Raw genomic sequence first — 258,373 nt, 5'->3', positions numbered from 1 at the left:
TATCAGTCCAAAGAGTTGTATTAAGATTTATCCCAGAAGAAAGCTGGCCCGATCATTCTTATTGCAGTGTTGTTGGAGCCATGTTGGTCCCAGGATATCAGAGAGACAAGCTGGGACAGGTAATATCTTTTATAGGACCAACTTTTCTATTCAGTTTCCAGAGACTTTCACTTGATTGAGGGGTTCCACTTTTCTCGGGGTATGTCTACACTATGAAATTAGGTCGATTTTTAGAAATCAGTTTTATACAGTCGATTGTGTATGTTCCCACTAAGCGCATTAAGTTGGCGGAGTGTGTCCTCAATACCATGGCTAAGACCGACTTACGGAGCGTTGCACTGTGGGTAGCTATCCCACAGTTCCCGCAGTCTCCACTGCCCATTGGAATACTGGGTTAAGCTCCCAATGCCTGATGGGGCAAAAACATTCTTGAGGGTGGTTTTGGATACATGTCGTCAGTCACTCTATTCCCCCCCCTCCCCCCCGTGAAAGCAACGGCAGACAATCATTTCGCACCTTTTTTCCTGGGTTACCCATGCAGATGCCATACCACGGGCAAGCATGGAGCCCACTCAGCTCACTGCTACTGTTGTGAGCATTATAAACACCTTGTGCATTATCCTGGAGTATGTGCAGAACTGGGCTAAGAGACGCCAGCATGAGGACGATTGTGATGAGGACATGGACACAAATGTTCCTGAAAGCACGGGCTATAGCAATTGGGACATCATGGTGGCAGTGGGGCTGGTTGATACAGTGGAACGCCAATTCTGGGCCCGGCAAACAAGCACAGACTGGTGGGGCCACATAGTATTGCAGGTATGGGATGATTCACAGTGGCTGTGAAACTTTTGCATGCGTAAGGCCACTTTCCTTGAACTTTGTGAGTTGCTTTCCCCCTCCCTGAAGCACAGGAATACAAAGATGAGAGCTGCCCTGACAGTTGAGAAGCGAGTGGCGATAGCCCTGTGGAAGCTTGCAATGCCTGACTGCTACCGGTCAGTCAGGAATCAATTTGGAGTGAGCAAGTCTACTGTGGGGACTGCTGTGATCCAAGTAGCTAATGCAATCATTGATGTTCTGTTATCAAGGGTAGTGACTCTGGGAAATGTGCAGGCTTGCTTACTGGATGGCTTACTGGATGGCTTACTGGATGGCTTTGCTGCAATGGGATTCCCTAACTGTGGTGGGGTGATAGACTGAACGCATATCCCTATCTTGGCACCGGACCACCTTGCCAACCAGTATGTAAACCGAAAGGTGTACTTCTCAATGGTGCTGCAAGCACTGGTGGATCACAAGGGACATTTCACCGACGTCAACATGCGATGACCGGGAAAGGCGTATGACACTCACATCTTTAGGAACTCCAGGCTGTTCAAGCAGTTGCAAGAAGGGACTTACTTCCCACACCAGAAAATTACCAATGGGGATGTTGAAATGCCAATAGTTATCCTTGGGGACCCAGCCTTCCCCTTGCTCCCATGTCTTATGAAGCTGTCCTGGACAGTAGTAAAGAGCAGCCTGGACAGTAGTAAAGAGCAGTTCAACTATAGGCTGAGCAAGTGCAGAATGGTGACAGAATGTGCCTTTGGACATTTAAAAGCTTGCTGGCGCTGTTTGCTGACTAGGTTAGACCTCAGCGCAACCAACGTTCCCATTGTTATTGCTACTTGCTGTGTGCTCCATAATATCTGTGAGAGTAAGGGGGAGACATTTTAGGGGGATTGGGAGGTTGAGGCAAATCGCCTGGCAGTAGATTTTGAGCAGCTAGACACCAGGGTGATTAGAAGAGCACAGCTACGTGCACTGCGCATCAGAGAGGCTTTGAAAACCAGTTTCATGACTGGGCAGGCTACAGTGTGACAGCTGTGTGTTTTTAATCCTTGCTGCAAACCTGCCCCCTTTGTTGATTTTAATCCCCTGTAAGCCAACCACCCTCTCCCCTTCTATTACAGCTGGCAAAGGAAATAAAGTAACTGTTGTTTTAAAACCATGCATTCATTCTTTCTTAATTTTTTAAAAAAGTGAGATAACTGACAAGGTACCCTGGGTGGGGTGGGGTGCGGGAGGAGGGAAGGACAAGGCCACATTGCTTATTGTAGTCATACTACAAATCAAAACTGTTTGAATGACAGCCTTCTGTTGCTCGGGCCATCCTCTGGAGTGGAGTGGCTAGGTGCCTGGAGCCTCCCCCACCCCCCTGCGTTCTTGGGCGTCTGGGTGAGGAGGATATGGAACTTGGGGAGGAGGGCAGGCGGTTATACAATGGATGCAGCAGGGGTCTGTGCTCTTGTTGGCTTTCCTGCAGCTCCAACAGACGCTTCATCATGTCCGTTTGCTCCCCCATTAGCCTCAGCATCGCCTCCTGCCTCTGCTCTTCGCGCTCACTTAATGCTTTCCTAGCCTCTACCAGTGAATGCCTTCATGCATTAAGCTGTGCCCTATCAGTGTGGGAGGATTCATGAGCTCGGAAAACATATCATCACGAGTGTGGTTTTTTTCGCCTTCTGATCTGCAATAACCTCAGGGACGGAGATGATAGGGAGAGCATAGCAACATTTGCACCTGGAGGGAGATAAAAAGGGAGAGTAAAATTTAAAATGATACGTTTCTGAGTACAAAAGGGAGACTCTTTCACAGTGAATCAAGCAATTCACAGCAGACAGCACATGTGCTTTAGGTACAAGGTCACATTTTGCCTTTTATATTGAGCACCTGTCAGTATGGTGACACATCACAAACGGCTGGGCAACAGAATTGGCTTTCCAGGCAGCCAGGGTAAGCAGTGGTGAGCTAGAGCCAATTCGCACCAGTTCGCCGGAACCGGTCGCGGGACGACCGGTTCTAAAAGGGCTTCTAAATTTAACCGGCCAAAATTTAACCGGAGCTGGAGCATGCACGGGGAAAATTTGGTGGTTGCAGAGCACCCACCGGCAGCTCCCTGCCCTGCACCCAGCCCCAGCTCACCTCCGTTCCGCCTCCACCTCCTCCCCTGAACGTGCCGCCCAGCTCTGCTTCTCCAGCCCAGCTTCCCACAAATCAGCTGTTCGCGCAGGAAGCCGGGGGGGCAGGGGCTGAGAAGCAGGCGGCGGCTTCACGTTCAGGCCCACGGAGGTGAGCTGGGGTGGGGGGGTGCGAGGAGGGCCGCCCATGCCACAGCAGGTAACCCAGGGGGCAAGCTGGGGAACCGCTCCCTGCGCCAGCTCGCCTCCGCCTCCCTGGGCCTGAGCGCTAAGCCACCGCTCCTTTCTCAGCCCTCCCAGGCTTCCCACGCGAACAGCTGATTCGCGGGAAGCGGGGCAGGGGGGCACAGAGAAGCAGAGTGGGGCGGTGCGTTCAGGGGCGGAGGTGAGCTGCTAGGCGGGGGCGGGGAGCTGCCGGTGGGTGCTCTGCACCCCCCAAATTTTCCCCATGGGTGCTCCAGCCCCGGAGCACTCACAGAGTCAGCGTCTAAGGTGCCACTTTTGATGTGATCAGTGTGGGGAGTGGCCACTCCCCCTGCTCCCCGCCAGCTACACTACCGCGCCCCTAGGAGCCAGAGGGACCTGCCGGATGCTTCCTGGGAGATGCCCCAGGAAAGCACCACTAGGACTCCCCACCTCACCACCCAGCAGGTCCCTCTGGCTCTTAGGGGCGAGGTGGGCCCCACTACGGTGGCCCACAAGACCCTCCTGCCCAGTTCTGGGGGCAGACAGGAGGGGGGTGGATGGGACAGGGGTTCCAGGGGGGTGGGGCATCAAGGAACGCTGGGGGTTGGATGGGGCGAGGAGGGAACCAGTTGTTAAGATTTTGGGAGTTCATCACTGAGGGTAAGCCTTTTGGTACGCGGGTTTGGCTACTTCAGAATGTGGGAATGGTTTCAAACTGCAGCGCCATCCTTTCCCATAGCAAGCAATGCCGGTTGGGTTTTACATTTAAAAGGAGGGGGCTGCGGTTTTCGGGTGGATGTGCAGCACACACCTCTCCCCACCCCACCGCGTGGCTATTCTCTGGGATGATCCCTTCACCCCTTCCCCCGCCACATAGCTATTCTATGGGATGATCCCTTTTAGCCAAGCGCAAACAACCCAGCATGAACAGGGTCCTTTTACTGTTCCCTTACAAAAATTCCCTTATTTCAACCAGGTGACCATGGATGACAGTACTCTCCTGAGCCTAATACAGAAAGATAAAGACCGAATGTTGCTTGAATGCGACCAAAACCCAGGACCATTTGCTGCCATGCTTTGTGCTGCGGTGATTGCAGACTACTTGCTACTGGCTTGGCATGGTAAAGTGGAGTATGAAATAAGGCAGCCCTCCCCAGAAACCTTCTGCAAAGGCTTTCAGAATACCTCCAGGAGAGCTTCATGGAGATGTCCCTGGAGGATTCCTGGTCCATCCCCAGACACGTTAACAGACTTCTCCAGTAGCTATACTGGCTGCGAATGCATCCCAAGTCTTCAGGGCAAATCAAACATTAAACACTATTGCTTTTAAACCCCGTACTGTAGTTACAAATGTGCACTCACCAGAGCTGCCTTCTCCGGCTTCAGGGTTGGATATTGGCTCCAGGGTGATGAAAAGGTCCTGGCTGCCGGGGGAGAAAGGATTCACCACTTGCCTGCTGCGCATTCTCCTCCTCATCCACAAAATCCTCTCCCTGTTGTGTGAGACTCTCCCCTTGTAGCTGTCCACGGACAGTGGTGCGGTAGTGGTAGGGTCCCCCCCTAGAATGCCATGCAGCTGATCATAGAAGCGGTATGTATGGGGCTCTGACCCGGAGTGACCGTTTGCCTCCTTTGTCTTTTGGTAGGCTTGCCTGAGCTCCTTAACGTTCACATGGCACTGCTGTGTGTCCCCGTTGTAGCCTCTCTCCACCATGCCCTGTGCGATTTTGGCATGTATATTAGCATTTCTTCTTTTTGATCGAAGTTCGGACTGCACAGATTCTTCTCCCCATACGGCAATCAGATCCAGTGTCTCCCTTTTGGTCCATGCTGGAGCTTGTTTGAGATTCTGGGGGGACTGCATGGTCACCTGTGCTGCTGAGCTTGCCACACTGACCAAACAGGAAATGAAATTCAAAATTTCCTGGGGCTTTTCCTGTGTACCTGGCTAGTGCATCGGAGTTCAAAGTACTGTCCAGAGCAGCCACATTGGAGCACTCTGGGATAGCTCCCGGAGGCCAATACAGTCGAATTGCATCTGCACTAACCCAAATTCGACCCAGCAAGGTCGATTTTAGCTGGGGAGGAGTACAGAAGTCATTTTAAGAGCCCTCCAGGTCGATGGAATGGGGTTGGTTGTGTAGAGGCATTCATTTTAAAATCAACCTAACGTGGCTAAATTCGACCTAACCCCATAGAGTAGACCAGGGCTCAGATGTCCAGGAGATACATTTACTGAGTCAGAGCTCTTGTACATCTGAGAAAAGTGGAACCCTGCAACCCAAGGAAGTTGAAAGTTTCTGGAAACTGAATAGAGAAGTTGGTCTGATAAAAGATATTCCCTCACCCAGCTTGTCTTTTGGATTATTTTTAGCAATCTTATAATAAAACAACAGAAATTAAAGACAAGTGCATAGACATGAGCTTTTCAAACATTAGTCCACACTGTTCATTTCCAGATTATCTGCAGAGCTGCTTCTTTCACAAGGGTGATGCACGAGTGGTTGAATCAAGAGATCGTTCTGCCATCATAGGAAGTCTCTACTGTGCATGCACAGTGCCCTTCTGTTCCTAGAGCTCACTTCTATACCTGTGCCTCTTTGGGTTGTTGTGCAGAAGCAAAATCTGCTAAGTTTTTCCTTTTTCAGGTTTTACCTGGGTGTAAATTCAACCATGATCCAATGTGCTGCTAAGACCAAAACTGAAGGGTAGTAAACACAAACAGTAGGACAGCACAGAACTAACCAGGAGAGATTGTACCAGTGAGGGCACAGGGGCATTCAGTACCAAGGAATGCAAAGTCCTACATCCTCCAAGAGAAAATAAACCAGCACAGATACAAAATGGCGAGGGGGCTGTAACCTTATAGCCACATTTTAAAGTGAATGTGCTTCTCCCTCTGGTCTCAACGCTCTCCTCATATCTCTTTCATGTAGCTAAGTCTACTGCTCATGAGAGCTGTGGATTTGAGATTGGAAAAGGAGGTTGCTCAAGAGAGGATTTCCCTTAAGAAGACTCTGAACAGAATTTAAGAACAGCTACCATACACAATGGACACACTGTTAAGCAAACCAGTCTATTTTAGAGCAAAAATTATTAGAATTTTTATTATTATTATAATTATTAGAAATAATTAGAAAATTATTAGAATAATTTTTGCTAGGATTTTTAATTGCACATGCCAAGGACTGTAAGGTAAGATGGTATCTATTAGCGTGGGGGTTGTACATCTTTGGAAGGAATGAAAACAGCAACAGAACACTCCAGTGTTTTTCAAGCTGTTCAGTCAAAATAACGTTATACAAACTTTCATGACAGCAAGAAAAGAAACTGATTAACTGTTCATACTCCATTCTGAAATTCCATTTCTCCATTTCCTTCTCCTGAGCAGCATAGCCAATATCAAATGACTTAGTGTTTCATTTTGGTTAAGGCAATGTAAAAGCAATTGAGCAGAGAATCAATGGGCTTTTGATAATCACAAGTCTTGAGTTTGCTGCTTGGCACACTGCTTGTACAGTGTGAGCTAGTCTTGCTTCAAGAGGCAGGGGCCAATCTCTGGCAAAACCGTTAATGGCAGTTTTGCCTGAATAAGGATTAGGTCTGAAGTCAGGGAGCATAATGAGGTGCTCAGATTTTAGCTGGAGCAGTATGAGTGGTAGTAGCACTCTACTACGGTGTATTAGCACATATGCTTGTGTATTATTGCCTTATATTCTATGGATTGTCAGACCTGCTCAAATGTTTATCAGGTCCCTGAACTCGTTTGGCCAGTAAAACTGCTCCTCTAGACAAATGACTAGAAAGAAGCCTGTTACACCACAGCAGATAATGAGTTTTTCTCCTGCCTACTGCATGTATGACGTTAGCCAATTAGTCTGGAGTCTGTGTGGCTCTTTGGAAAGAGATCATTATGCTAGGAGTAAATTCAGGAATGCTCTTAGTGCAGAATTTAGAAAGCACTTATCTTAACAATACCTAACATTTCGTTCATTCTTAGCTCTGCCTTTATACCTTCCTTGGTTGCAACACTTGTTGTCCCGTATTTTTAAATCTATTTTTACTTCCTTTTTAATAAATTCCTACATTCTTCTGAACCCAGGAGAGTCATTAGCTAACCCCTTTTCCTCGTCAGTGGCAGGGCAGCCATGGAAGTACAACTATGATCCAATACCTTCTTTTCACCCCTGAAAGACTGTCCGTATCCCCATGCTCAAGGGGGGCCAGCAAAAGTCTTTGTGATTGTAGTCTGTGTGTCCTAGCACAAATTGACCATAAGACTACCTTTAAAAGCTACAGGATGGGAGCAGCCAGCTAAGTCTGTACTCTCTGTACATAAGGGAAATTTCTAACAAGTTTGTCGCTGACATACAACTGGTATTTTCTTTCCTTTATGCAAGAGCCTCGTAGGTGCCAGACTGAACGTTTATTGTTGAGAAAAATTGAATAGCTTTGTAACTAAAGGAAAAATCAGCATTTACCCATGAGACAGGTAGGCCTTTTTGTTTGTGTTTGTTTTAAAGGTAACACCCTCGATTTATATGTGGGTGTGCGCGCTCTTTGTACAAACCATCAACCAGTTTTTCAGATTTGACGGGAACACTGAAGGAGTGCAGAGCCCAGATGCATTGTTTTCTTTATGAGAGAGCAAGGTAGGGTGACCAGATGTCCCCATTTTATATGGACAATCCCTGCTATTCAGGGCTTTGTCTTACATAAGCACCTATTAGCTCCCAGCCCTTGTGCTGACTTTTCTCACTTGCTATCTAGTTACCTAGAGCAAAGGGTGTGAGGGAGCGGCCTGCAGGAAACTTGAAGCCTGGATCAGGCTTGCTAAATCAGGGAACCTTAAGCAGCTGCATCCTTATAAGATAGCTGAAGCAGTATAAGTTCAGACTCTGGAAAGTTTATAAGGGAGTCAGCTCTGAACAGGGTAGTGGCAAGCTGAACCACAGAGTGGGTCACAGCCTAGAAACTGATGCAAGAACCCGGTGAAGCAACTGTTTTGGTCACCCAGGCTCTGAGGAAAGAGCCATGCCCTCAGATAGACTTTTGAGTTCATTTTGCCTGAATCAACTCTACTCAATAATGATGGTGACTGGAGGAGCAAGCATGTGGAGTCTGTGTAAAAGAACCTGGAAGAGGGAGGATAAAGAAGGCGGCAGAGCAAAGGCACCCTGGCCACAAGGGGCTGGCTGATCTGTAGACAAGGAATGTAAACAAAACTTAAGCTTTAGGTTGGAAATTCATTGAACCACCTGTACAAATTCTGGCAGAATCAACCCAGGCCTTTATCCTTCTGAGAGAAATCTGATTTCCAGGCAGGGTATTGTGTGTGGGTTTTTCTTAAAAGAACAAATTAAAGAACTCTATTTACAGAAAAGCTACAATACAGTCAAGTATCTGTTACCTCATTCACATACTTCTACCTTTCCCTGGAGAGGGTGGCTGATTAGCAATGTCCACCAATCATTGGGGGATTAGTGGTAAATAAAGCAAAGCATTCTCATCTCCCCAAAAATGCAAACTGAGTCCCTGCTGCTTTGAGAAACAAGAGAGTAGGACCATACTGTAGAACTTGAGTCTCTGGCCTGACAGTACCAGAGATAATTCATGACCTTTAGGCTACCTAGCAGGAGTTAAAAGCTGATCTCTGGTCAGTAATTTTATGACATTTGTAACAGAAAAACATTTATTGTATGTGCATGTGATGCATTTCACCAAGTTTTTTACCTGCACAATTTCATTTTACAGATGCATTGTGGGAAAGTTTGAAACTTGCTCTGTTTAGAAGCAATTGTATATTAAAGGGTCAAACCCTGCCTGGGCTGGCATAGGAAAGAGAAGAGATGCTTCCTGATGTGTTCTCAACAATAGCTATGCTATCAGCCAGGGAAGGATTCCTCATGGAGATGCAGGGTCAGGGAATGGTGTAGGGAAGGATTCCTCATGGAGATGCAGGGTCAGGGAATGGTGTAGGGGTCAGTACTTCTGGATAGTGTTAGCAACTGAATGCAACATGTATACCATTGGGTGGGCTAGATACACCCTACAGCTCAAACCAGACTCCTTTGGGGATATGTTGCCCGGGCCAGCATGTTAGCTGCTAACCTTCCTGTCACCATCTTGAGCACGATGGAAAGATCTTGCCCTGTTGCTCTTGGTGGAGAAGAGATTCCTTATGTCCTATAGCCCCCCACCCTCACTTGTACAACAGAATGGCTCAAGGCAGCACTCACATCTCCCCCCAGACACACACACACCTGGCCCTTGTTCCTGGATTTTTATTACCAAAGATCTTTGCACAGAAGTGGGATATATTTTGTTTCCAAACCTCTGGCTGCTTATTCCTCATTTGAAGCTGTGAATTTCTCCTGGGTGAAGTTGCAGAGAGGGGATACTATCTTCAGCTGAGCTCATAAGAAGCAGCAGCAGCAGCCGTAAGACTCAAGCATATTTTTAATGCACCTCCGTAGTAATAATTACAAAGAAGAAAAGGTTCCATAATAACAGTAAACATAAATTAGAAGGTGAATTTATCAGTTAGTTGTGAGACATGAGCAGCTATTTCAGGGTTGCATGAGAATGGCTCTAAGTTTTGCAGAAAGGAAGAACTGTTGAGTGGTTAAGGCTGGGGCTCCAGAGATTCAATTCTCTTGAGTGCCAATGTGACTTTGCGCAAGTTACGCTGGGCCACATTTTCCCAAACCTCAGGACCCAAAGCCCTCTTGAGAACCTGGCCACCTACATTGTCACCTAAATAAGAGCCAAGCACTTCTGAAAACATGATCCAAGTGCCTTAGCTCGCTGTCTGGAAAGGGGGTCACCATACCTCACAGGGGCATAGCCAGGAGAACTGTATGAATGTTCATAGCATGCTACAATATTACACTGATTGGGGTCATATAAGTACCTACCATAGGTTGATTTATAGAAGGCTGCAGAAGCTTCTAGAAACTTCAATTTGGAGAAAACTCTTGGAGCTTTTCTGAGATCCTCTCAGTAATGCACTTATGTTCTGAGATCACTGCATTCTTGCGTTTACATACCCCTTCCTCCTTCTCACCCAAGGCAGGGCTGGAACAACAAGCAGGCAGCAGTGGAGGAAGTTCCCTGTACATGCTATCCTTTCCTTATCACAAAATAATTACCTTATATGAACAAAGAGAAGCATGTTACCTCTGAAACCTGACACTGCCCACATCCAGTTCAATGGAACTACACATAGTAAAAAAAAGTCCAATATCTTCTTATCACTTCCTTTCTCTTTCTCACCTTAAGAATTTCAATTCCTTATCTGCAAAAAAAAAAAAACGCAACAAAAACCAAGGAGTACTTGTGGCACCTTAGAGACTAACAAATTTATTTGGGCATAAGCTTTCGTGGACTAAAACCCACTTCATCGGATGCATGCAATGGAAAATACAGTAGGAAGATATATATACACAGAGAACATGAAAAATGGGTGTTGCCATACCAACTGTAAAGAGACTAATCAATTAAGGTGGGCTATTAACAGCAGCAGAAAAAAAAATTTGTAGTGATAATCAGGATGGACCATTTCCAACAGTTCACAAGAAGGTGTGAGTAACAATGGGGGGAAATTAGCATGGGGAAATAGTTTTTACTTTGTGTAATGACCCATCCATTCCCAATCTTAATTCAAGCCTAATTTAATGGTGTCCAGTTTGCAAATTAATTCCAACTCTGCAGTTTCTCGTTGGAGTCTGTTTTTGAAGGTTTTTTGCTGGAGAATTGCGACTTTTAGGTCTGAAATTGAGTGACCAGAGAGGTTGAAGTGTTCTCCAACTGGTTTTTGACAGTTATAATTCTTGACATCCAATTTGTGTCCATTTATTCTTTTGCGTAGAGATTGTCCGGTTTGGCCAATGTACAGGGCAGAGGGGCATTGCTGGCACATGATGGCATATATCACATTGGTAGATGTGCAGGTGAACGAGCCTCTGATGGTGTGGCTGATGTGATTAGGTCCTATGATAGTGTCACTTGTGGACACTATCATATGTGGACAGAGTTGGCAATGGGCTTTGTTGCAAGGATAGGTTCCTGGGTTAGTGTTTTTTTGGTGTGGTGTGTGGTTGCTGGTGAGTATTTGCTTCAGGTTGAGGGGCTGTCCGTAAGCGAGGACTGGCCTGCCTCCCAAGATCTGTGAGAGTGAGGGATCGTCCTTCAGGTTAGGTTGTGGATCCTTGATGATGCACAGGTTTTAGTTGGCGGATGAAGATGACGGCTAGTGGCGTTCTGTTATTTTCTTTGTTGGGCCTGTCCTGGAATAGGTGACTTCTGGGTATTCTTGTGGCTCTGTCTTCTTCTGTTTCTTCACTTCAGCAGGTGGGTATTGTAGTTTTAAGAATGCTTGATAGAGATCTTGCAGGTGGTTGTCTCTGTCTGAGGGATTGGAGCAAATGCGGTTGTATCATAGTGCTTGGCTGTAGACAATGGATCATGTGAAGTGGTCTGGATGAAAGCTGGAGGCATGTAGGCATGTATAGTGGTCAGTAGGTTTCCGGTATAGGGTGGTGGTCATGTGACCATCGCTTATTAGCACTGTAGTGTCCAGGAAGTGGATCTCTTGTGTGGACTGGTCCAGGCTAAGGTTGATGGTGGGATAGAAATTGTTGAAACCATGGTGGAATTCTACTTACGCTACATTGGGTACTCTACTTATGCTACATTGATGACAACTTCATCATCTGGACCCATGGAAAGAAGCCCTCGAGGAATGCATCCGATGAAGTGGGTTTTAGCCCACGAAAGCTTATGCCCAAATAAATGTGTTAGTCTCTAAGGTGCCACAGGTACGCCTCGGTTTTTTTGCTGATACAGACTGACACAGCTACCACTCTGAATTCTTTATCCATTGATCTTTGTCCCAAGTTATATTTTAGTGTGGGATTAGTTACAACCACTAGGGGTCAGACTTTAACAATTACAATACAAGTCAGAGGGTAGCTCCAACTCCTATGCTTATGCTGTTTAATTACTACTTCTGATTACGGAGAGATAATCTGCTTTTTCCATCAGATGCTGAATTGTTATAGACACAGTTGTTTGACTTTGTCATTTGTGTTAATTTTTTTAGGGAGGTGGGGGTTGTTCTGTGCTTTTTAAGCAACAGAAAATAAGGCACTTTCTGTGACCAGCATGTGTATTTGGCTGTTCTTTTTTTGTTCTGTTTCTAACCATGTACCCACAATGTTTAATTTGGAACTCACTTTTCTCTTTTGTTAACTCCTTAGCACTAGTTTTGATATTACCAGGAATGTCTGTGGAACAAACTCCCTTTTCCCCCCATGAGAAATGCTTAGATAACCAATAACGAATTTCACAGCGCTCTGCTTGGACCAGAGCTTAAATTAAGTTAGAGCTGTCCGGAGCAGAGCTCTGGCAAATATTTTCAAACCTGCAGGGCTGAAGCCCTGAACCAGGGCGCCTCCCATGGGGCTGAAGCCCCGATCCCCAAGAAATAATCTGAGAATTTAAGACCTGGCTTGGATCACAAGCTAGTGCACTGATCTGAGGGCTCTGTGATAGTTTGACTCAACTGGCTTGAGACAGAATATACAAAATTCCTAATTTTTTGCCTTGTACTAGTCAGAGAACCCAAAGAAGTTGATTGATTAATACAAGATAAAGTTGAACAAGTATGTTAAGTGAAATTTATGATGGTTTTTACTGTTAATTGTCTCTCAGATATAATGAATTATATTCACAGCTCTGTTACACCTATGCAACCATATTGACATCCTTAGGGTTGCACGGTAGATCTGAAAGTGGAAATTGGCCTAGGGTGTTAATAGAAAACAAACTTATTCCCTTACACATCACAGGAAATGAAACTAATATTTTTTTAAGGAAGTGCATGTGGTATGGCTAAGAGGGGTGGAGATGGTTATAGTGTTTTATACTGAGGAAGTTTTGCTTGTTTTTGAAAGAAAAAATAATTGTAGTGTTTCTAGTCTTGGTTAATAAGCTGACTATATAGAATGGTTTGGCATTGCTCATGCTAAAAAACAGTTCTATAAACTGTGCAAACTGAGCCTGAGAAGATGGTGCAAGAATCTAATCTATACGTAAAGGTGACCACTGCAAAGCTCTACGTTGTTTTTGTAACTGGGACTCTGGTAGGGACCACTAGAATTTGAGGGAAAGATTTGGACTGTGTGGATAGTTTCTTTAATGATATTCTTCATATTTAAAGTGTTTGGGGGTGAGAAATATCATTACTTTGAACACTTTAAATAAAAGTGTTTATAAACAGAGGTTTTTGAGGAGGGTACCAAAAGGCTTGAGGATTTTATTTGCTTACTTAAGACACTATTTACTTGAGAGGGTTTAGATTCCTTTTAAAAGCCCACTTTCAGCAATTCTTGTATAATCACCTCAAAATTACAATAATGGAGGGACAGTTATATCTTTTAATAGACTACTAAGTGAACTGAATCCTGAGAAATTAACTACCACATCTTCAAGGAGTAGATTTATTAATAGTAGCTGTAACTAGAAATACTGTATAATGTTGATCACTTGCAAAATGGAAGGAAGAAGTGTTCCTTTTGGCATATATTAACATATGACTGATAAAATGTCAGGGAGACATTCTAGGAGAACAAGATAATTACAGCTGTGCTGCTTATTCTGTGATAATTAATGGTCATGTTCGCTTCTTTCTAAAGCCTCCATTTTCTTAAATGGTTCAAATGGTTTAAATAAAGGTCTTAATCTTTGTCATTTCAAATTTCATTGTCCTGAAACTTGGTACACTGTAAAAGGCATCAGACTAGAAGCAAATTATATTTTCAAAATATAGTTTAGGTATGTTAAGCATTTCTTAAATTATGGGGTAGTGAAAAACAGAACCTTCCCATGGTAACAGACATTTTTGAGAGTTGTAGGCCAAAGCTGTTTCAGCATTAAAGTTGAGGCCCCGATCTTCTGATTATGACTCAATGTAGCTTTAGTGTAGCTACATCAATTTAAACCGGGATCTCACTCTTCAATTTTAGAGGGAAATAGTCTTGAATGTAAACAAATCCTTTTAAATGTATTATATTATTTAATTTCCATATCCTCACCCTTAGGGATCTTCCCAGCACCACCTGTGCTTGCATGTCAGGTAGCGACCCACTACTTCTGCTCACACTTTATGCTCAGTTAACCGTGTTGCTGCCCCTGGTCTCTTTCTCCTGCAAATGACTGGGTGCCTTTACTCAAGCCACCCCCTATGTTCTAAACATCTTCTCTGACCCTGTGTACCATGAACTTCGCTCTCCTTGTTCAAATGCACCCTCAGACTCATGTCTTCCAGTTACCCTTCCACTGCTGACATCTGTCCCATCCCTCTTTGTATACTTTCTCCTCAAGTTTTTTAATGGATTAATTTTTTGGACAAGTTTAATGAGGGAAACTTATCTCACTATCTTTCACTGTTGGAATCCTCATCCTTTTGTACCTTTCCCCCCAAGTTCTTTCTCATTATCATCCTTAATTGTGTTATGACAAATTTAGAGTGTGGGTTCCTGAGCAGGGTCTTCTTTAGTAATTGGTCCGTAAAGTATCAAACACATCAGTGGCACTGTATGAATAATAAGGTGAATTTTTCGTCCTAGTGAAAAATGCCAGACTGAGGTATGTCTACACAGTAGCTGACAGGTGTAATTTCCATCTTGGGTAGATGTATGCACACTACCTCTGCTTGATCTAGCATGCTAAAATTAGCAGTGTACACAGACTTGGCTTGGGTTAGCTGCAATCTTGCCCGACCCTCTGGGTATGTACTCTGGAGGTTAGGCCCAGCCACTACTCATGCTGCCATGTCCGCACTATTTTTAGGTACTAGCTCAAACACAGCTAGCATGTGTATTTCTACCTTAGTTGGGAATCCCTCTCCCAGGTGCTGTGTAGATGTATCCTGAAAGAACTGTAGACAAAGTCCTCTATTTACAGAATAAGTACAATATAGGCAGTATCAGTGTCAGCTTCCCCCTCCACCCCTAAAAATGTACGCCACGCTAGCCACTGACCACTTGCAATCAAGGTGTGAAATTAGTTACATCGTTATGGTTCACTTGCTCCGTGGCCACTTCCTGCTCAAATGGCCAACAAGAAGGCCAGCTGGCTTAGTACTTGAAAATCTGAGTATTTGAGTGATGAAAATGTTACATCTTAAACAGAATGTGACTTCAGTGCCCAGAAGTTTTTCCATGGTGTCACCAAAAGTCTCATCTATGCATCTCCTTTACTGGCAGAACTTACTGTGCTCACCACTTCTTGTTCCCTTCTCTGTCAGTATGGCTCATTTCCTTCCATGGCGTGGCTGGGTCACTGCTGCAATGAGCATAGCTTCAGTCTGCTGCATGCAAGAGGATCTTTTCTCAATGTAGCAAATGACCTTTACCTCCTCCTAGCCAAATCCCAAGGTCTTTTAGTTCCCATTACTGCCTCTGATGCTTTCAGCTACTCCTCCCCTGCTTCTACCTACCTACCACACTCTCTACCTCCTGGGCTTCCACTGCTCTGTATTTTCTTAGTAGCTCATTATTATCTTCTTCTTCTATCCTAGTATCTTCTTCTTATTTTCTGTAGTTTCTTATTATCCTCTGTTACAGGACTCTTAGCTTCTTGATCTTTACCCATTTTATGCTCAACCTGCCTTTAGACCATGCCTAGAAAAGGCTTATGGGTGGTCACTGCTGGCTTAATGTCTCCTTAACTGGCAATTGAGCAACTGTTTCCACTTCCTTTGTTACCTTCTTGCAAAATGCAGCACAGTCATAATGCCCTCTGGAAGAGAAGGTTCAAGGTCTGGAGCAACAGGTATTGACCCTGCGTTGCATAAGAGAAACTGAAGATTTCCTGGACGGATGTCAGGCTAGGCTTCTACGGGCACATGGTTCTGAAGATTCAGAGCAGGCTGCACGTTGGGGACAGAAAGATGGTGAAAAATTTGGCATCACGTGACCTCCAGAAGAAGAAAGGGAAGCGTCCATGTACCAGTAACGCAGATACAGGTAAGTAACCGTTTTCATGTTCTCTCCACAGGTACTAATGCGGAGAGTGGACCAGATGATACGTCTGAGGGAAGGGAGCAGAAGGAGACTCCGCCAATTGGAAGGCATGGGATGTACTGTCCTAGGGTTGGGGGTTCCACAACCACCACTCCCAAGAGAAGGAGGCGGGTGGTGGTGGTCGGGGACTCTCTCCTCAGGGGGACTGAGTCATCTATCTGCCACCCCGACTGGGAAAACCGAGAAGTCTGCTGCTTGCCAGGAGCTAAGATTCACGATGTGATGGAGAGACTGCCGAGACTCATCAAGCCCTCAGATCGCTACCCCTTCCTGCTTCTTCATGTGGGCACCAATGATACTGCCAAGAATGACCTTGAGCGGATCACTGCGGACTACGTGGCTCTGGGAAGAAGGATAAAGGAGTTTGAGGTGCAAGTGGTGGTCTCGTCCATCCTCCCCATGGAAGGAAAAGGCCTGGGTAGAGACCGTCGAATTGTGGAAGTCAACGAATGGCTACGCAGGTGGTGTCGGAGAGAAGCCTTTGGATTCTTTGACCATGGGATGGTGTTCCAAGAAGGAGTGCTAGGCAGAGACGGGCTCCACCTAACGAAGAGAGGGAAGAGCATCTTCGCAAGCAGGCTGGCTAACCTAGTGAGGAGGGCTTTTTAAACTAGGTTCACTGGGGGAAGGAGACCAAAGCCCTGAGGTAAGTGGGGAAGTGGGATACCGGGAGGAAGCACGGGCAGAAGCGCGTGAGAGGGGAGGGCTCCTGCCTCATACTGAGAAAGAGGGGCGATCAGCAGGTTACCTCAAGTGTCTATATACAAATGCACGAAGCCTGGGAAACAAGCAGGGAGAACTGGAAGTCCTGGCACAGTCAAGGAATTATGATGTGATTGGAATAACAGAGACTTGGTGGGATAACTCACATGACTGGAGTACTGTCATGGATGGATATAAGCTGTTCAGGAAGGACAGGAAGGGCAGAAAAGGTGAGGGAGTTGCACTGTATGTAAGAGAGCAGTATGACTGCTCAGAGCTCAAGTATGAAACTGCAGAAAAACCTGAGAGTCTCTGGATTAAGTTTAGAAGTGTGAGCAACAAGGGTGATGTCGTGGTGGGAGTCTACTATAGACCACCGGACCAGGAGGATGAGGTGGACGAGGCTTTCTTCCGGCAACTCGCAGAAGTTACTAGATCGCAGGCCCTGGTTCTCATGGGAGACTTCAATCACCCTGATATCTGCTGGGAGAGCAATACAGCGGTGCACAAGCAATCCAGGAAGTTTTTGGAAAATGTAGGGGACAATTTCCTGGTGCAAGTGCTGGAGGAACCAACTAGGGGCAGAGCTCTTCTTGACCTGCTGCTCACAAACCAGGAAGAATTAGTAGGGGAAGCAAAAGTGGATGGGAACCTGGGAGTCAGTGACCATGAAATGGTTGAGTTCAGGATCCTAACACAAGGAAGAAAGGAGAGCAGCAGAATACAGACCCTGGACTTCAGAAAAGCAGACTTTGACTCCCTCAGGGAACTGATGGGCAAGATCCCCTGGGAGAATAACATGAGGGGGAAAGGAGTCCAGGAGAGCTGACTGGATTTTAAAGAATCCTTATTGAGCTTACAGGGACAAACCATCCCGATGTGTGGAAAGAATAGTAAATATGGCAGGTGACCAGCTTGGCTTAACAGTGAAATCCTTGCTGCTCTTAAATACAAAAAAGAAGCTTACAAGAAGTGGAAGATTGGACAAATGACCAGGGATGAGTATAAAAATATTGCTCGGGCTTGCAGGAGTGAAATCAGGAAGGCCAAATCACACCTGGAATTGCAGCTAGCAAGAGATGTTAAGAGTAACAAGAAGGGTTTCTTCAGGTATGTTAACAACAAGAAGAAACCAAGGAAAGTGTGGGCCCCTTATTGAATGAGGGAGGCAACCTAGTGACAGAGGATGTGGAAAAAGCTAATGTACTCAATGCTTTTATTGCCTCTGTCTTCACGAACAAGGTCAGCTCCCAGACTACTGGACTGGGCAGCACAGCATGGGGAGAAGGTGACCAGCCCTCTGTGGAGAAAGAAGTGGTTCGGGACTATTTAGAAAAACTGGACGAGCACAAGTCCATGGGGCCGGATGCGTTGCATCCTAGAGTGCTAAAGGGGTTGGCGGATGTGATTGCAGAGCCATTGGCCATTATCTTTGAAAACTCATGGTGACTGGGGGAAGTCCTAGATGACTGGAAAGAGGTTAATGTAGTGCCCATCTTTAAAAAAGGGAAGAAGGAGGATCCTGGAAACTACAGGCCAGTCAGCCTCACCTCAGTCCCTGGAAAAATCATGGAGCAGGTCCTCAAAGAATCAATCCTGAAGCACTTAGAGGAGAGGAAAGTGATCAGGAACAGTCAGCATGGATTCACCAAGGGCAAGTCATGCCTGACTAATCTAATTGCCTTCTATGATGAGATAACGGGCTCTGTGGATGAAGGGAAAGCAGTGGACTTGTTGTTCCTTGACTTTAGCAAAGCTTTTGACACGGTCTCCCACAGTATTCTTGCCATCAAGTTAAAGAAGTATGGACTGGATGAATGGACTATAAGGTGGATAGAAAGCTGGCTAGATTGTCGGGCTCAACGGGTAGTGATCAATGGCTCCATGTCTAGTTGGCAGCCGGTATCAAGTGGAGTGCCCCAGGGGTCGGTCCTGGGGCCGGTTTTGTTCAATATCTTCATAAATGATCTGGAGGATGGTGTGGATTGCACTCTCAGTAAGTTTGCAGATGACATTAAACTGGGAGGAGTGGTAGATACGCTGGAGGGTAGGGATAGGATACAGAGGGACCTAGACAAATTAGAGGATTGGGCCAAAAGAAATCTGATGAGGTTCAATAAGGACAAGTGCAGAGTCCTGCACTTAGGACGGAAGAATCCAATGCACTGCTACAGACTAGGGACCAAATGGCTCGGCAGCAGTTCTGCAGAAAAGGACTAGGGGTTACAGTGGACGAGAAGTTGGATATGAGTCAACAGTGTGCCCTTGTTGCCAAGAAGGCCAATGGCATTTTGGGATGTATAAGTAGGGGCATAGTGAGCAGATCGAGGGACGTGATCGTTCCCCTCTATTCGACATTGGTGAGGCCTCATCTGGAGTACTGTGTCCAGTTTTGGGCCCCACACTACAAGAAGGATGTGGAAAAATTGGAAAGAGTCCAGCGAAGGGCAACAAAAATGATTAGGGGACTGGAACACATGAGTTATGAGGAGAGGCTGAGGGAACTGGGGATGTTTAGTCTTCAGAAGAGAAGAATGAGGGGGGATTTGATAGCTGCTTTCAACTACCTGAAAGGGGGTTCCAAAGAGGATGGCTCTAGACTGTTCTCAGTGGTAGCAGATGACAGAACAAGGAGTAATGGTCTCAAGTTGCAGTGGGGGAGATTTAGGTTGGATATTAGGAAAAACTTTTTCACTAGGAGGGTGGTGAAACACTGGAATGTGTTACCTATGGAGGTGGTGGAATCTCCTTCCCTAGAAGTTTTTAAGGTCAGGCTTGACAAAGCCCTGGCTGGGATGATTTAGTCAGGGATCAGTCCTGCTTTGAGCAGGGGGTTGGACTAGATGAGCTCCTGAGGTCCCTTCCTACCCTAATATTCTATGATTCTAAGACGGACTCAATTAGTAGTCCACAAAATAGCACCGTATTGCTCAGATTCAAACTTACTATATATAAAAAGTTTTTATTGCAAAGGCAATTTTAGAGTGGAAGACCAAAGAAATGAAAGGCAATTGCTTAAATTCAATGCAGGTTTCCCTGAAAAGAATCTGCCCGCTAGCCCAAACTTAAAGAAATATTAGTTACTCTGAGTTTGAAAAACTCCGATTTTCAGACGTGTGTTTAGTAACATCACTGCCTGCTTCTCTGTCCAGCATACTCTCTAACTGCTCAGAGTATTAGTAATGGCATCAGAAGGGGTAAGATAATTATACGCCAATTCATGCATGATATCTGAATACAAAATTACAGTGGTCGTGATGCTGCCCCTGGTGCAGTCAGAGGAAACTTTCTGGTATAAAATTTAAACTGACATTTATAAAAGTTGTTTCCCCTTGTTAATACTGTTATTGGCTTCAGAGTATCTGTGGAATTAAGTTTATTTCCTTCAGACCAGACAGGGTCCTTACATAATTTTCAGTGGACTCCCTCTTTTTAATTAAACTAGTAAATACCTTTCCAGACATGCTTCCATTAATGTGTAAATAGAGAGTTCACACTGGATTGTTGAGTTTTGGGGAGTCCAAACTCTGCAGCTCTTGAAGCACCTCTCAAATTGAAATGAAGAGACCTTTGACTCAGTATCAAAACTGTTGTCCAGGTTGACAGATCTATTTGTGTTTAATATTTAAATTCAGAAGCATGAGATTTCACAGCCTCATAATAGAAAACATCAGAAAAACAAAGAGCTACTAATTCTGCCTTAAGCAGGAGCAATTTTTTTACATCTAGGGATATAATTGGATACTCTAAGTGCCAGCTGGTTTTGCTCAGTGGTGCACTGAACAGAGTCTTTGATAGTTTGCAACAGATTATGATTCATAGAGTCATATGACCTCCTCCTAGCTTCTGTTTTCCTGGTATTTTCACTGCTCTTTACTTTTGCTGATAAATTACACTAATAGAAATTGTTACTGCACTCTGTATACACTGCTTCCTTTCATTCAAGTGAGAAAGCCATATAGCACAGTGCTCCTTTTTACAGCAGAAATGGGCTGGATATTAGAATGCAAAATATAACCCCATGATCACCTCCCTGAAAAGTAAAGTACAGAGTAACACCCCTCCCGCCCCCAACTCCACTACTTAATGTTAGTCATAGCATCTCCTCCTGTGCAAAAATCCACTAGCGGAGTGTTTTTCCTGCAACATGGATCATAAAGGTAAGGGCAGGGTTTGCCATCCTCCAGGAAATGGCCATAGGATCCACCCCAAATCTGGTGGAGCCACAGGAAGCCAGAGTCATCCGTCTGGAGGTTCTAAGTCTATGCACTGGCTTTGGGATCCATTGTTCCCCTAATCCCAGCTCTCTAGCAGCGTGACTCCATGAGAGCCATTCTGTCAAGGTCTCCTCCTGGCCCAACTTCCTCCAGCTCCTGCAGAAGGGCAAGGGAGTCCCAGGCTATATTCTTATTTCTGACTAATGCCTGTGGGGCAAAGAAGAAAGGATGCCCATCTCCTAGCCTGGACAGTACCAACTCTACACCTCCGCCCCCCCGCCCTCCCCCCAATCCAGCACTCTGAAGAGGGCTTTATGAGCTCAGAAGTGGGGCTGAAATTCTCAGGGACATGATATGGCCCATTGCTTTTACACCTACTGTGATGTGAAATTACTGTACAGCTTTAACAAGGCCACGAGATATAATAGTGGCAAGGGAAAAATCTCAAAATGGAATAAAAGTCAGTTGTATATTTTTTTACAGTTAAAAATAAACATGATTTTGCATGCTGAAAGGAGACTTGCTCTGTTCTACTGGCATCATGTGAGCAGTGTGTTTCTGCACATGGAGACTAGAACATTTGAACTGAGATTTTAATAGTTAAATTGTGCTGCCTGTTATTTTCATATCCATGTGTTCATGCCTGGGTGCGGTAATTAAGTATCTCATTACTTCTTGAATCCCAGTAAAAGCTGGAGTGCAGATAATAGAGAATAACAAGGATTCATGTCACCAAGAGAAGATGGACAAATTCAGTGGATCCTACTTAAGACCCCAAGGTAGCTTCAGTTTTCAGGTATCCAACGTGAGACAGCTAGGGCTTGAGTTTTTGAAGAAGCGGAGTGCTGACAATCCAATTAAAGTTAATGGGACCTGTGTGTACTCAGCACCTTTGAAAATCAAATCCAGAGTCAGTGTCCAAGTCTAACACTCCAAATCAGAGTCTGCTTTTCAAAATTTTGGCCTACGTGACTTTCCCAAGACCATAAATTGAAATTGGGAGTTCCTGGCTCTCAGCTCTGTACTCAGTCTACCAGATCATTTTACTTGTTTGTCTCATTAAGCAATGCATATCCTGCATATATATCTACATACGTATATAAATATGGATATATATATGATGTAACAGAAGCAGGAACATTGCAGCAGCTCCACTAGTTACTAGAACTGACCCTCTTAGCTTCTGCACAGAGAATTTCACTTTTGCTTTCTCTCCCATTCTGCCAGGTGGTTATCTGAGTTTTAATTTTTCTTTGGGGCTGTGTGGGGTGGGGGTGGGGGTGGGGGTGGGGAGGCCTGAGGAAAGGAGTGAGCAAAGGGACTACTACAGTTCCCTCAAAGTAGCAAAAAATATCCTGCAGCAGCACTGAGGGTCCCTTGGTTATTCCCTCCAGTCTGGCCTATACTGGCATATATTTCCCATTACTAAAGAGAAAAGAAGATGGGAATATTTTTAAATTGCAAAATTTCTGTACTCTTATCAGATACCATAAGAGTTACCACTGGTACGAGATATCATTTAACACCACTCCCTGCTCCAAACTATCATTTAAAAGCATATGGCAACTTTGCTCCTTGTTCAAATGTTTTGCTGGTACTTTGTATTATTTTACAAATAAAAAGTAAAAAAGATAATCCTTTGCACGAAAGAAATGTTATGTCAGCGGTTGGTTATTCATTCGCAGGAAGGTGGTTTATTATGGTTATTCTGATTGGTTTTTCTTCTTGTCATGCGTAGAGGGTTATTCCAATTACATCACTTTGGTTCTGTTGGAGCTACTGGAAAAGAGCTCTTGATTTTTGGACAGAATTCTGTTTTAACTGACTCTTCTGTGAGGAAGTTCAGCAGATGGTGTACCCAGTTCTTTTGACAGATTAACAGTATCAGCTGAAGGGCTATCTATATATAGATGTCCTGGCTAACCACAATGGTGGTAATAGGTAGTAACGTGTTTGGCTTCTTACCTTTCCAAATAGTCATTCAATTAACATTGCACCCTCTCTCCTGAGCAGCTATATGATAACTGCTACTATTCACAAAAGTTGGGATACTTATAAAATCATCTCATAATTTGGTACCACTGGGAATTGCTCTTCTTAAGGGAGGCCCATGAGTAACTAGAAGGGATGTTGCAGCTTACAGTTGGGGATGTGTTGGTTTTTGGCTACTGAATTATAAGTGATGAGCAGTGTTACCTGTGGAAAGGGAATGCTATTTTTTAATATTCACATTTATCCATGCCAAATCCTCTCTCTTTCTTTCATGATGGTTATAAGAACAAAAGTAAAGGATGTCCAGTGAACAATTCAAGAAAATATTCCTGCTAGGGATAACCTTGATCTTAATGACAAAGGCAAGGCAAACAATGTAGTCAATAGAACACAGAATGTTTCTTGTCAATACTCCCCCCCACCCACACCAACCAGAAAGTGGGCTTCTGTATTCTGTTGATGAGTACCCTCAGATATCTAAACAGACCCATATGCTTTTTTGTCAAAGTACTCAGGGAGCAATAAAATATCATAGACTTTGTATAATAAACAAGGAAAATGGCACAAGAATTTTAAAGTAACGAGCTTTATTATGAACCCATTTCAAACAAAAGAAACAAAACTGCTTAATTATTGTACGCATACCTCTGCTTAGGACAGCAGTTCTTTCATTGTCTTTCAGCTTTGAGGATGGCAGCTGATTATATTTTAGATAGTGTTTTATAGCTATTGTCAAAGCACTTGTCAGTTCCTGCTCTGTCTCCTACACTAGTTAGAATTCTGTATACTGAAATGTGCTTGGGGGCAAACAAGGTGATTCAGGGAATTGGTTAACCTACTAAATTCACCTTTTCGAATTTGATACAATTTGGCAGTTGGATGGCAGATTGGTGACCTTAGTCTAGTACTTAAAGGGCAGATGCTTAGATCTCCAATATAACTACAGTTGGTATGCCAGTTGAGTGATTCATCAGAATACAATACTTTACAGAGTTGGTCTCTTCAGGTTGGGCTGGAAGGAAAATAGTTTGCGTGTGGGGAAGAAAAGGGGGGCTGGAGGTGGGAAAGCACTACCACTGTACATAAATAAAGGACTGCAATTTCCACAGCCTTCACACTGGCACCTTTCAAATGTGCTGTGTTCCTGGATAGTCACTATTTTGTTAGGAATGCCAGTAAGTGAATCTAGTAATCTAATGTTTGCTTTAGTAAATCATTTCTAACTTTTTTTTGGATCGGAAGTGAAAATGCTTGTAGAATAAGGAGAAATCAACCACATGATTTAATAGGTGGATAGAAGATTAGAAATAGGAAGTATTAACCACAACCATGATTTTCATAAATTCCATCTATCCCCATAGATGCCTTTCCCGTGGATGTGTCAAACTTCTTGCACTGTAAATAGCTATGTTTCTTTCTGTCAAACTGTAAGGCATATGACTTGCTTAATCATTCCATGCCAAAGATATTTCGTTCGTTCTTTTTCAGTGAGCAGCTGCAACTTGTCATCTTTGTCTCCTTGCATGTTAATGTGGTCTCAAGGCCCTTCAATCTTAGTACTTATTGTATTCACAGTACATTCACACTAGCAGTCACCACATTAGAGAAAGTTAAGGATGTGAGACAGGGAACATAAAAAGCAAGGAACACCACAATTTAAGATAAAGCATGAATTCTCCTTATGTACCCCATATTTAAAACACTGCTAGGTCTTATGTTTTTTCAGTTTGGTGTTGTAGTAGATTACAACTAAACTGTCGTTCTTCAGCTTTAATGCTGATCTCTGTAATTGTTGAGACGTAAATGGCTTCCTAGTCTTACACTTCTGGCAAAATCTGTGTGTGGAACAGGGTGTTATTTTTAAACTGCTTAAAAAAGGGAAAGCTTTTTTAGTTTTAAATGTTTTATGTTACAATAGAAAGATGGCTAATAGTCTCATTCATTTTAATTCTTGAATTCTATATTTGATACTGTACTTTGCATTGAAACTCACGTAAAAGATGTCTGTAAACAAAATGGTCAGGTAACACCCAAATCTGCCTATACAAGGATGGATACTACTGCATGAATTTCTTTGTTTATATCACTTTGTTATAATCTATTTCCTTAGTGTAACTTGGTTTGTGATCTTATTTCAATGTGTTTTTATTTTGAAAGTATCTCATCACTTAGGCCTGAATCCTGCAGTGAGCTGCATGTACGTGGACTCCCACATCTAGACACAACCTCATTGACTACAATGGTGCTGAATGTGGATACCGAGATCTGTCTCCACAAAGCTCATTGCAAGATCAGGGGCTTTTTATGGTCTGCAGACTAAAGATAAATCAATTATAAAGTTTAAGTTGAATATAGCATACTGGCATCTGGGTGACATAGGTTTGATTTCCAGTCTCTGGCTTCTCTGACTAAAAGAGCTGGGAGCACAACTGAGGTGGTGAATTTAGCCCCAGAGGGAATAAACATTAGGGCAGTTTGGAAATATTATTGGTGGAATTTGCAAGTCTCAAAATCTATTGGAGCTTTTCACAGAGTTTTTATTTTATGGAAAGAATGGTGAAATTTTACAGTTTCTGGAACAACTTTAGTTTCAAATTTTTATTCATACAAAAATTCACTTTCACATCCAAATATGACAAGAAGTGGATTTGATACAAAAATCAACTGATGTGACATTTCATAAAAAGGCTAAACTTTGGAGAGGCAAAATCGCATGAAAATGCAAAAGCTATTGTGATTGCCCTACACCTACAGTTCAGACATTCCCACGAAAAAGTAAACAATTCATCCAATGCATGAATGTATGTTAAAACTGTATTTAAAGCACCTCCTCCCTTTGGGTCTCCCAAAACAGTTTGTCTGTTATTTAGGTCAGGTCTACACTACACACTTACTTTGGTATAACTATGTTGCTCGGGGTCTGAAAAATCCACACTCCTGAGCGACAGTTATATTGACCTTAACATCCTGTGTAGACAGTGCTACGTTGGCAGAAGAGCTTCTCCCGCCGACATAGCTACTGCCTCTTGCAGAGCTGGAGTTATTAAGCCAACAGAAGAGCTTTCTCAGATCAGCTTATCTTCACCAGAAGCACTACAGTGGTGCAACTGTGCAAGTTTGTAGTGCAGACCTGCCCTTTGATTGTAAATTGTTGGGGGCAGAGAACATGTAGATACTTGGATTTTGAAGAGTGTTGAGCACACTGTTCATGCTTAACCAAAAATGATCACTTGAATTAACCTCTCAAGGGAATTTTCAAAGTTAAACCATCACAAAAACAATGTTCTCAGCTTACCGAGCCATAATATACTTGTGCATTTGGGAAACCGAGGAACCAGATTGCCAGGCTGCAGTAAAAATTTCCAGGCAACAAGAAATGTACACAAATGTACGGAATTGATTGCAATTTGTATGCAACTGATATATATACAGAAAAGGGTATGTTCTGTTAGTTATTCAGTTTCCACGGACCATATATATTTATTTCTAGTTGGGAGGAACCTGTCTTCCACACTGAAAGAATTTGCAGTATGTGCATGGTGTTGAAAGGCATGAGATTAGAGACTGGCTTTGCAAGAGTCTGTGGAAACTGAACAACTGAAAGAACATATCCTTTTCTGTCAAAAGCTGTTTTAGCAGGACAAGGGGGAACAGGAGGCATCTCTTCATGCATTGACTTATCTTTGTAGACTCAGAGGTTAAAGACTGAAAATCTTACCTTAGAGCAGAACCCATTCAAGAAAAACACCCGTGATGGTGATTTCAGGATAAAAAGATGACATATTATGCTTTGTTTTATTTCTTTTGGGATGAATGCAAATTCTAATGATATGCAGTAAACACTTATGCTTTAAAATGAAGTTTCCCTTCTTCATTATTAATAAACTTGCTAATTGACTACATACTTTAAAACCAGCCCCAGCATTACTCATATGAAAGCTTCTTCCACCTTCTTAGCTTTTACTGTGTAGAGACATGTACCTTATACCAGTAGCTAGATGAGATCATGCCACTCACTTCTCCTGTGCTGAAAATTCTCAAGATTTTTTGTAAAGTGAATTTGATGGCTAAAATAGCCACTGAGATAACTGCAGCAGTTGTAACCTGTGTTGTAACCAAAATCAGGTATTTTGTGAGTTAGAAAAATCTTGTTTAACAGGTGAGGTGAGATATACAAATTAAAATACAGGCTTTCATTCCTACTATTATCTACTAATCCTAGTTACTCTAGGTTGGCTCTTCTGGTTTTAATAAAATACAATATCATAAGACTGCTTGAAAGGGCAAGGAGCACTTATTCTACTCATTTTAATTCCTATGTTGATTATATGTTCCTGGGATATTTTGATTACTACTAAGTCACACAGCTAGAATGGAGTAACAATAACCAGGATTTTAATTTCAAATACAAGATGCAAATGAAAGATTTTATGGGTACAGGGCTCAATTCCACTTTATTCTAACACTTACACATTTCTAGTCACCAGTAAGGAAGGAAAGAGAAGATTAGAAAACAGGGGCTAAACATGGTTTATATGGCTGCAATGCTGTGTCCTCAAATGTAGTAAATTGGGCCTGGTCAGTATGTGGACAGGAGTCCTCCAAGCACCACCTGATGTATGAAACTATTAGTGAGTTGAGAGAGCCTGCTTTTTTCCTTCTTGGTGGTAGGAGCAACAAGGACAAATGCAAAGTACTCCACTTAGGAAGGAACAATCAGCTGGGAAATGCCTGCCTAGGAAGGAGTACTACAGAAAGGAATCTGTGGGTCATAGTGGACCACAAGCTAAATATGAGTCAACAGTGTATATAACTGCAAAAAACCCGATCATCATTCTGGGATGTATTAGGAGTGTTGTAAACAAGCTATGACAAGTAATTCTTCTGCGCTACTCTGTGCTGATTAGGCCTCAACTGGAGTAACTTGTATTCAGTTCTGGGTGTGACATTTCAGGAAAGATGTAGACAAAATGGGGAAAGTTCAGAGAAAAGTGGTGGGGCTCTGGCCGGCTCGGGGCTCATCAGCTGCAGGGTGGTGGTGTTTCCGGGCTATGGTCGCAGGGGGAAAGGGAGGTGGGCAGAGTCAGGGCAGTCTCCATCTTCCGCTCATGGAGGGAAGATTGAAAAAATTAGGTTTGTTTAGTCCGGAAAAGAGATGACTGAGAGGGGACATAATTTTTAAGTACATAAATGGTTGTTACAAGGAGGAGAAAGAAAAATTATTAACCTCTAAGGATAGGACAAGAAGCAATGGGCTAAAACTGCAGCAAGGGCAGTTTAGGTTGGACATTAGGAAAAATTTCCTATCAGGGTGGTTAAGCACTGGAATAAATTGCCTTGGGAGGTTGTGAAATCTCTGTCAGTGGGAATTTTTAAGAGCAGGACAGACAAACACCTGACAGGGATGGCCTAGATAATACTTAGTCCTGCCACGAGTGCAGGGGGCTGGGCTAGATGAACCTGTGAGGTCCCTTCCAGCCCTATGATTCTAGGATGCGCTAAGAGAGCTATGAAACCTTGTGAAAAATCCTCTAGCACTTTTGAGCGATGGGGGTGCTTTAGTCTGAGGCCGCCGCCCGCATTCCCCAGCGAGTAGCGGTGTTCTCGGTTTTCCCTTGCAGCATCCCCTAAACCCAATATTCTCCACCGCCCATCCTCACCTATTCTCACGCCCCCGTTACTCCCTAGCGGCAGCTGCCATTCAAGGGCGGGCTGAACAGATTCCGGTGTGGTTAGTCCGGGATCCCTGATTTGGGGGGGGCGGCGAGGTCTGTAATGTAGCAGTCGGTCACTGACAAACGAGGCGGAGCGGCAGCGGGCAACACCCTCAGGGCTGCGGCCGCCGCCGACAATCCAGGGGTTCTCATGGAGTCTCGCTGGGTGGGGTGCTTTTCTCACCGCCCGGAGCCAGGGGACTCAGAAACCCGCCCCCGCTCCCACCGGTGCAGCCTTGAGGGGGCCCCCCCAGCAGCCTCAGGGGCCTCTTCGGCTACAACGAAAAACCACGGCCCTTCGCCCCTTCCGCGCAGACGCTTAGCCGTTCCAACTGCGCATGCGCGCGCATATCCCCCCCCCCCTCCTTGAGCATAAACCCTCGCGATGCTTCCAGTGGGGGGGGGGGGAACCTCTGTGGGAGGAGCTGAGAGTCAATCTCCGGGATAGGGGCGGAACCTGGTGCCACCACGCCCAATCACCACCCCTGCCCCACCCAAGGGTCCACCCCCTTCCCACCACCCTTCTCGCTAATACATCGTGTTAGGCGCCCGCTTTCGCTAGGTTTTATCGGGGCCAAATTTCCAATCGAGGTAGACGGCAGGGGAAACCGGGTCCGGGTCGCCTTCGGCTGAATCCTCGGTGGGCCGCTTGTATACGCCGGAGAATGGTCTGGGTTCTTCCCCGCGCGCGCCACTAGTCGCCCGCCCGCTCACCTTCTTCCTTGGAGCGAAGGAGATTCACAGATAGTCAGCCAGGGCGCCGGCGGGCTGAGGGAGACCAACTCCGGCCGGTAACTTCCATCCAGCCCCGGCCGCGTCCCGAGACTTCACCTCACGTTCGCCGGCGCCGGAGGGGCTGGGACGCTGCTAGGGGTCCCCCGGCGATGGGGAGCCGGGTCGCCTGTGGGGAGCATGTGGCGGTTGCCTCCGTCCCCCCCATGTGCTGCTGCCGTTGAGCTGGGAGCCCGGAGCCCCGAGGAGGAGCCAGCCGCCTGGTGAGCAGCGAGGGGGAGCGGGAACCCCCTGCAACTCCCTCACACGGGCTCCCCCCCCCCACGATCCCGCTTCCCTGAGCCCCCCCGCGACTGGCAGCTCCCCGGCGCCTCCGCATGGCCCTCCCCGAGCGACCCTGGCCCCTCGTCGCTGACACCCTCCTGGCCCCTCGTCAGTGACCCTCAGGCCCCCACGCACGGACGTCTCCGGCCTTTAATCACGGGCGGCCGCCGCCACCCGTGTCTGGCCCATAATCACTGGCACCTCACTTCTCCCGTCTGACCTCAGGTCCCCTGGTCGCTAACCCCCTCCCCACGGCGATTGATCCTTTTCTGAATCTCCCCCCATCCCCGACTCACCTACCCCGATCACTGACCCCCTAATTCCTGGATACTTCCAGTCCACTTCTCTTTAAACCTCCCCCAGGAAGCCCTTTGCCCCCAATTCACCCCACTTCTTCAAACCTTGCCCTTCAAATCCACCCCAGACTGGCCCAGCCACTCCCCCATGCCTTTCCTTTAGCCTGACTCCACTCACCACTTCCTCTAATCCTGACTTCCTTCCCTTTCTCCCCCCCCCCCATACCAAATATTCCTTAAATCCATGTTACCGCCAAATTTGACCTTTTCTCTTCCAAAACCTGGACCCTGTCTCTTACAGCCCCAACCCCAAGAACATATGCACCAAGCCACTCAACTGGTCCTCCTTCCAAAAAATCAATAACTACCACCCAGAATCTTCCTGAAAATCAACCCTGCCCTTCCCCTCCCCCTGTTGAGTTTGATGTAGTGATTAGATTCCCCTATCTTCTGGATTATCTTTCTGGGTGACTGAAGAAACTTTTGCTGCGGGTGCTTCGTCATTTTACTTTTTTTGCACAAAGATTTTTCTGAATGTCATGTGAGATGAAAGGAAGTTTTGGATGTTTGTTTCCGACCTTTGGGAGCTGCATAAGCAAAGGGGAAATGCACCAGAGGAACTGAGCTTCATCTAATTGAGGAAATCTATTATTTGCCAGATACTAATTTCGTTGGACTGCTAAAAAGAACAACACAAGCCTGTCACAAAGTTTACATCCTAATTCAGGGAGAAATGAAGGGGGTTGAAAAAGAAGCTTACAACAAAATCTAAACTTGAAGTTTCCATTGCTTTCCTTTTGACCTGGAAGGGATCACTTCATCCCCCCCGCCTCCCAAGTAATAAGCTATTTTTGTGGAATTCATAATTGGAGAATTAAAGTAGTAGAATGACCTCTCCTGTGGATCCCAAGATTAAACAGGCATTGCGAAAAAAACCATCAGAAAGGAATCAAGAGGTAATGCATTTTGATTTTGCTTTTCACTTGTTTCTTTGCTTGAGTTTTCTTCTTTTACCAGACAGATCAGCAGTTCAGTGGTATATTTTTTTCATTTATGAAAATTGCAATGCTGACACTCATGGAGTGACACTTTTTGTTTTATAAGCAGGAAATATTCCTCCCACTGAGTTTCCCTTTTTGCAAAATAGGGTCTTTCAAACTCAGCAGCATGTAATGCATTTAGGAGACACAAGGCACTTGTGAAATCATGATTTTCAAAATGGATAGCAGAATAATTCACTGGAATAGATAGAGATTAGGACAGATGTGCCTCATTAAAAATGATATTTATTTCAGTCTTGCAAAACTGTCATGAAAAATTACCAGTCCAGACATAATCTACTCACCAACAGCATAATGCAGATTTTAAAAAAAAGATCCTTCCCCAGGGAGTGGAAAAGTAGAAATTTGCAAGACTTTTTTACATTAAAATAGTGAGTTCCAATAAAATGATTAGTTTCTAATCAACCATATTTTGGGGATCAACAGACTGTAGAAGAGCAGCGTTATGGGATGTCAATTTCCACCATGGAATGTATGTTTGACAGTCTTTTTGCTTATTAGTGAGCAGTTTGGTTTGTTTGCTTACATTTGCTTTTTTGCCTTACTGCAATTTCCATGTGATCAAGAGTTGAAGAGCAGCATGAAAAGATTCACTCCAGTCCTATGTTTGAATCCTTCTGAAATGGGGAAACATCTGTTCTCCCTTGATACTTCATGGAAAGTGAAATGTCCTGCCTGATCTCTTTGAGCTAATTATCAAAAGGCTACATGAAGAGTACTGCTACAGAGATCACTTGAGAAATGTGTTGAGGTGGGACAGTGATTAAAAAAAACAGGATTAATGCATTTTAAGCGACTTGTGCATTCTTCCAATTTTAATATTTACCTTCCATTGGGAGATTTATTGTCCTCTTACTGCCTCCTCTTCTCTCCCCCCCCCCCCCCACACTTTCTGGTGCCGGAATTAATGGTGAGGTACTGTCTGTAAGGGATATGATGATGATATGCATGTTTTCTTGGTTAGTTTGATAGGTTGGTGACTTTTTTTCTTTCTTGCTGTAACCCTTTGTTGTTCTTCTGCCTTCTTCCAATCGCCACGGACCAATGCTGGGACCAGTGCTGTTCAACATATTCATAAATGATCTGGAAAATGGGTGAACAATGAGGTGGCAAAGTTTGCAGATGATACAAATTACTCAAAATAGTTAAGTCCAAAGCAGACTGTGAAGAGTTGCAAAGGGATGTCACTAACTGGGTGACTGAGCAACAAAATGGCATATGAAATTCAGTGTTGATAAATGCAAAATAATACATGTTGGAAAACATAAGCTTTTGACGGTTTCCCACAATATTCTTTCCAGCAAGTTAAAGAAGCATGGGCTGGTTGAATGGACTATAAGGTGCATAGAAAGCTGTCTAGATCGTCGGCTCAACGGGTAGTGATCAATGGCTCCATGTCTAGTTGGCAGCCGGTATCAAGTGGAGTGCCCCAAGGGTCGGTCCTGGGGCCGGTTTTGTTCAATATCTTCATAAATGATCTGGAGGATGGTGTGGATTGCACCCTCAGCAAGTTTGCAGATGACACTAAACAGGGAGGAGAGGTAAATACGCTGGAGGGTAGGGATAGGATACAGAGGGACCTAGACAAATTGGAGGATTGGGCCAACAGAAATCCGATGAAGTTCAACAAGGACAAGTGCAGAGTCCTGCACTTAGGACGGAAGAATCCAATGCACTGCTACAGACTAGGGACCAAATGGCTCAGCAGCAGTTCTGGAGAAAAGAACCTAGGAGTTACAGTGGACGAGAAGTTGGATATGAATCAACAGTGTGCCCTTGTTGCCAAGAAGGCCAATGGCATTTTGGGATGTATAAGATGGGGCATTGCCAGCAGATCGAGGGACGTGATTGTTCCCCTCTATTCGACATTGGTGAGGCCTCATCTGGAGTACTGTGTCCAGTTTTGGGCCCCACACTACAAGAAGGATGTGGAAAAATTGGAAAGTGTCCAGCGAAGGGCAACAAAAATGATTAGGGGACTGGAACACATGAGTTATGAGGAGAGGCTGAGGGAACTGGGGATGTTTAGTCTTCAGAAGAGAAGAATGAGGGGGGATTTGATAGCTGCTTTCAACTACCTGAAAGGGGGTTCCAAAGAGGATGGCTCTAGACTGTTCTCAGTGGTAGCAGATGACAGAACAAGGAGTAATGGTCTCAAGTTGCAGTGGGGGAGATTTAGGTTGGATATTAGGAAAAACTTTTTCACTAGGAAGGTGGTGAAACACTGGAATGCGTTACCTAAGGAGGTGGTGGAATGTCCTTCCTTAGAGGTTTTTAAGGTCAGGCTTGACAAAGCCCTGGCTGGGATGATTTAGTTGGGGATTGGTCCTGCTTTGAGCAGGGGGTTGGACTAGATGACCTCCTGAGATCCCCTCCAACCCTGATATTCTATGATTCTATGATAATCCCAACTATATCTACAAAATGATGGGGATAACTCCCCATATGGTCACTCAAGAAAGAGATCTTGGAGACTTTGTAGATAGTTCTCTGAAATCGTGCTCAACATGCAGCGGCAATCAAAAAAGCTAAGAATGTTAGGAACCATTATGAAGTGATAGATAATAAGGCAGTAAATACATGATACACTCACACCTTGAATACTGTGTGCAGTTCTGGTCACCCCATCTCAAAAAAGACATAATTGAAAAAGGTATAGAGAAGGGCAACAAAAATGATTAAGGGTATGGAACAGTTTTCATATGAGGAGAAATTAAAAAGACTGAGATTGTTCAGATTGGAAAAGAGATAACTAAGGGAGGATATGATGGAGGTCTATAAGATTATGAATGGTGTGAAGAAAATGAATAAGGAAGTGTTATTTACTCTTTCATTTAACACAAGAACCAGGGGTCATACAATGAAATTAATAGGCAGCAAGTTTAAAACAAACAAAAGGAAGTACACTATCAAACTATGGAACTCGTTTCAAGGGGATGTTGTGAAGGCCAAAACTATAACTGGGTTCAAAAAAGAATGAGATAAAATCACAGAATATAAGTCCATACATGGTTATTGGCCAGGATGGTCTAGGATGTAACCCCTTTCTCTGGGTGTCTCTGAGACTCTGATTGTCAGATGCTGGGACTAGTCAACAGGGGATGGATCACTTGATAATCGCCATATTCTTTTCATTCCCTTTGAAGCATTTGGCATTGCCCACTGTCAGAAGACCGGGTACTGGGCTAGATTGACCATTGGTCTGACCCATTATGGCCATTCTTATGTTTTAGACCTACTTCTAGTATCCGGGGTAGGCATCTACATTGAATGGTCCTGTTTACAATCAATGAGTTGGTATGCCATGCTGTGTTGCTGCATGGGTTTGTTTTGGGGAGCACTTAATGCTTCAGACTTTTCCTGCAAGGTGTAAATACTATTTTTCTTGCAGTACGAGAGTAAAATATTTGAAATACTCTTTTATATTCAGCCCAAGAGTTTTTTTGGCACCACTGATTATTACAGAACTCTCTGGGGCAGTTTATAAAGCATCTTGAATAACATGTTTCCAAAAACCATAAATTTAAACTAACCCAATAAATATTACATTAATCTTGTCAAATTAAAAATTATATTCTGTAAGTATGCCAAGGCCCTGATCCTGCTTTTGGGCTGGCCTCTGTGGATCCCCAATGACTGCAGTAGAGCTATTTGCAGGTGAAGGGTTTGGTGGTGTGATTCTGATTCCAGAATCGGGGCCTAATTTCTTAGCCTATGTTACTAATAGTTTAAATGTGATTTAAAAAGTAAAAGAAACAAATACCCAACTAGTTAATTTGTCACTGACCTTGATCTTGTAAAGATTTATTCCAGGATCGACAATGTTTGGCACGCGGCCTGCCAGGGTAAGCCCCCTGGTGGGCTGGCCTAGTTTGTTTACCTGCCGCGTCCGCAGGTTCAGCCAATCGTGGATCCCACTGGTCACGGATTGCCACTTCAGGCCAATGGGGGCTGTGGGAAGTGGCGGCCAGCACATCTCTCGGGCCGTGCCAGGGGGCTTACCCTGGCGGGCCGTGAGCCAAACATTGCCGATCCCTGATTTATACGCTTGTTTTATAATGGGACTACTCATTCTTAAAGTGTGCTTAAATCTTTGTAAGACTGGGGTCTATGTTCTTTATATTTTGCATGTCTCTCAGTATGGACGATGAAAATCAATGAAATCTATTACACTTTCTTACTGGGACAGTGCTGGCGTTTTGAACAGTACACATTTTTTAAATAACAGATTTCATAGAATTTTTAAAAATTGTTGAAGCAATTCTGTTAGGCTTGGTTTTATAAGAACTCATTTTTACAAAAAAATGTTACTGTCAAATTTAAACTCGATAGTGTCATTAATCAATTTTTTTTAAAAAAAATCAAAATTACAGTGTAACTTTTTCTCTTAGGCCCTGATTTTGCAATTAAATGCATCGTCTGCCTGCCCACATGGCAAGATCAAAGCCTCATTTGTTAGCACCTAATCTCCTGTGTCAAAAGTGGTATTACTGATACAGAAAAGTCTCTTTGGAAAACTCATATCTAACAGACAACTAATCTGCATGTTAATTTTCATACGTGAGTGGCTCTGCTATCCAAATTAAGATAGTTATTAGCAATTTTGCCAGAAAGTTACTATTCTTATATTTTGTAAATAGAAATAGAAAAACTTTTTTTTTTTTTTTTAGTAAAATGTATACAGTTTACTTCAAGAAGCTATTGTTGTTCTGATGATGTCGCATAGTAGAGACATATTGTGTTCAACTCATGATCAAGGTTTTCATTCCTGATTGCGCAGATTCTTGTGATTGTAAATCTCTGTGCTGGAGCAAGATTTCTTTCTTGTCGTAACATTCCAATTCTTGTCTAATATACGTAACTTGTGTACTAACATGTAGGCACTTGATTTCTGTTTGAGTAGGTACTTTATGCATTAATATTTTTAATTTCCTTGTGAAAAACATTATAACCTGCTTTTGAGATATCAAATTAATAATTATTTTGATAATCTGCTGGAGATACTTTTGTATTGGTGGTTCTGTTATACTAAGGTATTCCTCTCTTGTATTGCCAACCTAAAGATAGTATGGACCACTTATTCCATATTCATGGAAATTTGCATATATGAAGCAAAGCAGGCTGCTGCTTTGTTTGTTGTGTGGAAAATCTTTTAAAATGTCTATTCCTAGATTTACTTTACTAAACATGAGATATTACTTGGAACCTTGTTGTATCCTGTGTTTTGACTAAGATGGGAAGGTCTTGTGATCAAGAGTGATCAGTTGATAGGTTGTCATGGAATGATTAATCACAGAAGCTTATTTGCATCGTGACACACAGTTTATTGTCATGGGGACAGATCCTCCACTAGAGTGATTTGTTATTGAAACTATCTTGTTCCCCTTCCCCCCCCCCCCCATACCTGACAGTTTATTGACAAAGCATTGTCTGTAATAGACAAACATTTACTTTACAGTATTTTAAATGTATATAAAAACTTTAATATTTTGAAATCTGAGTATATAAAAGAACTTGAGGGAAGGATTTGCTGTTCTTCTAATACTCCAGGCATGGTTATCCTAATGATAGCTTGGTATTAAATAGGGGAATGTTTATACTTGCAGAACCCTTAACTTTTACAAACAGAGGTGATGGTATTTGATGGGTTTCATGTAGTGCCTTAGCTCTTCAATGTAATATATCACTGTGTATATTTTACATGTGTTACTAATGTATATATTGAACAGTGTGGTTTGAGGATATTTTAAATGAAGGAATTGTCATTTGCTCAAACAAATTGAGGGTGTGTGAGTGTTTACATCAGTGTATACAGCATCATTAAAGGTCTCTTACTTGTTTGAGTCCCTGAATCACTTGTCTGATCCATACAAGAGCTGTGATAGTGTTCTGTGATGGAGAGTTGCTTAACGGCTAAAGATAATGTCTGAGCTGGCAGGGTAAGATATTAATTTAAATACAGGGTAACTTATGCTAATAGTCTTCTTGCTCTCACTGTCTTCTCGTTTCAATGGACCCTGTTTCCTCTTTTTGCACAGATTTTTGAATGACTTTGTTCTTGTTATGGATTCCCTCCATAATGGCAGATTGGACTTAATTTGCCTTTGGAGACTTAGACTAGTTTGTAATTTAAAAGAACATAATATGACTCCTTTTGTAGTATGTTCTGTTTCAGTATTTTTTGGTGTGTGTGTGTGTGTTAATGTTAATGTTAATACTCCTATTATTTGGAAACAAACCCTGTTTTTCTTCTCCTCCCCCTCCCCCTCCCCTTTTTTTAAAACAATGGAAGGAAAAAAATCACACTATAATCTGCTCAAGAATTGTATTAATAAAACAGTCCGAGGGAAGTGTCAGGATATATTGGCTTTTCAATACATAAGAAATATTTTTGCATTAATCTAAATCGTGTAATTGTACAGCATATCCAGATATTTTAGTGTACCCAGACACTACAGTGATGGGCACTATAAAATGGCTGTAATAAATAAATAAATATAAATTACTGCTGGCAGCATAACAGAGACTCTGTTGTACTGCAGCACAGCTGAGACAAATAGAAGAGAACATCTGCTTCTTGTTTCTAGAAATAACTGGTATTTTAAAGTAGTTTTTTCAAGCCTCTATTAATTTTTGGTAAGCTTAGGAGGTGAAATATGGGAGTAGTATTTGTTAAAATCCATTTTTTTAGTACTTTATTTGAAAGCTATATGGCTCACAGCGCTTAACAGGGTCTATGTTAAAAGGCTATTAACTTAATTTGTCTGAATCTCTGCAAATAGTACTGGACATTCACAAATGTCTTATAAAACTAGAAAGAAACCTTTTGTGCTAACTTAAATTACAGCTTCTGGTTTGTATTTAATAAAAATTCTAATGTTAGTATCTGGGCCTCATGAGGGAAATATGATTCCGGCCATTTTTTTTTTTTTTTTTTTTTACACTACTGTGTCTTGCTTTGCCCTCTTCTTGTTAGAGAGTGTGATGTGCCAATTCTAATCTGTCTTCTTAAAACCTTTTTTATGGAAATGAGAATTTTGGTCTCAAACTGAAAGAAGGGTAGTAATAATTTAGTGCAAAAATATCTCACTTCCGGATGCAACATATTGTAGCTGTGCTGTTTTGGTATTCTTAATCATAGAAGCTGGCATTTAAAGTATATGTTGGGAACCTACTACAAAGGTAAACTCGCCATATCAGGAGGTAGCTAGTCCCCCCACAACAAGTAATATAATATGACCAGTTCTGAATCCTGATCCTGCAAATACTAGGGTACATGCTTATCAGTGGGACTACTCACAGTACCTAAAGTTAAGCAGGTGCCTAAGGGTTTGTCTACATGGGGAAATTGACTAGCCCAGGTATAGTAAGAATAGCTATTCCAGGATAACTCCCCATGTGGTCACTATAACTGGAATCATTACACTGCTTTGAAAGTTTATTCCCTTATAACTACCCTACTCAATTTCCTGGTGTAGACAAGCTGAATCTCTTCACATAGTTGCCCCCTTCATCGAGCCTATTTCTTGAGGCTGAGAGGTAAGTCCAAGATTTGGCCCACTAGACGTTATTGCACAAAATTCTGACACATTTTTTTTTTGAATGCTTCTTTAACATCTTTCAGGCTGGTAATCAATATTAACCCAAATTTAGCACTGAAATTGATAATATGCAAGATGCATCCTTCTTTTCATTACACTCTCTTTTAAAACCTTAAAAATGCCAAACAAAATATATAAACTTCATATTTAATTGTCTTTTAACTTGAAAGCATGTGAGCCTGCAACCGAAAGGTTTTATAACTAATACAAATTAACAGCAGTGACTGCAGCTTTCCAGGGATTAAATCTGTTCAGATGGATATCCATTTAGTAATTTGCAAGGCTGCGTACTTGGACCTTTGAAAACCAAATTTTGTAAACAATGCATAGCTTATCAGTAAGTCAAGGAAGAGATTGCTAACAGGGAGTGATGTTGACAGTTTGCTACTAATAAATACCTGGCAGCAGAGTTTTATACCATGAACACATTATCAGAGCAGAAAATGGCAATAATTGATCTTTGGAGTCACACGGGCGTAAGCACTAGTGCTCATACGTAGTCTTGCAATAATAAATATTTTTTATTTTTCTCTGAGTGATGTTAGTAAAATATTAGGAGTGTAGCCCTGAGAAAAGCCTAGAGGGCAGAGCTTTTAGGGCTGAGTGCTGTCTGAAAGGGGCTTACATCTATGAGAAAAGAAGCTCTTGTTGTTTGGTTCCTGCTGTGTTCAGGGAAACAGAACCATGATGGGGCTTGCCACCATCCCAATCAGGAGAAGGCTAATGAGCATCTTTGGTTCTAAATAGGTGCACCTGCAGAGCCTGCTCTGCTTGGAAGAAGCAAGCTTAAAAGGGAGAACTTGTCACTGGAAGGGGTGGCAACCAGTAGGAATACTGCTATGCCTCAGAGTTAGCTGACTCTTGCAACAGAGTTGCTGAGAGGAAGACAGCTTGTAAACCTCCACCGCCCACAAGGACTCACCAGACCAGATTCAAGCTGATCTCCGCAGGGAAGAATTGAAGATAAACTCTGACCCATTGTTTAGCTGTATTAACCATATGTAACCATCATAAATAAGCCAGACCCCTATCAATGCTCTTAAATGAAAACTCAGAGACTGAACATTCCCTTAATTGGAAAATCCCCATGCCTGTGAATCCAGAAAGACTAGAGCAAGGTTGCCAAAGGGAAAAAGGACTTTGGAAGATAAGCTGAAAACACCCAAGCGGGACCAGGTGAAGTCTCTGCCTGTCACAAGGGCTTTGTACATTTCTCTTAAATAAACAGGATTGCATCAAAGGAACATCTGAGCTTATCACCAATTTCTCCTCATTGGAATAACTTATAAGATCCCAAATCTTTGGTGAAATGCATGAGTCAAAAGGGGTAACAGTATTATCTCCCTTCTATGTCATGGGAGAAATAAAAGTAGAAAATTCAAATGTTTTGCTGAAGGTGACATGGTGAACTAGTAGCTGAATTTTGGAAAACAAATACTTTGGAGTTTCTGTGCTTTGTCCACTATGCAGCTGCTCTGTATTCTGAATGTTAAGTAGAAAAACTAACATTGAATATTAACTCTGAAAAGGAACAAATTCCTTAGCACCCTTGATTCCTGGAATTATTATATCAGATTACCATTGGTACAATGTACAACCATAGCTATCAGGTTTAGGAGCAATCTAGTAAATGAGTTCAGGATGATGGTCTTAGTTTTCTCTTCATACTGTCTTGGCACATCTTGAAGTTAGTGACTGACACAGCTTTTAAAACTTCCCATGGCCAGATCTAGGGAGAATTAGGTGTATAGGGAAAATGTTGTTGCCTACCGAATGGGACAGCTCTGGGAATTTAACGATACACAGTCAGCATCTGGTTTTAACCAGTAAAATCAAAGAGATTCTTCCTTAGCTTCATTTTCTCTTGCTCCCAACTAAATAAGGGAATTTAATGCCCATAAGTAGTGCTACATTGGCAACCCTAGAGGCTGAATTATAGTCTAGTCAATAGGACATTAGACTGGGGCTCAGTAAACCAGATTCTGTTCCTGCCTCTGCCACTAACCTGATATATTACGACTTCACCTGTCTGTGCCTCTGTTTTTCCTCCTATCCTAATCCTAGTTCATTTGTAAGCTCTTTGGGAAGCAATTCTCTCTTGCCATGTGTTTGTACAGTTGCCTAATAAAAAGGGGCCCTGATCTCAGCTTGGGCCTCTAGATGCTATTGTAGTATAAATAATTAAGTGGCTCATCATGGACGGTGCAATTGCCTCACCAATATTCCTCAAGGCAGCTCAGCTTCCATGGCCCATTCATTCCTTGACTTCTCTGAGATGACCAGCAAGGGTGCTTATTATGGTGGATTATGTGACTCTTGTCCATTAGAATTTCTAGGATAAAATATTGAGACCACTGTGTGACTATTGGTTAGTAGTGGCTTTTGTTTAGTGTCCACCTGAATAAAATTCAAAACTGGCTCCATACTGTATTCCCAGTTGCCTGATCCATCCAATCCCCTGATTTCCACTCCTCCCCCACCTTCAACTGACCTCTGGGTTTGAAAATCATCTCTATACTTGACATGCATTAAACTGTTCTTCCTTTTGCAGTTGTACTTTGGAAAGACTGATGAAATAACACTTTCTGAAAGACACATTAGGATAGTATGCAAAGCTGAACATGACTATTCAAGTACTGTATATGCTCAATTGCCTTTTACTCAGTTTATAGTATGAAAATGTCCTACTCCATGTTCCAGTCCAAAACCTCTAAAGAATAATTGTTAAATGAGACCTTTTCCTATTTAACTGTAACAAAATATCTGAAATCATTAATATCACCACTAATTACACTTTGTCAGATATTATTTATAAGTGAAACTATTTTAAAATCAACTGAAGTATAATTGAGTATAGAACATATTATGTTTTATAAAAAGTTTGTCTTCAAATATAAGATTTGTAGTGGCTTGATGATGCAACTTTAACTAGAATAGTGATTGCTATATTTTGCGACATTGACTGTTCACGGAGTACTATTTTTGAATGGATAGATTAGAAGAATTCCTAGCATTCACCGTTGGATTAATTTAGCTTAGAGACGTACGTCAGTATTAGTTTTGTGAGTCTTGGACAAGTACAATATTCATAAATGAAAGTAAAAAAAAAAAAAAGAGTACTTGTGGCACCTTAGAGTCTAACCAATTTATATGAGCATAAGCTTTCATGAGCTACAGCTCACTTCATCGAATGCATCTGATGAAGTGAGCTGTAGCTCACAAAAGCTTATGCTCAAATAAATTCTTTTTGCGAATACAGACTAACATGGCTGCTACTCTGAAACCTGTCATTAGTGGTTTAAGGAACTGTCATGGACAAGCACGTTATTTAATTTTCAGTTGGTCTACCAAAGTTATTGTCTACGTTAGCACCTTGAACAAGTATGAGTAGGCAGTATTGAGAATTTTGAAGCTGCTGCATGTTTGGGGTTGTTTTTAAAATATATGTAGCACCAGTCTCCATATGAACTTCTTCCATTTAGAAGTTGTTTTTAAACAACATTCAGAGATTGGAGGAGGGACAAGGCAACTTAAATAGAAATAGTGTGCCTTTTAAAAACAATTTTTTTAAATAAAAAAAATCTCCTACAGTGGTGTGAACCCAAACTGTAAAATGTGTGTGAAAACCAGAGGAAAAACTTACCACTTCACTTATACTTTCAAACTGGGTGAAATGCCAAAAGTAAACCAGTACCATAAACTCTTAAAGTAAATGACACTTTCAGCAATATTTATTTATCACCTAAATTGGTACTGGTAGGTAACACAGGAACATGGCTTAGAGAGTTCTCTCATGTGATGGTCACTGTTCTGGGAGTTTTCCCATCCCCATGGCAAGAGAGGCCTGAACAAGACTTGCTCATTGGTTAGAGACTTAGCTTTTCTTTCCAGGAAAATTGAATGCCTTCAAAAATAACTTTTCATGATTGTTGTGATTTTTAACATGCAGTCCTCACTGAATCACAAGAACATCTCAAACTTCTCTTCAGTTGCATTTCCATGTTGCCTCCTCACATGGATTTCTGCTTTTTTGCCTGCTCGGATTCAGAGGCAATTCTACAGCTGTCAATCACGGACCTACAGAAGGCACAACTATTTGTGTAAACTAAACAAGTGTGAACACAGGAGCAGAATTGAGGGGTTTTTAATTTTTCTTTTGATGTTGCAGCATAGAATTTTTTTACCTTTTGGCCCACAAACCAGCAGAAAAATAGACATACTACTTCCACCACTGTGATAAATGCTCTTTGATTTTGTGCATAGGATCTGAAAGTGCTATTTTCTCTTCTAGAAGAATAGAGACTTGTCAGACTGTAGATGACCTATAGGAGAAGTTGAATTCCCCTTACATTTCCATCCGACACCAAAGGGTCAGCCAGAATGAGCTGGTGAGCATGCCTCTCAACATCCTACACCCACTGCTCCTCTCACATCACCATTACACTGATTCCTTCATGCATTGGAAAGCCTGCAGCTATCCAGGATTGTGTTTGTGTGAGAAGGCCTCAAATTACTGTGCATTACTAACTCTAGCAACAATAGTATGTGTGTAAGCATTATTTGTAGCATTTTCAGGGTTTGTACTTAGTGAGTTACTAAGCTACAGAAGACAAGGTAAAAAGCAATGTATGCTTCCATGCTTGCTTGTCTGCTGAATGTAATTTCCAAGTCTGATTCATTTAAAATTAGATGGTGAGTAACCGTATGGTTTCATCACAGGAAATCAGTGGACAGATTGCTGCATGCATCGTCTTGTAGCTTTTAACACCTAAAGTTTCTGCCTCCGTGTTCCTTAAGGTATTTATTCTGTTAAGAGTGCCAAAAAATAATGTTTAGATAATTTAAATTTTTAAATAAGCAAGTGTGAGAAGCAGCAATATTAATAAAAATGACTAGTATGAGAAGTGTTGCAAGTTAGCCGCTTTCACAGCTTCCAGCAATTCTAAATCCAATCTGCAATGGAATTCAAGAGTCTGTATTTTAAACTAGAGTGCATTGAGGTTTTTTTATATATGAAAGAAATATCTACTTCATTGCATTGCCTGATCCTATTTCTGCGCAATGAGGAAATTTGCTTAAAGGAAAAGTTATTTTGTTTTTTTACAGATGAAATTCCGTAAATTTTAAGCTCCAATTTCAATAGGCAATCAGTGAGGCACTAAACAATTACTCTGACCACAGGTAATACCACTGCAACTAGGTTTGCATGACTTACTGTTATTTTTTAGATTCTATCTGGAAGGTGCCCAAAATACGTCAGAGATTTGTGGTGGAAATCTCATCTCTTTGTTCTAGATTGAGAATCTCTCTCATGCCATAAGATTGATTAAAAACTATGTATCAATGGCATGCATTTGCTTTTCTTAAAATTTATATTAGTATCGTTGAACTTGGTGGAAAAAGCTTGTGTAGCTGTGCAAAAAACTTGAAAGCATAAATGATTTTCTGCTGAAATTTTGCACCAGTGTGCTTAATTTTTTGAAGGTGCTACAATGTTTTCTATGTAAATAGTCTTACATTTAAGTTGTGACTTGACAACTTAGAAAAGCCTTTTTGGAAATTAAATACTGCATTTCATTTCTGCTGTTAAAAGTATTGGAAGCATATGTGTGCTTAGTATAGAGTTTGAATGCTTGGGGCTGCCAGAAATGGAATGATTTTTTTTTCCATTGTAAATGATGATTTGCCTTGATATTGTTCCCTGAATTTTTTTTTGAAAATCATTTACTTTCTAATGAGCAGTTGTAGTCATGTATTAAAGGCAATTTCCCTTTGTTTCTAAACATAAACAATTTGATAAAATTATTTCTGAATCTGTTCAAGAGTAGTTGCCAAGATTGCTGTGCATAGTGTGAGATAATTAAGATACACTCCGAAGTTCTTGAAATGCACTTTACAGCAGGGGTGGGCAAACTTTTTGGCCCAAAGGCCACATTGAGGTGCGAAACTGTATGGAGGGCTGGGGAGGGATGGCTGTGCCTTCCCAAACAGCCTGGCTCCCGCCCCCCTACCTGACCCCTCCCATTTCCCACCCCATGACAGCTCCCCTCAGAACCCCGACCCATCCAACCCCCCCTGCTCGTTGTCCCCTGACTGCCCCCTCCCGGGACTCCTGTCCTTAACTTCCCGCCTCTAGGACCTCATCCCCTATCCAAACCCCCTCTGCTTCCTGTCCCCTGACTGCCCCGCCCCCTAGCCACACCCCTGCCCCCTAACTGCTCCCTGGGATCCCACCCCTTATCCAACCCCCCGGCCCTGGCATGGCCCCCTTACCATGCCACTCAGAGCAGCATGTCTGGCAGCCACGCAGCCCGGCTGGAGCCAGACATGCTGCTGCACAGCCCTGCTTGAGCGCGTAGCCCTGCCGCCCAGAATGCTGCCCGCGCGGCATTGTGGCTGTGCGGGAGGGGGGACAGCAGAGGAGGGGCCGGGGGCTAGTCTCCCCGGCTGGGAGCTCAGGGGCCGGGCAGAACAGTCCTGTGGGCCGGATGTGGCCCGTGGGCTGTAGTTTTCCCACCTCTGCTTTACGGTTTTTAAATCTGACACTTCTGTGCAGATGAACTTTTCGTTTGACAGAAGTTGTCCCTTCTGCTAGAAAGTAGTGTTTTATTTTTCTTGAACTCTATGTTCATCTTTATTGTATTTGCATGTTAGATTATACCTATTTCTAAGTTAACAGGTATAGTTTCTTTTAGAAACCGGAAAGTTTGATATATTTGTTATATGTAGGTGTCCCATAAAACAAATATTAAACTAAATACATTGGCTTAATGAAAATCCTCACAACCTCACTTGGATTCTTAATCATTTTGTCATAAACTACTCATGAATGTCAGAGTTCCAAATAATTCTATAGTCTTTTTCCCCTTTCAGCTCCTGACCCTCTTCTCCTGAGCTAGCTTCTGAACATACAACTGTGAGATCTTGCATTACAGCCCTGGTTTCTGGCTGAAAGGTTTACTGATGAGGCACTTCCTTTTTGGCTTTCGGAAGGCAGAAGGTGTATGTGAAGAACTTAAACCCTTTCTCCTATATGGCAGCATGTAAAGTCTATTGCTTTAAAAAAACTAGTCCTACCCTGGCTTCTAGTTACTCTTCCTGAAGAGTAAAAATCCAGGATAACTTCTGACTTCTTAAATTGGTTATGATACTTTATTTTATCATCTTCATAGTACTCCATGGCACCATGCACTTACAGAAATTATCAGGTCACAAATGCAGCAACCAAAGAGGCCTGCATTCTTCATGGCATCTCTGATCAGCACTGTGTTGCTAATGCTGACTTTCTTTTGTTTTTCTAAGCCTCATTTAAAGCACTCAGAGATAAATACCTGAATAATTTTGTAGACTCTACAGTCAAGTACACTTGTGCTAAGGGGAAAATCTTTTGATATTGGATCTTCCGGTTTTGTCAGCATTCCTGGTAAGAATACACCTGGAAAGTACTTAACTAGTCCATTAAAGTCTGCTCATTTCAATGAGATGCTAATCCATTACAAATGTGCTACTTTCTTGAAACAAAAGCAATTTTCTTTAACATGTGTAGTTTTGCCATGCTTGATCTTAACAAATTGCTCAAGAACACTGTGTGTGCATGCGCACACACTTCTCTTGACAAAAATGGTGGATCCTTGTATTTATTATCATAGTTTCCTGAATAAGAGTAGGAATCCTCCAACTCTTCAGATGCAAGCATCGCCACCGCAGGATCATTATGCTGTGACCTTCATTGGACCATTCTGTTCCATGTTGCCTATCTTGGTTTTCAGCACTGTGTATGTGTCCTTTGTTTTTCGTTTGAATTGATAAGTTGAAAGCCTGTTTGCTAGATGAATTCATTGCCTTGTTTCTAAGAAAAATGTACTTGGGCTTTTATTAAAATTCAATATTAGGCATGTTCACTTTCAGCAAATAACTGTTATATGTCTTCGTTCAAAAGCAGAAATGTTCCTTATAGTTCTGTCTGAGACTACTGAAAAAACACTTGAATATAAGAATTGCCGTAATGGGTAAGATCAAAGGTCAGTCTAGCCCAGTATCCTGTCTTCTGACAGTGGCCAATGCCAGGTGCTTCAGAGGGAATCAACAGAACAGGTAATCATCAAGTGATCCATCCCTAGTCACCCATTCCCAGCTTCTAGAAAACAGGCTAGGGTGGGACACTATTGTTGCCTATCCTGGCTAATAGCCATTGATGGACCTATCCGCCATTAATTTATCTAGTTCTTTTTTGAAACCTTTTATAGTCTTGGCCTTTACAACACCCTCTGGCAGAGTTTCACACGTTGACTGTGAATTGTGAAGAAATACTTCCTTTCGTTTGTTTTTAAACCTGCTGCCTATTAATTTCATTTGGTGACCCCTAGTTCTTGTGTTATGAGAAGGAGAAAATAACACTTCCTTATTTACTTTCTCTATACCAGTCATGATTTTATAGACCTCTTATCATATCCTCTCTTAATCGCCTCTTTTCCAAGGTGAAAAGTCCCAGTTTTATTAATCACTCCTCATAATAAGAAGGTCTGATGTGACCTCTTATAGGATAAAATTAAATATCACTGAAAAAGCTTTGCATTAGTTGTTGGACCAATCTCTGGGGTACCATGCTTCAGATTAATGTTGGTTTTGAGAGAAGTGAGAAGTTGAGCATGTTGCATAAGGTCCATATCTTTTGACTCCCACCTCACGTTTCCCCTGCAGTTTGCATCCTTAACAGCCTCTGAGTTTTTTGGTGTTTGGTGGTGCGCTGTGTGGAAAGTAGAGAGGTGGAGCATAGGTAGCTGCATTATCTGGTGGACAGAGCACAGGATTAGGAGCCAGAAATTCCTGAGTACTGATACAGTCTGTGACCTTGGTCGCATTGGTTGCCGTTTACCTGTTTTCTCCATCTGTGAATTGGTGATGCTTGCTTAACTTCCTTTGGTTAGGATTACTTTTGTGACTCTGCCTATAGAGTAGTCAGTGATGACCATCAAGTATTCTATAAATGTGATTGGCAAGGGAGTGGGTGCAGAGTACCTCCGTTTACTCTGAACTCACCTTTTCAACTGATTAGATTTCAAGCTGAGTGTCTTTTTAATTATTTGGGTATGTGTATATGAAGAATACAGTTCTTAGTTTGCATCCTGAAACTTATGTGTGTAACATCAGGTCATGGTATGTGTGATGCTGGCAAACTAGGTGCCAGCTCATGCCAGGGCCCCTATGCCTCATCTGAACACTGACCAATACATACTTGGAAATCAGTCTGGCTCACCTGTGTGTTATTGTTAAAATAGATGTTAAGTTTATAAGAATGTGTTTAGACTTTATGAAATGCTTGTAGGATGCTGCAGGTATTAATCTCATTTATAACATCTGTACCCCCATATTATTAGGTTATATTAAGTGTTTACAATGTAAACCTCTGTAACTGTGTAACTCACCAAACAGGAGGTAACGTAAACTAATATAAAATGCTGGCTTCCTACAGGACGTGATAGGTTCTGCCCACAAGAAGGCCCGCTGAAACCAAATGAGTCATTGTGAAACAAAGAACAAAGATTTTAATTGGATTCTTCTCCTGCCCCCCCTCCCCCCCCCGAATGAAGAGTATATGTGCACTGAACATACCCCATCAGCTTGAAATCTAGGAGGAAATGAATAAAAATTCCTTACAAGAAGAAACGAGATTCTTATGCTGCTTGGACTCTGAGGGACAAGTATTACCAAGCATAAGCAAAAGATCCCCAGTGTTTGGTTTGCGTTAGCCCTAAAGGACATATAGAGTTTGCTTATTACAGCAGCTTCTATCACCTTTTGGACCCTAAGACTGTAACTCATTTGTGTGTGTATGTTTACCTGCTTTAACCTTGTAAATAACTCTATTTCTTTTCCTTAAATTAACTAAAGATTTATTAACTATTATACAATTGGATACAAGCACTGTCTTTGGTGCAAGGTTTAAGGCGCAGTTGACCTGGAGTAAGTGACTGACTTTTTGGGGGCCTCTGAGTAACCTGAATATTGTTTTGACTTTTGCTGTAAGGGACCGTCTGTTACAAAGGCAAGCTTGCCTAGGTGGCAGGAGGGACTGCAGTACCCAAGGGACTGTCTTCGACTGCATGTTTAGGCTGCTATAGTTCTGTGGGGCTTACACTTGATACTTGGTTGGTGAAATCTAAGTGTAGATTTCACAACCAGTTTGGGGTTTATGCTCTGCTTCTTAACAGTTTGCCCTGAGGTTGGTACTCATGCTCTTGAGCCAATCCAGACAGCTTGGCAGTATGGAAGAGTTGAGAACCACTGAAGTGGAGCATGCCATACTTAAGAACAGCAAAATTCTAATTTTCAAACTTCTGGTAATATGGATTGTATTTATCTGTTTATAATGGTAGGGTAGATATTGTTCGGTGGTTTTTTGGTGCTGGTGAAGCTAGTGACTCTTCCTGTTAATGAATTTTATCCTATTTTTGACTGTGTGTGAGAAGAGATTTTAGCTGGAGTGGCTTCAGTAGAATTATGATTATACAAAATCTGGACTGTGTTTCTGTTGCACCTATTGGGAGAGAGAGGGGCTGACTAACATGGCTTTAAGCCACTTTTCTGCTCAGCTGCTACTGCATGAGCTAGAGAGGCTCCCAGCATAACTTAAGACAGCCCTGAAGGCCTAAGTTGTGATAGCTTCATGGGACTGCCCTCTATGCTGCAATGCTATGTGCTGTGTCTATGCCTCCCTATGCCAGGGGAGGGGGATCCTTGGAAGTCAGCTTTACATCTGTCTTCTGCAGTGCTTGCAGAATCCTTCCTAGCTGAGTATGGACTCTTTAAGGCCCTTTGAGCTGACATAAAGGGTCTGGAATGCAGGTGAGGAAGATCTTGCCTCTGGTGTTTCTGTTGTTTTTATGCTGTTAATGAAAAAGCTGGTCGGATGTTTCCATTTTTACAAAATGCTTCCTTCTTCCATTGCAATCTTGGCACTAGAACTGTGTGAAATAACCGTAAGATCTGAAAAAAAAAAATGTTTCAGGTTGAACCAAAATGGATTTTTTTTTGCAATTTTTAACAATTAAAAAAGTTGGAAAAGCTTAATTTGGGTCCAGCTGAACCTGAAATGAAATGTTTTTATTTTGGGCACTTAAAAGAAAAGGAAATGGAGGGCTAGACCACAAAGCCTCAAGAGGAGGTAGTGGTTCTGCTCCTCCTTTATACCCAATAGTTAGGGCACTCAGCTGGGATGTGGGAGACCCAGGTTTGAATCCTTGCTCTGGAGCAAGAACTGGAACCCGTGTGTGCCCCTCTGAGAAGAGTGCCCTAAGTATCAGGCTGTTGGCTTGTCTCGGGTGGACTCTGTCTTTCTTCTTGAAGCTGTTCCACTTCAGCCCAACGACTATTCAAGAATTTTATACAGAAAGTGAGAGAATAACTCTCTAGCCCAATAGTTAGGGCACTCACCTGGGAGGGGGAACACCTAGGAATCCAACCCTGGGTCTCCCACATTCCAGGTAAGTGCCCTAATTACTGGGTTATTGGGCATAAAGATGTGAGGGACCACCACAACCACCTCTTCTGGTGGTTTTCTGAATGTCTTCTGAATCTAGCCCCCCAAAATCAAAATGTTTGATAACATAAAAAGAAAAGGAGGACTTGTGGCACCTTAGAGACTAACCAATTTATTAGAGCATAAGCTTTCGTGAGCTACAGCTCACTTCCTCAGATGTGAGGCGCATCTGAGGAAGTGAGCTGTAGCTCACGAAAGCTTATGCTCTAATAAATTGGTTAGTCTCTAAGGTGCCACAAGTCCTCCTTTTCTTTTTGCGAATACAGACTAACACGGCTGTTACTCTGAAACCTTTGATAACATAGAAATAGTTTGTGTTGACACTTCTGACTTTTTTTGGTTTTGTTTTGTTATGAAAAACAGTGATCCAAAAATCTACATGAATTCACAAAACATTTTGGTTGACCCAAATCTCTCCTCTCCCCCCCCCCCCCCTTTTTTTTTTTTTTTTTTTTTTATAAATGTAGTTTGTCCTGAGGTATGATCAAGGTTGAGACTGGACTTCAGATACTCAAAACTTGTATAAGCTGCCCACTTTAAATCTCATTTCTCTGATTCTGAATGTTAGCTTTCCAACTGCAGGGCCTCAGTTCTTGCTACTTGCTAGTTCTATTACTACTTTACTGCATTGAGAGAGACCTCATCCTTTTGAGGACAGCCTGGCAGCAGAGCTATAAAATAACCAAACATTTTGAAACCATATTACCAGTTCCTATACCATCCTCTTAGCAGCTCCTGTTGCATCCTTCCAGAATGAGTTTATTTTATATCCTGACTATGGTGTGGGATGCTAGGAGAGAATTGTGAAGTAAACCCAGAAGTGACACGTTATGTGGGACTTGAGAGAATACCATTTTATTTTTCCAGTTTTAGTTCTGCTGCTGCCTAATTTTTGGTTCTCTTTTCTTATGGTATGAAGTTCAACTGCAAGAACACCTGAGGTTTGGCTCCAAAGAACCACCAGTGAGACTTCACATCATGACCATGGGCAACATTTTGCCCTTTGGTGAGCAGGGCACATGGAATGATTAAAAAACAAGTATTGTGGAGTGGAGAAGATAGAAAAAGACCAAGGGGAGACCAAAAAAAAAAAAAAATGAAAAGGTGATGGCAACTGTTACCAGGACATGCTCTGAGAGATGGGGATAGGAACTTTATTTTTTATATAAATATTGTGTCAGTGCCCAAAGCCATTAGCTCTGTTGTGCTAGACACTGTTATATTGTGCAACAAAGAAACTCCCTGACCTGAAAAGCTTACTATATAAGTACATCATGTATGTGCGTGCATGCAGAGAGGTGGCTGGGAGAGTCAATTATATATTAATAAAAAAAGGAATAATAGAAGGGATGAGTTAATTTTGTGTTAGAATAATGGGGGAAAACGTTCACAGTGGGCAGTGTCTTAGTATATTAGACTGTTATAGCTCTAATTTGTGATTCTATAATATTATATTGGCAAGTTCTACTGTTCCTTTTGTTTAAAAGTAACAGAGTATTTATTTTATTTAGTTTGGAATATTTTTTGGCTACTTTTTACTCTGATCTTCCAACCTTCTGTTCTGTTCTGGTATTGGTCTCTACCCTTCAAATGTTGTCCATCAGTCTGGTCCTCCTCTTCTCTCCTACACCCCTGAGCATCCTCTCATGCTGGTAGAACCAGACCCATGGATGATCAGAGAGCCTGGAAATCTCTAGAAATAACTGGAAACAGGGAGAGAGCCAGCACCATGTGACAAGCCAGCTTCCCTTGGTTCAACAACTATTGTATGGACCACAGTTTGGGATCCATTTGTACCACTTTGGAGTATGGTGCTTGATTTGCACCACTGGGGAGCGTGGTGCTTTACAGGTATATCAGGCTTTACCCTGAAGTTAGGCAATTCATGTTAGACAAATTTAGGTTGGTAGAAGAGTGGGAAGGAGTAGTAAAAATGGAAAGGGAATACTGTCTTTGGGAGTGTAATGTTCAAGGAAAGCAGATCAAATATACATTTTGTGTATAGGTTTTCTTCTTCAATTATCATCCTCTGTTAGAGAGGTTAATGCCAGGATATTATCTGAAGAACAGAATACTAGCTCTGAAGTGGTTGAACCAGTTTATTTCATACAAACACTTCAGGGTGGAGTCTGCTCAGGCAGTGACCTCTAGCAGAAAATATCTGCAGAGTTCTTGTCTCACTTTTATAAGATGTACCTCAAGTCATTTTGAGCCTACTCATGCATGTGTTACCTACTGTACCTCTATCGTAAGACCTGATGTCATTGCACCCCTTGCTATTACTACTTTGGCTATTTCATTCTGCAGACCACTCTGTAAGACATCTTTGTATGGTCCACCTATTCTGCAAATTCCAGTCCCTCACTGATTGAGTGTTGGTGTTTAATTCTGTACACTTTCAAGTACACTTTCAAGCATTTTTGGGTCACCACTGTGTCATTTTGTGAGTTGCTGCTTGTGTTTGGGGTTTGAAAAACTGTTCACCAATGTTGAGCGAGTGGGCTTGAATTGTTGGTATTTTTGTGTGTGTGTTATAAGCTTTCATTAAATTAAAAAGTTGACAGCCTTGACTATGGAAGGGTGTGGGCAGTGCAGCAAGGAAGTATTGATTTAGTACATCTTATGCTATCCCTCCTGGCCAGGGGGAATCCTGTGGAGCCCCAGCATAGTGCTTAACTTTGAACATTAGTTCTTTCCTGGTGTAAACTTGAAATGAGGCATTGCCTGCCTTCCATCTGGCAGAAATCTAGTAAATTCCAATTCCTGCACCAGCCTCAGTGAACATGTCCCCGAGTAGTTAAACTTGTGGAGATATAAAAGCACCTAAAAAGTGTCCTAAAGAATTTAAATTTATTATTTTCTTGTCTTTAGCGCTTACACTAAAAGAATTTGGGAGTAACTATTTTTATAATTGGTCTTAACAGAGAATAAAGGAAATCAGGCAGATTTCAGTCTTCAATGAATTAAGAGAAGGCAAAGCAAGGAAAAACATGAACCATGCTGAGTAGTAACATTTCCTCTTTCCTGCTACACCCTGGAATGGATGACAGTAAAGTCTTCATTGAGAGTGACGGGATTCCTAAATACAAGATGCATTCCATCTGTACAGAGGCATATGCTGAGACATCATAAGGCAGGCAATAAGGAAGGAAGCCTGCCATTTGTTTGTTATGTAACCTTCTGACTGTTCCAAGAAATGCTTTTTTTGCTTTTCTGAAAGCTGTGTATCTAAATTTGAGGAATCTACGACATGAGCCAGAGGAATTCAGCTTTTGCCTTACATCAAGTTAAAACCCCTGCAATTCTGTTCCATTTTATGTTTTTAGCCATTTCTTGCTATATCCCCTCCTGGTTCTCTTCTCCCACTTTTTGGGCAGTGCTATCCCATTGTGATCTACAGCAGAGGAAGATTGTGGCAGCTTTCAACTGTGCTACGTCCTCCCTGACAGAGTTTCTTCCTTGAGATGTATACAGGCAAGGTCTGCATAAGCATTTGAGTGACAGATATTTGGTAAGACTATTACTACCATATTTGCTCAATTGCTGTCTTAAAAGCAGAAGTCCCTTTCAAATGTAGTATAATAAAGTGGCTTCATTTTTGTTAAAGATAAACTGAAAAGGATTTTTAAAAACACTGTTGTTTTTCTAAAATGGCATATAAAGAGAGCATCAAAGGTGTCTCTCTTTAAATGTTTCTTGTTTTTATCCTAAATATCATGAATGCCAAACCTGGTCTTTCATTCTCCTGGAGAATCCTTTGAGGGATTTGTTCAATGTCGTGAATTCTGACACTCTAATCAAAGGGGATATTAAATCTTAAATACATATTCATTCTTCAGTACATTCATACTTTCAGGTAAAACAGGTGCACTACTAACAAAAATGAAGTTTGCCTAAAAAATGTCTCTTTGCTAAGCTTTCACAGTCCTGATTCTTGTGACGTTAGCATTTCAGTTACTGCACAGACTTCAGTCATAGACCAGATCTGAATTTCTAACATTAAAAAAGGCAGGGAGCAGATTTTTGTGTGTGTGTGAGAGCAGTCTGTCTGGAATGTACAGACACAGCTGTTTCTTGCATGGTGATTAGAAGTGCTATTACTGCTGTGTAAATTTTTGCTGTTTTCTCAAATGTTGTTTAAAGTATAAATAGAAATAATTTAAAAAAGGAGACTTTCCTAGGACCACTCATTTCTCTCATTGAAGATATCAATTAATAAAGTCCAATCCCTTCTTGAATGCTCAGAATTCAAAACTATATAAAGTCTTTTCAGAATAACTTGTGTTTTAGCAGAAGGTAAGATATTAAGAGCAGAAAATCTCATCTGTACTGGACTTGAGTAAAACAGCTCTGTGTTTCAAAATATAGCATTCCCAAGATTACTTACCTCATTGGAGAGCATCATTTAGAGCAGACAGAATCCATGTTGGACTGACCTGATACATAGATAATAAATTTACAACCCCAGTGTCTGTATCCGTATTCTGAAGTTTCATGCCCCCTCGCCTTTTCTGTCCTAAATCATCCATCTGATTTCTACTGAGCTGTGGAAATGATGCAGGGTAGCATTGTTCAGATTTTTTCATCTGGAAGTTTGTTCAGAATTTACCATTATCATATTATCTCTTACCAGCAAATTCTGACTCCCTACCCCTGGAAGGTTGCTCACTAAAATGAGAGGTGGAGGAAGTTAGGGATGGGGGAGATAGTAGGATGCCATGGTGCAAAACTTTTGAAAGTTGATTAGTCTTATCTGTTTGAATGAAGTCTAGGCAGGGATAAACGCTGCCTCTTTAAGGGGCAATCTGGAAGTCTCACTACTGAGGTAAGAAATTTAACCTATTAAAAGCTAACTTGAATAAACTTCAAAGAAGGCTGTCTAAATCACTTCTAGCCCTAGGACAGTAATAATTTGTGCTTCAACAAGTTTCCTGGATTAATAAACAAACTCTGACTGTGCTGCATTGTTTGGCACATTACTGAAGAGAAATAATACAGAACAGTAATCCTTTCTTGGTAATAGCTCTTGGTACATCGGTTACAGCACTACATTCCACACAGTACTACATTCCACACACTTATCCTGATGATAAAATTTTTAAGGAGATGTTAATGACAAACCCAGAGATGCCTCTAAAACTGTCACTTCTACAATTACTGTTTTTTTTCCTTACTAGTAATTTGGAGGTTCTCTTGGCTGTTTAAATAAAAATAGCGTGGGGTAACAGCTTCTCATTTACTATAATGAAAATGAGAAAACACCAATCAGTAAAGTCAACATTAAAGACCATGAAAATAAACTAAGCTAAGCAGCTTTTATATAGGACTTCACTGTCAGGTGTCCTGCTCACCTTTCAGATGTTTCTGGATCCTAGCAAACTTAACCCCATGATAGTTCACAACTCCACCCACTTTCCTCTCTTCACTACCCAGTGAAAATAGATTCTAGCCACCAACATCCCTTTCTTCAGTCATTGAAGACTCCATCCACTCTGCTCCACCTCTAGATTTTTTTTTTTCTCCACAGATCTATCTGTAACTTCTGTTTCCTGATGAGCCTAACTGATGTAATAAAAGCCCTCAAGTTCCAGTAACATCTCCATTAATTTTTTAGTCTAGTTTTCATAGACTGAAGCGTGTACATAGATGTAACATTTGAAATAAGATGATAGAAACAGCAGGTTTTTAATTTTAGAGTGAGGAAAGTTCAGGACATAGGGAAGGATTAAAAGAAATCTGATAAAACCAAGATAGATGTGTGTGGCTGTCTTTCCTTTCCCCCTCCCCCAGCCCGAGGTGGATTTTAGTTGTTTTGGCAAGGGAGGAGTATCCAAAGAGGGTGTTGTAAATGAATGGAGTAGAGTTGGGAGGATAGGCTAATAGGGTGGGGTTGTAGGGAAATTGCTTAAAACTGACTAGCTATTTAGTGTTTCCAATAATGATGTTGCGTTTTGATATACTCCCTTTTGTAGTGATAGAGTTTTACTTTCTTTTATGCTAGTTTTTCCTCCATTTTGGTGTTCTTGGTACCCTTTCTACTATGATTAGGGCTGTAGGTTTGTCATAGGAGGTGTGGGGGAAGTTAGTTACTGTAATTCTTTTTCTGTTTCCCTGACTTTTTTTCCCTGTGGTTCCCCTCCCCTTCCCCCCCCCCCCAAATGGTGGCTGATGAGTTGCCAGCCTTGTGTGGAGGGGGGGCCTGGTGAGTGAAAAGGCTCAGGACAACAAGCCTTCCCTGTCCCAGTATGCAGCACTCACCCTGGGCAATGGTGTTTTGTTCATGTGCGTGAAAGAGAGAGAGAGAAACCTGAGTATTACTGTGACCCTGTGGGCTAGGTTGTAATGCCTGTAGTGGGGTGCCATGCCGAGCCTCGCAGCCAACAGCAGCTGCTGCTGCCCAGAGTGAGTGCAGCACACCAAGATGGGCTCATCTACCAACTCCTAACCCTAGTCTACCCTTCTCACCGGGCAGGATTAGGGTTGCAGTGCTGAGATGAAGGGTGCTGCTGTTGCAGGTGGGTAGTATCCCCTGGGTGCATCAAGGAGGGTGCCATTTTTTAATTGGAAATCAGTAAGCAGTCATGGTAAATTGAGTAAATTTATTGTGGTTCCTCTGTTTTTTTGTTTTTTTTTTTAAATGAAAAAAATGCAATGACAAATCTGCAGACCTAACTAGGACTCCTAAGATTATCAGTCCAGTATGTTTAACAAGTATTATTTTTTGAAATTGAATTGTACATATTATAAAAATTCCCACTCTTGTTTTCAGAGGTATAAAAAAACTGTATAAATGAAACTGATGTCCATTAATGTGAATAAAGATTTTCTGTAGAACAGATTGTTAATATGAAACTACATTGAATTTCCAAAAACATACTATCTATTTCCACTAGGTGGCCACCTAACCTGTGATTAATCTATAGATGGATCAATTGAGTAGAAATGTGATTAAATCCATTCTCCCATGGTTTCTCAGCTTTCTAGAAAAGTTATTTTATACAGAAAGCTAACTTTTATAGAAGTGATGGTGTCTGCACAATTAAGAATAAAAGAAATTATAAGCAATTCACATCAATCTTTTTGCAGACAACTTTCCTAACCAAAAAATAAGTCTATATATGACATGTTGGGAAAAGAATCTGGATAGACAAATTACACTAGACGGAAGGGGGTTTGATCTAGAAAAGTGGAGCAGCCATCTGTCTGTAGTATGATGAAAGAAATTTTCTTTAGGATACTGTTTCAATGATACCTCACACTTGTCAGGTTAAAAATTATACATAGATTGAATAGGGATAAATGTTGGAGAAGGTGTGGCGAAAGAGGAGACTTTATGCAAATATGATGGACATGTCCTGTTGTTGGAGAGTATTGGGATGGAATTCATAAACAAATGTTGCAAATTTGTTGAATATTTGTTACCAAGTGATGCTTTGGTTAACGTCCTGGGGCTTCCAGCAGAAATAGTCACACCACAAAAGGAAATGAAGAACTAATCTCTCATTTGCCAGTAGTGGCTGCCAGGCTACTGAGGGCATCTAATTGGAAAAAGGAAAATAGTCCAACTATAGAGGAATAGTTTAAAAAAACCTGGGAGGTTGTTACGGAAGAATTAACATACCAATTACGTACCCAGAAAAATAGATGGAGGACAAATACATACTTAAATATTTGGTTACTGTTTATTTTATATTCAGAAAAAGTACATTTATCTGGAAAAGAAAAAAAGCCACACCTGTCCAGTTTTAATATTAACATTTGCTACTCATGCCTCTTTGTGTTAGCTATGTGTTCTTAGAGATTTCACTCCACTTAATAAACTCACTCAAAATAACATGCCATAGGTGGTGTAATGATGCTTACTTTATAATATGGTAACACCTGATAAATAAATTGATGACTATTTCTATATAATGTCTCTTAAACAAAAGCTCGCTGTTGTAACAGTTGTTTTATTTCTAATACTTACAAGGCAATGATTTGTAAACCTGTTAATAATTCCTAAATATATAGTCAAAAAACCAAGAACACCTGTATTAGTAACTTGTATTAACATGTAATCTCCTAACAAATGTATTGTTTGAGTGCTGCTATAAGAGACTATTTTAAAAATAGTGTTATAGGTGACATTATTGGTGGAAACACATCAAAATAACATACATAAAATTTAATTTCATCAGCAGAAATGATTCAACATTGATAGCAATGTTTGCATACTCCCAATGCATTGAGGTGTGTACACATGTGGTGTGTGGGGAATGTTTAACTGACCATAAACGATTGCCTTTTATGAACTTATTGCTTTAATTAAGGCAGAAGTTGGAGTCTAGAGAGCCAATATATTCAACATACTGTAGCAAAAGCAAGAAAATAAATTCATAATTCCAATAGACACATTCTATAGATCAACCTTCTGTGCCAAATATGCCAATAATTTCTCATGTTACCCACTGTAGCGAGGCAGTGTGGTGCCCCACTGCCCTGCAGAGGGAAGAACCTCCCCAGACACCAAAGTGGGCAGAGCCAGTGGATCCTGTGCCTGCCCCCCAATGGTCAAGGTGCAGAACAGGAAGTATAAAAAGCCCAACCCCAGAGCTCAGTTGAGCCACCAGAGAAGCCAGATGCCTGTGGCCTGGCTCCGGCTTGGGAGACCCCGGCAATCCGCGGCGGGTGGCAGTCTTCCCCTCTCCCTGGTCGCTCAAAGCCAGGAGCCTGGGGTTTGCTGTTGAACTATTTGCTCAGTCCCTGCCTGAGGGCCTGAGCTTCTGACTGTTTGTTTGCTGCCCCGCCCTGACCCAGGGCCCGGGCTTACATTGAACTATTTGCTCAGTCCCTGCCTGAAGGTCTGGGCCATAGACTGGGTATTCCCCAACCCAGCAGAGAGGGTGTAGCGAGGCGGTGTGGTGCCCCACCACCCCACAGAGGGCCAAATCCCATTATACTCACATTAAATAAACAATTGATTCTTTAAAATGGAAGAATTTTTAGGGAAAGAGTAGTGACTGATCTCTGTAAACGCTTTTAGCTTGTAGTAGCCTATGAGTAAGTAGGCTATAAATACAACTAAGTGGAAGGCCTATGGAATGTGCGTTGAACAGCATTGACTTTTAACTAGTAGCCCAGTCAACATAGGTCAGACTCATTACACTACTGATGTGTAATGATACTGAGGCCTGGGTTACATGGGGGGTGTTCAAACTACAATACGCAACTTCCACTACGCTATTCGCGTAGCTGAAGTCGAAGTATCTTAGTTTGAGTTACCTGGCCGTCCTCACGGCGGTGAGTCGACTGCGGCAGCTCTCCCGTCGACTCCGCTTACTCCTCCTGCCGAGGTGGAGTACAGGCATCCATTCAGGGATCGATTTATCGTGTCTAGATGAGATGTGATAAATCTATCCCCGATAGATCGATCACTACCTGCTGAGCCGGTGGGTAGTGAAGATGTACCCTGAGAAGTTATGGAGGGCTAACTTAGCTTTCTCTCATCTTCCTGCTGTACCCTAATATAGGTGGTGTTCTCATCTCTGCAGGCACACTTCTCTCAACAGTCTAAAGATGAAATGTGTGAGATGTCTCTGAAATGAGGTATACTGTCCTACAGTTGAACCACCTTGAAAAAAAAGTTTTGCCTCATTCATTCACCTTTTATTTGTTATGTACCTAAATAAGGTAGTGGTAGGATTCCAGGCAGCTCTTGGTCCTGTTTCCTAGCTGCAGCCATTTCTGAACTTGTGCTGGGATGTGTGAGCTTCAGCAGATTGTTTTGGCTTGGCCCTCAGTGGCAGGGTAGGAGGGTGGGATGAAAGGAGATGGCTCAGCTTCACAGTTGCATGTGGAGCATGGCAAGTAAGCGCAGCAGTAAGAGAGACAACCAGTGGGGTGAAGTTTCCCATGTGGGTTCAGTCACCCCTCCACGGAGCAGGGAGGTGCTGAACTAGCCCTGTAAGTGGTTGGCTTATTACTTGTACATATGGCTATCTGGTTTTTGCAGCTGTAGACCTGTACAGACAGCAGGGCAAGAAAAATTTGTGATGTTTTGGGGGCATGATGTGACACCACCTCAAACCTGCAGAAATAAGTTGCAGTGCAAAGCATGGCTCTTGAAAGAGATTTTGTGAGAAGATAGGGTGCTTGGATCTCTTTATTCAAACAATGAGGAAAAATGCTAGAATGAATCTGGTAGCCTTATCTGAAGTTGCCTGTGAGAAGTGATATCTTGCAGGAACTTGAATACTGGAGTGAGCTATCTTTTCTACTGTTACTCTAAGACCACCTTTACCAATCAAACCATCCCCTATGGAGTTGTAATGAAGGGACAATTTGTAGTTTTGCAGGGTCATTCCTGATTGTTAAAACTGCTTTTGTCAAATAAATGATGTAATGTTCCTGTTGCAGTGGTATTTAAGCATTGCTGTCATTAGCTTTACCTCCCACTCTTCCCCCATGCCCCCAACCCCCTATTTTGACCTGGCACTACTCTTTCTCCTCGTACAGGAGGATTGGGAGAATGGGAAGAATTTAGTTACCCTCTAAGGCAGAGGTCTGAAACTTAGATGACCACGAGGGCCACATGAGGACTACTGCATTGGCCCAAGGGCCACATCACTGACCTGCCCCCCCCCGGCCTGCTGCCCCCAGCCTTGCCCTCACTCCACCTCTTCCATGAGGCCCCGCCTCTTTCCACCCTTCCCTTCCCCGAAGTCCCCACCCCAACTCCGCCCCCTACCTGCCCCCAGGGGGTGCAGGAGGGGTGTGGGGTATAGCAGGGAGTTAAGGTGCAGGGGGCTCAGGGCACGGAGTTGGGGTGTGGGGTGCAGGGGGATGAGGGGTGCGGCAGGGGGTCAGGGTGCAGGGTGCATCAGGGGGCTCAGGGCAGGGAGTGCAGGAGGTGTGCAGGTTGTGGCAGGGGGTCAAGGCAGGTAGTTGGGGTGCAGGAGGTGTGACAGGTGCGGGGGCCGGCCTGGTGCCACTTACCTAGAGTGGCTCCGGGGTGGCAGTGGTGCACTCCAGGGCAGGCTCCCTGCCTGCCCTGGCCCCGCTCCAGGAAGCGGTTGGAACCAAGTCCCTAGCAGGGGGTGGAGGGCTCCGTGTGCTGTTCTTGCCGCTCTTCCAGGTACCCCCCCCAAGATCCATTGGCTGCGGTTCCTGGCCAATGGGAGCTGCGGGGGGCAGTGCCTGGAAACGAGAGCAACGGATAGAGCCCTCTGTGCTACCCCCCAGTCCATAGGGACCTGGTTCCGGACTCTTCAGGGAGCAGCGCGAGGCTCATGGTGCCACGGGGGGCAATCCCATGGGCCGGATCTGGCCAGCAGACTGTAGTTTGCCCACCCCTGGCCTGGAGGTAGGATGCGGGGAGCTTGGTGGGCTGCAAGAACCCCGCGGGCCATGTGTTTGAGACCCCTGCTCTAAGGCAAACATTTTTTTGTCTAACAGTGAGCTGGATCGGAGGTCTGTGGAAGCAGGTCTACTTTGCCTTCCTATACTCATTTTGTGTGTGTGTGTGTGTGTGTGTGTGTGTGTGTTGTAAATGGAAACAATTAAGACAGATGCCTGGTTCATAATCAAGCCCATCAGCAGGAGATCCCTCAGGCAAAAGCCTATTAATTCCTAAAGTATACAGGTTAAAAGCCTTTTTAAACACAAAACTTACATTTAAAAATGAGCTTATCAGGTTATGTTTTTCCATAACCTATGCCAAATTAACTGTTTAATGAAAAACATTTTATTTTAAAAGGTATTCCTTTATAACCTTAATTATAAGTAAAACTATTAGAAGATTTATGTCAGATTGAAGGCAAATTACTACCTTTGTGTTTATAAAGAGTAAAAACACAATTTTAAACTTCTTGGGGGTTTTTTGTTTGTTTTGATTTATATTTTGCCAGGTGGGATATTTATTCAGTGGCGGAGGAGGATGTTTGAAGCTTAACTTAAGTACAAACTGGAAAAGAGTGTTTTACAATCAGGTGCAGACTTTGGCTGGCTTTAGTCTTAACATATTAACTTAAGGAACTTAAAAAAAATTGAACTATACAGAATTATATATAGGTAGCCAAAAGCTTCAGAACATAGTTAAAGATGCACAATACAAAGCCAGAGTACTCAGGAATTGCACAAAACTCTTATGTCTTCAGGTTAGTCTGTTATAGCTCAGCTTTGTCACATGATGATTTAATGTTTTCAGTGTATATATAACCTGTATGACTTTCTCAGGAAGTCATATGTACGACTTATTTCCCAGTGCAGCTTGTCAGCTGGGCACCAAGAAAATTACTCTGTTCAAAAAATACAAGATGAGAATTTTGGGTCTGATTAGTGGATTTTTGTTTTGTTTTTTACTAGATGAAATACACAAGTCTGTCACTTCTGGGGACCCTTGTTTCAGACTTAAGACCTAAGTAAATGCATTAGAATGCTATCCTTTAGGTGCTTCATAGCATACGTTTAAACACAGCAAGCCTTTTTGCACAGTTGGTGTATTATGCTCTGCTGAGAAATTGCCAAAACATAATGTGGAGTTGGGAATTTATAGTATTTTCCATTCCATTCCAAACTAGGATTAAAGGCATTGGCAAATGCAGTGGAAGTTCACACAATAGTAATCCTTGTTAATAACCAGTGTTTATAGAAGATGTATATTATGAATGCCCTATATCAAAGTAATGTCAAATGATACTATTTGACAGTAAACTTAGAATCCCTTTCCTGTAAGCTGTCTTTCTGTCTGTATGTGTAATACTTTACTTTTCCATTAATTTTGTGTGTCTAGGGAGGCCTAGCGGTAGAATAGGAAAACCCTCTCATGAGCATCCTAGATTGGTGTTTGAAGTTATATATACTTGCCTGAGACGATGCAGGTGCAGGATGGCCCACAGAAGCATTCCAGATCTGGGTTTTTCTGTGAGGACAAACTATGGAAGGATATTTTTGACCTAAAGCGTACATCCCCTGTGGGGGTCAGGGAAAAGAAGAGCCAATTATACCAGGATCAAAGCTATGCATTACTCTTCCCTGGCCTGGAATCTGTGTGGTGATCCTGTCCATTTTGCAATGCTGCACTTTTTTGCTTAGTCCCCTAGAAACACTGTTCTTTCGCCTGTGTCTCCTCTGCAGCCCCTCATACAGAACACTTTCCTGAGTTAGGTTGTTAAATTTTCCATACTCCTATGTCTTCTAGTGACCCACTTTTATCATGATGCTTACAAGAACCTAATTGGCTGGCTATGGCAGAATTTGTGGAGTACTTACCAGGAAAAATAATAAAAACATTGTATTATTGGAAGTTTGTCATCAGATACCTGTTTCCTCTATCATCTCTCTGCTTTGCCTTTTTAGACCACAGTTACTGGGGCAGGGACTATGCTACATTTTGTTTTAAGGCAAATGTTGTAGGTCATTGTAGAAAGAGAAATAATAAAACTCCATAATAAGCATTACATTTCCCAAAATGCTGTGGTGTGTGGAGCTGTTGTCTAGAGGTTGACTTGGAAGACCGGGAAACGATCCTAAAGTTCTGTCAGATTTTTTTGTAGGAGGATTGGGGTGGACTGGATGAAGGGAGAAATCTATTGGGGATTTTTTGGGTGTGGGAGAGGCTGTTTTAGTTTAAAGAAAGGCGAGTGGTTGTGGGATTAGGCTGTAGTACAAATAAGAATACATAAATGCAGGAGGCACTTAATGTTCTAATAGCAATATGATTAGACAACAGATTAAATAACTCATTCCCTTTCACAAACCAAGTTGAACAGCTGCTCTTCTCACATCCTCTTTCTTAGGGAGGATGAAAGATGGTGAGTGTGGCTTCCAGAGCAGTGTATGAGTATGCTACTGTTGTCATGCTGATGCACATGAACAGCAAATATTTAGGATGTCATCAATTTCCATAGCTGAAAAGGAATAAGTATCAGAAAATGAGTTGTCAAAAGAAAATAGTCCAGAACTAGAGGATTGGTTCCATAAATAAGGGAGGCTTTTGTTACAGAAAAAAAGGCACCAATTTCGTACCCAGCAAAAAGATAGAGGATAAATAGATACTTAAAAATGTTGGTACCACTTATTCAGTACTCTTACAACCTACATTTGTGTGCATAAAAATTCCCATCTCTCCAGGGTTGTTTTTTTTTTTTTTGAGTATTAACATTTGATAGACGTACTGGGTTTGATTAATATGAGTAGAATCAGTAGTTTCACTCACTTAATAAAATCACCAGAATAAACATTCTGGATGGTGTAAGCAGGATCATTTTGTAATAGAACACTCTGTTAAATTGAGATTTCATGATTAGTGAATGTTTCTGTAAACAAAAAATAGCTTACTTCTGATTATTAGCATTTTGTTTCTGGTATTTACGTGGCAATGATTTGTAAAACTGTTAAAACTTCCTAAATAGTTTACAATTTTTTTTGGTTAAATCTGATCTGAAAAACATGCTGTGACGCTAAAGGGCTTTAGTCTCAAAGCATAACAACTAAAAATACTGTTTTAAAAATGAGTTGGTAGTATTCCATTAAAACGTTCAATTCACTTGACATACTATACACTTTTTATCTCTAGTCCACTTGAAACACTAATTCATGATGCTGATGTTAGTGAATACATACAGAAACAGAGGATACATTTCTAGACATGCTCAAAAGTCATCTTGGCAAATTCAACCCTGTTATAACCAGATACAGGTATGATCACACCAGTGTGAACCAAGGCTGAATTTGGCACAGGCTTTTTCTATTTCTTAAGTGGGGGAGATGTAGAAAGCTGATCGGTTTATTTCATATTGTACAAGGCCAGAAGAGAGAATGAATTTGATTTAAATCACTAGTCAGAAAGACTCTATTTAATCATGGATTTTTACATAAAAGTGCATTCTTGCTGGTTGTTATAACCTTAATACATATTCTTCACAACTCAGAGATAGATATAGGTTTCATTTTTAGAAGTTACACACACTACATTTTTAAAGTGATTTATTTTGAAAACTTTTCAAATTTTTTTTACAGCTATATCAGAAAATGGTTGTTTGGTTATTTCATTTACCAAAGGTAATTGAAGCAGATATTTATGAAGTCATTAGGAGGTGAACTATCTCCAGTTCAACAGGTTAATCATTAATATTTGGAGGATTTTCTTGCCATGCTGTATTAAGAGGAGAACATCACCAGACAGACATTTAAATTGTTTTATTTAACTAAAACAACAACGTTATGTATCCTGGATTTTTTTCTTCAACAGCAAACATATTTTAACAAAACAAGCATGTGAATTTTTGAATTTAGTTAAACATTCAAGTTTTTTAAAATCAGGTTTGTTTTTGTTAAAATTGTTTAAAATAGTTAAGTGGTTTTTTTTTTTTTAAATTAATAGACTGTCAGCCAGGTCAGTGTGAGAAACTTAAAATATTGGCTTTCTGCAGCTAACTCAGTTGTCTTCACCTTCATTTTCCTGTTTGTTCATAATCTGGAAAAGAAAAAAAACAAGCTTTCCTGCTTTTTCAGGTCCCAAACGATTTCTCAATTTGGAATGAATTAGTCCAAAGGAAGAAAATACTCTTTCATTACTGGCAGAAGAAGCTACTGCTGTTAAAAGTGAGATTATCACTTCAGCAGTCTCTGAATCCAAGTGCTTAAGTGACTTCCACCAGTTCACTGTGTGACTTTCTTCAAAACATCATCAGCAAACGTATTTCTTGAATTGGTTCACCCTTAGCTCTGACTTCATATTATAGTTGGCATTATGGAGGGATGATTGCAGGATTGTCCATGTCATAGCCAACTCCTCTTCAGCCGTTAAGGTTTGACCCTGGTACCAAGTATTGAGAATATTTGCAAGAAAATGAGCTAGAGATAGTGCTTGTCCCATTCGTTTTTTTAATGCTTGTAATCTAACTCTGTCATTGCATATTTCTCTTTTTAAGATCTCACTCAGTTCCTTCCAAATTTCAACAGCGTCAGCAATAAAACAGCTATTTCCCTGCATTTTGTTCAAGGTTACAGAAATAGGCTTCAGGGTACTCAGCATGTGTTCAACATTTCTCTTAAGCCCAATATTGAGAACTTTTTGGCTGTGACAGGGTTGGGACTCACCACTGCAGCGCTTCTTGCTGGCACTTCTGGGAATTAGCTGTCTAGTGCGGAGCGCCCTCTGCTGGTGGTGTCCCATCCATCTCTCGCCCTGATGGCGTCTGGACCTGCATTCCTCCTTGCTCAGGGGCATCGTCTTCAGGACGCTGCCCACTGCTCCAGTCTCACCCCCTTCCGGGGGTTTAGTGTTATCAGCAGTCCACCATCCAGCCACAGCCTGGATCAGGCCATGCTCTCTTCAGCCAGGTGTAGCACAAGGGGGAAGATGGGGACCCAAGCCCACCCACTACTCTGAGTCCTGACCCAGGGATCCCCTAGTGGCAGCCTCTCTGTCCTCCTTCTCTCCCCTTGCCCTGCTATTGTCCCTGGGTTGCTTCCCCTTTGGCCCTATGCATCTGACCAGCCCTTGGTAGCTAGGCCGGCAGCCTGGGGTTTTCCTTGGCCTGAGCTCCCCAGCTCCTTCTGTCCAAGGTGCTACCTTTCAGCCCAGGAGCCAGTTCTCCTCCCTTGACCACCAGGGAGAGACTGCCCTGCTCTTTGCTAGGCAGCCTTTATATAGGGCCTAGGCCGGCCCTGATTGGCTACCTCTCCCCCTGCCCTGATTGACTTTCCCCAGGCCTTCTCTGATTGGCTGCTGCAGATCTGTGCAGCCTCTCTGGCCTGGTTCAGCCCTTCTTCTCAATGCCATCTGTTTCTTCAAGAGTTTGTTCACAAACTGTCATCAGATTAGGCCAGTTCTTGATATAGTGCTCAAAACAGTCCACTACTGAGTTCCATCACACGTCTTGTGGGAGAGTTAGCTTGGTTCCTCCCACTTTTCTCAGAGCAGCTACTGCAAAGTGATTGTTACGGGAGTATTTTGCAATTTCAACAACATTTAGCTTTATTTCTGGAACACTGAAGGGAGTGTTTGGCTAGGAGATGCATAAAATGAGCACTGCAACTGTATGTTATTAGCTTGGGACTCTCTTCTAAATTTCTTCTCATCTTGGATACATTTGAAGCATTGTCTGTGACCAAGCTGCGTGCTAGACATTTGAATTTTTTTTCACAGTTTGTTATAGCTTTTACTGCTACTTCTTGTAAGTAGTCTGCTGTGTGTGCATTTCCTGATGTATCAATTGTTTCTGTAAGGAAGACATTCCCTTCTTCCGTTGTGTCACAAGCACATACAACAGGATCATTGTGGACATTGGTCCACCCATTAAGACTCAGGTTAACAATTTCACCCTCTAGACCTTTTGCACACTGCTCAATTTCTCTTTCATACACTTTATCCAGCAGTTCGCCTGTGACATCTGCTCTGTTGGGTGGACTGTATCCTGGTCTTCATGACCTAACCATGTTAATGAAGAGTGGGTTCTCAGTCATATGGAAAGGAGAATTTGTTGCATAAACAAACCGGGCAATTTTTCATCAATGACTTCTTTTTGTAATCTGCTTATTCTCATCACAAATTTATCCATGGTTGTTTCTGGATGATGGAGATTTTTTTTTCTTTTTGCGACAGGTGATATACTGTGGCTTTGTGACATACATGTGACTGAAACACTATCATTGGCAGATAACTCTGAAACTATAGAAAATGATGGTGATCTTGAAGGTGGATAGTCTTCAGAATCCTGTATATTGAGGGTGGATTGTCCTAAACAAAATAAGTCAATGCAGTTATTTAATTATTATCATCATACTGCTCATTTAGTATTACTCATTGCATTCACTGACACTCAGTACTACTTTAAAGGTGAAATTGTAAAAGGAAGATCTCCCAATTTCATATATTTATTTTTTATCACAACATCTAAAATGATAGTATCACAGAGTAACAACTATATTTTTGCTCAAACATGCAAATTCAAGAATAGTCCAGAAGGAAGACAGGCAGTCCTTAAGAAAGAAGTATGAAATAAAAAAGTTTACCAACCTAAAGATCCTGCATGTTCAGACATGTTCTTTTCATCATTTTCAACTTCTTCCTGAGAAGGAACACTTCTCATGATGTTCTTTCATTCGAGCAACCAGGCCTTGCATTTCTTTGTGGCACTATTTGAATTTTGCACGCATGCCTGTCTTACCCACAGATAGAGGACCTTCATTAAAATATTCCCAAACTGGGTCTTTTTTACAGCCTGCTACCATTATAGGTTTTCCCTTCTAGTGAGAGAATGGTATGGTAGATCTCAAATCAATGAAGTCTACACTCAGAAAGACCTCAAGACTTCTGCAATATGCTGCTCAAACAGTTTCACTTTTGTTTCTACTGCCTGTCCCTCCCTTCTCACATTTATCTCCAGACTTCTTCTCCTTGTCCAGATCTGTTCTGCCCCCAGCAATCTTCTGTTCCTTGAACTTTTTGAAACTTTGCACTTTTAGAGAGAGGTAAGGGATTGACTCTGTCCCTCTGCAAATTTGTGTACACATTAGGGTTGAGGTCTGTTATTTCTCACCTATTTCTTTCTTTCTTTATTTATTTTAAAACATTTTTGCTGTTAACAAGCAAGTTATCTCTGGAGACACAAATCCACAGTTTGAGAATTGCAAAACTAAGTATCTCTGATGGTATCTTGTAGACTGAGCACTGAGTCCCATTGGGTAGATAGAAAGATTAACCTAAACAATCTAAATAGAAGCCCTTGGAGCCCCATAAGATTGGGTCCCTAATCCATGAACTATTGAAACTCATTTACAAAACTTTTCTTAAACATTACATGAATATATTGTCTCATACTATAGAATTAGAATTTATAATCCCTATTCCATGATGAGATATCTTTGAGCTAAAATGTATCTTTATCTTTAGAAAGGTTTTTTCCTCAAAAAGCTTTTTATCAAAAATATCCGATTTTTTGATTTTTTTTTTAATCACTGATTTTTATCCACCCTGAGAAGAGATCATTATGATAATCTAGTCTGACCTCCTGTGTAGTTTGAGCGTAGTTGCTGTGCAAGAATTAAATCAGGTTTAGCGAGGAAGGTGTAATAAAATCCCTGACTGACTTCTTGAACAGAAGGACTGTAAAATATTGTTATTAAGTAACTTTGCCATCTTAAGTTTTAAAATACAGCCGTTTTTCTCTGGGCATTGTATAATTGCTTTCCTGTCGGACAATCTTTCACTAGGACTTTCCTGAAAACCCGCCTCTCTCATGCGTTTTTACCTACGCAAGTTGTAAACTGCAGAAAGCCTAGACCTTTTAAAATACTGGTATAAACCATATTCTCGCTATTTTAAAAATGGCCAACAGAGAAATAAGTAGCCTTTTTAACATCCATATATCTTGATCTAAGTGGCAGGTTTTTAATTAAACTGGAGGTTTCTTTTTAGAAGTTATCTAATGTTGGTTAATACTTTGTTTTCCCAGTGCTTGTGTTACTCTGAAAATGAAGGAGCACAACAAATTTTATTCCTTCAAGCATATAAAAAAATGACCATTTAAAGGTCTGGCTGGACTGGACCAGATCAGTAGAAGTGTCCATGCCTATGAGCAGTCTGAGTGGTCATTTGTATGTGCTGTCACTGTGACTTTGCACTTTTAATATAAATAGTATAAAAATAACTAGCCTCCTAGCTCCTACCTACCCAATCTGACTTTTTAAGCATCTGTTTTCAACAGCTATCTACAGATTATAGACAGAGCTGGTAGCAGTAAGGTTGCCAGACGCCTCGTAAGACCCTGTTTTTAGCTTCTTATAACTTTTTGTGTAACTTTAACCATTTAGTCTGAAATCTTCCATGCCAGGTATCTGCCTCAGGCTGCCTCTTTTTTCCGCCAGAAAACTTCACCCAAAATGGCCTACTTGTTTCTGAGAACAAGGCTAGGGGAGGAGACATTGTTTTGCCCATGTTAAAAGTAATACTGGCAACCTTGTCTTTGAACAGTTTTAGCTTTGGAGCAGGGATTTAAAATTTGGTAAGTAAATACGGTGTCTTTATGTCAGAGTTGTACCTTTTGCCATCCTCAATACAATCTGCTGAAACTTGATGAGTTTATAAGCTCCAAAAAGTTGTACTTCGCACATGCTCAGCAGAGACTTTCAGTTTTAATCTCTAAAATCTCCAAACATTGCATCCTCACTGAGCATGCCCAAGCCCATCACAGCTCCTAGTAAATTGACCAGACTGCATATGCACTATCCCCCCAGAGCTGCTGAGAGTGTTTTCTTGCCTTCCTTGCAGCATCATGGAGGCACAGTTATGTTATAATATTAAGACTTAAAAAGATATAGTATTAGGAAAATAAGATTGAGAGATTGTCCACATGGACAGTTAGCACATGGTGTGTGGAGGTGTGTCCAGGGTGTGAATCTACAGCTCACTAGCTTGCTGCACAGTAACTGGTAGCCCTGTACCCTGCTACCGAGCACTAAAAGTTCTGTGCACTTTGTGCACTTTGACATACTCCTATTCAACATTTAACTATGGAACTTTTAGTGCACAGTAGCAGGGTCCACATGGCTAGTTAGTACATGATAGTTAGTGCACTATAGATTCACACCATGGCTTGCCATGCACTAACTAGGGTTGCCAACTTGGTAATATTTAAAAACTGGACACTCCAGCAGGAGTGCTGGAACCTCCCCTGCCCCCCCCAAGGTTCCCTTTTCAACTGGACTTTCCAGTCGCAAACCGAGTACCTGGCCACGCTAGCACTAACTTTCCATGTAAACAAGTCCTGTGTCAGCTTGTTGCAACTTGTGGCTCGTATCCAGTGCATCTAAGGATAAAAGGGACCAGCTCCCAGAAGTAAATGAGACCTGGGATTGTGCTGGTGGTCTTTTTGTTTATGGGAAGAGGTGAGAAATGAAGTCTTTGTGCAGTGAAGTCCTCAACTGGGAAACTCTACCTCTTGTCTCCATGCAGGGAAAGTGGAAAGGATTTAGAAGCAAGTGGACTCCTGGGGGTGGGCCCAAGCAGGTCTACAAAACTATTAGTTGTATGGTGGGCGTCCTGAGGACTGCACTAGATCTAGTTAAATGTCTGGTATGGTACAGTGACAGGTGGGGCATGTAATGTGTCTCCCAGCTTTCAATAAATAAAGTTGCAGCCTGCATCTTAAAATCCATCCTGTGTGTGTGATCGTCATTTGTGTGCATGTCCTGATCAAAGCTATTTTGTCAGTCGTGAATGTGTTTTTACAAATTGTTAAAAAGCAGTGGAAGCTCTGAGTTTCAAAGATTACTTACAACACTTTTGTCATAAAAATAAAGGGAAGGCTAACCACCTGTCTGTATACAGTGCTATAAAATCCCTCCTGGCCAGAGGCAAAACCCTTTCACCTGTAAAGGGTTAAGAAGCTAAGATAACCTCGCTGGCACCTGACCAAAATGAACAATGAGGAGACAAGATACTTTCAAATCTGGAGCGGGGAGGGGGACAGAGGGTCGGTCTGTCTGTCTGTGTGATGCTTTTGCCGGGAACAGATCAGGAATGCAGTTTCAGAAACTCTGTTAAGTTAGTAAGTAATCTAGTTAGAAATGCGTTAGATTTCCTTTTGTTAAATGGCTGGTAAAATAAGCTGTGCTGAATGGAATGTATATTCCTGTTTTTGTCTCTTTTTGTAACTTAAGGTTTTGCCTAGAGGGATTCTCTATGTTTTGAATCTGATTACCATGTAAGGTATTTACCATCCTGATTTTACAGAGGTGATTCTTTTACCTTTTCTTTAATTAAAGTTCTTCTTTGAAGAACCTGATTGCTTTTTTATTGTTCTTAAGATCCAAGGGTTTGGGTCTGTGTTCACCTGTACAAATTGGTGAGGATTTTTATCAAGCCTTCCCCAGGAAAGGGGGTATAGGGCTTGGGGGGATATTTTGGGGGAAGATGTCTCCAGGTGGACTCTTTCCCTGTTCTTTGTTTAACATGCTTGGTGGTGGCAGCATAGGGTTCAAGGACAAGGCAAAGTTTGTACCTTGGGGAAGTTTTTAACCTAAGCTGGTAAGACTAAGCTTAGGGGGTCTTTCATGCGGTCCCCACATCTGTACCCTAGAGTTCAGAGTGGGGAAGGAATCTTGACAACTTTATTTTGGGATTTAAAAAACACATATTAAGTAGTGGAATATGAGGAGAAAAATTCAGTTATAAGGGAATATTGTTTGTGACCCATTCTTGTTCAAAAACTGTGACTATAGTATTTCAAGTAATGATGCTAAAATAAACTGTGACCCTACAGTATATTGTGAAGATTTTTTAAATTTTGGTTGAAGGTATTTTTTTTTTTCAGGTAGTTACACTTGATTTTCTTCAAAGATTACTTTCTATAACTAGTACACGACGTAATGTTTTATCATACACTGAACTGAAAAATACATGCATTACTTATTGCGATCACAAAAATGTCTATCACTGCAATATTTCTGTGTGAAAAGATCATATTTACAACAGAACCTGTAATAAAAGGGCTTTGCTTAAGATTTAGATATGCAGCAGTTCACCATTGGAACTTTAAAGCATGCTAATAAGCCCTTTGATTGATAGATGCTTTAGTTTTAGATAGCTTATTAAGCAATCAGTAACTTTTACAACTTTCATAGCATTAGGAATCTGAAGCTGTAATAAAGCTCACATACAAACCATCCATGACCTTTCTTTTTTATGGAACAGAATCCATATCCATCATGTTTCTGAAGCTGAGTACTAAGCCAAGAAATTTCTCAAAAAAAGCTACTGTAAATTCCAAAGCCTACGCTCATACTTTATTTGCATATGTTGCAGAAATAGCATCCCCTGTCACTGGAAACTTCGGAACACATGTTTTCAAATGTTCAAGCTGGTGAGAGTTTTACACTTGTGTGTGTATTGTATGATGCATGGGTTCAATGCTAACTAACAGCACACCTGTTCTGGATGGTAAAATAAATGCTGAATAGTTCTAGTGTTTTTTTGCCTTAGCATGTGGTCTACTCTATCAGCACAAAAATATTTTTTGGACTAAAGAGAGTTTTTGCAGTGAGAGGTTTAAACAACTGTATCTCATGATGAGTATTTTCATGTAAGGTCCAATCTTTAAAGTAAAAATTTGAATTTTTAATGTTTTTGGGGTAGCATGTTTTAATTTGGTGGCTGAAAAATATATTAGCTGCTGCAAACTGCACATTGTACTTCTAGCTTTACAGATGTATACATATGTATGTTTAATGAAGATAATTGAAGAAAGGCTTGCTGAATGCTTATTACCTCGAGTTACTACTAGAAACAGAGTTTAATTCTTTAGTAAAAATAACTCACGATGACAATCTGCTGCCTTTCTGGTGGTGGTATGTGCTGACAACCATTTGAGGCTCAGTCCCAGTCATCAGGTCTCTTGCTTTCAGCTGGCAAGGATTTGGAGTGTCTTGGAGCCAGTGTTGTAGAAATGGGAGGAAAGGGCCGTGCCTCAAAATGCAACACGTCCAGTTTGACTAAGAAGAATCATTCAGGTGTTTCAAAGGGAGTATGTTATTTGGATTCTGTCCTGACTCTTTGTTACTAACATGCTATGTGATTTGTGAGCATCTTCCTCAATTTCTCTGTGCCTCTTCTGTAAAATAAGTATACCCAACTTTAAAATGGTGATGTAAGGCCTTGGATGCAAGGCACTGTTATTTGATGTCTTCTACTTATTGTACAGAGCTATAAGTGTTTATGCTTCTATATAAATGCTGTACATGCAGAGGTTATGACTAACAAACCACATCAGGATCTTGCCCACAGAAGTACTTAAGTGTTAGTTGCAAACCAGTTTTATTGTGTCCACTGCTTAGAGTAGGTTGGCTCTGCAGGTCTGTTTTTTCCCTGAACTGTTTCCTTTTCTATTTTTTGTTCAAAAATATGTTAATTTGGGAAATATTGGGAAAATTAGATACTCCTAAAATCTGAATTGCATATAAGTGATATTTTCTTTTTGTTTGCAGGACTTAAATACTATATATTCTTATCTTCATGGAATGGACATATTGTCACATCTCAGGGAACATCAGCTAAGGTAAAGGATCGGGGGGAAGCACAGTCCAGTTCAAATTATATTCTATATAATTTTCTGTTGCAAATGCTCTAATAATATATGTATTCCATTTATCTTAGCACATATGAAATAAGAGGCAAACAAAACAAAGCACAAAATATGCAACAGAAGTATCTCTGTTCTTATACTGTTGCTATGGTTAATTCTAGTGTGTAGGAGTGATTTAAACAGAGAATATGTTGTGTTTTATCTATTTGGATAATGAAAATTTCATTTAAGTTTGAAGTTATGGTTCAAGAAGCAAAGCCAAATTTGTAGTCTTTCATATGACTTCCCCTGATACTTAAATAAAGTGATATTGCTGAAAGATTAATAGATTTAAAACATTTTTAGAGTTCAAAATCTAAATTAAAGTTTCATTTTTCTCAGAATAATGTCTTCAAGTGCTCGCTATGAAAGATACAAGGGCAACCAAGTTCTTTTTTGGTAAGTACATTTAAGCCACAATCATCACTCTCATAGTGGAGAAATCTAGTGCTTGCTTGCTTGTCAAATTATATGTGTCATCACAGATCCTAACGAGTGCCCCCTCCTAATCACTGACTAGGATTGTTGAGGGGAATCCAAGCCTCTGTGCTCTGGATTTCCAGGGTGTTACAAGTTCCTGGAGCTTGAACAGAGTCTAGCCCAGGGGTCTCAAACATGCGACCCATGTTATTTGCTGCAGCCCGCCAAGCTCCCTGTGGCCGCTCCAAGTTATTTCCTGTGGCCGCCAAGCTCTCCTCACCCTCAGTGCGCTGCGTCCCCACTCTTCTGCCTACCTCTAGGCTCTTCCTGCCTCCAAACAGCTGTTTGGCAGCACTTAGGGCTTTCCAGGAGGGAGGGGGGAGGAGCGGGGAGCTGCGCACTGAGGGGAGGAGGCAGAGAAGAGGCAGGGCAAGGGTGGGGATTTGGGGAAGGGGTTGGAATAGGGTCAGGGAGGGGGCGGAGTTAGGGTGGGGACTTTGGGGAAAGGGTTGGAATGGGGGTGGGGAAGGGGTGTGAGGAGGTGGGGAAGGGGCGGGGCCTCATGGAAGGGGTGGAGTGGGGGTGAGGCTGAGGGCGGAGGGCGGAGGGGGGGGTGTCAGTGATGTGGCCCTCGGGCCAATGTCCTCATGTGGCCCTCCTGGTGATTTGAGTTTGAGATCCCTGGTCTAGCCACTGCCCAATCTCAGGGTCCCTAGGCACACACTCTCAGGATGCAGACTTTCTATCTGCACCCTGAGTGTTAGAACCCCTCTGGGTGCAGCACTGCCCTTCAGACTCCCTGTTAATTAAATACACCCCTCTCCCAGAACTTCACACCAAAATGTGCGAAGTTTTTTTAGATTTACAGTGTAACTCACTCAGGGGTATGCAGTAGTTGTGAAGCAGTCAACACAATACATGCACACATTGCCAATTCTAACATCTTTATGCTCTTTTATTCTTAATCACGTAAAGCACAGGAGAATACAGATCATATAAAACAATACATGTCTGAAACCGTAATGTCCCTCGCTTTCTAGCTTGTCCTTCTCTTGTGAGACCTTGGAGGTTCAGGAAGGACGGTAGGCAGGCAGAGTCCTCTATCCCCTTGCCTACCCTGCCCTGCCACAACCAATCTCATTTTACTGTGGTGCAAAATGGCTCACTTTATAGACTCCAGCTGGGGTCACCTGCTGCTTTTGTTCTGCCTCCTGGAACTTTCCTTTACTTCCAATGGACTTTACTTTACTTTCCTTTACTTTACCTTCCTTAGATAAGAGAAGGAAGTGTCTTCTACCAAGTAGAGCTATCCCATAGACTCAAGGTGTGCTTCACTTTGAAAAGATGATTGTTGAGTGCTTATCATTCACCATTGTCTCTAGCCTGGCAGAGACATGACACAGCCCTGCTAACTCATGGGTGATCAATCTACATGTAGGCTTTCCATTATAGTAACTTCATGTTACAATTGCATAAAATCATAATGCAGAAGTGGTACAGAAAGAACCAACAAATTGTCATATATGTCTTCTTGTAATTGTGAATACAAAATATTGCAACATTTAAGGTTGACAAAAGTAATTTAAAAGTCTATTTGAGAGAGAAGATGGGTGAGGTAATATCTTTTATTGGACCAACTTCTTTTGGTAGAGACAAGCTTTCGAGCTTACACAGAGCTCTTCTTCAGGTGACCTTGGGAAAAAAGTTCAAAAACTGCAAACTCGTAAAAGAGAAGGGGTTTGAAGTGAAGGACATTGGGGAACTTAGGGACAACATCTAAGTGAAGTGCTGTCTGCAGAAGATTGGATCCTCTCTCTAGGACAGGGCATGCTAGGAAACTGTTCAGAGACAATATTAGAAAAGAGAAACTTAACTAATATAGAAGTGTAAAGCCTGAGATTGCATCTTTATTTATTTTCTATATAACTTGTATGTATTTCTTTTCCTTACTATTTCATCTTTGAATCGATGGTATGTCTACACTAAGAAATAAGCTCGATTTTAGAGAAGTTGATTTTTAGAAATCGATTTAATACGGTCGATTGTGTATGTCTCCACTAAGCGCATTAAGTCGGCAGTGTGTGTCCTCAATACCGTGGCTAGCATCGACTTATGGAGCAGTGCACTGTGGGTAGCTATCCCACAGTTGCAGCAGCCTCCGCTGCCCATTGGAATTCTGGGTTAAGCTCCCAGTGCCTGATGGGGCAAAAACATTGTCGAGGGTGGTTTTGGTTACATGTCGTCAGTCGCCCTTCCCGCCTTCCCTCCCTCTGTGAAAGCAACGGCAGACAATCGTTTCGCACCTTTTTGCCTGGGTTACCCATGTAGATGCCATACCACGGCAAGCATGGAGCCCACTCAGCTCACCGCTGCTGTTGTGAGCATTGTAAACACCTTGTGCATTATCCTGGAGTATGTGCGGAACCGGGCTATGATTTTTCTATTAAATAAACTTTGTGTATATTTTTACCACAAGCAGGCCTCTGGTGTGCAAACTTTGTGGAATGTGTCCCTCTAAAGTGAACTAATAATAGGGGGTCAGGTTTCATTCCTTTAGGGGAGATGAAAGGGAAAAGTCTGGGAGTCTGGTGGTTAAGAACTCAGGGAAATTGATTTGGAGGGTTCTTGGGACTGGAGGGGGTTTTTGAGGTCACTTTGGAAGTATTAACTAAGCTGGTGGAAGGTTGAGACCTTTATGTTTGTAGGCTGGCTACTGGTGGCAGGGCTCTGAGCCACCATAGTAATACAGCATTAAGACACCCAAAGTTACAAGCAAGGTGGTGATAGAACCCCTTACTAGTTTCAGTGATTCCCAAAGCATCATAGTTTGGAAGCTTGTCTTATTGGTCCAATTCCTGCTGGTGAATTCCTGCTACCTCACTCACCTTGTCTCTCTAATATCCTGGGATCAACACAGCTACAACAACACTGCAAATAAGTATATTAGTAACTTTGAAAATTAATGGTTGTACAAATATATTGGTTGAGATTTTCAGAAGTGCCTACAGAATTGGACCACATAACTCGCATTAAAAGTGTGTGCGTGCACATGCGTGTCCAAAATATATTTTTCAAATGTATGTGTATGACGCATGAAGAAAAACTGATATGCTTGTGGACATGGTATTGGTGTTGCAGTAGATGGCACTCTTTCCTTGGAGTTGGTACTGACCAGTTCCTCTTCATGTTGTGAGGGGCCTTGATCTTAGGGGAAGCGCTCTAGCACTGGGAACTTAAACATTAGATCTGACTGCTATTGGTATTTAAAAATCCTGTGGCACTTAGAAATAGCTAGGTATGTTAGTTCTAGTGTATTTGCTAAACTCCTGTTTGGACAATTAAATAGTTTATCTAATTTTGTCCCATAGTTTGTTGTGGGATATATATATATATTTTTTTTTCTTGCATCCTTTGCTAAACTTATTGTGCATTATTAAAATGCTAAAGAATTTTAGTACAGGATGAAATAATTCTTGTATATGTAGTTGATAACATGCTTTGGAATGAAAATGTTTTAAATACAAGTGAACATAATTTTATTTTTGAATATTCATTTTTAAATTGACTCAAAATATTGTAAGATTTAGGGTAAAAGTAAATTTCAGCTTAAAATTCTGCACAGGCCATTCTATTTCAATATAAATGAATACTCCTAAAATGTTAATTTGTGGGAGTGTATCAGCAACGTTCTTGGACTTCAATCTACAGTCTAAATCTTCAGTATGGTAAAATGTGGAGCTTCAGTACCAGGGTGATAACTTAAATAACATATTTTATATTGCTGTCAAATAGATGATATCAGTTATTTTGATTTTCTTTCCTACAGTTCAGAAACTATTGCAAGATGTTGGTATATTCTTCTTTCTGGGTCTGTCCTTATGAAGGATTCCATGTTTTTACCCCCATGCAGGTATGTACAAGTTAATTTAACTGCTTAAAGGGACACTATCAACATACACTTCATTGCATATGTTAAAAAGATTACCTTAATTTTTTCACTTTTAATAACTTAAAAATAGAATTTTTTTCTTTATTTTTGCATTTCTCTCTGATTGAACATTGAAGATCAATTGTAGCTTTCAAAATTACCAGGCTCCCTTTTTAGTTCTCTGTGTGTTAGAGTTCACATAACAAACACTGCATCAGTGGTACTCTTATTTAAAAATGTCTCCTGTTGATTATAGTTTAAATTTAGGGAAAAGTTTATTTTTGTTTTGGGCTCTTTAATAAAATCTTATTTTTACAAAAATCTAAATTTTGGGCCATATGAGTTGACATTGTTCGTTTTCTCTTCACAAATGTGACTGTGTAACAGTCTATTCCAGGGGTCTCAAACACATGGCCAGTGGGGTTATTTTCTGCAGCCCACCAGCTCCCCACAGCACCCTCCCACCCAGCATTTACCTAGAGCGGCTCCGGCCTGGCGTGCACTGGGGGCAGGGCAGGCTGCCTGCCTGCCTGCCCTGCCACCACGCCGCTCCGGGAAGCGGCCGGGACCTGGGGGAGGGGGAAGGGGCACAGGGGTGTGTGTGTTGCACTGGCCGCTCCTCCAGGTACCTCCTCCGAAGCTCCCATTGGCCGCAGTTCCCCGTTCCTGGCCAAAGGGAGCTTTGGGGGAGGTACCTGGAGGAGCGGCCAGGGCAAAATGAGGGCATGATCCTTCATTGAGGCCTCTAGGCATCACAACAATATAAAAATAAATAGCTAATTATGACATAAACGTGCATCTCCATAATATTATTTTTAGGGCTGTCAAACGATTAAAAAAAGTAATCACAATTAACGACATGATTAAATGATAATAGAATACCATTTATGTAAATATTTTTGGATGTTTTCTACATTTTTCAAATATATTGATTTCAATTATAACAATACGAAGTGTACAGTGCTCACTTTATATTTATTTTTATTACAAATATTTGGACTGTAAAAAAAACAAAAAGAAATAGTTTTTTTCAATTCATCTACTACAATTACTGTAGTGCAATCTCTTTATCACGAAAGTTAAACTTACAAATGTAGAATTGTGTATGAAAATATAAAAAAATGTAAAACTTGAGAGCCTACAAGTCCACTCATTCCTATTTCTTGTTCAGATAAACATGTTTGTTTACATTTGATATGCTGAGATAATGCTGCTTCTTGTTCACAATGTCACCTGAAAGTGACAACAGGTGTTCGCATGGCACTATAGTAGCCGGCGTCGCAAGATATTTATGTGCCAGATGTGCTAAAAATTCATATGTCCCTTCATGCTTCAACCACCATTCCAGAGGACATGCGTCCATGCTGATGACTGGTTCTGCTTGATAACAATCCAAAGCAGTGCAGACTGATGTATGTTCATTTTCATCATCTGAGTCAGATGCCACCAGCAGAAAGAAGGTTGATTTTCTTTTTTGGTGGTTCAGGTTCTGTAGTTTCCGCATCAGGGTGTTGCTCTTTTGAGACTTCTGAAAGCATTCTCCTCACTTCATCCCTCTCAGATTTTGGAAGGTACTTCAGATTCTTAAACCTTGGGTCAAGTGCTATAGCTATCTTTAGAAATCTCACATTGGTACCTTCTTCGTGTTTTGTCAAATCTGCAGTGAAAGTGTTCTTAAAATGAACATGTGTTGGGTCATCATCCGAGACTACTATAACATAAAATATATGGCAGAATGTGGGTAAAATAGAGCCGAAGACGTACAATTCTCCCCCAAGGAGTTCAGTAACAAATTTTATTAATACGTTATAATTTTAACAAGCATCATCAGTGTGGAAGCATGTCCTCTGGCATGGTGACTGAAGGGGCATACGAATGTTTAGCATATCAGGCATGTAAATACCTTGCAATGCCAGCTACAAAAGTTCCATACGAACACCTCTTCTCACTTTCTGGTGACATTGTGAATAAGAAGTGGGCAACATTATCTCCCTTAAATGAAAACATACTTGTTTGTCTTAGTGAATGGCTGAAAGAGAAGTAGGACTGAATTGACTTGTAGGCTCTAAAGTTTTGCATTGTTTTGTTTTTGAGTTCAGTTATGTAACAAAAAAAAATCTACATTTGTAAGTTGCACTTTCATGACCGAGATTGCACTACAGTATTTGTATAAGGTGAATTGAAAAATACTGTTTCTTTTGTTTATCATTTTACAGAGCACATATTTGTAATAAAAAATAATATAAAGTGAGCAGTGAACGTTTTATATTCTTGGTTGTAATTCAAATGAATTTATTTGAAAATGTAGAAAAACATCCAAAAATATTTTATAAATGTCAACTGGTATTCTATTATTTAACAATGTGATTAAAACTGTGATTAATCATGATTAATTTTTTTGTTAATCGCATTAGTTCACTGTGATTAATCGACAGCCCTAATTATTTTTCTTATTCTATTACTTAGACGTTTTGTTTTTCTTTATGCAGATTCTCTGTCAAAATAGTGTTTTACTATCTAGTTTATCAGTAATGCAAATTAGTGTTGTGATGGGACTCACAATTTCAGTTTGAAATTGATTGAATACTTCATCAGTCATTGAAGGATAAATTTAACACACACTGTATTTACATCTATGCACTCAAATTTTATGGTAAACTTACAGGACTGAAATGCTTTTGAGCTTAGTATCTAACCAGAGGCAGGAAATCAAACTCTCAACCATTCTGGAGTGAAGTTCAGCAATGCCTGAATTTTGTCACAAGTGGGTATGTGCATAAAGCCTAGATAAAGACTGCATTGAAATGGTGTGCTTACTTGAATTTAAGGAGTGCATAATTTAAGTGACTTATGTAAAAAAATAAATTGTAAGTCTGCCATAAATTATTAATGAGATTACAACTGCTTATATAGTGGAGAATGAGGGAAAGCGGCTGCCAGGCTATTATAAGGGTAAGAATGTTCTGTTGTATGACACTGTTTACAGTCTATATTATGTGGTTCTTGGTGGTGTTTTTTGGGGCTACTTAGTTAGTGAGATCATCTGGGAAGGAAATGAACATTCTTTCCTTTTGGGTAATGAGACAATGTGTATGATGTACAAAAGGCGTGAAGGAAAAAATATATTTGGAGCTCAACCACCTCAATTAAGTAAATAACAGTTGTTGTTTTTGTTATTTAACTATGAGAATGAAAAGCTTCAGAGATATTGGACTCTTCTATAATCACGTAAGACGTTACAATTATGTCTTGCTCTTCTAAGCAGAATGTTAAACTTTTCTATGAAAAGAAAAAAATGGTGGCAAAAGAATTGAAGTAGTTCTACCCACAGTCATATGGCACTAAAAGAAATGAAATTGTCTGTTAGAAACACTGCATGTTTTGCCTGGCATGCAAAAGATATTTGATAAGAAAGGAAAACTTTAATGTGCAAACTTTAGTCAGGCTCTGCACAGCACTCTGATCTTAATTTAGCATTTCAGAGCAAATTTTCTCATTAACTATGTACTCTAGATCAGTGATTCTCAACAAGGGACGCACACATCCATAGGAGGGTACTCAGAGGTCTTCCAGGGGATGCATTAACTCATCTAGATATTTGCCTAGTTTTACAACAGGCTACATGAAAAGCACTAGCAAAGTCAGTACAGACTAAAATGTCAGACAGTGACTTCTTTATACTGCTCTATATACTATACACTGCAATATAAGTACAGTGTTTATATTCCAATTGATTTATTTTATAATTATATGGTAAAAATGGGAAAGTAAACAATTTTTCAGTAATAGTGTACTGTGACATGTTTGTATTTATATGTCTGATTTTGTAAGCAAGTTGTTTTTAAGTAAGGTGAAACTTGGGGGCACGCAAGTCAAATCAGACTTCTGAAAGGGGTACAGTAGTCTGGAAAGGTTGAGAGACACTGCTCTAGATACATTTTAAGAGTCACATTGCGCTCATATTTGTGATCATGTGTGATTATGATGGAATACTTAGGCACCGAGATGTCCAAATCCTCTTTCCAAACACACACTTAGTCAGTAATATACAGAATGTAAGTATATTAATATATTGCTGTGTACTGTTTACACTGCCATAGCTGTTAGATAATAAAAAATGCATTGTTTTACACACTAGATTTTGAGACTTGTACAAGTCTAGAGAAAACTGTGTTGTGACAGAAGGTAAAGAATTCATGCTAACCTACATATTTTAGTATGGTTATTTATTTAACCAATAAGCTCTGATTCTTTGTACTTTTTTAGTGTTCTAAATCTTGATTGTTTATAAACACTTCACCTCTTCACTTCAGTTGATGATGTTGTATCTTTTTTTTAAAAATGTGGTGTGCTCAAGCTTAAGCTTGGCTAAGATAGAATGCCAATAATATTTGAACAAAGAAAGAATGAAGGATATAAACCATCAGAAGTGACAAGAAGACTACAAAAGTATGAGTAACAATGGACCATGTCTAAAGCCAAAAAATTTCATATTTTGTAATGAAATAGACAACTTGGTGCTCCCTTTCCTTTGACAAATACAAGCGCTTATCCCCAACCCCAGACCAAACAGACTAAAATCGTTGTGCTCAGGTTGCACACTGTGAGAGCTTCAATGTGAATGAAAGATTAACCATTTATGAATACTGTGCCCAATAGTAGTGTGGTACATTTCAGGTTACTTTTTCGCATCTGAAGACATGTTTTCTCTCTGTATGCCATATAGTGGAGTTGCACATTTTAGAACTGTCACTATTTTAACTTTTCTTGTGAAGCAGTTCCTTAGATAGTTTTGTTTTCTTGATCTTTATAAAATCTAGACCGTCTTCTCAGGTCTCTGCCATCCCTTACTTTGCCATGCAGGTTAATACTTGGTGTACCCCAGCACTGTGCCAACGTTTGCCAATTTTAAAAAGTAATACGAGGACAGAAAAGCACTTGGGATGCTGCCTGTTGACCCCGGCTCATTTGATGAATGATCTGTTTAAAATAAAATATTCAGAACACACAGGAGGAGGTTGAGCCCACACAATATAACTCCCCCCTCCCTCTGACCCTGTGAAAACACACCTGTGCAAGGGTCACATGTTTGGGGCTCTGTAGTTCCTACGTGATAGGCAAGGAGCAAGTGGACCTTGAGAAGAACTATTTTTTCATTTCATTGGGCCTCAGCAAAGATTTCTGGTAGAACAGAAGACTGTCTTTTTTCTTATGCACACTCCCACAAAATACTCCCAACCCATACATGAGAGGATTTGGCCTGAGAATGGCCAGGGATCGCATGGTAGCACAAGTTTTCAGGGAGCCATGCTGTCATGGATGTTGAGGGCCTGAGCAATAGTTTGGAGCCACTTAAGCCTCTGTGTGAATGACCCGAAGGCCATGGGCTTTCTCTATAGATTTTGAGAAATGATTAAGTTCAGGTACCTTGGCCTCTGCATGGGAAAGCAAACCTTCCTTCCTCCCTTTATTCCCCTCTTCTTCATTCAGTGGCAACTACAAAATGTATTATTGCATATTGCTAGGGTATGGAGCTTTGTTTAATTTGCCTCTCTGCCCCAGCTTTCGATATCCTCTGGATATCCCCCTCCTGGGGGGTGCGTATCACTATCTTATTGTCCAGCCATTTCATAGAATCATAGATGATCAGGGTGGGAAGGGACCTCCGTAGGTCATCATCTAGTCCAACCCCCAGGGGACAGTGTGGGGACCCAGGCCGGCTTACTACTCCAGGACCCAGCCCAGGGATCCTGTAAATAGAAGCTTCCTGCTGCTCCTCTGTAATGACCATCAATGGTGTATTATTTCCCTGGGCCACTTCCCCTTCACTCCACCACCTTCTTCGCCCTCACCTCAGGGTACTCAGCTGGTCAGTTTCAGGAGCCAGCCACTGCTCTGTGCAGGGTACTTGCAGTTCTCTCAGTCCTTCACAGACTCAGTCCTTACTTCCTGGGCTCCCAGCAGCAACTGACTCTACTCTGCCAGTGCCCTGCAGCTCTCGTTTATGTGAGCCTACTGGAACTGGATTGGTTGTTCCCTGCAACTCCTCCCTGATTGGCTGTGCTTCCCGCAGCCTCTCTGGGCTGCTTGGGGGATTCTCCTCCATAGATCCTTTTGGGGGAAGGCATGGTTAACTCCTTTTATGCCTCTGGGGGGAGCCATATCTAAATAATATTTGTTTTTATTTGCAGCTACTATGGAAGGATATCTAACTTGCTTCTGGAAATCTGAATCTATTTATTTTCTCTAATGAATTATGTGGAAAAGAGGGTTTGGAGCACATAATGGAAAATATGGTCATTATGAATCTGACATCTCTTGAAAAATAAAATGTTTTATACATGTAAGAATCTTTGAAATGGAAGTTGTCGATCCTCCCTAGTTTAAAAAAAAAATCCAAATGTTCCTATTCTTTAAAAAAAGGCATGACTTGTACATTTGTTTATAAGATGCCACTTACCTATTAAACATTCACTGCTATTCTAAGTTTTTGGGGATATCGGGGAGATTCTCTTAATTCATAGTTAAGAAAAGTGATTGTGTCTTTGCAAATTAAGTCTGAAAGGGCAAATGCATTGCTGTAGATATGCTGAACGTTTGCTGGAATGAGTTATACATTAGAGACAGTCTTGATGATCTCTCAAGGTATGCACAATGTGCCCAGCCTTTTGATGGTGTCGTCATCAGCCACGTGGGGAGCCAGTAGACCACTGTCGAAATATGTCAGTGGGCACGCGTTAAGGATATGCGATTTGAACACAGCTATATGATGGGGTCATTAGAAAAACCCCATATAAAGAGATTGGCCACACAATTGCCCAGTCTTGTTCGAAACTGGTTCAGAGATGACGACAGGTGCCTTGGCATATCAAAACCTGGGGGACAGACAGTGGGTCAGTGATGAGAGAGTAATTAACTACTGTTGTCACTGACCACTTGTTGCACCAATTAGATTCCACTGTCATGTCCTATGGTAGCATAAATGACCATAAAGGGCTTCAAGAAGATAGGTGAGCTGGAGGGTGGTTGAAGGGGTCTGCGTACAAAGGTAGGTCACTGTTTTCATGGATCTTGGCAAGTTTTTTCACTGATACTGTTCAACGTGTACATCAACGACCTGCCAGCTACACTCTTGTTCAGGTTTATCTCTGTGCTAATGACATCTGCTGCAGCTACCAAGCTCAGTCCTTCTCAGAAATTGACGAGGTCTTGAATGGTGAAATGTAGCTGCTGGCAGACTAACGTAGATGATAGTCAAGCTTTTCCAAGACAGTTTTTAGTGTATTTCATCTGTATAATTCAAGCATTATTCACAAATTTCTATGTTCTTTAAAATGGGGTTTAACTATGTTCAGAGCTTATATCGAGAAAGCGTTTTGAAGGCTGCTATTTATGAGATAGTTCTATAGTAAAGAGTCTCAATATCTTTATAAAAGCTGTAAGCCACTTTAAAAAATGGGTGGGTTATATTAGGATCCCATACCACTTGAGCGTGCTTTTTGGGCCTTGCGGTTGAAAACCAAGTACTTTAAAATGTCTAAGGTCCTGTTCCTGCAAACACTTAAGTACATGCTTAACTTTACTGCCACGAGTTGTACTATTGAAATCAACGGGGCTACTCATACTAGTAAAATTAATCATGTGCTTAAGTGTTTGTAGGATTGGGGCGTAAGTGTTGTGGCTCTATGAAATTTATATTAAAACTTACATGAAATGTGATGCTATTTTTGAGGAAAATATGGCTGACAAATTCAGGCCACATGCTGGATACCTGCAGGATTTTATCATTCCAGTTACTTTTTTAGCCATCTCAGAGTGTAACTATGTGCAATCCGTAAATTTACAAGGCAGTATTTAGTGTTCTGTAGACTTCAAATGAATCTTCTAGTGATTCTTTGTAAAGTTAGGGAACATTGGCATATCCACATTATTTTACATCTTCAGGATACATGGAATGTAGGCCTAATTTATAAAGACTAGGGTATCCATATACTAATGTACCTTTATGCTGTTAAAGAACAACACAAGAATTCCCGGAGTAAAGCATAATGTGTTTTACTATTTCACTTCTGAATTAAGTAAAGCTGAAATAAGCATTTTAAAATCCTATTTTTGTGTGGACAGATGGAGTGGAAAACTTACATTGCTGCTCCTTACATTTGGATCCTCACTAATGTTTTAATCAGAAACCAGTTTCAGGTTCTTGGACCAAAAGACACATCAAATTTTATTCTTGATGTTTTTATTTCAGTTGTGGTGAGGTAAATGAATTGATGTTTTGTTTGTTTTTAAAAGGTGTTTCTGGACCTTGTATAATTATATAACTGATAACTCACGTTTTCTCTTCATGGTGTATGTTAGCTTACAAACTGTTAATTAAGAACAGCAGTGAATCAAAGAAAACAAGGTCTACTGCAAATGAGGTGGTTTACAAACAAAAGCCAATGAAAAGAAAAAACTTGTTTTAATATGTGGAAGGCATTTATCTTGCAGCAGTGTTGCAGACCAGTGACTTGATCTCACAGTTACTAATATAGATGTTATATCTGGATATCAAGCAACAGGTGCACATACTACTATAGTTATTTAAAAGCTGCGCTCAAGGCTTAGAGAACTGACTTTTCTGGGCTTCAGCCAGCAAGAAACTAGTAGATTCCTAATATCTAGTTTAAGACTTTGTACTCCAATGAATAAGCTTTTTTGGTTATCTAAATATTTAATCAATGCTTACTGTGTTTTTAAAGAAAACTGTTCAAAGCCTCCTTTGGGCAAACATTAGCCGTACAGTCTCGATAAACCAATACATTATAGTCTCTAAGGTGCCACAAGTACTGCTGTTCTTTTTGCGGATACAGACTTAACACGGCTGCTACTCTGAAACCAATACATTATTATGGTTGAATCGTCTGACCACTTCTTTTAATGCTAACCAATAATTGGATAATAATGTTGTAATTCTAACCTAAGCCTTTCGTAGTTCTGTAAGTTAAAATAAAGAATGCAAACAAATGAAATTTCCAATAGATATGAAATCTGTTTCTCATACATTTTTTAACATTTAGCTTGACATTTCTTTTTAGAGAGGTTAAAATTGGCAATTGGATTATTTTCATTCTGCAAGCCTTAAAGAAGATATAACATACTGTACCAAAATTAGGATTTCCTGTTTAAATTATCAGCTGATGCTTTCTTTGCTTTCATTAGATTGTCTAGCCTTTAGTTTTGTTTCCCTGGAGGTGTTGCTTTATTAGCCTTGCGCTTTGTCTGAATAATATATTTTTCCAGTTCTTCCGTATTTCTATCCCTGTGTAATACTAAGAAGACTTAAGGAAACATGCTTTAATTTCATAAGGAAGTGTTTAGTGTGTAAGATGGCTATAATACATTGTAAACCTAATTTCTGTAGCTAAAAGATACACTGATCATCTGACATCTACATGAGAGTTCAAGGCTTTGTACTGATCTAGCTACTGGGCATCTCCTCAATGCCTGTGACTTCATATGAGCACTGTATTACACTGAAACAATGGACTTGTCAACCAACAGCAGGATACTAATGAGTGCAGGAGATACAGTTTACAGGAGCTTGAACTATGGGACTGACTCCTAAAAGAGAGAAGAATCGCTATTCTCTTACCACCTTCAGAATTAAATGCACAACTTTGTTTTTCAGTTTAGTGCTCCCTCAGTTTCTTCATAGACTCATAGATATTTAGGTCAGAAGGGACCATTATGATAATCTAGTCTGACCTCCTGCACAACACAGGCCACAGAATTTCACCCACCACTCCTGTGAAGAACCTCTCACCTATGTCTGAGCTTTTGAAGTCCTCAAATTGTGGTTTAAAGACTTCAAGGAGCAGAGAATCCTCCAGCAAGTGACCCGTGCCCCATGCTACAGAGGAAGGTGAAAAACCTCCTAGGGCCTCTTCCAATCTGCACTGGAGGAAAATTCCTTCCCGACCCCAAATATGGCAATCATCTAAACTCTGAGCATATGGGCAAGATTCACCGAAAATTCTTTCCTGGGTAACTCAAATCCCACCCCATCTAATATCCCATCACAGGCCATTGGGCCTATTTACCATGAATATTTAATTACCAAAACCATGTTATCCCATCATACCATCTCCTCCATAAACTTATCGAGTTTAATCTTAAAGCCAGATAAATCTTTTGCCCCCACTGCTTCCCTTGGAAGGCTATTCCAAAACTTCTTCTCTGATGATTAGAAACCTTCGTCTAATTTCAAGTCTAAATATCCTGGTGGCCAGTTTATATCCATTTGTTCTTGTGTCCACATTGGTACTGAGCTTAAATAATTCCCTCTCCGGTATTTATCCCTCTGATGTATTTATAGAGAGCAGTCATATCTCCCCTCAACCTTCTTTTAGTTAGGCTAAACAAGCCAAGCTCCTTGAGTCTCCTTTCATAAGACAAGTTTTCCATTCCTCGGATCATCCTAGTAGTCCTTCTCTGTACCTGTTCCAGTTTGAATTCATCCTTCTTAAATATGGGAGACCAGAACTGCACACAGTATTCCAGGTGAGGTCTCACCAGTGCCTTGTATAACAGTACTAAAACCTCCTTATCCCTACTGGAAATACCTCTCCTGATGCATCCCAAGACCAAGATGCATTAGCTTTTTTCATGGCCATATCACATAGTCATCCTAAGATCAACCAATACTCCAAGGTCCTTCTCCTCTTCTGTTACTTCTAATTGATGCGTCCCCAACTTATAACTAAAATTCTCGTTATTAATCCCTAAATGCATGACCTTACACTTCTCACTATTAAATTTCATCCTATTACTATTGCTCCAGTTTACAAGGTCATCCAGATCCTCCTGTAGGATATCCCTGTCCTTCTCTAAATTGGCAATACCTCCCAGCTTTGTATCATCCACAAACTTTATTAGCACACTCCCACTTTTTGTGCCGAGGTCCCAAAACCGATTTGTTAAAATAAGATTAAATAAGATTGGTCCCAAAACCGATCCTTGAGGAACTCCACTGGTAACCTCCCTCCAGCCTGACAGTTCATCTTTCAGTAGGACCCGTTGTAGTCTCCCCGTTAACCAATTCCTTATCCACCTTTCAATTTTCCTATTGATCCCCATCTTATCCAATTTAACTAATAATTCCTCATGTGGCACGGTATCAAATGCCTTACTAAAATCTAGGTAAATTAGATCCACTGCATTTCCTTTGTCTAAAAAATCTGTTACTTTCTCAAAGAAGGAGATCAGGTTGGTTTGGCATGATCTACCTTTTGTAAAACCATGTTGTATTTTGTCCCATTTACCATTGACTTCAGTGTCCTTAACTACGTTCTCCTTCAAAATTTTTTCCAAGACCATATGCATGGACACAATGCATACCCAGAACACAAGTAAGCAAAAAATCCTCAGGCGTAATTTCTAGGTATTTCAGTGGGAGAAGTTCTTGCTAGGGAGAGATTATCTCCATTTCCTGAGCAGCACTTGGATACCAAGATAAATTTGGGCCGTATAAGTATTTACATTGTAGTGATCTGTTTTTAATAAAAAAAAACATGTTTCAAGTTTGGGGTAAGATTTTACTATTGGTCTTCTTTGTACAGGCTCAGCGTGAAAAGGGTTTTTATCTGGTTGCAAAAATTGTCTTGCTCATTTGGAGTTTTTTTTATTTAGTAGCTTAAATTTTTATTTTTTTGTTTGCTCTTTGCACTGCCACTAAGTTTTGTCTCTTTTCCATTCTCTAAACATTTTCATTTGCCCTTTCTCATGCCCAACTCTCTCTTAATTTGACTGAAGCTGAACTTATTTTATCCTTGTTTTAAACATTATATACAAAACTGTTACTATCTTATTTAGTTTGCAGAGTCAAGTATTTGTAAATTAGGAGATGCCAGATTAAGGTTTCTCGTGCAATTTTAATTTTGCTCTGAACATATGTAGTATCATTTTTAATTATATGATCACGTACTGCGCTTTTCCCTTCAATTCCTGCCTCATTCAGTGCACAGGATGGGTGGTGCTCAGAACTAACAGCTGTTCATTTTAATTTTCCTCATTCACTTTATGGCCGCTGTCTTATTTACTGCACGCTTATCCAGAACCTGCTGTGAATGCACAAATATTCATAACCTTGTCATCTTTTGTAGGGTGCTCATTGTTGTAATTTTTGTGTACGTCATAAACATTAGTGAAATTATTTTTGCAAAGAGATAAGTGTCTCAGTTCCATTTTACAGTTGGGGAAGACAGACTTGTTAAAGGGTCATACAGTAAGACTAGATCTTGAATCCTCCTGACTCCCAACCCTGTGCTTATTCCTTCAGCCATGCAGTCTTACTACCAGAGGTGCTGAGCATTCATAGTTCCCATTGATTGACTGCAAATGCAGTTGTCAGTGCTCAGCACGTCTGCATATCAGGCTCCAGGATTCTTGAGCTGAGCACCCAGAAAACAAGGAACACCTAATTAGTGGCCACCTGCCAAAATTTTGCTTTGTGACTGCTCAGATTACATCAGAAGACTGTGACAGGGATAGAATGGAGTTCTGTGACATTCAGCAGCTTTACGCACATGAATCCTTTTGATTCCTACAATACTGAACTATATTAGCTGACCACAGGAGAAAGTTGTTAGGTGTGGGTGTGTGTGTGGGGGGAAATGTGTAGCTTTGGCCACATGCTGAGTTGAGGAGGTGATTGAGGGAACCTACCATAATAGTGCCCTCAAACTAGAGGGCCATGTACTGGATCTAGTAGAGGGGGATTGCAAGGTGGAGCCTCTCTTTGGGTTTTCCCATTCCACAGAGGTTGCCTGCTTCTGGGATTCTTGGTGGAGCGTGTGCTGCTGCTGCTTTGGTGCCAGTTTGGACCTGGCCCTTTAAAATGTCTGTGTCCAGTTGTTTTAGCAGGCTCCCAGAATTTAGTAGATAACACAAGTGACAGAAGGAAAATGGTGATTTTTCAGAAGGCTATATACTCAGCCAAATGTGAACAGAGTATCACTGGACAAAGAAAAGGCACTTCTTTCAACCTAGGACTTTTTCCCTACTGAGTTTTAAAGGCCTGATACAAACCATGGCGATGTTCTATCTTCTCAAGAAAAGATCACAAAAATCTTTTGTAGTAGAAGTGTTAGGCAACCTAAATATAAGGTTTTGCTACCAGCTGTTCCTATAAACAACAACAATAATCATAAACCTTTACAATGTGCTATCAAATAAACAATGTTTCGTATTCCTTACAAAAATACAGGCCTAAAAACCTTAACTGTGTCATAAGTTGTCAAGGTTCCTTCCTCACTCTGAACTCTAGGGTACAGATGTGGGGACCTGCATGAAAACCTCCTAAGCTTAGTTTCACCAGCTTATGTAAAAACTTCCCCAAGGTACAAATTAATTTTATCCTTTGCCCCTGGATCCACTGCCACCACCAAACTTTAACTGGGTTTACTGGGAAACGTAGGTTGGACACGTTTTCCCCCCCAAAATCCTCCCAACCCTTGCACCCCACTTCCTGGGGAAGGTTTGGTAAAAATCCTCACCAATTTACATAGGTGACCACAGACCCAAACCCTTGGATCTTAGAACAATGAAAAAACATTGTTTTCTTACAAGAAGACTTTTAATAGAAGTAAAGGAATCACCTCTGTAAAATCAGGATGGTAGACACCTTACAGGGTAATTAGATTCAAAACATAGAGAATCCCTCTAGACAAAACCTTAAGTTACAAAAAAGATACACAGTCAGAAATAGTTATTCTATTCATCACAGTTCTTTTCTCAGCCATTTAAAGAAATCATAATATAACAAATACCTAGCTAGATTACTTACTAAAAGTTCTAAGACTCCATTCCTGTTCTATACCCGGCAAAAGCAGCATACAGACAGACACAGACCCTTTGTTTCTCTCCCTCCTCCCAGCTTTTGAAAGTATCTTGTCTCCTCATTGGTCATTTTGGTCAGGTGCCAGCGAGGTTACCTTTAGCTTCTTAACCCTTTACAGGTGAGAGGATTTTTCCTCTGGCCAGGAGGGATTTTAAAGGGGTTTACCCTTCCCTTTATATTTATGACATAAGTCTTACAAGCTAGAGTTAAGATTTGTTTGCTTTCCTTACAGTAGAGTAGAGTTAGTTTATTTCATTTTAATAGAAGTCTAATTTATACATCAGTGACGGTCTGATTTTATGCACAACAGCAAGGTATATGAAAGTTGATGCTCAACATCTAGTCTCTTTTCACTGAGTACAACAATCAGCATATCAATTTAGGATAGACCTGGCATGTAGCCCATACTGTGTGCTGGATTTTTTTCCTCTGTCTGACAATCTCCTAACATGATCTCTGTGACTTAAATTCCAATATGTTTATGCAACTTAAATTGAACAGAAAATATCTCTTTTGTAATTATGAAATTATAATAGGTGTGCTATTAACTACTTGGCAAGTACTGTATTTTACTATGTTTACATTATGACAGCACTCACAATGTACTGTGTATTTATCAAATAATAATGACACTATTTTACATGAGTAGAGCGCCTTTAGGATAGATATGCACTATAGTCCGAGCTTTACAGTTACAAAAAACCCCCAAGAGTCTTGTGAGAACGGGTCCCAGCAGGGTAAGGAGACACAGAACAAAACATTAAGCTGTAGCAAAATGCAAATTCTGAGGCTGTGTCTGTCTGTATGTGAGAGAGCATGTGCCAAATTCCACAATTATGAAATCATGGAATCCATAGGGCTTTAACTCAGATGCATGGGGTAGTTCATACCTCTCAGAAATATAGTTTGTTTCTTTTTGAACTGTGGAAGGCAACATTCCATGAGAGCTTAAACTTTTTTGTTAATTGTATACTGAGATTTTGGAGCACAGTTGTGCAGCAAAGGATGAATTCTGAAGCAAATTACACAGACAGAGAATTACAGAATATATGGGGCCCAGAGAATAGTATTTCTTTTACTCCCACAGCTAGCGTGCATGCTCGTTCATTTGTTCTCACTCTTGCTCTCAAAATCAATAAAATAAAGATAGGACTGAGGAAAGTATGGAGAATTTCCTGCCTTTTTTAATTCAAGTAACTGATGAACAACTTGTTAATTTATGAAATGCAAATAAATACATTTTAGGAAACTTTTTATATGAATTTTTTTATAAACAATAAAAATGTTGAAAACATCATTTAATATTCTTCAGGTATAATCTAATTATAGTGCACTTGTTATTGTCTTGAAGACAATAACTAGCCAAGTGAATATTAGGACTCAGATTCTTAGATTAGTTAGCAATTAATCTTCAGGTGAAAGTTCTGCAAACAGATGATTAATTGGTTGAAGTTGTGCTGTGCAAATATATTTACATATATTCTTCCACCTGTGCCAATAAGACTTACATGAGTTACTCTACCAGCACTAATGCATGGTACTGTTTGTAAATCTTCTCACTGGGTTGGGATGGAAAACAAGATGTCTTTCTGAGTAATTTCATAGCGTAGTCTATGCCTACTCTAACCATTGTTTCCTCATGTTAATGCTGTACTATAAGCCAAAGAAGAATTATTATAGCTCTTAAGCATTTGTTGAAATTTGCAGGAGGTTCACTACGTGTGCTCAAGTCAGCAGAAAGCTAATTGATATAGCACTGAAGCTAGCCATTTGTATTTCATTGAAATGTGTGCAGTAACTTATTAAAAGGAATGTTAAAATGATTATTTAAAAATGTGATCTGGCAAAAAAGAAGTATCTGTGAAAGCTGTGCTTACGTAGTTCAGTCAATAAAACAGTACATGGCATGGTCAGTCAACTAAACTTGACTTTATTGACTTGCAAAGGTGAGTCATTTGTTCTTCAGGGTTAGCAATGAGTTTTGTTGTCACTGGAGCATAACCCATTCAGATTGAATGGTCAATAATTGTACAATATTTTGATAATGTAAAACCGACTGTGTAAGGAGCTTGACGTTTCTTACAGTCAGAATACACTTTGCATTCATTCATGTTTATTCTCACTTACGCAATTACCAAATGTTGTGACATCAGTAAAGGGATGAATTTGTGAATGGTTGAATCTTGTGTATATTTATATAAACAAAGTAGTATTTTGACATTGAAATTATATTGATCCCCCTTAAACGATATTCTGGGTAAAATATAATTTACTCATAACTTAAATATACGTGTGTGTGTGTGTGTGTGTAAGAAAAGTATTTACAGTTTCTCTAGTTTTAAAAGAAAAGTGAAAAATGCTAAAACTGTTTGTTCAAAAATGCAGTGTACTGTATTATTTTAAAAATATTGTCAACTTTTAATTTCAAGTTGCATGGGATTGAAACTAATTGGCTGAACTGTTTAAAGAAATGTTGAACCTAAAGGAGTTTTGTTTTAAATATTTTTGATAGGTAATCGTTTTGAATGGTAACATTTTAAACTTTCTTCTTAACACTTCTTTGTATTCAGATTTCATCAGAAAGTTAAAAAAGATATTAAACTATTGTGTATATGTGGTAAATAGGTACAGTGTCAATAAGGAAAAAGTAGTCCCATACAGTGCAGCACCACTAAACCTCACTGTATACTGAAGTGAAATAGGAAATCACTCTTGAAGGTGAATTAATTTATTACCCTATAGCTAATGAAAGAACTTCCCCAATGTTTTAATTCTAGAAGAATTCTATTGCAGGATCACAGGACACTTTGGATAGATTCGTTACTGTGGTGCAGAAATAATAAAATGGAATTCCAACCAGTCCTGACCTGCAGATGAACTGCTTGAATTTCCTTATATTTTATAATAGCATGAATCGTGCAAAGAGGGGGCAAACCAGTTATAAACATAAGAATCAATGGAATCATAAGAACGGACATACTGGGTCAGACCAAAGGTCCACCTAACCCAATATCCTGTCTTCTGACAGTGGCCAATGCTAGGTTCCCCAGAGGGAATGAACAGAACAGGTAGTCATCATGTGATCCATTCCCTGTCGCTTGTTCCCAGCTTCTGGCAAACAGAGGCTAGGGACAAACATGGGAGATTGTTTGGGACTGTGATGTCTGGGTCATGCACTGTATGGAAGAAGCGTGACAGAAGACACAAAATTTATCCAGCAGCTGCTAGTGTGGATGTCCCACTCTGAAACTGACACATTTCAATATGGAAATCATGCTGTAACAGCCACAAGTACTCCTTTTCTTTTTGCGGATACAGACTAACACGGCTGCTACTCTGAAACCTGTCATTATGCAAAGCTTCTTTACTATTACAGTACAAGCAGGGAACATTTTAGTCATTATCATTACAACTCTGCGGCAGTTGTTCTAATTAAAGGCTATAGTTTCCATGATACATTATCAAAATCCAGAATTTGACCGTTCAAATTGCAGTGTTCCCACTGGTCATAATGCTTTATCATAATGACTATTAGGATTGTTAACTTTGTTGCTTGGAAAGATCTGAGGTTTCGCTAAAATAGCTGCATGAAGCTGTCTTTTATAGTTATCTGTGTTTCTGGGACATAAAATTTTAAAACATCCACTGAAGTTAGTTCATCCTTTTTCAATGCATGGATAGCTGTTTTAACCCTTTCACTATACGTGTTCCAGTATAAGCTTTCTGTAATTTGCCCATGCATAAAAATGTAGTGTCTGTCGCATCTAAAGTTACAGATGCACCTGATGGGTTGATAATTTGTTCTCCCTTCCCTCTGTGCTGCAAAGCAATTGGTGCTTATCCTGTTTGTTCTTTCTTTTCACACTGTTGCTTTTTACTCTTATCCTTTTATTCCTCCTTTTTAGTTTACAATCTTATTAGCTCCTTCCCCTTTTGTATTCAGTCACTCACCAGAAGATTACATGATTCTTCATGTCTTATAAGTGCCAGAGACAGCTATTGGGAATGAGCTGGTGGTTCAGTGAAGCTGAGCTGCATGTACTCTCATGGCCAGAGTTGAGTTTTTCATAACCAAAGAATTGGCTGCAGAATCAGTCCTTTGCTACAAATTCTAAACTTTCATTTAAAAACCCTCCACAAACCTAGCACTTGTTTGTAAAGGTAACCTTTCAAATGTGATCTGAGTATAAACTAATGCAAATGAGTGTACATTGGTTTCCTGAGTTTTTAGGCAGCCTGTGAAACAATATTTTTGAGAAATATGAACCACCCTCATTCATCTCAGCAGGTTAATTCTGAATCCTAGTAATAATTTCAGTCATTTAGCATTTTAATCCTGGTAGTTTTAGTAGCGAGAACTAGCTAATGTACTCTTCAGCTCAACTTTAACATAAGAATTTGTGTGTTCTAATATGTGAAGCGTGTTGTATTCTGTGTTGACTGCAAGAGATGGTACAAGTGTAGATCCAATTGTCTGACTATCTTACGACTGGGATTTATCTCTAAATACTGTTCTCTCCAACCACTGTGGATTGATCTTCTCCTATACACTAAAATGACTTCAAAACAAATGCTGTTTTATGGTTTTAGAAAATAGCAGATATTGGTAAATACCTGTAAAAATCATTGTGACATGTCCCCATGTGCAGGGGACAAAGAGTGGGGATTTCTGATAAAATTGAGACCACTGACAATCCTAAAATAATAGACCTTCAGAATGACTCAAGGAATGTACTACAGTGAGGAGGAGCAGTAATGAAAAACCCTCATTTGTCCTTGGCCTAGCCCCTCTAATTTGAGATTATATGTTTATAATATTAATTTCTCCCTTTTTTGCTAAATACACAAAAATGGCTTAGGCTATTGCACAAAATGTACAGTGCTGAACTCTGTAAATCATACACGTCTAAGCTCTCTTTCTTGGAGGCATATCTGACTTTAATGTTGCTGATCTCTTCTCTGATATCTCATCCCCATAGCATCCAAGGATACATATAAGTCAAGAGTCTGCATCAAGTTATTACATGTGCTAAAATCAACAGCTTGTTCAGTGTTTTTTTAAAAGCAGTTTTGGTTAACCCCCACCACAACTGCCACTGTCTCCTGATAAGAAAATAACTACATGTCAAAGTGGGGGGAAACAGACATAGGAGAAAACTCATTATAGTCTCATTGTAAATCTGTAGTCTCAGCTGAGACTTCAACTCTGACAGAGAGAGCACGAAGAGCAACACGCTAAACCAGAAAGCATTAATACACTGAGTTATTGTGTTGATCCTCTTTCTAACCTGTTCTCTCTCTTAAATATTTGGCCAACTTTTTTTTAAATAATCACATGCTAGCTCCTGTAATTTTGTCTCTTTCCTAATATAGGAAGTTTTGAAAGTTTTGATAACACTTTCTGGAGAAACTCATCCTTATTAGAATTCTTAGAAAACAGCACTTTCCATTTATCGCTAATGGTTATCAGCACTATTTTTATGAAATGGCCAGATTTTCACTGCTCTGAGGCTGTTTTTGTATTACTTTGCCACTGTTGCATTGTGTGACCATATGCATGTCACTTAACCGGTCTAGACCTCAGTTTATGCACTTGTAAAATAGTGTGACAAAGTTCCTGCTCTGCCTTGGTGGGTCTGGCGCTTATTGGTGGATTTGCTCGCCTTGGAGCTTCACGGCAGCCCTCAGCTTGGCTGTTTTTCTCAACCCACAGTCCAGGTCGACGACTCCTGTGTCTGACCAGGAGTTGGGAGGATTTGAGGGGAACCCGGGCCCGCCCTCTACTCCGGGTTCCAGCCCAGGGCCCTGTGGAATGCAGCTGTCTAGAGTGACTCCTGGACAGCTATAAGTCCTTGGGCTACTTCCCCATAGCCTCCTCCCAACACCTTCTTTATCCTCACCATAGGACCTTCCTCCTGGTGTCTGATAATGCTTGTACACCTCAGTCCTCCAACAGTCCGCATTCTCACTCTCAGTTCCTAGTGCCTCTTGCTCCCAGCTCCTCACACGCACACCACAAACTGAAGTGAGCTCCTTTTTAAAACCCAGGTGCCCTGATTAGCCTGCCTTAATTGATTCTAGCAGCTTCTTGATTGGCTTCAGGTGTTCTAATCAGCCTGTCTTAATTGTCTCCAGAAGGTTCCTGATTGTTCTGGAACCTTCCCTGTTATCTTACCCAGGGAAAAGGGACCTACTTAGCCTGGGGCTAATATATCTGCCTTCTATATACTCTGGTTTCTCTTCAGATCGTATAAATGTTTCGCCTTTTATTAAAGATTCCCGTGGAGAGGAACATTTATGAGTTTCTATCCAATTTTTTGAGGCTTCATTTCGGTGAAAAATTACTCTCCTATAGTCATTTGGCCCGACCGTGTCACAATAGATACACTGTTTTACCTAGTAAAACGCCAAATGGTAACAGTTAGGCAGGTGGCCTATATTTGTTGTTCTCTTATTGAAAAACAAGATGTGAAGCCTCTAATTTGTACTTTTACTTAATAAAAATTATGAATATATGTAACCTTTGTATTCCTGTAAATGTCACACATCTTTCCCCTCTGTCTTGTTCTACACCCACATCTTATACTTTCTTCCTATTTATATTGTCAGCTTTTTAGGACAAAGCTGTTCTTTTCTTTTGTCCTTTGTCCTTTCTTTTCCTTTTTTCCTTTTCCTAAGCAGCACCAATCCAATAGAGTTCTGTTCATGACTGGATTCTCTTGACACTAGTATAATATAAATAATAATTTCACAAAGGTATCCTGCTTATATAAAGTACTTGGAGATGCTGTGATGAGAAGTGCTGTATAAATTCAAAGAATTATTAATGACAATGTGAGAAAATTAAATTTTAGTCTCAAGTATAGTAGTTTCCACTAACTTTCTTTCTCACCCTTCACTCCCTTAGGTTATTGAATTATTCAACTTCTGTTAACAATTTTTACCCCCAAAATGGGTAAAATATAACATTTTTCCACTTTTTTTTTTCCAGTTTTGGCAAGCAGTCTGGAGGAAAAAGAGGATGCGAGTGTATTATATTGGAACCTTCTGAAATGATCGTGGTAAGAATAGACTTTTAAAAACGTGCTTAATGCTTCTGTATATTTTAGCAATTGTTTTGTACCTGGTAACAGAAGGCTTTTTGTAAAGCTTCTTATAAAATTACATTAGAATTGGTCTGATTTCAATTCTACTCAGTGCCACCTTTTCATGACAGCAATAGCTATGTAAATTTAACTAGATGGGTAATGATGATGATTAGGATTGTAATGTCAGCCTTTCTAAAATGACTCATTTTTTCTGTTTCACAGACCCACAAGGACTAATTGATTGGGTACTCCTCAGTCAGCATTAGTCAGTCCTACTATATATGTTTATATATTTTATCTCCCATTTTATTCCTTTTTCACTAGCTCTCCCAGACATGCTATCTCTGTTAGCTAAGGTACTCTTGGCCTTTGCAGCTCCACTTAATATGAAGACCTGTGGTGAAGCAGGGAGGAATGTAGGGAGCAGTGGTGGAGCCAATTTTTGCAACTGGAGGAGGGACAATGGGTCATCGGTTGACTGCGGAGCGAGCCCAACCTGCATTCACACGGCAGCAACAGCTCCTATCCTGTGAAGTGAGGCCTGGCTCCCCTCTCCAACTGTTGTGACATGACAGAGTGACTGGTGGGCCAAATTTGAGTGAATGGTATTGCGACATGGCGCAAAGGATTGCAGCACCACATAACTCTGTGCGCTGTGTTGCAATGTCCAGAGTGGGTAGCTGGGCCCAGCCCTGTAACACAGGAGCTGCTACAGCCAGGTGAGTGGGGGGAGTTCTCTCTCTCCACCCCGTGTGAAAATGCATGCAGTACATCTCCTTTATTCAAAGGAATAATATGCTTGAAAAGGCACACACATACCCTTAAAGGCCAATTGGGGGGGCAGTTTCACCCTTTGCCCCCCCCCCCCAATTAGCTCCACCACTGGTACGGAAGGTTAGCCAGTGCATGAAATCTGACTCTTGGATCTCAGATTTATTCTGCCTTTGCTGTTCCCGGCATACCTGCATGCTTTGGAAAAGCTATGGAAAAAGCTTTGGGTTTTTTAGGATTATTAATACTGCCAAATTCAGTTTGTGGATTGTGATTTTGGGTTTTACCCACACTGACACACAAATCCTATCAACAGCTTGAACACTGGAGCTGCTTTCCCAGAGTACATTCCCAATATTATTATCCTCTACACAGGGCTCTTCCAGAATATACTTGCATTGCACTGGGACCAGGCAGACCTTCTTAGGTTTGTCTTTTTGTTGTGCCGCTGTCAGGTGCGATACAAAACTATTGTGGGACTATAATGTCTCTGCGGTGGCTGAAAGGCTCCTAATTGGTTACCTCAGTCTAGCTTTCCAATCCAGCTTCCCTTGTTTGTAAACATGTTTAAGTTAAACTGATAGTGACAGTTTAGAAACCCTGTTTGAAATGACTATACTGACAACGGTCAGGATCTGAGCAATAAAGAACAATGTGTCAGATGCCCAGTAATATTTGGCTTCTGTCTGTGGCTTATCTGATTTTAACACTCTCTATTCAATGTTCTGTACCAGCACAGACACTTGGGGTATAGTTTCTCCCTAAGAGCAGATGGAGGCAGTTCATGAAGTCTTTTGGTGACATTACACCTCAAATTTGAGGTCTAGCTAGTCTGTCTTCAGTTGTTACATCCTTCACTGGCTGGAGAGAGAATCCTCACGGTAGCTGGGCTGAAGCAAGCTTTAAAGGCCTAAGAAGCGTGGTGGCATGCTATTGAATGAAGTAGCATTGATAGCCCATGTGAGGTACGAACAGCGTACATGCCTACACTCCCCTAGCTGGCATCCATCATGACTGACTGTGGCAAGGGTTCCAGGCCCCCCATCAGGGGCTCAGGAGGTGTCTGACTTTTTTGAGGATTCAGGTACCCTTCTGCTTCAGTGTCGGGACTGAACTCTGACACTGAAAAACAGGCCAGCAGGGAGGGAGTCTAACGCCAGTTTGTCAAAGAGGAAGGCCCTTGGGAAAGCACAGATTGGACCCAGCCCTTCTCCATGCACAGAAGTCCTCAACCCAAGAACATTTCTTCTCCCTGTTTCCCCCCCGCCCCAGCCTCCTAAAAAAATAGCCCCTTCCTCTAAATAGAACACAGCGAGTGAGTGAGCAGGAGACAGAGTGGAAGGTGTTGACTCTCAGATCTCCTGTGAGTTTGCTTTAATGACAGTTAGGAAAATCATCATTTTACTTGTGAACTGAGAAAATTTGATCTGGAATCCTTGAGACACAAACATAGAGCCTGATGTGTCATTTGGAGCAGAAACTCACTTCAAGGCTAGTTTCAGAGTAGCAGCCGTGTTAGTCTGTATTCGCAAAAAGAAAAGGAGTACTTAGAGACTAACCAATTTATTTGAGCATAAACTTTCGTGAGCTACAGCTCACTTCATCGGATGCATGTGTCTAGTGTCACCCTTGTCCCCAGCTCCCACTCCTGCTGCTGGGTGTGTGTGACATTATTAGAAGGCTAAGATCCTATCTCCGTATGATGAGGGAGATGAACTATAATCCAAACACTGAAGAAAGGAAATTACTAAAGAGGGAACATTGCCTCTTAATACCTTTAGAGGCAGAGTTTAAAGTTTTGGAATATATCTTGTAGTGGTGGTTGCTTATTTTACAGTAGCTGTGTACTACATGCCTCAGAGTACAAGTAAGATTTCACGGTTATTGCCCCAAAGAGCTCACAGTTTAATTGCAGTGAAGGGGTTAGTAGTAGTAGGGAGGAAATGGGTGTGTTCATTTTTTAACATCAGATGAATTTAAGTCAGAACAATGACGAAAGTCACAATTAAGTTTTTTAAAGCAGTCTTTAGTATCAGGCACTAGATAAAATTAGTCTTTCTCTTTCATTTGTAGTGAATATTAGATGTTAAAAGTAAAAATAATAGGTAGAAAGTTTTCGGACAGAAGCATGACTTTTAAGATTAATGTCATTTTAAAGCAGCAATATAACAAGCATTTAACGGATGGCTGGCATTAGTAGTATAACAAGAAAAAAGGAAGCCGGGGCTGAGGAGTAGATTAGTTTGGGCCACTTCCACAACATTTCTGAGGTAAGAAAATGCCATGTAAATTCGTGATTGTCCTGTATGTTCTCAAGAACAAGTGTTAGCTGTGGTGGTGATGTTCATGATTTCTTGGACCCTTTCGGGCTGTTTTGATGATGATATGTACAGAAATACTATGTGAAATGCCTCAGGCATTATTTTGCTTATTACCACTTCAAATTTTTGCCTGTTAACTACTGCTGCCCAGTACATGGCTGGTGGGCTGAGCCAGATTTTTATACTGTTCTAAAGTAAAACTGATCTGAAGTTCTCTGGAACCTCTATATCCCACAGTCAGAGACTGTCCTAGTTCCAAATTTCATTTCTCTGATAATTTTTAGGTTTTATGTATTTACAATAACTGTGATCCTTTAAATGTAGAAAACAGACATTTTGAGGAGAGTTCTTGGGCCAAATTCTGCTTTGTGTAAATGTCCATATAGGTCAGTGGATTTAGACTCCTTTAACTGAGAAACGAATTTGGCTCATTCTTTATAAGTAATTTAGGAACAATTTTTTTGTTACAAAGTATTAATGCATAGTTTCATTAGTAGACCCGGTACATTATTGTCTGGACAAATTGCATGCATTTTGCGTTGAAACTCCTGTCTGATGTAAGAACTCTCTGAAGTGGGAAATGACTCATTGCTGTGTCATGAAAAAAAATTCTATATTATTTGATTTTTTCCCTAAAATGCTAATTGATGACTCACTAGCTACCAATGTGATTTGCAAAATGACACAGAGCATAATCTCTGGTCAAAATACTTGTAAGCGTACAAGCCCTAGGAAATACTGATGCCCTTATCAGTAAATTTCCCTTTAAAACTATATAGATATGTGTAAAAGAACACTTAATCGTTAAGTCTTAATGGATAGGATAAGCTGTTAAAGGGAAAATAGCTACTACTAAAACATCACATGCAGAAGTTGTCTGGCTGGTGACTTTAGGTAGTAGTCATTTGCAAAACTCAGCTGAAACTGATTGAGATTTTTCCTGTAGGGATCTGTCTTCAGCATAATTGTAAAACCCAGTATTGCGAACTCAAGTACTAAAAAACCATGCCTCAGTCGTCCTCCTCCTCCCAATCATGATTTCTGATTAAAATCATGAGCTTTTTAAAAACAAACAAAACAAAACATAAAAGTTGGGTTGTTTTTATTTTTCTTGGTTTCTGTGCCATTAATGTACACTTGCTTCATATTTTCTAGCTTTTCTCTTCAACCATGAGGGCTAGAATCTTAACATTTTTAAAAATGAAAGCTGAGATTTTCATGCAATCTCTTGATTCCAACAAATGGAGCTTTAATAAAGTCACAAAATGATGTATTTCACAATAAAATAAACAGCAACACTGAAAACAAAACTTTTTTTCAAGAAGAAACCAAAATGCAACCTATTTTTGCAAAGAAATATGTAGAAAAGTCTGAAATATATCCAGAAAGGCCATGTGAGTTTTGATCCCAGCTGGCCCAATCCAATTCCCATTGAAGCCAACTGAAAATATTTTACATCAATTTGAGTGGCAGTTGGAAGAGGTCCAATGTATACAGTCACTCTTCCAATTTAATGACAGGTTTCAGAGTAGCAGCCGTGTTTGCCTGTATTCGCAAACAGAAAAGGAGTACTTGTGGCACCTTAGAGACTAACCAATTTATTTGAGCATAAGGTTTCGTGAGCTACAGCTCACTTCATCGGATGCATTCAGTGGAAAATACAGTGGAGAGATTTATATACATAGAGAACATGAAACAATGGGTGTTACCATACACACTGTAACAAGAGAGTGATCACTTAAGGTGAGCTGTTACCAGCGGGGGGGGGGGGGGGGGGGGCTTTTTGTAGTGATAATCAAGGTGGGCCATTTCCAGCAGTTGACAAGAATGTCTGAGGAACAGTGGGGGGTGGGGGGGGGAATAAACATGGGGAAATAGTTTTACTTTGTAATGACCCATCCACTCCCAGTCTCTATTCAAGCCTAAGTTAATTGTATCCAGTTTGCAAATTAATTCCAATTCAGCAGTCTCTCGTTGGAGTCTGTTTTTGAAGTTTTTTTGTTGAAGAATTGCAACTTTTAGGTCTGTAATCGAATGACCAAAGAGATTGAAGTGTTCTCCAACTGGTTTTTGAATGTTATAATTCTTGACGTCTGATTGGAATTAATTTGCAAACTGGATACAATTAACTTAGGCTTGAATAGAGACTGGGAGTGGATAGGTCATTACACAAAGTAAAACTATTTCCCCATGTTTATTCCCCCCCTCCACTGTTCCTCAGACATTCTTGTCAACTGCTGGAAATGGCCCACCTTGATTATCACTATAAAAGATGTCCCGCTTCCCCCCCCCCCCCCCCCCCCCCGCTGGTAATAGCTCACCTTAAGTGATCACTCTCTTGTTACAGTGTGTATGGTAACACCCATTGTTTCATGTTCTCTATATATATAAATCTCCCCACTGTATTTTCCACTGAATGCATCCGATGAAGTGAGCTGTAGCTCACGAAAGCTTATGCTCAAATAAATTGGTTAGTCTCTAAGGTGCGACAAGTACTCCTTTTCTTCTTCCAATTTAGGTCAGCTCCACAGTTTTATTTATTTGTTATGTTTTCAGAAGTGGTGCTTTAGGTGTTACCTGAATCTGACAGATCACTTGGTATCTTGATTCAGATCATTCCAAACTTAACTTCACGTGAGCCACAAGAAAGTTACATGTTCCTTTGGTTTTGATATTTCACTTGATAGTATCATACCAGCTTGGGATAGGTAGGGTTCATATTTTGTTAAAGTTTCAAACATCCTATTTTAGAAATCAAAACATGCCCTCTAAAATTTGCAGAAAATCCCTTCACCTCTGGATAATGTTTGTAATTGAACCAAAAATACCATAAATATATTTTTATGAATTATATTTCATTTAATATCTAGAAATATAATTTCTCAGTCTAGCTATTTGGTAACCATCAAGCACATTGTAGACATTACTGGAAAGAAATACATAACTTTTATACTCCTGTACTGTATTTTAAACTCTTTGTGTTTAATAGTATGTATACAATTAAAAGTATTCTTAAATTCCAGGTAGGCAGTGCAGAGAAATATCTGGGTCTTTTAAATTCCTTTCTGGAACTTCAGTGTATTTTCCACCTAGGACGAGCAAATTACTAAAACACATTGTTTCTTCTCCATGATGTTAGCTTTCACCTTTTATAGCGAAACATAACAGACTAAATCAACAAAGCCCGTCACATTTCTACATGGAACTTAAAGTGGAAAAAAAAGGGACAGGCTGGTGGTGTACACATTGGTAATTATCTTCACAGCCTCATAGGAGCCTTGAGTTCAGTTCCCTGATTTTCTCTCATAATTAATTTTTGGTTTTCAGTTGTTTCTTTGTTTTTGCTTAGAAATTTAGCAGGATTTTATATGAGGACCAGATAAAAACAACAAGTATTTGCCACTTAACCACATACAAATGCAGCATAGTTTACTAATAGGTTTGCTGACAGATTTTCACATCTCTTGTTATCTCCTCCTTCTTCCTAGAATATAAATCAATTTGTTAAGGGGATTCCTCGGAGAACTGACCCGTTTTAAAGGCCATAAATGTGGTCAGCCAAAGCTAAGTTAATGAGGATAACAGATAGTACATGGATGGCCATGGCAAATCATATTTAGGAAACTAGGTGACTTACTGGATTAACAAATAGACCTGTTTATTGTTAAACTGATGGTTTTAATCATATCCTAATTGACGTAGCCAAAAGTTGCAGCAGATCTAACTGTATTGCGGTCTCTTTCCCCACTTTCATTCTTGGTGCTTCCTTTTTTCTTCTTTAGGTTCAAGCAGATGATTTCACAAGAGCAGCATGGTGTTTGTGAACAGAAGGATGTTACCCGCTAACACTGGTTGTTGAGTAAAATTGAGTCAGATCATGTGATCCTATTCAATTTCACTTTGCATCATGCTTTATGGGGAAAGCTGCTCCATACAGAAATGCTCTTGTAGTACTAACTCTGCAGTGGTCAATGCTAAGTCAATAAAATTACATCTTTGACTAGAGACTACTCTGTTAAATCAGTCATTCTAGTCTTTTCTGTTACACACTGAAAATAAAGACTAATACTGTAACTGTGTACTTTAGAAGCATCTAAAAACTGCTTTTTGCTTCTCAGGCTAATGGACTGCTGCAGAGGCAGACATGTATCCTGGTAGTGAGAGAGATGCCTAATGTTGTTTTAACAGTGGCTTATCCGGTCAAATAAATTAAGATTATGAAATAAAATCCACCATGTCCCCCTGTGTGATCATGATAAAGGACCTCAAAAAGGGAGTGGTGAAAAATTAGGAGCACCTTCCAGGGATGGAAAACAATAGCAGATTATTTTTTTTCAAGATGACAATTTTTTATTCTCAAAATCTAGATTGCCTGGTTAATTTCTGGTATCTGTAAATATCCACGCACCCTTGTTAGTGTTTGTAAACTAAAGAAATTAGCAAGGTTTATCTGTGGCTTTCTTTACTGTGACTTAGAAAAAGACATGTAAAGGTTCTGCTCTGATATCAGATACTCAGATGATACTCCCCGTCTTATCTGCCAAATTCTCTTGCTGTGCTTAGAGATGCAAACCCATCTGTCTGAATTGAGCCCTAAATATAGAATGAAGCTAGAGATACACTTGTTTAACAGTTGCAACTGATGTTTCATATTTACCTGCAATATAAGCATCTGTCAAAATGAGTCCCAATCCTGGGAGGTAAGAGGGTGTGGGGGTGAAGAGACCCTGGAGCTGCTGGGATAAAACGGGTAGATGTGGGACCAGAGGTTGAAGAATTGATGTGGGTATGAGGGTATAAAATTAATTGATGTGCAGATACCGGGGCACATAATTAATTAGTGTGAAGCACAGGATAACTTCATTAGCATTTTGGAAGAAGCTAGTAAGCCCTTTGTAGCCTCAGGCAGCGCTTTATACAAATTTGCATAATTTGATTTCAGTTGTATCAGGGTGAACTCCTTCAGTCAGGCCAAAATTGGTGCCAATTTGGGAGTGGGGAGGAAGAGATCAAAAATCAGATGATAGACCAAAAAACTTAATCTTTTCTTAAAGCCTCATGAATGTGGGGGTGGGGGGGCCTGACTCATGATTTTTGAATTTTGAGGGCAGGCAATATTGAAATAGACCACCCCCACTGTAAAGAGGTGGATTGAACTCGGAACTCAATTTAGTTGTCAAGTTAGGCACGGCTGCACTATCTCAGCTTGCAGTATGTTTGGTTTCAACGGTAAAATTATTGTTCCATTTTCTAAAAACAACAGCATCATTTGAAAATTATTGAGGAAATAACCTCTTTTCAGAAAAGTATTGTCTAAGACTTACATGGTCAAATTGTTGTAGGTTTTCTCTTCCTAGTTCAAAATTTTTTCCCCAGTTCAGATGAACGTCTCTTTTAAATTCTCTTGCAATTTAAGGGAGCAGGTACATGCATGGGTGTGTGTGTAAAGATAATAAATTTATTTTTTCTTGTCAGATTTGTATATTGACAAGTTTTCTCAATTTCCAGCTGATTACTGAAGGTTTTTGAGAAATAAGCATATGAACATTGTTTTATATTGTGCCTAAGAACCAATGTAACTGATGCCACTGCATAATACAAAATTACATTACCAGTCCTCTTAAAATTTAGCATTTCAGTATAGCTATTCCTTTAATAGCTCTTTTAATATATTTGTAAGTGTTTAAATTAGGTATATATTCCCTTTCTTTTAAATGCTGAAAGATTTCCTGGTACTATTTAATTGCTTTAATTCTGTGTGATTATGGTGGAATAAAAAGTTAGGTTAATTGTACAAAGAGGCATTGATATTCTACAATAGAAAGATACCTATACTGTACAGAAGATTCCGTGTTCTTCATACTGATAGCAATATTGTTCTTTGTGCAGGAAAATGTCTGACCAGTGATATAATTAGTTTTCTAGGATACTATTTCTGTATTTTCAACTGGTAGTTATGAAATGTAATTTTCAACTCTAACGCATCTAGTAGCAGTGTACTTATAAAAGCATTATTCTTGCATCATCTAGTTCATGCTACTGCTTTCTTATTCCACATAAGGCATGGATGTTGATATGTATTTTGTAGAGAAGTAGGCATGATTCATTAAAAGAACGATATGTCTACAAGCATAGTGTAATTTAAAGAACAAAAAATGCGTTTTAAAAATATGAGTCTTTCATTTGTATTTTTAATAGTGTGCTGTCACATACATTTCCTGCTTTGATGTATGCCTGTGACCTACTCTTTTTCATCATCTTTTGTGTCCGCTCAGCATGTTTAGGTTAAAGTTGGATCACATGATATCTACTGAGAATAATGGTTATCTAACTCCCTTTGGTTTATCATCATCATCTGTCTTGAAAAACTGGCTCATTGTGTGAGTCGCTCTGCTTTTCAAAAACACATCTAATACATCGCAAGACTCAAAGCTTTTTATAGAAGTTACCACATGCTAACTGCAGACCCATATTATTTCTGTTCTGTCTGACCTATACATCAGTGTGACAATATTCTTTGATTTATATTCCTAACTAATTATGTCAAAAAGGCATTTTCTCCTAAATTTTGATGTCCTAATTCTAGAAATTTATAGCCACCTCTTGGCCAAAAAGTCATCCTCTAAAGTAGGCATGTTAGAGGCTCTCTGCTGTGATCCTCTCTACCTTCAGATGTTTCCAAAATATATTTTACTTAGTGCTGGGTTCCACTTTCCATTTTAGTGAACCTGTATTGTTACCCATGAGCACTGTATCAAGTCTGCAATATCTATATTTTAATCCTTTGACAGTTGGCAATTCATCTCTTGTGGAGCCATGCATTTTGGAAATCAAAAGACAACTGATTCCCTGTTCTTGAGAATAGAGAATGTTCAAGGCTCCCCAACACTTCATTCTTTTCACAGGAACACAGGAATTTCCATATAGGATCACATTAGTGTTCTATGTACCAGGCAAGTACCAGATGCTTCAGAGAAAGGTGCATGAAACCCTGTAATGAATAATTTTGAATAACCAGCCCAAGTGGGAAGTTTTTCCCGAGCATCTCTCAATTAGAGGTTGCTAATGGCATGAAGCATGAGGGCTTATATCTTTCCTCCATTTCCCCCACCCACTTCTCCTCACAATATCCATCATCAGGTTTGACAAGTGAGCGCATTCCAATATCTACAACAGTGGCAGGTTGACACCTCCATGGAGTGATGAAGCTCATCGTTTTTAAGAAACAGTATGCAAAAGGAATGGTTATTTAATGTTTAGAAAAGGTGGAAGCATTGCTACTAATGGCTATCAGAGGGTGGTCCCACCTGGAGTGTCCTCTTATGGCTGGTCATAGCAGGATACGTGTGACTGCCTCAGTTTCCCCCCTCAGGTAACCCAATGATTCCACTTCAGGCTGTCTTGCTTCAATAATATCCTTCCTTTGGGTTGGTTTATTAATAAAATCATAGTGCAACTCAGTCCATAACAAAAAGTCCCAGATATAATCCATTTCCCACACTGAATGGATATAGTTTTTAAGTCCTTACTCTTCCTAACAGGACCTTCTATCAGCCTCTGCTGGGAGTCTCACCATACCATACTCTGGTGTCTTCTTTCATACCTACACTCCTTCTCAGACCTCTTCTGTCCCTCTGTCAGCACAGCCACTTTAGTCCTTCTTGATGGTGTGAAGCCCCACTCTTCTCAGAGGGAACCCCCACAGCCTGTCTTTTTAGAGATCATCCTTGCCAGGGAAGTATCCCTCAAACCCTCACCATTCCCAGCACTCTTACTGTTCTCTTGGGTGCAGCTTTCCTGTCCTGGAGATGTTAGTGGGTAAGCCACTCTGCTGCTCCTCTGCCTTCAAATAAGTCAAGTTGGAGTAAGCTGATGAGGTACTGGCTGTGCTCACCCTGTAGCACTGGCATACATAGTAATTTCCTGGAGCAAAATGGCAAATTTTACAAAACCACTTCAAATGTATTTTAATGGACAATATTTTCCAAACAGTGCTTTATATGGTGTGAAAAGTGTGTCAGCACAAACAAGAAAAATAGAGGAAGAGCTTCCATTCACTTTGTAGAGTTATTTTATTTTATTAGCACCCCTTTGACTAGGGAATTAATATGGGAAAGGGTAGGTGTCCTTTCTACTAAAATACCTGCTTCCCCTTCTGCTCCTATTTATAGTATGATTCCTCTCAGGCCGCTGTAAGAAGGAGCCTGGCCTGAAGAATAGATTGTTGAGAGTATCACAAAGAGGAGGGAAAAAAGAGACAAATTTCTAGTGAGTTAGGCTGGCTTGAATTTCAGTCCCTGCTAAGAATATTCTTGGATTTTGTATAATTTTTTTCCTGCCTTAATCTCTTCCATGATTTTTTTTTTCAGCAATTTAATTTCATTAAAGACATGCATCTCAAATTTTTCAGAGATGTAGATCCGTTTTGGTCACCAGGAGCTAGTGGAGGGTATCAAATGTCTATGTAATGCTTTGTATTAAGGTTTTATTTATAAATAGTTGATGATGATTAATAGATGTTATAAGCATGTTACAGACATGAGGAGTGTGTATTATATAAATGGTGATTATATCCCAAAAAATTACATTAGAAACATTAAAGTTTCAAAGTCAAGCATTCAAAAGTTTGGAAATTTGAGAGTTAAATTTGCCTGTGCACCTTTAATCAGCTTCTTTGTAGGTATTATGTTAGTCTTTAATTACATGATCATTACATCCTATATTTTCCATAGGAGCTTGGCTCCTGCCTGTTCCCTTCCTCCCTATTCTGCTACTGCTTCTTCCGTCCCCCTCCCCAGCTCTTGCCCCGTCTATCCACCCCACTCCTCTGTCTGACTCCTGTCCCTTGGCCCGTTCCTCTGCTTCTGTCCCCCAACCCCTCCTAGCCTCTCCTTCTCAATCCTCCCTACCCACCCCAACACACACTGCCTGGGATCAGCAGGAGAAACACTGAGAGCACATGAGAGACAATCTCTCTGCTTTGAGTTACAGTGCTTAGTGCCACAGTGACCCTAGGCAGGTGGAAGAAGCAGTTGCAAGGGAAAGTCCTGCTAAAGCTCTGCAGCCCCAGGATGGAGCATGCTCAGCCACTCTGTGGGGATGATGCATATGTGGTCTGGTCTGCCCATAGGAGCTATGAGGGGATGGAGCATGTTCAGCATAGTTAGAATTTTTGGAGAATTGAGCTGCAAACTTCTAACAAGTCTTTACTGGGCCTGGGTGAACTGAGATTTTCAGAGGTTTATAACGTGGCCAGGTTTGGGGATATTTTATGGCAAAAGTCATATTATTGACACTACAGTGATCCCACTGCCAGATTTCAAGACCCTGCTAGGGCTACTCTTGGAAGAAATCTTTTACATGGGCAAAACAATGTTTTTTTTGTTTTTGCTAACCTTTTTCTCAGAAATGGCTGAATCGTTTTTGCAGAAACTTTCAAAACAAATTCTGCCTGAGGCAGACATCCAGTATGGAAAACTTCAGCCTGAACAGTTTAAGTTTGGCAAAGTTATAAGCACCCAAAAACACAGTCTTTATATAATAGGAAGTGGCAAGCTACATTAACTATAGGCATCACTACTTGCACTGCCTATTATAAACACATTGGTGGAAGCAATCTGTTGACTTGCTGGATTCTACAGGAATTGATTGATCATTTATTAACTCTAACTACTTATAAAGATCTCTCTAATATAGCCTACTAGTGTAGGTTTTGAGACCTCTGCTGCTTTGGACGGGAATCAGAATTCTGTAGAAAATAGGATGCTTACATGTGCTGTGGTACAAAGGGCTTCCCGGCTTTTTTGGTATTTCTTTTCAGTTGTACAGTAGCCATATTAACTGAAGGAAGCAGGTGCCTTAATTACTTAGTTTCCACTAACAGTTGGTTGATTAATTCTTAACAGAAAGCAAAAACATTTTCATGCCTAATTTGCTTAGTTTTCAGTTAGAATGAGGGAAGAAAAATAGCTTCCTTTCACAGTATAGTACAGTATTATTTTGCCACAGTCCTAAGACTCTCTGAAAAATGAATAGATAGTCATGTTGTGAACTTCAGTGTCAAAACTATATAATGTTGTATCTGCTCCTGCAAGGTGCTGAGCACCCTCAGTTCCCATTGTAGTCTGTGCAATGAAGCTAAGCACCTTGTCCTAAGTACGTGACAGCTCACAGGACTCTAGACAGGGACATCAGAACAGGGAAGGTCAGGGCATCACAGTTGCCCCACTTTTTACTGGTGGTAAGGGTGAGCGATGGGAGGGAGAGGCGTGCGTGAGCAGGGGGCAGGGCCTCAGGGGAAAGAGGCAGTGCTGGGCCTTGGGGGAAAGAGGTGGCATGGGGGTGGGGCCTTGGGAGAAGGTGCGGGGCCTCAGGGGAAGGGGTAGTGTGGGGAGGTGAGGCCACGGTTTTGGGCACCGGCGGCCCCACATACGCACACTTTTAGGAAGCTTCTGCCATTCCTGACTCTAGAAGCATATAATACATTTAGTAAAGCACTGCATGTATTGTGTGTTTGTGTGTACGCACGCGCATGTAAGATGAAATGAAATATATTTAATTATTTTGGCTAGTTTAACAGGACAGTTTTATAAGAAGCTAAACTTCAAGATTTTGGCCATGGCCACTTTCATGGGTCCGACAGTAGTGTTATCAATAAGTAAAAACCCAATTTTTGCTTTAGTCTTTTACCTCTGCCTTTGCAAACCTATAATAAAATCCCTGTGAAATATTGTTAAATGCTAGTGCGACACCTGCTTTGTTGCTTCCTTTTTGGTACTAGTGTGGTGTGAGGTTGAATTTTTTGTTTTGTTCCCAGCTGTGATGTCAGATTTGCGTCCACCTGGTCAGTTCACCAGTCATGAGCATAACTTCTTGTATATTGCCTTGCTAGAAAGGCAATTATACTGTGTCTATTTTCAAGTGATGTTATTTTTTTCTCAGTGTTTAAAAAAAAAAAGTTTAAAGTGTAAAGGGTTGTTTATGTTCTCCTCCTGACATAGAGACCTGCTGCCTCAGTTAATGTAGAATGTGGGTTGTGCTTGCCATATTCATGAATAACTTCTGTGTTCTTAGTTACTTGCTTATTTACTGTCTTCCAACTCTTTCTGTCTCTTTTTTGTTTCCATTCCTCCTTGTACACTTCTGAACTTGAGTAAATTTATGAAGGTATACTGAGATGACTGCTAAGAGTCAATAAAGTTGCCGGTCTCTGTTTCAGTAGGAATTTTTTATAGCTGTGTTTTTGAATGTCCAAATTTAAATATTTTAAATATGTGAAATAAGAAAGTAGAAACTGCTGTGTATTAAAAATATGTTAGAAGAATTCTTTGCTTGGATGTAGCCTTATTTGTATATACATGTCTGTTCTGTTTCCTGCTGTGATATGTTTTTCCAAGACATCAGAAGGAAATGTGGAAGGATGGGCCTGCTTTTTAGAGGGCGGGGGGGGGGTACGGGGGGGAGGGGAAGGAAATGGAGTTAGAACAAGCTAGATACAGGTACAGTACTTAATGTTTACCTGTGTTCATATGTTTAAATACCTTTTAAAAATTTTTATACCCAAATAAAGTTGAGTGTGAAACGCTCACGGATGTTTCTAGTTACTTCTTTTTAAAATTGTTTTATATTTGTTCAGTGAAGTGATAATTAATAAAGGATGAGATCTTATAGTTGTTGGATGGATGGGCTAGGACCTAGGTGTCACGGACAGTCCTAACACATTTTTAAGCCTGATGTGCCCTGTCTACACTGCAAAGGCTTCGTAAAATCATATTATATTATTTAAAACAAAGTAGCTAACATGTTTTAATGAGCAACGTCATAACCATAGGGAGTACAAAATGGTCAAGTGTATTTTTTTGAGTTGATGATGCCCCTTGAACTGAGCAATATGTAATTATTTTAATTGTTATGGTGTAGTATGTGTAAGTGCAATGAGAAGTCTTTACAACTTGTAAACGATTTTGTCTAAAGGATATGTATGCGTCGGGGAGAGGGGACTTTTTTTTTTTTTACTGTTTCCTGGAAGGAAACTGTGGCCTTCAGCTCATTGTAATAACATCATTTCAAGACACGTAGCATTTGCTTAAGAAATTTGTGTAGTCTGTTTCCTAAGAAAGACTTAACTGTTCTTAGCTAATGTTAATGCCTTCCTCATGAGCTTAATAAAACTCCACCGACTTTCAATAATATGGAAGAATTGGATGTTTAACCAGGATCCTGAACATGTATTTCAGGTGGAGAATTCCAAAGACAATGAAGAGAATATCCTGCAAAGAGAAGTTCCCCTCAGGCAGTCTCGACGAAGGTTTAGGAAGATTAACCAGCGGGGAGAACGTCAGACCATCACAGACAATGTGGATGCTAGCAGTTATCTTTCGGTGAGCATGTTTTCTACTAACAAAAACTGATCAGCCTAGCTGGTTTCTCATTGTCTGAGCATTTGGGTCTTTTAGGGTCAAAGACAGAAGGAGATAAAAATGTTAGTTTGTTTTTATTTTATCTGTAAACATTTTTCTCCTTGGAGAACACGGAGAACACTTTGGATTTTATAGCTATAGGTGACAGTTCAGGTTCAGCAGTTCAGAGCAAAAATGCTTTGGTTTATGGATTTGCAGTTGTGTGTAATAGTGAAAATGCTTAGAAGGCCATTGGTCAGTGAAAAGGATTGTCCTCCTCAAAGACCTCCATGGATACTTGGTTGTTGTTTTTGCAATATCTTTAAATCAAGTACTCATCCTAAAATGTTGAGATTGTTTTTTCTATTCAGTTTAGATCATGTTGAAAAGTATTTTATGAAATCCCAGCTACTGTACAATATGAAGGCATATCTTGATGTTTCACCTGTTGTTCAATTCGGTATAAAGATTGGAGAGTTTACTTGAAAATAGCAGAATTTGGTGAGATGAAATTAGCCATCCAGTAGGGTATTTGCCACACTAAATATTGCCACACTAAATATATAAATCTGTTTTGTGCCAAGGTAAATACAGCTGTGATTCTCAGGCCACAATATTTTTTCTGCAGGTTTCTGTTTTCCACTAGTGTTGTGTAATTGCATGCTAAAATCCTGTTAGTGGTGGGTTGTATGTGTGTGGTCCACACAAAAGGTTTCATTTGAAAGTAACTGTTCTAGATGTTTTGTTGATTTGACATTAAATCAGATTACCAATAAATCAAACAAATTATCATGAAAAATGTTCACATTACCAGAAATTATACTTTCTGCTATTTTATAATATTAGGGTTTAGTGGAGCCAAATTTTAATGAGTCTTCAGGCCAGAAAAAGGAAAACAAATTAAGTAACTCTCTCAAACAAAAAAATACAAACCAAAACAAAAAACCCACAACCTTGATGGTCTCTTCTAGTTGGGAGGCTTGCAAAGCATTTGAAACACAATCATTAAACCTGAAATTCAACTACTTTCTGACTATATTTGAGTAAATTAGTTTTTTGGCATGTGATTAATATTAATGTTTTTAGAAGATAATTTTAAAAATTCCAAAACATTGGCACTTCAGGGAGTATAGGTTATGTTGGCATTTGTCTTCTAAGCAGAAAGGCTATTGTTGCTGTAATTGTGTATACTTTAGGTTCAGCTTCCTGTATCTCCTCATTTCAGGATGTGTGATGTATTCTGTTCTGTGTCAAGAATTAGTAAACAAACTGAGCTAGTCACTGAAATGAGAATTTATGTCTCCTAGCTCTGGGAAATGCCTAAGGGTTTGATCATGGATGAAGGTCTAGCCTTTGTGATTGTGACAAAATATACATCTTTCTTCATCCATTGCATTTCTATTTAAGGCTGAATCAGCACAGAAAATAGTAGTTCTCAAAGTTTTCATCCTTTGACCACTTTGTAAGGAAGAGAGAATCTTGTGACCAACAGATCCTGTGATTCTGTCTGTATGATTTTGACGGGTACAAGAATTGACAATGTCAGCTATTTTAGGCACCAAGTTTAATTCCATGGAGTTTGGTTGCACAAACTACATTTCTGGAAGAAAATATGTCAGTTGGTTATCTCAGCTGGTTAACAGCTGACTGAAGTAAAAACCAGTATCATTTATAGATCATGAGATTTTGCTACCTGTATGACAGTTTCAGATAATTTCTGTAGCAAAAAAGCTTTTCAGTGGACAAATCGACTGATGACTAAGAAATCAAAACATAATAGAATACATTTACCTGCTCCACATTCAGCAAGTAACAAAATTATAAAAAGGAAAAAAGTGTGTGCAGATTTCACTAAATTTAGTCAAAGTTTTGTAAAATAATTAGGTAAAATATCTTGTATTAAATAATATGGTTTCTTCTTCATATGCAGATATAACTCCCATTAGCGTTGGTGTGAGTTACTTGTGCACACTGAGTAGCGAATATACTGCTAATATAAGATCATTGGTTCCCTAAGGTTTTGAAAATCTCAGATAAACCATTGACTCTCTCATAATTACCTTTTCACATTTGAGCATATCAATACATACATTTTTACCATCTGACAGTAGTTCATAATTACCGTCCTTATATCTGTCTATAACACTATGCACTGGGGATATCTCTATATATAATTGTGATTGCAGTTGCAACTTGATCAATGTCAGCTTTTCAGGAACAAATGATGAAAAAATAACAAGCAGTAGACAATGTGTGAAAAGATTTTCAGGAATCAAACTCTTAAAAACCTTATATATTTAACTGTTTGTGATTAAATGTGGTGTAGAGAAACTTTGACTGTAGTTCGCAATAGGCAAGACATTGCAATAGCATCCCTCCCAAAGCTGGAAAGTTGTTTACAAACTTTCCAACAAATTTGCCCCATGACAAGATTATAATTAATAATTGCAGTACGTTATTTCACTTTTCTGCCTGCTGCTAACTGCTCTTCGATAGAGGCTGAATGTGGTTTGATAGATCTTGTATCTAAGACCTATTTAATGATCACATTATTCCATATTGTACGCATTGTGTTACATTCATGGTATAAATCAGTTCATTTTAGGTATTTGTATTTAAAGTCCTGTAGTCCATGAGTCTTGGGGGGCAGTCTAGACCAAGCAGGGGTGGTCATGACTTGTCCTGCAACCTGCCTTACAATGCTCACACCGAGCCTACAAGCATGCAGATCACACCTGAAGGGTCTGTGTGCTAGACAGCACTTGTTCAGCAGCTCTGACCCCAGCAAGCAATCTACAGCCCTACTCTGGTCTTGGCTACAACCAGCAAGGTGACCCCAACACACTCCCAGGCCCGAATTTTCCCAAAGCCATGTATTCTGTAACGTCCTATCCGTCTCCTGGACAGTTCAGAGAAATAATATGGTTCATTTGTTCTTGTAAAGAGACAAAAAGCACATCACAGCTTATTAATTGGGGTAAATACACCCTTCCCTTTAAACACAGCACTGAGTTGGTCTAGAGTAAAAATAAAACAAATTCATTAACAATAGAACATAGATAAGTGATGCCAAGTAAAAGGAATAAAGATAGGATTACAAGCAAATAAATGTGAAAACACACATCTAAAAATCTAAAACTTAATCTAGCATGGTACAAGCTTTGTTCAAGATGGTTTCTCTGACCAGTCTGTGTTCTTCCCAGCCATGGCTAGCTTTTCCTCAGTCAGGAACTCCCACAGAGGGTAAAATATCTTTGCCAAAGCATGCTTTTCACCTATGTTCAGTTTCCAGAGACTTAAAACCTCCTGCATGTGGTTGAAGGACCCATCTTTCTCAGGTTGCAAGAGCTCTGTTCCATTGTGTCTGTCTTGTGATGGATGCCAAAGATGACTTCTGTCTTTGCTTATATCTTCCAAAGTTCAGTAGCTTTGTTTCAAGAGGTAGGATGACCTCCTGCTGTTTTTTCTTCCTGTGTCTTCTCATCCCCTTGTTGATTTCTGTGTAAATGAGACTTCCATTGTTTTTGGTCACACCTTGCTTAATTTGCATAGGAAACAGGTAAATGGCTGCCATCTCTCCTGTCTGAGAGGGAACCTGTTTCTCCCTGTTTGGCCACAGACTGTAAAGCATAATATCATTAAGTATTCATATTTCTCATATAGTGTTAATACATACATTTCACAATCATATGGATCACCACTGTGCCATTAGTTTCCAGAAAAAAGCCTCACTTTATACATTTGTATAATAAAGTAATATTGTATACAATCAGTTGATTCAATTGTTTATCACTTGAGATTCAGCCCCCCTGCCTTTATAGAGCAGTAAGCCTTTGAAATGGATTCTTCTGATTTACCCCTCAAAGTAAAGTTTATTCAAGCTGTGAAGAAGGTGACATGGAGTCTGGTAGTAAAGGAAGCTTTACGTTCTTTCTTCCCACACTTGTTGTTAGCTTAATATTTTTGTTTACCTAATCTGTAAAAATGGACCATTGTTGTCTTTGCCTGAAGACTGGGCTGGTCAGAGAATCAAATACATATTCCTTTAGCTAAGGCAGACCTGTTTACCAACTCCCCTGACATGCCTCTCATAATTTCAGCATATATTCATAACTTTTTATGTACACTCTGTGTATCCATTATGCAGGAATATTAATGATCTGTGAGTTAGTAGTTTTCCAATGATATCTTACATGACAACTTTTTAAATACAGATTATAACCATAGTGAGTTGGGGTACACCGAATTGGTCAGGCCAGCTGAAACTCATTACCTGATACCATTGAATTCTTTGCCCCCTGACACTGGGATGCTCTGTAGGTCATAAGTATACAACGTAGCATTATTTATGTGAGTTTGAGGGTATGTCTACACAGGGTATGTCTGACTCTGAGGGTATGTCTACACAGGGATTAAAAAAAACCTGCAGCTGGCCTTGGTCAGCTGACTGAAACTCACGGGGCTTGGGCTGCCGGGCTGAAAAATTGTTGTTGTATAGACTCTTGGTCTGGAACCAAGCTGTGGGACCCTGCGAGGGTGGAAGGTCCCAGAGCTCGGGCTCCAGCCCGAGCCTGAAACTATACAACAATTTTTCAACCCCTCAAGCCCAAGTCAGTGGACGCAGGCCAGCTGCAGTAGTACCGCAGGTTTTTTATCCTTGTGTAGACGTAGCCTGAATGCTGTCTGGCACATGTAACTTTTTAATCTCTAAGGGTATTTCTCCATTGCGCATGGACACACACAGACACAAAAGTGTGTTCTTAACTTGGGCTAAAATTGCAGTGAAGACACAACAGTTCAACTTATAACTCAAGTTGGCAGCTTGAATTCAGCCCCAGGTATTGTATAGCCTATAACTCAAGCTGCTAACCCTAGTTAAATGCCGTTTGCATTGTCTGCACACTGCTAATTTAATCTGAGTTAGCTACCCCAAGTTAATAAAACACCGTTTTTTGTTGTTGTTTTGTTTTTTGCTGTGAAGACCTAACCTAGAACTAAACTTTTATTTGTTCATAGTTCAGAGTTTCAGTAGGTTTACCCCAGTCTAAAACTCCCTTTTGTTATTCCTATGCATGGGGACTCTCCATGTTGCCCCCTTAACCTCTTAAATATGCAAATTTCTGCAATTAAATGTAGTGTGACTCATGATTAAGAATAAGGTTAATCTTTGTTTTTATAAAACATAACTTGTTAAGTGCCACTGTTCAGACACTTGAGTTTGCAGCTGGTGCATGTCTGGAACTCCTATTTATGTCAGAGGAAGTTTTATACACACAGCAGCTGCAGATCTAGTCCCATATTAGTCATTTGTCTCCCAAATAGTTTTAATTTAACTTTATTAAAGTATTTTAAACTCTTAATTTCCCAATGACTGTTACTTGGTATTATGGGGAAAAGCACTTGAAGCTAAGAGGGTTATTTTAGTAAACTACATGAATTTACAATAATTAAAATGCAAATTGCAATAACAGTGCAGAGTTCCTCTTGCATTTTGCTTATATTGCCTTCTCTGTGCATTCATATTTTTCCTCTTAATGTAGGTAATTTAAAAATGGTTAAAGGAAAAAAATGGACCAACGTTGGCTTAGTTAATTTAGTTTTGTGAAAGTGGAAGTTTGCATGTTCATTTGTATAGTTTACAGATTCTTTTCTTAGTATATCCTTGCAGGTTCTCAGAGTTGTGTGTCAACAGCAGTATTTCTACTCTCTGGAAATATCAGTGGATTTTTTCCCCCTAACAGGATGAAAAACTGATTTTATAATGCGAAGGTTTATCCCTCCCTTTCCGTCACTCACGCAGAAGACATTTTACCGTTTACATAGATTTGTACTCTATTTATAACCAGACATGAGTTTATTTTCACATTACTTCTGCTAGGTAGATACATTTATCCCCGTTTGGCAGGTGGGCAGACTGAGACAGAGACCAAGGAGACCTAGCAGATCAGGAGCAGTAGTAGTTCCCAGTCCAATACTCAGTCTGATAGACAATGTTACCAGCCTTTTTAATTTAAAAAAATAATCATCCCAATGGGCATAGATGGAATATGCACTAAATAAATTACGGTTTGTTTTTTATAATCCGTCTCATAAGGGTAGTCATTTATTTAGTAAGCATTTCTGACAGATGTGGAAAAACTAGAACCAGGTCACAACAATTTACACGTTTCAGGGGATCACTGTCAAAAGTACAGCTTTTGTAAAATTTAACTTTAATAATACATAATTTATAATCTAATGGCATATGGTGGTTTAAAAAAATTCTGTCATTATGTGGAAGCAGCTAGGATGTTTTTTAAATGTAACATTTTAGCCAAGTTGGTCCCAGGATATTAGAGAGACAAAGTGGGTGAATTAATGCTGGTGAGAGAGACCAGCTTTTGAGTTTACACAGAGCTCTTCAGCAGGTCTAGGAAATGGAGGCTTGGTCTACACTACAGAGTTACGTCAACCTAAGGCAGGTTATGTTGACCTAATTCTGTAAGCGTCTACACTGCAATGTTGCTCCCACTGATGAAAGTCTCCCACTACACCAAATTAATAACTCCACCTCCATGAGAGGCATAGTACTTGGGTTGATGTAGTTAGGTCACTAACAGTGTAGTTTAGACACTGCATTGCTTACATCAGACTGTTCTAGCTGTCAGTCCCTGGTGCCAGACAGCCAGATCCCAACCACACCAGGGCTTGGGCTGTCAGTGCCCCACAAATGCCCCTACTGACAATTAAATCGGTACAAGCGCTCCTAGTGAGGACATGCACCGCTGACAAAAGGAGCTAGTGCGGACATGCACAAATCAATTTAATTACTGCAGGTGCTGTACATCGATGTAACTTATGTTGACTTAATTTTGTACTGTAGACTTGTCCGTACTCAGAGCATCACAGTGAAATACAAGGTAGAACAGATTGTTTAGCAGAAGTAGTTCACCTTGAATGGTTCCTTGAAATGTGTGTTAAGTGGCCTGTTAACACCTCTCCAGTCATTTGGGGTAGGGGGAAGCTGTGGGGTGGTTTTAGTGGGCTGTAGACTGTTGTAATAAGCCATAAATCCAGTCTCTCTATTCAGTCCATGTTTGTTAGTGTCTAGCAAAGTTATGAATTAATTTCCTAGGCTTGACTTTTAAAGGCGTTGTGAAGGTTTTCTATGAGAATTTCAAAGGAAACCTGTACCACACTTTCAAAAGATTAGCCTGGGAGGTAAATTTTATTTAGCTGTGACACTCAGTACATTTCCCTGAGCTGAAGAAGAGCTCTGTGTAAGCTCGAAAAATTGTCTCTCGCCAACTGAAGTTGGTCCTATAAAAGATATTGCCTCACTCATCTTGTCTCACGTTTTAAATATAAAAATTTAATGGAAATAATACGTACTGCAAATAATATAATAAATTATAAAATACACAAGTATCTACCAAGAAGTGGTGATCACTTACATCTCAACCTCTTCCTTATTAATAGCACAGTACTGTATATTTTAAACTAACATTGCCCTTTCTCTGAAACACAGCAGTTTAACTCTTTTATACTAAGTGGATGAGAAGGTGTAAGAGATATCCCAAAGAAATGCCAAGATTGTGCTATGTTTTCTTAATCCTAGAAATGCAGGACTGGAAGGGATCTCAGTAGGTCATCTAGTCTAGTCCCCTGCACCGAGGCAGAACGGAGTCTGGGAAAGTGGCAATTCCTGTGCTTGGGCAGCATAGGCAGTGCTCCTTCTGTATGCCCCGGGGGTATAAATTGCCCCAAAGTGAGGGGAAACAGGGCACAGAATCTTAGAATTATAGATTTGAGAGGGTTACGTGAGACAAGCATTACGAAAGTCGAGATACTGTAAATGACATCTACTGTTCCTCCCTCCCACCCCCATCCCCCAGGCTTGTTAACCTGTCAAAGAAGGACATTTGGTTGGTTTGACATAATTTGTTCTTGACAAATCCATGTTGACTGTTACTTTGCCTTTATTTACTTCTAGGTGCCTGCAAATTGATTGTTTGATTATTTGCTCCATTATCTTTCTGGGTACCAAAGTTAAGCTGGCTGGTCTCGAATTCCCTGGGTGGTACTTATTCCCCTTTTTATAGATAGGTACTCTTTTTGGCTTTTCCAGTCATCAGGTATCTTTCCAGTCCTCCATGAGTTCTCAAAGATAATTGCTAATGGGTCAAAGATCTCTTCAGCCAGCTCCTTAAGTATTCTAGGATGTATTCCACATGTATTTCGTGTACTTTAATATTCACATCTCTTTTAAATAATAATTTTGGCGGCATATAGAGGTATCCATTTTTACAGCAGTCTGCTAATCAAGAGTACTTGAGTGGCAAATTTCTTGTTCTTTTAAATATATCGTACATTAAGTAATGTAATCCTGTTCAGAGGATCTTGTTGTTAATCTAGAATATCTTGTAATTGGGAGAGAACATATCACTTGTTTGGGTGGTGGGAGGAATAAGAACTAGCATACCGGATCAGAACTAATCCAATACATTCTCTCTACCCATGTAAAATGCTTAATCTACGTGTTTTGTAATCTGTTTTAACTATGATTTTAATTATAGCCAATTTTACCTGGTACTGAAACAAGGCTTACTGATCTGTAGTTTCCAGGATCACCCCAACCACTGTTTTGGGGGGGGGGGGGGGGTTGTTTTTAAAAAGATTTAAAAAGATAACCACCCTCTAGTTATATGGAATAGCAATCTTTTCTAATGAGATTGCATATTTTTGTTAACAGTTCAGCCTTATCCATTATTAAATTCCTTCAGAACTCTCAGGCAAATAACATCCAGTCCTTATAATGTATTGCTCTTCTGTACTTCAGTTTGTTCCAGCGCCTTGTCTTTTGGCACTTCAAACTTTGATAGTGTCTCATCTTTATTACTTGAAGAGTAGGGGTGAAATCCTGACCCCAAGGAATTCAATGAGAGTTTTGCCATTTACTTCAGTAGGGGACAAGATTTTACCCTAAGTATCTTATCAGCATCTTTTGAAGTGAAGACTGATGCAAAGAGGTAATTTAGCTTCTCTGTTTTTGATACTTATTTGTTTTTTTGGTCATAGGAACTTTGAAGGGCCCATCTAACATAGTGAATGCCAGTGAAAAAGAGGAAGGATCAAGGCTAAAATAGGGAAAGAACATGTTAAAAATCACTTAGACAAGTTAGCTGTCTTTAAATCACCCCAGTGCCTGATTAAATACATCCTAGAATGCTCAGGGTGTTGACTGAGGAGATATCTGAGCCATTAGTGATTATCGTCAAAAAGTCATGGAAGATGGGAGAGATTCCAGAGGACTGGAAAATGGCAAATATAGTGCCAATCTATAAAAAGGGAAATAAGGACAACCAGGGAAATTACAGACGAATCAGCTTAACTTCAGTACCTGGAAAGATAATGGAGCAAATAATTAAGCAATCAATTTGCAAACAACTAGAAGATAATAAGGTGATAAGTAATTGCATAGATTTGTCAAGACCAAATTGTGTCATAGCAACCTAATAGCTTTCTTTGACAGGGTAACAAGGGTAACCTTGTGGATGTGGTGGAAGCGGTAGATGTGGTATATCTTGACTTTAGTAAAACTTTTGATAAACAAACTAGGGAAATACAACCTAGATTGAGCTACTACAAGGTGAGTGCATAACTGGTTGGAAAACCGTTCCCAGAGAGTGGGGTGGGGGGAGAGAAAACCTTTTGTAGTGATAAACACCCATTTTTTCATGGTCTGTGTGTATAAAAACATCTTCTGTGTTTTCCACAGTATGCATCCGATGAAGTGAGCTGTAGCTCACGAAAGCTTATGCTCAAACAAATTGGTTAGTCTCTAAGGTGCCACAAGTACTCCTTTTCTTTTTGTGAATACAGACTAACATGGCTGTCACTCTGAAGCCGTTCCCAGAGTGTAATTATTAGTGGTTCACAGTCAAGCTGGAAGAGCATATCAATTGCAGTCCCTCAGGGATCAGTTCTGGGTCTGGTTCTGTTCAGTATCTTCATCATTGATTTAGATAACGGCATAGAGAGCACACATACAAAGTTTGTGGACGATACCACGCTGGGAGGGGTTACAAGTGCTTTGGAGGATAGGATTAAAATTCAAAATGATCTGAACAAACTGAAGAAATGGCATGAAGTAAATAGGATGAAATTCAATAAGGACAAATGCAAAGTACTCCACTTAGGAAAGAACAATCAGTTGCACACATACAAAATGGGAAATGACCTGCCTAGGAAGGAATACTGCGGAAAGGTATCTGGGGGTCATAGTTGATCACAGACTAAATATTAGTCAACAGTGTAACACTATTGCAAAAAAAAAAAAAAAAGCAAACATCATTCTGGGATGTATCAGCAGGAGTGTTGTAAGCAAGACACAAGAAGTAATTCTTCCGCTTTACTCTGCGGTGATTATGCTTCAGCTGGATTATTGGGTCCAGTTCTGGGTGCCATAGTTCAGGAAAGATGTGGACAAATTGTAGAGAGTCCAGAGAAGAGCAACAAAAATGATCTAGAAAACATGACCTATGAGGTCAGACTGAAAAAAGTGGCTTTATTTAGTCTGGAGAAAAGAAGATTGAGAGGGGGCATGATAACGGTTTTCAAGTACATAAAAGGTTGTTACCAGGAAGAGGGAGGTAAATTGTTCTCGTTAACCTCTGAGGATAGGACAAGAAGCAATGGACTTCTAAACCTCCCTTACTGCAATTGGTTGGACATTAGGAAGAACTTCCTGACTGTCAGGGTGATTAAGCACAGGAATAATTGCCTAGGGAGGTTGTGGAATCTCTGTCATTGGAGATTTTTAAGAGCAGGTTAGACAAACACCTGTCAGGGATGGTCTAGATAATACTTAGACCTTCCACGAGTGCAGAGGACTGGACCAGATGACCTCTCGAGATCCTTTCCAGTCCTATAATTCTACAATAGCCACTTATGTCTTCTAACTTAGATGTTAACATTTTGTCGGCTGTAACGGCTCATGTTCTTTTCCATGAGCTGGATTACATGTATTAGTAGACAGGTCTTCAGTGTTTGTAGATTTGTTGAGAACATATATTGGGGAAGAACCCAAGCAAAAACTCATGTCAATTGTTAGGTGTTTGCATTTGTGGCCTTTTCATGTCATTTTAAATTTTTATTTGTGTGAGCAGAAAGAAGCTGCGTCTGTGGTATATTCATTTCCTGAACAGTCTAGAAGGAACAGACTAGTTTATCTTTTGTTTATGCACTAGATCTAAATTAAGTCTGCAGTTTGCATGCCGTGTCAACGTTTAGAGGAAAGAGGAATGTGTGTCTGGCTTGTAGGCCTGGCCACAGTACATTTCACAAAACTGCAGCAAAATTTGTCTGAGAGACTAGACTGCTAACTGCTGAATCTGTGAGCTAGAAACCAGAATTATTGCAGGGCTGACATCCTTGTCTTGGAGAATGGGGAGAGGACTTAGATAGTTGTATCACTTACAGAGTGCTGTTAACTGATGGTGTCAACTGTTAGAGGAAACTGCTTGTCTGACTAAATGCCAATTCATTGACTAAGAGAGGCAGAATATAACAGATTTAAAATGGCATCCAAGATTACTGCACGAGGAAGAAGATAAACTATCTAGTACTCACTGATGATTTTGCCATGATGGCTTCTTTATTGTACCTTTTCTTTCATTTTTAAGGGTGGGAAGGTCCACCAAATGTTTGTATTAATCAAGTTTTCACTTATTTTATTGTCTGTATTTATTAATTTTTCAGTGCTGATTCTGTTAGTTTTATCAGCTGCACCACCATCAAACGCTTGTCTATGGCATAGTATGTCACTGGTTATAGTTATCATTAGCAGGAACTTGAATGCTCAATGGTGCAATGCATTAAATTTTTTTTGATAATTTGTATAAACCACAGGTGCTTTCCAGATGACCAGCCAAATCAATTAATGTGCAGTCTGCAAAAGATTGGCGGTTATGAACTATTACTACATAGAGTAGAAAAAGTATATCTGAAAATCCTATTTTGTATCCTTAAAGGTTTACTGTCAAGTAACAAGACAGAATATGTAGCTTTCAAAATAGCACATTTTGATATTTTGAAAACTATATACTGTTATTAAATGTCCTTCTGGTAATCCCTGTATATATTGTCTTTAAAATTGATCTTCCCAAAAATGAAAATTGTTTTAAAAAGTGACACATAATTAGTGTAACCCTAATACATTCATAACACAATATTTATATTATTAGAATCTTACGTTCCGAAGGATCCCTTAGTGCTTTAGACTTTACAGATTATATATAAAATCTCTCTCTCTCTCATATTATATATATATATAGACAGATTGTATACAAAAGCAAATGTGTCTGCTGCAGAAATCCAACCAGCTCTGGGGTGAAACTTGCACCTATTTAATGGCATACAAGAATATTACATAACAAGTGAAGAAAACTATATCCCATTGAGACTGCGGGGAATTTATTTTAGGCGGGCACCTGTATTTACTCAAATTGGAATTTGGCCAGGTTCCTAGAATTAACAGTCCTCCCATTCTTTCAAAAATATGCCAGGATATATTTTAACGATCATGTATGTCAGCAGCTGTTTATTATATTGCCTCTGAAAGATTGCACAGTTTCCTAAATGTTGGGTAGGACATTTTTATCACAGACTCAGAGGTGAAGCTTGTTATCGACTGAATCTCCAGCATTAGGCCTTTAAAAATGTTGAGTTGCTGTGGGGAAAGGAGTGGTTTGGGGGTTTCTGCTAGGGTGATGATACTGACTTTATGTCAGGTCTTTATATTTCATGTCTCTTTTGATTTATATCTATTGTCACAGGCTAGTTCCTTATTCTTATAGGCATCAACATATTTGAAGTTCTACCCCTCTGATTGCTGTAAGGGAGGAGGAGGTTTCTCTTTTCCCTCCTCTGAGGGTAAGCACAGGTCTCCATTGTTCTGTTTTTTCTGGCCTTGTTTCTAAATAACTTCAGCATTTACCTTTGCTGCTACTTTATGCTTCTTCAAGTGTCAGCCTGCAATTAACATAATTCTGGGGGACAGGGTTCTGAATATGGAACAGTCTTGTTCATTTCACTAAGTTAATATTAGCCATAGTAATGCACAACAGCAGATGCACTGGTACTGTCTGCATGCTAACTCCAGAAAACAATGCTCTGTTAGTTTACATTTATTTCACATGTATTAGAAAGACTGCCATATAGTTTAACAATCATAAAGCATTCAAAATTTATTTTAAAGTGAAATCTTAAATTCTGTGGAAATTGATGACTTAGGACCCCAAACTTTCCAGGAAAACCTTCGTATTTCCCAGTGGTAAGTGGACTAGGGAATTCTCCAACCCTTGACCAAACTTGCAGCAGTTTGTGTCCCTTGTGGGAGGGAAGTACTAGTCCATCCTATAATCTTGTTTAGTTTATATGCTCTGATTTACTTATTCATGCCAATATGTGAACTACCTTTCCAAATTTACCTTTTGCTAAATAAAAATACACAATAAATAAAAATTCATAGCATTCCTAATAAACTGTCCATGCAATAAAAGAATATTTGTTTACCTACAATAATAATAGGAACCTCTGAACAATCTACTTCTCCCCTCCCATACCAGCCATAACTCTTTATTCACTCCCTCTCCAAATACCAGAGGAAAAAAGTGCAGCAAGCCTGGAAGGTTAACAAATTTATCCTCTGAACCACTGAAGAGACCCTTTCAGATTCATATTCCTCATAGAAAATGCCTTGCCAGCAGCTTGCTCTTATGTAAAACAGACTGGGACACTAGTTCAAGCATCTCCACTGATCACAATTATAGTACATCACAAACAGTGTTGGTGGGGAGAGGCAATCCTATATCTCAACGATCCCCCATCCAGATTTCAGTTCAGTGCACTCTAAGTTTCCAGTAGGAGACTTCCCATTCAGGTGCCAGTTAGATCCCAGTTTCTCCATGGAGCCATACAACCTTCTGGAACTGTTAGACTGAATTCCCAGTAACTTCCTTTTGAGAAAAGTGGATGCTTTGGTGGCCATTATTTTGGACTATCTTATGGAGGAGGTAGCAGCCTTGGTGTATGATCCTCTCCATGCAGACTTGACTTTCTAGAAGTCCTATCACAGTTTCTCCCCCTCCCCCCCCCCCGTTAGTTTGTTCATTTAATTTTATGCAGGAGATTCGCCAAACTTTTTATCTGAATCCAAAGAGCCCCAAAGCAACCCTCTGGCATATGCTAGGAGTCTTGAGAGTTTTTTTCCTTTTTCATTCTTAACTGTTTTGGAAATCCCCTTCTTAGTTCATTTTTTTGAAGGTACAGAGACTTCAAATAGGTTGTATCTTTCTGGGTTCATTCTTGAATCCAGAAGATCTATTCTGTAGCCTGTCTCTCCTGCCTGGAATGCTGCTTCTAATTCCACTGGAAGAATTTTGCTTCTTGAGAAGACAGAGAAGTCTCTGTGGGTGAGCTCTGCAACACTGGCATTTGATTCATATTATTCCTAAGTACTACTACCTGGATCTGATCCCCTCAGCCCATGCAGCTTTCAGCTGGTGGGTGCTTTAGAGAAATTTTGCATCATCAGGGATGAGCTCGTGTACCCCTTTGGATTGGGGGGTGCTAGGTCTGGATTTGGGACTTAATCCATGTTGTTCCTTTTATCAGATCCTCACCTACTTTTTCTTTTGCCACTCCAAACAAATCCTGTATTCTTCTAAAGCTTGCCCACCTGAGCCACAGTGTCTGCACTGGTTGAAGCCATATCCTGAAAATAAAAATTTATCTTCTTGTCAGTTGTTTTCTGGGATGTGGCAAACTTCCAGTCATGTCATCGCCTCAGGCGTAGGACACCGGCAAGTGCCTAGAGTATGCTAATGCGTTGCTAATGTGCATTGGTGGCACATGATGGCATATATCACATTGGTAGATATGCTGGTGAACGAGCCTCTGGTAGTGTGGCTGATGTGATTAGGCCCTATGATGGTGTCCCCTGAATAGATATGTGGACAGAGTTGGCAACGGGGTTTGTTACGTATCTATTCAGGGGACACCATCATAGTGTGGCTGATGTGATTAGGTTTTATCAGAGGCTCGCTCACCTGTACATCTGCCAATGTAATATATACCATCATGTGCCAGCAATGCCCCGATGCCCTGTACATTAGCCAAGGCAGTCTCTATGTAAAAGAATAAATGGACACAAATCAGACGTCAAGAATTATAACATTCAAAAACCAGTTGGAGAACACTTCAATCTCCCTGGTCACTTGATTACAGACCTAAAGTCACAATACTACAACAAAAAAACTTCAAAAACAGACTCCAATGAGAAACTGATGAATTGGAATTAATTTGAAAACTGGACACTATTAAATTAGGCGTGAATTAAAGACTGGGAATGGACGGGTCATTACACAAAGTAAAATTATTTCCCCATGCTTATTTTTTCTCCTTACTGTTACTCATACCTTCTTGTCAACTGTTGGAAATGGGCCATTCTGATTATCACTAGAAAATTTTTTTTTTCTCCTGCTGATAGCCACTCACCTTAACTGATCACTCTCATTATAGTGGGTCTTGCAACACCCATTTTTTCATGTTCTCTGTGTGTGTGTATCTATATCTATATCTTCCTACTGTATTTTCTACAGCATGCATCCGATGAAGTGGGTTTTAACCCACAAAAGCTTATGCTCAAATACATTTGTTAGTCTCTAAGGTGCCACAAGGACTTCTAGTGTCTGTAGCAGCTGAAACCACATCCTGGAAAACAGATAGTGAAATTCATCTTTAATATAAATATACATTGTAACTTTTAGAAGTCTACAAAGTCAAATGGGTAAATAACCACAGACTAGAATCATAGAATCATAGAATATCAGGGTTGGAAGGGACCTCAGGAGGTCATCTAGTCCAACCCCCTGCTTAAAGCGGGACCAATCCCCAATTAAATCATCCCAGCCAGGGCTTTGTCAAGCCTGACCTTAAAAACTTCTAAGGAAGGAGATTCTACCACCTCCCTAGGTAACGCATTCCAGTGTTTCACCACCCTCCTAGTGAAAAAGTTTTTCCTAATATTCAACCTAAACCTCCTCCACTGCAACTTGAGACCATTACTCCTTGTCCTGTCCTCTTCTACCACTGAGAATAGTCTAGAACCATCCTCTCTGGAACCACCTTTCGGGTAGTTGAAAGCAGCTATCAAATCCCCCCTCATTCTTCTCTTCTGCAGACTAAACAATCCCAGTTCCCTCAGCCTCTCCTCATAAGTCATGTGTTCCACCCCTAGGTCCTTTTCCTCAGAACTGCTGCCTAGCCATTCGGTCCCTAGTCTGTAGTGCTGCATTGGGTTCTTCTGTCCTAAGTGCAGGACCCTGCACTTATCCTTATTGAACCTCATCAGATTTCTTTTGGCCCAATCCTCCAATTTGTCTAGGTCCCTCTGTATCCTATCCCTGCCCTCCAGCGTATCTACCACTCCTCCCAGTTTAGTATCATCCGCAAATTTGCTGAGAGTGCAATCCACACCATCCTCCAGATCATTTATGAAGATATTGAACAAAACCGGCCCCAGGACCGACCCCTGGGGCACTCCACTTGACACCGGCTGCCAATTAGTCATGGAGCCATTGATCACTACCCGTTGAGCCCGACAAACTAGCCAGCTTTCTACCCACCTTATAGTGCATTCATCCAGCCCATACTTCTTTAACTTGCTGACAAGAATACTGTGGGAGACCGTGTCAAAAGCTTTGCTAAAGTCAAGAAACAATACATCCACTGCTTTCCCTTCATCCACAGAACCAGTAATCTCATCATAGAAGGCAATTAGATTAGTCAGGCATGACCTTCCCTTGGTGAATCCATGCTGACTGTTCCTGATCACTTTCCTCTCATGTAAGTGCTTCAGGATTGATTCTTTGAGGACCTGCTCCATGATTTTTCTGGGGACTGAGGTGAGGCTGACTGGCCTGTAGTTCCCAGGATCCTCCTTCTTCCCTTTTTTAAAGATTGGCACTACATTAGCCTTTTTCCAGTCATCTGGGACTTCCCCCGTTCGCCACGAGTTTTCAAAGATAATGGCCAATGGCTCTGCAATCACATCCGCCAATTCCTTTAGCACTCTCGGATGCAACTCGTCCGGCCCCATGGACTTGTGCACGTCCAGCTTTTCTAAATAGTCCCTAACACCTCTTTCTCCACAGAGGGCTGGCCATCTACTCCCCATGCTGTGATGCCCAGCGCAGCAGTCTGGGAGCTGACCTTGTTAGTGAAGACAGAGGCAAAAAAAGCATTGAGTACATTAGCTTTTTCCACATCCTCTGTCACTAGGTTGCCTCCCTCATTCATTAAGGGGCCCACACTTTCCTTGGCTTCCTTCTTGTTGCCAGCGTACCTGAAGAAACCCTTCTTGTTACTCTTAACATCTCTTGCTAGCTGCAGCTCCAGGTGCGATTTGGCCCTCCTGATTTCATTCCTACATGCCCGAGCAATATTTTTATACTCTTCCCTGGTCATATGTCCAAACTTCCACTTCTTGTAAGCTTCTTTTTTATGTTTAAGATCTAGGATTTCACCGTTAAGCCAAGCTGGTCGCCTGCCATATTTACTATTCTTTCGACACATCGGGATTATGATTCCTTTACACTCAGGGATAATAAATGTGGCTAGCAGGCCTCTTGCAAAAATAACAGTTGTAAACTAGAGAATATTCACATAATTGGATGCTGTTTGAGCTTCATCAAAATCTTTCATTGACTTCTAATCATTATACCAATATTTTAGAAGCTTATTTATAATGTTCCAGAAACTCATGTTGCTTTTTCCTACTTGGAGTTCTTTATTACTCTCAAATCGATGATTTCTGTGTAGCATATCAAATAGTGCACTTGTTGAAACATCTTTTATGGAGTACGAGAAAAAATATGAAACTCTAATACATGAAGGAACATTGGCAAGGTTGTTAGACCCGGAATGTGACCGAGGCTACCACAGTACAAATGATCAATAATTTCTGTATATGTAGAGATGTGAGTGCATTTTCAGAATAAATGTCTTATAGTCCCTTAAAAAATAAGTTGCAGCAGGCTGATATTTCTAAACAACCTGACCATAATAAAGCAGCGTTTGCTGATTGTGGGGGCGAGGAGGAGTAATCCATACACAAAAAATTTCAAAAAGAAAAGGAGTACTTGTGGCACCTTAGAGACTAACCAATTTATTTGAGCATTTGATTATTTGATGCTCAAATAAATTGGTTAATCTCTAAGGTGCCACAAGTACTCCTTTTCTTTCTGCAAAGACAGACTAACACGGCTGTTACTCTGAAACCTGTCAAAAAATTTCAGTTTCAGGTTTCCAAAGCAGTGGTAATCAGTAAGGAAAATGATATAGAAAATGTTTGAGGGGCCTTTTAATTATTTTAACCTTATCCGGGAAGTTTCTGTCTTCAAGGTAATTCCGTTGTAAATTCTTTTCTTGGAAGAGAATATTGTTGGTACCCCAAATTGTTCAAGAGACAAATTGTGATAGTTGGCTCATCAGAACCTGAGGGTATGTCTACACTACGAAATTAGGTCGAATTTATAGAAATCGTTTTTTAGAAATCGGTTTTATATATTCGAGTGTGTGTGTCCCCACAGAAAATGCTCTAAGTGCATTAAGTGCATTAACTTGGCGGAGTGCTTCCACAGTACCGAGGCAAGCATTGACTTCCGGAGCGTTGCACTGTGGTGAGCTATCCCATAGTTCCCGCAGTCTCCGGAAATGAGATTCAAAAGTTCGCGGTTCTTTTCCTGTCTACCTGGCCATGCATCTGAATTGAGAGTGCTGTCCAGAGCGGTCACAATAGAGCACTCTGGGATAGTTCCCGGAGGCCAATACCATTGAATTGTGTCCACAGTACCCCAAATTCGACCTGGCAAGGCCGATTTAAGCGCTAATCCACTTGTCAGGGGTGGAGTAAGGAAATCGATTTTAAGAGCCCTTTAAGTCGAAAAAAAGGGCTTCATCGTGTGGACGGGTGCAGGTTTACATCGATTTAACGTTGCTAAATTCGACCTAAAGTCCTAGTGTAGACCAGGGCTGAGAGCTGTCTACTATATAATGTTGTGTTATGTACTGTTTGCTTTTGTTTAAACTATTTAAAATATATGTGACTTTTAAGAGATGAACAGTGCTTTTGTTGGTGATGGTAGTTTTTTGTTTTGTTTTTTGTTTTAAACTGCAATTTCAAATTTAGAAATGCTAACTAATGTCACAATTAGATGAGAACTAGCCGAGGAGATTGTTCAGATGCATACTGTGTTGGTCTAGAGCAATATTCTGTGATGGGAAAATCTTAAATGCTGTTTTTGTGAGATTTCAGTGAGGAATACTAGACACTTCCTAAGATTTTCAGTATATTGGGCTGTATTCAAACCAGGTCCAGAAAACAAGTCTCTTCTAGTTTTGGATCCAACCTGAAACCCAGTACGGAGTGGTAGGCTCAGATCATGCAACCTCCATAGTCCCTCCCTCTCTGATTTCTAATTTCAGCAGGGGAGAGGTGTAGGGACAGAAGGTTTCAGTTGTGGCCCATCTCTGCTCAAGTAGTTGAAAAGATTTTTTTTTTAATTGAAATCCATGGTAGAGGTGCTTCCCCCATGCCAAATGGCATTGTTCTTGTTTGTTATGCTGATCATGATGCTACATGAATATGTGGATAGAGTATATGTATATAACAGACATACAAGTCTTCAGAAGAGAACAGCACTTTATAAAAATTCAAATTAGTTTTATAAAATATATAAATGTCAAATGCTCTGAATGGGAGGTGACCTTTTCATGTTTAACGCAACAGCTGAAAAAAGATGAGTAGAACAGCTACCAAGGCTGCAGGGAAATTGAATCCATGGTGCCTTTTTATTGTTCGTTCTGTATCGTTGATTCTAATTTTAGAAGCTTACATCACTTTAGTGATGATGACAGCCTCCCTCCCTCCCTTAGCATAGATCATATTTTCACACTGCTTATGAATCCTCCTGATCCTTTCAAAAAGATTTTTCTACAGCATGTTAGTAAGCATTTAGCTGCTGTGGAAACTGATGCACATAAGTAACCAATAGCAGAATGCAACGTTGCCCTAAAGAACTGAGGGAAGCTAAGTCCTATTTCCCTTGTTCAGAAGGGTCAGGAATAGGGTGGAGAGTTGCTTTAAAAACAGGAATTCCTGAAGTTCTAATGAGAGGCTAACCTTGCCACAAAATACAATGATTCACTTAAGATGCTTAAGTTAGATGTGGGGGAGGGGGAAAAGGAATCACACACGCCAGCAGTACTAAATCAGGGCAGTGTGGGGATGCTTCCAGCTTGTGCTGCATCTGCCACTGTATATAGCATTCTACCATCATCACTGCCTTCATTTTCATGTAAATACTCAAATATCTTATGCTAGTCCCTTGATACTGATGCTCTTAGCATTAGAATATTTGTGTATTAGGCTGTGTACTTGGAAATTAATACCTGCAAAGCCAGAGAGAAAAATGAACTATTTTAGGCTCAAACCCCTTTGCTTCATTTTGTGAAATGGCAGATTGCTTTCCAGCCAGCTGGTTTTAATCCCTCAAACCCCTCCTCCCATCCTGCTTGGTAGTAGGGTATAGTAGTTACTGTACTCAAACAAAATGGCAGAGAGAGAATGTGTTTGTAGCTGAGTACTTCAGTCATGCCTTTTTGCTCAGAGTGGTGCTCAGTTTGTGACTTGTTCTGGTCTTCGGTCCTAAAAGTCCAGCACCCTTCCTTTTGCTGGGCATGCAAGCAACTATCTTGCCTTTTCAGCAAGTGCATGCAGATTTTAATATCACTGCTTACCTTCACTGCACAGCTGAAATATTCAGACAACTGGCATTTCTTGGATTGATCTGGGAAAAACTGGTAACTATTGGTGGAGGTATCTTCTGGTGTCAGCTGTGAAATATACATGATTTTGCATAATTTCAATTGGTGGGATCTCTTTAAGCAAAGAGGAGAAATCTCTAATCCAATTTAAATCAAATATAAATTTAAAAGATCCAAATAAGTGTCTTAGTGCCATTTTTTTGTTTAAAAATCCTGTTCTTCAATGATTTAGTCTTGTTAAATAAATCTCCGTGTTCTGATTGTCTAACAGGCAGAGTGGGAAAATTCTGATACATTTATGGGTGGATAAGGAGACTGCTATGCATAGAAATAATCCTATGGAGTGATATTCCAAATATGAAAAGAAAGCATCATTGAGAAACAAGGAAGATTTTTCAGGAAGCACAGATCAAGATTTATTTTTTTAAAATAAAGCTTTCATATGCAATGAAAAATTGGGATTCATCTTAAAATGAGAAAAATGAAATACTGTTTCTGGTTTTAGCACATTTCTTAAAATTGTATTTTGGTTTAGATCACTATTAAACAATCTTTGCAAAAGATTTTTCCTCAAGTCACCGTTGTATTGTGATCTGACATTTATGTTCAACAAATCATTGTAAAAGAACTTGTGGCACAGTACCATAAGGAGCTAAGGTTAAAAAAAAAAAAATTCAGTATAGAATTAGGTCAATTTTTTCACCCTGTTCATAGCTGTTAGGCTGGCAGGTTTGCATGCAGGGTCTCGGATTCATTCCCTAAGGAACTGCAGTAGATTCAGTCTGATTGGTAGGAATAGGAAAAGGATGATGTCATCTTCACTTAAAGACAAAACTGGAAGGAAATAAAATTTTGTTCCCATTATTGAGCTTGTGTTTACAGTAGTTGTAAAATATGGCATTTACTCCTAACTCTTTAGTGGATTGAATTTCATGCACCATGCAGCAGTTTAAAATGCAGTTGTGAGATGAATATCTCTTGTTTAGCTGAACCAGAGAATTTGTGTGCTATCAGTACACATGCAAACAAGGGGAGAGGCTTCCTTTAGTTGTGTGTGTGTGTGTGTTTTTTTTTTATTGTAATTATAGTAATTGTAGTAAAACAAGTAATACAACTCAGAAGAGTTTGGACATTCCCTGATTGTTAGCAAAACTGAAAGGTTCTTATTTGTGTGGCTTTGAACCTGATGTTTATATTCAAAACGCTGTTCAGCAGTATTGCATGAATCATTTCAAAAGGTGTAACGCACTTTATAGCAATGAGACTGAAGTTGTCCTGTAGCCTGCTGTGCTGCAATACTGTGGAAAGAATAGTGAATTAAATTTTCTCTGTCTGGTGCTGCTTAATACTTCAAGGGTGGAATATTTATCTAAAATAAATATCATTGTGTAAAACAGGAAAAGATTTTGGCTCTGTGTGAGAACCTTATAAATAAATACATGCTAGATGTCAAATAAGTTGCAGTTGTTTCCCTCTTGATTTTACAAAATCAAAAATATTAATTGCATCTTAAAATACTTTTAGCCATTTTTTGTCATTGTTTGACAAAATTGGCAGTTTTAAGAATGTGATACAAATCCTTTGTCTTTCAAGATAGTTTCGGAAAGATATGGGGCTGGGAAGTGAGCTCATCTGATAGTTGAGGTGAAAATATAGAAGAGTCCTATTCAACTCTAATCTTTGATACGGCCTTGTTCTGGAAAGCAAGGTGGAAGTAGAATCATAGCACCCATAAGTAGGATGGCCAGGCCTCCAGTTTTTGACTGGAATGCCTGGTTGAAAAGGGACCATGGCGGCTTTGGTCAGCTCTGCCGACTGGGCAGTTAAAAGTCCGATCAGCAGTGCAGTGGGGGCCCAGGGCTAAGGCAGTCTCCGTGCCTGCCCTAGCTCCACGTGACTCCTGGTGGCCACTTCTAGGTCCTTGCGGCCCCTAGGCTTATGGGTGCCCAGGGAGGCTCTTTGCGCTGCCTCTGCCCCTCGTGCCGGCTCTGCAGATCCCATTGACCAGGAATCACAAATGGGAGCTGTGGGGGCGGCACTTGCGGGCGTGAGGGCAGCGCGAGGAGCCTCCCTGGCCACTCACGCACTTAGGGGCTGCAGGGACCTGTCTGCTGCTTCCTGGGAGCCACGGAAAGCACCGCCAGGACCCCGTACTTCCTCCCGCATGCCAATCCCCTGCCCCAGCCCGGAGTCTCTCCCGCACCCAAACTCCCTCCCAGAGCCCGCACCCCCTCCCAACCCTCTGCCCCAGCCCAGAGCCCCCTCCTTCACCCAAAACCCCTCATTCCCAGGCCCACCCCAGAGTTCACGCTCCCAGCCAGAGCCCGCACCCCCTCCCACACTCCAAACCCCTTGGCCCCTGCCTGGAGCCCCATCCTGTACCCCAAATCCCTCATTCCCAGCCCCACCCCAGAGCCTGCACCACCAGCCAGAGTCCTCACCCCTTCCCCCCCTGCTCCCCCCCCCCGGCACCCCAATCCCCTTCCTCAGCCCGATGAAAATGAGTGAGGGTGGGGGAGAGTTAGTGACAGAGGGAGGGGGGATGGAGCCTCAGAAAAGGGGCAGAGCAGGGGTGTTTGTTTTTGTGCAATTAGAAAGTTGTCAACCCTACCCATAAGCAGTTTTTAGTCTGAGATGAGGTGTGTATCTTCCCCGTGAAACAGATTTAGCTCAATTTCTTGAAAATGAGAATCTCCTGGGTGAGCACATGGGTGAAGCAAAGCTTCTCACTGGCAAGCCTCAAAGAGCCTGATTCAGAATCGAAGTAAAAAAGGGCTTTGCTGCTAGTAGCCTACTTATTGCTATTGCCACCACTTAGCAGCTAGCTGAAGCAGCACTGCAATTTGGTCGATGAGGAGAAGATAGGGCTTTTAATTTCCAATTCAGTTTAGAGGCAGCAAATAGTGTTGGGTGTGGATGGTGAGCTTACGACAGAAACTTGTGGCCTGTGAAAGTGGAGGGAGGACACTATGAAAAAGGGAATGGAGGAAAAAGATGGAGAACTGAGTGGACAGATAGTGCCCCCTTTTGTACTTGAAGTAAAAAGACCCTGAATACTAAATAATGGCTTTGATTTGGGCTACTATAGTTGCTTTTCCCCTCCTTAGAGGATGGTAATGGCCAATGGACTTCTAGGAACTGAGTGCATCATACCATTCCCTGCCCAAAGGTGCAGGAAATCCCAGGTGACATACCCGGAGTAGGTCTCCTGTGTGCTATGCTGCCATCCAAGCCACGGAGCTGCTGAAAAGTGTTTGTTGTTAGCTGCAAAAAGAAAATATCTTGCTATTCTTGCCCTCTAATTAGAAACTAGAATTGTTGCTCTTTCAGGTACTACCAGAGAATTGCAGTAGTTTGATTTTAAAAAAATCAGATATTTTTAAAAAAACAACTTTTAACGTGTTTGTTTTTTTCATTCAAACGATTTCTCATTTGGTTTACTTGAACATCTCCTTCCAAATAAGAAGTTTATATAATTCTTGGACAAAATCCCTTTAAACAATGAACAGAAGGATGTAAAAATGACAGCCAGAGCAAGGTCATTATATGGCATACACTTGAAAAACAGGAATTATTTTACTTTGAAAAGATTTTTTTACGCTGAAGTGTGTTAAACTTGAATACAAAGATAAGAAATGTGACTTGCCCAGAATACTGTTGAAAATGAAGTGTAAATAGAGACACATTTGAGAAGCTGATTTTTAAAAAATTCATAGTTATTGTATGTGCTCTGGTAGATAATAACAATGATACAAACATAATGTAGAACAAGAACGTTCTGTTAAATGGTTGTACAGAGATGTGTGTTTATATTAGGTCAATAAAGATGCTCTGCTAGCTGCATCTGCAGATACAGTAGCCAGTTGATCTAATGCAGTTTCTAAAGGCTTTCTATACAGGTGATGTCATCCTTTTAGCTCAGTTCCCCTCCCACTCTCTTTCCTCCTTATTAGATATTTCATCTTGCTGCGGAGCATCCAATCGATGGAAGCTTCTCCTGAGGGAGCTGCTGAGAAGCAAGCAAAAATAGTAGGAATTAGGACTCCAGCGTTCAGTCTTGCCGTAGCCGTGGATGTATATTTTATAGTGCATTATATAATTGTTTTAATTGGAAAAGCTAGGCTTGGATTAACCATGGTATCTGGCTGATGCATTAGAATACTAAGCAATACTGCAGAGTTGTAAACTCTGCACGATAAAACAGAGAGAGAGAAAGAAAAAGGGTTTGGTTTGCAGAGGTTCTGAGACATTCCATAGTGCAAACCTGTTAGAGTATATATCCTGAAGCTGCAATCTGGACACGAATTGAATTTTGCAGTTATGATGGGCAAGCATATAAAGAAGAAACTTTAATATCAAGGGTGTGGGATTCCTGAGTTGCCTAAGATGCAGAAGAACCTTTGCTAATTTGAACTACAATATTAAAATGTGAAGTTTTGGAACTGGAAGATAAACCAGCCTTACCTGCATTTTAGTAGGAAAAGAAAGACTTAGAAGAATTCAAGTCTCACCTTTTAGTATAATGTTACATTAATGTATAATTTTAATCCAGTTCAGAATTAATTCCATTCTACACAACCTTTCACTTGCATGCCTATTGCTTGGGGGAACCTATGGATATTTGTATTTGAAGAGCCAGGAGTACTGAAACATTTTGATTTTCATTTATGTGCTTTTTAAAACTGGAACATTTTTATAGGAATTGCTGCTGCTAACTCACTGCAACACTGAAAACTACTGAGATACAGTAGAAGCTGTAATCAAATTCATCAGTGTGAAAATCAAACCTGAGCAGTTGTGTGCATCTACATCCATTGCTTTTAGTTTATAATTTACAAGGAGAATCGAATACGGATTTTACTAAATAGTTTTCCTCTCTGGCTTTTATCTGAGAGAGGAAACTTTCCTTCTCAGCCCAAGAAATGGCTTTTCTTGTTCGTTGTTATGCCAATTGTCTGCAGCCATGGGCCTCCAAAGTAAGTAAGGTTTTTTGTCACTAATAAATTCTCTCTGAATCATACTGACAAACATAGTACTGTTTAAATGTTTCTGATCTAAGAACTTTTCAAAACATCCTTCGTACTATTCTGCATGAGATGTGGGACTCAACTATCCCAAAAGAATAATCCATGCATAATGTCCAAAAGGGCGGAGGAATCTTGAAATCTGACAATCAATATATTAATAGTATACAGATTAAAAGGTTGTGTAAAAACACTTGTGTTTTAACCCACAGAACTTGAATTTTAGGTCTACAGTGTGTACTCCGAATATTACTAAAATATTACACTTATAAGATTGGTTATGACTGCTTGTGCATATTGTTAACTTGATAAATATTGATGTTCTAACCCACTGAAGGTTTAATTTTCAAGATATATTATGCTATGCTATTGCTTTCTGAGATTTAATATTGGAGAAATGGTTAATTCAGTAGCTGGGCTGTGTATTTACAATTAACAACTTCAAATAATATTAATTATTTTTATGTGCATTTCAAAATGCAGTTTTTATGTGTAACTGTTTTTCTTTTAATGGAGACAATGTAAACCAAGAATACCTAAGCAGCCTAACCTGTCTTGAGGTGACTCCTTTAAAGACATTAACTAATATAGTACTTGTGTGGTTCTTTCTCTCAAAAAATTACTCCAGTTGCTTGTGTTTCATTAGCTTTGCTGGCTGCCAGCGCTGAAGTAAGGCAGTGCTTATATCTGAGTTGACTACAAACAGCCAGAGGCTAGATGTGTATATATTATTTTTCTTATTTCATATTTCTATTACAGTAGAACTTAGAGGTCCATGTTAGGATGGGGGCTGGGTTGTGCTAGGTGCTGTAATGTATGGAGATGGGGTGAAATCCTGGTCTTATTGAAGTCAAAGGGAGTTTTGCCATTGACCTCAGTGGAGCCAAGGTTTAACCATGACACCTGCCATGAAGAGTTTGGAATCTAAGTTGCATATAAAATGTGGGAGTGGACAGGAGAGGCATACAATCAAGTATATACAATTCTTTTATACATTACATTTTTGTCTGATCATTTTTCTGTGTCAATTAAAAGGCAAATGGAAATTCACTCTGTTTTAGCACCTGGGAGCTGCAGGTGTGAAGTACCTTAGAAAATCAGGTCACCTTTATTTATGTTCCCAAGTATGGATCTAGGTCCCTAACCATAATGCTTAAGGTCTTGTCTTCACGTACAGTGCTAAAGAAGGATTTTCTTTTAGGATTTTGTCCTAACCAAGACAACATGGATAATGATGCTTGCGCTTAAACAATCTTTTGAGGAAAAGTTGGGGTCCTAAAAGGACAGTTGGACTGCTGCATAAGTACTGTTGATGTTACCAAAAAGGCCATAGCTCGGTGGTTTGAGCATTGGCCTGCTAAACTCAGGGTTGTGAGTTCAATCCTTGAGGGGGCCATTTGGGATCTGGGGCAAAAATCGGGGATTGGTCCTGCTTTAAGCAGGGGGTTGGACTAGATGACCTCCTGAGGTCCCTTCCAACCCTGATGTTCTATGATTCTATGTGAATCTGGGTACTGGTCAGTCACTAGCCTGTGTGACTGAAACAGTGTAAAAGTATGACTAATAAAAAATAAATCTCATTGTAAATACACAAGATGCCCATCACCATGAGAAGAGTACATTGTGAGAAATTGAATAGAATAGGCAAATGTAAAATAGTCCATGCAAGCTAATGTTTTGTCTAAGTAGTCACCAGAAAAAAGATGTATTGTGAATTTGTGCAAATTGCATGAAGATTCTACAAGCCACTCCTTTCTTTTATATAAGTTCCTATAGAAGCCAGGAAAGTATTGCTTAAAGCCCTGCAGGTTATTCTATGACTGCCCAAAAAGGATCACTGCCTCTGTGCTGGAAGGTGGTGGTGTTTGTTTGTATTGCTTGAGCACCTAGCAGTTAGGGATCATGACCCCACAGCACTGTACAGACACATAACAAAAAGATGGTCCCGGAGCTGAAGACTTTACAATCTAAGTATAAGATGACACCAAACAGATATGGGCAGCATTAAGAAACAATGATTATGAAGAGCATGATAAACAGTGGTCACAGCACACCAGTTGCCTAAGCAGGAGTGCCCCTAGTTGTTTTCCTGCCCAGGGTGGAACACATTTTCAGTGCCCTTGCCAGGCAAGAAAAAACAAAACAAAACAACCCAACAATGAGCTGTTCCCTGTACAGCCATCCTGGAACTGGCCCTGTGTCATCTAAACAATATCGAGTTTTTTGTAGGCATCATGACAGAGGCGAGTTTTAAGGAAAGATTTGAAGGAGGACAGTCAGATGGTTTTGCATATGTTTACAAGGAACTACTCCTATAGATAATGGGTGGCAGGAAAGAAAGCTATGAGGTTATGTCTCTGTTCTGTTGTATTATGTTAAAATTAAATACTTATAATACAAAAAATGAGATCTTCAAAAAATGGTTTAGTAGTTCTTTGAAGCTTGTCTTTGGAATTCTGTCAACTTTCTCAGTGTCTAGAATGTGTGGTGTGCTTTTTGATATTAGACTCTTGAACATTGACACATCATGAAGTCATTATTAGAGAATTCTAAAATTCATAATTTGAAGTGTTTTGTAGCAGGAAAAATTATATGCATGCCCTGACAATTTTACAGATATTAAAATGCATACACACATGTTACGCATATATACTGCATGCAATGTATTTCTTACAGATAATATGCTTTTGAAAGATGTGCATTTCTTGTTCTGTTTTGTAACAAATATTTAAATCGTGAAGGAGGGCTCTTACATTTACAATTCCAGATGTTAGCTGTCGGATTAGATTTTAAATTAAATCTAATAACATTCCTTGCACTTTACTGTAGGCTTAGCAAAATCAAATTCTATTGTGTGGAACAGTGAGTCTAACTGTTATAGCACAGGACTGGGAGTCAGAACTCCTGGGTTCTATTCCTGGTCCTGCCACCATGGGACCTAAGACAAGTCACCTAACTTCTAAGTCTTAGTGTATGTCTAAATGAGCACTTACTGCCTGACAAGCTGGGGTGTAACTATACAGCACTCCAAGATGCCACACATTAACTGTCCAAGTGGACAGTTTAATAAAAGTTCCCTCGAGCACACTGACATATTGTGGTTTTGAAGCAGCAGTAGGTCAAAGCACACTAGGGAACTTTTAGTGCACATCAGTAGGATCTACACCTGCTGGAGTGCTATAAATTTACATCCGAGCTTGCTGTACAGTAAGTGCTTGTGTAGACATGCCCTTAGTTTACCCGTCCGTAAAATTAATTAAAGCAAATGTATTATCTCACAGGCCTATCTGAGTCCACTGGGTTAATCTTTGAGACCCTCAGCAGAAAAGCTTTTTATAATTATCAGTTATTATTTTCTACATAACAAGAGGAATGCAAGCAATTACCAGTCTTGATTCCATGTCCTTCTTGTGTCAGCTACTATATATGTGAAAAAGTAATCTTAATATTATTTCTGAATTTGTAAATGTCTTTAATGAAGAAGATATAATTGACCCACTGGCTCTCCTTTTTTCCCTACTTCATTTCATTTCTTACTCCTCCCAGTTTTGCCCTTTCCAGTCTCTTGCATATCCCATTCTCTGATCATTTCAGATCCTGTTCTTTCCTGCTACAGCACTCTACTCAAGGCTCTGGGGCCATCTTTTCCACTCCATAATGCTTCTCACTAGTGCTATGACTTTCACTTTCCCTCTTGTTGGTGCCCTTTCTATATATTTTGACATTACCTCCAGCATTTCATAAGTTTGACCCCTGGTGGTCTTTTCCTTCATGGATTTTTTTTACCTTCTCATCCGCTTCAATGGAAGGATTGGCACCTGGTAGAGACAGCTATGTTCCTTCCATGTACTTGGTTTATGCAGGGACCGCTACTGGAGGCACCACCTCTTCATGGAATCAGCAGATGCTTTTACTGGCTGCTGAGTATGCTTCATTGTGCAGTGTCCTGCTCATTTGTTCTTTACACCTGTTGACCCTTGGAGCAGTCTGAGGATGACCTTCAAGTGTCCCATGGGTCAGCATATGAGGACTCCTGCTTTACTGGAAATTAACTCCCTTTTCTAAAATAAATGTACATAATGTGACCCACAAACCTGTAAAACTTTGCTTTTTGTTTATTCCTTTTTGTTCAGTGGTTTAAAACCATTCAAGTTAAAATGGTACAGTATAGAGTAGCTGCCCATTTACTGAAGAAAACTGTAACGGTCCCTATGCTCCTACTTACAATACTGTGGTAATCAGCAAAGGCAGAGGCTAAATCATGGCAAATATACCGAGAGCATGTCTTATTTTCTCAGCAGAAATATCTAACTCAACAAATTTCCAGGGTAGTATTTTGCATTTGTAGTCTGAGTGGATTGACAATCAAAAACATAAACATCTTGATTGCCTTGTTTCCTTCATCTTTCATAGATAAGAAACATGTATTTTTGTATAATTTTGTTTAAATTTAAATTTAAACTTTGGCATACAAAGTTTTATCACCATTTGCATTTATATGCTAGTCTCAGACCCAACATATGATTCCCATGTCACTTACATGCATGGATTTCTTCATGAATCAAAAAGAAAATGCAGATGTTGGGTTTGTATGTCAACTCTGTTTACGTAACTAGGGTCTTTAAGGGCTTCATTATGCGAAGGGACAAGACCTTGACTGTGTCTTCAACATTTTATTTCAATCTATCACTTGAGGAATTATTGTATTTGCATTATGATTTGTGCATTATGATGGATATAAGTGCATTACTGTAGATGATTGTCACTTGTGGGTTGTTATGGTGAAGGGAGCCATGAAGTGAAGGTAAGTTGTCAGCCTAAGGATATGTGAAGAGAGATTATCTCCATAATATTGTGCCAAACCGTGCATATTAGAGTATCATAAATTATTTAACTAATGTAAAACTTTTCAAAAGGTAAGTTTAGAATTTCACATGCCTGGGATACTGTTATCAAAATGAGAGATGCTCAAACACAGATAATTGCTGTATGCTACCTGGCTAACTAAGCTTTAATGATTTATGAGACACAGATTTGCTGTAAAACCCATAAATAGTTTTAATATTATTTGCCGATAAGCTTGTATTTTACTATAATGTATTTAGACAAATGCATCTTTTTCATCATATGATATATTTATTTTTTCGTGGCAAATGAGGCCAGTAAAGTTGGACCTCTGGAGAATCCACTGAGTTTCCCTGCATGCTCCACTTGCCATCTTATGACAAATTAGGATTTTGTTCTGCATATCGTTATAAGTGGATCAGAGGACTGTTAACTCATATTAGCTGACAATTCTTTCAGTATAAAAAGCATAACACACATTTTCATGGGAGCTCTCAGTATTATGGAGCTTTCATTGATAATTACTGGCAGTTTTCTCACATTGAACTAAAAGATTTAGTCATTCAAATTTTTTTGATGTTGAAGGTAGGGTGTGTGTGTGTGTGTGTGTGTGTGAACATTCTTAGCATTGTCATGATTTAAAGCACCGCAGTGAAATAATCTATAATTTAGACATAAAAAAACTAAGTTAAAATTACATTACCTGTCTGGTTTAAGCCAACATCAGAATCTAATTTGAAACAATGTCCTTCACTAACCCTATTGTATCTAAGCAACTATAATGCATTTTTGAAGCTTCCTTAAAAGTATTGTCTTACACACTATATAAGCCACAAAGGACAGATTTAAGACTCAAGATCTTGGGTTTCTTGGGTTTAAAACGATCTTTTAATGTTATTTTGATGTCTTTTATGTCAGTTTCCTATATTTTTACACTGAAAAGAGTCAAATGAATTTTTGTAACTCAAGAGTCATTCCAGTGCAGATTCCATGGATAAATTTGAAATCTCTGAAAATGAAGATTTGGTGATGAAAAATATTGATATGGCCCTTAGCTATATTGCATACATATGTCTAATAGTAATAACAGTTTGATGAATGGGAATGGAGTACAGTCAGTGACACTAAACAAACAGAAGTTTCTGAACACAGAGATATGTTTTCTAATAGCATTTATTGAAGTTTTTAAATTTAAAAACTATGTAAAATGTATATAATTTCATAGACATTGTTTCTGTGTGTCAAACTATTGGCTTTTATAAAATTTTATGCTGTTTCTGGGGCTGCTCAAGGTGACATATACTTGACTCTGTAGTAAGCTAAGATGATGTACTGACTTGAGTTCATCTGTGTCACTGCCATCAGCTGATGGGTGTTAGATTTTCTCAAGGCTTTAATTTAGAATGGTCCGACTTTTAGAAAATAGAAAATGAGAGCATATATGTGCTATTGCTTAACTTCAAAAAGTCTCCTTTTATTTAAAGTGTTTGAGGACCTGTATTCCTTGAGCACAAATTCAATGTTCTTTCTGATAGTTTGTATATATATATATAGCTAACTGATGACCGATGTGTGTAGGAAATGTGGCTAGGTTCATGCTTCATGTTCATGCTGTATATGGACAAACATACGTACCAAATGTCCTCCTGGTGTGTAAAAGTAGCCATCTTTCTTTCCCCTTTCCCACTAACCAAACTCCAATCACAGTTTTAAGAGTTGCTATTTCAATGATGAAAGATTAATCAGCTATCTCAAGGATTTTCTTGGAGAGTGATCAGGAAGAAGTGTTGTGGTTCCACGCTTGAGAAACATGAACCAGAATTAATTTATGTGAAGCTCTGGCATAGAGGCAGCAAAGAAATACAGGCACCTTTCTGAGAACTGTAAAATTATGTTTTATGGATTCTTATAAGTAGCTGGTAGAAGTGATATATTCATCAGCAGGATAAAGGAGAAGAAAGAATGCATCGCTTACTAGTGCCAGCAAAAATCTTTTGGATATTTAGAAAAAAGGGAATCAGTGTATTGGGAACAAAGTGGCTAGGGCATGAGGGAACTCAGGAGAGGAGCAGTTGAGGAGAGGTTATTTGCCATAACTGCATCTACATCATATGAAAACAAACCTAATGCTGTTTGTGTTTCAAACTGGTGATTGGGAAGGATAAAATTTTAGAGTGATGGTTTAGATCTTAAGCTATGGAAGCATAGACCAGGGTGAGCCTTGTAGGAGATGGTGTGCTAAAAATAGAATTAAAGTAAAACTAAATATCTTGTTACACATTACATGTGAAAATGGATAAATTGAAGTTACAAATTGGAATAATAGGGATTTAATTGTACCATGAAAATAACTAGCAACTAAATCACCAGCATACAGAGTTCGCTGAAGGTACAGGTAAAAAGGAGCAAGGAGCATGGAAATATTGGTGAGGAAAGAGAGGCTGCACAGAGAAATTACATAAACACTTAGTCTGAAATATCAGTCCAACTACTGAAACATCAATAATTCTGCTGTGTCAGCCATAATTAATCAGGGTGATTCTTGAAAGTTACACATCCAGGCTGTTGGATAACATATATTGGAAAATTCTTTTGTATATAACAGGGCCTTTAAGAAGGCTGAGCTTTTGATCATGCGGCATTTAAAATCTACAGTTATTGATTGTGATAGCAATTCTGCTCTCGTTCTAGATGCATACTAACTTATGCAGTTTATTGTCCATGTTGCATTGGAATCTCTTCTGGACATAATCCAAGAAACATAATTAAGGGTGATAAATAAAGTTGATGTTTGGAAGTATCTAGAATTTAGTGCCAATATTGGAAATGAAATTCTTGTGTGGTCAGATACTAAAAGAAACAATTTTTTGACTGAAGACTTGTTCTGGGGAAATGCAGATTTTTATAGGAATTAACTAAGGTATTGGAAATCTATGCTCAAATTTGTTATAAGAGAGCAAAGTTGCACAGCAAGGCTTTTTGACTGGCCCTGAGTTTCAGACCATGGGATACCAGTTTCAAAATAAGAAATTCAGACTGTACTATTTAATTCAAACTAGTAAATATACAATAAAGGTTTCTAAATAAGGGTCTCAAAGAAAATAACGCATGAGTCAAAAAGTTGAAAGGATACAGTGACCATAGCTGACATATGGGAACCAGTAGTTAAACTGAAAAGGGATTTGATTGTTCTGATTTAGTTCATTCCAGTGATCTTTCCTGTTCAGCAGTCCGATATGCCTTCATGACCTAATTAAACTTTTAATATTTTGTAACAAAGATAGCAGTGATCTTTGAAGTAATTCAGAGGGGGAATGTTTTATCCCTTTCTGTTGTGACATAAGAAGAGGACAGATCTCTTCTCCAAGGCAAATGTTTCTATTTTCTATCCCTGAAAAGAAATAGAAACATAAATCTGAAAAAACCAGACCTCCTAGATGGCAACTTCTGTCCATTACCTTTTGTAAATTATGTGGATGCTCTCTGTCTCTTATGAAATTCATGATAACTTGCCTAAGCTGGGCCTCATCATCCATTCTGCTATTTATATTGTGTTAGCTGGGAGTGTAATGTCTGTACTCTACCTGCTGCTGTAGGGGCAAACGTACCTACAAGTGACTTCACTACTGACAGTAAATGCTGTCTGCATTGCTGCCAGCCAGCAAGGTAGATTCACTCCACTTTTGTACCTAGCAATTATTCCTCTATGTGTTAATTTGGGAGGGTTCTGGTACTATATTGTAAAGTCTCTGATTTAATTAATCGCAGAATCAAGGGCATCAGGCTTACTGGCAAATGGCTCCTTCTGTGGTTTGTGGCCCAAAGTAGCATTTATTGAACATAATCACAACATTATTAGTAGTTTGATTATTAGATTAACTAGATTAGAAAGTGAAGACGGTAGGGGAAAACTTTTTTTCAAAGAGCTATGTAAATGTTAGCTGTGTGACTTTTTGCATTGACTTTGATATGTCAGCACCTTTGAAAGTCAAGTGTCTCAATCTGGGTATTCAAAACCTGAATATTAAACATATGGAAATGTTGGACGTTAACCTCCAGTCATTTGAACCGAGCTGTTGTGCGGCTTACTAGTTGTAAAGAGCTTTGAAATTGTTGGATGAAAGGCATTATGTTAATGTTAAGTGGTGATGGTGGTGGTGGTGATAATAAGTATTTAGTAGAGTAACAAGAAGAAAAATTACTCTGGATAAAAGGGCATTCAGTGAGACTTTGTTTACCTCTGCTGTGTGTTATCCACACAAACAATTGAATAACCTTAGTGTTTTGATAATCTTGCGTGTAACATCCGTGCATCTTGTCAACCCGCAGTCACGGTACCACTGTTGTACTTTGCACAATGAAGAATATTATCTCATTTTGATGTTTTAATGCTTGGGGATTTAGGAACATAATTTTTGTTAGCATTAATTAATGCCATCTTTTCACAAAATGGGGCTAAGATTCCTGTAGGTTTGGAAAATCTGAAATTAGATTTGAGTATGGATTTCAATTGAAGTCCTATGGCTTTGTTTTCCAAAGAAATGCATCCTTTCCCCATAAGCCCTCACACAGATTCATCTTTCCATGTCATAGATAAGAGGTACTTCTAATGCTTAATTTTAAAAGCATGTGCTTCCTTTTCAACTTGTGCAGGATGCTAAAGCTTGTTGATTGCAAATAGAACTGGACATTTCGTATAATTTGGCAGCTGGTGTGTTATAGACACCCTCCTCTCACCCTCCTCCCCCATGTCCAGAATTTCCTGGTTGAAAATAACTTCCACTAATGCATTTGTTATAATTTCTGTAATACAGTAGTACCTTGTGTGCTATATATAGAATATTAGTATTCTACCTTTCTCCAGTACGTTAATTAAATTTCTCTTTTGTGTAGTTGGGTAAATTACTATATTTGAATTATACAAATCTTTAAGATGAACAATTTTAATGGGCCTTTGCTTGTTTTTAAGCATAATGCTTTTTTAAACTTCCAATTGTATTGATTTGAAATTAATGTTTTAAGGATGCAGCTTAAACTTTTGTATTAACTTTAGTTAGTTCAACCATTTTACAGCTAACATTATTTGGACTTTTTTAACTGCATGTATTTTGGGGAAACTGTAGTGGACATAGTTTGGAGCCTCCTAAAGAAACAGTGATTAAAACACATTTTTGTACAGTGATCTCTATGTCAAAGTTAACAATTTTCTTCCTCATTCGAGACAGCTTCATTTTGTCAGCAGACAGCTTTAATAAACATCTTGGGAAGACACACAAAGTAGCAGCTACTTCAGATATGAAAGTTAATTACTTGGCAAGTGGTCTAATCTTTTAATGAAAAAGACTTAATACAGCTCACTGTCTTCATGTCTTGGTAAAATCTTCAAGTGGAAAAATTTCCAGTTGCTTTTAGACTAGAAAGAAAGTGCGTGCTTGCGTCTCTCTCACTCTCACACATGGGTCAAAGTAATGGGAGTGCTATTTCTCCAGATTTCTCCCTCCTTTTTGGCTCGTTTGATGAAGACTTGCCAGACAAGGGAATCTGATTTGAGAATAGTAGGAAGATCTGGTGACAGGGGAGTTCTGGCCTTCCTGCCAGTAAATGGAGCAATAAGTGCACATTTTGAGGGGAGAAAAAGATGGCCTAGCTGGGAGTATCCTATCTATCACTGCATCTCTAGTGGAATAACAATGAGTCCGGTGGCACCTTAAAGACTAACAGATTTATTTGGGCATAAGCTTTCGTGGGTAAAAAAACACTTCTTCAAGTGTTTTTTTAACCCCCGAAAGCTTATGTCCAAATAAATCTGTTAGTCTTTAAGGTGCCTCTGGACTCATTGTTTTTGTGGATACAGACTAACAAGGCTACCCCCTGATCTCTAGTGGAATGTCTTTTAAGCTTTGTCATTTGGAATATACCTTCATCAGTCATAAGTAATGTGACCATACCAAGCTTATGTGGCTAAAACTTTTATGCCACGTTATGCAGCCAAATATTTACTCTGAGTGTATATGTACTCACAAACATATGCCTTTTATGCACATCCATATACACGTATATAGAGGATACAGGAAATTTTGATGTCAGATATTTCATTGCTTCAGCTTGGAATGGATAAATTAGTCACAACTTATGAGGACACAAATGAGCTATGCACATCAATCAAATGAATTAAAATAAAACATTTCTTCTCCACCACATCATCACTGGTTTGAGCACCTATCTGGGACTCAGAAGACGTGGGTTCTATTCCGAGCTCCACCACTAGCCTGCTGGGTAACTTCAGGCAAGTCACGTCACCTCTGTTTTTCAGTTTTCCGATCTGTAAAATGGGAACAACGATGCTCCTTTGTCAGGCACTTTGAGAGCTACTTATGAGAAGCCTTAAGTAAGACCTTAGTATTATGATGGTGGTGATGACTTATTTTATTAGGTTTGACTTTTTGTAATAAACTTTATACTTGACAGCTTGAATGCCCACTCTTTTTTCCCCTACTATAACCACAAAGTAAATCATGAATGGGAAAGTAGATTTTAAAAAGCTATTTACCCTTTTTTAAATAAGACATTAAAACAAGCTTACACAAGAAGACTGTCTCCAAGAGCTAGGAATTATTATTACCCACATATTTTACAAAGGAAAATTAAGACTATTTTAATGTTCTTAATCATAATATGAGGGCTGTTTTTCATATCCTCTCCCTCCCATTAGAATTATTTCAATTGTACAGAACTCTGGGAAAAGAAAATTATGACTAGTCTTAAAAAACTCTTTAAAAAAATCCCATAATACTTTCCCCAGTGTAGTATAGTAATTTTTAATGTCTGGTGTCTCAGGACCTTCTGTGAATATGTACATTATACTTCAGTGGAAAACTTTAGAATCACCCTTTTCTAACAGAAGAATGAAACCATTTGTAGCCCTAATGGATCACAAGATGTCACGCTGTAAATGTTTCAGTGGTCCAGGATCAAATAGTGCCCATCTTGTATCTTAGATCAGTGTGATTTTGAAGATAAAGAGATAAAGTCCACATTGGGAGTGTGGGGTAGGAACTTTTTTTACAGGTTGGATCAAGAAAAGTAAAAAGGTGGTCTGTTCAGAGTTCTAGTGAATAGTCCAGGGGAGGAGTATTGGTGGTCAAAGCACAGATCTTTGCAATCTAAGATGCATGGTAAATACCATTTACAACATGTATGTGAAATTTATTCAAGTATCTCCCCACCATGTGGGAAATATAGCACATTTGTCTACAACAGAGCCCAACTAATTCACATTACTGAAAGGAAAATTTAGGGAATAAACAAAATAATACAGAAAGGATACCGCATCTCAAAATAGTTTGTTCATTTGTTATGTCAATTGTGGTTTAATCTCAATTATTTAATGATTTTTAGGATACCAAAAGCACACCATAATACATGTTATAAAAATAGTGAAATAATAATAAAATGAGACTTCACTTTAGCATTTACTATTAAATATTTGCTGAGAAGTGTGAAGAGACACTAATGTTTTATGCAGATTATTTGTCAAAATGAGCATTAGTTAAGTTTAGTTAAATTTTAAAACGTTATCTACATCCCTCACTTCCCAAACATTCTAATGATACAAAACTGAAGTGTGTTGTTTTGGTTTAGAACTAGAGATTAGTACTTTTATTTAAGGAACTAATCACTTTAACTAATGACCATTATTTGAGCTTTTATGAAAGAAGAGGTAGAAGACTTGACTCCTGCTTTTGTCATTGATTGCTCTTCCTTATTTCCTGTCCATATGGTATTGTACATTTCCCAAGAGGATGTATTGCTGCTATAACTGTGACTGTTATCCATTCATATTAAAATGTGGCAGCATTTACATTTTTAAAATATAGATGCTGAAACTAGTTTTGTAATGTCGTTCATGCTGTAAGGATAGCAATATCATCCCATCATATTTGTGGTTATACTTCTATCTAGACTGTGTTCCTGAAGCTAAAAAAAGAAAAAGAAAGTGACAGTACTCAGTAAAGATTTGATTTTATCAAATTCTTTATTGCTGGTGCAGGAATGATAATTGAAACTGAAATACAACTGTTCAGATACCAGGACCTGAGAAATCATGCTGCTTGCAGTATGAGCAATTGGAAGTTTTGTTCTGTCATTAAGATGTTTGTACAAAAGAGGGTGTTTTGTAACTGATTATGAGTTTGCTAATCCTGATAATGAAGATATTTCCGTATTACTTATGTGAAATTAGTGAAATTAAGTATTTCAGTTGATTGTAAGAAAAAGTCAGTGGGTGAAATGACTGGGCAGTTTATCATTTGAAACTCTATTCAGTAGGGAGGAATAAATATTTTATTTTAAAAACTGCACATTTGAGTAAGTTTTGTGGTAGATTAGTTAAATGCTGAAAAGTATCTCTGGTTTCTTGAGACTCCTAAATATTTCTATACACATATGTAAATACACACACACACACACACACTCACACTCTCTCTCTCTCTCTCTCTCTCTCTCTCTCTCTCTCTGTCAGGAAGAGGAGTGAAATATTTTCACTAGTAATATAGAGAACAGTAGATCTAATCAGATTATAAAATATTCATCTTATAAAGATAGGTTATGAATGAGTTATAAAGTTATAGTTATAAAGATAGCTATATCTATCTGTACAAATTAGTTACTTTAAAATCAAAAACACAGTTTTGAAAAATGAATGAAGTTTAAACTTTTTAATACAGTACCTAAATTTTAAGCAGTCTTTCAATATGTTTAATCTTGAAAAAGTATTGTACATATCTTCTAAAGATCTCTCACCTTGGATTAACAGATGACATGAAGGACAAAGAATTTTCTTCCAGAGCCTCAGTCTGCATTACATTGGCTTTTATTAATGCATTGAAAAAGTGTGTGCATGTAAAGCACACAAACATAGCATCACTCTTTTCTGTCTCTCCTTGCTTGTGTCCTTAGTGCAGCTGGTTTGCTTAATGACTTCATTATTTATTTGTCTTTAAGTAGCACTGAAAAAAACAAGAAATCATTTAGCTTTGAACAGCATGACTGAGCTCCAAACAGAATCTCATCCAGTCGTCCTAGCCTGGTAGCCTGAAGCTATGATGTGGAGCCCTGAGGATGCCAGAGGTATAAAAAGAAGTTAAAACATTGTAGGAGCATCTCCAGTATTAAACATAAAAGGGTAAACCAAAATAAATATGGAAACCTAATGGTAAAACAAAATAACCCCCCCAATCAAGCAGAGAAATCACTGTTGAGTGATGGGAAGGCACTCTCTTCCCCCAGCAGCTGCCTAGTGTTTCTGCAGCACTGTATCCCCTGAGATTTAGGTCAGGTGTTTTCTTACAATTGCAAACTCTAAGGCTATGTCTGTGCTAGGAAACTTCCTGGAATCACTGTAGCAAAATAACTATTCCATGTTGGAATTATTCCAGAATAAAATCACTTTTATTCCAGCATAGAATGCACATACAGGGGAGTTATCCCAGAATACCTATTCTCGGAAATTTCCCTGTGTAGACAAGCCTTGAGACTTCCTCATTGGTGAAGACAAGATAGCTCACTATTAGTCTGACTCTCTTTATTTATAATATGGCCCAAGTTAGTAGTGATTGTCAGCTATTATAGAGTCTGAGTACAGGTGCATTTAACAAAAACAAATCCCAAAGCATAATAATTGGGAGCTTTGTCATTGGTCTCAGCAGGGAGGCTAGAGATTTAAGGGAAATTTTCAGAAGCACAAAGGGGAATTAAATGTCCACAGGGGTCGGCAATGTGTAAAAATGTTGAGGTCCAGGGCATAGGGAGCGCTCACCTCTGGTGGCTCAGCTCCCTCTGCAAGCAGCTCCCCGCCCCTGCTGTTGCTCATTTGTGGACCCCTAAAAAATTTTGAATAGAGGTGCAGATCCCTTTGGAAATCTTAGTCATAGTCTGCAGACCCCAGGAAACCACTGTTGTATGATAACAACAACCTTTCATGGACCCCACAGATATAGTCAGTGGACCCCCAGGGGTCTGCGGACCACAGGTTGAATCCACTGGATCAAAGGATCAAGTTATTAATGATCAATGACAAAGTTTTGTTTATAATAGACTTAGCACAAATTCGCCATTGCTTTGTTAAATTGTTAACTGGAAATTTCTAAAGAGATTGTTATTGTAAACAGAAGCATATAATGCACACAAAACAAAAGTATGTGCATCCAACTTTGCAGACAATAATAAGGCTATAATACCATTTGAGGGTTTCTGGGAATGTAAACTACATGAGGGAAGCCACACTGATTCACTAATTTTACTAGAAGCCTTCAGCAGAATTAATTTTCTGTATTATTCTTGTCGTATGTAACACTTAAAAAGGCTACAGGCCCTGTCTATTTCCATGTCTCTGCTACATTGTGCTTCCTTTTGTAACACAAGGAAAAGTACATTAGTGTATCCCTAACACCTTCAGTGTCTACAAGCTTCAGGGGGAGTGGTATTTTGAGGTTTCTTTCACTAAGAGTTGAAGTTTTTCCTACTTATGCCTGGCGTTAATTGCCTTACTTTTCAGAGGTACACAGTACCTTCAGCTCTCGTTGATCTTAATGGGATCTATGGATACTCAGCCATACAGTTCCTCTCCCTTCCACATCCCATTACCTTGTCTCTCTTCAGGGACCCCTTCATGAGACACTGCTTCTTCTCAAACTGGCCATTGGGCTGTAGAGATGGTCCCACTGAAGCATCAGAGACAGGGATTCTACTCCCAATATTTCCTGATTTCCACATCCAAGAGAGGGATGAGACCTATCCTCAACATCTGCAATCTCAACAAATGCATCAGATGTATGAGATTCTGTATGGAGGAGCCTCCCTACATGCAATTTTCTAAAGTTCTGCTGCACTCTAAGTTTTTATCTAAGGTCATTTCCCAGTTTCATTTGAACCAAGTTATATATCTTCGGTGTTCTTCCTAAGCCACATTCAAGCCTAGTGGAGCAGCATCTCCATACTTTGGATGTCATGTGATTTGTAGCGTTTTATCTGGACAGAACTAAACTTTTCTGTTCCTTACTGCGTCTGTTTCATTTGCAGACCAAATGAAGGGTCAGCCTATCTCTTCACAGACAATCTCCTGGTGGATAACATTTTGTTTCATGAAAGCATACGAAATAGCCGAGGCTGTGCCTCCTTATGAGGGGACAAGCTCATTCCATGAGAGCTCAGGCGACATCAGCAGCATTTCTAAATGACATTTCTGTATTGGATACTTGTAGGGCAGCCACTTGGTCCTCTGTGCATATTTTCAAACTGCTACGCCAGTACAGCTGCGTCCAGATCAGCTGGAAATTTTGGGAAGGATGTCCTGCAGTCCTCCTTTAAATAGACTCTGAGCCCCATCTTCTGCAAGTACTGTGTCTGAATCACCCACATAGAAAAGACAGCTTTCTTTTGAAGAAGAAAAAACAATTTTCTACCTTTAACTGTTGTTCTTCGAGATGTGATGCAGATGTGTATTCCATGAACTGCCCTCCATCTCCTCTGCACTGAATCTGCACTTCTGACATTTGGTGAGAAGGAATTTAGTGGGTCAGAGTTTTGCCACCCTTATACAGCCAGAGGAGGGGCTAGGGCTGTAGGGTGACTGCTTGGCAAAGTTCTCTGGTTGTGGTGGGCAGGGTGCACACACTCCTATGGAATACACATGACTGCATCACATCTCAAAGAACAACAGTTACAGGTAGGTAACTGGTTCTTGTTTTGTTTTTTAAATGTTGACCTTCTTATTAACAAATTCTCTAAAAATTACTTTAGAGAAATCAAGGCCCATTGGAAAATATTCTTTAATAATTTCTATTATATAAATCTCACTGCATGATTATTTTTTTTTAATTCTTGGAATAAATAACTTGCATTTTATTTCTGTAAAAATCATCTGATGTCCAATTCAGAAACCAAAATAGTATTTCATTTTTGAAAAGCTCACAGTAGAGAAATATTGTTAGTCTTTAATGGTTTCTCTCCTTTCATTAATGACAAATGTTTGCTTTTATATTAGTGGTGGTAGCTGAGTAGCACATATGGTTAAATGAATAATTTAGATGGAAGCCTCACTTCATATACTGAGCAAATGGCCACAATGCCATAAAATATCTGAACCTTGAGATAAGATAGAAATAAGTTGTTTTCATGGAGGAGCCGTGAATGTCCACTTTCCTATAATGTGGAAAGCATATTGCATCTGATTTATCATGTAAAAAGCTGTCTAAAGACTGAACAAAACCAAGTCTGTTCCGTAGGTTGGTTTCTGTTGTATATCACTAATGCTGTGTTACTCTATTCCATAACAATGTGGTAGTTCTGTTTGTGAGGTTATGGTTAAGTCTGTCAGCACTTTTACAATAAACTGTCTCCCCTCTTCCCTCCCCCCCCAAGGCCTTTGTTTGGTGCTGACTGTTTCAGGAAGCTAATTTTTGCACTTATGTCTTCACAATTGCATAAATATTTATGTAAAATTTAGCAGATCATAAATATTTGTCATCTAGAGTCTGTGGTACTATAAGAAATATTTAATTTCCTAAGGACTTTTAGGGTCTGGGTTTGATGTGCATGGCTCCCATAAAGTGTGGATCTGTAATGGCCTAAACAGTTCCCAAAAAAAGCTTTAACACAACACAGTTAGGTTTTTGGGTCCATAAATACAAAATCTATTATAGTAGGATTGAATATTGAATTTTATAGAGTGTATAGCAGTTGTACCCCAAATCTATCTTGATTACAGTATACACGTTATAGATTTTACAGTGTGTTGTTCAGTACCTTGCTCATGCTTTGATTCCTCTTCCAATGATAGGTAGGCATTTTCCTTGTAGCCCATGGGTGAAGACAAGTTTACATCACAGTACACAAGATTTCATTTTCGTTTTGTGGGTGTAGTGTCTTAAAAGATCCAAATGCATAGTCACATGTTGCCACGTTTTGTGTGTGTGTGTGTGTGTGTGTGTGTAAACATAGGCTCTATATATGCAAGAATCGTTTTCGGTTTTTTCTTTCTATAAGCTTAATTTTTTATTATTGTATCTATCTTCACCTGCTATGCTCAGGTGCTGTAGCCATGTCTATGGAGAAAAAAAATATAGTCTGAGCAATGATTTTCTGTATGTGTTATACATGCCTAGCTACCTCTATTATACATTATATAAAATAAAGCCTGAGGAATCAATGTGTTCATAGATTCTAAGGTGAGAAGGGACCACTTGTGATCATCTAGTCTAATCTCCTACAAAGCACTACCCATAGAACTTCTCCAAAACAATTCCTGTTTGAACGAGAGCATATTTTTGAGAAAAACATCCAATCTTGGTTTAAAATTGGCAGTGATGAAGAATCCATCACAACCCTTAGGTTTTAATTACTACTTGGCACAATGAGCAGATTATCATTGTGGAAGCCTGTATACCACCTGCTTGTATCCTGCATAGCTGTAGCTGGTGCTGTTAGTCACTTTCACTAGCATTAAATTCACTGACTTTTAAAATATAGAGAACTTTTAAAGGAAATGCTTAGCCTACACTACTTATGTAAATAAATGAACCCTTCATCTGTAGCAGTGTTTCCATCAGTAATGGCATGTTGTTTTTCTGAATTTTCTGACTTCACCAATTAAGCTGCTGAAAGAATGGCTCATTATATACACACACACACACACACACACACACACACACACACACTGATAGCTGACTTTACTTACTGGAAAATATATAAAACATTCCTGTATTGAACATGGCTTTATGGAGAATCCAAGACTTGCTGCTCAAGCATAGAGATGGAGAATACAATTAAAATGTAAAATTGCTCTCCATCTTATACAGAAAATATTTAGATGCATAGATCTCTTACCTTGTACCGGTTTAGGAGATTTTGAAGCCAGTTGTGATTTTAGCAGGGGAAATCAGACTAAAATGTTTGCATTCAATAAGAGAGGCACAAATTAACTGAAGAGTAGGGAAATTTCTTATGTAAAAGGGAAGAGTTCTTGTTTTGTTTTAAATGGTGTGATTTACTACCTCCTAAACAAGAGTGGTGTGATCCTCCTCCTAAAAGCTCAGTGTCTGGCTGCAGAAGGATCCTGTGGCTCAGGCACCCCTCAAGACAGCTGTAGGGTTGCACTCTGAGGACTCTGTTCCAAGCCTTGGTGTAGGGGGCATGCGCAGGCAGGGCTGGGAGGTGGAAGGGGTGTAGGACAGAATTGTACTCTAGTTCCCCATGTATTGATCAAGTTAAGCTCTTAAATGCTTTCCTTGACTCTTTTTAGTTGACAAGTCTCTCATTTAATGGGGCCTTCTCCTCTCCCACTTTCTATTGCATTTTCACAGGGCTCCATTCCTGCATCTTTTCTTTTCTTTTCTTTTCTTTTCTTTTCTTTTCTTTTCTTTTCTTTTCTTTTCTTTTCTTTTCTCATGTTAGCTTGTCTGCTTAAGGCTTCAGCTGTCTTGTTTATGCTGACTACTCTCAAATCTGTCTCTCGACATATGACCTCTCTCTCCATTCAGCCCCATATGACACCTCCTCCACAATATCTCTAGCTTTTCTCCATCCAGACAGCAAAAGCCTCATCCAGTTCTTGTGTGAGATTCTGTACTGTGCATCTTAGAGGAGTGAGGGTGGCTGAGGTCTAGAGTGGCTGTAGGCCACCTTTGCACCCTCCCAGTTATGGGTTACTCTAGGAGCGGCTGCTGGTATAACTTAGACAGCCCTCACCAGCTGCCTATCGGCTCCACACCTTCCTACTTATGGTACCACCTCTATGCCAGAGTTCGTATAGAGGTCCTCAGAAGACCGCCTGTGGCAGTCTTTCTCAACTCCTGCACATAGGGAATGCTCCCCCAGCCAGATCTTGGGCTTTTAGAGCCCCTTTTTTGCTGCTCTGGCTCCTTTTACCTAGCGTACAGGGGCCGGAGATTCTCAATCCTTATCTCTCTCCTTCATTGTTGCAACATCCTCCTCATCCTCTCCAACCCCAAACACTCATGTTGCTGCTCTCCATTGCTGTACAAAACATAGCCACTGAGAACTTTCTTAACTTAGTTCATCAGTTTGATTCCCTCTTTGAATTCCTCCACTGCTCCAGCATATCATGTGGATGATTCTTACCTTCTATCTTCTGTCTGTCTTAGGTTCTTATAATGCTGCTCATCACCATAGTATCTGATCACCTTCCATGTAATATTGACAGTAAAAGCCAAGTCCTTAGGGGACTTCCTGGAGTCCTCACCTTCAGTGGGTATTTCTGGTGTGGCAATGGGTAGCATTTGGTACATGTTATTTTCACTAATCCTGCCACATTCTGAACTGTTTTGTACTCCAGTTCCCCTCCTCCATCATTGCTTCATTAACAGGCTTCAGCTGTTGGTCCAGAGAATTTCATATGATGCCAGTTTTTCATTCCTCAAGAGCATGTGTGCCACCTTCAGAACATTTCAGTAGCATATGCTCACTGAGAAGACTTGCAGACTGCTTTCATTTCTAGGTTTGTGTGCCAAAACAGAAGGCCTTTGCCTGCAAGACAGACCTTCTGAGAAAAAATGATATTTTTCATTTCTTTGTTTAGATGGGAAATTGCTTAATAACACTGAAAATTGTATGTACTTCAATTGTTAATGCATTATTTCACTGTGTAATTACTCACTGTACATTTTCCTAATAGTTAGAGGACAGAAGTAGGTGGCTGTGAGAACCATTTTTTAAATTTTTTGACTTTTTTGCCTCGAAACTCTGTCACACAATATAACATTGTCATGGTTTCTTGCATTTTAATTTCCTTGGAAAAAGTCAATAAAGTTAATACAAGCTTTAGAGATTTAAGAATTTGATATTTCAGGAAATCAGACATATGATAGTATGCTATTTTATATCAGAAATTGTACTACTCTGTGAAAAATCAAGTCATCATTGACTAAAATTAGATATATTGTCAACTTTTGCAAGAGCATTTATCACATAAGTACACAGAAATCTGGGATTTTGCATATGTAGATAGGCACTTATCTAGACAGTAGGTTGGGGGGGAATATTTATATAATTCTGCTAATGAAATGTGTGCAAATGTAGAAATGCTAGTGGGCACTATTATTTAAAACTCCCTACAATTTATTTTTTTCTTATTGTGCACAAATATGGGATCCGTTCAAGGTAAAGTGGCCTGCTACACCCCTCCAGTCATTTGGGGAGGGGAAGGGGGGAAAGGCAGTTGGAGGGAGGATGTTAGTGGATTGTTGTAATAAGCCATAAATCCAGTGTGTCTTTTCGGTCCATGATTTTTAATGGCTAGCAAAATTATGAATTTAAGCTCCTAGCCTCATCTTTTGAAAGTGCTGTACAGGTTTCCTTTGAAGATGAGGACTTTTTTGCTTTGTGAAAAATCATTCACCTATAACTTTGCCAGATACTGAATAGCATGGACTGAATAGAGACACTATTTATGGCTTATTACAACAATCTACAACCCACTAACACTCCCCCCTACCCCAACTGCTTTCCTCTCTCCCGTCGTCTTTCCCCCTTATGACTGGAGGGGCATAAACGGGGCATTTCACCTTGAATAATCCCTTGAAATATGAGTTAACTACGTATGCTAAACAATCTGTTCCACCTTGTATTTATATGTGACACTCTTAGTGCCTTTCCCAAACCTTCTCCACCACATACAGCTATATCACTGCCACCAGAATGGTGGCTCAGTGCTAGGATGAGATCAGCTCGTGGCTAAATCAGAGCAAGGGTTATGTACAGAGGAAAACATTTCTAGAAAGTTATAGCTAGAGTGCAATTTCATTGCTTGAAGGAATGCACCCACAATTGGTCAATTCAGTCCATAGTTTAGGAATGGTCCGGGTTTCCTCACTGATGCTGAGCTCTCATGTAATATCTGGAAGTAATGCTTCCTACCATCTTATGTTGGCAAGGAGACTCCAACTTATACTGGCAGACGATAACCTGGCTATACGTGACTTAATCTCCTCCTGTCTGGGCTACAGCAATGCAGTATTCCTGCACAATGAACTTAATCTAGGGGTAACCATCAGGAAGATGCATTTCAAAGGGTGACTGAACTGTAAAAATGAAGGGCAAAAACATCCCAACTTGTCTCTCCCTATCTGTCCCTACCTAAGATGACAACAGCCTTTGGATTTTGGGAGCAGATTCTGGCCTGAGAATTTGGTCAACAATGTTACTGGGAACATGTGGTAAGGCAATTCACCTTGAACAAAGTCTAGTTTAAGTTTTAGTACTAGGAAGCATTTTATCTTTATTTTTCTTGTCATCCTTTCTGACTTAAATGCGTTATACTTGTACTCACTTAAAATCTTTGCAGTTAAAAAAAACTTGTTTTATTCTCTAATCAAAACTAATCCAGTGTTGTGTTTAAACTGAATTGTGTGGGTAACTCCATTTAAAATAGCAAACTGATCAACATGATCCCCTTAGAGGGGCAGTGTGCCTAAAATATCTGATCTGCCCAAGAGAGGACTGGACAGTACAGAGCACAGGTTTTGGGGGGAAATTCAGGACTCGGAGTCACCCTACAAGTGGTAACCACGGCTTGTGGGGAACCAGAGTGTGACTGGAGCCTGCTGGCAGGGTGCAGTTATACAGAAGAGACACTCAGGGTGTGAGCTTAACGCTGTTTGGCATGCCATGAGGGGCCCAGGTTGGGAGCTACAGCATCAAAGCATTGTGAGGCACCCCAGGTTGCAGAGCAAGGGTGACACAGCCCCTCAATGGTCTGGATCACACCCGGGAATATCATAATTGGATTCTTTTGAAAATGTTTTTTCAGTTTTTCTGAAACTGAGAAAATTGTTCCTGTTTCCAGTTGTGTGTGAAAAGAAAGGTATAGATTTACAGAAGCAAGTAAGTTATTTTATACCAATATCTCCTTTTCGATGATGATGTGATGAAACCAGAGCAAGTCAGATATTTTGAAATAAAAAGGTAGTATCATGGCACTGCAGGTTTTGGCTGTTTCAGAACCTACAAGATGAATCCAGTTGACTAAAAGCTATGGTAAAATTAAGTGGTATTAAAGACAGACAGGTGGAAATACAGGTTTCACAGATCCTGCAGCTTCCTGTAGCAATTTGGAAACAGAAAAATATGCTGACTTGCGTGAGTGTTCTCCCAATCTCATTTGTAGGACAACTCGCTAGTGCTACTTTTATTATAATTCAGATTTCAAAAAGTAAATGATAGGCACATTATAAATATGTTACATGAACTTTTTCAATCAAATTATTTTAAACCCAACCAACAGCTGAAGATCCAGTTTCTCTTTATGCTACAAGTTTTTTATCAATACTTGTAAATGTAACTCTGAATCAGTAACATTTGTACTGTACCACCCTTTAATTAATTGGTTGTATAAAATATTCTATTTTATGTAATAAACGTGTTGCTCATTCTTACTTAGACTGTAATCTCTTTGTGGCAGGGATTGTTTTTCATTATATGTGCAGCAATTGTTTTTCATTATATGTGCCTACGGTCCCCAACAGAAGGGGGTCTCTACAGACTGCTTCAGTTCAAATTATAATGCACCTCTTTACTCAATAGATTTTTAAAAATGGAACCACAGAATCAATATGGGGGACATATGTGAGGACTCCCATTACACTGGGAAAATTCTTATGAATTAACAAAGAATATAGAAAATGTACTTTAATATATATATATTTTTCGAGACTTGGAATCTTGGATTTTAAAAAACCCAATCCTGTCACAAGTTTCATAGTGGCCCTCTAATGAGCTGAGAGAGCATGAGTTTTTAAAACAAATCTGGTATCCGTGGCTATTACAGTGTCATAAAATAGATTAGTTATTTCATTGAACTCCAGGTGGGCCAGATTCTGCAAATACTTACTGCTGAGTGTAGTTCTACTGATTTCAGTGGGAGGTGTTTGCAAGATTGAGCCCTACATTAAAAAACAGTTACATTTGAAGAGCTGCTTCTATTTTAATTATCAGGAATGTGTATGACACTCCTTGTATATTTAGTTCAATTTAAAAAGGTAAAAAATATTTAACAACCAAAAACTTAGCAAAGATGTTTTGTATAAAATTATTCTTGAATAAAATGAATGCATTTGTAAACAGGAATCCTTCAGTCCTCACTTTGCAACTTGGAAAGTAATAGTTTTTCTCAGCATTTACTGGTTAGCTTGCTAGCATAACCCATTTGTCATTTTATGCTGCTTTTGTGGTAGTGTGGTGTACATCTTTGTTTGTTTGTTTGTTTTTAAAGAGATTGACCTTGAGTTTATAGGATCCTTCCTATTCTGTCATATCAAATCTAAAATCTGTTAGGGTTTGGGTGAGCTTGATCCGAGTTAACATTTTCTCCAAATGTGCCTTATGAAATGAAGGCTGAATCAAATGTTTAGCAAAAGCTTTATTCCGTGACTTTTGTGTTCAAATTAGATTTATACATGATAGATTATTTTTTCCTTCTGTTCACAGCTTCCAGCAGACCTTACCAAGATGCATCTTACAGACAATCCACATCCACAAGTGACTCATGTCCCTTCCAGCCAGTCTGGATGTAGCATTGCCAGTGACTCTGGAAGCAGCAGCTTATCAGATATCTACCAGGTAAAATTGCAGAAGTTTCTTGTTTTTTGCAGGGAGGGAACATTTGTATTGTAACGTTCTGCATTTTGCCTTTTTAGTATTTAACAGGGTAAAATAGTACATCATTAGTGTAATTTGTTTATATGAAGGCCTTACTGTGCCACTTTCACTTCCATGTAATACATTTAAGCAAGTACTGTAGGTTTGGTGTTGGGTGCATGTCTGATTTTTCAGGTCAGTGCAGAATTTTATATAAAGCTACTATATTATGGCACAGATTTGTTTTAAAAAAATCTTAACTAATAGGCCTACACTGGCATTTTTTTCTTTATTTTACACTCTTATTCTTTGTGCATCTCACCTGCTTTTCTTCCCTCACCGCCACCTCCTTTGGCAATGAGCTAGGTGAAACTGACGGTTAGAAGTGGTGGTATTCAGTGTAGTTGTAGCTGTGACAGTCCCAGGATATTAGAGAGACAAGATGGGTGAAGTAATATCGATTATTAGATCAACTTCTGATGGTGAGAGAGACCAACTTTTGAGCCACTTCTTCGGGTCTGGGAAAGGTACTTCCACGTCACAGCAAAATACTACTTATGCTAAACAATCTGTTCCACCTTGCATTTTGCTGTGACACTAGGAGTACCTTTCCTAGACCAGAAGAAGAGCTTTGTGTGGCTTGAAAGCTTGCTTCTCACCATCAGAAGTTGGTCCAATAAAAAATACTACCTCACCCCCCTTGTCTCCATAAGAAGTGGTGACAGAGAGAGCAGCATAAGATTAGCAATTGTGTTTTCACTTATTTTTGTAAGACTAAAATAAAGTCCAGGTTTGTATTAATTAAAAAAAAATGTGGTGGTGTGAAAAACAAGAGTGGAATTATGATGCAGAGTGAAATATAGTTAGGACTTGATGCACAGCCCTGAACACCACTTAACACATGACTTATATGCGACCTACAAAAGGAAAGAATTGTATGGATGCATTTTTTCCATCTTCATTATCCATAAAAAGCTTGATGGGTTTTTTTTCTGCTGCTAGGTTTTTTTTCTGCTGCTAGGTTTTTTTTCTAACTTTAGAAATATTAGGAATGTCAAATCTTGTCTTTCCTGTTTTTTCCTTGAACTCTTTTTGAAGGACCAGAGGAAGTGCATTGGGAACTTTGTTGGCACTTGATCAAAGAGGCAGGAGTGTTTAATCTTTAGAGAAGAGATATTTTCTTCTATCTTTTTTTAAGCTTTTGGATTAATTCACGTTAACAGAATCAAGCAAGAAAAGCATGTTTAGACAGTACTCGTGATATCAATATACTTGTTCTTCAGAGATCAATAGTCTTCAGGGAGAAAATGAGTGGACCTGAATTTACAGTTTAAAAAACAAACAAACAGGAAAAAGTGTTTGCAATTCGTGTCGGAGGAGATGTTCATGTTTTGTTTCTACATCATGATGATGCAGCAGGGGCACTCCCTCTCCATTCTTCCTCATTTTCAGGTCACTTTTATGTGACCTTTAGAGTCTTGTCCTTTCCTTCTGCAATGTGACTGAACTTCATCAGGTGCATTATCTTATGTAAATTAAACACATTCCTCAAGAGTGAATCTTAATATTTATTCTATGTGAATTATATATTCAGACTAAATTACCAGCTCCATACTAGACAAAATGAAGTCATTTTCAGTAATAGCATATAAGGGTTCCAGTGTTGCTTGGTATGAATGGAAGGTGAATAAGCTCCAAGCATTACATTATGGATTAATCTATATACTCGTACGTATTTTGACCAATAATCATGTGTTCTTCTTTGAGTGCTTGCTCATATCGATTCCAATTAGGTGTGCGCGCACCACATGCACGATCGTCGGAGAATTTTTACCCTAGCAACACCTGGTGGATCGGCTGTGGAGCCCACTGGAGTGGTGCCTTCATGGCTCTGGATATATACCCCAGCCGACCCAGCGCCCCCCTCAGTTCCTTCTTACCACCCGTGACAGTCGTTGGAACTGTGGAGCGCGGCTTTGCTGTTCTCCACTTTCCCTAGCATTTTCTCTTTTCCGCAGTATGTATAGTTCTATAGTTAGTGTAGTATAGCTGTAGTTATAGTTATAGTGTATTTGTGAATATAAAGTTGGGTCACGCAGCAATTGGAAGTGCCAAACATTCTGCTCTCCAGGGGTGCTCCCCGGGCTCTCTATCAGACACCTTCCTGCTCCCGTGAAAGGGACAACTGTTCTATGCCTTCCCTCCGTTCCAGTTAGTCCACTAGGTCCCGCTCAAGTTGCGCAGGGACAGAGCACGGCTGATTCTGGTCGCCCCGGCGTAGCCCAGGCAACACTGGTGCGCTACGCTACTGGAGTTATTGGTAGACACGCCAATTCCACTCCTGCTTTGGCCAGACCTGATCTCACAAGACCACAGCCACCTCTGTCACCCCAACCTGCAATCACTCCATCTCACGGCGTGGATGCTGCATGGCTAACTCAGTTGGAGCTCCTCTGCTCCCACTCGGTGCAGCAGGTACTGCTGGGTAGCAGAAAACCCTCCACTCAAGCCACATACCTTGCCAAATGGAAGCATTTCTCCTGCTGGTGTGCTCAAAATGGCACGCCACCCCTGCAGGCGTTGGTACCTATCATCCTAGACTACCTCCTGTCCTTAAAACAACAAGGTCTGGCTATATCATCTGTTAGGGTGCACCTGGCGGCCATTTCGGCTTTCCACCAAGGAGAACATAGTTGCTCGGTCTTCTCCAACCCTATGGTTGGTAGATTTCTTAAAGGTCTGGACCGTCTCTACCCGCAGGTGCGGCAACTGGTTCCCACGTGGGATCTTAACTTGGTCTTTCCAGACTTATGGTCACTCCGTTCTAGCCAATGGCCCACACGCTCACTTCTGTACCTCTCTTGGAAGACAGCCTTTCTTGTGGCTATCACTTCAGCAAAGTGTGTATCTGAGATCAGAGCTCTCACTTCGGAACCACCGTACACGGTCTTCCACAAAGACAAGGTGCAGCTACGCCCTCACCCTGCCTTCCTTCCTAAGGTGGTATCAACTTTCCATGTCAACGAGGACATTTTCCTCCCAGTCTTCTACCCAAAGCCGCACGCTACTTGGCGAGAGCAATGGCTACACTCCGTCGACGTTCGTAGGACCCTCTCCTTCTATATTGAGCGTACAAAGCCATTCAGAAAGACGACCCAGCTCTTTGTTGCAGTGGCCGACCGGATGAAAGGCCTCCCGGTCTCCTCACAGCTCATTTCCTCTTGGATCACTTCCTGTATCCATACTTGCTACAACCTGGCTGGTGTCCCGGCCAAGCCCCTCAACGCCCATTCTACAAGGGCTCAAGCCTCGTCAGCCGCTTTCCTGGCACGGGTTCCGATACAGGAGATCTGTAGAGCAGCCACTTGGTCTTCCATGCATACTTTTGCCTCTCACTATGCAATAGTCCAGAGACGATGCTGCATTTGGTTCAGTAGTGCTACACTCAGCGACATCTCACTCCGACCCCACTGCCTAGGTAAGGCTTGGGAGTCACCTAATTGGAATCGATATGAGCAAGCACTTGAAAAAGAAAAGACAGTTACTCACCTTTGTAGTTGTTGTTCTTCAAGATGTGTTGCTCATATCCGTTCCAAACCCGCCCTTCTTCCCCTCTGTCAGAGTAGCCGGCCAGAAGAAACTGAGGAGGCGCTGGGTCGGCTGGAGTATATATCCAGCGCCATGAAGGTGCCACTCCAGGGGGCTCCACAGCGGACCCACCGGTTGTTGCTAGGGTAAAAATTCTCCAACAATCATGCAAGTGGCGTGCGCACACCTAATTGGAATGGATATGAGCAACACATCTCGAAGGTTACAAAGGTGAGTAACCGTCTTTTGTCAATTGAAGCTGTTTGTGTGGTGTCACAGTTATAGGGCTAGCTGCACTTCTGTCCCCGAGGTCTTGAGCTTTTTGCTGTCACTGTCTCAGGCTGGAATCACATGATTCTTCCATGCTTCCCCTGGGATCTGGCTGTAGTACCTTGTGTGTAACATCTGCTTAGCTTGCAGGTCTGACTGGGTTTCAGACACCCATGTTGTCTCCCTTTGGGATCCTGTAACCAATGATATATTAATAATAAGCTGCCTTTAAAACAGAGAAAAGGGACTTTAAAACAACAAATAGATTGTATATGTGTCTCCTACCTAAAATACTATCATCTCACAATGGTGGCAGGCCTAGCTTCTAATCCAGAGTCCTCAGAACTAACAGTTTTGGAATTAGCCCTGAATACCTTTTAAGTGGAAGTTGATAGGTGACACTCTAGTTCCATCTCCTCCTCCTTGCCCAACCCATCCTATACATCCCCCTAGTGAGAAGCACTTAAACAAAAATATTCGTACAGAAAGCACCATCCCAGTAATCGAGCCAAGAAATAGTGTTATAAAATCATTACAGGTTGCTCTATATACATCACATGCATTTAGTCTGTTAAGAAAATTATCAACAGAAATCAATTTGAAATGTCATGTTTGTAGTAGGGCCGCAGTTAACTAGCATGATTAACTCAAAAAAATTAATCGCGATTAAAAAAAATTAATCACGATTTATTGCAGTTTTAATCACACTGTTAAACAATAGAATACCAATTGACATTTATTAAATATTTTGGATGTTTTTCTACATTTTCAAATATATTGATTTCAATTACAACATAGAATACAAAGTTTACAGTGCTCACTTTATATTATTCTTATTACAAATATTTGCACTGTGAAAATGATAAAAAAAAGAAATAGTATTTTTCAATTCACCTCATGCAAGTACTGTAGTGCAATCTCTTTGTCGTTAAAGCGCAACTTACAAATCTAGATTTTTTTTTCCTTACATAACAGTACTCTAAAACAAAACAATGTCAAACTTAGAACCTACAAGGCCACTTAGTCCTACTTCCTGTGCAGCCCATCGCTAAGACAAACAAGTTTGTTTACATTTGCAGGAGATAATGTTGCCCGCTTCTGATTTACAATGCACCTGAAAGTGAAAACAGACATTCGCATGGCACTTTTGTAGCCAGCATTGCAAGGTATATACATGTCAGATATGCTAAACATTCGTATGCCCCTTCATGCTTCAGCCACCATTCCAGAGGACACGCTTTCACTGCAGATTTGACATAACACAAAGAATGTACCAATGTGAGATTTGTAAAGATAGCTACAGCACTTGACCCAAGGTTTAAGAATCTGAAGCACCTTCCAAAATCTGAGAGGGACGAGGTGTGGACATGCTTTCAGAAGTCTTAAAAGAGCAACACTCAGATGCAGAAACTACAGAACCCGAACCACCAAAAAAGAAAATCAACCTTCTGCTGGTGGCATCTGACTCAGATAATGAAAATGAACATGCGTTGGTCCGCACTGCTTTGGATTGTTATTGAGCAGAACCCATCATCAGCATGTACGCATATCCCCTGGAATTGTGGTTGAAGCATGAAGAGACATATGAATCTTTAGCGCATCTGACACATAAATACCTTACAACACCAGTTGAAACAGTACCATTTGAAGCGCCTGTTCTCACTTTCAGGTGACACTGTAAACAAGAAGCGGGCAGCATTATCTCCTGCAAATGTAAACAAACTTGTTTGTCTGAGCGATTGGCTGAACATGAAGTAGGACTGAGTGGACCTGTAGGCTCTAAAGTTTTACATTGTTTTATTTTTGAATGCAGTTATTTCTTGTACATAATTCTACATTTGTAAGTTCAACTTTAATGACAGGGATTGCACTACAGTACTTTTATTAAGTGAATTGAAATACTGTTTCTTTTTACAATGCAATTATTTGAAATAAAGTGAGCACTGTACACTTTGTATTCTCTGTTGTAATTGAAATCAATATATTTGAAAATGTGGAAAACATCCAACAATATTTATATAAATGGTATTTTGTTGTTAACAGCGCAATTAATCACAATTTTTTAAATCGCTTGACAGCCCTAGTTTGTAGATTAACATATATCATCTAAGTTATGAAAATTTTCTAAAAGAATCTGTTTGGTAAATAGAAAGTTATATGTTAGAATAATACAGGAATTAATAATTGAGTAGCATACTCAGCTAAAGCATTAGTATGGAAACTGTTTTTGTATATTAATTTATTAATTTTATTAATCAGTCCAGATTACCCTGTCACATCCAAGCAGAGAGTGGGGGCTCTCTATGTAGAGATCACCCTTCCTGCATGAAAATGATCCTCTGTGACACCATTCCACCCACTCCAGACCCTAGAGAGGGCATCTGAATCCAGGAACCTTGCAGGCTGGAATAGGCAGGCCAGAGTAGTGTCACATCATCATCTGTCCCTACAGAGATACTTCAGACAAGATAATGTATTCTCAGTCTGTATTATCCGATCCTGAGGGAGCCCACACTGCTGGAGGGCATGGTGGTTTGGAGGCCTAGGCCTCTTGTAATTCCCTTAAGAGTCTGACATTTTGGATATGTACCATGTGGATTATCTACTGGGAGTATACTCCATCCCGTCACAGAACTATTTTTCTCCCTCTCTCCTGTGGGTTTAACCTATAGATAGGGATGACTGGAATCATTATTTTTGTTTTTCTGTGCTGTGGTGGATCCCATAGTGTTTTAACTATAGCACTGTGCGCCTATATAGGATGATACAGTCCTGTCCCCAAAGCACTTAGGACTAGATCCTGAAAGATTTTTTGGCACCTAACTCCCATTGATTTCATTGGGAGTTAGGGGCCTACATACCTTTGAGGTTCTGGGCCTTACAGTCTAGGAAGACAAGCAACAGACAAAGGGTGAGAGTGAGCAGAAAACAAAATGTCCGCACTTGGGTTTTATTTTAATTTGTATCAGATATGTTCACATCTTCTTTACATATGTATTTTTAGTTGGCCAGTTTCTTGTAGGTATTATAAACATAGAAATGTCTATCGAGATTCTGGTTCTCTTTGCAGAGATGGTAGGCAGTTTGATCATTCCAACTTAAATTTATAAACCCTTAAAAATATTTTCACTGTTTTTATAAAATTCTACTGATGTATGAATATAATATTGCATAATATTTTCATGATGTAGCATTGCATAATATTTTGTAATGCAGCCATCTGTGCACAATGCTCATATAGTATGGGATAGTGTCTTGACATTATAAAGAATCTCTTGTTTTCATTATTTAAAATGTTGGCAGTAGTTTAATAGTTATCATGCAAAGATGGTAACCAATTTAAGAGTTTAAGTTAGGGAGTTCTAAGGGTTTCTTTTAAAAACAATAAATACAAAATATGAAGATACTGTATTGGTTGAGCGACTATGAAGAAAACAATTTATTTTAACAAACTTGTACTCTGAAAATATTTGGTAAAATAATATTGGGCTTTGGCAATCAGTTTAGTTTCTTGTGAATACTAAACTTCTTCCATGTGTACTAGAGGTAGCATTTTAAGTTCAGCAACAAAACTAACATCAGCAAAAGAAGAATAGTGTTTTGAACACAAAAAGTTTGATTAAGGTGACCTAAGCTTGAAATGAAACATTTGAATTAATAGAACCTTAAACTTGTTTATAGAATGTTTTTCATTTCTTTCCGACGGTTGGTGTGATGCTAATGACAGAAGTAGAGGTCAGAAGAGGATAAGAAGTGGAGATTGAGAACAGTGGAAAGTTTTGTTACCTCTTTTGCAAGTTTTGTTAACATGGTTTAGATTTCTCCATGCTATAGTGTTGAAAAGGAGTTTTGCTCGTCCCAGCTCTTTCTCTCTCCAGGATGTTAAACAGGAAAAAAAACACTCCCCTGTTGAATTCTAGATCAGCAGAAAATTATTGCTGTCTATGAGAATGTCTCTAACTGTATAGCATTAAACCCTTAATTGATTTCACAAACAAATGAAAATAAGTAATCTAAGACTTCCCCGCATCATTGCTAGAACAACAAATGTAGACAGAGCTTTCAAACTGACTGTCCATGGTGTTGTGCCTGTGTCTATAACATCAAGTGAATGACCACAGCTGACTGTGTTCTCATTTTATATGTATAAATGGTTTCATAGTAGCAATAAGACCCATCAGATGGTCAACTTTAAGCCAGATATTTTCTTTCTCTTATGGATAAAACTCAGTGTTTCATTTCTTGTAATGCTTCCCTAGCAAAGAGTTAAGCAGAGCTGTGTGAAATAATCACATTTAATCTCAAACCTAACCCATTTGATCCTCTAAGCGAACAAGTATGGCTCAACTAATTTCCAGTATCTGTGGAAGAAACTTCAGGGTACAGTTCACAAGCAGCTTTTCACTTGTGCAGGGAAGAGTTCACACAGCCACAGGGTAGTTCACTCAAACACCTTGACTTTGTTTAAAAAGTTTGGTTTTATTAATTGCTTTTGCTGTAATTTCAGACTTCACTATTGTAGTTTTGTTTAATCAATGCAGTGAATATTTTATTCTAACAGAACATGAAAACAAAACCAGTGACATTATATGAATGCCTCCTAGAGTATTAGAATATCTCTCTCTCTAGATAAAGAGATAGGGTTAGATCTGGAGCAAAACACTGCACTTGAGGAGGTAGGCATTGTTTATGGTTCTTCCCCAAATTCAGGGACCTGCTAGATGTTGAACTGGCCCAAGTTTGGGTCATCTCAGGGCTGCACTTACACACACTGGCAAGTAATAGCCCTCAAGGAGCTGATCTGCCAAGAAGGATTACTGGAGCATGTTGTGCTCCAACTCTGCCCGTTCCTATCCCTGACAAACACCCTGCCTGTCCCCAGCCCACCCTGAAACAACCCCTACACTACAGGAATCATCAGTTACCCTCTTTCGGTAACTTCACTACCGGGGAGATTGACGCTGCTGCAATTGTCAAGGTTCCTTCCCCACTCTGAACTCTAGGGTACAGATGTGGGGACCTGCATGAAAACCCCCTAAGCTTATTTTTACCAGCTTAGGTTAAAACTTCCCCAAGGTACAAACTATTTTATCTTTTGCCCTTGGACTTTATTGCTGTCACCACCAAGCGTCTAACAAATATATAACAGGGAAAGAGCCCGCTTGGAAACGTCTTTCCCCCCAAAATCCTCCCCAAACCCTAGACCCCCTTTCCTGGGGAAGGCTTGATAAAAATCCTCCCCAATTTGCAGAGGTGAACACAGACCCAAACCCTTGGATCTTAAGAACAATGAAAAAGCAATCAGGTTCTTAAAAGAAGAATTTTAATTGAAGAAAAAGTAAAAGAATTACCTCTGTAAAATCAGGATGGTAAATATCTTACAGGGTAATCAGATCCAAAACATAGAGAATCCCTCTAGGCAAAACCTTAAGTTACAAAAAGACACAAAAACAAGAATATACATTCCATTCAGCACAGCGCATTTTCTCAGCCATTTAAACAAAACAGAATCTAACGCATATCTAGCTAGATTACTTACTAAGTTCTAAGACTCCATTCTTTTTTTGTTGTCGGCAAAAGCATCACACAGACAGAGAGAACCTTTGTTTCTCCCCCCTCCAGCTTTGAAAGTATCTTGTCTCCTCATTGGTCATTTTGGTCAGGTGCCAGCAAGGTTATCCTAGCTTCTTAACCCTTTACAGGTGAAAGGGTTTTTTCTCTGGCCAGGAGGGATTTTAAAGGTGTTTACCCTTCCCTTTATATTTATGACAGCAATCAATGCAGCGGGTGTCGATTTTAGCAGGTCTAGTGAAGACCCGCTAAATCGATGGCAGACTCCGGTCGACTCTGACTACCTCTCCAAGAAGAGTAATATAAGTTGACGGGAGAGTTTCCCCTGTGGACACAACACAGTGAAGACACCGTGGTAAATCGACCTAAGCTACGTCGATTCCAGCTATAGCGTAACTTTGGTCGACTTACCCTGGTAGTGAAGACAAACTTTAAGTCTGTTTAGAGCTGCTGAAGCGGCACAAAGGGAGCTTAAGAAGAGTCAAGGAGCTGGCCCTCTGCATCTATAGCTATTCATGAGTCTATAAGTTTTGACTTGCTTGGAGTGCTACAGAAACTGTGTTTGTCAACAGATTGCAGCATGCTGTTTTTAAGATCAAGAAAATACATTGGTTAATTTAATTCAAAACTATTAATTGAAATGTATTTATTTTGCATGAAGTGGCAGTTTTTAAATTTTATCTTAAAACTTGCACCCGTTACTGTAAGTGCACTGGAGTGCTTTTTGCAAAATTTTGCAGTTTAGATAGAAACAGGGGAAGTTAAATAGTCAAGAATATAATGACTTCCTCAAGGACACCCAGCTGATTCCTGTCGCCTTTGGGGAAAAGGGTCTTGATCCTAGCTTAATAACGGTTTTATGTATCAGTTGTAAGATCTTGCAGTGCCTTTGTTGGCTGCCACACTATTATTGATTGTCAAATCTTGATTTACCTTCCTGCTATCCATTTAGTTTTGCCATACGTACATACTATCCATCTTAATTTAGCCTCCCTTTGAAAAAAAGGTCAGGTACTTATAGTGTTACATTTCTATAATTTTACTATCCATAGTTTATAACTTCTTAATAGTTAAAATATTATTGGGTTTTACCTTGGTTCTTGAGGACCACGAGATCACAGCTTTGGTGTAATACTTCCCTTCTTGCCAGGAATACTGTCAGCATTTCAGAGAATAGAGCTGGTTGTTAACTTGTGCTACCTATGTTGCTTTCTCATTGCCAACTGAGTTGACATACCTCTCGTTTTCATTTAAACTTTAAATATCTCTGCTGTATAGTGGTAGTGACTGAAGCTGTGTTCTTTTCCCTTTGGTGAATTTGGTGAGTGGAACACATTGTTATATGTTTTCAGACAGATGAAACTTTGGTCCTAAATAGCTCTACATGCCCCTGAAGTATATTTTGTCTTAATAATATTAGGTTTCCTTTGTAACTTAAATGTTTTATAAGAGTTAAAAGTTCCAAAAGTTTATTGTGACATACTGATGATGCCTATATGTTTTTAAGAGGATTTGAGTGTGAATTTAAAAAAAAATCAGGCCTAAAGGAGGGCACACTATTCCGTAATACTATTGTGAATTAAGGAGATTGTCGGCAAGGCCATTTCTTCATTCCTCTTAGACTATTTCCCTGGAATAGGCTAGCTTCTGTAAAAAAAAACAAAATAAATACGTCCCTTCAACTAATTTATGTGCAGTTTGGACTTGGAGGCTGTTCTTATTATTGATCTAGTGTTGGTTAATAATTAATGTTCATCCACAATGGTAAACAAGGTGACAACTGCTGACCTTTTCGTAATTGACATGTGCTTAGAATTGTTTGGCTGTCTGTTCTTTGCTCTTACAGTAGTTCTACTTAATATGAAATGAAATGTTAAATCATTCATAGAGTAGATTAAGTTGCTATTTTTATTTTGGTGCTGGTTTGTGATACTGATGCGTTTTATTTTCTTAAGGAGTAAATATTAGTCTGTTTAAAGTACTAAACAGTTTAGCTCTTAAGAGTCTTTCAGATCTACAACATAGGTCAATCCGAAGGCCATAGCTTTTTGCAAATGCAGTTTTGTCGCCTTGTTGTTTGTACATTTTGTATATAAATATGTGTAATTACAGGGTTGTGCTTGTATTATGTAAAATTTGAAAACTGAAAACTAATGTTTGCTGTCTGTTGGAATTAGAGTTTGACCTTCCAGACATGGTGTGTAATGCCCATCATTTTACTCAGGCTCTCCCTCTCCACCCCCCCCCCCCGCCTCCTCTCCCTCCCTCTCTCTCTCTCTCTCTCTCTCTCTGTCTCTGTCTCTCAGGTAAAGGCTAGTTTGTTAATAGGGTTCCCCGCCCCTCCAACTCTCATCCTGCAAGTCCTTATTTGTGTAATGGTTTTGTGGAGCTGAGTCAGTGATTGCATTCTGCTGGTTATCAAGGGATGGTGACATTTTGACTCATTATTGCCACTCTATGTATCAGAAATTAAATAATTCCATATTTATCATGTAAATGTGCTCAAAGCTATGCAACCGGCACACATTCTATTAATTGAAAAATAAATAAATCAGTGGATTTAACAATTAATCAAGGAATTTTAAAGTTGACAGTGTTAGTAATAATGGACAGTAGAAACAGCTGTGATATCATTCTTGGCAGCAGGAACAGCTGTTTCTACAGATAGCTCAATGTGTGCTGTCCAAAGCCCCCAGGTTTTCTCCCATCACTATGTAACCTGTGAACACTTTGTGGGCCATCTGCAAGTGGTCCTTGGGACACAGTTTAAGAACCATCTATTATTTCACAGGTAATTATTTGTTCACCGGCATAGTAAACTAGGGCATAATAAAAGAAAGTTCACTTTTACCCTTGGGGAATGACCTCACCGCCCATTAAGTGGTGGGGGGCCATTGTCTGGCTTGTAGGAAAACTTGTCACCCTAGAGAGCCGGAGTGACTTGCTGGGGCAGTTTCAGACTGGGTCTGCATGGACTGTTGTCATATCTATATTGCTCAGAGGTCTGGGAGGTGATTGCTTCTTGTCCCTTCCCCTTATGCATTCCTGAAGCGGCTGGATACAATCTAGCACTTCTTTCTTTTGCTTGTAGAAAGAAGGGTTGCATGTCTTTGATTGGCTGATTGTCACCTAAATCAGAAACAAAGAACTCTCCTCCCCTTATTATGCATATATGCTTAAGCTTTAGTATTTTAGCTTGAGCTTGTCAAACTGGGAAGTGAGGTCCACAATCTGTATTGCTATGATTGAAAAACACAATAAAAATTCAGGCTATTTAGCTGTAGAAAGGTTGGAAATCATTGAATAAGGTACTGTGCTGCTGAGACTCTCTCCAAACACAGTTTGCACTTGAGCTTTATTCCAAAGCAGTTAATGCAGGGGTGGGCAAACTGCGGCCCAGGGGCCACATCCGGCCCTTCAGACATTTTAATCCATCCGTCAGGCTCCCGCTGGGGAGCAGAGTCCGGGGCTTTCCCTGCTCAGGAGCTTCAGCCAGGGAGCGGGGTTGGGGGCTTGCCTCCCTCTCTGCATGTGCTGCGGTGCCGCACGGCTCCTGAAAACAGAAGAGTGTCCTCCCTCCGGCTCCTATGCGTAGGGGCAGCCGGGGGCTCCACACGCTGCTCCTGCCCCAAGTGCTGCCCCCGCAGCTCCAATTGGCCTGGAACCATGGCCAATGGGAGCTGCAGGGGTGGTGCCTGGGGATGGGGCAGCATGCAGAGCCACCTGGCTGCCCCTCTGTTTAGGAGCTGGAGGAGGGACATGCCGCTGCCTCCAGGAGCTGCTTGAGGTAAGCACCACCCGAAACCTGCACTCTGAACCCCTCCTGTGCCCCTGCCCCAGCCCGGTTCCCCTCCTGCCCTCCGAACCCCTTGGTCCCAGCCCGGAGCACCCTCGTGCACCCCCATCCCCTCATTTTCAGCCCCTCCCCAGAGCCTGCACCCCCAGCTAGAGCCCACACCCCAACCTCCTGCCCCAGCCCAGCGCCCCCTTCCGCACCCTGAACTCCTCATTTTTGACCTTACCCCAGAGCCCGCACCCCCAGCTGGAGTCCTCACCCCCTCCTACACCCAACCCCCAATTTCATGAGCATTTATGGCCCACCATACAATTTCCATATCCAGATTTGGCCCTCAGGCCAAAAAGTTTGCCCACCTCTGAGTTTATGTGAGCTACATAAGCTAGTAAAGTGATGTAATATGAAGTAGGTTTCAGAGTAGCAGCCGTGTTAGTCTGTATTCGCAAAAAGAAAAGGAGTACTAGTGGCACCTTAGAGACTAACCAATTTATTTGAGCATAAGCTTTCGTGAGGTACAGCTCACTTCATCGTTAAGACAAACAAGTTTGTTTCCATTTACAGAAGATAATGCTGCCCTCTTCTTATTTACAATGTCACCAGAAAGTGAGAACAGGCATTTGCATGGCACTTTTGTAGCCTGCATTGCAAGGTATTTATATGTCAGATATGCTAAACATTCGTATGCCCCCTCATGCTTCAGCCACCATTCCAGAGGACATGCTTCCACGCTGACGATGCTCGTTTAAAAAAATGTGTCAATTAAATTTGTGACTGAACTCCTTAGGGGAGAATTGTATGTCCCCTGCTCTGTTTTACCCACATTCTGCCATATATTTCATGTTTTAGCAGTCTTGGATGGTGACACAGCACATGTTCATTTTAAGAACACTTTCACTCTAGATTTGACAAAATGCAAAGAAGGTACCAATGTGAGATTTCTAAAGATAGCTACAGCACTTGACCCAAGATTTAAGAATTTTAAGTGCCTTCCAAAATCTGAGAGGGACGAAGTGCGGACATGCTTTCAGAAGTCTTAAAAGAGCAACACTCAGATGCAGAAACTACAGAACCCGAACCACCAAAAAAGAAAATCAACCTTCTGCTGGTGGCATCTGACTCAGATAATGAAAATGAACATGCGTCGGTCCGCACTGCTTTGGATTGTTATTGAGCAGAACCCATTATCAGCATGGACGCATGTCCCCTGGAATGGTGGTTGAAGCCTGAAGGGACAAATGAATCTTTAGCGCCTGCGGCATGTAAATATCTTGTGACGCTGGCTGCAGCAGTACCACTTTCTCACTTTCAGGTGACATTGTAAACAAGAAGCGGGCAGCATTATCTCCTGCAAAAGTAAACCAACTTGTTAGTCTGAGCGATTGGCTGAACAAGAAGTAGGACTGAGTGGACTTGCAGGCTCTAAAATTTTACAATGTTTTATTTTTGAATGGAATGCAGGTTTTTTGTACATAATTCTATGTTTGTAAGTTCAACTTTCATGATAAAGAGATTGCACTACAGTACTTGTGTTAGGGGAATTGAAAAAATACTATTTCTTTTGTTACATTGCAAATAACTGTTATCAAAAATAAATATAAAGTGAGCACTGTACACTTTGTATTCCAAGTTGTAATTGAAATCAATATATTTTAAAATGTAGAAAAAACATCCAAAAATATTTAAATTAATGGTAATCCATTATTCTTTAACAGTGCGATTAATGGCACGATACTTTTTTTAATCGCTTGACAGCCCTAATATTTATATTAAGAGGTTAGCATTTAATGTAATACGTTGATATTGCTCACCACAATGCTTTGTTCTAGGAATAAGAAGATATTACAACTGATTGTGATGTAATCAATCAAAATTATTCCTTGTAATGTAAATCAATGTTCAGTCTTCCAAAACATAAAAAGTATTCCTACCACACAGTCTTTCAAGGGCAGTGCAGTGAATGATCTTTATAATTTTTGATGATTTTGTGTTTTTGACTTTAATCCTAGATCTTTCCTAGCTATTTACCACTCTAGTTTAGTCAAGGATCGTAACTGGATGAAGCTCCAGCTTGAAAAAAGGGAATTAATAAATCTATGAAGATGATTTCTTCCCTTATCTGCACACTTGTATTATCTGATCAACAAGGAGGTTTGCAATAGTCTTATTTACTTGTACCAATGAAACACAGATCTGCAACAGTTGTGGCACAATGGTATAATGCAAGAGTTTAGTTATGTTACTTGTTCCAGGTTCCTGAGCAGAGTCTAGAAGTCAAGCAGTTAGACATAATGTAGTAGTCATTGTCCTTATCTTCAATATTGTAATTTATTGTTAAGGACAATTAAAGTGCAGGATTATATTATCTCTCTCTCTTTCTCAATGCCTACCTCCCTGGTAGGCTTTTGGATTGAGGAAGACCAATTCTTCGCCAATATTCAGTTTACTTCTCTGTTTAGACACAACATGATGGAGAACTTTGTCTTGAAAGATTTACTTAGGAACATATCCCACTGGTATTTTTTCATTAGCATTTGGATTTCACTCTCTGTTCAGCTTACATACCCATAGTCTTGTACTTACCTTACCAGAATGTTACTTTTGATAAATACTTTACAGGCAGTGTGATTGAGTGGATAGAGCAGTAGACTGGGACTTGGGAGACTGGTTTGTCTCCCACCTCTACCACTGCTGTGTGAATCTGGGGAAGTCACTTTACCTCTGTGCCCTTCAACCCTTTGTCTGTCTTGTCTATTTAGATTGCAAACTCTTGGAGGAAGGGACTATTTCTTACTATGTGTTTGGACAGTCCCTAGCACAGTGCTCCACCAGAGTCATTGCCTTAATACAAATAATAATTTAGCAGAGTGTTAATTCTCTTGTAACATGAGATGGGCAAAGACCTTGGTCTTCTCTGAGAAGGTCCACAACATGTAGAGGATACTGCTGACCAGGTGTGTGTGAGGCAGGGAGGTGAATTCACCATGTGTAGATTAAGAATATGGATATGTGCAGCTTCCTAGCGCTAGCCTTATGTTAGATTATTCCATTTTAGTTGTAAAAGAATCACACAATGTGTGTAAAATTAACCACCTTTATTTAGTCCTTTAACAGAAAACAACATGAAACATAATATCTTGGGTACTCTGACTGAATTCAGTCAGGTTGTCATTGCTTTGTGTGGGTTGCTTAATGTTCTGTTCATCTAATTTTGTTGAGTTTATATTTAACTTTACTTTAGCTCCCCTAACTTTACTTTAGCTCCCCAAACACCGAAGTCTCTCTTTCAGGTTCTAGATTCAATTATTACAACAAAACTTGTCTGAAGATGGTCTTAAAATGGAAATATATTGAATAGTCACTGAGAGCTTTGGAGCCCAACATTCTTTACTTTGTTCCTCATTGTGGCAAATTAAAGCATTTTTCTGCTCTGCGGTGGTTGTTTTTTGTTTTTCTAACAAATGAAATTTTACTTTTTCAGTACTTGGCTCAGCTGATTTGATCTGCCATAAAGCCCCAGGATTATTACAAATATAGCTCAAGCACCAGTAATAGAAAAAGTAATTTCACTTTTTTAACACTTCAGTTTCGTAATGCAAATTGTATATAATCTCCATTGAAACACCAAGTGCTTTGGAGGACAGGATTAGAATTCAAAGCAACCTTGACAAATTGAAGAATTGGTATGAAATAAACAATATGAAATGCAGTAAAGACAAGTGCAAAGTACTTCACTTAGGAAGGAAAAAGCGAATGTACAACTACAAAATGGGGAATAAATGCCTAGGTGATAGTACTGTTGAAAGGGATCTGGAGTTTATAGTGGATCACAAATTGATCGAGTCAGCAATGTGATGCACTTGCTAAAAAGGCTAATATCATTCTGGTGTGTATTAACAGGAGTGTCATATGAAAGTCACACAAGGTAATTGTCCTGCTGTGCTTGACACTGGGGAAGCATCAGCTGGAGTAGTGTCTCCAATTCTGGGCACCGCAGTTTAGGAAAGATGATGACAAATTGGAGAGAGTCTAGAGGCAAGCAACAAAATGATAAAAGATTTAGAAATCTGACCTGTGAGGAAAGTTTAAAAAACCTGGACATGCTTATTCTTGAGAAAAGACAACTGAGCAGGGACCTGATAAGTCTTCAAATATGATAAGGGCTGTTATAAAGAAGGTGGTGATCAATTGTTCTTCATCTCCGCTGAAGGTGGGAAAAGAAATAATGGGTAATCTTCAGCAAGGGAGATTTAAGTTAGATATTAGGAAAAGCTTTCTAACTATAAATATAGTTAAGGTGTGGAACAGGCTTCCAAGGGAGGGTGTGGAATCCCCGTCAACTGAGGTTTTTAAGAACAGATTGGAAAAATGTGTCAGGCATGGTCTAAGTTTACTTGGTCCTGCTTCAGCATAGGGGTCTGGATAGATACTTTAGATTTATAGATTTTAAGGCCAGAAGGGACCACTATGATCATCTAGTCTGACCTCTTCCATAGCACAGCCCCAGAATCTCTCCTGCTTCAAGCACATAACTTTTGGTTGAGCTAGAGTAGTTCTAGAAAGACATCCAGCCTTGATTTAAAGACTCCAAGTATCGGAGAATCCTTCATATCAACAGGCAAGTTGTTACAATGGTCAGTTACCCTCACTGTTAACAGTTCTTTTCAGCGTTAACCCTTTTTGTGTTTCTTTCAACTTGGACAATGAAAACCAGGGTAACTGGTTCATTTTTCCTTTTAGCTGGTTTCACTCTCTAGCTTTCATGCACTAAAGCAATGCTTTGTGTAAGTCCTTCAGAGGAGGGGCCATGTCTCTCCTTGTTTAGGGTAGCACCTAGCACATATCTGGACCTTTGCAATCCAAACATTTTACTCTTTTGTCAGTTGCTACAGGGGAAGGTCCAAACACCAGTTTTCATTTCACATTTATAGAGAGATCTCATGAAAACTTTTGCTACATTTCATGAAAATTCCACAAAGCTGATTATGGGGCTCAATCCACTTGACTCTATGCCATTCACACTGCATTTGTGTTTCTGAACATCCTGCAAGACCTCCACTGAGATCTGTAGGCAAAAGCGAAATTGTGCAGAATTGGGGGCTTGGGGCCATACTCGAGGATCCATCTTTAACGTGAAGGTTTGTATTTTTAAACTTACATTGGAGGTCTCTTCTGGACCTACGTTTCTGTGATTCTAAATAGGAATAAGCTTGCAGAAGTGACTGAGATTTCAGTAGTATTAAGTATGTAGACACATTTGCCTATGATCTTATGTAGTTATCAAAATAGTGCATCTAAAATTGTATTATGTAGCTGGACATATTTCTGCTTGCATGATTTTGTTTTCTATTGCCAATGTTACCCTCTTCCTCTCAGTTTCGTTTGACTTCTCAGCATCCATTGATTGCAATAAAATTGTTGCTGTAGGCATCCGGTCCTGGCTAATGTTACACATTACAAGACTGTTGTAGCATTAATCAAATGGTGTGGGGTCAGTTTACTGGTGTCTTTACTGATAATCCTAGTCTGTTTTTGGTAAGTAAAGTTTTGAAGAGATAAAGGCAGTGATTATACGATTTCTTATTCCTTTTAAGAATATCAACAGGTGACTGGACTTTCTGGGCATGCAACATAATCTCTAGGCAAGATTTAGCTTTGAGAGACTGTATTGAGTTGATCTATAACTTTGGTTATGTGATTCCATACAAACTTTTTGTAGTAACTCTAATAAACATGAATGAATCTACCAGTACTGAGAAAGATGCTGCATGGAGAATAGAAAAACAATTGGCTTCCAAAAATTTGGTACATCTTTATTAAAAATATACCAAGAAAGAAGCCATATAAGATTTGTAGGACTGACCAGTAGTTAGAGGAAAAAATCTGCTGTAGTAGCAATGTATTACAGCTATGCTTAAAAAAAAGCTTGACTGATGCAGTTTTAGCAATATATGTTTTTTCAAATGACTGGTGAATGGGACCAAAATATTGTATTGTCTAGCAAAACTATGTTGACATTTGTGTCTCATTCCAGTTTCATAATAACATTGTTAGATTACCTATGATAAACTAATTTGGGTGCTTCTGTTATTTGTGCTAGAATAATAGGGATTATCCATCCAGTAGCTATTGCCAACCTAGACACAGAACAAATGGGAACATTCCTCCACTACACAGCCTCACCACCCTTACAAGTCTCACAGAGACAGCCCAGGCCAACCCTCAAACATCAGCCAGGAACTGTCCACAGGTGCTAGGTCACAGGGCAGAATGTACCTTTGTCACCCCAAACGCTCAGATGTTTGTGCAGTGTCTTCAGATGTGGCTCACTTCTGTCTATTTCCCAAACAGGGACAGATTAGCTAAACTGCTATCACTGCCCTGCGCAGTAAAACACTCCCTGGACTGATAGAAAGACCCATCCAAAGTCCAAGCAGGTGTTCCTTTTGTGCAGCTGCCACTGACGGTGACTCTAATGATGGATGCCTCCTTAATAGGCTGGGGAGCTCACTTACATGACCACAAGGTTCAAGGCAAGTGGTCTTCCACAGAAGTGACCCTCCATGGGAGCTAAGGGCTGTCTTTTTGCCTTTCATCAAGAACATGTACACGAAGGTCATGACGGACAATGTGACCTGTATGTTTTACATAAATCACTGGGGGTGCCAGATCTCTCTCCCTCTGTACCAAAGGACTCAAACTTTGAAATAGGTGCATCCGTCACAACGTGCTCATCACAGCTGCCTGTCTGCCAGGGACACAGAATGTGACATCCGACAGTCTCAGTCAGAACTTTTCTCACAACCACGATTGGGAACTGAACTCAGAAGTGTTACAAGACATATTTGCCCTTTGGGGAACCCTGATTACAGGTCTCTTTGCTATTTACAGACATAAGAAATGTCCTTGTTACTGCTCCAGGGCCAGCCTGGGGAAACATTTGCTGGGAGATGCCCTCATCCTCCCATGGGACAAGGACTTCTTGTATGCCTTTCCCCTGTTTCCTCTCGTGTCCAAAGTCCTGTTGAAAGTTGGACGAGAGAAAGCCAGAATTATTCTGATTGCCCCCTACTGGCCAAGGCAAGTCTGGTTTCCTTACCTGACTGAGATGGCAAAATGTCCTCTAGTTCCTCTTCGGGCCATTGCCCACCTGCTCTCTCAAAGCGACAAGCTGATCCTTCACCCCAACCTGTGGTCCTCCACCTTCAGGCGTGGCTCCTTCTTGGTTCCAAGACTTAGAGGCAGAATGCTCTGATGAGGAGAAAGATGTGTTGCTGCATAGCCAAAAGTCGACTGCTTGACATACTTACCTACGAAAATGGAAACAATTCCAAGTTTGGTGTCATTCTAAGCACATAGCCCCAACCTTGTCTTCCCTCCCTCTGATTTTAGACTACATTTTACCTCAAGAGATCAGAGCTCTCACTCAGCTCCCTTAAGTTACATCTTGTGGCCATAATGGCTTTCCACTGTCAGGTAGACAATACTCCGTGTTCGCTCACCTGCTGACATGTAGATTCCTTATGGCACTGGGAATCTCTTCCAACATGTGAGACCACCCTCTCCAGCCTGGGATCTTAACCAAGTTCTCAGGGCTTTGATTAGTTCTCCCTTTGAGCCCATGGCAATTTGCTCTCTTTTACACCTGTCCATGAAGACAGCATTTCTAATTGCCATCACCTCAGCTAGGCACATAGGAGAAATAGAGGCCCTGATGGCACACCCTCCATACATGGTCTTTTTTAAAGACAAAGTAATTTTGAGGCTGCATCCCAAGTTTCTCCATAAAGTTACCTCCACTTTCCATATGAATCAACAGATCCATCTTCCTGTTTTTTCCCAAAACCACAAAGTGACAACAGGGAGGCAATTCTGGATATGGCAGCTGTTAGAAGAGCACTAGCATTCTACTTGGACAGGACTAAGGAGTTTAGGAAGTTCTCTAAACTCTTCCTATTCCTCATGGAAAAATCCAAAGGCTCCATGATATCAGCTCAAAGACCATCCAAATGGGTTTCAGGTTGCATTAACCTTTGTTATCAAGGACACCACCTGCTGCCTTTGTCCAGAGTCTGTACACACTCCATGAGGTCAATTTCTACCTCAGTCGCATTCTTTAAAGATGTCCCTGTCTCAGCAGTCTGCAGAGTTTGGGGCTTCTGCCCACACTTTTGCAGCTTCCCATGCCATCTTCTGCTCCTCAGTACTCTGTAATAACAGACTCAACTCTCAAGTCCCAGCCCTTCCTGGGGGATACTGCTGTGAAGTCACCGACAGTGGAGCACCTATAGGGACACTACTGAAGAAGAAGAAGAGGAAGTTGCTCACTGCAAGAATCAGGAAAAATTAGATGTAGTCATATCACAAAAGAGGACGTTAGTCGCCTTGTGAGTAACGATGATTCTTCGCGATGTGTCCCCTGATGGGTGCTCCACAACCAGCCCTCCTCCCCTCGATTTTGGAATTCTCCCTAAGGGGCTCTGTGGTAGAGAAGGAACTGAGGGAGGGTTGCCCGCACACGGCTAGATAGCTTCAAGGAAGACACAGGGGAGAGAGGGCAGATATGCAAACTGAATGGACACCAAATGACCTCACCCCACATGAAGTGGTGGGGGCCGTTGTCTGTGTTGTAGGAAAAGGGTGTGACCCCTTTAAAGGCTAGAGAACCAAAGCGACTTGTTGCAGCAGCTTCAGACCAGGTCAGCATCCCATGGTCACCCATTTTTCCAATCCCCACTGGTGACCAGAAGAGACGCAGGATTATTTAGTTCCACTCCAGTGTAAGAAAAGCCCTCTTTTACCAATACCAGGTGGAGCAGCACCTACCCTCCCACCCATTGTGGTAGTTAAATACCAGGTTTTGTCATGATCTGCTGTGGGTGTTATGCTAATCGCTCCTTTCCTGGCGGTCTGTGAAGGAGTTTTTCCCTCCCTGCAAGATAGGCCAAGGAGATGGTTTTTTCACCTTCCCCACATCAGACTGGGGGCTTATTTGGGGGCAAACATAAAACGGGGCTTAGGCTATGATGTTGCAATGTCCAGTGCAGGTGCTCTGTAGGGAAGGTATACAGTGCTGCAGATGTCCAGTGCAGGTGCTCTGTAGGGAAGGGATACAGTGATCAGATTAAATGCATTGGTAAAGGACTTAAAGGACGTGGTCTTTAAAGGAGCAAAAATGAGGGATTTTTGGCTCCTGTGATTGGTATGGCAGGGAGCCAACCACCCTTCTTTTATAGCGCCCCCCCCCTTCATTTGGGGATGGGGAGTGGCCAGGTCCCAGTGGTAGGTTGGCTGGGGACCATGATGGGTAAAGTGGACAGCAGCTCACCCCCTCATCCCCCAGTATAAGTACAATGATTATGGAATTATCTTACTTTTATCTGCCAGGTACTCCCAGACATTTGGGAATAAAGTTGTGACCTAACTAAACCATTTCCAGTGTCTCCTGCTCTTCTTCTGTCATAGATTTAGTTGGGGATTGGTCCTGCTTTGAGCAGGGGGTTGGACTAGATGACCTCCTGAGGTCCCTTCCAACCCTGATATTCTATGATTCTAGTTGAACAACTGAAATTAAACTCTGGTATCCAAAGCTGAGCTTGTACAATAACTATACTACATGCATCTGACAAAGTGGGAATTCATCCACGAAAGCTTATGCTCCAATACGTCTGTTAGTCTATAAGGTGCCACAGAACTCCTTGCTTCTTATACTACCTAGGTTTCTAGCAGCACTTTATCTTCCAACTACACTGCATGATCTTTCAATGGTTCCCCCGCTGTGCCCCATTGAAATACTTGCCAGAAACAGACAGGAGTGGAGGAGCTTCGTCACTGCCCTAAACGCCAGAGGCGTAATGTGTACATACTAACTAACTAACTAACTGACCTGTATGAATTGTGGTTTAGATCATTTAGATAATTTAAGTTCAACCAGCAACATATAAAATTGCAATGGTTGTATATATGTACAAAGATAGAGAATGTATGGTGCAAGATACTACTTTTGTTTTCCTAAGTCAGGGATGACTACAATTCATGAGTGACAACATATATAGTCATCCCTGATTTATGAAAAAAATACTTTTCTGTCCTCTTATGTATGCTTTTTATATAAAATATAAAAACAAATGCATTTACATGCACCAGATAGATATTTATACCAGTCTTTCTGTAATAGTAAATCTCATTGTAGTATCTTTCCTTAAGTATTCAAGTGGTAAACATGTTGAGCTATCATAACTTGTAGCTCATAATTATTGGTCAAAGGATTCTTTTTCATTTTGTGGTATAAACTGACTGGGACTATAAGCTTAGGCCATAAACAGTTAAAGCTGTGTAGAAATTGAATTTACTGCCTGATCATTTCTTTTCTACAGGCTACAGAAAGTGATATGGGAGATGTAGATTTAACAGGCCTCCCAGAAGCACCTGTGGACTCTGAAGATGAAGAAGAAGAAGATGAAGATATTGACAGAACTTCAGATCCGTTACTGGGGCGAGATGTTGTACGAGAGTGCCTTGAAAAAGAACCTGCAGACAAAACAGATGATGACATTGGTGAGAGAGACCTTGATATGATCTATTTTATAACTCAAATAATAAAGACTTCTTTGAAATCTGTGTAAGTACATAATTATTAATAAATAGATAGCCTTATAACTATAGATGATGCTTTTCAGAGATTTTTTACAACTCTTGTTGTCCCAAAGAATTTATAAACTAAACTAGACTATTATTCTCTTCTTATATTTATTATGAGAAATTAGGTGTTTGAAAATATTAGCACTGAGATGCTAAATACTTTGGTGATTACAGTTTGCTAATGTGGGGGGTAAGGAGGGAGTAATTTTAACTACCTGAAGCTGGCAAATTTGTTTTTGAATTTTTGGCAGGGCTGATATTATCACGGTATAAAGAGGCTGAATTTAAGTTCCAAGGAATTTGAGTCAAAAAGAGATTTCTGCAAGCGCCAAGCTGAAGTTGGCATTAGTTTAACACTAAAATAAAAATTGAAATAGTTTATACTTTTCCTCTGGTTATTTCTCTGAACACTGAAAAATGATTTCATGTTATTGATATTATCTAGCTTACAATCATCATTCAGCAAAAATACTTTATAACTTTTCTAAAGGCTTGAAGTTCAAGTGCTTTTACGCTTAGCTTGATATCATAATTTTACGCTTGATGCCATAATAGTCAATCAGAGCACAATCAAGATTGAAAAGCCAGGTTCCTTTTATTAATGTTGATTGTAAAATGCATGCTGTGCTCATTTAGCCACAGGCGCACTAATAGTGATTGAAATACCACTGAGCAATTCCTTCAGTGAGTTTAACTCTGAGGTTTAATATACCTGCAGGGGGTAATGGTACCTTAGAGGCACAGGCCTTGCAGTCTTCAAATCAATGTTTCCTTTATCTAATAGAGCAATTACTGGAATTTATGCATCAACTCCCAGCCTTTGCAAACATGACCATGTCTGTAAGAAGAGAGCTTTGTTCAGTTATGATATTTGAAGTGGTAGAACAAGCAGGAGCCATCATACTTGAAGATGGACAAGAAGTAAGTTATAGAACATAACATAATTTAAGCACTGTATTATACTGAAACTCTGGGTATTAATATGTTCAAATCTAGACATACAATAGCATTAAACAATTTGTATGTATAGTACTTGAACAGTAATCTGGTATATTACAATTTATTTGTGTACTGCTACCTAATAGTTAGGGGTTATTTTACAAAAATGTATTTATAATGTCATAAAAGAATGGGTCATTTCTAGCAGTAAAAAAATAAAATTGTCTGTCCACGAAATAATATCCCTTTTCTGAAGTAACCTTTTAAAAAATGTTTTTGATCTGGTGCAATTGTTACCCATTGGCTTAACTCAACTCTCCTCTTGTGCAAATTTGAGTTTCCAGTGATCATATTTTAATGCCTATGTAAAAAATATAGTATCATGCCATAGTCTTCGTTGTCAAAAGGGTAGCAACAGGACATGCAAATATTTGGAAATTATTAGCACTTGGTAGATTGTGGAGCTAGAAATAAGCTTTTTTATTTTGGCTCATCTTTCATTTACTGCTTACAAGTCAGTGGACAGCAAACAGCAGTCCTTGACATGTTGTATTGAATGAAATGTTACAAAATTGTAATGACAGCATATTTACTACTACATGGGTAAATACTTCTGGGAGATAAGCATTGAATTATCTTTCTTATTAGAACTTGCTGAGAGATCCATACTTTTTTTAAAATTCATTCTAGCTTGATTCTTGGTATGTTATTTTAAACGGCACGGTGGAAATCAGCCATCCAGATGGGAAAACTGAAAGTCTCTGTATGGGAAATAGTTTTGGGATTACCCCTTCTTTGGATAAACAGTACATGAATGGAGTGGTTAGGACCAAAGTAGATGACTGTCAGGTAAGATTATACCTGTGTATAATTTTCTCACAATTTTAAACGGTTAATAAAAAAGATAATATGGTTTCATCTAACATAATGATATTTATTTCGGAAATAGAATGAAGGAAGTTGGCACTTGGTGGGGGTGAGACACTTGGAAGGGTGGGCACTCTGTTAAGTTAGGGCTTGTCTACACAATGCGTTAGTCTGCAATAGAGGGGTGTAAATTCCAGTGCACACTAGCATGTTGTGCACTAAATGGCTCATGTGGGCCCTTGAGGCACATGTGAAAAAGTAGGATTGCCAACAGTCCCTTATTAAAAGGCATGTTTTCCACTCTGTACAACAAGATCAGGAGTTGCTGAGTGCTGCAAAAAGCAGCAAGAATTACCGCTGGTGATTGTAGGTGAGTACTGATTATTATTATTATTATTAATAATTATGATAACAATATCGGGAGAAAGGGAAGGACAGGGATGCTAAAAAAAGTCCCTTATTTTTGAAATGCAATGTTGGCAACCCTAACTAAAAGTTCCCTCGTGCAAGTTACAGGGCTACATTAACACACACTAGGGAACTTTTGGTGTGGGCCAGCAGGGTCCACACGCGCTAGTTAGTGCACAACAAGCTAGTATGGACTAGAATTCATACTGTTCTAGTACAAACTAAAACACTATATAGACAAGCCCTTAGTTGTCGGTTCTCCCTTCTTATTTTGGAACAATTTTCTTGTATGTTGCTATCATCTGAGAAACAGGAACTTCTGTGTTGTGCTGAAGTAGCTATTTACCACTTAAGGTCATGGTATTTCTGTGTGTTTGAAATGCTTTAAGAACAGTTAAACAGAAAATATCCATTTCCACTTTTTACAAGCTAAGTTCTCTTTTAAGATTGGTCTTTGCACAGTAACTTGTAGTACTGTATGAGGGATTATCAATTTAACTTGGACTCTGTTTACAATTTAATATCTAGTGGAACTGGACAGGACTGGACTGATGTCAAATGGTATGCTATCGCTATTGCATTACGTTTGCCCAGGTTTAGTGCGTGGAGATGTGTTTATGTACTACAGGTTTATTAATTGTCCCCATATTGTTCTGGGTCAGTTTGTTTGTATAGCCCAGCAGGATTACTGGCGGATTCTGAACCATGTGGAAAAAAACACTCATAAAGTCGAGGAAGAAGGAGAAATTGTTATGGTAAAGGAGCACAGAGAGCTAGATCGCAGTGGAACCAGGAAAGGACATATAGTTATTAAGGTGATTTTCTTTATTTACTTAATATTCTACCTGTCAATCGCTAAAAATGTAATTTGTCAGAAAATACAGTGGGAACCTGGAACAGATATTCACATTTGTCTGTCCTACAACAGCTCAATAGAGAGTTGATTAGAAAGGATTTATATTTTTATATAAATACAAAATCTGCTTCCTATTAATAAAGCAGGATCTATTCAGTACATATTTTCTGGTTTTATGTTAGAAACCACTGGTAGTGTCTTTACATGCATTAATCTGTGTTTTCTTGGATTAGAAGAGGGATTTTAAAACATACTAAAAAATCGATGGAGTGTTATTGTGTGTGCAAACCAAATGCTATTATAAATGCCAAGATAGTGCATAGTCTTACAAAATGTTTAATATGTGAACTGAACTTAAACACACTGATACTTTTTCTTTCTAAGAGTTTATCAGTCACTCAGTTTAATTTGAAAAAAAAGGTGCACTATGCATGCTTCAAAGCCTGGATATCATCACTGGGGTGATGATACTGTGTGATACTTCCTGAAAGCCTTTTGCACTTCTATTTTTAAGGCAACACCAGAGCGACTCATCATGCATTTAATAGAAGAACATTCTATTGTGGACCCAACTTATATAGAAGATTTCCTTTTAACATATAGGACATTTCTATCAAGCCCATTGGAAGTTGGGGATAAACTCCTAGAGTGGTTTAGAGTGGACAACCTCAGGGATAAGGTTGGTGTCAAATGAACAGACCAGCTTTTGTGGTGAAAATATTATCGATCTTTAACCTTTTTTTGTGGTGCTGATAAAGTCTGACTGTTCCATGATGATCTAAAAATAAATATTTTTATAGCAATATATTTCAGTAGCATAAAAAGGTATTCTTCCACATAGTTGCACACATGTAAGTTTTGATTCTAAATTCAGATATGCCAGATCATAGCCTCTAAAATGTGTAAATGCTGATCTTAATATGTAAATGCCAGTGTATCTGAAATCTAAGTCAAGACCTATTGTTCACAAATTCCACATAGAGCAAATATTTTCAACTCTCTCATATTCTGGGTACAATCAGCCCTCTCAGAAGACCCATTTTTGCCAGTAATTCAGGTCAAGTAAGTGTCCATAATTTTCTGGGCATATCACTGTTGCTTTCATGACAGCATTGGACCTATCTTCCATTGTTTTCTTGGAAAATAGCTTTCCAAGGCTGCAAGTACATTTGATTTAAGCAGCTTTCTACAAACCATGCACCTGAAGTTATGCCACCACAGAAAAGGGTTGTAGATGGTGCAATTGATGAAATTACAATACTTCTGTATATGGAAGTAAGTGAAGTTCTGTATGAATATACACGTGCGCACAAAATAAAACCTATATGGTCTGATGGTTTTTGTTCGTAGCCTATTCAAAACAGATGGCAATAACGTTCTTAGCTGACTTTTTTCATATATACTAGAGTTGACCTAGAACAAAACCTGTTGACCAGTGAAGGAGCTAGTATTTAAAATTACAGTCTTTTCTGTGTTTTGCAGCTAATTCCATGTTGTTCTTTCTCCCTTTTTTGTGCCATGCATTTTGACAATTAGTGTTAGTTGGTTTTTTTTTTAAATTAAAAATGTGAAAATTGTGTAGATCCACAGAGAATATCTGCCACATGATTTTAGTAGTCTGTCTGACCTGATTATTCCATATTGTGACAGAATGTACTTCTGTGTCCACATCCTACACACTATTGTAATAAAGTATTGCTTGTGAGATACCATTTAAAAACTCATAGTTTGCTGATCAATAATGTCATGGCAAAATGCACGTAGCAGTATTGTTATTATATGTGAAGTTATAAACATAAGATGAGGTCATGACTAAAACTATGTTTTCCAGGGGAGTGTGGGGAGTGGCCAAACCAGTCCCTCAAAGACAAAGGGCAAGCTGATACTTCAGGCAGGTGTAAACAACGTTGATGGGCCATTACTTGCTAAGTGGCCATCTTTTTTGGCAGGAAAAGGGATGGGGCAAAAAAATCTACATCTTAGCACAGAAACAGCATGGAGTTTCCTTCCACACAGACTGCCTGTCATCCTGAATTTCGTCTGGAAATGTTTTCCAAGGGGGAAGGAACTGACACTATAAAAGGGGGAACAAACACCCCAAGGCACCCCTCCTCTCTTGCTCTCACTCTCTTTGTCCATTGATTCACTGCACTAGAAGGAACAAAGAAAGCAGCCATTAAACAGAAGAAGGGGTCTTGGCCTTATAAGTTTGGCCACTAAGACTGTTGAGTGCAAGTGTTGAGAGAACTTTCTTTCAATTTAACATAGTTTGTTAAGTTAGGCATTAGTTACATTTATTCTTTATTTTTCTTGTAACCATTTCTGACTTTTATACCTCATTACTTGTATTCATTTAAAATCTATCTCTTTTTGTAGTTAATAAACTTGTTTTATTGTTTTATTTAATCCAGTGTGTTTGTTTGGGGAAACTCCATTTGGGATGATAAAATATGTGCATAATATTCCCATTGATGAAATAACAGACCTATATAAATTTGTATTGTCCAGGAGAGAGCTGGGCAGTACAGGGCAAACATTTCAGGGGGAAAATCTGGGATTGGAAGTGTGTTGGGTTCACCCTGCAGTATAATTCAAGCTAGTAAGAGCCTACGTGTGGCTGGCTGACTGCAGTATACACGCAGACATATAACTGGGAGTGACTTCCATGCCGGAGGCTGTTTGTGAGCAATCCAGACTGGAAGCTACAGCAGCAAAGCATTGTAAAGGACACCCCGGGCTAGAAGGCAGGGGTGACACAGCTGTTCATTAATCTGGATTGTGCCCTGGGTATGTCACACACATGTCAAGCACTTTAAAGATTTTTCTTTTCTGTGCATAATGAAGAGTGACTTAAAAATGGGCTGAGTATATAGATACTAAAAATGACTTGGGAGGGGGGCCTGGGTTGGATAACATTTTTACCAATGTGAAACTAAAAGCACTTGTGCATACAGCAACTTTTTTGTGGACTTGCAAAGAAAGAAAACTGTCTCAGCAAATAAAATAGGAAGTAATTTATTTTTAGACAAAAGAAACTGCTGTAATTGTTGAGCACTTTTGTTTAATAGAGATTTGAGCAATTGACAGGCTGACTATATTATGAGAGTTGTATAGTAATTCTGAAGCACAGTCAACTGCATTGTCAAAAAATGGAGATAAAGGTTCTCAGGATGTAATGTTTTATTGTTACTATACATTTCCTAGAAATGCTTAAAAAATTGACTGATCATTCACAGTGGCAATTTGAAAAGTGTAAGGTTTCTGAATTAAGCAAAACTAAAAGTACTAGAAGGGAAATTAATTGGCGTTGACTTTGTGTCACTGTAGATAGTAGCCCAGCCCCTCAGATCAAATTTGATTTTTTCTTTTCTGATCAGTTTAATTGTGCAGTGGAGGAAAATGACTCGGGGATTATTTAAAAGCAGTAAAAGTGATCTCTGCTTTTGGTTTACTTCTGTGAAAAGTCTGTGTAGCATCAGTGTCGAAAATAATGGCATATCAGATTAAATCCACACAAACAAATGTGTTTACAATGTACATCATCTTTTTCCTTACTATTAACTCCAAAACCAACCCATCCAAAAACCACCCTCATGTTTATCTTGTTTCTGAAGGTCACCAGAGTGGTCTTATTGTGGGTGAACAATCATTTTAATGATTTTGAAGGAGATCCTGCTATGACACGATTTCTGGAAGAATTTGAAAAAAACTTGGAAAATACGGTAGGACTAAAAAGTATCAGTGTCATGCTTTCCACTGAGGTGGGTTTTTTCCATCTGTGATTTAAGAATATTTTAAAAAGTCTTTGTGCTAGAAGAAGACAATCTACAGTCAGCTTTTAACACAGTCCTATTTGGTCTAAATTGTACATATGGTTGTACAGAATCAAACAGAAATGAGTAGTCTATACAATTTTACTATCTCTTGATGGTATTTCAAGAAAGAAAAGGGTTTGGGGTTTGTTTGTTTTTTTAGTAAGAATTGGATCCTTAAGTTCATAAATCCTTTTTTCTGTGGCATTGTTCTTTTCAGTTGTTCTTCCAATTCTAGATGAAGAAACATTGCATTCCTTTGTGTGTCTCTTCTGATTTACAGAAAATGAAGGGTCACCTCAGGTTGTTGAATATTGCCTGTGCTGCTAAGGCAAAGTGGAGGCAAATTACTCTGCAAAAACCTTCCAGAGACTCACCGCTCTTTTTCTGTCTAGTTGGAGGAAGTGACAAGGGTTTTGGCATTTTTGTAGAGACTGTAGAAACAGGCAGCAAAGCAGCAGAAGCTGGACTTAAGCGTGGTGATCAGGTAAGAAAGGGCATAAAATTATTCATGTTTCAGATGTAATTTTAATAAAAATCCCTCCTGGTTCAACCGAGTACAGTAAATGCCAGATAACATTTGTCTGAAATATAAGACTTAAAATATTACTAATTTGCTCATTATGTTTACCAAACTATGTAGTATTTTAAAGATTTGCAGTTTGCATCTACAGTTCTCTTCTATAGCTAATATATATATGAAAAAACTCCAAAAATATCCTGATCATGGTTTGTTTTAGGAAACACTGATAAAAAGGGTTGTAATGGGGTACACTCACTCTCGCGAGTGCCCCCTAGCTGAGTGTGTGCCTACACACACACACTGTTTGTTGTGGGTCTTTGCTGACTCAACCCTACGGCCAAATCTCACACAGTCTGTTTGGGTGATAAAAGCAAAGCAAACTCCTTCTGGGATATAAGTCCAACCGGGGGCCTATTTCAGCACCCTCTGTAAGGTCCTTCAATGTGCAGTCCTATCCTAGGGCTCAGTCTTCAATCAGTCCAGCAGGGCCTATGAAAGTACCCTGGCCAAACTGTGTCTCAGCCCCTTTTGGGCTCCCTCAAATTATCCTGGCTCTTTAAGCAGTCCTGGCCCTGGAGTGGGATCACATCCCCCAGGGCTTCCTGCCTGGAGACTCTTTGCTTCTCTGGGCCTTTCTGGTCCTACCTCTTTAGCTGTGCCACTGAAAGACTTCAGTTTCCCTTCTGGGTGCATCAAAGTCTGACATGTTTGTAGGACATACTTATATTTAAATTGTAGCAGCTAATTTATTTGGATATTTAATAATGCATGTTTTCATAATACCACTCTGATATGTAGCTGTATTGTAACTTCTGAAGCATTTCTTGTATCTTTTTTATAATATTAAATAGTAAATGTAGAGAATGGAAAACCTTTTGTGACATTTAATCTAAAAATTCAGGTTTTTTTCTGTTTCTCCTACAAGATAATGGAAGTAAATGGACAGAACTTTGAGAACATTACATTTGTAAAAGCTGTTGAAATCTTGAGGAACAATACTCATCTTTCCATTACTGTAAAAACAAACATTTTTGGTGAGTAGGCTTGCATAGCCAATGTACAATGAAGGCATCAGGGCCGCACTAAGTTCCACCCAATTTCCTGTGACCCCAAGGAGCCATTCTAGGAGTTGATGATCACCAGATCCCAGAGGCCATGTCCCTTTTTTGCCTGGGTACTTCCCCTATGCCAGGGTCTGCATGTGGGGGAAGGTGGGAGGGGGCGTAGAGGCAGCATAACCAGCTCTGTGCTCTCTGGGAAATCCTCATGTGACCATTTAAGCAGCTTTATGGGACCTTCACACAAAGGGGGCCGATAATCTGACCAAAAGTTTATTCACAAATCCTCTCTGTCACTGGTTTTGACAAGAAATAGCAAAAGATGTAAAATCAGGTTTTTTAAAAAACTTAATAATGGGTGTGAGAGCCATAACATCTTTTTACATCTGAAAGAGAAAATAGAGAATGTATAAAGTATATGTGCAATATCCATTTTAACTTTACATTGTCATTTATTTACAAATAACTTTTTAAAATCTCTGTCAAAATATTGGTTATTTTTCTATAACCCAGGGCATACATGGTCTGCATCCAAGAGCACAAATACTACTACAGTAAGAACAAGATTCCCCCTAAACATACATGGTTTCTTTTCTTTGATTTATGTTATATCTGAGGTTGCTGGGGTCCTTTCCTCTCCTGGGTCTCATCTGCTACTTCTAATTATTTGTCTTTCTTCACTATTGATTTTCTGTTTTTAATTTTTTTTCTTTACATCACTGTAGAGGTCAAAAAATGGCATGAACTTAACTATAGCTTATTGTCACAAACAAAATGAGTACAAAAACAATTTAAAAAAACCCTTTTCATCAGATAACGTATGGTAATACAAGGTGACATGCAACAGTACACCCACTTGTACAACCTTCCTCTATCCGCTTACTCTGGTGCTTACTCTGTCCGCTGCTTGATGTATTTTAACAAATCCATCAGCTGAATCCCTTTGCAAAGACTGTACTTGCTATTCTAATTTTTTAATAGTGCTAAATGACTAATATGGAGCTAGTGAGTTATCAGAGAATATATCAGTGAATCCCTATGCTCACACCAGAATTTCTCCTACAAAGGCATACAGTCCTAAATTTTGCTATGTAATAGAAGCATGCAATTTGATTTCTTATTTGTGCATAATATGTGCTGCCTGCCTGGTTTGGGTGGAAAACGTGAGTAATCAGCACTGTGCAGCTGTAAGTTGTGTTTCAGTGAGCACAGCCATATGTGTTCAACTGAAAACACTACATTTCTCTGATGTCAGCAACCTCAAAGAGATAAAAAAAATAAACTGCTTGGCAGGCATTCATGTACAGCTTTGAAGGGTAGGGTATTATGTTATATAACCAAAACACAAATAAAATAGGTATAACTTTTTTCCCCATGGAATGTTTTTTTCTGGAAATGTCATTGTTACCAGTTGACCAGTTATATCTGATAAGTGTAAAAGAATATTGGATGTGGAATATATTTGATAATATCAATGAAGATAAAAGAAGCGTCAGTCAGTAAAGTGGTAAAGTGACAATCAGTCTTACGGTTGTTCTTAAGAAAACATCTGCATCCCATTACCTAAGAGATACAGACAAAAAGGTTGATTAATGTAAATGTAATGTTTCCCTTTTATCCAGTTAATTGTCTGTAGTGGATGTTAGCAAAGTTTTATGAAATGTGTTGTAATGTTTATTAATAAGAAAAGTGAAAATGATGAAATTTCTTCTACTACTTCATTTGTGATTGGAAATTCCCTCCAGTGCAGTAGTTTTCTCTTTGCAGTCTGTTTTCCTTTAGTCATTTAGGGCCGCCTCTCTCTCCCATTGAATTCAATAGCAAAACTCCACTTGATTTCAGTGGGAAGAGGAAAGGAATATTAAATTGACCATATTGTTAGTGTGCATGTTAACAACTATACTATTCAGTATTTATTTTATAGTGGTAGGTGGGGATGGGCAGAAGAAGGGTTAAAAGAACAAGCTTTCCAGGAGGTAAAAAGAAATTATAATAGGTTTATCTTCTTTTACAGTGTTTAAAGAGCTGCTTAGCAGGATAGGACAGGAGAAAAATGGAGTCCCCCATATTCCAAAAATTGCAGAAAAGAAAAGTAATCGCTACTCCATCCCAGATATGCCCGGAGATATGGAACAGATGTTTCCATGCGAGAAAGGAAACAAGAAAATCAAAGCAAACACTGTATCTGGTGGAAGAAATAGAATCAGGAAAATTTTAGACAAGACACGATTCAGCATCTTGCCTCCCAAACTATTTAGGTAGGTTAGACTGTTCTGGTAGAAGAGTAACCGTTGTCTAATAAGCTGTTATTTTCTAAGTGGCTTAGAATTTTCAGGTTTTATGTGACTGTTGTTTTTTATATACGTATAAGAAAACCGCAGCAAATATGACTAGCAACTGTAGAATTAGACCAAAATAGGTTTGAAAATGCCTTTTCCTTTAATGTGCCTAATTTCAAACCTGCTTTTCTTTTACATCATTTTGAATGCCTATCCACAATATAATTCAAATATCTGATTGATTGTCATTATTCTCTTTAGCACTAATTGTTATAGCATGAATGTGAGGAACTACCTGTGCAATCTGGGCACTGGGAAGCATTAATTAAGTAGCTTTCAGTTTAAAATGAGTGGATATGTTAAATCTGTTCAGGTGCTTTTGTCTATAGCAACCCATTTGGATTAACACCTTTTGTAGCTGTATTTGGAAAAGTGTTTTATGTATGGAATTTTTTCCCTTATGCACGTGGTTCAGTACCTGAAGTTGAATGTACAGTATTCCTTTAATATTTGTTCTGTGATTTACAGTTCAGAAACCTCAACTCAAATCATACAGTAATGACTACTAGCCTTCCAGCTACCAACACCCTGTTATATTCTGAATATATTTACAACATATTCAAAGACGAATTGTTTTAAGTGCTAAGAATTATTCTGGATAAGACAAAGCAAATGTAACAGTCTTAAATTACATGTTCTAGGTATTTCAGTGAGCAAACATAGAAATATAATAACACCTCGTTTATTGAGTTTGGATTTGCATTTTAATACATTTGATGTTAACAAAAGTAGAACAACTTTATTTCACAAAAGTTAAACCTGGAAAAGGCCTAATTGGTCAACTTATTTACCCCTTTTCCACCTTTGTTGTTATTCTTTAGTGCTTTGTGTCCTATGTTGTGTCCTGACTCAAGCACTGGCACATCAACAATTTGCCTTGGGACACTATTTCAATAGACTAATAGGTCTTATTGTTACGACACTTGTCTTGATAATTCAGCTACGTTTTTCTAGTGCTCACTTTCATCCTATTCCTCCTAATTATAAACAAGTTGGACCATTTCCACCCACCCCCAACCTCCTCAAAATCAGTATACTTTTCTTTTAGTCCTTAAGTACATAGAATATCTATAACAATGGCAGAAGTGCTTTAATATAACATGAGATCGAAGTGTGATGCCATTTTAAAGACTAAGAAACATCCCTATCATAGTTCATTTTTCCCCAATGTTAACTTAAATTCAGACATCAGTTGTCAAAGTGGAATCTTCATATGTTGTTTTTATTAGGTCTTTGCATCTGCTTGATTTTGTGCTTTTTTTTGTTGTTTTTGTCATCTGGCTTTCTCTTCTGTATAAACCTTGTTATTTACATTCCTCAGTAGAATCATAGAATTGTTGAAATGTTTACAGTATTTTTCTTGTGTTTTCAACATTGTCTTCTTTCTGTTACTGCATCACCTTCTCAGGGGATTGTTTTGGTAAGAAATTGCCTAATTATATGTTTTTGGGGGTGTACCAATACAACTTTCTCACAAGCATGGATGCTTTTTCACTTCTGTGCAGTTTCTTTGGTACTGTTGAATAGCATATATAATTCCAGTACTTTTCTTGCTATAAACTCAAGTCTTACCATTAAGTTTTCATCATCTCATGGGATTTATAGCACCATACGCTGAAAAGTATTGCATCACCCCACTTCTGCCCCTGTGCAATGTGTGGGATGCTTGTAGAATTTTGTGAGGTTACTGCACAATTACATTGAACCCATTTTGGTGATCCGATAATACGATTATAAGCAAGCCTACCATGCCTTTCAGCTGGTGGCCCTATACAGGAAAGAAAAACTGGCACCAGAATTTTGAGTACTCCACTGGGACTAAAAAATTAGGTATCTTGAAAATGCTCGCAGTTTGTAGTATGTTTTTATACTTACCTTAAATTGGTTAGTCTCTAAGGTGCCACAAGTACTCCTTTTCTTTGTAAAAATGATGCCCAACTTGATATTCCCTTTGGTGTTTCATTTCTTTTCTCACATCTTCTCAGTTCCAGTCTTTGACATAAATTTTTTCAGCTCAATAAATCAACACTGTTATCCTTATTGATAAGAACACCACCACCCAAACTATAGTATCTGCTTCTCCCTCTTCATCTTCATCCTCTAATTCACCCCACACTTTGACTTGATTTTGCCATCTGCATTTCATCAATCTATAATTTGTTTACATTTCCATCAGATGCTATACTCACTACTTCTCTGCAGAAAAGCTTACTCTTATTTTCATTTCCTCTCACCTACACTGTTGTAATTCGTGCTCCCTTTCCCCTTAATTGTGTCCTAAAGTTGCAACCCTTCAGACCTCAGTTTGTCCAAAAAGTACCCCAGCTCATTCTCTCTGTCTACCCAAAAGCAGAAACACTACTGCTTGCATTCTCAGAAATCTTCACTGGCTTCTCCATTTCTAAATCAGCACACAATTCTTTGTCTTTGTTTTTAAAACCCTTTCCCCCAATCTCTAATCCATTTTTTTCTGATCCTTAGCCTGTTTCTGAAGCTTCCTTGGTTCTCCTCTTCCTTTTTTCCCCCATGACAGTCACTGTAACCTCACCATCTGGAGCAGAACCTGATTTACTCGGTCTCTTTGCAAATTGTATCTTCAGATCCATCTTTCTTCCTTGTTCTGAGACTCTTAACCTTCTTTGTATAATATATTATCCCACTCTTTTGCTTAATCATTGTCCCTGAAACTTGGCCATTTTCCCTCCTCACCTCTGTCCTATTACAACTATAGATGTTGCCTCTGGCATATTTTAATTTACTGTTATGATTGACTAGAATAATATGTGCTGTCATTAATGATACTTTTGTCTGAGCAATGCTGCATAAAATTGTAGTTATGTATTTTATACAGTACTATAAATAGAGGTGAGATGTATGTAAATGCCTTAATTACATAAAAAAGACTCCAGTGGAAACATTAAAATGAGAGATGAGATAGTTTTGGTTTCATATGGATAGAAACTTTGAGAAATTAAAGTAACCAAAATGTGTTCTGCTAAATAAACCAAAGGGATTTCTTCTTCCTATATCTTAATGCAGAACTCCTCCCTGACTTCCCCGAAATAATACTTAAGAAAAAGTACTTTGCAAATAAATATACACAAAGCCATCAACGTAGTTGATTGTTTTGGGAGGGGTGCTACTAAAATTCCATTTAATAATGGGTAAGACTTTTAAAATTCATTTTACTCTCTGCCACAAGTGAATTATGTTCTTGCTTCCTATATAGAAGCATGACCTGGTGGCTAGAGATTTTTTTTTTCTTTTCTTTTTTTTTTTTAAGATGAGTGGCCAAATGCTTACAGTTTTTGCTTTGGCTGCAATTTTCTCAGGGCTGCAACTCTTTCTAGCTTGATGCACCACTCTGCCTAATGTTAGTCACCCTTTATAGTTTTTGTGCTTGGGCCTCTGATTTGCCTTTTTACTCAGTTGATTTGTGTTGCTGGAACACAAATCAAGAAAAGCAGGGTGTGCAAACATCAGCACAAATCAGGTACAAATATCAGCAATTCCTCTTCTTCTTGGAAATATGAACTTTCCCTTTTTATGATCCTGTGAAAGGCCCCAGGTTCCCTGTGGATCTTCCACTTCCCTATTGAGAGCCCAATTTGCAGGATTAAACAGGTCTAGCAGTTTCTCTGCTGGACCTCAGGTGCTGCTTCATTCAGCTCTTGTGTACTTCGTCATGTAATACTCTGGAGCATTTCTGACTGGGGAAGAACCAGAATAGGAAATGTGAAAGCAGTAGCATCCAGGTCCCTTAGAAAAGCTGCTGGATTCAGAGATGTGTTCCTCAATGGCAGTGCCCCTGTATGGGAGGAAGACAAAGGCAGTTTGCTTCATGTTGCAGAGAGAGCAGAGGTCCTTAGGAGATCACAGCATAATCTTAGTTAGGCAACCATCTATTTATTAGGGCGGTCAATTAATTGCAGTTAACTCATGCGATTAACTCAAAAAAATTAATTGTGATTAATTGCAGTTTTAATTGCACTGTTAAAAATAGAATACCAATTTAAATTTATTAAATATTTTGGATGTTTTTCTACATTTTCATATATATTGTAATCTGTGTTGTAGTTGAAACCAAAGTGTATATTTTATTACAAATATTTGCACTGTAAAAATGATAAAACAAGAAATAGTATTTTTTAATTCACCTCATACAAGTACTGTAGTACAATCTGTTGTGAAAGTGCAACTTACAAATGTAGATTTTTTTGTTTTTGTTTTTTGTTTTGTTACATAACTGCACTCAAAAACAAAACAATGTAAAACTTCAGAGTCTACAAGTCCACTCGGTTTGCAGGCGATACCAAGCTGGGAGGGGTTGCAAGTGCTTTGTAGGATAGGATTAAAATTCAAAATGATCTGGACAAACTGGAGAAATGGTCTGAAATAAATAGGATGAAATTCAATAAGGACAAATGCAAAGTACTCCATTTGGGAAGGAACAATCAGTTGCACTCATTCAAAATGGGAAATGGCTGCCTAGGAAGGAGTACTGCGGAAAGGGATCTGGTGGTCATAGTGGGCCACAAGCTAAATGAGTCAACAGTGTAACGCTGTTGCAAAAAAAGTGAACATCATTCTGGGATGTATTAGCAGGAGTGTTGTAAGCAAGATACAAGAAGTAATTCTTCCGCTTTACTCTGCGGTGATTAGGCCTCAGCTGGAGTATTGGGTCCTGTTCTGGTTGCCACATTTCAGGAAGGATGTGGACAAATTGTAGAGAGTCCAGAGAAGAGCAACAAAAATAATTAAAGGTCTAGAAAACATGACCTATAAGGGAAGATTGAAAAAATTGGGTTTGTTTAGTCTGGAAAAGAGAAGACTGAGGAGACATAACAGTTTTCAAGTATTAAGGAGGAGGAAGAAAAATTGTTTTTCTTAACCTTTGAGGATAGGACAAGAAGCAACGGGCTTAAATTGCAGCAGGAGGTTTAGGTTGGACATTAGGAAAAACTTCCTAAATGTCAGGGTGGTTAAGCACTAGAATAAATTGCTTAGGGAGGCTGTGGAATCTCCATCATTGGAGCTTTTTACGAGCAGGTTAAACAAACACCTGTCAGGAATGGTCTAGATAATTAATTCTGCCATGAGTGCAGGGGACTGGAGTAGATGACCTCTCGAGGTCCCCTCTAGTTCTATGATTCTATGATTGTTTTATTTTTAAATGTAGGGGGTTATGTACATAACTCTACATCTGTAAGTTCAACTTTCATGCTAAGAGATTGCACTACATTGCAATTAGGTACTTGCATTAGGTGAATAGAAAAACACTATTTTTTTCGTTTGTTTTTATACTGTGCAAATACTTGTAATCAAAAATAAATATGAAGTGAGCACTGTACACTTTGTATTCTATGTTGTAATTGAAATCAATGTGTTTGAAAATGTAGAAGACATCCAAAAATATTAAAATAAATGGTATTCTATTATTGTTTAACAGTGCGATTAATCAAGATAGCCCTAATTTTTATAATAAAAAAGATTAAAACATTTGGCCATAGCTAGTAAAGGCATAATCAGCTGCATTGTTCGTATGAAGTGCGTAGGGCCACCCATATGGAAATTTCTACTTCAGTGTTTTATGCTGTGCTGAGCAACACTTTCACCATCCCACTGGTGATGCTGTAAATGGGCATGAATGCCTTAGCCTACAATCTGTATTCTTTATACATCACCAAGCTAGTATGTCAGATACAAATATGTAAGTACTTATGTATTGGATAATTTTATAAGGTGTTTTACATTGTAGCTTGTTTGGAGCTATAGTGCTTTTACCTTCAAACATTTCTTTGCACTGAAGTCTCACCCTAATGTTTTTACTCTTTTGCAGAATTTTGGTAATGTTCAAAAGTAATCTATTAAGAAATGAAGTTAAATTAAACCAAAAGGACAGATTTATTCTGTGTTGAGATCACAAGGATTTTTCTTTTTTCTGGAATGTACTCTGTTTTAATCCATTTGATCTTGTGTTGTGCACCACATTGTTGTTAAGGAAGCTCTGACTTAGAGAAGGTTCTTGTTTTGCATCATTGCACCTACAGAGGAGAGATGATTTTTACTTTTGTATGGCCTAAATGTAAGTAATTTTTAAAACAATTTTACAGTGATGGCAGCGTAAGCCAGTCACAGGATGACAGTATTGTTGGAACAAGGCAGTGCAGACACAGTCTGGCCATAATGCCTATCCCTGGAACACTCTCATCAAGTAGTCCTGATCTGTTGCAGCCTACAACCAGCATGCTGGATTTTACTAATCCTTCAGGTAAAATAATACATTTCTCTATGTTCTGTATGTGTAATGAACTCTGCAACTCACTGGAGCACTCAGTCTGAGAATATATTAGTTGATGTAGCAAGGTCTATTTACAAATCAATATACAGAGATTCTGAGTGTTTACCTATTTTAGTAAAACCAAATATAAAGCTAATTTACAAAACTACAATTTTATTTACTGGTTCCTACCATTTATATAGTGTTTACAATGACATTGCCACAGCGAATAAAGGCTCCACAGCATTAGCTCACTTTTAAGCTTTATTTGCAACTTTTATTAAATGTACCAATTTGGGGGAAAACAATACCTTCTACTGGCAGTCAGCTGTGCTCACCTGTTCCTGCCATGGCCCTATCAGGTCCCAAACTGGAGAGAAACAACAAAACCCAAAAAAGAACCTCACCTCATAAGCCTGCATGCCAGGTCTCCTTTGCTGTAACTTGAGAGCTCGCTCCTTCTCTCCAGGCAAAAGCAGAACCTGCCATCTCAAGTGCCCTCCCATTTAGAGAGTTCTACCACAATTTTAGTGAGAGTGGCTTGGCCTTTTCTGCTCCCTCACACTTCTTTACCATCTCCTCCCAGTGCCTGTGCCCCTCGTACCATAGCTTCTGTTCATGTGCAGTCCAGGAAAAAACACTCCGAAAGCATATCAGGTAAAGGTAGGACCTGTAGGTACCGAGCTAGTGTTATTGGTCCCACACCTTGATGAGCATTTCATTCATTCAAATATATTTTTTAAAACGAAAATTAAAACTTTTCAGTTTTATTACTTATGCCTCTCTGTTGCTGCTGCTATAGGAATGGAGTGGCTGCAGGAGGCAAATGTTGATCATATGCAGCTGCCTGTCAAGCCAGAATCATGTTTCCTTATTCTATATGAAAATTCTAAGGATAATTATACATTCATTAAACTGCCTTTTGGCTAATATTTAATAAGTGTAACATATCTTTATCTTCATAACTTCTCTTGTAAAATCGATGTGCATATATATCTTATCTTATACATAAATATCCATGACAAATCACTTCCCTTCTTGCTGCAAATTCATTGTCTTTCTACATGTAACAAACATACTTTTTTCTAAAAATCTTGATTTAACATTGGTATAGGATTTTACATAGTCATTAGCTGTGGCCAGTTAATCTTTCTTAACCAGTATTCAGTTTAATAGTATTCCTGTGCAAAGTCATTTTTGAATGTAAGGAAGTCTAAAATATCTTTTTGGCAGATCAGCATATTACATTAATTTGACTATTATTCTTGTAATCTGTAGATTTTATGTTTACATAAACGGATTTATTTTTGTTTTTGCTGCCTGCAGCTGTTGGTTTTTACTGTAAGTATTCTGAATTCTGCCAGCCTAAACTTCTTTGTATTGCATGTCTTGTCTGTTGAAATGAACATAGTTTTAAATTGCCAATATTTGTTTACAATTTTTTATTTGCACCATAAACTTTATTATTAGGATTGTTGTTGTTGCTTATTGGACATTTGCATGCCCTGTAACCCATTTTTAACTAAACCAACTATTTATTTTGTGGGGGAGGTGGTGTTGCTTAGTGGGTAAAGCACTGAACTGAGCCTTAGGAGACATGGATTCTATTTCACTGGCCTACTGGGTGACTTTGGGCAAGTCACTTCCCCACCCTGTGCCTCAGTTTCCTCATCTGTAAAAAGGGGATAATGCTACTGACCTCCTCTGTAAAGCACTTGAAGATCTACTGATGAAAAGTGCTATATAAGGGCTGTGTGGTGGTGGTATGTTTGATTTTTTGTAATAAAACTTTTTGCTTGCCAACTTGAATGTTTTTTTCCCTATTATAATCACAAATTGAATCATGAATGGGAAAACAGATTTTTAAAAATGCTATTTACGTTTAAACAAACAGAAAAACCAGCAACAGAACCCAAATCAAAGTGATTGGCATCAGTATGTCTCTCTTTGTGACTGGCAAAATAAAGTAGTAAAATTTTTAAAAATGTGCATTCCTATTTCTAGATTCCAACTCATGTATTTTGTAGATTTTAACAGGTATATCAAGATAAGTTTCTTGGTAAATTTTCAAAATTGCATCAAAATTGTTTGCTTTAAATATTGAATTTGTAGGTATTTTTACATCAGATACTGTTAGTAAGAATCAGACGTTATAATGCTTGTTTATTCAGTACAGGCAGATTGTTTTGTAAGGTTTCATTACTCCTTTGAGGGTTATCGATAGATGGCCCTTTGTTGGTTTCTGATTCTTCTTACCAATGTATGCACTTTTTCATAATATATTTTACCCTGTTCGTTCTCAGCTTTTCCAATTCAAATTAATACTTACATAAAAATTATTTATTTTTACTTTTATCTAACAGTTCTTTCTCAGTACCCTCCCCCACCCATATGGGACATCTAACCTTTAGTTGTCCACCATTCATCAATATGACTGAGGCGGCTTTTACTATACAAATAAATACATAGCCTCGTAGTGAAAAAGTTGGTAGAATCAGTTTTCATTCACAATGTGATTTAGGCCCCCATTTTCTTAATACCTTGTTTCGTCCCCAGCTGCTGCAGGGCTACTTTTTCTTCCAACTGGGAAAGGCTGCTGGTATCAAATAATAAATTACTATTCTTTTCCCCTGGAAAAAGGGACTTCCTCTTGAATGGGCCCTTAGAATATGTGCTAACTATTCATGCTAAACTATTTGTTCGACCTTGTATTTACCAGCGACATTCTGCGTAACTTTCCCAGATCTGAGGAAAAGCTCTGTCTCACCATCACAAGTTGGTTCAATAAAAGACATTCTCTCACCCAGCTTGTTTCACTAGTATCCTGGAACTGACACAGCTGCAACAACACTGCATCCTGCGAAAGTAATTTTTCTTAATTGTGGGAAAAAACAGGATGGGTTTTTAGAAAAAAGAGAACAAATATTTTATTGAGAATTTACTTTTTGTCAAGACCTAGGTGTCTTCCACCCTGACAGATGAATTCCACTGACAGATGAATACTTTTTTATTCTTTCAAGGGAAGTAGCAGTTTTACATTTTAAAGGTGTTCTTCTTTAAATTTAGATATTCCAGATCAAGTTATAAGAGTTTTCAAAGCAGATCAACAAAGCTGTTACATTATAATAAGCAAAGACACTACAGCAAAAGAAGTTGTGAGTCATGCAGTGCACGAATTCAACTTGATAGGAGCCCCAGAAACCTACTCTCTCTGTGAGGTGTCTGTTAGTCCTGAGGGAGTCATCAAACAGAGAAGGCTTCCAGATCAGTTCTCCAAATTAGCAGACAGAATCCAGCTCAATGGAAGGTAAAATTGTATTTGTTTTGTTTGACTCTGTCTTTAAACATGGAGCATTTTGAAAGAAATATCAGAGAACAGTGTCCCAATTAAAACTGGAGAAGAAAGTCTAGAATTGTCTCTTTTATATTACTGAGAACTGCTAAAGATGTAATCATTTATTTCAGTGTACACAAATATTCTAACAGAATTGCTGCCCTAGGCTATGTGCAAATAAGATGAATTATTTTAAACTGTAATTATAGTGTTTTCTGCTTGCTGTGCTTATTTGACCTGTCTGCTCTTTTCCTGCTTTTATGGCAGAAAACAATATTTTATGCCTCCACTCAGCACATAATTATAATCTCAGGCTTTCTTGGAGTGTGGAAGAGAGATCATTTCCACCTGAAGTTGATGAGAACTTATTCCTCACATTCTGGTACTTACGATCTCTGATGCTGTCCATTTTGTAAAATTGTATATTTACACTGAATTCCAGTGCCATTAATCAGCACTAGAAGGAAGGCTTCCTACAGCTGCTAAGTATGTTTTGCTGGGAGGAGACGGCTAAGGCTTTTCCTCCAGAAATGCCAATAGCTCTGAGAACTCTCTTGTCTAGTGTCTCAGGAGTTTGCAAGAACACTTTCCTGGCCACTACAACTTTTTCAGAGCTCTCAAACTGAGTTTAAGGGACAGTCATAAACTTGCTACGCTCTCTGTTACAAAAAACACTTTCACCGTGGATGTAGGAATGTGAGTTCCCCTACAAATATTTTTAGTCACTGGGGTGGTGTTATCCATCACTCTAAAGAAAGAGAGGTTCATGACAAGTGGTGGTTGGATATCTGACTTTTAAAAAAGTATAGTATCTGAATAATACATGGCAGATGAACTTCAGTGTTTAAAAAAGTTTGAAATAAGTTCAGTCACTAGATAACTTAATTCAGAAGATCAGTGCAAGATATACAATGGTTTACATTAAAAAGGAATAATTTATATACTCTGGTGGTGGTTACCATATTTACCTTCTAATTAAAAGATACACTAACTTTCTTTTTCTAAAATGTAATATTACAGCTAGTTGATATTAACTTAAGACACATGCATCAGCTTTTATGCAAACCTTTGTGAGTTCTCTCACAAACATTAAGGGCTTTAGCACATTGCCTCATGATCTGATCCAGGCCAGAAGATGTGTTAGAAAGTAGAAAATTCTGTTCAATTCTCGTTACAAGGCAACAGAGAATTTATGAAGGAGAGTCATTTCTATATTTGTAAGTGATCTCCGTTGGACCATGAAAGTGATATTCTTACATGCCTTTTCATTTCCTGAGTACTGTGAGCTTCATGTACATGTTAATATATTATGCTAATTTTTCTATCAAAAATGGGAAAATACATTTACATCAAGATTTCAGATATTTCTCAGGATCCCGAGCCATTCAAAATGTTAATTTACTGCTGCATTTGCAAATAGACAAGCTACTGACCTTCTGCTGCAGGGCAAGCCTATTATCTACACAATTGCAGGCTAGTATATAGAAACGAGTGATTAATGAAGAGGAAGAAAATATTAAAATGGTCACATAATATATTGAACTTTTTTACTTTAGTAATGACAGCATTGTGCAGTGGGTAGAGTAAGAAGCTGAGAGTTGGAACTCACCTGAGTTCCATTCCTAAATTGCCTCTCACTATTAGGTACTAGGCATGTCCATTATAGATAAGCTCACTAGTTGGTACCTCAGTCCAGTGGGGATAATGTCGAGGCATGAAGGGGTGATGTTAAACTTAATTGTACGTAAAGTACTTTCAGAATGTCAGAGGAAAGCTGCTCTAAAGTTTATTATTATAATACAATTTACCTTTAGGTATTATCTGAAAAACAATATGGAAACAGAGACGTTATGCTCAGATGAGGATGCCCAGGAGCTGCTTAGAGAGAGTCAGATTTCTCTTCTCCAGCTGAGCACCATTGAGGTGGCTACTCAGCTATCAATGAGGGACTTTGAATTATTTCGCAATATTGAGCCTACTGAATACATCGATGACCTCTATAAGATGGACTCCAAAACAGGAAATGCTCACCTGAAACAGTTTGAGGATGTCATTAACCAAGAGACATTCTGGGTTGCCACAGAAATTTTAACTGAGCCCAACCAGCTCAAAAGAATGAAGATTGTTAAGCATTTCATTAAAATTGCCCTACACTGTCGAGAATGCAAGAACTTCAATTCCATGTTTGCCGTTATAAGGTAAAGTACTATTATTTTGGCAGTTGTTGATCATCTGAATTTTATATTTTTTACTCATATTAAATTAGAACTGAATATGATTGTGGCATCAAATACAATTTTAATAACTTCCATTGTAGGGAAGAAAAGAAAATATTCAGTCTGACAACTTGTGGGGTACAGTGTATTTTAAAACAAATTTTCAGGTTGCACAGCATACCATTCTATACAAAAAGGTATAATTTCACTACATTCCCCTCCACCCCTTACCCTCAATTTTTTTAAAAGTGTTTGTATTGTGGTTTTTGTCATTGCTCCTTAACTGTTACCTGTGTGTTCTTTCCTGTCCATTAGTTTGGACAAGCCGTGTTCTTATTTATAAACCTTAAAAACCTGCTGATTATTGCTGCTATTTTCATTGGTTGCTCTGCTTCTTTGATTCCTGAGTACTGTGAGCTTTTGAGCATACTTCTTTTCCCCCCTTTTCTCACTTATCATTACTTTCTCCATGTGTATTTGAAAGAAACCAGAGATAAGGCGGTTACATAATATTTTTCCTCACCCATGTAGACTCTTCTCTCACCCGTTCTCCAATCTATCTCATCTTAGTCTGCTAGTTTTAAATTTTCCTCCCTTCTCTAACCAGTCACTCAGCACCTTTTCTGTTCTCTTTATTTAAGATATTCAGGCTCTTTCTTTGTATTTTGGGTCTAATTCTGATTTATACTATGTGCAACTTCATTGTCTTGAATAGTCTGAGCCAAACAAATGTCTTGTTCTCAATTGCTTCAACACCATCATTTGTCAAAAAGACAGTTCTTCACAATACGTCTATCTGGTCTAATTTTTCAACCAATCAACACTAATACTGTTTCTGAGAATTATGATATTTGACCTTTTTTCCACACTTTAATTCCCTTAGCCTGATTTACAGAACATGTGTGATTCTGTTTTATTCAAGGCTATCCATATATGAAGCTAATCCCAAAGAGATCTGTACTGTGTATGTAGATATGCAGAAATAGATACCCTCATTTCCATTTCCTAATGCCTAGTTTCTCATGGGTAGGAGTTACTCTCCCTCACTATATTTTGCTTTCATCAGGCCCTCTAGGATTGAAGTCTTGTTCGAGAAATCAGCCTTTGTTTTTACCCTTATTTCTAAGGAAACTTGCCCTTTTTTAAGCTGTGCCACAAGTAACCCATTTGCAGTTTGGCATGCTGTGTCTAGATGATGCCTTCCTTCTCTTAGCATAGTTATTTCTGCATGTGTCTGTTTGGAGGGCACATTGTTGTGACTGATAGCTTTTGTTTATAAGAAGACCATGATTTAACTGATATGCAAATGATTTGGCAATAGTATGAGGGAGAAATTGTGCCTTTTTTGTATTTAGATTAAAATTAACCAGTTTTGATGCTTTTTGAATCTGATATTTATACAACTTTGTACTTGGATTAAACAAAATTTCTAACAACTTTTTTATTCCACTAATCACTACAGTGGTGAATTAAATAACTGCATGATATTAAAATCCACTTCCTTTTATCTTTGATTTATAGAGCAGTAATCTTAGATTGAGTTTCCAAATCATTTCATTCTGGAGAATTTCTTTAAAAAAAATCTTATTGTGGGTGATTTTATAAAGTAGCTACTTTTTTCCAATAAAATGTTTATTCATCCTTTCATACAGAGATGTATGAACTGTTTAAGGTTGCTGATACAGTAATTGCAGAAATTGTTTGCGTGGCATCCCGTAAGTGTAGTGCTAATGGGCTTTATTGAAACTAAAATTGTCATGCATTTCCTAAGGTCCATATAGTCAAATATGTGTCCTGCTACTTCAAACCATCCCAGTAGTGGCTCAGAACATTGCCCTTACTAGTTCTCTATATTAAGTACTCCTATAAAAACTAAATCCTCTCAAAAATTGATTTAGCAGAGGACACCATCCCTGCTCAAGCTTTTCTTCCCTTATCTTATGTATGTTATAAATCCTAAGAGGCAGCATGAAACCATTCTGGTGCCTTCAGGAGTTTGTAGGACTCAGTGAGGGTCCTACCTTATCTGCTTTTTTGGTGTATGTTCAATATATTCATCATTTTAAGCTGCTTTTTTCTAAGGGACATAGACTGAGTTTCTGTAACCTTGTAAACTAAGACCCGTAAATCCCTGTATCATGTAGTAGTCTTGCTTGTATATTTTCTATAATCTCCTTATGGTATGACCAGAATGATACAAATGTTTTAAAGTAACTTCATTTGTGCCTTATTTTCCTGCTTAAATCATTTCCTATATTATATTTTTGCATGTATTGCAAAATGACAAGTGTTTTCTTCTACTCGCTATACTGATCTGCATAGAATACTTTCACTGTGGGAGTTTTAACCTTTTTGGGTCAGGAATGTCTTTCTCTGTATAATATTTGTGGGTACTACGAAAGACTAATAATAATGTCCATGTTATGTTAAATATACCCTTCTGTACAACTGAGTGGCATTAAACCAGCAGATTAGAATAGTATGAGGGTTGATGCGAGATTAGGCTTCATGATCACGACACTTTAATCTGACTGTAAATCTAAATTGATATACTTTGTTAGATTTGTTTTTACTCTTTCAATCTGTATCTGTAAAGATACTGATTCTGTTTTAAGAAAATTAATAATACAGTAAAATGCCACTAGAAATATATACTTCATCTTAGGGCCAATTATTTTTTAATAAAATAAGAGTTGTCAAGCACCAGTACAACCCTGATTTAAATAAAGTGTATTAAAATATACTGGATATTAATCAATTTATTTGTGCACTATTGTTATTATATTATTATTGCAAATATCTCGATGTATATTGATTGAAAGGAATTCTGATTTCACCTCTATATAACATCAGATGCTGAAGTATTACTTTGAAGCCTTTTCATTAATAATCGGTGAATCCAAATGCCTTTTACAAGAAGGAGCACGTTAAATTATATTATTTTCCCTTCTTCTCCAGCACTGGAAGCACATGAGTGTCACAAAAATCCTTGAGGGAATGAGCTAATGCAAAACTTCAAGTAGGCTTCAAAAGTAGTAGGCCAGTGATGAAATACTATTACCTGCTAATCACACGCTGTGCTGCCAAATTAGGGTTAATGGCAAAAGAAACACCTTACTTGTTTTCCTAAATGTACGTTCCTGGGGGAAAATACAGCACTAAGAGGATTAAATTGCTTCATTGATTTTATTTGACTGTTGCATTATAATGGAAGGTTTAAAAAAGTTTTATCATGGAAAACCTTATTGCAGTTGGAACATTATCATCTGTAATGTTTAACCTCTCAAATCAAAAATATTTTATTCACATTCAAGGGATTTAATGTGGTAATCATGCTAAGGAATAGACAAACGCATTTTGTGGATGTTTTCTTCTCTGTAGGGCTGCAACATTATCTGACAAACAAAAGAAAAAATCAGTTCAACTGATTTTGACATGTTGTAGTCATTAGTTTTTTGGTGGGGCTGGAAAATGTCCATATAACTTTAATAAAATATTAAAGGCCAGGTTGTAGCTGGGATTGAATGAGCACACACAAGGAAAGGAGTCAGAATGCAAGGAGCCTTTCTCTCAGTTTGTCCCTAGAATAAGGCCAGTTATGATTGCTATCCTTGGTCTCTTTGAGGCACAACTCCCCCTAAAGAGGCAACAGGAGGAAAGGACCATGACCCATCTTGCACACCAACAGCCACTGCATCTGGCTGGTTACACCAGGGAGCTCATGATGCACCCTCCTAAGGGAGCACAGCAGGTGCATTTCCTCTTCGCATTCGCCCTCAAGAATAAATTGTCTCTTTCAGTTCCAAAGCTTCCTTGTGGCTGCCCTGTAAGCAACTCTACCTCCTCACCCTAATCTGCCTCTAAGGATAGCGGATAAGCACAGTGATGATTTTATCGGGGGCGGGGGGGGACTCTTCAAAATTTCAGTTGTTATATTTCAAAAGACATAAACTTACTCATCAGCAGAAAATTAATCTTCATTTCTTGCTTTCTGTGGTAGCATAGACAAAATGTAATAAAGCAAAATGATATCTAATCCCTATCATGTCATATTAAAAAGAGGCTTATTTATTTGCTCCCTTTCAGAAAGGACAGTTGTTTTGGTTTCATAGAGCAGTGTCCTGATCAATAACAGCAAATCTTAGTTTAGTGATTTAAGTGCAACATAATCTAATACTGACTGTTCTGTATTGCTAATCTATGCAGTGTAAATGTTAAAATCATAGGTCTTGTTCGGGTTGCAAACATGAGCAAGCCAGTTGTGACTGAGTAGAAAAATAAGGGGTGCAGCTTGATTTAACTGATCTGCCTACCCAGCTAATTGGTTGGTTTGGAACCCAAATCTAATATCTACTGAAAGAAACTTCCCATAGAAAGTAGGTGTGTGAGAGACAATGATGGACAAGCTATCTTTTTTAGTAGCTATAATTTTTTTAAAGTAATTCTACTTAGTATAAATGACCTATTTTTCCTCCCGAGTTTGTTCAGTGTACATATCAAAGCAAGATTTTTCTAACGGCTGGTTGTATTTGCAGTACTGGCAATCTGAATATCAAGCTGTGTGCGTTCTGCTTCGTAACCCATCTATAATAAAGATTGTGGAGAATCAGAATTCACCGAATAATTTTGCTGAGCATGATGCAGTATAGAATGCAGCTTGCTGTTTGGAAACTCCATAAGGATCCATAGTACTGATGAACAAAACTCATTAATCTAATGACTGTATGATTCTTATGCAACTTTAACTTAGTGGATGTAGAGTTTTAATTTGATTTATAAAATGTGCACCTGTCTGTAATGTTTGGTGCATGTAACAATGCTTAAAAAAAGTCAGACGTTACAAGTTTTTTGAAATATCTACCTCTTTCACTAATTTGCAGATCAACACTACCCATTATAAAGGCTCCCAATCTGTTCCTCTTAAAATTCTCCCCACTTGTATTTGTAATGAATGTGCTGCTCACTCCTCTTGCTGTCTTACTGTGACTGTACCTCCTAATCACTTCATTAACTTTTCACTCTTGATATCCTTTCTTTGGTATAGAATCTCACTGTCAGAAAATGGCTGTTAACTTAGCTGAGCGCAGGTAATAGATTTGTCTTGGAACTATATTTTTAATTTGGCGTACTGTGACTATGAAAGTGTTGTCATACTTTTCATGTCCCATTTTCAATGTTCAGGAGAGTGCCCAGCTGTGGCTTGTTGGTAACTTATTTGGCTGCAGTATGGCAAATACCCAGATTTAAAGCCTTTTAAAAATCCATTTTCCCTTTAAAAAAAGAAAAAGAAGTCGTCGTCTTAACCTCCTTATTAAATGCAATAGTCCCCATTTAACAGCTGATAATAGGAAAAAATTATCTTTTACAGTGGGCTAAATCTGGCACCAGTAGCACGACTCAGAGGTACCTGGGAAAAGCTACCAAGCAAGTATGAAAAGCACCTTAGAGACCTTCAAGATCTTTTTGATCCATCTCGAAACATGGCAAAGTACCGCAACATTCTTAGCAGTCAGAGCATGCAGCCTCCAATTATCCCACTGTTTCCTGTTGTCAAGAAGGATATTACATTTCTACATGAAGGTAACTCCCTATGTAGAGAAGTAATAAACCAAAACATAGAATAATATCTTAATCCTTTCTTCTTTTGTGTCCAGTGTTCCAAATGTTACATCTAAAAAAAATAAGTAATATAATGCATGGTGTAGTCGCCTCTTGATAAAAATGAAATATAATGCAGAATGCATAATAGAGGAGGCAGATCCTAGACAAAAATTAAAAATTCAGTGGAGATATTAAATATTTTAAAAACTGCACTTAATCTTCATTAACTACCTCCAAGGTTATGATAGAAGAGCGTTTGACTGTAGTAAACAATGTTCAGAACACTTCAGATATATTTCTGTCATAAAAACTCATCATTACAGTATTTGCAGAGTTGGTTTCATGTAGTGGCTTGCAGAGGGTTACTTTTGCTTTAAAATATTTCTCTTTATTTAAAATACTTCCCTTTTTAACAGTTTTCCATTCATCGTTAGTAAAGGTTAAAGGGTTCTAAATATGCCAAGTTTTCAGATCTGTTGTCTCAGAATTGTTTGAACAAATTTAAAAGGGTAAATGTAGTCAGTTTCATATTTGCACCATTTCAACATCTGAAAATAAATCTGTGCATAGTCAAATTGTTCCATTTTCCCTCTACTGACAGCTGCCACTTTAGAATTAGATTAACAAGGGCAGAGCGAGCATTCCTATCTATATAGAGTGGGCTTGACTAGCATCTGTATTCTGCCACTATGCTACTTCCTGGTTTTGACTGATACTTGAATTAAAGGCTTTTGACATCTGCTGAAGGGTGATATTTTGGGAGACAAATAACATGTCAGCCTTAGAAAAGTACTGAATATTGCTTATATTTGTTCTACGTATTTCATTGCACAGGAAATGATTCAAAAGTGGATGGCCTGGTAAATTTTGAGAAACTCAGAATGATTGCCAAAGAAATTCGACAAGTCGTCAGAATGACCTCTGCTAACATGGATCCAGCTGTAATGTTCAGACAAAGGTGTGCAATTAAACAAGAAAATAGGGTTAAAGATATCTCTTGTATAGTGGGTAGAGTGTGGGTTTGTGTGCATGAACACGTGTTTATGTTCCATTATGATTTCATTATCATTAACATTTATCATTAGAGTGAAATCTGTATCAAAGGGGATTTGTAAGATTAAGGAATATATTTTACTATGGTTTTAAAATGGAAATATTCCTGTTTATTTTTCATAATCTGGCTAGCACTTTAGGGTATGTTTGTACAAACATTATTTATTTTATTATGCATCACAGACAAATATCACTACACCTGCGTACACCCTAGTATAATCTGTCTGCAGATGGAGTGCACAGTAGAACCACCACCATCTCCAATCTGGGACAAGACATGAGGCTACTTGTAGTCTGTTGATTGGAAAAGAAGCAGCAGCTATTCCATGTCAGGTGTGCAGGATGTTAGAGCCTCAATAGCCACGTAAATATACATTCTGTGGGCCCACGAGGGGAGTAGCTATCAGCGCTGGGAGCCCGGCTACCAGCGCTGGTGCACTGTCTACACTGCCACTTTACAGCACTGAAACTTGCAGCTTTCAGGGGTGTGTTTTTTCACACCCCTGAGTGAGAAAGTTGTAGCGCTGTAAAGTGGCAGTGTAGACAAGGCCTTAGCCAGAAGGAACCTAACTTGGTATTCAGTTCACACGGTGATTTTTCAGGGCTGGTAGTTAGAAAAAGCACCATTTTACTTGTAATGTGAGCAAACTTGGTATGCAATTATTGAGCCACAAATGTGGCATATCACAATGTTGTTTTAGCATGGTCACTTTTCAGAGAAGGATCTCGCTTTCATGCCAGTATAGATTATACAAGCAAAAAGTCCACATTTAAAATGAAATCTGTAAAATATTCATTTGATGAATTACAGTGGCTCGTCAGAAACCATTACAGTTATATAGGTAAAACATATTTACAGATCAGTTCTGTCTAAAAATCTGTCTTTACTTTAAATGCTTCACAGGAGACAATGGAGTCTAATTGTTACATTGACTATCAAATAAATAGTTCACCTGTGGTATGCCTTTTAAACTTCCAATATGCATCTTAAAGGGCACATCAAACACAATGCTCTCATAAAATGCTTTGTCTACTATTGTTCTAAGTAGCACCTGTGATTAGACGGGGAAGAGGTCTTTTTCTTTTTTTTTTCCTTTATAGTCAGTTTCATTGTTTCTACTGTATAGTCAATCAGTTTCCTCTGTTATGAAAACTCCAATAAAACATTTTTGATTAAAAAGACAAATGAACAAAAAAAATTTAGTTCCCACATGAATACTTTGACAAGTTCATTACTAATTAGAACAAAGCTGCTCATTCATTAGAATAAATTTGTCAAATAACATATTTTTCCACAAGCAATCAAAATGAAAAACACATAAATTTATAATGATCCTGTTTCTTAATATGTTTCTTATAATTACAATCCTAATGCATTAAATTCCATTAATTTCATTATACTTCCCGCAATGTGAATTTTTGTAAAAGATATAAAGGTTTCATTCTGTCTCTCAAAAGTAAATAACAACAGGTAAGCTGTTTGAATTTGATGATGCAACATCTAAAACTGATTTTTCATGTTAAATATTTCCCACAAGTTAACTGGAGTTTGGCTTTAAATTTGTAGGTTAAACATAAAAACATGCAATATGTTCTTCTATATTCATTAAAATATTGTAAGGAGTTCTCTTCCCCTCGCATTCCGTTAAAACCGTATGTTATCGTTTGAGAAGAATGTTTGCCTGATAGAATTTTTTCTTTTCTATACTTTCCTGTCTACATCTTTTTCTTCCTGACTCTCAACTGTGATATTTTTCCTGTGCTTTTCTGTTCAAATACATGCTTCAATGTATATGGCTCTTGCTTACAGGAAGAAGAGGTGGAGGAGTTTGGGGTAAGTGTAGAGATGAATGCAACTAAGATAAACAAAGGTTATGCAACTTTTAACATACTGCATCCTCCTCATTAGTGCATGCATCTGAAATACAGCATGCATTTTATTAACCCTGCAATACATATTTTTGGTAAACAGATTTAGAGAATATCAGGAGCAAACACTATTTCCAGTCAGCTTTTGTACCCCTGAGTTGATTTTATGTTCTAGATAAGCTTTTTCAACTTCAGTTTAATGCAGAAAGAGAAACTGTTATCTAATTACAGCGTAATGCAGAGTATTTTTGAAAACAAATAAACTAACTTTTAACACCTATCTCAAAAGTTCAAACTAGTCCTTATTGTTTTATACTGTAACTATGTATTGGGTTATTGTAATTATAATCCTCTAAACTTTGAGTCCAGTTGTAATTCTGAGTTGCACAATATCTCACATTTTTGAACTGTACTTACAAAGGATCAAATCCTGCATTTGGGCACATTCCAAAATCCTCATAGACTTCACTGGGAGTTTTGGTTGTGCAAGGAATGTAGAATAGGGACCAAAATGATGAGGATTGAGAGTGCAATATGATTTGTTAATGAATATTCTAACCAATGCCTGAATGTTACAATGACTTAATATATTGGAGCTGATTATGGGCATTATTTGGCTTCCTAGAGCCAAATAATCCATGATCCTAGAGTTTCCATTAGAGAAAAAAGAACTAAATAGCAAAAATAAATAAAACAAATAAAATAAAAACTAAAAATAAATTTAAATAGGAATTATGATAAACATACCTCATCTATTATTTCTTTCTCCTGAGTAGTATGAAGGAAAATGACGTAGCTGACGCGTTCCAACCTTGGGATTATTGTGAAAGCAATTAAAATGAGAATGAGAAAATGTGTGTGATTTTTAAAGGGAATTGACTTTTTAAAAATTCTGTATGTACATAAGAAATAAAACCCATAGGTCATTAACGATTAAAGTGTAAAGTTGTCTAGTCATCCACCTACACCTCTCCAGGTGGGATTTCCCTATGCAAATCAGCACAGTAAATCTTGCCAATAACATCTCCCACTCCTCTCAGAGATCTCGTTACCTGTTCATTGGCTGTCCCTCTTTCCACCTCTCTGTATGTGATACTATAGAGAGGAGGTATAGCAGGTGGTGCTGTGACACAAAAGTCTAGAATACTTCAGTGAGGACCTATAACTGTGAGTTCAGTTCATGCTGAAGCGAGTTTCTTTTCTTTTTGTTTCTTTTATATTTATTTAAAAACTCTTATATAACCACCCTCAGTCCTATGCTAGAAAAACCATTAAGGAGGAGATGGATGTAAGCAGAGGACTTTAAAAGTGATCTGCAAATAATTTTTTTAATTGTTTGTGCCCATTTCTACTGCTTTATGATGCAAAAAGGCAAACTGAAAGCTTATGTGTCTCAGCATTTTTTCCTCTTTTTTTAAGTCTAAGGATGCGAAATCGGATTCCCTAGTTTTGCTAGATGGTTGGGGTCTGAGCTGGGGATTGAGAATGCTCATCCCTTAGTTGCAGGGATGTTGAGTTGCAAACACAAACCTCTTTTCTTTCCTATATGTATTAAGGTTTGAATTTAAATAATTTAAATTTCTGTTTTTGTTAACAAGTCTGACTCCTAATAGCTTCCCCCCTTAATTGCTTGGCCTTTGGTCTTCTATGATGACATAAATCCACTAGTTTACTAGTCATCCATTGCATTCCAGAGTGGACTTAAATCTCTAATGTAAAAACAGGAGAGAGCAAATAAATATTTTTGGTTGCCATCGCTCACATTCACGCAAAAAGGGGCACTAGCTCCATTTTTTCTTTATTTTAGCTCATGTTTAAAACCGTACATGAGATTCTGGAAGCTAGTTCCCATCCATGTATGCTTTGCCTGTGGGCAAAGGAATAGATTCTAATAGGGAAATCTGTTCCCTCACCCCCTCTATCCAGGGAGCAGAATGAAGTTTTCAGTGCTTCAAAGTAGCTGCCACCAATATAAAGCTTGCTAGAGAACTCTCATTTGGTACCATATTGCTAAAATATCAGCGAGCATCATGGTTTATAGCATAATATGTGTAGTCTTCCATAGTTCCTGACCATCATGGATAGAGAAGTATCTACTTTAGCACTGAATGTATCCAATCTCTCTTGCCATACTTTGCCATCCTCCTGGCTGTAATAATGATACTTTTTCTATAATTAACCTATATCTTCTTGATGTATTTGAGATTATTATTACTTTGAATTTGACATGTGTGAGTGATCCAAAAATGTATTCAACACCTTTTTTTATATAGTGGACAGCTGTGTCTCACCTTCGTTCTTTTCCTTAAGTTCAACATATCCAGTTCTATTAACTTTTCCTAAAACATTAGGCTTATTTTCCACCTCTTTTACTATTATGGTTACTCTCTTCTGAACACTTCCTGTGGGTTTTGTGAAGCATTGTTACTTGGGAGCCTGGATCATTTGGGCTTTTGGCCTTATGCCTTCTTGTATACCTGTGAAATATGTACATTTCCAAATAATGGTTGCATATCCTGCCACATGTGATTTCTTTAACAAGTCAATTACCTTTATAAATATGTTTACACGGCATTCACTTTTAAAAGAAAAGTTATTCCTGTGAATGCTTTATAAGAATGTTCAGGCATAGTTTATACGAGTTGTATTTGAAGCTTACTTTATAACTTACCATGTAATGCAGCCATCATGATGAACATTTATAAAATACTTTCTTGATTTTAATATTGACCAAGATAGAGTTCTCTACCATACCTTGACAATTGAACAAGAGGTGGTATGGCAGTTTGAATCTATGAGAGATTTAGTAAGGGGTTAATAGAGTCTTTTTAACCTTAAGGTCAATAGTTTAAAGCTAGCAAAGCTGGATAGTGACCAACAGATGTAACAATGGATGCTTAAGTTAAACTATTTGATGATCTAGCTGCAGTTCCTCAAGGAGCAAGTGAATCTAACTAGAAAAGGAGTACTTGTGGTACCTTAAAGTCTAACAAATTTATTTGAACATAAGCTTTCATGAGCTACAGCTCCCTTCATCGGGTGCATTCAGTGGAAAATACAGTAGGGAGATTATATACACAGAGAACATGAAACAATGGGTGTTACCATACACACTGTAAGGAGAGTGATGACTTTAGATGAGCGAATACCAGCAGGAGAGCTGTGTGGGGAAGAAAACCTTTTGTAGTGATAATCAAGGTGGGCCATTTCCAGCAGTTGACAAGAACGTCTGAGGAACAGTGGGGGGTGGGGGAGCGGAAATAAACATGGGGAAACACTTCCAGTCAGAGAACACTTCAATCTCTCTGGTCACTCGATTAGAGACCTAAAAGTGACAATTCTTCAACAAAATCTTCAAAAACAGACTCCAACGAGAGACTGCTGAATTGGAATTAATTTGCAAACTGGATACAATTAACTTAGGCTTGAATAGAGACGGGGAGTGGATGGGTCATTACACAAAGTAAAGCTATTTCTCCATGTTTATTTCCCACCCCCTCCACCCCCCTGTTCCTCAGACATTCTTGTCAACTGCTGGAAATGGCCCACCTTGATTATCACTACAAAAGGTTTTCTTCCTGCCCCCCCCCCCCCCCCCCCCCGCCCCCGGCCCACTCTCCTGCTGGTATTAGCTCATCTTAAGTGATCACTCTCCTTACAGTGTGTATGGTAACACCCATTGTTTCATGTTCTCTGTGTATATAAATCTCCCCACTGCATTTTCCACTGAATGCATCCGGTGAAGTGAGCTGTATCTTACGAAAGCTTATGCTCAAATAAATTGGTTAGTCTCTAAGGGTGCCACAAGTACTCCTTTTCTTTTTATGAATACAGACTAACACAGCTGCTACTCTGAAACCTGAATCTAACTAGGCAGCCCTTTTGGCAATCTCAGAGACATTGAAGGGACATGGAAGGCTTACGTACTCCTCCATAGACCGAGTATCTCCAAGTCAGGGTTTAAGCATATTGATAGGCCAGTAAGAGGAAAGCATGGACTGTCACTGTCCTTCTATGCCTGTCATTTTGAGAAATAGAAGATTGTAGTTTCCTGTGCTGTCAGTCCAACAAAAAAAATACATATGTGCTTTGTTGTGGGCATCATTTCTAGGTGGCAAAACAGAATGAAGAGTGATCAACATAATGCGCTTTGTATATATGAGACTGCTTTTCTTAATGCGCTTTGTATATATGAGACTGCTTTTCTTTTTATCAGAACTTTAACAGTTCTTCAGACATTTTGGGGAGCTTAGTGATAGAGTAAGATAATTCAGTAATAGTTCACCACTGCAAGAAATTAGGTTTTCAGTCTCAGATAAACATATGCTAACGACCAAATTACTTAAACCAACTTCAAGACTGTTGGTACATTTGTCTGCCAGTGTAACCCAGAATTGAAATGGTAGGGATTTTGCAGAACAGAACTGCAAAATACAGCAAAGCTGTATAGGCAGCTTACACAGCATTTTGCCTGGTTCCTGGCAGTTCCACACTTTCACGAGTAATCATTTCTAGACTCAATACACTGTTGTCATTTTACCAAATTACTCTAAGACAAATGTTGTTTTAATGCTATTCATCTCTTTAACTCATTTGCATCAGCATGCACGAGCCCTAACTGAAGTGTGCTGGTATTAATCTGCTTCAGCATATGCTACTGTAGCACTTTATTCTTGAAGTGAGCTTGAAGTTTACTGATTTGCCATTTCATTTTGTAGGTCTCTGAGCCAGGGCAGCACAAACTCAAACATGCTTGATGTTCAAGGAGGTGCTCACAAAAAACGTGCTCGACGCAGCTCACTCCTTAATGCCAAGAAGCTGTATGAGGATGCCCAGATGGCCAGGAAGGTGAAGCAGTACCTTTCCAATCTGAATGTGGAAACTGATGAGGAAAAATTCCAGATCATGTCACTTCAATGCGAGCCTGCCTACAGCACTTGTAAGTAAAGCAAACTCAGTTAGAGAAGGTTGCTGGTGGAGAGGATTACCCTCCTTGCCATATGAACCTGGTTATATATGCTGTTGTGCTAGAAACATAACAATATGTTTGCATAGAAGAAAGGACTGTCACTTCTTGATTATATACAAGATTTTTAAATGATGACCCTACAACCTTCAAATATAAATTTAGGAATGTTTTTGACAAAAAAAAACGTGTCCCAGTAGTAAGAAATGTATCTGTCAGTGCAGACACTAAAAAAAACCCTGCTGATGCAGTTTCAGCAACCCAGGATTTGTTTTTCTTCTGTCTTTGGTTGCACTTGCACAAGTCTGGAGTGACAGCTCTTATTTTTGACCTTCAGTTGCTAAGTTGTGCGTCATTTAATAAGTCTGCCAGAGAATCCTATAGTACATTTGATCCATTCTTGCTGCACTGTCACTTTACAGAATTAAGGAAGGATAAAAGTAACATTTACCAGATGAGCTGCAAGGAAATGAAAAGACACAAAACCAATATAGAAACTAGCCATGGATAAGGAGTAAATAAGCAATTCTTGCATTATGGCTTACAGTAAGAGATGAAAGCAGGGAGAAAGTTATGCCAGTATTGCCAGCATTGACTGGTGAGACTGACATGGCTTGACAGTCAAAAATGAAGGGCAGCAGCGGGAAAAATCTTGTAAACTAAACTCCTTTGAGACTACCTTACTAAATAAGCTTTGGTCTCATCTATATTTTACCCTTATATAGTACACAGTTCAATAAATTCCTGTTTTTTAAAATTAACAATTATAATTGCATGTGGTTTTGATACTTAATTATTTTTGTAAATAAAGTTATTGACACCTTAACTAAGGTGAGCTAGTGGGGAAGGAATTAAGATTGGTAGAAGGACGAAAAGATACATATTTGCAGAAATGATCACTTTGCACTTAAATACAGTCTTTCATCTGAGGATTTCAAAGCCCTTTTGATTAATTTAGATAAGCCTCTGAAATCCCTCATCACATAAATAGCATTATGTCCATTTTATAGCTGTGTTAACAGAGCACAGAGAGTAAGTGAATGACTTGCCTGACTTGGAGACATTTGCAGAATGAAGAATAGGACTTGAGAATTTTGACTCTCAGGCTGAATACTTAGCTCTTCCCTTTAGGATCACAGTAATGAAATGGATGATAGATACACCAAGAATTCACTTGCTTGCTATGTATCCTCCCTGCTCTGTTAACGTGGTGTGTGATCTTGCCATATTGTTACCCAGTATATTGATTTGTATTCAGATATTTTCCATTTCCAAAGCATTATTTTCCCCACTTTCACCTCCACGGGCAAGTGTGGTGTACAGACACGTTCCCTTGGTCATCTTGCAAGGTATATAGGCTCTTGTTTTTGTTCCCCTTTTCTCACCCCATCCCCAATGAAATTGTTTTGTGGCTACATGCTAGAGTGTTCTCAAGAAGTAAGGAGGAGTAGCAGTTATAACAGCAGCAACCCAGGGAAGTCTATGTGGGAGGGATTTGGGTGTTTGAAGGCAGGTTCTGGAATGGAACGCTCATGGATATATAGCCAACAGGGTTGTCTTCTCCGAGTTTAGAGCTGAAGTTTGGCTGGACCTCAGGAAGTCAGTGTTTTGGTACTAGAGCAGTGGTTTTCAACCTGTGGTCCACGGACCTCTGGTGGTCTGCAGGCTTTGTCTAAGGCAGTGGTTTTCAAACTTTTTTTCTGGGGACCCAGTTGAAGAAAATTGTTGATGCCCGTGACCCAACGGAGCTGGGAATGAAGGGTTTGGGGTGTGGAAGGGGCTCAGGGCTGGGGCAGAGGGTTGTAGTGCGGGGGTGAGGGCTGCGGGGTGGGACCAGGAATGAGGGGTTCAGGGTACGAGAGGGCTCTGGGCTGGGGGGGTGCAGGCTCTGGGGTGGGGCTGGGAATGAGGGGTTTTGGGTGCAGGAAGGGCTCCAGGTTTGTTGGGGGCTCAGGGCTGGGGCAGATGGTTGGGATGCAGGAGGGGGTCAGGGTTCTGGGCTGGGGGTGCAGGTTCTGGAGGTGGGGCTGGGGATGAGGGGTTTGGGGAGCACGAGGAGGTTCCAGGTTTGGGAGGGGCTCAGGGCTGGGGCAGGGGGTTGGGGCGCGGACTTACCTCTGGCAGCTCCCGGTCAGCGGTGCAGCCGGGGTGCAGAGGCAGGCTTCCCACCTGTTCTGACACCGCGGACTGTGCTGCGCCCCAGAAGCAGCTAGCAGCAGGTCCGGCTCCTAGGCAGAGGCATGCAAGTAGTTTTGCGCGACCTTCGCCTGCAGGCACCACCCCTCCCCAGCTCCCTTTGGCCAGTGGTTGGGGCAGGGGCAGCATGCAGAGCCCCGTGGCCTCCTGCCTAGAAGCTGGACCCGCTGCTGGCTGCTTCCAGGGCACAGCACAGTGTCTAAAAAATCGGCGCTAGCCTGCCTTAGATGGGTAGCATCGCCGACGGGACTTTTAACGTCCCGGTCGGTGGTGCTGACCAGAGCAAGGCGACCCAGTGCTTTACATGCCGCGACCCACAGTTTGAAAAACACTGGTGTAAGGGGTCTGCGAAAGATTGTCGTTACCATAGAACTGTGGTTTTCAACCTGTGGTCCACGAATCCCTGGGGGTCCACAGACTGCCTGAGATTTCCAAAGGGGTCCACACCTCTGTCTGTAATTTTTTAGGGGTTCACAAATGAAAAGGAGGTTGAAAAGCAGTGTACTAGAGCAATATTATTTTATAGGAAAGTCTGTTAAGTAGTTGAGTGTCTGATCTACCTGTTATTACTGTCTTTGCTCCTTTTTTTTTTTTTTTTTTTTTTTTTTAAAATATCAGAATCTAAGTTTAAGTAAGACCTGATCATCAAGAAATGTGTGCCAGGTTTTACATCTCGCAAAGATGTAAATAATACCAGTGTTTATTTATAAGCATTTTAATGTTTTTATCAATTTAACGTTTTTATCAATTTAAATTTTCACAGTTGTGGAAAATTAAGGGGGGAGATTAGACAATAATTAGTTAATGACAGGAGACACTGGGATTGAGACAGTTTAAAGTTTTATAACCATTAAAACACAAATTGTCAACATCACATGTCAAAATTATACCAATTTCTATATCTTTCAGACAAACTCTTTAAATTCTCATCAGCATTTTTTCTTACTTTGCCTATCTAATTTCTATTATCAATGGAAATATTTTTTCATTAGTATCTGTGCATATAGTGAAATTGATGTTTACTGATAAAAATCGAATCTTTCCAAGCCTATGGGTGTGTTTTTAAGGAATATGCAGGGACACCATTATCAGTGAGTGTCCAGTGCTGTTCCATTTTAGTATAGAGAACAATCTCAGAAATACTCATTAATTTTAGAAAGTGAGTTTGTGATTAGTTTCTTATGGAGGCCCTTTTATCCCCCTATAATTTTCTGTTAAATGACACCTGCCTAACAGGTCGTATTTCCAATTTTTTGACAGTATCTTCATCTGTGAATTGTAGAGGGCTTTCTATTTAAGATTTCTCATAATGTTGTTGCTTATACAAAACATTTATTAAAAGTTCTTTCTGCAATGGAAGTGATTTGGGGCTCGTGCAAATGGCCAGGCTTGAATCCAATTAGTGATTTTGAACGTCCTGTTGGCACTGTCAGAGAATATGCCAAAAAATTTAAAGGAAAAGAGTGGTTTGTATGAACAAAGAAAGCCCAGCATGAACACAGCCTTTTTTCTACTGCGTGTGCTGTATGTTTGGCAAAGTATGGTCGTAACACAGTTTGCTCACACTTGGAGGCAGAACTATGCATTGCATTTTATATTCAGTTTTCTCCTAACAGAACATATAATGTGGAAGTCTCAGTATATGATTTATGTGCAAACTTAAAAGATGTCCCTATCATGCCCAAGTGTCAGAAACATGAGTGTTACGAGGTCATCTTTCAATTCTATTAAATAAATCATGGCATCCAGACTTCAAATACTGTTTATCCTGTTTGTGCAGCACTATAGTTATATATTTGTTTAGATTTAGGGTCTATACTGACTATTTTAATTCCGTGTGCCACAGCAATACAAGTCAGATTTTTGTGATGCTTTTACAAGAGGGTATTAAATGGACACATGAATAAATATGGTACAGTGAGAGCTGTACTAATATAGCTGACTAACTCGAATAACAGGAAAGCAAACCTTATGATTCAAGTTAAAAACTAACAGCTAGTGGGAGTTGCTTAGGAATCTTACTACCCTTTCCCTAAACCTTAAAAAACACTTTCACAACTGGAAGACTGCAAAAATGAGGACAACGGTTGCTCTCTTCTTAGCTATCAGGTTTAGGTCACAGCCAAAGTTTGACCACAGGAACTAGTCTTTTGACTTGTTCTGTTATGGCTAATCCTATTTTCTGACTTTAAAACCATGCCAAGGAAGTGGAAAGAATTGTGAATGAAAAGTACACAGTGGCGTAACCTACTATGGCCCTAATTTAGCAAGGTACATAAACGTGTACCTAATTCATTTAGTCCCACTCCAGTCAATGGGATTAGTCCTGTGCTTAAATTTACACTCATGTTAAAGTGTCTTCCTGAGCTGGGGCACATATATATATGTGGATTCACATGTGGATAAGGGTTTCTGAAGAGACAGATTCAGAAATGCACAAACACACTGCTTCTTAGCAAGGTGGATTGAATTAAATCAAGGTGATTTAAATCACTGATTTTAATCATGATTTAAATCAGTGTATTAAACATTGATTTAAATAATCGATTTAATCTGTTTTCACCTTTATACTTTGCTGTTATTTTCCTAAAGAGAGGTTGATTATCGGTGATTGGTAACCACTAAAATATGTTAATTTGCAACTCACTATAGCCTTTGCCTGAAACTTGGTACTTTTTTTCCTAACCAAGAGAAAACACTATACACATTTCTTTAAGCAATTAGCTATTCAGATTCTTAATTTTTACATTTTTAAATTTGTTAGAAAATGGTGAATGATGCATTTTTTATTTACTGGAGGGTTAATTTTTTTACTTATGATTTGTGTCAGGCTCTAGATGAATGGAATGTGGAATTCAATTAAATTCATAAAACAGCATTTTCAAGTTTTTTATTAACACTACTTTAATGTTCAGGCTTCATAAGAAAAGTAAATTTATAACATGAGTTTTGCATTTAAAACTGATATATTAAACAAAGAAAGTATTATCAGTAGTTAGTGAATTGAACTGATTGTTTCTGGTCAACTGGTCCTTAAAGTTTTTAAAACTAGTAGATGTCATCTTCTCACAATTACAGTTTTAAATTCATGGTCTGGAAGAGGAAAACATGCTTTCCTGATTTTTCAGCTCCCAGTCGGTTTAACTGTGAATGAACTAGTCATTAAACCAGGTCCATCATGTGAACTGGGGACCCAACCCATCCATGTCCCTTTATTTATGCAAATGTTGCAGATGTTATGGGGTGGAGCAGTATTATTTTCCCCTTTTCCCTTTGCTTTCAGCATCAACACATTGAACTGAACTAGCTGAATAAACTGAAATGAAGAAAATATTCTCTCTGCACCTGCAAAAGAGTCTGATTCTGTCAAAAGCTGTTTCTGTCAAAACACTTCAACTATCTTGTTCCAGGTGCATAGCTAGTGACTTCCACCAGTTCAGTGGTTTAACTTTCTTTAAAAGTTTGGCAGCAAACGTGCTGCTTGAGTATTATTATTTTTATTTAATTTAAATTATGTTAACAGATCATAGTTTAGACATTAGCGTAAGTTATTATAACTTAAAATTAATTTATACAGTTCTTTTTTAAGATCTGTCCCAGCTGTCCTGATTGATTGATTGATAGATTGATTTAACAAAACTGGGCATTTGTCCCGTTTGCTCTTGCCAACTGATCATCAGTTGGCAAGAGCAAACGGGACAAATACACAGTTTTGTCAAAAAGGTAGGATGCAACCCCTAGTGGGGTGCAGAGGAACATAGTGGGTGGGGTGGGAATTGGCAACGCCAGCCCCACATGGGAGGGAGAGCAGCCCAGGCTGGGTCAGCCCCACACAGGAGAGAGAGCTCAGGAAAGTGGCTTGGGCCCATGCCGGCCCCGCACATGGAGGACAGGGGGACCAGACAGGCCCCATATGGTATCTCATTTTCCCTTTGGGAAAATACGGTCACCTTACTTCTCTGGAACTGCCCAGGATATAAATACTTGGTCACCTGGAAGGGCATCGCCTTCTCACATGCACCTCATCCAGCCACTTTCTGTTCCTCCCTGCTCTGTCCAGGTTAACTTTTTAATTCCTTCCCCTCTGCCACCAGTTGTAGAGGGAGCTTCCTATAGGGGAAGCTATCTCTTTTCTTCCAGCAAGCTGGACAAAGGATGCACTGCGTACAGTTACAGTGAGGACACTTTCTGTATAGTTGCGAAGTTCATGCTTTTCAATGTTGTAATTTTGCACTGAAATCTAAAGTATGTTATTTGTGGAATTCAGTTATAATGGGAATAAATCAAATAATTTCTCATTGCATTGTATGCCTACATAACAATTCGAAAGAGCTTTAGGAATATTTTAAACTTGTTTTTATGTATTTGCCTCTGAAATCTAACAAGACTGGAGTGCCTTGAATAGATATTATCTGTTATAGTATAGACTGCTGTTTAAAAGGCTGTTATTGTCTGGTCAATCATTTTCTTCAATATCGCTATCATAAATCTTGCAAATTAGAGTGCAAAGTTACTAATGTTCCATTTTTCACCATAACAGTGACCAAGAATTTAAATGAGAGAAGAGGCGCAAAATCCTCAGAAATGTCACCAATACCTATGAGGTCAGTTGGTCAAACCACAAAAGCCCATCTGCATCAACAAAACAGAATGAGCCAAGTTCTCCAAGTTCCAGCTGTTAATTTGTACCCTATTAGAAAAAAAGGACCGGCTAAGGACCATGTCACGTTCAGTGAGTATCTGCAATTTGTATTTCCAGTATTCAAAGTAGAGTAAATTTGTGTGGTTAGTAAGTTTGAGAGGGGGAGAGGGATTGGATTCCAAACCAACCAAATATTTATTATGGAAGCATTGCAATCAGCTCAATAGTTCAAGGTTTCATTTACCCTTTTCATTTACATGTCTCACTCATTTCCATTTAATTATGTAAAAGAAAGCATAATGTTTATCCCACAAGAAAGAGCAAAACATACCTTAAATTATTTGCACAACTAAGTTTCTAATACCTTTTTAGTTCTTAATGTATCTAATTACAAATCCCATTGTATGTAAAGATACTTTCTTGCTTTAGTTTCATAGGCCTCTTCTATAACATATATGTTAGCAAGAAAATAACCATTGCCTCAGAGAGTGCTATTTGAAAAAGTAGAACTAGTTCAGTTTCTGAACCAGGCTAATTAAAGTGAATACAAACCTACCATCATAACCGGGCAGATAGCAGGTGATTTAGCATTGTGCCTAAAAGTATATATTTATTCTTCTGCATGGAAATCTTACAAACCAAGTAGAATTACATTCCTTTTTGCTTTCATGACATAATGAATATAATACATTTTAGTGAGTGTAATCACAGACTTAAATCACAGGAAATTTAATATTTCAATCTGGAGTACCACTGTAATGGCATTATGGTCAAACAGAACAACATATGTTTTAGTGTTATTAGTAACTCTTAGTAAGCATCAAATAATATTTTATTTGTGTTTTCTGTTATCTAAATTTACCAATGTCTGAGGCTCTCAGGGTTATATATTAAAATGCTGCTAAATAATATCCCTTTGACCTATTTCAATCTCTGAAATGTCTGGTGTTTGTTTTTTGTTTAAGTCTTCATGACTTTGAATGATACATAATATTTTAAAACTAAAACAATTTTAAATGACATATTAAATTATTCCATAAAACATTGAATAAAGTTAGTGAATAGCGTAAAACAATTCTGCAGTGGATTGTGCATCAATTTCCACTTCAGAACTCAAAGAAGACATCAGGAAAGTTAGTTCAACTTCACAAAAGTTGTTTTCCCCTTATCCTTACTGTTATTTCAAACATGGACATAGGAAGTTAGAAAACAAATCTATCTTTAAATTGGCCAACAGAAATTGATTCCTCTCAAATTGTTTTGTCCATGATTGCTTGAAGATGCAGGTTCTGTCAGGCACACAGATTTTAGCACTGCAATGTCAGTGAAATACAAAACACTAAACCCTTTATCGCACGTCCTGACTCACTGCCTCTCAGCTTCTTAACCAGCACTATGGCACATCAAATGTTTTTGCCACATCTTACATATCTTTCTGTAAAATCTAAATCCAAAGGAATAAAGTAAAGTGTGTTAAAGGATGTCTTTCAGGGAATGTACCTTTTTATAGTAAGCTTATTTTCCATCTTCTTATTATTCCCTCTCCTAGTTGTAGGAAGTAGAGTAGATGGTGGATAGCTTGAATTGATAGCTGTTAAATTTTATTCATCCACCATATCATTTGAAGTCCTCCAGCTGAACAGACTCAACCTGGTATTGGAGCTTGACTGCCAGAACTATGTGGGTCTGTTTTCACTTACTCTTACCTCCTTTATGAAAGGAGTTTAGGACACCTGTTGAACTACTGGATCTCAGGCTATAACAAACCCTCATTAGTCAGATCCTTCTTTAACCAGTTTTTTAAACCTGACACTTCATCTCTGCATATTTGGATGCTTACCACATGATATGATTACTAACAACAGATGAAATACGTTGGTGAAATAGAAGTACAATACTTGACTTAGTCTGTAATACCCCCTAAGCTTCAGGAAAGATAATCTTTCTGAGGAAGAAGCTGTTTGGGGAATAAATCTCTCCTCCGTGCGCTCATGGAATTTAGTAAGAATGATTTCCAGGCCCAGCCAAATTTCTTCTGAATTCTGCGGGGTGTGAAGGCCAAATATTTGTCCTTCCTCAGGCTTATGTGGTACAAAGGGCAGTACTGGTCTTTTACTGAAAACAACTTTTAATTTATCCATTCTTTTATCGGTTTATATTGATGATAAAGAGCAGCCTCGTTTTCTTATGTCATGAGCAATAAAAATACTACAGCAATTGAAACATCAAGTCACTGCACAAATACTGAATTTTAATTTTCAAATAAATATGGGGCTAAAATTTTAATGGTTGGCATGTAATCACCTCTTTTGTGCACACAGATGACTTTTTAGCACTTACATGTCTATTTTCATACATAATAACCTGACTTATATGTGGAATAGTGGTAATTTTCCAGGCACATAGTCATGCAATTGCAGTGCATTTTTCTGTGCAGACCTCAGGCCGCCTCCTTTAAAAATCTAGCCTCAGAGTGTTCTCTATTAAAAATGGCATATGATTCTGCTTTAATCTACTCAAGTGTCTGTGCAATTTGAGGTATTCCTAAAGCTTAATTCGTGGTGTGACTGCGAAGATGTCTTATTTCTCTCCTGGATGTTTGAAAAGTTCAGTGTTTCACTAACATTGTATCGGGAACTTAACTGAATGTTTAACTGTAGTATACTACACAGGACTTACTAGTGGAGAATGGGAAAAGCCAATTTCTATGTTTTGCTTCAACTACGTTCTCTATATGCTTTTATTTTTTTGGTTTTTAGTATGAATGTAGAGCTAAGAACAGGTGCTGGATTGACAGCCATGGATACAAAGTTCTTTATCTCTTCCCCATGCCATCATAACAGTGTATTGGGAGGAGATTTCAGGCTTCATAGCTTATTCGGTCCTTAATCTTTCTGCTAAGGCTTTCTAACAGGGTGTCAATTGTGATAGTTCCTATTGCCACCTAAAAGCCACTAAACTCATTTGAGATGGACCACTGAGCAATCATCAGATAGCAATATCTTTTGACCACTTCTGACCTGAGTTAAATTTGAAGTGTCAACTTACTACTGCATTACTAATCTCCTTAAGTAATCCAACGCCTCTTTCTGTTCATGCTTTTACACTAGCCGTTGTGCAGCCTCACCCTTCATTGTAATTAAAACAGATATCAAACATATTACCTTGAAAGTAGAACAGTACAAAGTAATTTTCTGTCATCTTCATAGGTACGGGTTCTCCTCAGAAGTCACTCAGTTTGTCTGAGGAAGTAAATAGTAAGAAACAAACAGAAGATAGTATATCTATGGCATCCTCTTTGCATTCCAGTCCTCCTGCTTCTCCTCAGGGCTCTCCACACAAAGGTAGGAGTATATGCTTCTATACTCTACTCAGGCTTCCATCTTAGGAACTCAGTATTTTGTTATACTATAAAGGTTGTTATGGATTTATCATTTATTTAAGTGATTCTGTGAGTATAGCAACTTTATGTCAAGAGTAACATTAGAAATAAGAGTGTTTTTATAGTAAGAGTGTTTTAATATATTTCTGTGCAAATTAATATACAATACACAATTTTCCCATTACAGTATGTACATTTTTGAGACTTAAGTCTGAAATTAGACGTTGTTAAAATTTTGAAAAGCACGTAAGTCCTGTTTTCAAACGTGAGTTAAGCACTTAGGAGCCAAAGTCTCATTGACAATCTATGTGATAAAGGCTCCTGAGTACCTGAATTACGTTCACAAATGGGATTTAGGTGCCTAAGTAATTTAGGATAACATTTTCAAAAATGTCTCTGTCTGAGCACTGCTTTTGGTGAATTTAGTGTATGCATGTCGTGAGCACTACACTGTTAAATTAATCTTATACCTGGGACATTCTATCTCTCTTGAATCTTTTTCCTAATCATACTGTAAGTCTTTGTTTTACTACCTTTAATGTGTTTTTATTATTAAAATTGGTTTTGCAAAAAACATTAAATACTTTTTTCCTCCATCCATCAAAAATCATTCTAACCAAACCCTGAATTTTTGCTGAACTACTGTGCAGACATGCAGTGACAGGAGATGCAGGTGCAATGCCAGATAGAATTCAGGATCTTGGTGAAAACTTTGTTACTTACAAAGGTGTATTGGGAAATAAGTAATGCATCCTGCTGAATCCTGGGTCTCACCATTTACATTTTTGTGTTTGTATGCTGGGTTTTTCTTGCTATCATGATGATCTGTGAGTCCACTTATTTTTAAACCCTTTGCCTTGAAGGACCTACATCACAATATTCACTAGTCACCTTTGGATGGGATTCCTTTGGAAGCCAGTTAACATCATGCTTACTAGTCTGCCAGAGTGGTCACTGCTGAATAGTGTAAGGCATTTGTCCCACCTTCCTTCATCCTGAACTATTGTCTCTGAATTACTGACAACCCTGAGAATGAGGGATTGGACTGGGAACCGTGCATGGCAATTTATTGTTCATCTTACACTTCTCAGCAGGTGATCGTGCTTGGGAAGATCTCATGAGAATTTGCTTCTGGCACCACATGACACTATTTCTTTTAGGAGGGGGTCATTGGTTTTTGTTTTATCATCATAATACACATTTAAAATAAGTGTCTGTATGGCCTTACTATTGAATCCTGCTGTCAGTTCTTATTCTGATGAGGTTTTCAAGCATTACTTTTAATTGTATGTTTCTATAAACGTGTGATTTCCATTAACTTTCATGTGGTTTCATGAGAATCATGTTTCGTTTCTTCTGGATGATTTCATTAGTTTGACTTCCTTTTATCATGTAGGATTTTTTGTTTGTTTTGAGGGGGGGGAGGGTTAGCACCAGCTTGTTTTGATCAAGGTAGTCTATATCCCATCTTGTATGTTGTACTAACATTCATTACTGAATTAAAATTAAAAATATACTTCACAAATAACTGAAATATCCCATCTCAGTCCTAAACTTCAGTTAGCTCTTCCATTGCAGGTTCTATTCTCTTTTATTCTCTGAGCTGTACCCAAAGGAGTCCTTATGCAGGATTTAAGAAAAAAGCCTTTATTAGGTTAAAATCAAAATGTTAACTTTGCTGTCAGAAATTTTGTTATTTACAAAGATTTGTACGTTGTTTCTTTGTAGTTGGTAACATCCAGAGGTCTGATAACTGCGGTCAAATGAATCTCTCTGGTTCCTCCTCATCACTTGCCAGTGAAACCAGCAACAAGAACAGTGGGCAGCGCAGCTATGGAATAGGTGGGATTTATTTACAAAAGAAAATTCAGGAGATCACTGGCAGAACAACACATGGTTCTGGCAGTAGTGAAAAGAAAGAAAGTGAGGATGATAGAGACAAGGCAGAAGTTGAGAATAAGCACAGAAAAAGAATGAGATCCCCATTTGGAAGACATAGGGAAAGAAGTTTCTCCAGGGAGAGAGCAGCTTTGACAAGTAAAAAGGAGGCCGATCACATTCAAGCTACAGAAGGAAATGAAAAACTAAAGGACATAGACAGTGATGCCCTAAGTACAAGTAGCCATGGCAACAGTAATACGCTTGTCTGGTTCTGTCCACAATTGAGGCCCAAGAGGAGGAAGACTATATGATGTACTTTCTCCATTTTATATCAGGCATTTAAATGGTATCAATATTGTACATATGCATTTATTCATGTTAAAGTATGTGTGTATATATATTTTAGTTTCTAACAAATACCCCTCCACCTAATCTTTTTACGGGCAGTTCTTCACCTGAGACTGGCCTTAGAAATCATTTAAAATATTTGAATTAGTGTACTTTAGTGCTAAGGTTAGAAATTCTATGTAAACATACAATCCTTATTTATTTGCATTACCCAGTAAATTTTAGTTTCTCGAAATCTGCAGAAATATTAAAATCTGTAACATTATTTAGACTTTAAAAATACTCAATATTTCTGCAAACTCCTGCAAATATTGCTTGATAAAAGCAGCCACTGTGTCATGCTGCCTTATGTTTCTGTCAGATATACTTTAGTGTTCCTTATTGGTGACAGTGTAGTAATCTTGATTGCCCAAGAATGTACATTATGATATAAATTAATCCCTTCCTATTCCCAGCTTTGACTTCTATTTTTTTTTTTAAAAGCATGGTATCTCCTACTGGTCTGTGTTTTACCAAGCTAAACTCCCAAGCCAGGCTCAGGTTATTATATTTACAGTTAGTATATATGTGTACACACATTATTATTTATTTTTCAGATAGCGCAGGTCTGTTTCACAACAACTACAATAACTCGTTTGTAAAACTATTTGACATTCTTAGATGAAGAGTGGGTAGTGTTTGTTATAATGGTCTAATGGTTTAATTTCAAGAGTCAGCATCTGGGATAAAAGGTCTCTTAAAAGTTATACATGTGTGTCGGTTGGCTTTTCATTAAGAGGAAAAAGTAATAAAGATGCTTAAATATTTAAATTCATGAAAGACATAAACAGAAGAAATTTAGAAATATATTGTGTTGCATATCAATATACTGAAAAGTAAAGAAATTGAGTTTAATCTAAAATGCCAATCTTAAATACATTTATTTACTCTAAAGTTACAGTTATGCTCATGTTTATCAAACTAGAGTATCTGTTTCAAAGTTTAATTTGTGTGCCCAAGCTTCAAAAACTGTAAAAATAATCGGTAAATATATTTGAGTTATACAGCATGGCCATTGCCTCCAAATGTCAGGTTATTTGATCAATGTTATCTTGGTATACATGGCATCAGTCGTCATGCTGAGTCATACATGTCACTAAAATTGCTTTCGTATAGATGCATCTGTTCAGATTTTTCTCTAATTCTGAAGTAAATGTTTCACTGTCCAGTACAAAAGCACACCATGTAGATTTTTACTTAAAGTTGAAGTGAGAAACTGTTGATTCATGCTAGTACAACTGGGAAAGAATCTTGAAGAACAGTGCATCAGCTGCAAGCTTTGCATGGTCTCCTGTGAAGAAATTAGATAGTGATTTGATTAATTTACCAGGAGGCTAAGTGAAGTCTCTGTTCTCAAATGTCCCACTGTCCTCATCAAATGAAGGGTCAAGTCTTATGTGCATGTATGTGTTTGTACTCACAATATAACATACCAACTCTAATATTTAGTAAACATTATCTGTCTCAGTGCAGGCAGGGGAAACTGCTCAAGTCTAGCTTGAAATAGAGTGGACTTTGTCTAGTCACCCTGTTGGAACCCTCAAGCAGGATGAAAATCTAAATATTAAAAGAAGGTAGAAGCCTTAGTCTAAGGCATGCTTCCCCCAATCAAAGCATGACCCACAAATGGTAGGGGAGACAGTTATCTTAAACAAAATGTTTAAAGAAAGCAGATTTGTAAGACACCTGCTCATTAGTTAATTTTGCTTCTGCTTCTGTTTTACCTCTATTTTAATTCCAAAAAAAGGTGATCATAGTTGGACAGAAAAACAAGAGCTGACCCGACTCACGACAAGAGGCCACTACTTTCTGCAAATCAACTCATAGACCAAATCAACCCAATTATTAATGTAAACAAAAAACTTCAGCGATCCAGCCAAATTTCCACTGACAGCTTATAATTTTTTATGAAAAAGAGCTTAGAGGGATCATAAAACCAATTGCCATAATTTTCTTCTAACAGAGTTTAAGTTCAGAACGAGAGAACAATTTAACTGTGACAGACAGTGCAAATGATATGCTATTGAAAATGCATTCTGTTCTGTACTCAGAGGGAAAGCACAGAAAAGCTGCAGGAGGCCAACCAGTAAAACTGCTATCACTAGTACAAGATATCATCTGCTAGCAAAACCCTAATAATATTGCAACATATGTTACTTCATTTTAAATAGATTTCAGAGTATGTTGGTTACTACGTAAGGTAACTGAGCTGATGTATTAGAAATAGTTCCACTCAGAACCAAAGTTTGTTTTTGACATCCTGTCCTTTCAGTACCTTTTTTTATTTTTGCTCATACATGTCTCAAAGAACAATATGTCAGTCATTAAATGCCAGGCAAGTATCCATATCTCTTATATAACTAAAGTCGAGGCATGTAGGGTCCTTGTTTGGTAGGTAATGGACTTTTCTGTCACTTGTTTTCAAAAACAATGCACCAGCTCAAGGGAGTGTATTCAGTTTGTTTGAATTTTACAGTGCACCTAACAGCAAAATTGGTTGGAGTGGAAAAAGAAACTTCTGTGTATTTCACAGTAGTGTTCAAACTCTTTGTTTGAAATCTACCTACAGTAAAGGAAGCAAACAGGGGCCTAATGAAAGCTGGTGTGATTGACTTCAGGTCTGAATCTGATTCAGTGAGTCTAGAGCTATAGTACAATCCCAAAACCCACTGATAGACAAATTTACTAGAAATGACAATTTCGTAACACAACAAATGACAACTTTTGGTAGTCCATCTCTTAATTTTGGTAGCCCACATAAACTTCAATGCAAAAATTATGCATGTTACCAAAGCTAGGGAGGAATGATTTGGACCACTCTATTGTCTGTCGTCTTCTTCCTTCTCCTAATTTGTCTCAATCCATTCCTCCCCTCCCCCCAACCTCTTTTGAATCTTTTCCTGTATTTTCCCTTTCTACTCCAGTTCAGGTTGGCAGATAACGATACAGAATTACTAGCAGTCCTTCACTATGCTAGTTCAGCTGTAGTGCTTGCTGTGATTGAAACACTCACCATCCTAGTCATTTTACTCTCAGCACATATTTGTTAAGCACTTCCATGGAGAAGCATTAGGCTACACTCCAGCTTCCAGCATTGATCGTCAAAAACTTTATGGGGCTCCCATTACACACCGATGAGGTTCAGCTTGCACTTCAGGACCACTGACTTAAGCCAAAAATTAGCCTTAGAGTAAAAAATTAAGTACTTATATGTCCATTTACCCCTGTTTTCATCAGAGTTGGGAAGCTAAAAAATTAGAGCCCATTTACCTAAAATTGATATATTCCCTGAGCTGTTTTTGAAAGGGATGTTAAATTCTCAATGTGTTAAATTTAAAAACAAAAAAGGAGCTCTAATTTGAAGTCTAGCTGTTACAGGTGATTTGTGCAACTCTTACCATATCTTGGACTATGCTATTTAGGGATAAATATTGTTATGTGTCCCATAAATCAGCCTCAGCATATGTAAACTCTTTTATGAGACTATTTGATTCAATAGGGACCCACAAACACAGGTCTTCAGAAACAAAGTACATCGTGTTTGTGCTCCAACATCAGGATAATTTTTTAATCCACATTTCACACATGGCATAACAGTACTCTGGCATTGAACTGGTAGAGCTGACTTTTAGTTACTGTATAAAATCACATGAAAAAACATTTGTAACTCTAGCAACCCTGGTATTAAAATACAAGGCAGCATCTTAGCTGCTTGATGCAGGTTTTTATATTTATATTTTTCACGTAGCATCCAGAGTCGGGATTGCCAGCGATAAGAGGTGAAAGATTAGGTTTAAACTTGTTTGAAGTCCAATCACATCCTGACAAGAAAGGAGTGTTCTGTTGCCTCTTGGAAAAAGCAATTTGGTGCATATGGGATTTTTCTAACTTGACAGCCTTCCATGTTGCCACTTGGTTTCTGCAGCAGTGCAGAGTGGGTAGTGAATTAGATTCCTCCACTGAATGCAGCTGTGGCTATTCCTCCTAAATTGTCAAGGCCTGGGGTAGAATTAAAATCTACAATGAACATAAGAAAATTAGCAGGAAAAGAAATATAACAATTTCTGATTACATTTACTTTAGTTAATATTATTACATTTGTTTGTACTAGAGTAGCATCTAGGAACCCAAATCAAGGATTAGGGCACCATTGTTCTAGGCGCTGCACAGACAAATAACTAAGAGGACAGTCCCTGCCCCCAGAGAGCTGGCAGTTTAGGTGTCGAACAGAATATAAGAAGTTGACAGAACAGACATACAGGGTGTGTGTGTGAAAACCTTTAAAAAATCTCCCCTAGAGCTATTAATCTCTTATTTTCCCTCCCAAGCTGTAGAAGAAAAGACTTGGTTGGTTTATAGGGGTTGTATTGTTTATGTATGTGTGAGAGAGAGAAAAAAGAACACATTGAGAGTGACCCCAAGCAGAAGAAAAAAAAGTTGTGCATTTTGTTCTGAAAGTGGTGAGCTTACCGTGGGAGTGCGTTACACAGTGCAGGTCCAGCTGCTGTAAAATTTCTACCTCCCATACTTGTGAGCTGCCCACTTGAGTTTCATGATTCATAATGAGGTAAATAAGAAAAGTGAGATGGAGCATATGTCTTATCCTTCAGTGTTTGTAAATTTTGGCAATGATCAGAATACCCTCATTACACCACATGTCTACACTTGCAAGTGAAGGCGTGATTTCTGACACGGGTAGGCATACCTGTGCTAGCTTATGTTTAACGTGTACTCTGGTTGCTAGCCCGTTTTGAAGCCCGCCACCACGTTTGGTGTTTTGCAAACAATGTTCTGACGTCTAAACTATTATTATTGCCTATACTAGCTAGATTAAAGCTGTGCTACAGACATGCCTTTGCTTGCAGTGGAGACACCCCCCATTTTCTTTTGAATTTCATGCACAATAGGTGGTACAGGAAGATTGGGGGAAATACATTGTCTCACTAGCCAAGGTTGTTTATAATTGTGGCTGAGTGGTTGTTGCACTGAAGTAACCTGACACACCAGCCTGGGGCAATTTGTTGCCATTGCTGATTATATGTAATGTTAAGTTAACCTCTTGGTTTAAGTGGGTCTTGGCTGTAAGTACCAGCTGATTTTGGTATTAGCACGTTGTACTGATAAATCCTGATTCCTCTTATGAAAGGTAGTGGCATAAAACCTACAGAGAAATAGGCATGAGGGAGAGGGATCTTTCTGAATAGCTTTACTGAAATATTTTTAGTGCTTTAATGTGGTGGTGAATAAATAGATTTCCCCTTCTCTTTTTGATGTGTTTTCCTATTTGCTGCATGTCTTATCTCATTTAGGCTATGCCCTCATACCGTCCACTAAATCTGATAACTTCTCAGACTCCAGCCACAGTGAGATCTCATCGCGGTCCAGCATCGTGAGTAACTGCTCTGCCGACTCAATGTCTGCAGCCCTACAGGATGAGAGATGTTTGCCTCAGTCTCTTATTGGGATGGATTCAGCAGGAGCAGCAGAAAGAAAAGAAGTTCCTCAACCATTGGCTGAGTATAGCCAGCCTAGCATTGGGTGAGAAGTGTTTGTGCTGTGGTACTTGGCTGACTGACGTAAGGAAAAGGAGCAAAATGCTTTAGTCAAGGCACAGTTAAGGGTTATGCTGTAATTATTATTATTAACTTGTTGACAGCAATCAGTGTGCTTGCTGTTTTAAAATGTAGGGGAAGACAGTTTTTTGCGCACAAGGAGTTTGCAGTATAATTTAGATAGACGAGCTTCTCTGCATCAGCAGGTTTTGGATGGATGTCTCTTGCAGGAAAATGCAAATACACTGAGAGCTTGAAGGATATTTAACAAATTCCTTGCTGTACAGTGCTGAGGAAGGCAGCTGAATGAGAACAGCATGCTAGCAGTTGTCGCTGGTTATCAGTAATATCAGTCACTTCAATACTTTAATCTTTAATATGTAACCCAAACATTTTGTAAGTTGTTTTTATGATTGTTGAGGCTGATTAGAAACTAGTTTCCCATCTTTTGCCTCCTAAGGTTCCCATACCAGACAGTTTGTTGCCTTCTTAGTAAGATGGCTGCCACCAGTAGCTCATTCAAAGATGCCACATATATCTAAAAACGTTGGGCTTGATCCTGTGATGTGCTGGGCCATGACAACTTCTATGGAAATCAAGGGGCTCAGTATCCCTTGGGATCAAATGCTGTCTTTTCAACCACAGTGTATTTTATTCAGGGAGAGAGATTCTCTTTACATTTGAAATATCAAATACCTGGGCTGAGCTAGTAGTCAGTTTTTAAGGAGAAATATTAATGCTTGATAATGCAACACTGGCAAAAATCTGCCCATGGAGAGAAGGGAATGATTTTTTTTTTTTATGAAAAAATAACACACACTTTTCATTGTTGAATACTATGAGGAGTTGTGTCTACTTGTGTAGCTGTGAAACCCAACAATAATGTGAGAAAGAATGAGTATTTTGTAGTGCTTTCTCCTTATCAATGAGACTATTGGAGAGAGAGTGCATTGCTAAGATAATATAACTTCTGAATATTTACCAATCCCAGTTTTTCCAATGTGATAAAATTGGAAAATAGTAGATCTATTTAAAGGTGCACTTTATAAACTAAAATAATTCTTTTCTAAAAAGCACAGGACCTTCCAATTTCATCAGAGATACGACATTTATTCACCGCAGACATAGAATAGTTAATTAAATACCCCAGTGTGCCAGGGTATTGAAGCACATAAAATCACAGTTTTTGAGAACGCATACTGTTGCATTAAGGATCGTATTGCAGCCTGAACTTGGTATTTACATGTGTTTATAGTTTAAAATCAAATCCTCCCAACTCTGTATTATTGCCATGTTTTAGTTTCCATAATTTTTTGTGAAAAAAATATTTTTTGATAGAAAAGTTCAAAAGATAGAAAGGCAAGGGAATAAAAAATGCTTCTAACACGATTACTAGATTCCATAATGTGTCAATATAATGTACATGTTGATGAATTTTATATATTATCCTTGATATTCACTTATAGCGCAATCCAGAGCTGATCAGAGAAGTTTTGAATGGGCGGTCAGCTTTATAGCATATTCCCTCTGTCTCTGTTTGTGTGTCAGCCCCACAGCATGCTGGCCACTTTTAAACCAGTCGTTGTCCTTAGATTTTTTTTTAGAATCTCAGCCTTTAGCAAAGTTAACAGGTTTTTTTTTCCTCAGTGCCTCGAAGTAGCATCTCCCAGTAATGGTCTAATTGATTTCTTAGCTGCTCTGAAGGTGTGCACTTGAAACTGTCTTAGGCTATGTCTACCCTACAGCTTATATCAGCAAGACTTACGTCGCTCTGGGATCTGAATATTCCACACTCCCTGAGCGACATAAGTGTATTATTTTTTTTATTACAAATACTTGCACTGTAAAAATGATGAACAAAAGGAATAGTATTTTTCAATTCACCTCATACAAGTACGGTAGTGCAATCTCTTTGTCATGAAAGTGCAACTTACAAACGTAGATTTTTTTTGGTACATAACTGCACTCAAAAACAAAACCATGTACAACTTTAGAGCCTAAAAGTCCACTCAGTCCTACTTCTTATTCAGCCAATTGCTAAGACAAACAAGTTTGTTTACATTTACAGGAGATAATGCTGCCTGCTTCTTATTTACAATCTCACCAGAAAGTGAGAACAGGCATTTATATGGCACTTTTGTAGCCAGAATTGCAAGGTATTTACGTGCCAGGTATGCTAAACATTCGTATGCCCCCTCATACTTCGGCCGCCATTCCAGAGGACATGCTTCCACACTGATGACGCTCGTTAAAAAAATAATCCATAAATTAAATTTGTGACCGAACTCCTTAGGGGAGAATCGTATATCCCCTGCTCTGTTTTACCTGCAGTCTGCCATATGTTTCATGTTATAGCAGTCTCGGATAATGACGCAGCACATGTTCATTTTAAGAACACTTTCACTGCGGATTTCAGAAAACACAAAGAAGGTACCAATGTGAGATTTGTAAAGATAGCTACAGCACTCAACCCAAGATTGAAGAATCCGAAGTGCCTTCCAAAATCTGAGAGGGACGAGGTGTGGAGCATGCTTTCAGAAGTCTTAAAAGAGGAACACTTAGATGCAGAAACTACAGAACCCGAACCACCAAAAAAGAAAATCAGCCTTCTGCTGGTGGCATCTGACTCAGATAATGAAAATGAACGAGTCAATCCACACTGCTTTGGATTGTTATTGAGCAGAACCCGTCATCAGCATGGACACATGTCCTTTGGAATTGTGGTTGAAGCACGAAGGGACATATGAATCTTTAGCACATCTGACATGTAAATATCTTGCAACACCAGCTACAACAGTGCTATGCAAATGTCTGTTGTCACTTTCAGGTGACATTGTAAACAGGAAGCGGGCAGCGTTATCTCCTGCAAATGTAAACAAACTTGTTTGTCTGCACGACTGGCTGAACAAGAAGTAGGACTGAGCGGACTTGTAGGCTCTAAAATTTTACATTGTTTTATTTTTGAATGCAGTTTTTTTAATACATAATTCTACATTTGTAAGTTCAACCTTCATGATAAAGAGATTGCACTACAGTACTTGTATTAGGTGAATTGAAAAATACTGTTTCTTTTGTTTTTTACTGTGCAAATACTTGTAATAAAAAATAAATATAAAGTGAGCACTGTGCACTTTGTATTCTGTGTTGTAATTCAAATCAGTATATTTGAAAATGTAGAAAACATCCAAAAATATTTAAAAAATTTATTTTGTCTCCAAATTTAGTTGGTCACTAACTAGACCTGCTATAATCAGAGGGATGGCTGTCACATCTTCCATGAGCAATGAGGAGATCTCCCACGAGCATATCACAATAGAAGCTGCGGACAGTGGCCGTGGAAGCTGGACTTCATGTTCAAGTAGTTCTCATGATAACTTTCAGAATATCCCAAACCAGAAAAGTTGGGATCTCTTGAATTCTTACCGTCACACTCATCTAGATGGACCCATTGCTGAAGTAGAACCCTCAAACTGTTGCCCTGAAGAGACTTATTTGTATTCTGAAGCCTTTTCCAAAAATAACTGGCAGTCAAAAGCCAGCACAGAACACGATCAGTCTCGGCAAAGCTGGGCCTCCTCAAGCTCTCTGTCAGACACGTATGAAACAAACTACGGGACAATTAAACGGAGAGGGCTGGAGCACTCTACAGCCGAGCAGACTGAGGTTTTGGACTGTAAGCCAGCCACTGATGCAAATTATAAAACTGTTACTTCAAGTACAGAAAAAGGCCTGATAGGTAAGCCAAGCCAAAAACCTGTGGAAGCTTCCACATCTGTTTTGCATTTTAATATTAAGTTGTTAAGAAATTACATCAGCAGATCTGGGGGCTGGGTTGCATATTAAATCCAGTTTTACATGTGGTTTAAATCAAAGTAGTACCCAGACAATGTGTTTTCAAACCAACTTTTTTTTTTTAAACTAGGAAAATTAAAAGAATAAAGCAACATGCTTCCTTACAGCCTTATGGAAATGCAGGAGGCCTATGTTCAGGGAAGCATCAGGCATTTCTACATATGCTCTCAGTGTTCCTTTATTTCTTGAGACTCCCTTGGGATCACCTTTTTTTAATCCTCCTCTTTTGCTTCTATCCCACACAACCCTTATTGCTTCACATTTTCCTCTGGCAAGGAGGTCTGGACATGCCTCCTGTGGGAATCCACTGACACTGCTCCTTCCAGCAACTAGTAAGGGAGGAGGTTGACTAGTGATGCAAAGAGACTGAGCACACTGTGTCCATAACATTCCTGTCCCAGGGAGCCCAGAAGCTATGCAGATTCCCTTCATAGCATCACGTTCCACTGCCTGCTGTTAGATTGCTTAGCCAGCTGACGTTTGCATACTGCAGGAGAAAAACACACTTTCTCCTCACATAAAATATGCCTTCCAAAGGCATATTTTATTAATGTGCACATGCTCTTTCAGTGACTCAGTGAGTAGGGATGCCAAACAACCAAGACTAAAGGAGTTGGATTGCAAAAAAGATTAAACATGGAGTAAAACTTTCTAAAAAATTGCTGAAGTTAGGGGTTGAAACTGAAACCCAATTTAATTCCTGAGCAATTTGCTGGAGGGACTTACTTTATCATCATAGGGTAATTGCCTGAGCAGACTTATCCTGATGTCACATATAGGGTGGAGGCCTTCTCTTTTTCTGGCTCCGTGGAAAAGGTGAGCTTGTCTAAGAAAGTTTTCATAACCCCCCTACAATTTACTTTGTATGCATTTCCTTCCAGCACATGCATACACACCCTGCCCTAGCCTAATAATATATCCTAACCACTAGTGCACTCTTCATCAGCTCTGACATTCTGGCATGTGAGCCACTCAATGCATTCTTGTTTATCTCTTACTCCTTTCTCTCTTGTTTCCAATTCTGTTCATGTACCGCATTGCACACTTTTCTTTGCATGCAGCCATGTTGCTGAACTATGTGTATTCATTGTTAAGAAGCATTCAGCAACATAGTTCAACAGAACGTGCATTGCATCCTATTCAGTGAAGGGAAAAAATAGGTGGATATGGATCTTGGGTCACAAGTAGATGTTTAATTTTGCAAACTCCTCATCCACACTTCATCACATACATCACATCAAAGATATTCTAGTTTTAGTTCACCATTTGTTTAGTCTGTTCTGGGTTGGGAAGATGGTTTCAGAGATGAGACTTCTGAAAGAAGAGAAGATCTCAGTGGGAACAGGGCAGACTAAGGGAGTCTCTTAAGGCAAAGGATCAATTCAGTAGAACTCGCACTTCATTTCTCCTGAAAAAGCTATTAAACCAGCAGTGTCTGTAAACACTTTTCCCACAAGGAACTCCTGCACTTTTAAAATGCTCATTAATAGCATTGTTTTATATGCAGAATGGGAGTGGGGGTATTGAAGTTTTTCTTACGTGGTATCTTAGTGTCCTGGTTTCTAAGTGATTTATATTGTGAGAAGTTACGAGAATTATGGAGCTGTAACGGTGTGGATGCCAATATTGGTGCTATGTCCAACTCTACCAGTGGATGGCACTCTCTTGCAGTCAATATTAGTAGATAGAGGCACCTTTGGGAATATAATAAATAAGAAAATTAAAGTAACAATAATATTTTGCATTCAAATGTTTCTTCTTCAGAGTGCTTTACAAATATCTAAGTAAAACGTGCCAGATTATACGATAGTTCGTACTTTTTCCCCTTAAATGAGGGGGATGGTCACACCTTGCAGAGAGCCCAACTCATTAATTGGTTGGTGGCGTTTCTCTTGAGGGGCTTGAAGACAATTTGCTGCAGGAGTTGTTTGCTGCATCTAAGACATCCTCTTGAAATTCATGAATTGGTCCCTGATTCCCACACAGGGCTGTGGGAATAGCACTATCACTGATCTTTTTCAAGTAAAAATTTTAAGGCATGTTGGATACTGATTTTGTGAAAGATAAGAGTCATTTTATTTATAACCCTTGAGTGAGTCGACATACTTCAGAAAAAGTAAGGGTCATCCAATGAAATTAATAGGCAGCAGGTTTAAAACAAACAAAAAGAAGTACTTCTTCACACAACACACAGTCAGCCTGTGGAACTTGTTTCCATGGGATGTTTGTGAAGCCAAAAATATTATGTACAATCTGTCTCTTAGTGAGAGCTTCATACAGAGCTTTTGATTTATTCCTGCATCATAGATAAGCATAGAACATGTACTAGTGTCATACTGCATATCAGCAAGTGTAGTAGAATCTTGTTATAATAAAGTCAGTTGTTTAAAGAACTTCTCTTCTGGTTCATAAACAGGGCTGGAAGTCAAGAAGTCTGCTCTCTATGCCTGACTCCACCACAAACTAATTGTGACACTGGGCAAGTCAGTTAACCTCTCTTGTATTTCAGTTTTCCAACCTAAAGACTGGAGGTGAAGAATATTTACCTCCCAGGATTACTGTAAAGATAATTGCATTAATATTTGTAAAGCGCTGTGAAATCCTGTGGTGGAAGTTGCTATAGAAGTGCAGAGTATTATAACTACTGTAATTGTAATTGGAGTATTTCAGTGCATTTAAATAACATAAGACCATAGGCCAATTGAACTTCAATTGGCTTTTCAGCATATGAGTTCAGTCATTTTGCTATTACACTGACTTTTCAAAATAAGTATAAAGTATAAGTTAAAAGCATAAAAATCTGCTGCTGTTATAACCAATGTTTCTGCATTTGCCTTTTGTTATCAGTTTCTGTTTTGTCATTGTAACACTTCACAGTTTTTTTTTTTTAATGTTTTGTTTCCTTGGTTTTCTTCATTAACATTTCCATTGCTTATTTCTTGTACCAGTGTACTGTGTCACCTCACCTAAGAAGGACGATAGGTATAGGGAGCCTCCGCCCACCCCTCCAGGATATATGGGGATTTCTTTAGCGGACATAAAGGAAGGATCACCCCATCACCCACACTTAAAGCCTCCAGACTATAGCGTGGCAGTGCAGAGGTCAAAGATGCTACATAGTGACCTCTCTAGACTTTCATCAGCTTCTCTCAGTAGTGAACCAGTGGCCTGTATTTCATCGAAGATGCCTCAATGGCATAAACGGCAACCGTCCCATCCTAAACTAGCAGATATGACTGACGCAGATAGTGAAGAGGATGGTATGTTAACTAACTTGATAGATGTTAAATGAACTGATATGTAAGTCAAGTCTCATTACTGTGCGAAGTGTTACCTCAAAATGATGTTCTTGAGTTGTTCTCAGTAACTCTTTGAGATTGAAACTGTTTTTAAAGAAAATGTATTTGTTCAAATTAAGTGTGCCTTCGTATTTTAAAAAGCACATGGCGTAATCATGTCACTAAATGGGTTCTTTATCAAAATGTGTGAGATCTGCAAAAGTGTAATTAAGATACTCTAGATCAGTGGTTCTCAAACTGTGAGTCGTGACTCCAAAGTGGGTCATGACCCTGTTCTAATGGAGTTGCCAGGGCTGGCATTAGACTTCTGGGGCCTGGGGCTGAAGCCAGTGCCCGAACCCACAGCCTGGGGCTGAAGCCAAAACCCAAGGACAATGGGGCTCAGGTTACAGGCCCTCCACCTGGGGCTGAAGCCCTTGGGCTTCAGCTTTGGCATCCCTGCTCAGGTGGGTTCAGGCTTTGGTCCCCCTCCTGGGGTCATGTAGTCATTTTTGTTGTCAGAAGGAGGTCATGGAGCAATGAAGTTTGAGAACCCCTGGGCTAGATCCTCTACAGTGCTATCTTCTCCTTCAATTCTACATCCTTTGTCTGACCAATTCTGATGCCTTAAAAGGACACTGTCAGGTTAAAAATTATGTTTAAAAAATACCATATTGGATTATTAATTCTTGAAGAATATTTGAAATCCTAATTACGATTCACTTCTTTGCATTTCTCTCAATCTGGACAGTGGAAACAAGTTGGTTCCACTTTTGGTTTTTCTTCCATTTCTGGTTGGTTTACATTGCAGTTGTCATGTGCAAATGTTGCAGAAGAATGTTTTAAAGCTTTTTGGGAACAAATACATTAATGGAAAATTTTCTGTTGCTCTTAGGTTTTGTAAAAGTTTGTTTTTACAAAGTTTGAAATTGGGGCCAAACTTGAGCTGCCACTGCCTTCTTAAACTAAATTCTTCTACACCCTTGTTTGAAGTGACTGTCAATACTGCCATAAGCAATCCATGCTGCTTGCAACAATATATATATATATATATATATATATATATATATATATATATATATATATGCTTCAGAAAGCTGTTCTTGTGTTTGTAAAAGATGACTCCACACTAACGTATCGGTGCTATTCTTTCAATCTTCCAATTTGTTATGCATTAGTATTACCAATCCTTTTCCCCACTGTCAATGAACTAAAGCTTTTAAATTAGAATATAGTACTGACTTGCTTGAATTTCCATCTGGCTTGAAAACAACAGGCATTTAGAGTCAAAGCCTTTGTGATATAAGGCAACCCTATTTTTGCATTGCATGATAGTAGAACATTCTGTAGTGTATATTACTCTTGTGTACCATGATTCCAACTCATGAGCTATGAGATTAAAAGATAATGATACAAAGAGGCCAACCAATATTTTATTCCAAATTTTTGAAATGCAACTTATTGTACAGTTCTAGATATTTTTCCTTTTTAGTTTTAAAATGTTTGGATAATTTTATCATTTTAGAAAATTGCTTGCTCCTCCCCTGTCCCATTCCGCATGGTTTGGAGTCACTGGAATGCATTTTCCAGTGCATTCAAAGTAATAATTTGAGAATACTCAATTTCATCTGTTTTTCCGTGTATCTTCATCAAATGGCTAAGAAACATGTAGGACGGTAGAGAAACGTTTTGAATAAGAAGAGGAGTACTTGTGGCACCTGCAGCTGACGAAAGCTTATGCTCAAATCAATTTGTTCGTCTCTAAGGTGCCACAAGTCCTCCTTTTCTTTTTGCGAATACAGACGAACACGGCTGCTACTCTGAAACCTGTCTTTTTGAATAAGGATATTTATTTTATTCTGGTCATTTGATTAGATTCTGAAAGCATTACATGGCAGTACAATCTCCACAGAATCACTAGAAGTAAATGGTAGGGGTTAGTCAACATATTGAATAATGTACTGTATGTTCATGGCAGATGTCTGATGTAACAATTTACAATGTTTTTCTTGTTTTACAGAAGATGAACAAGTATCAGCAGTCTAACCGTTGGGCTATCTATGAAAACCACTTAAAATCACAGGGGACGTGGGACTATGAACCATATGATTATGTTAGCTAATGCTGACAACTTGCTGCTACTAACCTCAAAAGTTGTATTTGCCTCAGTCATGGACAATATGAACCTGGCTGAATCATAAATCTCTCTAACTTACTTCACTCTACCACAGTCAGCTATCACAGCCTAAGGAAACTATTTATGCCTGTGATATAAATACCATTTCCAAGGAGTACAGACTACCTGAGTACTGAAATCAGCATGATGAGAAGGACCAATCTTAGTACGTTGGGACCACCAATTGTCAAGAACCACTTGAAACTTGGAAGCATTCTTCTGTATAATCCTTTGGTAGATTTCTGTGATATATATTTTCCACATGACTTATAATTCTAAAATTAAGAATGTTATTTTACATACTTAAGCAAAATTGGGGACACTGCGGCATTATCTGAAAAAGTAATTTATTTATTTGGAGTTTATGGAGGGTTTTCTTTTATTTGTACTGGGAGTGCTCTGGTTGGCTAGTGTGAACACTGACAAAGAAAATGGGTACTAACTTAGATACATGTCAATATTCTTTGTGCTATTGAAACAGACACAGGTAACAAGGGGCCTACTAACTCATTCAGAAATACCCGGATTTGGGGTGTGTACTTAATGTAAATGGAATAAAGGATTTGGAAGTTAATGTGCATACAGCAATGAAACACTGCCATCTCTTGGTCCTGCTCTAGAAAACCCTGCATAATATCTATGGAATTCTTTAACTATCAGCCTGCTGGGAAAATAACTGGAGTTCTTCTCCCACGTTCCCCCAAATTAAAGGTTTGAAACATGGAGGCTGTAGTTCCTGTGAAATTATTTGGTATGTTCAAAACTTTCCAAGTAGGACTGTAAACAAATTTTGCACTGCATAGTGCAGCATGTAAATCACATTGTTCGCAATAGAAAGTAAAATTAGTGCTCTGTGGGTTCTGTGATCATCCTATATTTTTTTTTCTACTTGTACCAAAATTCAAATATTTTAGGTACTGGAATTATTTAAAAGGAAAATTGTCACCACTCTCATTAATGGAGTAGAAAGAAAGTGTATTAATATAGCATTTTAACCATAGGCCATTGCACATAATACAATAAATACATACTAATTTTATATCAACACAAGCCATTATGGAATAATATTTGTGAAAGTGAACATTTTGAGATATAGTACAATATAGTGTATAATTGATTCTGAAAACCTACAGCATTCATCCAATTAATTAGATTAGAATGTTTCAAGTTTTAGAGTGAATCCTGGCCAGGTTGTAATCAATGGTGGTTTTCATTTGGATGGAGCCAGGATTCACCTCTAATGTTCTTTTTGTACAATTAGGGTAAGCTAAGTTGCTTGCTTTAACTTTACTTAGCCAACCAGAGTACATGGGGTAAAACTGGAAGTACGTGCATTTTTTTTTCTTGTTCTAGCACAGGATAACCCAATCAAATAATATAATTGGAGACGAATGTGTGGATCTGTGTTTTGACATTTTACTTGTAAATCTTAATGGGGATGTTTACAGACTAAGTTAGACAGATGTTTGTCATTTTACAGGTGCCTCAAAGAACTTCTATATTACGTTATGAAGAGCTTTAAAATTGCTTTTATTTTATTTTTTTCCTCGTGTAAGGCAAATGCAGCATTTTCTGAAAATGACACAAGTACCAAAAACAACCCAAAGCCTTTGATGTGCATCATCCGTATCTATTTGGGGCTGATGTTTACAAACATAAGAATGTGTTCGATCAAACTTTTGCTTGTGTTCGTGTGTGTGCCAGATTTAATATTATCCTGTGGCTGGAATGTACCCTGTATTGATCCTTGTATCCTGAAGTCCTAAATCAGTCAAGAGCAGTAATGTGGGGAGAGGCTGCCTAATTCATAATTAGTTGATTGACTATGTGTTAGATTTTTGGTATGAGCGTCTGAGGAGTAAATAGCTGAAAAATCATAGTGAAAAGCAGATTAGCTGTTTCTTAAAGGATACTTTCTTCTTCGTCAAGGCCTTAATGTGTACAATGAACTTGTGTAGGCCTTAATGAATCAAGATTAATATAAGTGTCAAAATGGTCTAGGGCAAAATGGTTACTTTCAGCATATATAATGTTCACTTCTTAATACTTAAAATTATGTCTTACAGGATATAAATTGCAAATTCTAGTAATTCCACAGTAAACTGTAAACATTTGTTAGCTTCTAAGTAGCGTACAAAATAGGCTTACCATTTAATCAGAAAATCATGTTTTGTGCCAGATAAATTAAGTCCTAAGGTTTCAGTGACCTCAGATATTGATTTGTAGTTTATTTCAGCTTGTTGAACAAACGTAAAGGATTAAGTCTTTGTTCTTGAGGTGACCTCCTTTCTATCTAAGGGCCTGATACTGCTTCCACTGATGTCAGTGGGAAAACTCACAATGACTCCCATGGGAGCTGGATTGGGGCCCTCATCTGGTATCCATTAAGACAGCCATGTGATATTGATTACCCATTTAAACTTGGTGTTTGCACATCAACAGCATCATGCTGTTCAGCAGTACTTTTCAGGACACTGTTTTTAAAGTGAGTGAAAGTCTTGCTAATCATATTTTCCGAATAGACAGTACAACTAATGTAAATAAATCATGCATAAACTATTGATAAACGAGCTACTTTTTCTGCTTCTTCTGACTTGGACAGTGTGGCTTGCATCTGCTTGTCCTTGCTGTGACTTCATTTGTTTTTTAATTCAACTGATCATATTGATCGGGGGAAATAGCCAAATGTAGTGTGTCTTGTATGGATTTGAAGAGACGTTATCCCTTTTTTCAGCTTTGAAAATTGTGAATTAAGACTGCATAATTCAGGTTTTACGTTGTTTCATGGAAGTGGTATCTCATGGAACAAAAAAATGTGAGCTGACTTACCTGTGCAGCACTCTGTCCCTTTTGATTTCTTTCTGTTACACAGCCCTAACTTCTGCTGAGCAATTCATGTCCCCACTAATATTCTTCCTCCACTTACTCTTTCACTAATGGTTTGTTTGCTCATAAGTGATGAGTGAAGGATTTGATTAAAACCAATTTGATTTTTTTGCCTGCATTGTGATATTTCATTGTGCAATTAAAATCTCAACCTTCCAAACCGTTCGGAAAGAACCTTCCAACCAATTGTAGTACCTTTGACTTAACTGGCCTCCACATAATGAAATTAAACAACTGAGCTTCTGTTATATTAGTTTGCCTGTTCCATAAATACAACACAGTAAACTAAAGGGGAATTCCTTCAGATATGCTTCCTTTAAGTGTTGGACAATAAGAGGAGTTGAATGATCGACCGTCATTACCAGAGTGGGAATATGAGGCCTTTTCTTGCTCATGTGCATCATCTAAACTCACTGAGCAGAGTCATTGGGGCCAGTGAGGCTTCTTATGTGGGAGATGATTGCAGGGTGAGATTCATGGCTTCCTTCCAATTCTCACAGGTCGTGATTGTGTGATGTTCCGAGTGTCATCCTTTCCCATTGAAGTCAATGGGAGATGGAGGTTGGCCAGCACTTCCAAGGATTGAGCCTATAGGAAACAACCTTTGCAGAAAGACTCTGCTTTCTATCAATAATTCTCTTGCAAAAGATAAATCTGAAAAGTTTTTCTTCATTCTTTCTCTCTCGGATCACATGGTTGCAGACAACAATGCAAATATATATCATTTTAAGCTTTTGTATATTAGAATTAGTTTTTTTTAAAAAGATATACTTACGACTGCCTTCAGAAAAACAGATCAGAAAAAAAGGGATACTCTCTCTTTAGAAAAGCTTTATACATTATATTTAAAAATGGGGAGAAAAATCCATCTTGAGTTCCCAATTCAGCTTTAGTTTATGTTGTGCTTTTTTGTTTTATCTTTATTTTTATATATCTGGAATGCAGTTTAGCTTGGTATTAATACAATTCTAAATATATGAGCATATTGGCAACAACTGCACAGATGTAATGATATTCCAATAGCAATTGTACTGCACAAGTCAGTGATTGTAAAGTATTCCGTAACAAGCAACGTGTCTCCTATTTTTTGATACCTCTTACACTTATGTCTTTTAGAAAGACAGTGCCTCTGTATGCTTTTTGTACTTTTACTGAGTGATTGTAAATATTTGTTATATTTTTGGTTAAGAGAATGTTTAAAAGTACTGTTTATTATCCAATCTACTAATATGTTGGAATCAATAAACAATCTACATACATTCATTGTTTTTAAGCTGACCTTCTTTGATTATAAAAGTGCGTAACTGAGCGGAGGATTCCACTGTGACAGAGTTCAGTCCTAGGGATATGCAAAGTGTGCAGTCAGAAGTGGCATTTGTTGCCTGCGGCACCACCTTCAGCCCTGGTGAGGAACAGCAATTAAGTGAGTGTTTCTATTTTAAATAGGAATAAAAATAGGACAGAGCAATGGGAGCCTGGTTTGGGGGGTGGGGAGGGGGATTGTGGAATTTGGCACCTAGGTGTTGGTCAGATTTTCTTGACTAAACGCTTAAGCCTGGGTCTGCAGGCAGAGTGACTGAGACTGAAACACAGAGCTCATTGCTGTTCTGCTGCATGGCTTCTCCCCTCTTCTACAAATGGGCGGGAATCTTCCCTGTGGCATTGGGAGGGGATGAAATGTTGCTGCTGGGGGCTCTAGGACAAGGACCTGCTGCTCACTTCAGGCCACCAGAAGTTTTGCCTCCAGCCATGACACAAGTTAACTTAGATTCAGCTTTTCCCACTAAGGGCTTGTCTATACTTATGGCTAAATGGGCACTGTTGCGGTGGATGCAGCCGTGTCGATTTAGCGGGTCTGCTGAAGACCCGCTAAGTCGATGGGAGAGCGCTCTCCCGTCGACGTCTGTACTCCAGCTCCGCGAGAGGCGGAAGGTACGTTGGCAGGAGAGCGTCTCCCATCGACACAGCCCAGTTGTGTAACTGAGGTAGCGTAACTTAGGTCGCCTTACAGCTTTAGTGTTAAACCAGCCCTAAGTTTGATTTCCCCTTTGAATTTGCTTTGTTCTTTTCCATAGTATTGACCTCCTTCCAGTGTCTAGCTCCCATCTCCCTCTCCTCAGCGGAAGCCCAGAGGCACTAACTCTCTGGGTCCTCTGGCCCCGCCCTCACAACCATGGAGCAGCCAAGTTCAGGAGGTGCTATGCTTGTTCAGCAACCTTTCAGGAGTGGCTACAGGCGAGCTGTGGCCTGTCTGCTTCCAACCAATCCTCATTCGCCCAGGGCACATGGTTTTGGGGTCAGACAAGCATGTTGGGGCCTACTCCCCCAGTAAACCTGCTATGGGAAAGTGTAACCAGGAGCACCAGTTTTGCAAATGAGGGACCCCACACAGTCTGCTCAGAGGTGAGGCTTACCTGTTCCTGAGGCACCATGTCCC

At 39.4% G+C, this 258,373-nt stretch overlaps 1 protein-coding gene and 1 non-coding gene across 17 annotated transcripts; both read left to right on the top strand.

Annotated features, from left to right (window-relative positions):
- The first annotated feature begins 29,456 nt into the window (after positions 1-29,456).
- Positions 29,457-257,259, top strand: RAPGEF6 (Rap guanine nucleotide exchange factor 6). Of its 16 annotated transcripts, none has more exons than XM_073355602.2 (32): positions 29,457-29,860; positions 30,877-31,173; positions 74,389-74,459; positions 74,868-74,924; positions 78,772-78,855; positions 99,747-99,816; positions 115,172-115,315; positions 165,571-165,702; positions 189,319-189,499; positions 190,368-190,504; positions 191,213-191,371; positions 192,460-192,612; positions 193,168-193,332; positions 196,268-196,375; positions 196,749-196,952; positions 197,914-198,022; positions 200,061-200,304; positions 206,499-206,656; positions 207,992-208,006; positions 209,732-209,972; positions 211,814-212,197; positions 217,584-217,795; positions 218,651-218,774; positions 220,680-220,703; positions 225,457-225,677; positions 232,441-232,632; positions 235,752-235,886; positions 237,653-237,766; positions 243,502-243,730; positions 246,969-247,480; positions 250,545-250,856; positions 252,895-257,258. In XM_073355602.2, the coding sequence occupies exons 2-32, from the start codon at positions 31,105-31,107 to the stop codon at positions 252,918-252,920; spliced, it is 4,986 nt and encodes a 1,661-aa protein (XP_073211703.1). In that variant the 5' UTR covers positions 29,457-29,860; positions 30,877-31,104; the 3' UTR covers positions 252,921-257,258. The 16 variants fall into 16 exon arrangements, with proteins under 16 accessions (XP_073211703.1, XP_073211702.1, XP_073211701.1 ...); XM_073355601.2 differs by having other exon boundaries at positions 30,695-31,173; XM_073355600.2 differs by having other exon boundaries at positions 30,519-31,173.
- Positions 98,981-99,096, top strand: LOC140916671 (U5 spliceosomal RNA). Its single transcript, XR_012160588.1, has one exon. It is a non-coding gene; the product is annotated as a U5 spliceosomal RNA (small nuclear RNA).
- Positions 257,260-258,373: the final 1,114 nt, after the last annotated feature.

The sequence above is a fragment of the Lepidochelys kempii genome, chromosome 8 (genome assembly GCF_965140285.1).
Source record: "Lepidochelys kempii isolate rLepKem1 chromosome 8, rLepKem1.hap1, whole genome shotgun sequence".
Taxonomy (NCBI): Eukaryota; Metazoa; Chordata; order Testudines; family Cheloniidae; genus Lepidochelys; species Lepidochelys kempii.
This window is presented reverse-complemented; position numbering and strand designations above follow the sequence as displayed.

What these genes read in the sequence shown, in the direction of transcription:
- RAPGEF6 (XM_073355602.2), top strand. Translation starts at nt 31,105, where the DNA reads ATGACCTCTCCTGTGGATCCCAAGATTAAACAGGCATTGCGAAAAAAA. An exon ending in TATTACATTTCTACATGAAG is followed by an intron (nt 217,796 to 218,650) that starts GTAACTCCCTAT and finishes TTCATTGCACAG; the next exon opens with GAAATGATTCAAAAGTGGAT. An exon ending in CGAGCCTGCCTACAGCACTT is followed by an intron (nt 225,678 to 232,440) that starts GTAAGTAAAGCA and finishes TCACCATAACAG; the next exon opens with TGACCAAGAATTTAAATGAG.